A 260,861-nucleotide genomic window follows, 5' to 3' on the forward strand; every position below is an offset into this window, starting at 1 on the left:
TTTTGCTGATACTGCCGATTTTCCTTTTTTGCGGCTTTTTAAGCAAAAACTCAAAAAAAGGAATATCGGCAGTATCAGCAAAAAACTTTGAAATCGGTGCATTCCTGGAGTAAAAATAGAATGATAAAAAAAAGATATTTAAGCAGAAATTGGTCTTAATTTTGACTGATTATCATGAAGTTTGTGGGTTTTAATCTAAAAATCCCAAATTAATCATTTAGATCCACTTTATTAATAGACCAAGATCAGGATTTGAACCCACATCGTTAGTATCTGAGGTCTGATGCCTTAACCTGTGGACCACATGACCTTCCATGCTTTACAAGTTCCTTGTGGAGCATTTATCTTTTCTGCTGTCCATGGTGCCTTTGAAAGAGGCTGGAAAAGTAGACAATTCTGTCCAGGATTTGAACCCTTGACCTTCATAATTGGAGACTGATGCTTTAACCTGTTGACCTCATTATCTTCCACTGTTTGAGTGACATATATTGAGGTGTTTTGATCTTCATGTAACAAGTGACCTGGCATGAATGTCTGTTTTATTAGCCTCTTTCAGTCACTATTGACAGCAGAAAAGATAAATGTGCTACGAGAAATTTCTGCAGCGTAGGAGATCATGTGGTCTACAGGTTATGGCGTCAGACACCAAGTATGAAGGTCAAGGGTTCAAATCCTCGACAGAACATCTATTTTGTCAGCCTCTTTCAGTCAATACTGATACCTGGAAAGATAAATGCGCCGCGAGAAACTTCTAAAGTGTAGAAGGTCATGTGGTCCACTGGTTATGGCAACAGACCTCAAATGCAAAGGATGTGAGTTCAAATCCTGATCTTGGTCTATTAATAAAGTGGATCTAAATGATTAATTTGGGACTTTTAGATTAAAACCCACAAACTTCATAATAATTGGTCAAAATTAAGACCAATTTCTGCTTAAATATCTTTTTTTTACCATTCTATTTTGTCACTCCAGGAATGCACCGATTTCAAAGTCTTTTGCTGATACTGCCGATTTTCCTTTTTTGCGGCTTTTTAAGCAAAAACTCAAAAAAAGGAATATCGGCAGTATCAGCAAAAAACTTTGAAATCGGTGCATTCCTGGAGTAAAAATAGAATGATAAAAAAAAGATATTTAAGCAGAAATTGGTCTTAATTTTGACTGATTATCATGAAGTTTGTGGGTTTTAATCTAAAAATCCCAAATTAATCATTTAGATCCACTTTATTAATAGACCAAGATCAGGATTTGAACTCACATCGTTAGTATCTGAGGTCTGATGCCTTAACCTGTGGACCACATGACCTTCCATGCTTTACAAGTTCCTTGTGGAGCATTTATCTTTTCTGCTGTCCATGGTGCCTTTGAAAGAGGCTGGAAAAATAGACAATTCTGTCCAGGATTTGAACCCTTGACCTTCATAATTGGAGACTGATGCTTTAACCTGTTGACCTCATTATCTTCCACTGTTTGAGTGACATATGTTGAGGTGTTTTGATCTTCATGTAACAAGTGACCTGGCATGAATGTCTGTTTTATTAGCCTCTTTCAGTCACTATTGACAGCAGAAAAGATAAATGTGCTACGAGAAATTTCTGCAGCGTAGGAGATCATGTGGTCTACAGGTTATGGTGTCAGACACCAAGTATGAAGGTCAAGGGTTCAAATCCTGGACAGAATGTCTATTTTGCCAGCCTCTTTCAGTCAATACTGATACCTGGAAAGATAAATGCGCCGCGAGAAATTTCTGCAGCGTAGGAGATCATGTGGTCTACAGGTTATGGCGTCAGACACCAAGTATGAAGGTCAAGGGTTCAAATCCTCGACAGAACATCTATTTTGTCAGCCTCTTTCAGTCAATACTGATACCTGGAAAGATAAATGCGCCGCGAGAAACTTCTAAAGTGTAGAAGGTCATGTGGTCCACTGGTTATGGCAACAGACCTCAAATGCAAAGGATGTGAGTTCAAATCCTGATCTTGGTCTATTAATAAAGTGGATCTAAATGATTAATTTGGGATTTTTAGATTAAAACCCACAAACTTCATAATAATCGGTCAAAATTAAGACCAATTTCTGCTTAAATATCTTTTTTTACCATTCTATTTTGTCACTCCAGGAATGCACCGATTTCAAAGTTTTTTGCTGATACTGCCGATATTCCTGTGTTTGAGTTTTTGCTTAAAAAGCACCAAAAAAGGAATATCGGCAGTATCAGCAAAAAACTTTGAAATCGGTGCATTCCTGGAGTAAAAATAGATTGATAAAAAAAAGAACATAGTTAAGCAGAAATCATGTGTTTCTTGACATAAATCCTTAATTTTGGCTAATTATGATGAACTTTGTGCGTTTTAATCTAAAAATCCCATTAAATACCAAAATAATCATGAACATCCACTTTATTTACAGACCGAGATCAGGATTTGAACCCATGTCTTTTGCATCTGAGGTCTGATGCCTTAACCTGTGGACCACATGACCTTCTATGCTTTAGAACTTTCTTGTGACTCATTTATTTTTCCAGGTGTCAGTATTGACTTTGAAAGAGACTGACAAAAGTGGTATACACTATGCTTTTCTCCCAAGATTTGAAACCTTGTCCTTCGTACTTAATGTCTGATGCCATAACCTGTGGACCACACAACCTTCTATGCATTGGAAGTTTCTCCTGGTGCATTTATAATAACGTTTTTTGAATGTATGAAATTGCAATAAATTGCAAATTACTTAAAAAATGCAATGTCATTTTCTGGATTTCTGCTTAAGATTCCATCAGTCACAGCTGAAGATGATTAAAGTTAGAGACATCTATATTCTTTGCCAGTGGGAAAAAATCACAGTAATGACACAAGGAATATTTTGTAAATACATTTTTCATACAATCAGAATGTTGTATTCAAAAAATGGTGCAACATTTTTATGTACTCTGAAATCTACAATTAAAAATACCTTTCTAGCTTATACATTACATGTTCATAAAACTTAATAAACTTGTTTTTTTCAAAAGGTCCCATAGGTTTTACAGATCTAGCCAAATTTTATTTATCAGAATGTAGGCAAAATGGCTAAACTAATGACAGCATATAAAAAAATATATATTTCTAAGCTGTAATTGTTGAAGTGAAGTTTACAGCTGGCCTATAACTTTATGTCCCCTTTGGTATTTTTGCTTGCCTTACTTCTTCTGTCCCAAGTTTACTTTCTAACATTTTCCAGGGCGTAAGTAGTAGCTTAACAAATATATCATCTTATTCTACATTCAAGTTTTTCAACAAAATATATTCTTAAATTAATAATTTCCTATTTAACAGACCTTTAAAAAAAAAAAGTCAACATCCTAGGAATAGGAGGGGAAAAAAATGTCACATTCATAAAACTGATTAACGAACGAAAAGTCATGACCTTTTAAACAGTTCCACAAATAGTGATGTCAGACAAAAGAACGTTAATTGGCTGAAAAACATATCCCAAAAAGAATTTAAAGATATCTACACAGCATCAGGAGAGAATTATTTTTTCTTTCTCTCCTAGACACTCAGAGTACACAAAAAATATTTTAAGGACTGGAAAAGTGGATTTTCCATGACATCTCCTCTAAATTGTCATTAAAGGACGGGGGAGAAATGTGCCATTGGTGTTTTAAAGAATACATACAGAAAAACAAGTTTAAAATGCAAAACTTTTATTTGTGAGCCAAAGAAATGGATCATGATCCACCTGTGACCTCTAACTTAAACAATACAAACTAACAAACATCAGAAATAAAAGATGGGGGAACAACAACAACAAAAAAAATCATATCAAAAAGTGACAGCAGGTGCCAGAGCCGATATCGTCAGCTTTTGTGTGTTAAACTGAAGATTTCACGGCTCGGACATGGAGAGTTTGAGAGCATGGGCAGACATGTCGGCTAGCGTTTTCCCCTTCGGTGGAGCCGTCAACTGAAACGACGCCTGGCTGCTGGTTTTCCAGTTCCTGTTTTGTTTTGTTCCCCAGGCGATGGAAGCACGAGATCATTTCTTTCCACCTGCTGTGGCAAAAACACACTAGAGGATACAGACGCTTAACACAAAAAGCAGGCCTAAAACTATGACCTAACACCAGCTGCCAGGTATAGCAAAGATAAAACTATTACTGAAAACTATATTCTACTGTTGTGTTAAATCTGAATTACGTAATAGATTTTAGGGGAAGGAACTTTGTAATTTTAACAAAAAAAACAAAACAAACATTATGATTTTGTTTCTTTTACATAAAGGCAGGGAGGGGAGGACGCATCCCAAGTGTTTGACTTTCAGTCACCACTGCTTTAATTGCTGAGGTAGAGATGCGTCCCGCCTTGGGACTGATGTTTTCATAAGCTCTCCAGTCAGACAGGTGCCGAGGCTCAGCTTCCACGCCTTAAAAACCACCGAACCGATCCGTCCGCGTGTCCTTCGAACGCCCTTGGTTCCTTTGTGAGCTGGTAGGCAGAGAAAACCATCGATGGTGACTGGGAATGAAACACTGGGACTCAACTGGAAAGCCCAAAACACAAAGGAAAGACCCACACGGCATCACTACAACCGAACCATTTAGCTTATCTTTAATAATACTTTTAAACTTGAGGGCAACAGCTGAGTGGCACAAGCTGATTAGTTACTGCTATGAATATATATTTTTATATATAAAAAACAAAACAAAAAAAACCCCAAGACATTTTCCCTTTGTAATCTTTGCTACATTCAATTGTCCAAACTCGCTGCTTGACAAGAGGCTCTTTGTTCGCTTCTAATTCACAGAAAAGATTTCATTTAAAATCTCAAAAAATACTGCTGGTTTTTGATCAGCCAGCCATTAAAAAAAAAAAAATACTGCAGCTCCGTTTCTTCCACATAAACCTCTAAATATTAAATCATAGTTTGAATTGAAAGGACATAGTGAAGTAACTTCAGCTCTAATATTTGATATGTTTTGACATGATGTAACAGAAGCTCTCCAAATGCTGATATGACCTGGTTTATCCCCAAACCATTGATAAAACAAGCGAGAAACAAAAGCAGAAAAGAAGGGGATCCGACTAAAGCTTTGCATATATGGGTCAAGGACAAAAACAACAAAAAATTAAAAATAGCTTTCTATGGCCAGGTTGATTCCGTACAAAATAAAACCTAGCTTTTGGTTTTATAGTTACTCTTTCCTAAAACATTTTAGGATTAATGATGACTGGCTCTGGCTCAGAGCGGCTCTATCTTAAGCTTTGGCAATGTCCGACGAGCAATTTAACTAGATTGCCTGGGCAGGTAGAGGGAAATTAGGCGGCTCCGCTTTCACATGGACTCGAACTCATCGATGCGCTGCTTGGTGTTGCCCTGCCGGATTTGCCGCAGCGTTTTGTACTTGTCTCGGCCCTGCTTGACGTTCTCGGCGTGCAGCACGTCGTTCTGCGTCTTCTTGGTCTCGTCTCGGGCGTCGGCCAGCTCCGAGCTCAAAGTCTGGACGGGAGAGACAGAGGAAGCCGGGGTTGATGAGGCAAACGGGAGGACAAATGGAGACAAACGTGAACAGGACAGAGGCAAAGGGGTGATTTGATCAAAGCTGGAGGTTCAAAATGCTTTTTTTCCCCCTTCATACTTCCTGCTGTGAGCGGTCATTATGAGAACATTCCTTTGCTCAACTTTCCTATTATCACTTTCTGTCAACATTAATAAAATATCCAACTTTCACTCAATGAGCTGATCTAAACTAAAAACTTGACTATTTCTCTGAGCATCTCTGATTCTTAGGATTGTTCGTTTGGTTCATTTTTTTCAGGTTTTTCAGTTTGTTTGGACATGATTTTAATTTGTTCTGGTTGTACAGCTTTAGTATGAGTCCTGGCCTATGCAGCAGCCAAGCTTGTATTTGGATTTTTTTTTTTTTTTTTTTTTTAATGTGGCTAAATCCAGATGCTTACATACACTGCATTAAGGACACGAGATAAATTTATTAAAACATTTAGAAACATTAAGGTTGAGCAAAAACAACCGAGACGTTGATTGTTTTTGTATGCAGTGCATGCAGATATGTGGATTCAGTTGTACATGAATAAACATGACAGAGGAAACAGATTTTTTTGAGGTGAATGAGTCGAGTGTCTGATTGAAGCCGGGCTACAGTCTAAGCCAGCACAGCTCCTGCTGAGGGCAGGAGGATGAAGACGAACGGACAAACAAGTGTGCCTTTCTCTTACCCTTATTTGCCATTGCTTGGATCGTGTTTCTTCTTTGTTACAAAACTGCTGTTAGAAAATAATATAGTCTTGTTGTTATTTGTTTTCGTGGGATGTAAATGTCTTTGTTTAATGCACCTTTAATAAGCAGGGTTTTTTTTTTTGTTAGATTGTAGCAGCTTAACTGAAATGTATTCCAGACCTAATGTAGAAAGTGGTTTTAGACAAACTTTCGGATCACGAAGCGAGACGCCACCTTCCTTGGAAACCACCTCTGAACCCTTTCGTCGGCGCTTCTCACCTGCAGCTGCTTCTTGACCCTCTCGTTCTTCTGCGCTTCGGTGACGCGGGCCTCTTCGCTGCGGAGGTCCAGCTGGCAGACGCCCTCGTTGGACAGCTCGGCGCTGGCCTCGGCGTGGTTCTCGTCCTGCTCGTCGTGCTCGGGCTCGGCGTCGCCGCCCGGGTGAGCGGGCGCGGGGGTCACGGCGGTCTTCAGCTCCTCCTTGGTCTTCTCCAGGTCCTCCTGAGCAGACAGAGCCTGCAGGCGGACAAAGGACGACACGGACACTGAGACCCATAAGGCTTTTGTAGCTGGGCTTGGCACAGTGAAATGTTTGCTGTCACAAACAGACATGCTAACCTTGCATACCCACATTATTAATGTCACAGCGATAAAACTCATCAAATGTCGCAAGGAAGTGTTAAGAAAAGGCTAAAAAGATATTAAAATATGGAGCTAAGTTAAGATTATTATGCCTTTAAGTTGGTTAAAAAGGCTTTTGAAGTCAAATTTTCAGATTTTTTCCCATATGTTCCACATGGATAAGTGGGCAAACGGATGGATGGACAGAGAAACATAACGGATGGATAACAGAAATGAATGGAATAAAAAGACAAACACGCACAAAAATAATAAAATGGACGGACAAACTGATGGGTAGATAAAAGAATGAATAAAAAGTTAAATCTGTGAGTGGATCATCTAACTGATGGGTGGACAGAATAATTAATGGTTAGATGCACAAACCACATGGATAAACCGACGAACAAGTGGGGAAAAAAAAAGTGAAGGATATTATGGGTGTAACAATACACAAAATACACAATACACAACATACCTTAGTTTTAATGTCGCGGTTTGGTTTTCGGTACGTTTTAATCAAAAGAAAAACAAAATTTTATCCCTCTTTTTACTTGAATCAGTAAAAACACTCTGATTAAAAACTGACTGGAGATTTGTTTTGATTTTGGGGATTACTAAAGCACAAGCAGGTTGAGAGACGACGACTAAACCGCTTCAAATTGGTTATCGCAACATTCGCTAATAAAGAAATGCATACATTTTGAGTTTAACTCGAGCCAGAGTACGAGTTAGACTCGCACATTACAAGCAAACCTGTCATCAGAAAACAACATCTGCCATAATAAAGACTGACACAGCCTTAGAGGCAAGTTCAACGCGCCAGGCAGCTGGATTGGAGACTATTTTTTTTCCATCAGTGATGTTTACATTCTACTTGACATCATTTAAGGTGAGCAATTCAGTAATCTTTGGATTGGTCCTCCTTTTCTTCCTCCATCAGTGTTAAATAAGAAACCTTCAGGTTGTGAGCTCCATTTTGTTTTGGATTAGTTTTTTATTATGTTGTTCAGTGGAACGTACAGTTGGTGGATGTCAGTTTCTATCACTGATTCTCAAGAGTTAAAACTGGCTTTGAAATATGGAATCAGCACCCTGAGCGAACACCACATTTGAAAAAAAAAAAAAAAAAAAGGAGTGATACAGAATCATATAACATCTTAAATACTCCTGAAACTTTTGACACACTTATTCAGTTTTTACAATCTCTACAAGTAATGACAACTGCAGTACCTTGTGCTGCCACTCGGTGGCCTCGTCCTCCTTCTTCCTCTTGGCCTCCTCCAGGAGAGCAATCTTTGCTGTGAACTCGGCCAGCTCCGTGGCCTGGGACACCAGAAACATGGCCGTGTTACAGATACTGAGTGCAAACGCAGAAGAGTTTGAAACGCGCCAAAAGCCAAAAACACACCAGTTGCTCTTGGGTCTTCTGCTGGTCTGCCGCCTGCTTGGCCAGCTCTGCCTTGGCCTCTTCAGCTGCTTGTCTCTCCCTCTCCAGCTTCTCGGCCTCCTCTCGTGCTTTCTGTCTTTCCTGCTCCAACTCCATGGCCCGGCGAGTCTGTTCTTCAAGCTCTAGCAGAGGGCACAGACACAGGTTTAATTTGGTTTAAACCAATGGTGCAGTCGCAGCAAACATGATGGATGTTCTGTACCCATACAGAAGAGTATGGGTACCTCTCTGAGCCTTCATGGTCTGCTCTTCGATCTGCTGCAGCCTCTCCATGAGCTCTTCCTTCTCTCGCTCTATTCTTTCCTTCTCCTTCTCGGCAAGCTCTCGCTTCTTCTTTTCATTCTCCAACTGGGCCCTGAGAACATTCATAAGTATGCCAAATGACCGTTTCTGTAGGGAGGCACAAGGCTTTGTCAAATGATTTGAACAAATAAAGAATCATGGGGCGTTAGGGACTATAACTCCAGTTGACACACAGCTGCAGTCCATCTTGGACGATGGTAAAAGTTTCACTCTGGGTTTAAAATTCTTCATATAATCAATTTCAAGTTAAATTTTTTTATGCTTTTAAGTTTTTACTTGATGGGAACATTAAATACATTTTGTTGTGTATTTAGTCTCTAGGAGGTCATTTTTTCAGTCTGTTAAGTTTTCTAAAGCGTATTACCGACAGAGTGTTCCTACCTTTCCATCTGCTTGTGGTGCTTTTCTTCCCGGGCTTGGGCCTTCATCTGCTGCACCTCAATGGTGTCAGGCTTTCTTCTCCTCATATACAACTCGTGGTTACCCATACACAACGCCAAAATACGCTTGTTGATGCGCAGTCGCGGGGCATAAAACACAAAGTCCTGGAAAAATTGAGAGTAAAAGCATACTTTACTTTTTTTTTTTTACAGAACTTGCATTGGTTGATGCCTCAGGTTCTCTGACGACCATTTACTCACAGGTGCTTTTTTGTCAATAGGCTTGATCACAAACTTCTTGTCATTAAATGAGATGTTTCTGATCTCACTCCAGGGGAAGCCGATCTTTGGTGTCAATCTGAAAGAGAGGAAACATCAGAATTGGGACTGGAGGTTAATTTTGAGTTTTCATAAAAACAATTACACCAACACCCACCATGGTGGATTTAGCATTAAAAGTGGTTCAGATAATTAGGAATTACAGACTGCCTGGTACATTGAGACGCTTTCTTTCTTGTTTACTTCTCATGTTTCTTAGATAAGGAAAGAAAGCTGTAATCTTTGATAACGCAGATTCCTATCAAGAGGAAATTCCATAAGATCAGTAATTAAATCTATTCTCTCTTTCCAAAAAGTGAAAAATAAATCTGATTCATCAGAATAGGAAATCCCCTTGAACAATAAAAAGATGGGAGTTTTTTCTCCTTCCACCTTCTAACAATATCTGTAACTCTGCACCTTCAGGTTTAAGGTTACACCATAGACATCGTTATGATGACACACACATTGACAAACCTCCACCAACTGTTACAACTGAGACATTAGGATATGAGCTTCCAGCTAATGCAGTGTCTGCATAATTACAGCTTTATACCTTAAAAATCTCTTTTTTTTATTCTTAATAGTACAAATAAATAAGTTCCCAATGGATTTGCTACAGATATTCTTTGGGATCAGGCTTTAAATACTGAATACAGACTGAAAACATCTTCACATTTCCAAACTGCAATCTCTAAAAAGGACACATCTTTAATCCCAAAACCTGTAAAAATACTTAAATGAAATTCAAACTGTGTAGAAACCCTATTAGATATTAGATGTGTGTTTCAGTTCTAGGTTTGAGAACTTCAGTGTGAATCCCTTACTTGTCGTCGTGTTCATAGATGTTGAGACCCAGAGCGTCCACGCCCAGCCACAGTTGTGTGCCCTTCTTGTTTTTGATCTCAAAGTAGTTCACTCCATACATTTCCAGGTCTTGAGCAATTTTTAGGTACTCCATCATTGAATCTTCTCTAAAAAAAAAAAAAAACAAGAGAAATGATTTTAAAACTATTACAGCTATTAGAACAAAGCATTTTCTTGTAAGCAGAATATATTTGACTGTTTTGTCAAATACAAATTGGAGAAGAAAGTTAAATCAAACATGGTGAAAATGTATGGCGTTTTTTCACATTTAATCCAGTGATATTCTAACATCAAATGACAAATTTAAGCACATAATGATAGAAAAAGCTGAACAGTTACCTGAGCATTCCTTTGTGCTCCTCATGCCAGGTCTGTATCCTGTCCTCCCATTGCTCCTTCGTCAGCTTGTGCTGCTCCAGAACTCTGGGAAAACACACAGACAGTGACGTTCACCTGAAGGAATGTCAAATACCTTGAAATTGTTTCCTCCGGAGGAAATAATACAGTACTCCAACAGGGAATGAAAAACAGTTGATTTTCCTTTCACAACAAACGGATCACTCTCTCACGGAAGAGAGCAGGTTGCTCCAGACGTTACAAAGCAGTCTGACCTTTTCTGTTTTTTAATCACACAACAGATGAAAGATATCTTTATTTTAAGCAACAGTGCTCTGAATACAAATGCAAACAACACATTTCTGAGTTTTATTTTAAATAAACTTTGAAAAATTTATGTACTGTCCTTCCACTTCACATTTCTGCACAACTTTATGCTGTCTAATCAAAAGCAGGGTCTATTGTGGTCACATACCTCTGAGGCAGTAGTCTGTCATGGTTCAGGTATCCAGCCTTATGGACATCTTTGTTGTAGTCTCCATACTTGGCCTGGACAGCATATGAAGCCAGCAACACGGCCGTCTCTGGAGGACAGTAGTTCTCATCGTTCAAAATTGCCTCTTTGACCTAAAAGAGAAATGAAAATGGAAATAATCGCACATTAGAGATTGTGTGTCCAGATTTTTATTTTAAGTACGAGTGGAGTCACACAAATGTTTACTTTTCTTTACAAAACATAAAATAAAAAATGAGCGTTTTACCTGCAAGAAGAAGAGTCTCTGTGTGATCTCTTGGATCAGTTCCTCAGAAACGTCCTCTGGGAAGAACTTGGCCCTGAACTTGAACTGCAGAGGGTTTTCTTTTTTCACATCTTGCTGGGTCACCTGGGAAATATAACCAACATTATGATCCATCACCGTCAGTTTATACCAACTAAGCAAGTCACATGAATTAGTTGGACAAAATTATTTGACATTTTAATTCAAACACATGCAGAAATACCTTTAGCAGATTGTTAAAGTGGAGATTAGCCCAAAATCAAATAATCAAAATAAAAAAATCAACAACTGACCTTTTTGTTCAGTTTTAGCCAGGTGACGTAACCTTTACTGTCCACATACTGCAGACCGAAGAACCAAACCTCCCGCAGACCTACTGTTTTCACCACCTGGAATGGAAAATAAGAAAAAACTGTGCATGTCAAATCTTCCACAGCAAAGTTTTTAAAATTCTCCTCATGGTGGGACTTCCACCATCATGAAATGTTTAGCTACTTTAGTGACACTCACCTGGTCAAAAAGCTGTTTTCCTGTGGTGTTAGGCTGGATGGCAAACTCCAGCTCTGCATCCATGGTGGTCACACGGACATTGATCTACGCAAAAAACAAAACATAAAAACTGTAATTTACTTTGATTATACTATTAGACATAGGTACACCTATCAGGATTTTCCTGGCTGGTAAAGTGAATACAGCTATGTGACCAAAAACAGTGGGAGCTCTTAATTCATAAAAAAACAACAACAACAAAAAAATACAATTTCCTGTACTTGATCAACCGTTGACACATAAGACTCAGTCATGAGAAAATTGGCTGATTCAGATCTTTGGCCATCTGACTGCTGTATTTCTAGTCCTACAATGCCAAAGGCTTCATTGAGTAAATGAAAATTATGCAATAATGACTCATCATTGCATTTGCAGGCTTTCTTGAGCTCCAAAAGTAGAAATAGTACTACTTTTTGTGTGAACCGATTTATCTGATGCTGCCGTTTTCCCCCCCTGTAGGACAAGAAACGCCATTTCTATTTTATTAACATTTTTCTTGCATGGAAATCTCAACCCCTCCGTGGTCACCAGATGAGATCACAATGGCGACTCTGGTGAGCTGTGGAACGGCAACACAGAGTGATGGAATGAAAGAGGAAAACAAAACAAGAACTAAAATATGATGGATTGATTTGAATTAATGACAGAACAATTTGGTTTTTAAACTGCTTTTGTCTACTATACATTTTAGACGTTTTCACAAACTCCATTTGTCTTTGTCTTCACACACCTGTGGTTGAGAACAAAAAGTCTGAGTAAGATTGAATTTCGGTATCATGTAGGAATGCACTGATACACTTTTTTCACTTCTAATACCGGTATCTGAGGTTTGGCATCAGCCGATACCGATTCGATACAGAAAAGCAGCTCTGAGTTGACTTAAGACGTTCCTTTATTTGACATAAATAACTCTGCACCAGTGCAGCAAACTTAAATTACACAGATAGCTTTATAAGCTTGGTCAAACATGTAAAAGTATCAACTTTCATTTGCTCAGTCAGTGCAATTAGGATTATAACATCCAATGGAAAACAAAGAAACAAACTGACAAAATAAAAGGTTGACAACCTTGGTCAAACATGTAAAAACTGAAAAAAAGAAAAAAAAAAACTGTCAAATTGTTTAGAAAGTGCAATTAGAAATTGGAAATATATTGCAAAATGAGTAAAGCGTGACGTTGCTCAAAGCACAGAATTAGACCGAATAGATCTGCTCTTATCGATCCAACAGTGTCACAAATACCCAATCTAGATTTTTTTGTTTCAGTGCATCTCTCTTGTATCATCTATAGTTTAATCCTGAATTTCAAAGCAAAAAACTTTCCTTTACCAAAGTAAAGCAAACTATTTACATCCTCAAAATGTACGTGAAAGATAACATATCAAATGACAAAAAAACAAAATACAAGTTCTGCACTACTAGAATGGCAAAGAAACTCTAAAGGAATATGCAGCAGAAAATTTATATTTTATCCGTCATGCATTCATGTTTTGGGATGAAAGTGTCGAGTGCAGTTGAAGGGTTGTAGCGGCTGTCTGGGGTTTCTTGGCATACCATAGCAGTACAAACATATTAAATCGTTTCCATCCTACAGACCAAGCACTGCATTGTGAGAAAGACCAATTCTTCAAGCCTGTTGCTTACAGGCCTCTGCTGGGTGGAGCAGACGCTAAAAGTCAGCCATTGGCTGCGGCTAAGCTGCGCTGGCAGCAGGCCGAGCAGCAGCTGATGACAAAGAGCGAGGAGGGCTGACCTCAGAGGCATCTCACATCCTTCCTCTCACACCTACGTGCACGTAGCGCAGCGCATAAGCTCAGCGGCAGTTTGCAGCACATGACGAGAAGCGGCGGGGTGCTCAGCAGGGCGGATGGTGACAAGCAAGTAGGGCAGGGTGAGGAAGCGCAAGAAAACAAAATGAAATTGTGAGTGAGGCAGAGCGCAACAGGAAGCACAAGAGAAGATCTGGGGAAACTGAGATGAAATTACAGTAAGAGAACTTAAGCGCCAAAAAAAAAAAAAAAGCTGAGGAGACGATTTTCTCCTTTTTCTGCTTAGCAATTATACACAAAACCTCAGGAATGATTGTTTTGGATTCCTCTGCTCTAATTTTAATCAATTTTTCTGCCATCATTCCTCTCGTGGTTTCCCTCAGCGCCGTCCCAAGAATGAATAGCCCAGGAAACCTGAGCAAACGCTGAACTTAAACCTCGTGACTCCCACTGAGTACATGTAAAAAGTTGGAGAATGCCTGAGACAGGGGTCAGAACAGAACACACACACACTCATCTCTGTTTTTAAGTTGTGACACTCTAGTCTTCGTGGTCCGTGTTTGCGGCGAAGCATCGAGTAGGACGCTGCCAAAACATTGGAAACCAACACCCTGAGGGAGAGGAATCTCGTCTGGAGCAGACAGTCAGTTAATCCCTTCACTTGCAGACAGAGGGGGAGGAGATGAGCGACGGAGCAACATGCTGGGGCTCCGACGCTGCTAATCATACAAAGCGACAAATGCGATGTCTTCAAGAACTGACTTTTGCAAGTCCATTTGTTAGAGATATAATAAATTTAAAATGATTATTTGTGTGAAATTAGACTATTATCAATTGTCTGTTAGGTTTAAACTTTTAAAATGATCTAACAACTGGAGGGAAAGGATACAAAAAAACAAAAGAAAATGATTACCAATTTGGGAATTTAAACTATTTGGCACCTCAGAAAAGTAATTAATGTTATCAAAGGGCAAAGTCAACACTGGATCAATTTGCTCATTCTCCAATTTGAAGAAAGGCTCATACTTTGAGAACAAATCACCATGCTATGGGAGAAAGCTTCCACACCAAACAGAGTTGTAGTTAGTGCAACATGGGAGTTTCTGAAAGTGATGCATAATCTGATCAGAAAAAGATGAGATCTTTGAGTTCCCAAGCAGCTGGTCACTGATTGGGGCCACTGAGATTTCTCTACCGATAAAACACACGCAGTAAAAGTAGACAACACATATAAAGAGATACTGTTTAGGAACAGCAGATGATCACCTCAGTCAGACAGAGAGCAGAAAAAACGTGACAAAAGCATTAAGTGGCTTCACCCTGATGGGTAAATCCTCAGCCATTCAAAGAACTTTTACCCAGCTTTATTTACTTCTTTTGCCTTAAAAAAAACATTTTCTACACGTCTTCTTCCGCAAAGCTAATCTTACTCAACTTTAGCCTTCTTTAGATTTGTGCAGCATCATTAACGGCGTGCGGTCAATTTATGAGATTCTCGCTCTCAATTTCAGCAGCCAAGCTCAGTTCTCACTCTGATTTGACCATTGTTAAACGTGCAGCTGTTTAGTCACCGTAAGCTGTTTACAGAGGCTTTGCTGAGAGCGGTCTTAAAGCAAACACACACCGACTGCAGTCAGTACAGAGCTGCTAATCTGAGCTGCCAGGCTCAGAGCAACTGTCTGTCCCTCTGATTAACCTCCCAGCACACCAAGGGAATCCTCCCACACAGGGAGGGGAGGCCAGAAAGGCCAGAAACTATTCATCTGAAAGCGGGGGTCGTCATTTTACAGATATGTTCTGAAAAACTGGGTGGGATCTTTATGTTGTGAAGCTCATCCTTCCTCGACAGTCGCTCAGTTGCCTGGTGATCTTCTGTCTGCAAGCTGCTCTTTTACTTCCACAGAACCAGGATGTTGACTTAAACTGGGCCCCAAAAAGTACACAGACCCCCCTCTCTCTTCAGCAAACAGAAAAATTGCCTCAAGCAAGAAATCTGAAAGTCTTCTTCATGGAACGGTTTCCAAGCTGAGGGAGTAAAATGTTAACACAAATACAAATGAACAACTCAAATATGTGTTTAAAGCAGAAACCAAAGACTAGAGATGGACCAATCAATCACCCATATATTGGAATCAATCAATTTGGTGATTCTCATGTTAAAGACTGATATATCTGTTTTTATGTCTCCTGCTTTTTGATTAAATCCATAAATCAGAACTTAAAAATACGTTTTCATTATGATCCTCTCCAACCTAGTCTAGCTACAATACACATGTCCGTTCTTTTTGATTGACTGGGTTAATCTAAAACACCCATATGGAAAAATTAGCTTTGCTTCTGAAGGTTCACAGGTTTGTGGTGAAGTTTTCTAAATTTCTAAACTTCTATCACTCAAAAACAACAGAAACTCAAACTTTACTTTGATATGAATTTCTGACTTTTGGTTAAGTCTGACCAGCCACTTCCCTTTTTTCTCCTCTCGTTCTTCTACAAACTGTACTGCATAAAGAAGAGCGGCGATGTGTTTGATAGAGGATGTTTAAAAGGGGAATTACAAGATTTTTGCATCATAGAACTTCCCCTCATGCATATCTGATTTTTATTAAGCTACAAAAGTGCAAAACTGTACTTCTGATGTATTCAATAAAAACAACAAAAAAAACTGATTTCATACAAAAATTGCCTGATTCCAATCAGTCTGATTGATTGGTGCATTCTCAAACGATTAGTTTCACATCAAGACATGAGAGGCACTTTAGAAAATTTAGAGACAGACCATGAACTTGTTTTCTGCCTATACAAAGGTACCAGATTTTTCTCTATGACCAGGCATTGATCCTAGCAGAGCGGCAGGTTGTTTACTGTACGATGAGAAGAGGAAGTGAAGGAGGAAATCAGTGCTCGTCTGTTCCTCTTTAAATCTTCCTAAAGCCCAAGCCACCTCCTACCATCCAAGAACAGGGAGGTGCCTCACTTACAGCACACCTAAAATTCATCCAGTTATATTTTGTAGCTTCCCAATTACAAACAGTAAGAAACAACCTTGCTCATGAGCAGAAGAAAAACTTAGCCAGAATCAGATAAATGTAGAATAACTCATTTAAAATATCCACGTTGATCAGCACCAAAGGAGTGTGAGAACAAGGATTCCCAAGTCTAATTTGGATAAAGAGGCTCGACTGTGGAAAGCAGACACCCATGACAAGACTGCATCAAATTGGTTTTGTTTCGGCGCTGTTCACATCCTTGGACTGAGGCATTCTCTTTTTACCCTTTTCAACAACAATGGCTGCAGTGTTGCTGCTGCAGGCCCAGTGGGCTTGGCACTCTGCAAGACAGTATGGCTGTTGTTTACTTGGAAGAAGTGCATGAGGAGTGGAAGGAAGCAGGACGGTGAATGCACCACTTCCAAGACTCTTCACATTCACCTTTAAGTAAATAGATTTTGAACACAACAAGAGACTATTTGCGCAACTAACACATGCAGGAATGAAGCATGAATTACTCCATCTTACCGGTTTAGGCATGTTTGCTTCCTCTCCACCTTTCGCCCAACAGCTGAGAGGATAAATCCGTCAGCGGACGGAAGTGAGACCTGAAATTAAAAGAACATTTGTTTTTTAAACAAGTGCTCTGGCAATGGATGAGTTCAGGAACAATCAATACGTTCAATTTTCACATCAGAGTCCAGAATTGCCCAGCTAAGTCTTGATAGAAGTATTGAAAGTTGTAAATAAAACAAGAGGAACTTTATGTGAAGTCAGGAGGGAAAAGGACGAAAACAAATACTTTCCCCATCTCTTTCAATGACAACACAAAACAAAGAGGTGCTTGTGCAGTGAATCCCACCATGTTCGCTTAAATGTACATAAGTGGAAATGGAAATAGTCAGGAGGGAACTGAATTACAGCCAAGCCATTATTTAGGGGGCGAATACAGTCATTTATATGATCAATTTTGCATAAAAAACCTCTAAAAATCATAAAAAAGCACTGTACTTTGTACCCTGTCTCCTATTTAATACAGCTGAAAGTCTTTTGGGGTGTGTTTCTGCACATTCACTGACATTTCTGTCCTTTCTTCTTCATAAAATAGATACTATATAGAGCAGCTTTAACACATATTCTCAATGGTACTTGGATTTGTTCATTGAATAAGTAATTTTAACACAAGAATATGCTCTGATTTAATCAGACTGTAGCTGTGCCTGTAAGCTGAGGGTTGGTGTTTTTTCTGGAAGGTAAACTGCCCTCACAGTCTTATTTGCATCCTCTAACCATTTGCCTTTCCATTTCCTTCTACGTTGTCTTATAAAGTCATTGCTCCCTGGTTTTAGAAGAGATGTTCCAGCTTTCTAAGCATTCGGTCAGACTGAGATTTAAAGAGGCAAAAGAAAATGAGGTGGATTAGCAGTGCTTGCCAAATACTGATAGCGTCAACCAGGACATGTTACTGTGGAATACAGTTTCTGCTGCCCAGATATTAGCTGCTAGCAAGTACAGCTACAGTCTTCAGTCAGAGGTTTCTTCCAATTGGTTGCAAGACTGACTGCTACCAGACAGCATCACCGTCCACAAGTATTTTAAGAAATTTCAATGGTACGAGTTAAGACATTTCCCTTTAAGATACTTATTTGACTTGCACCTTATTTTAGACAGTTTAAAGGTTATAATTTTACCATAAAAGTGTCTAACACACGTGTCCAACAACTTAATAAAAATGTAAAAACAATCTAATTGACTGAAACGATGCGGATTTTTTACAACTGGTGCGTTTGAAGGCTAACATGTCTCGTTAAATCAGCTAGCTCGCCTATTTACCCGCCGATTTGGCTTCCGTTTAAACTGAAATTTAACCACAACTTCATCAAACAACAGCGAGACAACTGTTGCTAGAAAACACACTAGCATCAGACTGACTGCCAAGTACACCTTCAATGTTTGACAGAAACAAACAGCATCTGCTTTTTGAGTTTCTAACTACAGCACGGCAACTGCTATCGGTGTAAACATACAGTCTTTAGAAGGGAGCCCTTGAAATCTGACATTTTCTTGCTAGTGGGTGTAGTCCGCATAACGGGACGAGCCTAGCCGAGGCTGTGAAGTTTCGCTTGTTGGTAATTCGCTAAATTTACCGACAAAATTCAGAAAGTCGTTGAGAAAGGGCTAATAAAACCATGTTTTCTGAGAGTTTGTTCAGTTTATTGGACACAACCCGGTTTAAATCTGTATTTGTGAGACGCCAACGGCGCGAGCACGAGGACATCCGCTAGTAGCGCATCAAAGTTGAAGAGAAGCTCATCTTTTTTTAAACTCACCGGGGGTCGACGTGTCTTCCTCAAAATTCAAAGGGACGAGCTGAGCTGTAACCAATTAACCACAACGATAATTTAATGCCGATTCCCGTTTTTAAGTCTCTTACACTCAATCACCTAGAGACACGAGAAAAGCGTTTAAGTCTAAACAACCGTAAGGCGATTTGAGGCGTCCATGTCAATGTAGACGGAATAAAATACCGGACGTTCCGGTTGAAGCTTACAAAATAAAAGCCTAATTCGGAACGGTCTGAAGAGGGAGGCAGTAGAGTCGACCTTAAAACATTTCGGGTTCTAAAGATTTTCCCAATAGACACGAATCTAATTTTCCATATACTAAACCGGAATGCCACATCAAAGCTGAATGCTAATGTTCTTAGCTCAAATTGGAAGTTGAAACATGTTACTTTGTAAATTTTCTTTTATTTTGAAGGACAATTCCAACATTTCCGACCAAGTCTTGGGTTCTTATTACAAACTTGACACGCTTTTATATATAGGGATGTTCAATATGGCTGTCAGGCAAGGGAGGGATGCAACATCTGACTGGGTTATGGTACGTGCGGTTAAATACACGCAGGGTGGATTTAGCTAGCGCAAAACTGAGTAGATACCATCCCCAGAAATTAACACATGAAGTATATATTTTTTATTTTTAGGGAGGAAAATAATAATGTACACATTTTTGCATTTAAGAGTAGGCCTGAACTGAGTTGAGCGCCCCATTCTGGAAATATGAGTCCACGCTCAAAGTTTTGGGGATTTTGCTAAGAACCACATACAAATGTAAAAGATTTAATTCATATTTGCACTTCAACTTACATGTTTGAAGCTTATTGCTTCTGTTACATTTGTCTCAATACCTGTCAATCGTTCCTAAAAAAAAATTCTATAAAAACTTATGCAGGTTGTGAAAATACAGTGACATTTGGGGCAGCTACTTTTCAGAAATTATCCACAGGCTTGCTACACAGTCTGGGAAAGTATGTTAGTTGATTTTAGCAATTTACAGGTTTAGTTAAGCATGGAAAAGACATTGAAAAAAATATTTATATTCCCGGACTTAATCCTCGTATTTCAACTCTAATAACTATAAGACAACTCTGGGTTTTTTTCTATGGGAAAATTGTGTTTTTATTTTATTTTTTATTTTTTAAATGGTCAAAAAGACTAGTTGTCTAAATGTAAGTGTGCAAAATTCTTATTCTCAGAAATGTGGAGAAATCAAGCTAATAGTTTCTGTTTATGGCTCTCTAGTGACATCTGCAGGTTTCACGGTGTAAATAACATAAAACATTTTTGAGAACGACACAGACAACGGTCCTGCATATTTATGAGTGCGCTCACTGTAATCTCGCATAGCATAGTTAGAAATGAGCTATTAATAACTATTATAAACTGAATCAAAACCTAAAAAGACACAGAGCAGGAACTAAGCTAACACAATTAAGAAGATGCAGTTGGATCCAACTATTTGAGGAGGAGGAGGTGGAGTACTAAAGCATGCAGGTATACGCATTAAGGAAAGGTTTCAACACAAAGTTAAAAACACAAAGTTTTATCTGTTGCTTTACATAATAACAAATTAATTTACTGTTTGTTTGCACAAAGGAATATCTCTTTTGGAGAGTTTAGTAATTGCTTTATATGTAAGTCACAAATACGAAAGATAAATCAATGACCCTCTATTGGGTTAAATCTGCATTTTATTCAGGCTGTTTTGTTCAGATAAACAAATAAGCAAATACATACATGCAAATTAGAAGTGCATCTAGATCTGAATATGACTGAAAATGTAACTTATATCACCAATAATTCAGAAAACTGACTCCACAATTAGATAAATTACAAAGAGCAATATTTTTATCACTGTATTTGTTTTTTTTGTTTGTTTTTTGACAATAATTGTTGCTTTTTGAGCACCGTTCGGTCCTCACCCTACAAGTAAAAGCTTTGCTCTCTTTTTAAAATGTAATCTACTCTTCACCACTTCTTCCTAGTTGGTGTTGAGGAATGCTCACACTGCCTCAGTCGACTTGGTTCTGCTTTAAAAATCCACGAAGGGTGCTGCTGTCCATGTTGCGTTTTTTCTTCTTCCACTGAACTTTTTTTTTTTTTTCTCTGAAGAGTTTTTGCGGTGCTAGTGGCTTGTATTTTTTTCTACAGTAGGCAGACAGGAAGGAGGGTGAGGAGAGGGGGAAGACATGCAGCAAAGGTTGTCGGGAGTCGAACCCGCGACGTCCGCGTCGAGGACTAAGGCCTCCAAACGTGGGGCATGCTAACCCCCTGCGCCACCACAGCACACCCCACCACTCAACCTTTTAACATCCCTCCACTTTTTTTCCACTTCTGTTCATCATTCTGTGAAAACGATTGATTAGATCAAGTCATTCGCCAATAACTTGCATGCAGTGTCCTTCATGTCAATTTTATTCTTGCTTTTCACAAATTTTGTGCGTTTTCTTCTCACATCTGGTCATGAAGCTGCCGCACTGACACAGAACCCAGAATGTCTCCGGATAAACGTTCGTCTCGGTGCCAAACTAAAACCAAAAGTGAGTTTGTTCCCTTTTTTTTTTCTTCTGGAAATTACGCCCATTTAAAATCTGCTGATTCCTCTGTTTCTGTATCCTCTGGACTCCCCCCTTTCTTTGGCCACAACTGAGAAAAAAACTTGACTAACAGAAGTGTCACATTGTGCTGCACATGGAGCTCACTCGCCTTGGTCTGTATTTAGACTGGCATATCACCACGTCACAAGATCTTAGTCCATATGACTGCGAGCACGCTGCTGTATTGTCAAAGCAATGAAAGGGCCCTCTGTGGGGATAATTGGACGGGGAATTGGACAAATTTGTGTTGATTGTTCTTACCAGAATTCATCAGATGGGGATCCATGAGATAAAACACCAGACATTCAAAGTGAAAAACCTGAACTGAGTGATAATTGAAATTTTCACAGAAATGATGATAATTATTTTGAATATATATATACAGTATATAAGGTCAAATTGAATAGAAGTAGGCGACTTTCTTGGTTCAATTTTGTTTCAAACAAAATCCTGAGATGATCACACAATGCAAAGCTAACCTACATCAAAGAAGATCAAATTAGCAGCTGTAAAGTTGTTAACGTGGCTGCAAGAACAGAATCATGGAGGTCATTATGTGTTATGCGATTGCAGAACTGCCTTCAGTGTCCCTTCCTTCCTTCCTCTCCTCCCCTCCCGCTCTTCATTCAGCTGACCAAAATAAGCATCCGTCTGTCTCTCTTCTCGTTATTCCTTCCGAGGAGTTTCACCTGAGCCGTACTCTTTGCAGGGCGCTCGCACGTCTGAACTTAGCTCTGTGCAGTTGGATAAATATACATTTGTTGCGTTTGTTTGTTGCGTTGCTACAGGCTGTGACTTGCATGTGAAGAGAAATCTGCTGAGAGCCTTTTTTTTTGTTGTTGTTGTTTTTAGTCCAGTAAATATGGGACAAAAGGCATCTCTAGTGGAGGAGGTGGACGAGGTGGACAAGGTGGACGAGGTGGACGCGGCGGGGGAGGTGTTGTCAACAGTTGGCGGTAAGGAGAGCCGCCGTTTTCTGCCATCTTTTCCTCTTTACTTCTTCAGATTTTTGTAAACATTTTCACTTCTTGCCTCAAATCTTGTTTGAGACATTTCAGAATCATCTATACAATAAAAGCCTGTAAAATCCCACAAATAAATTAAATAGAATAAAAAAAATAAAAAAAATTGGCAGTATAATTTCCTCAACCAGTAAGTTTATTTTAAGTGCGATAAAGTTAATTCCTAATTGTATTGCACATTTTATTTCTTTATTTGAAAAATAAATCTCAGTAGCCAACACATATCTTAGTATATGAGAGACTTTTTTATTTTTAAGATTTGTCATTCTAAAACAAAATCTACAGTACACTGTGATGAGTTTGAGCTTTTAATTATTTATTTGAGCTGTTCGTTTTTAGATGATTACACCACAAATAAATGACACAGTTTCTGAACATTTCTGGAAATTGACGCACAGCAACACTGGCAATGCAACAACCCCTCAGTACGACGCTGCCACCACCTTGCTTGACATCATTCTTACACTTCACATCCTCAGTTTGACTCTCCCAAACATTCATTCTTGTCATTGTAGCCAAAAATACTTAACCTTTGTCTTATCTGACCGTGAAAACTTTTGTCCAGAATGTACTCATTACTTTGGTTTCTCTCAATTAGTGTGCTTTTAGTGTTTTCACACACTTAAAAAAATACTAAAATAAACCTTTTAGTCACAAAATGTGGCAGTACCAAGCTGGCAGAAAAACTAAAGTGCTTTTCTATAGTAAAAACAAATACAGTGGAGGAAATTGTGGCACTTTTTTTTTTATAGTGTGACAGTGGACAGACTTTTCTTTGGAAAATTTGCCTATTGGCAGATGATTCAAACCGCATCAGCAAAATGTAGAAAAAAAAATGGATGAAAATAATCAGTGTTTCACTTTTTATACAATTTATGTTGCAGCTTTTTCCAGAGTTTATTGAATTATTCTCTTTGCTCAAATACCTAATTATGGAAGTATATTACAGTCATTTAAAGTGGCAGATAGTTACATGTGTTTAATCACAATACAGCTGGGTTAAAAACGTCTTCCTCAGCCTCTCTTCCTAATGAAATGATCTATTTTCATTTCATAGCTGTTCAAGTTGGCCAAAATATTCAACTTTACATCAACCCACTTGCTATAAATAATGGAGACTTTCCCTTAATAGTTGTTCTTTTTTTTTTCCTCTGCTTCCCAAATTTCTTTCTCTCTGTGACTCATACAGCATTTTACGCCAAAGAATTAGGGTCATCATGCTAAGGAAATAAAAAAGTAAATAAAATCACGAGAATAAAGTTGTAGTTTGTTGTTTTTCTACTATGGCTTTATTCTAATATTATTTCAACTTTATTCTCATACGACTTTATTCTTGTAATGTTGAAACCTTATTCTCGTGACATTATGACTTCTTGAAATTTTACAACTTGATTCTAGTATAATTTCTTGTGATATTACCACTATATTCTCATTTAATTTTGTAATTTTCTCATAGTTTGGCCCTCATACTCCATATCATTTAGCTTCAGCTTGGTCAGGATATGTTAATGTTGCAGTAATTTAGTTTTTGGAAATCTGTGCTTTTGCCCCTGCAGCTTGTTGTGCATAAAACTCTTTTGAGAAATAAGAGTGGAACTAATATTTGGGCGAGACAGAAACACGTATGAATATATTCACATCCTATTATGTGTTAAATCAATTCCTGGCTGTCTTGAGAACGCTGCGTTCAAGAAGAATCTCAACACGGGGGCGGGGGGAAATGTTGGAACAATTCATCTTTTTGTTACAACTTAACTCCCGACTCTTCTGCTTCACTCATTAATAAATCAAATTGTGCAGGATACCAGATAATGAAAAGTGCATGAGCAGACTTTTCCTGTTGCCTTTGAAGTTGCAAAGTGGGAATGTCAGTGCGATTGTGTGATGATAAATTAGGTAAGGCAGAGATAATGCAATCGTCTAAAGGAGATGGAGACCTTTGCGGATGGCACCAGTGTAATTTCTTATTTCATTCATTTAGTACCCGTAACTTCCAAGTAGTGTCTGGAGTGCCGGGGTTCAGGAGCTCCCTCTGTTTGAGCTCAGCACGACTTGGAAACTTCGGAAAACGTGATATTTTAAAAATGAGCTTCAGATTGTTGGGAATGATTAGCTCTGCTGTAACTGACAGTATCGCGTAAAGCTGTCAAGGCTTTAAACACGCTATGCGGTGTTTTGAAACTCCGCTGCATCACAGGAGAAAAGATGATCGCATGTTTTTTTTTCCCCCCTATGTATTTTTATTATTCACTTATTTCGCTAAGCTCCTAAGAATGAAGGTCATCTCAGATACGCTTTTGCGTCATTTTAAGATCACAAAATAATAATCCCACCTCTAGTTCTGACCGTTTGTTTCCGAATAGCAGCTGCTGAGAGGGAATTGAACTCATCTTTCTTTATGAAATAATAAATGCAGTGGCCTAAAATAATATGGTTATTTTCCAGTATTTAAAAAGAATATTGTATGTTACTCCATGACATTCTTCACAAGAAAAGAAAAACTGGGTTTTAATACCGCTTTAAACAATTTTATTCCTTTTAAGGCTACATGTTATTTTTCTTTTGATCACTTGCACTGGATACATCTGATTGTGCAGACAAAATTGGAAACATTTTTAAATACATAAAAAAATTGTTTTCACATATTTTACTGCAGTTGAAATATGTGAATTTACTTGAAATTTCACCTTCAAGTCAATGGGCACAAATATTTATTTTTAGGATGATCGTTTCACTGGCAACGTTATATCCTCTTATTTGAAAACGTTCACTACAAAACAAAGTATTTTTCTCCAAAGCGCGCTTTTATTTTGGTGTTATAATATACAGGTCACAATCTCATTAAACCTGACAGTTTTCATTTTTGTGCTGAGAATAGACAAAAATAAACAACATTTTCTAGACCAACAAAATAAAAATAAAAACATTTGACCCAAAAAGCGAAGAGATGTAAACTGTATTTACTTTCATGAAGGCAAATATCTGAGACTTTTTCAGACCTACCATAATTTGTTCTTTTCTACTTTTTTTCTTTTAAAACACTGCATTTTCAGTGAACAATTGCTAAGCATTTTCTAGTATGGCAATCACTAAGTTTTAGTTTTTACATATTAGGTTTGACTTTCTAAAATGTCCTAATTGATCGACTCCTGTAAGGAATTGCTTGCAATGGATTTGATTTAGGGGTATATGAGCAACGAGGGAGTGAATGTAAATGCCTTAACGTGCAGGATTTGTGTCCATTTAAAAATTATTATTTTTTTTTTTGTAGCCTAGAAACACGTACACACACATGCTCCGATGGTATAATTAGCTGTTGGGGGGGGGAGATTCTTGTTCCTGCCCACCCTCCACCCTTCTTTTCCTGAGATAAACTCATGAAATAAGATAAATAACCACACACTCACTACTAGACGTGTACACCGCTTCCAAACTGAGGGAAAAGGGACATGTAAAGCAGCAGGAACTGAGTTTTCATTGTTATGTTTATTAAAAATACAGTACAGTTCAAAAAATGTCTCTTTTGGAGTTGATTCAAGAGAGCCAAGAGTTCTTCCAGCTGCTGAGTGACGTGTGTGTTTCGATTAGCCTGCTGACCCGACACACACCAACCTGGAGAAGAGGTTAGTGTCGATCCCGCTAAGTAACAGTGCGGCTTTTACATCTGGAAAATCTCCACTTTTTATCCATTCTTCTTTAAACTGTCTCAGTTTCCTGTAGCTGAGTTTCTTTTATTTTTTAATAAAGTGGCAAGACGACAGAACAGGATTTCCTACCAGCAGTAAAGATACGGGTTGTATTTTTTTTAAACATATAAGCACAATCCCGGTGTTTAACTCCTTCTGGTTCTGCGGCACGAACGTGTCCGCGTCTTTATCTAAACGGAGATCAGGTCCGACTCTTTCCGCTCGGCAGACCAGGAGGGGCACTAGTGGACTTTTGGTTTGAGCCTTGTTACTGATTAGCTGACATGACCTCTGCCAGTGGCTGATTGGAAATCTTACCCCACCAGTCAGTGTTTCACCAGCGTAGAAGTGCGTTCACAAGACAGCTGGTTGGCAGGTGAAGTCGACCTTTTACCTTCACCATGTGCGCCTGGTTCTGTTGTGGCCGTCAAACTGCAGAAATAACAAAGGCTCATAAATCCACACAGACAAACACGCAAGGTGAGTGTTGCGTTTTCTGCCTGCTTGGGCTGGCGACTGAGCAGGCACGCTTTGTCTGAACAGGGTTGGAAAAAAGCTCTGTTTAGGTGTAGAAAATGAGTTTGTAGATGGTTTATGTGCTGCATAAAGCTGGTGGAAAAAGTAAAGAAATTAGAAAAATTCTACCTTGAGTTTGTGACGTTTTTGTAATGCGATTTGGAGAGCCAGCTCAAATATTTGCCGAAAGCCAAGCTCCGGGCTGGACTATGGTCCCATAAATGCTTTGGGATATAAATTTCAAGGGTTATTTTTCTTCTAGAAACATTTAAATGTACAGTTTTATCAAATTTGTCTCCTGTTTTCCATTCGCTACTGTTTTGTAATGTGTAATATGGCTGTTAAGCTGCTGATGAGGCTCCCTGCAAGATTTTTAACTTCTCTGAGACAAGCTGCCAAAGCGTTGAGCTCAAACACAATATATTAGCGATAGTTTCCTGTATTTTCATTGCCATGACTGGGATATTGGTGATATGCAAACCTTCTTTCAGCCAGCTGTGTGGTTGTGTGCAGATGTGTGAGTGACTGATGGATCACTTTATGCACTTTATACTGAGAAAACTCTGGTTAGTCCTAACATATTCAAGCATGTTAATGTAAAGTTTAGTGGAAAGAAAACCTGAGTTTGCAACAGACCTTTAGGGGATTGTGAAGGAAAGTTCAATTTAGGTTTTTCTGAGATCTGTTAATCATAATTAACATAAAAAAACCCTCAAAGACATACGTATATCACTTGTTTGTAATAAAAACTACACATTTCACTTTTTGAATGTATTGCTAATTTTTTTAATTAATATTTTTAATTAATTGTGATGGACCTACATATCTTAATAAGTTCATGGATGCTTTTTTGTTCTACCACATTTTTTCCTTCCACTCAACTTTTCACGCATATGCAGATGGCAATGACGTTTTGCGGCTTTCCCATCTTATTAACGGTGTCCACCACAATTGCGTAGCTCATAGCAAAACAGATCTCAATTAAACCTCTGTAATAATCCCTAACAAACTGTTTCTGATGGCATTTCGATTCACCCGCAGCAACCTGGCGCTGCTCAAACACACTGCAGGTTGAAAGGACATGTTGTCACCGAGGGGTGGGGTGGCAGAAACAGGAGCGATGTGATCACACGGGGCGTCTTGACAGGTGTGCAGCAGAAAGCGAGAGTTTGAAAACGGATGAGGACAGCAGAATAAAAGCTCGGCGACGTCCGTCCCTCCACCTGAGGAGATGGAGACGGTGAGGGAGAAGGTGGAGAGCGAGGATGTGAAGGAAGGCGGTGGAAAGGAGCGCTTTGTCTCCATTACTGTGGAGGAAATGAAGAGCTTTTACAGATATACACACTGCTGCCAGCTGCTGTACAGTAAGTTTTACAGATATGTATATATGTGTGATGAGTAAAGAGCATTTGCTGTCAATTAACGCACAAGATTTTATTTGATTTCACATTTAATAAAGACATTAATGCGCATACCAGTGTCTAATTTATAGCTGCCGCTAATCTAAAAGGTACATCTTAGCAAAATAAATGTGCGACTTTGCAGGAAATGTTTCATTTCCTTTGTTTTTAAACCACATGATTATAATTTCCTTTTTCTTTCTAGATATTCTGTGAAGCAATTAACGGGGATTTTGGTCGTTTCTTCTCTTACAGTTTCATTATGCATGAAATGACTGGATTTCTTAATAGCCTGCGAATAATTTTCATTATTAAGAATCTTATTTTAATAAGACGTCCACTCCTATTTTCCAGTTCTATGATCTCAGATGAGCCAACAAAAGCAGCCATCTTTTAAAGTTTACAGACCATTGTAGTTCTTATGACTGTTTGTACTGTAAAGTCGCTCTCTGAGCAAATATTTGAGCTTCTCTCTAGTTTATCCGAAGCGTTCGGGTCAGCTGATTTTTGTCTCTCTTCTTCTGAAAAATGACCTGAAGTTCGATGCTTCAGAAGCGCTGTGAAGAGGAGTTTAAATCGAAACAATAAGACATACAACCAACATCCTTATTTACTTAAGGTGGTGCAGTAAAAGTTGACAATTCCTAGAAATCTTCTTACATCTTTGCGTAAGCTGTAAGAAAGGGTGTGTGTGTGTGTGTGTTTGCATTAGCAAAAGTTACATATTTGTAACATGAAAATTACATATTTGTTCACAACTGAACAAACCTCTTGACTCTTGAAGTATTTTTTTGATGGTTTCTGGTTCTTGACGCCTTTCAGTGTTTCTACATGGCTATTCTGATCTATTCCTGGGAGCTTTGGTCTGTATTTAGACATGATGGGGATTATTTTTAGCAACAACTCGTGTGTCACAGACAAAAACAGTGCTATGTTTCAGCTCTACATCATGTTTTTCTCATTCAAATTGCTCTGGGTGTGGAAGATATAAAATTTTGACATTGAGATATCTTGATAGGCTGAAAACCGCTTGCTGAAGTTCAAACTGAGTATCAGTACGGGGAACAAAAAAAGAGGCTATGGTGCCAGAAGAACTGTTCTGTATATTTCAGAAACAGTTGATGTGATGGGATTTTTATGAACAAGCACCTGTCAGGTTTACAGAGAATGGTCTGAAAAGTTGGAAATGTCCAGTGAGCAGTAGTTACTGGTCAGAGGAAAATGGACAGACTGGTTTGAGGTGACAGAAAGTCTCGTCTGGATCTTGGTAGAAGACGATATTCGAATCCATGACAACATGTTGAACCTTGAAGCTGATTGGCTTCAAAATAAAGTTCTGATAAAACCAATATCACGTCTTCACCCGTGATCATCTTTAAAAGCTCTGCCATTTGTTGGACTTTCTGAAGTTTTCTTTTCCAAAACTGATCCTTGATTTTTGTTTTGCTTTTTGGACGACTCAAAAAATTGTTGATTTGGATGAAGTTGTACCAGCAGCAGTGCCTTTGCCTTTAAAGACCTTTGTGATGAAAAGCAATGGTGACAGCAAGTGTTTTTCTTGGAGGTAACCATGGTTCCCTAAAGAAAAAAGATTATTAAGTACTGCTCCCTTTTAAGAATAGAAGCTGTCAAGTCATTTAATACTTTAAAAAGTTTCTAAAACTCTGGAAATACTTAATTTTCTTCCCATTCAGGTTTAACAACTCACAATGCATATATGGATTAGGCAACTGTCAGCAGTAATTTTTAAAAAACTTTTTGGAAAATATGCACAGGAAAAAAAACTTATGGAGTCCCCTGACTTATAATGGTCAGCTGTTTATTTATTTATTTTTTGGTTTTCCTGTGGTATTTCCCTGAGTTGTCTGTTATTTCTTGTTGTGGCAATTTTTCCTCTTTCTAGTCATCTTATGATTTTAACAAAAACAGTTTCTTATTTGTAGAATTGCTCTCATTATTTACTCATTACTCTTTACAGTATGCCTCTGTTTTTGATCTAATAAAGGTCCTTTTGCTGGATGTTACTTCAGATTAAGAATGCTGAATTTAAATCAAGTTACTTCCCTCCAAAGTTTTGTACATTTCTCCCTAACAGTTATTTATTCTTGTTAGATAAATTGCGTGGTACACATGCTGCATTACATGTGGAAAAGCTTGAAAAAAATATTTGTTCTGGTCTCTTTTTTTTTTCTTTTGTCATAGAACCTGGCATTTTAACAAAGTTGTATCTACCAAAACGACAGGAATTAGGGATAAAGATGTATTTTTTCTCAGCTGTAGTAGAATATAATTGAAGAGATTACCCTGCAGCAAACACCTTTTGATGCTAAAAGAGGATATTGGTTATCTGCTTTATTAAGTTCCACCCTAGCAGGCGGATAATGGTCTTTCCACACGGTTATATTGGACCTCAAAGACGGCGCTGGATTATAAAACAATAAAAATAGAATTACATTAACTGTTGGCTAAATATTGATTTTTCGGGTGTTGTATTTTATGGATACAGGAGTTGGCTTTCACAGTGGCAATAGAAGTGAGGCTGCGTTGACGACTTCAGGCTGCTTTCTGTCAAGTTAATGTGAACTTTGAAGGAGGCAAAGTTATACGTTTGGCCAAAGGGGAACAGAAAATTGACCTAATTACTTCCTGCTACCAAATCTCTTCATCTGCAAACTATGATATGTAAAGATAGCGAGAGAGTTTAGTCGTTTAAGTGGTTTTAAAAGACTTGCGGTGCTACATCCAAATATATATATTTTTAAAAAAGCAACTATATTGACAAGTGTGTTGCTCCAACCTCTGCAGAGTTGTTCCCTGCTTTAGTTGCCAATTCCTTTTCAGGTCTGTATGAGTCATTTCTGAATTGGTGTCTTCCTGTTTACACTGCAACAGGCCGATAGTGTTTGAGCGCGAAACGGAAGAGTTCAGCAGCGTCTCTTCTTTAAAAACAGAAGATTTCTAAAACTAAAACTCCACCTGGAAGCTGCTCTGCCTGCAGTCTGTATCACATCCTTTCTAACAATAAATAGCTTTCCGTAGCAGTCTCCTACACATCCCACAAAAACAGACGTGGGTGCAATTTTCTCTTGCGCTATTCTTATTGAATTAGTTTATAGAGCTGAAATATTGGAGTGTCATTTGAACATTTGAGAACATCAGCATGCCCTGTCACCTGACCCTAGAATAAGTGGAAGAGAATGGATGAAAAACAGAAGGAATCTGTGAGGCAAAAATGCTTTTTTGAGGTTGCCTTTGTCCCGCAGCCAACTTACTCCGTCACCTAAGTCTCACGATGAGGGCACACACCCTGAACTGCCTGCAGTGTAAACCAGCTTTTAGCGTGTTTAATAAATGTAAAAAAGCCCCTGAGTCTCATTTAGCGATAATCTGATTTTCAACATGAGATTCATTTAGGCATTTAGACCAATTCAAATGCCAATTCTCATTGACATTGTCTTTCATCTCTTTGTGCCTAATCTCATTTTTACTATTTTCACCCAGACAGATCCCTAAAATTCATACGAAACCAATGCAAACAAGTTGAGATGATTAAAAAACATACGCTATTTTTGTTCTAATCAAATTAGACTTGTTCTACTTGGTCTCAATATAAGAAATCTATTTGTGATGTGGACTTAATATGCCTGATCAGGGACATAATCATCAGATGAATACAAGCTCTGTGCAAGGTAATAAGATGACTCTGACGTGTGTCTAAGGTTGGGAGGGGAATGTGAAGACCTGGTATAAACTGCGTGGCCTGTCCCATTGTACAGACGTCTGCAAAAGCAACACAATGTTGTGCATAATTATGAAATGGAACAAAAAAGTTTTATGAGGACGTTTTTCAACAATATAAATACAGAAAGTGTGGCATCAATACTTTGCAGAGCAACCTTTTGCGGTAATTGGAGCAGAAAGTTTTTCTGGGTTTTCTTCCACCTTTGAACATCTTAACTTTGAACAGTTTGACATATGTGTCAAACTGGAGGCCCGGGGGCGAAATGCAGCCCTCCAGAACTTTTTGTGTGGTCCTCAGCTATAGCGTGACACATAAATAAGTCAGTTGTGTGCTTTAATGTTATTTTATCACTCAAATCAAAGCAGTTATATACTGCCATATTACATATTTTAGTCCCCCAGATCAACAGATCCCCGCACTTTTACTGTACTACTAGTTGTGAGCTTATAACAAATTTTCCACAAAAATGTTCAAAAGCATTGGGTTTAAGGGATACTAACTCCCACCTGCAGGTGGCAGTATGTCTTACTTCACTACACTACTGCCTCGGTCTTACTTGATGTCAAGTAATAGTCTTTTATTGATGTGGCCAGTAACAGAAAAGTCACATTTAAAACCGTCATAGCAAGAGCAAATATCGCAAACTGTCTTGTAAATATTTCTAAATTAGCAACACGAAACGAGTGATTTTAATTGCAAATAATTACAAATAAGCACATTTATTGTTTAAGAAGTACTTATTAAATGCAAACACAACTTTTAACTAATATTTTTGCAGTTTGTTAATGGATTTTATTAATACATTCTGTCACAACCAGCCCTTGAAAACATTCATAATCCTTATAAGGCCCAAAAGGAAAATGAGTACCACACCCACGAGACTTAAAATCGTATGGAAAGTGTTTGTGAGCACCAATTTTCAAGCCTCGTTATATTAAATTTAGGTCTAAAGCATCTCCAATGTCTGTTGCTGCCACCACCGTGTTTTACAGTAGAGATAACCGTGTTCACACGGCGCTTTGCATGCTGGTCAAGAAGGGAAGTTTTGATCTCATCTGACCAGACTGCTTTCGCCCACATGACTGGTGACAAACTGTGATCAGGACTTCTTACGGTTTTCCTCTTGCCGTAGTATGCATGACTGACCTCATGAACCTCATGACTTGTCTGGACTTAATGATGCCAATTGTTTTCTAATGTTATCTAACACAGTATTATACTGGCACAGTTTGAAGATCTTAGACAGAACTTAAAGGCAATGTTTGTGTTCAGGATGTGTAAAGATGGATTAACCTCTTTGTGTCAATCGGCAGAATCTGAAGTTTTCTCTTGGATGTTTATTACGAGTTGCAAAAACATATATCTTTTTTTCTAATCCTAATTTACACAAAGACAGATCTGTGTCAGTATGCAGACTTTTTTTGTATTTTCACGCCATGTGCCGTCATTCAGAGGGGCAGTGGAGCTTTTCTTATAGGTTTGCATGAAAACGGGCTTGGTGTTGAGCAAGCAAACATTTGAAAAATGTGCTTTGTCTCTGCAGGGCTGCATCTTTGAAACTGGAGCTCTGAATGGCCGTTCATGCAGTCACCAGTGTGTGGCAGACTGGGTCCCCCTGCTGTCTTCACTGGCATTGTTTGTTTGTGGGAGAGTTTGTCCCGCTGAATGGAGGAGAAAAACACGATTAAGATTAGAGAAGCGAGAGGGAGACTTTGTTTTTGCGCATGTATGCTTTACAATTTTCACTTGATTGTTTGGGGCATAATCTTCAGCTTTCCATACCACTGAGGCACAATAAAGCCAGAACATGTATTTCAACATTTATTACAAACGCTAATCACTATTGCATTTACTGTTTACTCCTAAATCAAAGCAGGAAACTGAAGCATAATTTATATTTATGCAGATTTCCATGCTGTGTCTGGTCTCCCTGTGGAAAAAGTGTGTTATATGAAACCAGGGGCGGGCCGTTTGTGTCTCCTCCTCCCCTTGCTGGCACACACTGTGGGAGCGTGCGTGTGTGTGTGTGTGAGAGAGAGAGAGCTGAGTGTGGAAGGGGGATTGTGCAGAGCTCCGCTGTTTGGTGACAGCTCAGTAAGCGGCTGAAATCCTCGGCTGCGGCGGAATGGACAGCCTTAACTTCCACCGGGATGTTCTATGACAGACACTTTGGATGCTTTTGAGTCTCTTTTAGCTCAGCGTGTGCATGGGTGTGCATGAGAGGGCATGCATGTGGCTGCAGAACAATGGCTCTAAACAGAGTATCTCAACTGTGCCATGAAATTACCAGGCTGTGGCTGCAGCTGAAGATGATAACAGGTAGAGTTCTGGTGTCTCTTTCCTCTGACAGCTGGCGGATGAGTCTGTGTTGTGTTAAAATAGGTTTTGTGACGACTAAAGAGACGGTGGAAATTCAGAAGGTGTTTTTTCTGCATCTTAGCATTCAATTCAGACGGAGAAACGATGTATTTTTTTAAAAAAAAGCACAAATATGTCGTATTGTCTTTATTACGAGTTTAAAGAAATTCAACTTTCAAGTCCTTCCTTTAAAATTCCCTTTATTTGTCTTTTGTTTGTGCAAAAACTAGAAATTGGAATAAACTTTAAAGGAGGTAATGCCACAGATTCTGTTCTAAATTGCTGAGCTTAGCTTTATACAGTACGTAGGTTACCAGACTTTAGGGGCTGAAGTTTTTGTTTCATGTACTTTTCAAGTTAGCGTGTTCCTCATTTTGTAAACTATGACTCTAATTAGACTAAAAAATGAACAAGAAGGGAAATTATTTTAGTAGGGTGGTGCTGCATTGTCATTGTTCGCTATCTCCATGGTTCTCCATCAGATTTTATGGCTTTGTCTTGTTTCAAAAGAAGGTGTTAACCAGCAAACATTTTGATATCGACATCCTGAAGCATCCGGTTACCTAATCGTGTTGCAAAGCTTTGCATTTTTTCTCCTTTTGTCTCGCTACAACCACAAAATTCAATGGTTTTTCACAGGATTTTATGTGAAACTCAAACCAGGATATGCAATAAGTAGAAGACAACTGATGCATGGTTTTAATTTATTTTTACAAATACAAATTCGAAAAGTGTTTGATGCATCCTAAGCCAATACTTTGCAGAACCAGTTTTTGTTCTGCAAAGGTTTGGAGAACATTTTTTTATCAAAGCTGCACATCGGGAGTTTGATATTTTTGCTGGTTTTGGTGGGGACTTTGACTGGGCCACTCGAACTCTGACTGTTTAGGGTTGTGAACCTCCAGTCTCAAGTCTTTTGCAACTTTTAGCAGCTTTTCTGATGATTTCTCTCCTCTTTCAGTTAATTTTTTTCTTTTTTGAAACCTGCTGATCTAACAGGGCCACTCAGGACCATTTCTGAATTAGCTTTCATCCCTCAACTGACAGAATTATTACGACCCGGCGTTCTTTTCCAAAATTGATTTCGTCTCGTTGCACAAAAGGTGCTTTTCCGGCCGAAGGCAACACTATCCATCGGAAGCTTACATAATCAAATCTGAGGTGGACGGTGCATTTTGTCCTCGGGTCGCGCGGTTGTGTTGTCGAAGCAAAGTGCGGGGTCATGTGAGCCTGCTCCATCCTCCGTACAGTACTCTGAGCAGCACGCTGACAGCATGTTAATCACATTCAGCTCATTAATAGTGTTTCCTCCTGTCAGTTGGGGCCAAAGGCTTAGACTGTCAACATCTCCTCCCCTTTCTTTCCTCTCTTTTCTGTTCGCACTGGATGGCTTTGTGTTGTTTTATCCTGCTCTTTTTATTTGCTCTGGTGAGAAATATCGACTGCTTTTAAAAAAATTAAAAAATTCCATGGAGATTTCGTCAGGCTTCTCTTTTCTCTCTGTTGGCTTTTATAGGTGTTAGTTGACTCTTGAGCCAACCTAAACCCGACTCACACACTAAAACAGCAAAGTGTCAACCTTTCCCTTTGTCTGTGCTGTGCAGCCGCGCCTCAAGTAACTCAGGAGAACTAATTTAACGTTAAATATGCGTTTTGTGTTGGATTCTGCAGCGCAACACAAGATTTGAAACGGAGCGAATCAATAAAAGCGAAAGAAAAGCTGGATGAATCTTTTATGATCCCTGAGGGAGGAAGCAGAAGCACAACAAATCAAATAAATTGATTTACTAATGAGGAAACACGTGTATCATGTTAAAGCAAATCAAATCCATTTAAAGCTGGATAACTCTTAACATCTACCTAATCGGGCTTTATTTGATTGTTTCATGTTGGGGTTAAAGGGTATCTTATTATCGTGCAATATATTTTATTTTTTTGGTTCAGATCTCTAACCAGGATTAAGCCCAGGCAAAAAAAAGAGCAACAGTCATCCGTGACCGAATTAGCAAGGCTCCCCTTAAAGGGCAAATGTCACATTTTATCACCAGAAAACATAAAAATAAATAAGAAAGAAAGAATGAAACCAACCAATCGGTATTTGGCTTCATGACACCATTTCTGCTCAGAACTGAATTTTTGTGTTTCAGATTTCAGAGTTTGGCAAGGAAGTGAAACATAGATTATTAATAAACATATTTTAAAGGAATAAAGATAAACCTCAGTCCTCATCCACCCTCGTTTGACACAGTTTTGGTTGTTTTAAACTTTAAAAATGGCTCCGATTGTGTGCGCCTTGCATCAATCTCCAGACATTTGAAGATTAAAGCACATCTGCTTTGCTTGAGTGGCTTGACGTTCTCTGATGTTTCCCATTTTCTAATCTAAGCGAAATCGACCACTATTTTACATTGTTTTTATGCCCTAGTGAAACAGGAGGTCGCAGATACATATCGTCTAGACATTCAAAGAAAAAAAGCATTAAAAATAAGTGCCTGAGTTACATTTATTTCTCCCCAGTGAAACAAATGTATCTGAGTTATAGGCTGGACTTTCCTCAAATTAGTTGTGAAATTACGGTACTGTAATAATAATAAAATTTTTAAAAACCTTTTCAAGGGTTTTTACACTAATCCTAATATTTGTACAGGTTGCTGTATGTTTGCATTAGAAAACCTTGAGTTCAGCCACATGAATACAATGAAACAATGTTTAGTAGAAAGGTAGGAAAATTGTTTTATGTTTGAACACATTTCCCCTCATATTCCAACAATTTTAAAATATTAGGAGTATCTTAAGGTGTAACACTCAGCTGCATAAGGAACAGCAGTGTTAGTGGAATGAGTGATTCTTTTTCCTCCACGGCAAGTAAAAACACAACCCAGTAGGATTAGCTGCTTTCTCCCTACCTCTTACCCTCTTTGTGTGTCGTTTCCATTTTTTTATCCTCCCCCAGCTCCCTTTCTAAGGTTTCATGGTCTTTGTTCTGTGTAGTGTAATGACTGGTAGCTATGGCCGGAGGCAGCTAAAAAAGGGCTGCTGTCATATTTGCTGGCTTTGGTCTCAGCGGAGCTATTACTGTAATAGCAGAGAAAGAGGAAAGGAGTGGATGTAGACTTAAACCCACAGAACTGCAAGCATATGTACGCTTTTGTAGTCCAGTGATTTGGGAATTCCTTTGAGCCATAAATAATCATGTGGGATCACAAGCCGGTTGTGCTTTTGCCTGGAGGGCAGGTGGAGTTTTATAATGTCTTGTACCGATGTTTGTGGCTTCTGGGTGGAGTTCACATGAGGTATTTGGTGGCTATAAAATCTGCTTGTGCGAATAAAACTTGTGATTCATCGTTCCATTCTGATTAATCAAACCAGGATTTTAATTTTGACAGAATTAATGCGATATTTGAGGGCAAATGTTGTGAGAGTTCTGACCGGCATTGCTGCTCTGATTTTCTTTTCTTTTTTCTGTAATTAATGCAAACTGAGACAATGGGGTTAGACATAAGCATCTAATGCCTGAAATAAAAATGATCCAAAATTAAATCTGAAAGTTCTGCTCTCAACTCCATCACTAATAAGGCTTTTCTGAGCCTCGCGTTAAGATGTTTTCATTTTAATATGCAATCCAGGCCCAGAATAAAGCTTCATGTATGCAACTAATGAGATCAAAATGGAGCTTGCTTTGTTTAGCAAGCACTCATTACCATGCAACAACAAGCTGACTGATCCCACAGCACGACTGACGAGACTAATGAGCCATCCGTCATAAAGCAGAAGCTGCTTTAATTGCTCAGTGCAGATTATTTATCTCTACACTGTAAATCATACCACTGGAAGCCCACCAATCGGCAGTTCTTGAAAATGGTTTGGATGCAGCTTGCTCGAGCCGGAGCAGGGGTTGCGTGTCTGTTGTGACGGCAGCACAGACTGTACTGTAGACAGAGGGACAGTTAGCGCGTTGTTTGGTCGAGATGATGATGCCACCATCTATTCAGTAAATCAGGGCTCCGCGCCCGAGACAAGCAAGCCCGAAGCCATTGTTTTTGTTTGCGGCAGGGAGCACGTCAACGTTGGCTTCTCAGCCTTTCTTAGTAATACAAATGTTGAACTCCTGCAGAATTGAAATACGAAGCTGCCCTCAGTGCTGCTTCAGGACATGAAGAGGAGCCCAGTTGAGCCCTGGAATCCTGTGAACATCAGTAATAATCTAATGTTTGACCGCATACAACCCGTCTTAAGCCACACTAATTCGAGCTTTGGGTGTGGGGATGGGTGCATAGCAGGCCGCTTCTGGCCCTGTGACCCAGTTGTTGTTTGGCCCCGGTGTGTGAGTGCATGTCAGCCGCTGGCCCGTGTGCTTCAGATAGCACACAGCGGGGACAGATGGAGCTTTGGTAAACCCACACTGTAATGCCAGATAATATGGCTCGGATTCCCTCACACACACGTGCAAACATATATGCAGACAAGCTGGAGGATTGTCGCTTCTCTCTTTTTTTTTTTTTTTTGCTAAAACACCCGGCTGGCCACATTTCTGTTGCCATTTGATGCCAGCAGGGTGGCTTTTGTACTCATTTGCCAAACACTTTACTTTAAATTTTTTTATATATTTGAATGAATAAATGAACATTTCTGCTTTTAAGATCCATTTTGCAGAAAAACACCTCCCCAAATGTACATTTATTAGGGATGCACTGATCCACCTTCATTCACTTCCAATACAGAAAAAACAGTTCTGAATTTACTTTAAACGCTTCTTTATAAAAAAGAGAGACTACCTTGATTTGTTTTCTTTTCTTTTTGTTTTTCTGAACATGTATAATGTTAACACTTACTGTAACATTTCTAAGGTCAGTTCCTGCTGCATGTCTCAGTTGTTTTTGGGAGCATAACTTCCAGCCAGGGGAGTTCAAGTGTGTTTTAACGAACATGATACGGCTTCCTGCGGCTTTGAACTTTGACTGGCCACCAGCAACGCCAGCCGAAAACAAGAGCAGAGCAGCTGGCTGCTGTCTTTGAACCGCTGGTGTGTGTGTGTGTGTGTGTGTGTGTGTGTGTGGGTGTGTGTGTGTGTGGGTGTGTGTGTGTGTGTGTGTATTCAGCAGCGGAAGACCTGTAGGAACATGACTACTGCAGAAAGGAGGAGGCTGTGTGTGAATAATGGGGATAATACCAATCTGTCTTTACAGGATTCAGCTGAAAAATTTCCTTCTTTCCACCTCTACATACCAGCATAACAGTTTGATTTGCTTCACAAATCTAGATTACAAAATAAAGGAAATTCACACACAGAGTTGTGAGTTTAGGGTTGCAACAAAGCCTGCAATAAAGCGTTTAACTGAAAGCATCTCACACTTGTGGAGAAGCCGGAACAGATGTTGCTCGCTTCTTCTTTTTCATGCAGCAGTTGTCACCTGCCAGAAACAGCAAAACACGACTAAAGTTCAGAGTTTGACAGCTTCTGGGTTAAAACCAGCTATAGAATGTAACTTTTCATCACAGACAATTAGAATATTACCCCCCAAAAAAATTTTTTTCAGAAAATCTGTTCAGACAGTGAAGACCTGCATGCAACGAAGGTCTAGTCAAAGCATTATTAATAACTTTTCTTCCAATTGCTGTCAAGTTTGCCAACATTTTCCAGTGTAGGTGATGAATGATGGAAGAAATGTTCCAGTTGTTGGAAAGTGTTGTGCTTCTTCTGACCCAATCGCTACAGACGGGTCACATCCAACGTATCGGCTGCCTCCAGGCATTAAATATGTAGACACCTTCAAAGAAACCCTGTCCTCCATTTCATCTCGTTGAGACACGATCACCTTAATCCTCTCTCTTCATTAAATATCCCCGCCACCTCTTCGCTGTCCTTTCACCCCACTAAATCCACCGATAAACTCAGCTGGAGATGCTGAGGTGGTGCAGAAATGTCTCTCTCTCTTGCTGAATCCAAATAATACGCTGTTGCCTACATGTGCGGCGAAACGTTTTAATATGAAAGTTGTTGGATTCGTCGCTCAGAGAGGCTGAGAAAAGGGATGAATGAAGTGTGTGTGTGTGAGGGGGGGAGGGGGGGGGGGGGTCAGAGTCTGGGGGAAGGGAACAAGGATCCTGGGGGGGGGATTCTTTCTAACCCCTCCATAATCACTATTTGTGTTTGGTAGCATTGGCCCACTTCTGCTCTGTGTCTGTATATGTGTGTGTGTGTTGTTTGGTGGGTAAAAGGGTTAATTTGCAACCCGTAGTTTAATTTCATTCAGGCCACGGAGGACAAAGCAGCGTTTTCGGGTTGCAGCAGCCCTGAAAAGCCGCCCGACGCCTGAATGTCTAATAGATTTGCACCGTTTACCGCTGTACCATGGGAGGAGTGTGTGTGTGTGTGTGTGTGCTGTGCAGATTGGTTCAGCTTAATCAAATCGGTTTCCTCCCATTTATATAGCATGTTGTTGTCACCCACACCAAGCTAGTAAAAAATAAATAAATCACTTCCAAGTGTTAGGGAAATACTGATATTAATTAGTAAGATAATGACATATTTGACAGCTTGGTTATCAATACATAATGCAAATTCAGCAAAATATTTTGCAAAAGCATAAGTTCAGATTTTTTTGACAATGCAAACAATGAAAAAAGATACTTTTACATGTAAATAATTCAAACATTTTAGTAGTTTTAACATAAACTTCGAGATTCTTTCCAATAATTATCTTTATTTCATATTAAAAAACACCAGATTTCTAAGAATTTTTAATAGATTATTTTAAAAAAACATCATAAATCAAATCTTATGAAATCTGCAGACAATAAAGAAGGAATGTATAAGTTAGTGAAAGAGAAAATTTGTGAATCTACCAGAGAAAGACCAAAATAGAACAGCTAAACAAGTACACACACACACACACACATAGAAATATATCTGAAGTCAAAGCTTAATGCTACGTGTCAGGCTGTGGTCCAGAGTCGGAATCCTGGTCGGAACCGACAGCTGCTACGGAAAGCTCAAAACAACACACTGAAACACACTCATGTGTCAGTTCACTTTCTCCCACAGGCTGCCTCATATATCAAATGTCCTCTAATACTGAACATAAAGTGTTGGAGCAATCATTCACCACTTTTCCCTTTTTACTCCACTTCACAAGTATGACTAAAAAAATCTAAAAAAAAGAAAAGACACCCATCCTTTCTATTTACTCTTTGAATTCTTTGAGAAACTGTTTCTGCTTAAGCCTGTGTCTTGTCACAGCTCCATTAAGCTCCATTAAACCGCCATACTAATCTGCTTAAAGCATCGACCTGCCTCTGGACTTTCTCCTTAACTCCCTCTTTTCTCCATATCGGTTTTTCCCTCTTCAGAGCATCTTCTCTTTGCCCTTTTCTTTCTAAAACAATTCAAAAAATGATTTGTAATCTAAACATGTCAAGGATTTTTTTGGGATTGAAACCAAAGTTGTAAACCTGAGTTTCTCTTGCTAAGTCAGAGTAAAGTTTGGACTACATAATAGACTTAGAGCATGTAGAATGAGTCACTGTCTAGTTGGTGTGTACTGACACGTATGGATATGTAGCATTACTCCAGATGTAATCTTTTAATCCGACTGGTTTCCTCGTCATATGGACCAGACATTTTTATTTTCAAGATAAGATAACAAAAAAGTTAAATGTGCTGCTAATACTACAACAGAGATTTTCTAGTTTTTTTTTTTTGTGATAATCTGAAAAATATGATGTGCAGCTGTATTCAGCTCCCTCTCCAACAGCTGTTCACGTCTGCTGGTTGTATGCCAGTCCTTTTCCAAACAACTTCAGACTGAAAAATCTCTGAGCAGCAGCAGCGAAATGGCAGGCGATAACAGCAAATACTCGCACGAAGAATATAAAATATATTTTATAGCAGAAATGCTGTACAGTAAGGGCAAAAATTCAACGTAAATATTGTGTAAGAACGTTCAACAGAGTTGGTTAATTTAAAAAATAATGTTCAATGTCAGCTTCATTCATGTGTTAATCTCCTGCTGCAGCTAAAAACTGACATTTGGCCTTCCTCCCTGCCTGCAGAAGGCTCCTGCATCCAAACACAGAACCAGAATGCAGAAACATCAACCTCAGTTTGTCTCGTTTCCAAGGTGTGAAGCATTGTGATGCATACGATAACTGTAAACTGCCTTACAGTGAGCTCTGTGGGGCAATTTAGACTGTTAGCAGTTTGTTTGGTTTGTACTTGGATTGTAATTAGCGTCGCTCACTGCCAGCTACACCATTGTGCTTCATGTCAGCGCCAGCCTTCGTCTGCATGCACACACCCCCTCAGAGACGCTCTCAGTTTTCATTCACAGCCGCGCACGTGATTGCAGACTGTTGGCACTGCCGGGTCAAACACATGGGGGAATGGAAAGAGGAGGGGGTTTTCCTCTGGCTCTATATGTCTGAGCGGGCTAAATGAGATTACAGTAATCCAACTTGACCAGGGAAGAGAGGAAATGCAAATGCTGTTTGTGTCATCCTCTTTCCACCCCACTTTCACCTTTTTTCATTAAATATAAAATATGTATTTCTTCTATCACACCAAAAATGCATGTTGATTTTTCTTCTACTTTTGCTCATTTTTTTTGTTCAGATGACATCCTGCGGAAGGAAGACGGTCCTCTGTTAGCAGCTCAGATTGGCTCCGAACTGCAGAAGCAGTTCGCCATCCTACCAGGTAGGTTTGATTCACTCCCAATGCAGAATCATAAAACATCCCAAAAAGTTTGGGGGAAATCCTACCTTCAATTTGAGCACATTTAGCCAGTGAGGTCGCAAATGTTGACCTTTGTGTCAGTTTGACATTTTACTTTGAGTCCGAATCGAAGTCAGATTTCTGTCATTACTACTTTACACCTGCCTTACTTGAATTGTCTTTCCCATTTTGAAGAGTCACAGTGGTTCATATTACAACAAACTCCAGGAAAACAGGAAGTCATGCATTGTTTATTGAGGGTTGAAAGAGTCTGATTGGGTTGGAAAAGCAAAATTTTATTCTGAAATGAACTAATTTATCATTTCCGTTCTAATGATAGCACCAAGTGTTGAATGAAAGACTTGTTATTTTTAGATGGTTAACTCAATGGATGACGTCTTATTTGGTGAAATGAAGTTTCAGCTGTATAAATTTAATTTGGAGGTCCTCATACGTTTACTAAAAAAAACTAAAGCATTTTTGAAGAAGATATTGGTTTGGCACCTTCTAGCAAGTCCAAAGGTTTTGTTAAAATTCGCAATATCTTTTATATCTCGCCATATAGCTTTGGCCAAGAACTATTTGGGCTTAGTATTTGGTGTCTAAGACAAAATCATGGAGTCGAAAGCATGACAGGCCAAGAAAATGAAAATAAAATCAAAGTAGTCTGAATTTCTTCTATTTTATTTATTTTTATAGGAAAGAAATGTCATTCATCGTAGATCCAAAACCTAAAAAAGGATTTTGCACCAAAGGCGTCTAGTTTTTAAATTCTTTTGGGCTTCATTGAAGGAATTTATTCTCAGTTATAAAAACAGAATTTAGGTCACTTTCTTTCAAAACGCTTGCTATGTTTAGCAAAGTTTAATAAGTCCAACAAAAGCTGGTTTGGGTGTAGCAAATTCGGCTTATCAGTAAAATTCTCTGGACAGATGAGGCTCTAAAAAGATAAAATACTTCGTGTCTTACTAAACACTTTTTCATTGTGAGAAAAATATGTTGGAAATAATTTCACCCTGATTAAGAATGGAAAAACCTCTGTTTGCATCATCCACCTGTGCTAGAGGGGTCAAGTTTGAATCCTTCTTGAATTGCATTTCCTGGTGTGTGAAGGAAAGAAAGAAAACAAGGAAGAAAAAGCTCTGCTGCTGTCTTTTAGGCGTCTCTGCGGGAAAAGTTTAATGCTTCTCTGTTTCTGACGACAAGTCGACCCAGATAAGAGACACACAGCATCGCAGACAGTAAATTACACACAAATACACACTGGGGAGGTGGGAGGGGGGGCTGTTTTGGGTTGCCATGATGATCGCGACTGCCTGGTGAATAATTTACTGTGGTGATGATGTGCTGTGTAATCTTAGTCTCTAGGGAAAGGAAAGGAAAGGAAAGGGATGCTCTATGGATTAAACATTAAGATGTATATATTTTTGAGTATAAGTAATGAAAATCAGTAAATTACAGCCTATAAAAAGAAAGTGTTGATGCTTAATCTGGCTTTTAGAGTTGGAAGAAGAAAACTTTTGCTGAAAGAAACGATACAATGGACTGTGGAAGAAGAACTTTTTGGCTACCTTTGGTGGGGAATCGAACGCTGCACAGCTCCCTGAACACACCACCCATATGAGAGTGGTCGCAACAGGAAACTAAGCCAAAGGCAATCGGTTGCACACAATTTTATTTTGGTGCATCTGAATAAAGGGGTCCAAAAACAAAAAACAACAAACCTACATTTTCAGATTTTTACCTAAAAAAGATTTTGAAAGCAATGCATCATTTTCTATCTACTTCAACGATGCGCCTGTTGTTGAAATCCCGATGGAGTTCATTAATCTCAGTTTCTGTAATGTGAAGAAATTGACTGCTTTTTGATACTTTTTTGGACCAGTTTATCTAGAAGCAACTCTTTCACAGATAGCCCAGTTAAATCTCATTACACCCAGGACTTAAAGAGGGTTTAAGAAGTCAATAATGACTCCTCCGTGACCTCTGTGTCTCCAGGGGGTCGCGGGATCAATGGCCACCCCGTCATCTTCCTCCCAGAGTTCCCGGCGTTCGGTGAGCTGCCGGAGGAGGAGCTGCAGAATGTGCTCCGCTACCTCACAAGGGTCCCCAGGTTAGTGCAGCTGCTTGTAGAATAATACCGTGTGGAGCCTACAGATGGCGCTGCAACACTAAAGGCAAGGAAAAGGAGACTGAAATGAATTTTTAAAAGAGAGAATAAAGAATTACGCTTGAACTATTAAACTTTTTTTCACCATTTTTTTTTTTACGATAAAATGTAATGAAAGAACGATTTGGGATTTGCTTTAAGGTCTTATTCGTTATTTTTTTAATAAAATAAAGTCAAAATCAGCCCTTTACGTCTTTCTCTCTCACACATAATTCATCTGTTATCAACATGACTCTTGTACATGCTTTTTTTTTTTTTTGTCTATGCCTGATTACCTTTCATATATAACATCCACCACACACACACGCTGCTGAGTCCCCTCCCTGTCTCCTCTCTCCCACTCCGAGCTCCAATTGGACGAGAGGCTGCGGAACTCGGCCGTGATTGGCCGAAGAGGCTCTGAAGTGGCTGATGGAGAAGCAGAGAGGAGGAGGAGGAGGGAGATGCTCTGCAAGGATGGGAACGGTCACCTCTCTCCGTCTACAGACGGCAACAAAAAAAACCCCCAAAGAAAAAACATTGGATGAGCTCAGGATAAGCAAGATTTAAGGACGATTGGATGATCACCATGGAATATTGAGGATCTCTTTCGTTTCACCCTGGAGTATTTGGATTTTCCACGTCCCCTTTTCTCTTTGGTTTTGGATGTTTTTACCAGCAGAGATGGATTGAGGATTTTGCTGCAGCAGCATTCACTCGGTACATCATCTGACAGCCGGAGAGTTCGGCTCTGCAGCGTTAGCATGTTGGCAGAACACTCTGTTCGCCGTCGTTGCGTGTGTGTGTGTGTGTGTTTGGATGTGTCAGGGTGCATGTCATGTTGTTCAACAGGACCTTTCACGAAAACGTGGCATTGTCACACACGCCCACGCACGCACACACTTAGGAGCGTTAGCTTAATGAGGCTGCTACATATGGCTCTGCCTGTGGAATGAATGGCCAGATTTTCTCCCTCCTCGCACAACAGCGCATTAATGCGGTGCCAAAAAGGTTGCCATGGTAATCAGGATGGCTGCTCATAATCGCAGCCGGTGAGAAATGATGACTGCAGGCAGCCGGGCAGCCGGCAGCGAGGCTTTGACCTTCATTGGGACCCATCTCTATTCTCTGAATGTGTTAAAGTCTAAATGTATAAAAAGATAACACTAAAAAAGAAACAGAAATCAAGCGTGAGCTAATTAAACTAGTCCTCCTGAATTTACAATATGTGAGCCTTCAAATGGGGAGAAAATTGATGGGTTGTGCTGAAAGTTATTGCACCGGTCAGGTCAATTTTTGAAGAGTTTTTATTTTAAGGATTAGAATGCATAAAAGGAGAAAACATGCCCTGTAGTGCCTTCATATACTGAATAATAAAAAAAAACATATTACATGAAAACATGTCGATTAGTCATAAAAATCTAAACAGAATAGGTGCTCTTGATTAATGTGTTGAATTTTAGCGCATCAATGAGTAGGGAAAAAATTTTATTTTTCAACAGCCAATCAAGGTAAAATGAACAATTTCCAGTATTTGTTTTATGAAAACTATATTATAATAACATCACAGAGAAAACAGCTTTTCTTGAAAACTGTTGTTGCTTTGACTGAGCTTTTCCTGACCTGCTCCTCTTGGGTTTGAAGGACTAAAATATACAAAGGAGACGATATGACGTGCTGCAGACTCATTAATTAAAATTCAAGGTGGCAAGTTTAAAATCAACTGCCAATCAAATGAAAGAGAATATCATTTATGCATCATAAACTCAAAAAATGCTGCAAAGTGCATGCTGTATGATACGTTTCTAGACCAAAAGTAGTAGGAATTTTCACTTTGATGCCCTTCTGCTCTCTAATCAGTCAACCAAAAGAAAATTGTCCGATTCAATCTCTAGCCTATATAGTCTATTGTAGGATTTACAAAAATTTTGAATTTTGAAATCTTTTATTTCAAGCAACTAAATCAAAGTGACATATCACAAATTACTTCATTATTAGCGATCTGCTGGTTGAGCTTTTCCTGGCTGATGCTGATTTTGTTTGAAGTCTGACCCACTGATTCTAGTTTTGAGCATTTCCAATTTTTTTGTTTCTAAGGAGTAAAACCCTTAAGAGGGAAGAAAAAAAAACACAATAATTTTTAGTTGTACACCAGAGAAAATGTGTAAATGTATAGCTTACAGACTGAAAAATGTAGAAAGTTTTTTAGCTTTGATGGCTCGAGGGAAAATTGTCTGGTTCCGACCTCAGCCGACATGTTTGGTGCATCTTCAAAAGTCATGACATCACAGTGAAAGCAGCCCGTGGTCAGCCGTCATCCAACACAACTATTCTTACTATTACTCCAACGTGAATCTGCAAAACTGGAAGATGTCCTGCATGGAGCATCCAAATTAATCTTTAAGCCCCCCTCGTTGGTCCCATGTAGCGCTTCAACACCGCACACCCTCTTCTTATCTATCCGCCACACGAATGCGGCAAAGTGTCTTTTCCCCCTGCGATAACGATGCCTCTCTCCTGCAGCGTCGCAGCGTCTGGAGAGGGCTTCATCCTGATCATCGACAGACGGCTGGACCGATGGGCCGCCGTCAGGGCCACCCTGCTTCGCATCGCAGTAAGACCCCCGTCCCGTTTTGTTTGTGCGTTTGTGACTGAGGGAGAAAGTGCGTTGGCAACGGCAAATGGCTGTTTTGGTCTGGCTGTTGGGTTTTACATGATTTAATGCTTGTTTTCACGCTGATCTGTGGGCTGTCAGCTGTCTGTGGGTATAATTTAGTGTGTCACCAGTGAGAATAATGAATGTTTTAGGATGATCTACAGTGCGAACCAGATTCACTGCTGCTACTTATTCATGAGCTGCGTTGTTGAAAGGGCATGTGCAAGCTCTCTGCGTCTTCCTGGATGTTGAAATGAGGTGGGAAGTTAAAAATAGTGTATTATTCCGGAGTGGGAGGTGGAGTGTCTCACAACATGTGAGACGGTCTCCTGCTGGAGCAGAAACGGATGTTATTCACACTTTTTTTTTTCTACTCAGGCAAATCCTTTGACATTTTTTTGTCTGTATCCTTTTAGCCTGTTTCTAGATGATCTTAGCCTACCCTAGAATAAGCAGAAGAGGGATTGAATCATTTTTAAATGGACACGACAGTGAAAAACAATCCAGAAAAGGTTTTATATTCCAAACTTAAAGAGGAAAAACAGTGGACAGGTAGAGCTGGACCAATGAATAAATACAGTATGTGGCTAACAAATTGCATTGCAAAATAATCTTTTATATAGATCAATCATTCTTTGCACAATAAAAACCTTTTGCACAGACGCTTACATACTTGTGTAAACTGTAAAAAAAAAACAAAAAAACTTTGTGCACCGATTAGATCATAGGAGACGCTGTAATAAAACTTTACCAGGTCCAGATCCTTTTTTGTACTGTAAAACGTTGACATTGCCCAGTTCTGTTTGCGCCTTTTGAACACATAAGCCTGATAACACTGTAAAAACTCTTGTACAGATCAGATTCTTGCTTATACTGTAAAAAAATAAATAAATAAATAAATCTGACGAGACAAAAACTTTCATGGTCCAGGTCCATGTTCACAGATTAATAATATGTATTTTACAATTAATTGCACAACCTAATCTAAAATAAACACTTCTAAGATAGCTTATCTCCTGTTCTGGTGTAAATGAACATGATCATTTTTTTTGTTTTTAAATAATTTTAGCTACTTATTTGTCTATTTAACACAATAAAAAATATTGTCACACTGTAATTGCTTATATTATTTCGATTTTCATTAGGAAGAACCCGGTGCTGTTTGAAAAAGTACGTCCTTTTCATTAGATAACTTTGATTCTCTTGCAAATTTCTTGAATTACCTCACCTGTACTACGTGCGGATGTTATTTAGCAGCTCCAGCAGCTTGAGGACAAAGCTTCACCTTACCTTACACATCTGCTGTCTGGATGCTCGCTCTGTCTGCTACCGATTAGCTCCCCCAACCAATCTGTGCAAATGTATGCAAATGTATGCTAATAGGATACTAATTACCATCCAGCCTAATCGCTCTGTTTGAGCAAAACTATTCCCATAGTGGCTATAAGCCGTTATGAGACTCCTTCCACTTGTAGAGAAACATCTGAGCACTTGAGACGCAAACATGGCAGTAAACATGAACCATAATCACAGTCTGCTGATTGGTTTGGTTTGTATGTTTATCTTGTCATTTTTCATCAATTCTTTTGACTTAAAACAAACATTTTTAAGTTACTTGCAAGTATATGAAGATATTTGCACTAGAAACTAGACCCAATATACTTAGTAAGATTTTGTGTTTTTGCAGCGTAAGCCCATTTTTGGAAAAAACTGAGTTTAATTTTACAGTCCACACCGAGACCAAACTCCTGCCAGACCTCTAAGGCCAGGGAATCACTTAAATAGAACCTGTCTGACCACATGAAGTAGGCTAAGATATCTTAAACAGCAACACAACACGCCCCGATCTGAAGTGCAAATCACAAAATCCTGAACTTAACAATAATAATATCCTTCAGAGCACATAGCCTGACCAAATGTCACTGCCTGATTAGCAGTAGTATGATTTATTAAAGAGGCAAACAGGAGATCAATATTGAACTCTCACCGCTGGCGTACGAAGCGTCTGGTGAAGCACAGGCTGGAACGAAAAGAGATTTTCATCCTCCAACCAAAATCCACCTTGCAGAGGTGCTTTGAACAGGTTCAGTCTTTCATATTTCTGTAAAACTAAAGGACAGTTCATGGACACTAAGTGTTTTTGCAGGTGTCGTTTAACATATTTTGTATAGTTTGTAGGTGTTTCCCCTTTTCCTGTTTTCCTTGCCATTTTTATTCAATCGCTTCTCTTTAAATGAAACTAACAAAAGGTGGAGATGATTGTAGTGATGAAGCCGGGACAATTTATGTCTTTCGGTGTGATAACATTGTTTCGAGTGGTTGGTGAGTTTATCAGCAGGGAAGCAGAAGCTGCTCTGCAGGGTCTCCCCTCCTCCCGGCCCCTCCTTCTTCTTATCTCTCTTTTTTTCCTAATTGTTAATCACTTCATTCTGTCCCGATTCTGTTTTTCTAATGGCTTGTTTGTTTTACTCTGAAATATATTTAAAAAAAGCCTCTCAAGCTGAAATCTAAGGGGGGGAAAAAAGACAAGAACGAGATGTTTAATTTCAACAAATTCAATATATTTTGTGTAAATCTACATTTATCTGAATTGAAAGACATGGAAGACGCTTCATTTTTAATGTATGAAGCAGAGTAAGAAATTCACAGTGGACAGGAATTGTATTATAACCTGAAGGCTTTAACGGCAGGTGGTGGGAGGACACAGTCTCTGTTCGTCCTTTGTTGGACACGCCTGACCAATGAAGCTCTCTCTTACTGAAAGGTGAAGCTTGTCTTCCTCGCTGTGAAATGTGCTCTTTGTCAAGGTTTGCAATTTGCTGTTTCAACACCAGAAGATGGAATTAATAAAATACAGTGGGACTTTTTCCATTGTGTTTTAGCAAAAATGTGTGTTTTGATTGTTTGAACCTCATAAACAAAATTTTTTTATGTGAATTTGGTAGATGGAGTAACAGTAAAAGTTTTTATTTTGCTTATGGGTGTCGGTTTTTGTGATGTGATGCTAAGCCAGTATTTAACCACAACCATGCAAATTTGAGTTGTTGCTTCATTATTTTGTGTTGGAAAAAAATTGTCGTTCAAATTTAAAATTTCTAAAAATGTTTAGAGATTTAATTTTTGGAAAATCTGGATTTCTTTTGTTTTATGATTGCACTCCTTGGGGTCTCCATATTTCAGTGTTGCAGAGCAGCCATCTTGCGCGAGAAGCGTGCTTTACAGCTTCTGTTTGGACCTTAAATTCAGGTTAACTCTGTGACGAAGTATTAGGAACAAGGTAATTTTTCATTTTTTTTAAATTTTGAGAATGAAGTCAAAATATTTGAAGAATGAAGTAGTAATTTTACGAGAACTCCAGCACGAACAATAACTATTTAAAATGCAATTTGTGTAAGTTTTACAAATAAGAAGATGCTAAAGCTTTGAACACATCTGTGTCAAATTATTATCAGCAGCCCTATGTTAAATAATCATATATGGGGATCATGCAGACTGCCAGTTCTTGCTTTTTATCCTTCTCCTTCTACAACTTGTTCCGTAATAAACCCCATGTACAACGTTTGCTTTATTTCAAAGGCACCAGTACAGTCTAACAGGATAAAGCTGCATAAAGGGACCATTTTGTCTTTGTTGCAGTCCACCTTTGGGAGTCAGAGTAATGCATCCGCAGCCACTGAACCAAGCAGGAGCGTTGCTGCAGGCTGAATGGCAGATGGCTCTGTCAGCGGGTGCAAACACAAACAGCGAATATGTTGCAACACGTAAAGTCAGCTGAAAAAAAGGGCAGGTGCAATATAGCTTTTGATGTATGGATTTAAGCTAAGTCCCTTCTTTCTAATGGAAAGAACATTTTCCACATCTTAAACACTAAAACAGAGGGAGGAGGTTTAATATCCAGGCGGCTCGGACTCCCAGTGGGACCATGTGGATGTCATTAGAGGACATGCCAGGAGAGGTTCCTCCCTGTCCACCCGTCCTTCCTCACCGGCTGAATATAAATCAACTCGGTCAGCATCCTGATCCGTATCATTTATTAATGTGTGCTTTTCATCCGCGAGAGCCCGGGGTCCGGAGAGGCGTGTGCGCATTAGCATATATCTGTGTCGGCGTGTCAGGGGGATGCACCGAGCAGCTCCAGCATTGTCATGCTAATGCAGGGCTACAAATTAAACCAGGACCTCTCAGGGCTGATTGAATTTAATGGCTTCCAGATACACATATGTTGCTCTGTGTTTGCTGCTAGCGGAGGAGCGAAGCTGCTTTTAGAAACAAGAGGGCTTTTTGTTAAAAATATTTACATTTTTCTAAAAATGTGTTTCTGTTTGAAGAAAAGCAGCACATCTAGGGTTATATTTTCCAGCCTGTAATGAATGGAAAAGCAAATCAAAGCTTTTTTTTTTCTTTTTAGCTTTTCACAACATCATATCTCCTAGATTAGCTGTGGGAATACCTTTTTTTTTTCTTTTATATGGCGTCATGATCTTGTCACGCGTCTTCCTAAGCTCGCCTCCAGCCATGTACGTGTGTGTGCGCTCCTGTGTTTGTGTGTGTACATGTCAGTCTGCATTGATTTATCCCGTCTAACAGGGAGGAGCAATTCACTCAGGGGTTTCAGAGGAAGCCACATCCAATAAAGTCTTTGAGCTGAGTGGCCTCTTGGGTTCTGTCCTGTCTATCGAATGGCTCCGCTGTATTTTGAACCGGCGAGAGAAAAGCTACGGTTAAGTTGCTGAACCAAAGTGCAAAAATGCACTGCAATGTAGGGGGTTTAAGATAAGAATGTATTTAATTCAAGAATAAACACAAGAACTGGTTGAATGCATATCATATTTGAAGTGCCATGAATGCAAATGCTGCTTGCCAATGATAAATGTGGTCTGTTGGATGAACCTTTCAAAGCCATCGATGCCACATTGGAAGCATGTTTTCTAAGATGCTAAAAATTCTAATTCCAAGAGGCGGAGGGGATCCTGAGGAAGGAACATTAAGAGGAAAAATCAGAAAAATGTAGGTTAATATCATGATATTGTGCAGCCTGATGTTAAATACACTGCAAAAATACAAAATCGTCAGTCTAGTTTCAAGTGCAAATATATTAATACCCTTGAAATAAAACAAAACTGACTTTAAGTAACATTTTGGCAACATATGAAAGCTTGTTTTAGGTCAGTTATGTCTTAATATTGATTTTAAAAAAGTGCTAATTCCACTGACAGATAATTTCACTTACAACGTAAGAAAAAATGTCTTGTTAGAAGTTAAATAAGCTGCAAGTGGAACAATAGAAAAAAAATGCTTCAAGCCTTTGTCTGAACACATCTACTTCTCTTTAATAGTATTAAACTCTATTGTCTTTCCTGTTTTTAAGAGTTTCATGTCATATTTATACCATTACACCAAGAACTCGGAGATTTCTAATTAAATCTTAATATATTTCCTAATATAAATTTTTTTTTAATTATTCAGCTGTGAATTTTTTTTATTATGTATTGATTATTAAATGCCTCATGTGTCTTTTGTCTATGGAACTGCATCCACAAAAACAAAATGCGACTCATTCATTGATAGAAATTAAATTGGGCCTAAAATCAAAGGATTACCCAATTTACAAGGTTAGAAAAGCTACGGTTTTAATCAAAAGCCTTAGGAGTGTCGGATGTATTTCCCCCCTTCCTCCTCCCCAGAAAATCCAAATTGGAAACATCTGACAAAATAAAACTTCTTTTAACATATAGAGTCTGGCTAATAAACATGTTTTTGTTCCTTTTTTCTCCCACTCAGGGTTCATTTCCAGGGAACTTGCACTTGGTTCTGGTGTTGCGTCCCACTACTCTGTTCCAGCGGACTCTCTCAGACTTCCTGTTCAAGTTCAACAGGGATGAGTTCAAAATGAAGGTGCCAACATGACCAACGAATGTTCGATCACTTAGTTTTATTTGTTGTCTCTCATTATTACGCGTGTACAGTGATGGTTTTAGATGTAACCACACAGGCAATTGCCCAGATAAAAAAATGAACTTACCTTTCAGATGTTTTTTTTCGCCCCTCCTTGGAATCTCCTCTGATTGCATGTCTTTATCAGGTGGTGATGCTGAGTACAGTGACCGAGCTCCACGCTTATATTGACCCGGGGCAACTGACCACAGAGCTGGGAGGCACACAGGAGTACTGCCATGACAGCTGGATCACACACCGCACTGTACGTCAACGCAAAGGTTTTGTTTGTTTTCTGCATATTCATGGCTCCAGTTCAGGTTTTTCTTAAACGATCGTCTGTATTTCTACGCAGGCCATCGAAGCGTTCGCCCTCATGGTGAAGACCATGGCACAGACCCTGCAGGCGTTTGGCACCGAGCTTGCAGAGACAGAGTTACCCAACGATGCAGAGGCCACCGTGGACCTGCTGCACAAACACACACTGCAGAAAGACACAATGAAGGTCAGCAGTCCCCTTTCCTCTTCCATAAATATTTGAAACAGGATTATATTTACATAAATCTACGGCAAGCAGTTTGTGTTTAATGTAAAAGTATCTAGTTATCCTAATTGATGTAAAGTTTTCTACGCTTTGGTGTTGACGACTTAAAGATGGGATTTTTTTCTGCACAATAAGTGTGACTAATTTGTAGGTTAGTGCTTCAAAAACCTGACTTCCAGCTCTTACTAATTGGATAAAGGAGTATTTTCCAAATAGATTTTTGAACTATCGACTAGTTAGGTCTGGTACAGGGAGGTACAAAGTGTGGCCTGAGGGCCATATGTGGCCCTAGGAATGATTTTGTGTGGCTTTTGTCCACAAGCTTCATTTCACCAGACTGTTCGTGGAGAGACACTTAAAACTAATTAAAGTGAATGATGCAGACAAAATAGAATAATCTTAAAACAGAAAGACAAAGCATTCATCTTTTCTCAAGCATATTTTTTGCTTTCATATCACCAAGAATATTTATGAAGTTTGACTTGAAAGTAGAATCAAGGTGAACCCATTTATTTAACTAGGCTAAATAAGAGGGTTTTTAAAAAATATTGCGTATTCAGTTTGTTTGCTAAAGAATGTCTTTCCAATTCCTAGGAGGACCTGAAGGTGGCGCTGTCTCAAGGAGGGCGTTTGCTGGCTTGCATCAATGAGCCTCTACAGACAGACCCTGATTACAGCATGACACAAGATGAAATGGAGAACTTGGCGACTGTTCAGAGGTGCGTGAATGGGGTGGACGCATCCAAAAATAATAATTCCACGAACAAACAAAGAAACCGCTTCTCACAAATCTGCTTCTTTATTTCATTACATCTGCTTCAGACTCCTGGGTCAGTTGGACGAAACCCAAACGGCGTTTGATGATTTCTGGGAACGTCATCGCACCAAGCTGGAGCAGTGTCTGCAGCTCCGCCACTTTGAAAAGCACTTCCGTGAAGTTAGTCGCGTTTTGTGCCCTGCTCGCACCGTGGGAAGCAAACTTTTAAATCAAAGCGCCTTCCTGTTTCTTAGGTGCGTCCCCAGCTTGACGTGATGTTCGAGCGCCTGTCGGGTTTCTCTGAAGTCAGCATAAGCCCCGCCCACGCAGAGCACGTCCTGCGAGAGCTCAGCAGCCACGAGGAGAAGGCTTGCGTAAGATCCCAGTATAAGAAAAATAAATAAATAAATAAAAATCAGTTCAAGATGTTTGCAATACATTTTAATTCAGTGTTTATAGGAGGGCACTACGCTTCCTTGCAGAAGAATTCACTCAACATGATTACTTGTAGATTTTGTCTCAATGTTACAACTGCAAACTTCAATGTGCTTTAGGAGGATTTTATGTAGTTGACGAAAAACAAAGTGGTGAACAACTGAGTAATGGAAGAGAAAGGATTAGCAATATTTCAGTCAAAATAAATGACTACAGGCAGATTTATTGGTATTAAAATGATGGGTCCATTATCAGTCAGTGAAACACAAACTGTCACATCTAGTGTTTTATCCAAAGATCGCTTTGACATGCCGTTGTTTGTTTTTTGTTCTATCAGGAGCTGATGGACCTCGCCTTGTCTCTGGCCAGCGAGGGGGACAGTCTGATAGAAAACTCTCACTACGCCGAGGACAGCATCCGGCCGAAGTGTGGCGAGCTGCGAGGCGTGTGTGAGGAGATCGGCTCCACTCTGCGGAGCAAGAAGGGCCTCCTGCTCAGGGCCCGGGAGCTGCACCACGCCCTGGAGAAGGTACCGCTACTGAAATAACGTCAGGAATAAGACAATCTGGACGAAGCGCTGAAAAACACTTTCCTTGCAGGCGTCCCAGTGGTGTGAGGACGGGATCTTGCTGTTGGCTAACCAACCGGTGGACCGCTGTCAGTCTCAGGATGGAGCCGAGGCGGCTCTGCAGGAGCTGGAGCGCTACCTGGATACAGCGGCTCTGCACACCATCTCGGACCGCGGCGCCATCTGCTGTCAGTACGAGGCGGTGCTCAATCCTCAACTCAGGGTGAGAGGATGAGATTTCATTCTGAGAGTTTATGAAAACATGATATGCAGCAACGTTAAAGATGGACTCTTCCTCTGTCAGGATCACATGGATAAGGTTTTCCAGAAGCAGAGCTCTGTTCAGGAGATGTTTGAGAAGAGACGAGTTAGCCTGAAGAAACTCGCCGCCAAGCAAACCAGACCAGTTCAGCCAGTGGCACCGAGACCGGAGGTCAAGTCTCCGCTCTCCTCTCCCAGTAAGTCTCCAATGAATGAATGGATGCAGCTAAACATTATGTGAATAAAGTAGTTAAAATGTGAAAACGAATCTGCTTTCCAGACCCAGAGAGAAAAGAGAGGAGATACTCAGCAGATAGTGCACTCTGTAAAAAGGTAAAAAAAATTGTAAATTTTAAAATTCCAATAAAATACGCTAAAATGTATGAAGCACTGCATCTACAGAGGTTTCTTCTTCTGTAAATATTTACGACATTTCCAGGATGAGTCTCCAGTACACAACGGCGGAACAAGACACGCTTCCCTTTCAGAAGAAGAGGAAAACCTGGCAGTACTTCGTCGGTAAGTCATCCTCAGAATTATAATTTAATAACTGGCAGCCGGGCTAATTCAGATCCGTCTAAATTCTTTGTTTGTTTCGTTTCCTCGGCCACCAGGCATGTGATGAACGAGCTGCTGGAGACGGAGCGGGCGTATGTCGAGGAGCTTCTGTGTGTTCTGGAGGTGAGCGTGGCGTTTTGCTCGCAGCCCGGTGCTAAGCGCCGGATCGTGGCATTGATTCGCTGATGTTCTGCTCAGGGTTATGCAGCAGAGATGGACAACCCCGCCATGGCCCATCTCATCCCCAGCACCCTGCAGAGCAAGAAGGACATCCTGTTTGGGAACATGCCGGAAATTTATCAGTTTCATAAAAGGTACACTTATTAGTGTGCTTTTTCTGTCTGATCAAGCTTAGATTAACGTAGTTTTTTCAATAATCGGGGCGTTTCGTTTTTCTATCCAGGACGTTCCTGAAGGATCTGGAAGCGTACACGGAGTGCCCAGAACTTGTAGGCCGCTGCTTTTTAGAGCGGGTATGATTCTTCTCTTTTTTTTTTCTTCTGGAATTTCCCACAACAAAGAAACACTTGCTTTACTGAAGAAGTGCACCCGTTACACATTCTGTTGCCGCTTCCCTGCAGATGAAAGACTTGCAGATCTACGAGGCCTATTGCCAGAACAAACCTCGCTCAGAGAGCTTGTGGCGACAATGCTCGGACTGTGCCTTCTTCCAGGTTCGACGCCTTCCTCTTTACGTCTCTTCCGGGAGAAACGCAGCCTTAAGTGTCTCCTCTGACTTTTGTTTTTGTGGTTTAGGAGTGCCAGAAGAAGCTGGAACACAAACTTGGTTTGGACTCCTACCTCCTCAAACCCGTCCAGAGAATCACAAAGTACCAGCTACTGCTAAAAGTGAGCGACCTGTTATTAGTTTTAAATAAAACAAACATGGAGCAGTATTACTCACTGCCTGTTGTTTTCCTTCAGGAGTTGCTGAAGTACAGTAAGGGCTGTGATGGTGCCGACGACCTGCAGGAAGCGCTCTCCTCCATCTTGGGAATCCTGAAAGCCGTCAACGACTCCATGCATCTCATCGCCATCACAGGATACGAGGTTTGCGTAACGTTCATTCGGTTATTTATAAAAATGCTTTAATCTCAAGTCATTTAACTCCAGTGATTCCTAAAGAAGTGAATTTGACAAAACATACAGTCACAATATCACAATGCCAATTTCAATGTTTTAGAAAAATAGATCAGTGGACTTGTTCATCACAATAAATAAAAGAACGGTAACAACCCTTTCTCAGTAGATGATAAGTATCTGAAACACAAAATAGAATAATGTAAAAGAAAAATTAAACATTAATTAAGACGAATAAAAACACACAAGCTACAAACATGTTAGAAAATGATGATGAAGTGAGTCTGAGCTACATTTTAATGCAAATGCAGCTGCAAGTGTTTTCATTTTTTCTTCCAAAACTGCTTAAATATTTTGATTCAGTCAAATCAGATGAAAAGTCTCAATCGCAGTTAGGCATTCGCACAGCATGACGCTGCCACCGCCGTGTTTGACCATCAGCAGCTCCTTTCACTTGGATTGTTGCTTTAATAAGCCACCTTTTCTTCTTTTAGGGCAACCTGTCAGATCTGGGCCGTCTGATGATGCAGGGCTCCTTCAGCGTCTGGACGGAGCATAAAAAAGGTCACGCCAAGGTCAAGGACCTGGCCAGGTTCAAGCCCATGCAGAGGCACCTGTTTCTGCACGAGAAAGCTCTCCTCTTCTGCAAAAAGAGGGAGGAGAACGGGGAAGGCTACGAGAAGGCGCCCTCGTATAGCTTCAAGCACTCGCTTAGCGTAAGCTGACGTCGTTTTCACATCGCCGTCGTGTCCTCGTTGCAGGTTAACGTGTCTATCTGTGGGGGTTTATGTGCAGATGAGTGCGGTGGGCATCACTGAGAATGCTAAAGGCGACAACAAGAAGTTTGAGATTTGGTGCAATTCCAGAGAAGAGGTCTTTATAGTGCAGGTAACACAAAAAAACAAATCAGCTGCCTCTGCAGACCCGCCTGTAAATCTGCAGACTAAACAGAGGAACACCGGTTTGCTTCGTCCAGGCTCCGACCGCAGAGATTAAAACGGCCTGGGTGAACGAGATCCGCAAGGTTCTGACTCAGCAGCTCAAAGCCTGCAGAGGTAGGCTGGTTTGCTTTGCGCTCTCCGTTTCCTGCAACGCGCCGCCGCTCATCTCTGCAGCAAACTGTCGTGTGTTTCAGACGCCACCCAGCAGAAGAGCTCGGACTCTCCGAATCCCACCAGCAATAACTCCTCCATCTCCCTCAGGTATGGTTGCTGATTACTTTGTAAGATTTTGTGTTTTGGCAGAGTAAATGACAGTTTTATTAAATCATTTCTTACATTTTCCATGTAGGTGAAAAAGTTGCTTTTGATATTTACTCAGGTTATCTTTGTCAGGTATTAAAATGTAACTTACGATCTAAAACATGTCAGTGAAACAGAAGAAATCTGAATTTTATAGCTTTGTGTGAAGTCGCCTGTTTGTTTCCCGCAGCCCGTTCCGCAGCAGTGCTCAGAAGAACCAGAGGAAGCAGGATGAGAAGAAGGTGGAGCCAAACCCGACCTCAGAGGCGAACTCGTGTCCCTCGCCGAAACATAAAGGTAAAAGGTTAAAAAACCACAAACTCAGTTGTGGCTGCAGGGCTTTTAAAAGCGTCCCCTGTCTCTGCTGAAGGCTGCACTGTCGACTCTCCATAATCTGGACTCTATTTCTCTCCGTCATCTTCATCTCCATGGCTCTATTTGCTCTATCCTCTCTCCCATTCCCACCCATCGCCTACAGATGAAGCTGTGACCAGCCCGACCACTGACAGGTCCTCAGTGGCTAAAAAGCGTTTTACTTTGCAGGGTTTCAGCAACCTCAAGAGCCCCAAAGGTAACATTAAGAAACAACAACCTCATGAGTTTCCAGAGCTATAAAAACCGACGGTGGAGGTATCCTGCCACCTAGTGGTCAAAAGTGAAACAATCCTTTTGCTTTTCTTTGCGCTTTTGTACCTTTTCTCTGCTCTTTTCCATTTTTTCCAAACAAAACCTGACTTTTGCTTTTGCTTCCCCCCTCTCAACCCGCTGCTCATTTCTTCCTCTGCTTCCTGCCTGCCTGCCCAGGCTCAGCTCTGAGTCCTGAGCTCTCCTCCAAACGCCACTCGGTCAAGAGTGACCCCACGCCGTTTGGGTTCAAAGGTACATTCTTGTCACGTTTACCACGGCGTAGTTTGATACTCGTATTGATTAGATTTTACCAGCGTTTCGTGGAAATACTCTCATTTCACATTTAATTTGTTTTATATGTGTGGAGAGAAACCGGTTATCTGCATAACGAGCTGTGTTTTCATTATTATTTCATCGCTGACACGTTGATTACATATTCTTATCATGTCCTAATAAGTTTGGGCTTTGAATGACCCTACACTGTTTCTCTTATTACCTTACAAAAATGCTAAAGAATTGATTAATATTTTAAAATATAAAGGCAATTTCTTTACAAAGAATCTAGCTTTGGCAGCTTTCCATAGGCTCTTTTTGCAAAGAGGAAATCTACAAACTGCAAGCTATTATTTAAGTAATCTTATGTCCTTCTGCATCACAATTTAATGACAGAGACCATATTCAACCTTAATAGAAAGATAAAATTCGTTTTTAATGTAAAAAGCTAAATACATTTTCTATAGTAGGTACTATAAAGACAAGGTACCATTTTAAGCATCCAGAATTATGCCACGAATTTGCTTATTCCTGAAAAAGGTCCCTAAAAGGCCTCATAAATCTGGAGGTTTTATATCAAGAACAACATTTTTACATTGATCTGCAGATCATCATCCCTCAAAGTCTCTTTTCCAACCTAAACATCTCTCTAGATGCTTCACTAATTCTTTCTTCTGACCAGCCTGGAAGCAAAATACTCCCAAACCCTCCAGTTTAAAGTGTAACACCATTTCCTCTCCTCTACTGGGCTCCTGTCATTGACTCGCTGGCAGTTTCTTCCCCCTTTCAGAGCCGGCTTCACGCAGCACTCTGAGCAGAGTCAAATGGATGAGTACCTCTAACCTGCTACAGAGCAAGCGGCGAGGTAACACCGCCGCTTGAAAGTTGGCCGTTCGGTCTCACTGTGGCGGGTTTTGCTGTTTCGGTGCTTCTTATGGTGAAGTTAGCAACATTCTCCCACATTCAGACCAGAGAAACAACTAATTGAGGTCAAATGGTTGATTTGAAATGCCTGCTTCACCATAAATCAGTTTGGTGATCTTTCTATTTTGGGTGGTTTTGTACAACTTTAACACCTTTTCAACAACCAGATCTTTGAACATAACAAATCCTTCTGGTTTCCCAGTTTTACTCTCTGTATTGGTGGACTGGCTTGTCTTAGTTTGACACTTTCTCCTAATTTGACTGTGACTTTCGGTTTGCAATCACAAACGTGGATGTTTTGGTTTTTTTTAAAACTCAACATTTATATACAACATTTTTTCTGTGGAGCTCACCGAGATATGGAATTATTAATGCTTTCATTGAACAGAAAGCGGAGAAAATAACAAAAAACTACATTTCTGATGAAATCCGTTTTTTACTCCCCAACATCAAGTGAATTTTATAATCACAATAAGAATTTTTTTTTACGACAAACAATAAAAGTCCACCCCTGGTTCGGAGAAAGAAATTGGTCTCCCTGGTTGCAATCATATATCACAATCTGAGTGCGTCAAATCAACATTTTTCTTCTTCGTGTCTTTAATTTCATTTGATTGAATTCTTTGTCGTCCTTTTTAATGTCTCGTACCGACAGGCTGGAACAAGCCGTCTCTGTCAGTGGACGCCTCGGAGGAGAACGATGGCTTCTCCAGTGGAGAGGACCCAATGACCTCTGACATCGAGGATGAAGTGGTGAAAAAGCTGGTGAGCTTGAAATCTCTGGCATTCCCTAATCCTTTCTTCACTGTAATTATCTCATTAAATATGTTTTTTTGTTGTTGTGTTTTTTTTAACTCTGAAGGCTCCAGGAAAGTACAGTGTGGTAGCAGACTGCGAGAAGGCGGGCCCTCAAGAGCTGTCTGTCAAAAGTGGAGACATGGTCCAGCTAATCAGAGAGGGAGAGGACGGACAATGGTAAAAACTTTCCTTCCACCATCAAAAAACATTTTCTTAATTTGAGGGTTTCACTGCCTGGTAAAAGTAGGCAGTATTCACTACGTTTGGGAGTTTTCACAATTTCTCTTGTTTGGATCAAACTATTAATGGATTCCACTGGGATTTTATTTGACAGAACAACAAAACTGATACATTGTTGTGTAACCCTTCCTCCTCTGCAGGTTTGTGAAAAACCTCCGCAGCGGTAAAGAGGGCTGGGTGGCAGCTGCGAACCTCCTCAGCCTCATCTCAGAGTCCAAATCATCTCAATCACTCAGCAGCTCCGGTTGGTTGCCATTTCTCGTCTTTACTCTGTGTTGTGACTGCAAGCAGAAACCGATTGCACATTTGTCCTGCAGATGGCAGCGTCTCTGGGAACCTAAGCACCTCTTCCAGCTGCAGCGAGACCTACACCAGCTTCTCCGACATCAAACCCTGACCGAAGATCCCATCCCCGTACCTCAACCCTTAAGTTATTTTTCTACTCCCATCATAAAATCTGCAGCTGACTCTGACAGGAGAACAGAATTAGTGTTTGTTTGTTTCTTTATTTCTTTTCAACGGCACACTTTAAAGTTTCCTTGCACCTTAGACTTCTCATTTTTGCAGTCGTACCATGTGGATTCATCGTCTCCTGTCAAGTCTGCTTTAAAAATCCCAAAAGGCTCGGAAGCCTTAACTTACTGGACATGCGTTCAGTGCCATAGCGCTATAATGTAGCATCACAAGAGACATTTTCAAGAATATCTGCACTAAATGCAACAACACTGGAGTCAAACTTTGCAGCTCAGCGACAGATTCCTTCTTCAGAGCTCGCACAGATGCTATCAAACAGGCATTTCACGTATTGCGACGGCTTCAGTGTCGGGCATCGATTGTACACTGTGAAAAGTGGCAGGTGGCTGCAACTAGAAACATGCCAGCGGCCGCGTCTTGGAGCGAAACTGCGCTCCTGTTGTTCATGGGAGTTGAAAGAGGCCGTTGTGTGTGTTTGTTTGGCACAAAAATGCTGTGTCCCTTCCATATTTTCACCGAATAAACAAAGATTTCGATGTCTTAGAAGGTGATTGTCACCAAAAGATCTACATCCTGCACTTCTCTACTTATAACTACTGGCAGCTTGGACATCTAGATTTCTTTGTTTCTTTTTTTCTCTCTCTCTGTTTATCTCTCAGGAAACCTTAGTGGTTGCTTGGTCCGGCAGGTGTGACTGCATACCTGCGCATGGGGGCTTACTGTCTTTGTGTGCACATTCCTGCCTGCCAGTTCACAGAGCTGTTAAAGGGGCAGGCGCAAGTCGACTCAGTGGCTATATAAATCATTTTCCAGCAGCACTGTGTCACTGTGACCTCCGCTGACGCGCGCTGAAATGACCAAACAACGTCGCAAATCTCAGTCAACTGCACTTATGTTTGTTTCTCCGCACAAAAGAAAGCTTTGTCCCCGGCCTTTGCTCCCAGCCCCATTCAGGCATGTGACACTCGCCACTCATTTTTTTCTTCTTAAAGAAAGCCAGACCTGCCCAACATGTTTGTGCGCACCCATTTAATGTATCTGATCCCATCGGGAAACGATGAAAAAAGTGACTTTTTGTAGGATTTTCACAGAATGAGGAACTTGTGCTGTTACAAACACCGAGTCACATTCGCTCTTTGAGAGCAAACATGGTTTTATATGCCCCAGGTTTCTACTGTATCCACAAGGCGCGGTAAAGTACTCTCTTCCTTTATTTTTATGAACAGGAATGCTATTGAACTAAGCACAGCTCCACCCGTTTATTGCCCACACTGGGCCTGACGCCTCTGTTAGTAAAGGGAAAGGAAGAAACTATGCTGCAGGCCTTTTCGTTTTCAAACTGTGTGTATGACTGGCTGGCATTTTGTGTTGGTAAATGTACCTGTTCTGTCGATGTCGCCTCTATACCTCATGCTGTTTTCCTCAATAGCACGTACACTGTAAAGAAGAGTCTCTTTGTCTCAGCGTTTCACTCTTTGTGGCATGTTCCTCACAGCTCCCCATTTTAAACCTAAAATATATATATTTTTTACCTAATTATGAGAGTTTATTTTCTGCCCTCTTTAGAGAAAAAAAACAACCTGACACGGGCACTAAACTTGTCGGGGTTTGATCATGGTCACACCATAAAGTTAAATGAATCATTTTTACATTTTATTCCGAGGCTGGAAAAAAAAAAAAAAAAACACAATTGAGAAAGGGGTTATATATTTTTTACTTTTCTGTTTTATGCAGCACATTGCGGCAACCACTGTCTTTATTTTCTGATGGTATATCTACTGTGTATGATGGTGAAATAAAAGTGTTATGAGACATATGTATATTTGTAAATATGTATTCTGACTTGTATGTACAATTAAAGCAGCTTTAATAAACTCTGAAATTGTTTCCTCAACTGGATTTCTTATTTACGTGACTGCAGTATTAATGTTATCTATTTTGACCAAAGTAGTCAGACATAACAAAAGCTTGTGTTTTGGCTCCTTTGGCGCTCCATACAGATGGGTTGCAGCCCAGTTAGTCTGAAATTTAAAAAAAAAATTGCAGATTTTTCTACATATTTTCTCCAGAAGTCTGCAAACTGCATAACAGATATGTTCTAAAGGTAAATTTAGTAAGTGAAATTACGCTACTACCAATTTAAATGCGTACGTCGGGGAAAAGCAGTGAAGAAGGTGCAGAGGCAGGTATCAGGTGAGAGAATGTGAATGAGATTTGGCCGCAGCTGGAAAGATACAGATTTGTCAAGTTAGTAATGACAAACGTAACTATGTACTACCGGAAGTGGGTTTTTTAAAAACGCTATAAATAAAAACTATCTCTGATAAAAAGAAAAACAAGAATAGAAAAATTCATAGGAAATTAATAAAAAAATTGTTTTGCAGATATTAGCATTTAAGTTATTTTGAATCCTATCTTTTTAGCGTGAATTATCCTTTGTGATTTTATTTTGACAATCTGTACCGGAAGTCGTCTATTTTATTCGTGCTAACTTCTCAGAATACTGGAGCGCGACCAGATGGAATCCTGCACTCCCTTCTTTACGGATCCCTCACGTTTTGAATTGTATCGCAGACATTTTTAGCAGACTTTTAGTGGTCAACCAACAATCCTGGTGTGAACACAGAGTCTTTACTTTCAGGCTCGGCTGCGCTGTGAACCGGGACTGGAGCGGTCAGGACGTTTAAAAGGCACCAAACATCTTCTCGCTGTGAGTATAATTTCTAGCTAATGCTGCAGTAGCTTCCAGTTACCCTTATGGCTTCACATCACTGCCCTTGACAGTGTCCATAACTTCACAAAAGGGGTTAAAATGTCTTTAATGGCGGTACATATGGGAGGCCTTTCTCGCCCCCCCGTCGTGCGGTTGTTCCTGCAGTGATGTCTGCAGCTGTGGTTAGCTTTGGAAATCTGTCAGACAAGAAGGGAGTTTGGCTGGAGGCGAGAGAGAGGGGTGTAGCCGCGGTAAATCACTTTGTCTGGGTCTGTTAATGCGGCCTTATGTGCTTATCACTTCCCTCCATCTTATTACTAGATTACTCCGCCAAACCCGTCGTTTATGGGCTCTTTAACGCTTTAGCTTCACAGTAAATGCCGTGCGTGTATTTTGTTTTTGTTGCCCCCCTTCTCCCTGCCTCCTTATCTCGTATGTTACTTTGGACAATCATCGTCAAGCAAGTCTTAAAGGAATACCCCCCCTCTTCCGGTGTGAATTTTCAAAACAAAACTGTTCAAAACTCAAAATTTGTATTTATTTATCCTGATTTTAAACAGGATGTTGGCCTTTTTGTGAGTGTGAGGGTTATCTGAAACTAGCTAACTATCTTCAGCTCAATAATTTTTTTTAAGTATGGATTTTGACTAGGCCAATCTAACATTGCTACATTCTGACCTAAGCCATGAAGATGGTTCTCCAAACATAGTACATTGTTAGTAGAACAGCTGTATTTAAATTGAGATTAAATATACACTATTAAGGTTGTTTATTAAGGGAGCTGGTTGCAATTAGATTTTTCTTAGAAATACTGGAGTTAAGTTGGCTGAATACAAATTAGGGCTGCATTATATTGGGACAAACATATAATTACAATAATACTGCTGAAATTTTGGATTATATCGACTCTTTGCCTCCTTTTTCATTATCACAATTACAACGATAGATGGTGTCATCTGGGATATGTTGCTGTAAAATATCATCTCTGTTGTCCAGAAATTGAGCTGCTATGTCATGACAGTCATAAGACTATCATACAGCAACAGTCTTCAGTCAGAGGCCTCTTCAGACTTATTGCAAAACTGACTGCTCCTGGAGATCCTTCCTGCCCACTGCACCACTATCCACAAAGGCTCTTTAACACTTGGATGTTATGAATTATGATTAAATATTTTTAATTGAATTTAATTGAGTTTGTCAGCAATTAGATTAGATTTATTTGTGTGTTTTCACAAACTCCGGTCCCTTTGCACCATTATCCAACATCAACCGAACCTGACAGCTGTACGTTTGTCCAGGAAGGAAACATTCCTACCCGTTTACCTCAAAGTCGCCTAATGCAAATAATGTTACTTCAATGTCATGCTCTCTTATCTTTCCCGCTTTGAAGAGTGGCTAAGTGGAACAGACCTTTGTGTCACATAATTTTTTTACCCCAGGGAAACATTGAGCGATGAAGAGCTTTACAAAAACAGGTATCATGTAGTTCCTGCAGTTTTTAAATGCTTCGGTTACTTTACTAGGAATAAATGCCGTGGCAAATAAAGATTAATCTATTGAGTGACTTTAGGAAGATCAGCAAACCTGCCTTACATGGATTTCTCTTCACCACTTTTCAGGAGTGGTGAAGAGAAATGTGGCAACACCAATTTCTACTTTTTGGAAACAGGAAGCCATAAGTTAGTAACTACTAGCTCCTGGATGCTTGACAAGAACATTAAGTCAAAAAGAGCATATGAGACTCAAAGCAATACTAAATAATCTCTATCACGTTTGATGTTTTGTTTAAACTTGAAGCTTTTGAAATTCTTGTTTATCAGAGGGCTCTTATAGCATTGATTTACCAAAATTATCAACCATATAAGAGCGTTTCTCTTTTGGTTTTTTTGGTTTTTTGCACACATTTTGAACAAATTTGCAGCTTTTGACGTCTTTTAACACCTCTAAGCCCAGTTTTTGGTTTGAAATGCCTTTTTAATCCCAGAACAACCTAACATTTGAGTTTTTTTTTTTTAGTATTTAGGTTAATGGATCAATGCTGGTAAAGTTCATCGGCCTGTCAGGTTTAGGTAAAGCCCCATCTCATAGTTCCTTCTCCTCCTGAATGGCATCTCCAGCATGTGACTGCTCAGCGCCTCCTGATCGTCGCCTTGCTGCATCGCTACGTCAGCGATTAGTCATCCGGCAAGCGCAGGTTGATTCATTGGATGTTGTAATCTGATGGTGAAATATGCTGTTCGGTGTCTTTGACAAGTTCACAGCCAGTTCAGCTGTTTCAATCATGGCTAACCAGTACACTGGGATATATTTCAGGCTTTATTTAGGCATTTGTCTCTGCCACTGCTTCGCAAACTTTAGCTTTGTTCTGTTTTTCTCCATCAAGATTGTGGCTTATAAATTAGGTATTTGGGTTAATGCGGAAGCTCTCTGGTTAGCTTTTATTCAAACTGAGCTGATAGCTGTGTGCGTTCAACCCCGGCAGGCATCAGATTAATCTCATTACATCACATTTAGCCAGTCTTTAGAGGCAGGAATGAACACTAACCAGCTGCTGAAGCTTTCAATGGCTCAAAGCCATGTGATCAGGTAATTAAAGCTGGCCTTTGGACCTTATTCTTAATAATTACTGGGTAACAACAAGACCTACCAGGAAACACCGGAGAATAGGACCCAGCATGATTAGCTAAAGAAGCATTAAGGGGTCTGTACTCTCTGTTTTAAAATACTTCCTCACAGTACTATTATACTTTAATCAAAATGGAAAGATTATAATTTAAAAAAACAACGAAAACAAGTAATCGGGAGTTTGCTTTCGTTCTAAAATCTGCTTACTAACTGAGTTAAGTAACAGTTGAAAACCATTTTTTCCAACATTATATTTCAACACTATTTAAAAAAAATAAAAAGGTCACGATTACATTGCTACTCTGCATCAGTTAAAAGCACCCACAATCCTGTGCTGCATCACTGTTACTTGACAATTATCACATTAACTTCTGAAAACCAAATGCCAACAAGATGGAAACAAATATTGGTTGCTAATATCTGCCCAGTTTTACTGATAGGTTTACAAATGACAAATATTGGCTGACATCAATGCTAATGCCCCAGCTTGTCGCAGTAAGCACGTAATTTATTGCATCATAAATTAAAATGAACTACATAATTTCTATTCTGACATGAGTACATAGTTTATATGAAGTTGTTGTGAATTCACCTATTTGACGATTTTCCTGTGGAACGCGACTCAAAATTATTTGTGTAAAAATGTAATTATCTCTCAAATATTTGAAAAAAGAAAATTAATCTTTGGAAACTGAAATATCTATGAAGGAGGGGTGAGTAATGCCCTCTCACATTCCCAGATGAGGATTAGCAGTCACAAGTTCCCGTCCTGAGCTGCTTCCCAAACTGCTCCTTCGCTATGTGCATGTTGTTATCTTATGCGTTTCCATGCCAACAGAGTGGCTTCAACGCCATTCTCAGCTAGCCTCCACCTACTGGGACAGGCAGATGCCAAACACTCCTTGACATTCTGGGTGTTCCAGGGCAAAATACAACCCGAGCGATGAGTTATGCAATGATGGAAAACCACGCCATGTCTACTTGACATCAGATGAATATGTTTCTCCTTCCGAGCTCGTCCAGGCTGTCTTTAAATGGAAAAAAAGAGAAAACGCTGTTGTCAAGGTAGATTCATTTTTGTTAGCTGGCAGACGGTTTTGAATCTTACATTTTCTGCAGGGTTTCATCACAACTCGGGTACATCGAAGTTGTCCGACTCGGCTACTGTCAGTCCAGTTTTGTCGCTTTTCGTCCACTTTATACGCTTACAGTCTTTGAGACGTGCATATCTGGGATGTTAGAAGTGTTTCGGACCTGACTCATTACTTGCGGAACAATGCCAGGATGTGGTGCAGAAATGCAAACCGACAATTATTCTTCAAAGTCACACAAGCCTTACATTTTCTTTTTATTATTATTACTTTTACCTCGTGTCTTTTTGTGTTGCTAGTTGCCTTTACAGGAAGGACAAAAAGAGACGGCCCAAAGCTCAGAGTTTAAAAGTATTTACACTCTTTAACCTTTGAGGAATGTTGATTTTACATTCTCCCCTACATTCTCAATTGGATTTAGATCTAGACTTTGACTAGGTCATTCTAGCACATGGTTATATAGTATTGTTGCACCAGCTGCCCTGCTGGAAGATGGTATATCTCCATCCATCCATGAGTGATGTGAAGTGCTTGTTTTCCTCCTCACATGTGCGTCCATCACAGAAAATTCCAATAAAATACACTAGAGTGTGTGGCGGTAACTATGGCTGAATCGATTAATTGTGATTAATCGATTATTGGAATAATTTAGTAATTAATTTAGTGTTAAACAGCAGTAAATAACCCCAAACTGTTCAAACATTTTGAATGGAAAAAAGAACAACAAAACCCTCCTTTGTCTGTAAATATTTTCTACCCAGAACTCCTAAAGTGTAAAATTTATCTTCACCTGGTTCAAATATTATAAGTGAAATCTCAACACCTTTTGCTATCAAATTATTAATCAGTTAATAATTTGAATGAATAATTAATAGATTAACTCTACGCTGTGTTGATCCAGCAGAAAGGGCTTTTCACATGTTGATGTCAGAAGTGTATTTTAGCTGCAGGTGCATCGTTTGCTACAAATGATCAAACATACACTAAAAGAACACTATAAAATGTTCATTTTATTAATTAAAAATATCTAATATAATTGTTAGTAGCTCCTTCCTGCCATCTATCACAGACTAAAGTCTGTTGTGTTTTGCAGGTCTCGAGGCGTTAACGGGTGTCCGTCATGCCGCTGTTTGGTAAATCCCACAAGAGTCCCACAGACATTATCAAGACCCTAAAGGAAAACCTGGCCATCCTGGTCAAACATGACAAGAAGACAGACAAGGTAGAAAAAAACAGACTCTACAAGATGAGTTTCTCTAACTTCCAGGATGTCCAGAGGCTAAGTGGTCACAACGCTCTGTGAAATTAAAGATATGAGCATGTCACCTCCTGACACTTCACTGCCAGGACCGTTCAGTCTCCCACTCACAGTAGCGCTGCATTCCTCCTAACCGAGTTGCATTTTTTCATTCTGCTCGCCTTTTCTGTTCTCCAGGCGTCTGAGGAGGTGTCAAAATGCTTGGTGTCCATGAAGGAGATTCTGTACGGCAGCAACGACAAGGAGCCGCACACCGAGACCGTGGCCCAGCTCGCACAGGAGCTGTACAACAACGGCTTGCTGATTGCTCTGGTAGAAAACCTGCAGTATATAGAATTTGAGGTGAGCAGAAACCAAGTTCACGAATCCATATGATGACGAACGAGGTGTAAGAAACTCCAGAATTCAGTGTTTCAGTTTCATTTCTGTGTGTTTTCAGGGTAAGAAGGATGTTTGTCAGATCTTTAACAACATCTTGAGGAGGCAGATCGGCGCTAGGAGCCCCACCGTTGAATACTTGTGCTCCCACCAAGAGGTCCTCTTCATCCTGCTGAAAGGGTGAGTCAGACAGGGTTTTTTATGGCATTGGCTCTGTGAATCCCGCAAGCTGACACAACACTGCCTCTGTGTGTTTCCAGATACGAAACCCCCCAGATAGCGCTGAACTGCGGCATCATGCTGAGGGAATGTATTCGCTACGAGCCACTCGCCAGGATAGTTCTCTATTCCGAACATTTCCACAGCTTCTTCAGCTATGTGGAAATGTCCACATTTGACATTGCTTCTGACGCCTTTGCGACCTTTAAGGTAACTTGGATGATGTCAGCTTTCATTAATATGGTCTTCTTTAATGGAATATAACATCATTTTTACAAGTTTTCCTTTTAGTTGTGTTCAAACATGAGTTATAATAGTCAAGTCACTGACTAATTTGAGCTCATTAAAGAAAGATATAAATGTTGATTTATCCTATTAGGAGGAGGAAGTCGGGTGAAATATTGTCCGACTCTTATGGATCAGAGAGACCTAGCACACCGCCACTCTGCAGATTTTAAAAGCACAATGCAAATTGTGCTATAGTTCTGATCAATGTTTTACTCTAAAACAGCAGTCCCATCAACTGTGTCAGCAAAATATTTTATGTTGGCTTGCCTTCCATAGATTTAGCAAAAAGCAGATTTGCTTTTAACCTGTTTTTTTTTTTTTTTGGATACAATTGCCTTTATATTTTCCTTTGAAGAAGTCTGAAATCCTTTATTATTATTCAGTTTTCTCTAATCAGTGGCTATTGTTCCTGATAAATAAAACATTCCAGCTATTTCCATTAATTCTTACCAGGCCAAACAACCTTTCTGCATCTTAGTAAAATTGATGCTTATTTTCTGATATTTTTGTTAAAACCTTTGAAAAAAACAAGAGTGCTACAAGGAAGGAAATAATAGAGGCTAAAACTCTTAATTTCTTTGATCAATAATATTCTTATTGTTTCTTTATATCCACAGGATCTCCTTACAAGACACAAAGCGGTTGTGGCTGAATTCCTCGAAAAGAACTACGATGCTGTGAGTGCTTGAAGTTAAAAACACCCTTCCAGAGTTGGATTAGAACACATATGGACAACATCACCTAGATGTTATTTTGTGATGTGATGAAAGGAATTCCTCTGGTTTTTAAAGAGCTTTATAAATGAATGAATGCAGCTGTAGATACAGTTTCTGCTGTCGAGGTCTCAGGTCCTGTGGTTAGCCCTAAAACCTTGTGTACATCTCGGATCAGATCTCAAACTCTTAACAAACTAAACTATTATGTTCTTTACATTTGATTGCAGGTGTTTGCTAACTATGAGAAGCTGCTGCACTCTGAGAACTACGTCACAAAGCGGCAGTCACTTAAGGTTTGACTCGGACTCCGCCTGATGTTTTTATCAAGCAAGTACTCAAAAAGCCTGTCAGGACATAAAATCATTTGAAACTATGCTTCCTGCAGCTCCTGGGCGAGCTGTTGTTGGACAGACACAACTTCACGGTGATGACATGCTACATCAGCAAGCCTGAAAACCTCAAGCTAATGATGAATCTGCTCAGAGACAAGAGCTCCAACATTCAGTTTGAGGCCTTCCACGTGTTTAAGGTAAAACAGGCAAAAATGCTTTTAAGTGAATTGGGGCCGAACGATATGGCTGAAAAATGTATGTGTTGATAATTATTTATTCGGTTTTTGTTTTAGATATCTAAGATTCTGCTAAACTGGTGGCTGTTTTTATTCACAGTTTTTACTCCACGCTGTTCTTTGCTTTTAGGCAGTTATAAGAAACCTGAAACTTATTGATTTGTTGTCCAGCCCTAAAGTGAATTAGAAAATGGACAGAAGAAAAAGAGATATTTATTTTGTTATGTCTCATTACAACTAAAAACTTCAGTGTATTTTACCAATATTTTATGTGTTAGACCAACACAAAGTGCATAATTATGAAGTGGAAAGGGTGGAAAGTGGTTTAAAGAAACTGAAAAAAATTATGCATTTGTATTTGTCCCCATTTACTATGATGCTCCTAAATAAAATAAAACACTTAGATAACTTTGTGGCTGTAATGTAACCAAGCCAGGAAAAGTTTGAGGTGGTGTAACTACTCCTGCAGCCCCTGTGTGTGATCCAAATCCCGTCTCTGTTCAGGTGTTTGTAGCGAACCCCAACAAGACGCAGCCCATTGCTGACATCCTGCTGAAGAACCAGACCAAACTAATCGAGTTCTTAAGCAACTTCCAGAAGGACCGCACAGACGACGAGCAGTTCAACGACGAGAAGACGTACCTTATCAAACAGATCAAGGATCTTAAAAAACCAGCCTCCTAAAAGAGCCCCCCCCGATCCCACCTAATTTTTTATTAATAGGAAGGCGTAGAAAATGGAAAAAAACAAAACAAAAAAAAAACACATCAACAATAATGGTTGTACTATTTAAAAAGATTATTCTGTTTGTTGGTAAAAGTAGCTCATAATCAATGATCTAACTTTTGTAAATTAATTTTTTTTATTTAGAAAATCTTTTTTCTTTTTTTTTTTCATGTGTAGCACGTAGCTCAATGTGTTGGAAGCATCTGATTAGCTTTGTCAAACAAACCAGCAAGGGGGGTTAAAAAAAAAAAAAAAAAAAAAAGACGGCTTGGGCCAAAAATGCTTTCTCCTTCCGCCGCTTTTTAAAGATGAAATCTGCAATCATGTGAAGTTGCTGCAAATCGCCAAAATCTCAAAGGATGTTTTTTTTTTTCTGACAAAGAGATTCCTGAGGGAACATGGAAGATGTTAGTAGAGTATGGAGTGAAAATAGTCTCAAAATACCTGTGCGCGTGTAATACTGGATTTGTAATCCGTGTGAGCATCTTTGTGTGTAACTTTGGAGAGTTGTACCTGTGAAACATGATTTGTAAACCGTAAAAAGAAAATGTGTGCATAACTCCGGGTACTTGTAAATATGTGATCAAATGCATAGACAAAAATGAAGAAATTATGAATATAAAATAAAAGTACACAAACGCAATTACAATTTCTACAAACATAAAATTTCTACACACAAATTTTTTAACTTGCAACCTCACAAATCTGATAAATACGAATTCAAACCTTCCACGCCTACAAATGTTAAAAAGGTCCGCACGAGTCGCCCGGTGCGCTCAGACAAGACTTGCATGTACGCACAGATCCGGTTACGACTGCACAAGGATTTTTGAAACTCATTTCACGCTTCAGACAGCCTCAAATTTGTGCGGAAGTGGTGCGTTTAAATGCTGGTGGAAAGCTGGGTCATATGAGTTTTGCTCGGAGTCTTATTATTTTTCATCCTCTGAAAGTTTGTCACTGTGCTTGTGCCAAAGTGGCAATGACGTTATTTCGTTGGAAAGCGGAATATTTCAGTACTTCTTTATCCACCTTATTCCTAGCCTCCATGAGGTTTTGCCTGATTGATGGGTGCGACTTCTGCCGCGAAACCATTGTTTACATGTTAGCAACTCGCTAACCGGCTTTCGTCAGAGGTTTTAGGCTACAAAATATGTACAATCTCAGCTTAAGTATGGTAATATTGTTTTACTTCTACCTATAGCTATCAACAACGCTCCAACACCTGTGAAAATTACATTGATCTTTGCCAATACTTAATTTCAAGTTATTTTATAATGGTAACATCAACAATAAATCTCCACTTATAAGGTTGAACTGAAGGGGAGATTGTTTAATGGTTACAACAGTACAAAAATACATTTAGTAATTTGTGTGTGTTTTTGTGTGGTCCAGTATTCTCCACTAAACTCTTAAGTAGGATTTTAGAGCCCCCCTCCCCTCCCTGCCCCAGCCGCCAGGTTGTGCGTTACGGCCCTGCGCTCCTCCTGCGACTCCACAACAATGCAGATGTTTCCTGCACAAATTTGTGACATTTATCTTAATATTAATGATTATAATTGCGTTTAGTTGCGAAACTTTACGGACACGTTCTTTCGTGGCTGTTTTCACGTTTATTGCGCTGTTCATAATAGTCTCGATGTTTGCAATTGTAGCGCAACGCGAAGCTCCACGTCCTTCACAGCAAATACATTAACTTGACATTAACAAAGACACAGCGGGACGGATCATCCGGGAAATGATGGACAGGGAGAGTCTGACTAAAACTAGTTGGAGGTCAGACAAATTCTGGGGTTTATGCCTGCTTGTTTCCAAGCCCAAATAAGCAACTTCACGTTCAAAGACAAGCCCAAAAGCGCAACCCGCGACTCATTAAATTTGCTGGCGACTTTAGAAAAACAAAAACAAAACACAAGCCCAAAGCCGCTTATAATAATCGGGCTTGGCGACCGAGACTCAAAATAGTTCCTGTTTTTCCAGCGACAAAATGCGCATCTCCCATTGTTCTGTCGCTGCTGATAACCGTCGCATAGAAACGGCGATCGCTCCCCAAGACGATAACATTTAATTACAAAAAATAAAATAGTAACGCAAAGTGGTTTCGATAAGTAACTGTAGTCTGACTACTGGACTTGAAATAGTAACGCGTTAGTACAGCCACGAACAGCGCAACAGTTACCGGAAACAAAAAGCCTCCCAGGAATAAGGTGGATAATACTCCAGAATTGTTTATAGACATATTGTGCATTTTTGAGCGGTACAGATGAGATGACATTGTTTGAAATATATTGTTAATCTCTTTATGTTGAACAAATAAAAAAATATTACTTATTTAACCCTCTATTTCATGGCGTTGCAAACCACATCTCACATTGCTTTAAAGTATAACCAGGCATATGTTTACTAATGACAACATACTCATCTGTTATTAATGTTACAGTCTTATAGCGTATTAGATAATATGTAAATATATATTATATAAGAATATTGATATTATTTTAATAGTAGCAATAATAAGAATAATATAAACAAGTTTTAAATTTTCCAAGTTAGCAAAACGTATCTTATTTTATCCTCTGCATGTTCTAGTTCTCTCCCAGGTGGTGGCAGTAACAACCTCCTCAGCATGTCAATGTTCTTCTTAGGCCTTTTAACGAGCCGTCATTTGATCCAGGTGCGTTAGACCTAAAACACGCAGGGCCTTGAGGACCAACTCTGGGCACCACTGTTCTAGTCTGTCACTTATCTTCTAGCCGTTTCTTTTGTCGCGAAAAAGCACTGAAGAGAGAAAAGAACGGAAGAATCGAAAAAGCCAACATAAAGGTATGTTTTAATGTGTCTTGGTATTGTAATGTTTGCCAGAAAGTTTTTACGGAGCTGCTATTAGACACTTAGCTTGACAGCGACCCTGACCACCATGTCCCAAACTTTTATGCTGCAATGTTCGTGTGAAACCGAGTTTTAACTTTAAATGAGTTAATTCTCATGGTTTTCTCTGCATATTACTGAGGGTTTTTTTTTTGGGAGGGGGGTCAAAACGGCGTGTTTGATAAAGTTTAATAACAATTAAAACTTCTCAATGTTTGACATTGTCTAGCAAAAAAATTTTTTTACATCAGGCTACTGCATTAATATACCAAATGCGCTACTGTAAGCTGTAATTGGCGATACATATCATTTTGTTGCTGAGCATAATAATTCATGTATCTAAAACAAACATTATTTTTACATCAGCTTATAAGTTATGTGAAACTTCGCCAATTAAAATAGTTTGAAGGCTCAGACTAAGCCCAGTACCGGCGGTCCACATTCTCAGACGAGAAAGACTTCTGATATAAATAACATTTTTAACTATTGTAATTACACCTACGAGAAATTAATTTAATCAAAGAATGTCATGTGGGCAGTGATATAATTATTAATATTAAGATAAGTGCGCTGTGACAGCAGACACAGGGCCGTAACGCACAACCTGGACGCTGGGGCAGGGGTGGAGTCAGGGGGGTTATAGATTATAGATTTTAGACTATAAATAGGTCTAAAATCCTATTTATAGTTTTCCAGACAATAGAAACACACAAAAACACGGACAAATTACTAAATTTATTTTTGTACTGTTGTAACCATTAAACAATCTCCCCTTCAGTCCAACCCTATAAGTGGAGATTCATTGTTGGTATTACTATTATAAAATAACTTGCAATTAAGTTTTGGCAAAGATGTAAATGTAATTTTCACAGGAGGCGGAGCGTTGTTGATAGCAGCTGCTGAAAGTAACTAAAAAAGTTATTTTTAATGTAACTTAGTTACTTTCCAAATCAACTAATCAGTAATCTAACTAAGTTACTTTTTCAAGGAGTAATCAGTAATCCAATTAAAGTAACTTTTTCAAAGTAACTCATCACTGTATATGTGTGTATGTATTCCATCTTAAGTTGGGATGTACCAATTGCAGTTTTCTGGCTGATTACCCATCTTTAGAAAGCCTTAGCTACTGATTTTGATTTTGGCCGATACCAATATTTTTGCCTGAAATGTAGCAAGAAAGACGCTGAGTTGGCGACAGTGGGGTCACTACTAACGAGTGACGAGTGCAAACGTGCAGACATGACCTGGTGGGCTGGTCTATCAGTCAAACCTCTCTCTGCAGAGCAGAACAGTGGCTAACTTTTATACCTTTGTTGAGGTAGATAAAATCGGTGGATAAGATTGGCTTCATATACCGGCCAATCACCAATACCTCAAAGTTAAGGTAATCGGGGCTGAAAACTCGACCAATAAAAAACCTCGAGAGTCGAATTTGAAGAAGGAATTTATTTTTTCAGAATCAGAGTGAGTCGAAGCATACATCCAGCTGAACAAAAGAAAGACTTCATAAACATCTTCCACAGCCCACTTCAGCGGCTGAAGTGGGCTGTGGAAGATGTTGAATGTGGACTTGCTCATACCTAATATATTTTACGCTCTAACGGAATCAAAAATGTTGCGACAAAGCACTTGTTTGTTGTATCTTTAGAGCACAGTATTTAAAGAAAGTTAGATACCACGTTCTCATTTTTTTTTTTTTGTCGCAAAAGCCAAACTCAGGGAAAATTTCTACAAGGGTGTGTAGACTTTTGAGAGTAACTCTAGACAAATTTTAATATTTTAAGCATTTATTTCTTTTATTTGTGTTTTTAAGTAAACTTCTGATATGTCGCCCGTATCAGAAACCGTCACGGTTTGTGACGATTCTGAGTTACATCTGAAGAAAACCCAAAATTCAAATTACACAAGGAGAACTAAACAATTTATTTGAACTGTTAAATGTTCTAGAGTGCACAACGATGACTTGTGGCTTACCAGAAAGGATAATTGTGGTAAGCATACTGCATAAATAGAAACAAAAAAAAATACTTTATCCTCATTACTAGTGACACAGGAAAGTGGGCAGAAAGACGAGAGGAAGACAATCAGAGGTCGGGGATTAAACCTGAGGACTAATTCTGGGAGAAAGTGAATTTTGGGTTTTCATTAACTGTAAACCACAGTTATCAAAATAAAGATAGGGAGCTATAAAGAGATAAATGCTTGAAATCTTTAACCAATAGAATGAGTTTCACATTTTGAACAACATAAACTTTTTCGTACAGAGACATAATTTTACAAGCTGAAAACTAAAAGGCAAAAAGGTTCAAACAAATCACAATGAAATCCCTTTCATTACAAACTTTTCTTTACATGTCAATGTAGCATTTTGGTTTCACAAAGCTGTTTTTCTTTTATCTTTTCAGACCCAAAACTTGGTCACTGGTGTGTTCAAACTTTGAAAGTCACATCTGTTTACACAGGCAACATTGAGCTTCTTTGTCTGAACTATGGACAAAAATACACATAGCGAGGGATTAAAATAGAAAATAAACTTAATGTATTTAGATATTCTGTAATAAACTGTCAAATAAAAACATCTGGAAATAGTGCAATCAGCATTCCTATAAATTTCCGTCAAGTCTCTGTCAACAAGTCTCACAACGTTTGGCATCCATTCTCAACCTCTTAGTCTTCTCATATGGAAATATAAAACAATTTCACTTTATATTGCTTCTTGCATATATGACTAACTCCTCATGTTGCTGTGGTTACTACGTTGTCCCAAATGTTCAAATAAATTGTAAAATTGTTTGTTCATCTTCCCCCTTACAGGTTTCTTCTGTTTTTGTTTTCTTGACACACTGAAAATTTTTAACTGAAGCATTTAACATTAGACAAGAATAATCTAAGTAAATAAGTAAGTAAAAAAAAAAAAGATAGAAGAATCTCAAAAACAACTCCTCATGCTCTGCTCTGAAGGAATTAAAGAACAGATGAGAAAGTTATTGACATCTGTCAAGACTGGAAAAGGTTACAAAGCCATTTCTTAGGGTTAGATTTCTAAACGAGGCGTTTGGAGGAAACATGGAACCTTTTCAAGGGTAGCCAATCTATCAAAATGACTCCAAAAAAGAGTCAGCCTCAGATTTGATATATATATATATATATATATATATATATATATCTCTTAATGACCCCCAAGAATTTGGACAAAATATTTTGTGAACTGATGAGAAAAAAAGAGGATATTTTTAGTGGACTACCAAACATGGTGGTGGTAGAGGTTACCTTTGCTTGATATGATCTGAAACATTGAAGTGTGACAAAAAGGCAAGAAACATGAAATCTGTAAAGGAGGAAATACTTTTTGTAGTGGTGCAGATTTTACCATCAGCAAATTATTCGCCCCTCGTATAACGTCTGTGGAATGGAGCTCATGCACAGGCTAGTCCGTCCTTTACTAACTAACGTTCAGCTGCCAGAAGGTGAACTCTTGGTGTTCTCGGTGCACAGCTTCTTATTTCCGTACTCCTGCTCAGTTGGCCGGCTGTGCTTCCGAATACAACCATCTATAGAAACGACGAGGTCACAGTGTTTCACGTAAAAAACATAAAACACAGTTAAAGTGAAAAAGCACGAGGATAGGGAGCTGTAACTCACTTGCGAGATGAGAAGACGATTCAGGAGGAATAGAAGGGTTCCTTTGCCACTGCGAGAAAATAAATATGTCTTACTTTACTCCTTAAAGCGACAGTATGAAAAATATGTTTTGTACATGTTGTGACAGTATACAGTAGTACGTGTCAGATAATCTCTGAAAAATCTCCTTGTACTAACTGCACAAATACACCACTCAGTCAGAAACAACCAATCAGGACCAGGAGGCGGGTCTTGGTGCTGTCAATCATGCTTGTGTTACTGGCTGATCACATCCCTCCCCTTGAAGCCTGTTGCAATAAGCAATTAATCAATTAATTGCATGATATATTAAAATAAGTTGGCAGTTTTTTTCTGATGGTTAACATTTTGTGAAAGGTCAGTTTTGCTTGACATCATAATCCACTACATGAATGGCTTAGATTGTAAATGATTTTTATTTCTGTTTTATTTATTGTGTTTGGTTGTCGGGATTAACACTTTTCCTGTAATGTTCAGTTGTTTCTCTGCCATTAGCACTTTTAGCAGTGAGTACACGAGGATGATTGACAGCGCTAAGACCTTCCTCCTGTCTCTGATTGGTTGTTTTTGACCGGGAACGGTGCTTTTCTTCAGATGACAACAGCACAAAGGGTGGAGGAGCACCATCTTTTCACAAATTATCTGACTCAATTACACTGTCACGACATGGTGACAGTTTTAACAAATATAGAAAAAACTTTTTAAAAAACAGTTACATACTGCAGCTTTAAAGGAAAAATAAATATTAATTCTCTGATACTAACTTACAACAAACTTGCTGATGTCCTCCAGGGTGCTAAATCTCAGGTAGGAAATGTCCCCCTTGTCTTTGTCCCTGTCCTGGTCTGAGGTGTAGATGTGTGTAATTCCAGCCCCTCTTATCAAAGGGATACACTCGTCACATGGACATTTGGTCAGAAACATCATGGTTAGCTCCTCTGGTTTGACGTCTCGCGTCCTGAAAACACAAAGACGGAGGAGACATCTGTCAGTTAACAGAGACAAATGAGACTTGACGTTCAGGTGTGGTTAAACGAGCTGACCTGAAGGTGAGGGCGTTCTGTTCTGCGTGGATGATGTATCTGTATTTGCGTCTCTGACGGTCCTCCTGTGTACAGTCCATTTGGGGGTACGCTGCGTACTCGGAGCCTGCAGGGTAGCCATTGTACCCGCAACCCACCAAATCCAGGCAGCCTGTTCCTCGACAGCCAGCCTGAGATGAGGGAGGTCAAGATATATATTTTTAATTTGTGATTGGAGTATCCCTTACTTTTAGGAACTGGTTTACAGACTGAAATTCAGTGTAATGGCGCCACCTGCTGGAAAAAGACATAGCAATCACTCAAGAATTAGGACACTTGAATTACTTACCTGCTTCATACCACTGCATTATGAACTGTAAAAACTGAACCTAAACACATTTTAAAATAATAATTTCAATTTAGAGTTTCCATCGCACAAAACAGTGGTAACGTTTTATTGTAGAGACTAATAATTTATGGTGAAATAAAAAAAAAAAAAACGGAGTTCTTACCGACCGTCCTCTTGCCCAGATAACAGCACCCACTCCCACTTTTGGATCCTCTGGAACGATGGCAAAAAAAAAAAAAGTGGTTAAAAATAGACCAGTCAGACATCAACACTGTAGCATAACTACGTTCTAATCATGTTGTTTTAGAAATATATCCTGCAAGCTTCCATGAATATTTTAATACCTAAAAACTTCTATTAATTTGTGTATTAAAAATATTAGAGGTAATAAAGCTGAATTTTGTGGAAATGTTTGTTTACATCAGTACTTAATTTAAAAAACGTTTAGCATGTATAATATATAGATTTGTCACACACAGAGTGATATATTTTTGTTGCTTTAGATCATTATGGCTTAAGGCTTATGGAAATCCAAGAAGGAAGCTGTACCATGTACAACCAGCAGGGGGCCCTGTTGGACACAGCAATTTAGTAAGAAAACTATTATTTCTAAATACTTTATCTTCTGTTTGTGCAACAAATGACAGAAAATGAAATTGTGTAAATTGCTCAGAGTAAAATTCTATTATCTGTGTAATAAAGTTTCTTTATTTTAACAACTCTTGCTCATCAATAATGACTAAGGACTTATTTTCCAACTATTTAGCTAGTTGAGAATTAAAAAGCAAAGAGTTGACCAGGCAACTTGCTGTCAAAAGTAAACACTCATACTGAAATGCAACAGGGCTTTAACTCAAATCAAGCATCCTGTTAAACCAGTCTAATTCTTATTACATAATCAATACCAGTCATAACTAGGTTAGCACATGATCGCTAAACTGAGGGTGTTCAAAGGCGGGCATGGGGATCATTTGGGGTCTGATTTTGTGCGGCTAAATAAGAATTAATTTAATAAACTATGCCTTTTATATTAATATTTACTTAGAAAAATGTTGGATGGAACACAAGGTGATCATTATTTTTACCCAGCTTTCTGATTTCCTTCTATTTTCATGGTAAATATGACCACATCTACACATTAAAAGTATACCGTGGTGCACCCAAATATAATTTTAATTGATGTATTAAAACAATGTATTGTTTGTATCAACAATCTTGTTCCAAAAAGAAAAAAAAAAATCAGATTACTTTAGTTGCCTAATTAAAATAGTTAACGCTCAGTTTATTGTCGTATAGCTAAAATAAAATCACATTTTTGGTGATTTAAATTTTTAAAAGTATGCTTTTTTTGGTCCATAATGTTGATGATTTTGGCCCATGTGATTAGCACCTCTCCTCTATAGTTACATTCTAAGTTAAGTTGTTAATACTACTCTGATATAAGAATGATCTGCTCTAAATCCCTCCATGCTCTGAGTTGCTTTCTTCAGTGGAGTCAAACCAACCTGTCCTGTATGCCAGTAGCCTGGCCTGGATGATGCAGTGGCGAGCCACCTCTTGAGACACGGCCCCTGGATGAGGAGGCGTAGTTGCACAGTTTTCTCTGAATCACAAAAACGTTTATTAATTACCACAAAAAAACCCCCCAACAACTTAAGTACCTAGTTTTTGGTCAAAACAAAATAAGTTCCCAACCTGTAGAAGCCATACTGGTGTTGAGGGAGCCCTGCAGCCACAGCAGCTAGAACCTCCACCAGCGCCGCCATGTTGTTCCTCAGGTTGGAGAAGTAGGGCTCCACACAGAGGTTCTCCAGGCCCATTTGCATCAAAATCTCCTTATGCTGCTGGGATGTTCCAACCAAGAACTTACTGGAAAATTCTCTGAAGTGTCTTAGACGTTGTCTGGAAATAAATTTAGTGTTTTAAACATCAAAATGTATGTTTTGGAAATGAAACAGAGTCCAGCCAGTGATTTTTTAAAATGTTTTTTACAGTGTCCTTGTCCTTTAGATGGGACATTCATTTGGACGCCTGGTAGTGTCTGATAACCACTGATGAAGAACAAGCATCACTTCACAATCTCTACATTTAACATATCAGAAACAATAACAACAAAAAAGAAAAATAGCAGCTAAAATGAAAGTAAAACTCTTTATTGGTATACTAATAGTTAATGCATCCTTGACAAATGTCAGGTTGTTGGAATGTGATAAAATAAAACTGATATCGAATATTTTTTGAATTAATGCGCAAATCTTTAAGATCACTTTCATCAAGCTGAACAAACATTCTCCTGAGGTTTTGGAAGATTGTAGGCAAGGCTGGATGTTTCGTGTTTTTAGAAAGTATATGTTTATGGACGAAAATGCCAGTAAATATAGAAATAAAAATGAAAGAAAAAATTATTTTATTTCTATATTTCATGCTAATTTTGGCAGGATCGTTTTCTTGAATTATTATTCACAGTCTTCAATATCTTATGGTATATAAATAATGTGGAGAATTTTTGTAACTCTTTTCTGACTGGTACGTTTTGCATTGATCCTGTCCAAACTTTTGCAACTCGTTGAACTGTGCAGAATCTACATTGTATATACATACAATATATATGTATATATACATTTGATGTATGTTCAGTGCAGTGAGTGTACCTGTTGAAGAGTTCCTGTTCGTTCAGTCCTGGGTCATCCTCGGCCGTCCTCTTCATGAAATCGCTCTCCCTAGACGTCTCCTCAACAAACTGCAGCTGGCCGAGCGCCAGCGGCTGCAGCAGCACGCAGATGTGAGGACGGCTGTTGGACTTCAGCTTCTCTACTGCAACTGCATCCAGGACAACGTCTTCTGTCACAGAGAGCGACGTGCTGCTGGCGTTTGTTTGAGTTGAAGACATGGACCTCAGCATGCTGATCTCCGGATCCCCGGGCCAAAAGGAGATCTGACTGACTCCAGCTGAGGGAGAGAAAAAGCGGCAAGACAATTCCAAAGTTCAGCGAGTTGCCAGCGTACAACAGTCCCTAATAAAAGCCAGCATAGAGATAACATTAGTGTAGATTAAACTACCAAGACAACCCTCTTCAAATTCTGACACAATAAAATAACATCTTCAGATGGTAATTATAGAATAAATAAATGAAAACCGCTGATTGCTATTTTTATTGCTCTCACGTATCTATGTTATTTAATGTAACAAGTATGTTGTGTTTTCATCTGAGTATTGGTTTGAAATTTGACAGAATTGAAAACAGAAACTACGTCTATGGCAGATAAATTAAACAGAAAGCAAAGCATATTAAAATGCAATATCTGTAATTACTGCTGCCCTTAGCCACACACTTCTTTAGTTTTCTTTTCCACAGAAAGCATTCTTCTGATTGACTGTGTCTAAACCACTCCCGTAGTTATTGTTGCAGTGTGCTGCCCTTTGTTTTCTCTTTAATGGAAAGTTCTTCTGACCTAGTGATGTGTTTTCCATTGCTTTGTTTTCTGGAAGAAATGATCGATACAGCTACTCCAACCGTTATCTATATCTACTTAAGTTTTCTTTCATACACTTTGGTTTTTCTTTCCCAAAGAGAAAAGTCCTGGGTCTGCTTGACTACATTTTTTCATAAGCTGCAGCATTTATTTATTTATTTGTTGTATTGCTATATCTTCCCAAATTGAAACCATTAATGGGTATATTGATACATTTATGTTTGGTTTGATTATTCTGTCCTTTCTTGCTCTAGAATCTATTTTTGTAGACTTTTATAATTGATGATTTCATCCAAAATATGTTACAGTGGAGTAGTCTCTGCTCTGTGTATTGAGCTGTTAGGATGTCATGGGACTGTCTAAGGCAACCGTTTTCAGTCAGAGGCCTCTTCAGATTGCTGCAAGCCTGTCTGCTACTGGAGATCCTTCCAGTCCACAGCAACTCTTTGAAGATACTTAGATGACAACATTTAATTTCCCTTTGGGATGAATAAAGTATTTCTGAATTGAATATGGAGGTAAATAATTGTATGTTTTTGATACTTGCTAATGAGAGGGAACTGTAGTAAAGTCAGCTGCGCTTCCTTGGATTTGTATATGTATGTTTTACTCATCATGGGCGACTGAATACGTCCAACTAGACACTATGTACGTATTTGAATCTGACACCACGATTACAATGCATAAAAATACAGTATATTAAACTGTTCAATTTTGAGAAAATGTGAGTCTATATTAATCAGTCTCAACTGTCTTTCTCACCATTTATGATCATCTTAAGGCAAGTGGCACAAGGTCTCCTGGAGAAGTAGAGCTGGCAGCCGGCCAGGTTTGCCCCATGCTGAATGATGGCTCCTTGTGCTGCGTGAAGGTCGACTCCAGAACAGTGGAGTCCCAAGATTTTCCCTTGATGCACCACCACCAGACCAGTACCACGGATCTGAAATGGAGAACAGGCATTAAAAATGTTCTTCACGCTCTGGTGTGTGCACATCAATGTTCAAAACATCTATCTTTGTGCAGCCTTTACACTGACCTGACTGCTTTCACTGTCCTCAGGTTGATCCCGAGGGAACACCTCCATCCACAAGCTCAACAAGGTAAACAGATTCACCTTTGACAACCTTGGGTCGTGACCTTGGTGATGACACCATATGTTTATAAAAACAATACTGGAACGAGTTATCGCTGTGATTCTTTAACACTGCTGGTAAAATGTGCAAAGCTGACAGAGACATAACCAAAAGACAATTAAAACTAGAAATGTTGCATCTCCTGTGACAATGCAAAGTGTGAATGCTGAATGCTTTCACACTTTGCAGTGGAAATGGCAAAAGCGTTTGAAGCCGTCCCCAGGTTTTAGAAAGCTTTTTAGAAACTGGGTGACTGATTGTAACTACTGTAGTTAGACTTTGTAACTTTTCACAGTAGGCGTGTCATTACGGCAATTTGATATATTCTGTTAGTAAATATGTGGATTTTCTGCAATATAGAATGAGAATATGATCCTGGTAAGAAATATAAACACAAAAACCAGCTAATTTGGAAGTATTACTCTGTAAAAAACACTACACTGTAATATTGTTACAGCGTAGTATTGCTATATTACACTGAATGACATTTAAAAGCTATGCTTTTAAAACCATACCTTTCAAAAGCAACCATTTAAAAGCTATGATTAACTTTAAGTGTCACTCTCTGTGTCTTTAGTAAACCGGCTGTTAATGGCATCACAAGACAGAAACCTGTGCTGCTGAAACATGAAGCCTCTTCCATCCAGCTCACCTTGTACCTTGCTGTCAGTTTGGGTGCTGCTGTCTTTCGTTTCTCGGCACGGCCCAATCCGGACCGGTTCGGTTCGGTTCCATGTACCGTCCATTCGGAAAGTAAACCAGGGAGCAGTAGATAGATTTCGTTTCTATCGCAGTTGCGACAGGAGGAAGACTACTTAGGGTATTAACGTGAACCCTGTTTAAAGCGTACAAGACGGACTAGCACCGGTTCCGGTTGGTTCTTTCACAACAAGAGTTGTTACCGCTAACAACCGTAGTTACATAAAACTTTGCTCCAATTTTCACAACGGAGTACAAACATTAAGAGTTACATTAAAGTTAAATTTGCCTAGAAAACTTACTTCCAGTTTAAATAACCCACTAACATCAACATCTTATTTTTGTCCGACGATTAGTGGCACTTTGCGGTTGATTTCTCCTAACTTGACCAATTTGGTCTACTTCCGCAAACTTCCCGGATGACTTTCCTTAGGCTGACCCAGTCCCACGTAAGCAGTTCCGCCATATTGTGAGTGGCTTTTAACTCAACTTTTTGCAACTAAAAAGTCAAGTCAGTTCAATCCAATCATACATCCGTTCTAATTGACGCAAGCAATTTCAAGAAATTCTTATTTAGAATACATTTTTCAAAGAAACTGATAACTTTAGAGTAGATTGGTGTCTGAAACAGATCAAATGTTAGAGCTGAATTAAAAGGTGATTCAGTAACATTAGTTCAAGGATGTGGCCATATTTTGTAACTTTCACATTTATCCTGACATTTGTGTTTTAGCAAAAATACAGATTAAAATGTCATGTTATCATGACAAGAAGCTGGTACTTAAAAACAAGGATGTACAATTGTGAGAGTGTACCTCCCTTTGTACAAGTGTGTCTAAAGTGTGGCCTGGTGGCCATTTCGGGCCCCAGGACATTTTTTGTAGCCACTGATTTTCAGTTGGAGGATGACACAAAATTGTCCCCTCTTACGATGGTCGTTTACACAAATGGAGGCTTTTATGTTTAGAGCCAAATTATAACAAAAACTAAAAAACACCACCACAATAACAGTGTTTTCTTAATGCATTTGGCAAAATTCTGTTTAAGTTTTGGATTTACAATTATTTACACAAAATTATTTACACAAAATGTAACAATGTTTACTTAATATGACATGCTCAGTTTATTAGTGAGCTGGAGAAAAAATTCTGGAATTTTAGCTTAACCATTTTTTTTTTTTTTTGGCACGTCACAAAAAGTGTGGAAGTCAAAAACTCCAGCATTGCTTATTTCAAGGTCTTTATTTATTCAGACAAAGAGCATTTTAAAACTAGATATAAAAAAGCAAAAATCATTGCAAGTATTTAACAGCAAATCAACTCAAGAATTTTAGAGCTGTGTTTAAGTTCGCAAATATGAGCTTTAAAAAAAAAAAAAACTATGAAAATACATGTTAAGGGAAACCATCACATTTTCTGTTTCAATCTCCATATTTATACAAGACAAAATAAAAACTGTAAACCTCAACCTCATGATTTTAACTGCCCATTGACCTGCTTTACTAAATCTGAAACAGTCCCTAAACAGAACACATAAACTAAGCTCCAAGATCAAATTCATTCCAAATAAAGATTGTTTCAGATCATTGAGAAAAGGAAACCTAAGAAAAGAAACAAACAGATCTTCCTTTGTCCTCCTGCAGAGTAATTGGGTCAATAACATTTAGTTTTATCAAGCACATCCAGGCAGCAGGATTCTTATTCTATCTTTGGTAACTGTATGAATACAGTAATAACTACAAGTATTAAGTTTTGTCAAATATTGCCTTAAATCAATTTCAAAACATATACATTAACAGAGAAACAAGGAAGCTTAGAACATTGTAACAGCGCACAACATTAGTAAAGATTCTAGTGTAACGTCCTTAAAAGTAAATGCTCAAATCTCTTTAAAAATCAAGTTTGACTTGATAACGCAGGCAAGATTATGTGCTACAGAGCAAAGTCCAAAATCAGTCGTTTTGAACTTAAAATATCTTGAACAGTAGCAATCAACCAAATGACCTGCACTAATCAGATGATATCATTTAAAACTTCAAATGTGGCTTAACCCTTTCGGTTTCTCACATGCATTGTGCAGTTAAATAAAGTGGAATGCAAGAACTGGTTAAGAAAATTGCGGTAGAGAACACTTGCAGCATGTAAATATTCATATTTATGAACATTCAGAATGACTTCACAGGAATTGGCCAAAAGTGCTGATTAAAAATCCGTAGATAACTACTGTCAGTTCAATATGGCGTGCTGAACCTGCAGCACACGTGTGTTTAAAATGCGAGAAGGCAAGAGCATCGCTCAGTTTTTGAAGGCTCCGCAGCGGCTGGCTCGGCTGATAAACTCTTTGAGCATGGCTCCGTCTACTTCCCAGAAAGTTGTGGTCTGAGTCACCTGAGTCATGTGGTTGACACAAAACTTGAAGCAAAATTCTTCAAGATCCTGGAAAAAAAATCAAAACAATCATGATTAGATCCAAGAGTGGTATGGAACATTAAAGTTAAATGAATCAGAGCAAATTAGAAGTAATGTCTAGGACATTAACAACGCACGTTAGCAAAGATTGCAGTTCACCAAGTGTACACTAGTGGTCACAATAATCTCACAGAAAGAGACAATTCCTCATTGATGCATCTGTTTAAGTGCGAACTAATTAGAGAAATGCAAGTTTTCATAATGCTTCAGCTTTGTCACCACCAACTTAAACATATTTTATTGGAATGTTGCACAACAGATTAGCACATACTTAGGCAGTGGTTTAACATATTTTTTCAGCCCCTCTGAGTCAATACTTTCCAGGAAAACCTTTTAGTATCATTACATTTGGAAATCTTGTGTCTCCACCAGCTTTGCATGTGTAGAAACGAATATTTTTGACAAGTTTGTGTGAGAAAATGTAAAAATGTTTTGTAAGGCACTGCATCTGCGAAGGTGGGAAAAGTCAAACATCTAAAGGAGAAAGTTTGGACTGCATGTTTTACAAGCAGCGGTACATTCATTTTCCTCTAGTCAGGTCAATATATCCTTTAGATGATCAACTTTAGTCATGTGTTAAACATTAGATTTGATCAGATATGGTATTAAGAGTACAAAGTGTTTACAATGGAGAGCAATTCTCCAAATAGCATTACCTCTGCATCATATCGAATGGCTGCAGACAGCAGGGTGAAGGCATTTTCTACAGTAATTCCCTTCTTGATTATCTGCTGACACAGACGTTTCAGGTGGTTTTCACAGTAAGACGTAGCCAGATCCAATAAGCCTGAACCAAAGACACAAACTTTAGAAAATGCATCATGTTTGGAAAACGTGCGTTCCGTCTTACCGATGGCGTCCTCGGGTGGCAGATCGACAGTGTCTGTGTAGAGGAATTGCAGGAAGGATCTGTAGACGGGATATGAGAACTGGACGATCTCGATCACCTCCTGCTGATCTTCTGTCCACTGGGAGCGAAACATTAAGCGGAAATGCTCACACCTAACAGCACACAAAACACCTTCATTTAGGCGGAGGAGAAGCTAGAGTACTGGTGAAAGGATAAAATTAGCGGTCATAAAGGAAAAAAGTCAAATGTTTGCGATTAGTTATTTTTATCTGGTGCTTTTGTGCCCTTCTTCTAATGGCGCTCTGGCCAATTGGACAGCAGAGAAGCTCAAACATTCAAATTTAGTTTCATTCCCAGACAGAAATAAACAAACCTGATCTTCAGGACAGCTTTGTGAACATAAATGTATTTTCCATCAACGCTGAACTTGAGGTCGGCAGTGTCTGGACAGTCAAACTCTTCCCTGAGAGCCTCGGAAATGGTCATGAAGTCATCGTGCTCTGAAATAGTGATGTAGTTCAATGGTGTTCATTTCATTGGATATTTAGTGAATACAGTACACTAAATATTTATTTTCGCACCTGATAAAGATGAGTAAGAAGCCTTAATATAAATACATCTTTGATGGCAAAGGCAAATTGTCATACTGACAATTTATTCATTAGATTTCTTCCACCCTTAATTTCCAGTTAACAGAAGGAGTGCGAATAATTGTGGATTTGTAAATAAAGAAAACATGGAATTTTCTAAAATTCAGTATGAGAATATGTATATGTTACTACTATAAAAGACTGATTTAGTACATTTTTTTTAACGCTTCTTTACCAGGGGTGGCAAAAGTTGTGGAGGGCGCTGTGAATGAGTTGTCCACATCGTTTTCTTTTTCTCACCCATAGACACGAGGCGCCACGTCACAGGGGGCGTAGCGAAGCAGGCGAACACATCATCCATGCTGCTGAGGTGGGTGAGGCGAGGACGTGAGATCAACTGGCCTCGACACTGACCCCACATGTACACCTGAAAAGCAGGTATTTGAATTAGCATTTTAATACGCAACTATTTGGAGGTATAGGCAATGAAGAGTTAATAATGCACGCTGTAAAGTAAGATATTTGCAGTGCTGTGGCCACGTCTAAAGTGATCATCCCTCATTTATTTAGATTTTTTTTGTTGACTAATTAAGGGTGGTTTGAACCTGAACTGAACTTTAACTTTTTAAAGCAGGCATTTCCACTTGCTCTCGATATTAGGTTGATCTGTTTAGCTGCGAACTTGATTTGGGAAAGTAGTTGACTTTGCTTGGACTAGCTCTAAATTTGACTGGATTCATTTATAGCTCGATTCTGATGGGCTCCAAATTTGACTGACTGGCTTGATCTAGTTAGCAGTTAGCTTGATTGGGAAAATTTCTTGGCTTGACTTGCTATAAACTTGAATGATTACATGTAAGATTTATCTCGTTTTAGTTGTTAAACTTTCATAAGCACTAGACTGAATTAATTATCTAGATCTGACTAACTTTCAATTTCATTCTGATTATCTTGACATTGAAAAGCTGGACAATTTTATCCTTTTAGACATTTTCCCTGTCAAAACCTCTGAGGTAGATGTTTGTCGTTTTAAACAAATCATTAAAAACAGACCATTTTAACATGTAGTGTGAAAAAAACAACAACAACAAAATGTTTTCCAAACGATACTGTCTATATATAAATGTTGCAAAGATAAAATCGGATATGTACCTTGCCGCTTGAAGTCTTGGCTGCTGAAGTGTGTGTCGAGTGGCATGCTGCAATCTCTACAACCCTACAGGATTACAGATTTATTTATACGCCACACAGTAACACATGATGGGCATCTGCCCTGAAGCCATTGTGTATGAAAAGGAAAATGATAATTTTGCCAAGCGGCTACTGCTTCTAGCTTCCTGTGGAAGTTGAAGTAGAGAGGGTTGAAACAAAGACAGGAAGCAGGGAGGCTAAATCCCAAAAGGAAAAAAGAACCTTTTGTTTCAAATGCATTCTCTTCCACTTTACCTTTCTTTGTCAGCCATGATTTGCACAGGACTGAGATGGTTGTTCTTATTGCCAGTTCCTAGTTGACCATAAGTATTTGCTCCCCAGGCATACAGTAGTCCTTCGTCTGTTAGGGCCAAGCAGTGTCCGTATCCTGAAACAATCTGGACAGTAGGAAAAGAGCTGTTGGAGTTGAATTTGACATTCAACCAACGCAGTTTAATTGTAAACCATGATTACTTCAAAACTATACAGCAAGTTAGAAAGTTCTTACTTGTTGAATGCACAACCCTTGAAGCGTAGTAAGGCGACAAGGAGAAAGCTGATTGCCATTGTTCCCAGTTCCTAGCTGCCCGTTTCCATTGTAGCCCCAACCGTAAATCTAAAAGTACAAAAACACTGCATCAAGTTCAGGCTCTTAGAAGAATTAGAAAAAATAAACACAGCACTATCACCTCGCCGTTGTCAACCAGAGCCATGGAGGATGCTTGTCCACATGTGATGCTCACTGCAGTCTTGCCCTGCAGGCTGCTGCAGACTTTCCTTGGGTACGGCTGGTTGGCTGTAGAGCCTGAACCCACCTGGCCACAGTTGTTATAACCCCATGCAAACACCTGTGGGGAGGATGGTAATGTTTAAATTTAAACAGAATATGGAAGATTTGTGTGTACATTTAGTAACATTCATTTAAAATCATTCATTTAATAATTTGTATAAGTCATTTTAGATTCCTTTGCAGTCATGATTGCTTACATTTACCTCATTATTCAATGAACTGATTGAATTAATCAAGTAGTAGTCTGGTATTTATGCACTTTGTTAACCATGTTGCTATATGCAAGAAAACAAATAAAATACATGTTATACATTACCAATAACAGGCAAGGCGATAATAAAAAGAACGCTTACCTCTCCGTCGTGAGTGAGAGCCAGAGAATGATGCGAGCCGCATGCCACCTCCATCACTTTCTTGTTCTGTAGGTTCGTCGTGATCGCCACGGCTGAAAATCCCGGGTTGGTTGTGCCGTTCCCTAGCTGACTGTAACCATTATGACCCCAGGCAAACAGCTGACCATCTGAGAGATAGCAACAGATATACATCCTTTACTTGTCTTGTTAGAAGTTACAAACAAAAACAGCATGAAAGCCAAAGTGAGTTTAATTAGCTGCAAGCTAGTTTACGAGTGTTACAACTGTTTGTTCAGCTGCAGTATGGAGCTTTGGGCTCTGAAAGCTTCCTGAGTGATCAAATCCCAAGCATGTTTGCCTTCAAGTCGCAACTAACCCAACTCTTCACAATCTTATATTGAAGCTAACGCCCTTCTGCTTAATGTGGTGAGGCTGTGAGGGAGTGTAGTATCTGTGCACATTAATGAAAAGTTAGGGGGGGGTTGGAAAAGTAGTTAAGAATTTTACACAAGCAACAGAGATAACTGCAGTATTTACAGAACAGTAAAGGATAATTTGAGGGAGACTTCTGAACTCTCATTCCTTATATGAGGTCAACGCCAAAACAGAAACACCAAAAGCATTCATCCTAGGCTAAGGAGAAGATGTCATCTGCCAACTTCTCTGGATCTAAAATTCTTATTAGTTCTAGAAAATATTTTAATTTTTCTAGAAACTGAAATGAGCTTCATTTGCTTAAACCCAAAATAAATAAGCTTGCATAATCTGAAAATGATTGAAATTGGCATTTGATGATATTCAATATATTATTTTAAAATGTTACTAGAAGGACTGAATATTTATGCAAATGCATCTGAAGTAGTGTCGTTTGCTTGTGATCAAGTCACTAAAATTGTGCAAATGTGACTGGAAAAGCCCTAAACTTCTAGTTTTGACAGGAAAAAAAAAAACAGACCTTCCGTTTACATACTAAATGATGAGTGTAATAACCTGCCTTCTGACGCCAACAGCACATGAGGTCCACTGCCGTAACTGAGGCTGACGATCTTCTTTCCCTCCAGGAAGTCCAGTTTCTTTGGCACAATAGTGCTCACACTGTCACCTGTCCCAAGGCAGCCACTGCAGTTTAGACCAAATACATACACCTAAAATAAAAAAAATAAAAAATTATTCAAGAAAATTTGTGCATTTCACATAATAGCCTCATTTATATGCAACACTGCAACTTCAAGTAGCTCCAAACGATGAGCTTGTGCAAAGATTGTGGAAACAATGTGGAAAGACTTTCCTTTAGGATTGTCCCTGCTGAAGAGCAAGTATACCTGCAGCTGCCACCACCATCTTCAGGGATATGCGCAGCGTTCATTTTCTTCCCCATGCAGCATTTTGCATGCAAGCACAAAGCCTCATTTGGTCTCATGTAAACAAGAGCGCCTTCTGCCACATGCTGGCTTTGTTTGCAAACGACAAAACAGGACTTCTTTTTAACAACGGCCAGTCTTATAAAACACAGACGCCTGGTCTATGTCATAAAAATCACAATAGAATACATTGAAGTTTGTGGTAAGGTGTGGAGAAAGTTCAAGACATGTGAATGCCTTCAAATGACACTGTATGCCCTCTTGTGTGTGTGTGTGACTTAAAACGGTTTGTGCTCACGTCATTTTCTTGAGTGACATAGATGGCTTCGTTCGCCGATGTCCCAAAGACACAGGCCTGGCGGACTGTGGCTCGCACCTCGCTGCTCAGCAGAGAGAACAGTGGCCATTTACTGACATCTACCATGACTGCTGCTAATTTTAGCTCCCCCCCGCAATGATGATGAGGAAAAGTCAGTAATGAAAGAGTTCAGGAAAATGGTGGGAGTGGGGAGTTATTAGGGGAAGGGTGGAAGTTAAAAGGTGGAGAAGCATTCCTGCAAGACAGAAAAGAAGAGATGGTTAAAACAAAGAACAATACTTTTACACATTCCTTGTCTTTATTATAGTCTCAAAAACCATCATGTATCAAAAGTTGCTTTGAAGAAACAAAGTTTGTCCTTTAGATCAGCCTTCCTGGTTTTGACTGTAATTTTATAGTTATGGATAGCATGCATTACAATGCTTAATCCCTAATCCTTCTGCTAAGTTACTGGATTAGAGTTACTGCATACCAGCTCCTCTTCCTTCATTAACTATTGAACTAAGCAAAGCTAGTGTCATACTTTGTCAACTGGACTCTTGAAAGCCATGAGAAGCATGCTGGAACTCTTGAATTGCTGAATTTTTAAGTTGTTTGGCAGTGAGACAAAAACTTATCAGCTATATACAACTGCGTCATTTCTCTCAAGTACTCTCCTTTTAACCAAAAAGCTAAATACCTTTAAATATTTTAGTCAGGCGTGTGAAGGTAAATTACGCATGATTAGCTTAGTAAGTTAAGCATTTTCGTCGAGCATCTCCTTACAACGACAAACCTTTAGACAGGAAATAATAGAGCAACGCTGTTTCTGCCCTACTCATATAAACATAAAAAAACATTTCTATACTATTTACAAAACCCCTAAAAAATTCACAAAGCAAAATCGCTTACCGGGTGATGTAGATACACAGTTCCCTAGGATCAACTACCGTCTTCTTTGTCTTCTTCTTCTGGATTGTTTTTTTATTGGCGGGTTTCTTCTTTGTGTGACTGCAAGTTCGATTCAGTAGCCATGGTAATACAATGCTGCCCCTTCTGGTCAGCAGCTTAATTGCAGTTACAAAAAAACCCCATAACAAAACAAACAAAAAGACAAGTTGGATACATATTTACATTTATTTAGTTAGTTTAGCACAGCTAGAATTGTATTTGCTTAAATCCAAAAATAAGAAGTAAAAAAAAAAAATAAAATAAAAAATCTTAATTGTTTTCATGTTACTCGTTTCAATACAGTTTATGTGTTGGGTTTCAGTCCTTTTCTGCAGTCCGTGTGATTCAACACATGAGGGCGTCAGGGAGCAGCAGTTCCAGTCCGTTGCAGCTTGTTTCCACCTCATGTTCCGAAGTGCGGATGCCAGTGTGAACCAGTAGTGGTAAAGCTGTTATGCTAAGTGTTTCTTAGTGTTGCTCCTTGCCTTTTTCTGTCCCTCGTTAGAAACATCTGAACCAATCAGAGCTCTGATGCACAATACATCTTGATTATTAAGGGCTTTTGTGCGGTCACTTTAGGGGGATATAAAAAACCTTTTCCTTATGACTCAAATATTCTATAAATTTGTGACTCAGCTGCTGGGTCTGTAAGCACCTTTATATTTTATCTTCAGGCAGTATTTTCAGCTAGCTCAGTATTAAAATATGCCGATTTCCTTTATTTTTATGACTATAAGGCAATAAATCCCACTTATTAATCTGCCAGGGCACACCTATGAAGTGAAAACCATTTCAGGTGACTACCTCTTGAAGCTCATCAAGAAAATGCAGAGTGTGTGCAAAGCAGTAATCACAGCAAAAGGTTGCTACTGTGAAGAAACTAGAATATAAGGGCTATTTTCAGTTGTTTTACACTTTTTGTTTAGTTCATATTTCCACATGTGTTATTCATAGTTTTGATGCCTTCAGTGTGAATCTACAATGTCAATAGTCATGAAAATAAAGGAAACTCATTGAATTAAAAGGTGTGTCCAAACTTTTGGTCTGTACTGTACTTGGCAGTCTGATTGTTCACAGCAGTTAGGTTAAATATTATTGGTCAGTATGATCACTGTGAATAAAAAAACACTGTCTGAATTTATTTCAATCCTGTTTCTGTTATAGAATGACTTAAGTGTTGCATTTTTATTTAGATTTACTTGGCTTTGTTCAGATTTATAAGGATATTGCTCTTGTCTGTGCAATAAAACCCATAAACCTTCCAGTGGTTTTAGTTTCTTCTAAAGTTGGACCGTGCACACGTGCATGCATGACTTACTGTTTCCTTTTGGTTCCGTCTCTGCTGCAGACCTGGACAGAATTGTGACATCATAATAACAAGTAAAGCTTGTGGAGCTTAGCGTTACGATCCTTGGTTGTTTGAGTTTTGATATTTTCCTACTTTATTGACATTTGATAGGTCTTGACCTACTCAGTTTATTTCTCTGTTTATTATTGTTGGAGAGGTGTTGCTATGTTAGATAATTATTGTGCTCTTTCATCTATGCATTTTGGTTTATTCTCTTACGATAGTTTCAGGACTTTCTGTTTTTGTTTGTAGACCTTTTTCAGTCTTAGTTCATCTCGTTTTGTGTTAATTCGTCTCCTTCCCTCGGTCTCCACACTGTTTTTCTGGCGCTGCTCTCCCACATCTCCTCTGATTAGCTTATCTGGTCTCCTTCGCCATTTTCCACCCCCTGTCTCAGTATTTAAGCTCTTAGTTTCTCATTGTTTCCTGATGGATTCTTCCGTTTCTGTCTGTATGTCTATAAACAACGTTGGGCTTAATTGTAGGTCTTTACTTTGACTAAGTAAAGACCTACTTAGGTCTAAACCTTTACATTGTAGCCCTATGTTTAGTCGTCTAGGGGTCAACCTGATTCAACAAAGGAAACCAACTAGAGAATAAATGTTGTTTTTACATTTTCGGCCTCCCTGGCAAACAAACCAGTTTACAGCCTATTAATTTGTTCACTGGGTTCTCAGTCTGTGGATGCCTGCTGCAGCAGCATGTGTGGATTCAGCACTGTGGACCATGCCAGCTCTGGCTCTGAGTGAACAATCACTGCAGCACACCGAGCGCCCCCTCCACCCCAAAAAACAAAAAACTGCAGCGCTGATTACGGCACAAGCCTGTGTTTCTTCTTGATTAAAAAAAAAAAACAAAACATCCTGCTTGTTCAAGGAAACCGGAAAACAAAACACTGATTAGATGAGGCACTCTAATCGGAGCTTGAACATCTTAATGTTGCAAACGAGTCGTGCAACAGGTTGTCAAAAACATACGCTGCGTTTGGATTTTGAGAGTAGTTCTGGAGCTTCTGCAGCTCAAAAGGCGGAGCAGCGAAGAAGAAGCGGTTTTCCCTTTGGATGAGTAATGCCTCTGCGCCGCATGCTTCCTCTCTCTCTCTCTCTCTCTCTGTGGTTGTCAGTCACATATTGACGGTGTGGGGAACCACGTGTCTTCACTAACTGGAAACTTCCTCCACCCCAGTTGGGCTGCAGCAAGCTGCACTAGAAAGCCGGAGGTAGCTGCTTCCTTCAAAATAAAAGTCATGACAGCGAGCTTGGGTTGTTTGCACTGATTTGCTCTAAAACAAGAAAGTGTGACAGATTGGTTTAGCAAACCCCCTCCTCCCCCCACAAAAAACAAAAACAAAACAAAAGTATTATTGGCATTATTTGGCATTCAATTTCTTATCACGCAGCAAAGTCGCTTTGAATATTAGTTTAACATTTAAATAAATGCAAGGTAGTAAATTAGTATTCATACTGCTGGAACTTTTCCCATTCTATCAAGTCAAATCTCCAAAGTCCAACGTATTTCTCTGGGATTTATGCAGTAGATGAACAAGCACGGCATTGTTATAAACCGGAAGGAAAACATATATTTTTACATAAAAAAATACAGAAAAAATGCGTAAAATATAATTTTTTAATTCATAGTCTGGATTTAACACTGTGTAGAACCATCCTTTGCTCCTCCAGAGAACAATGCTCTTTCAGCTTCTCAGTTGGGGTTAGGTCTATGTTTTAACTAGACCATTTTAGCACATATCTTTCCTTTGTAGAGTTGGCTGAACTGGAAGATAAACATCTGGCCCAAACCTCAAGTGTTCTGCAACTTGTAACAGGTTTTCTTCCAGGATTTTCCTGCATTTCGCATCATCAACTTTGACCAAGTTCCCCCCACAGCATGATGGGGCCATCACCTTGTTTCATCATGTAGCTGATGTGTTTAAAAATAATCAGCAGTTAGTTTTTTTTGTTTCCACCTCTCTTACAAGATTTACTCAAAGCGGACGTGTTTTGGCTTTCTTTCAACAATTGCTTCCTTCTTAACATTTTTTTCCCCTACTGCAAGCCAAACCACTGAGCGCACATGCGTGGATCGATGGTGCCATGTCTTATTTTGATGCCGCACACCGGAACAGATGTTTGCTGTAACCGCTTCTACTTAGTTTGCTGGCTGGGTATCGATAGTCGGTGCACCTTGTCGCGTCGGTCCCCTCAGCGCGGCTGGAGAGGACTCTGATGCCCCGTGACTGGACCGAGACACCGCCGGGTTCCCGCGTCTTCCCCACATCCAGTTTCTGGACTGCTGAAGGCTCCACAGCCAGACTCCCGCAGCTTCTTTTTTAATTTTTTATTACCAAGGTGAGGAAGAGCGGCAGGAGGAGGCGGAGAGGAGAGAGACAGACAGCAACAGCAGCAGCAGGATCTTGGCGCATTGGAGTTTATGGATTATTGAGAAACGCGGATCAAATATTCATAAGGATTTTGTTTTAAAAAAAGAGGGAAAACACAAGGTGGGATAGTGTGAGAGATTCCCTGCAGTGATTCACCAGCAGGAGCACCGCTGATTTTTCATCCAGCGTGTGCGCTCAGCGTGTTGGGGTGCGTGCCTGTGTGTGTGTGTGTTTGGAAAGGAGCCCCCCCTGCTGCAGCACTTTCCTGCCGCACGGACGGAGTGATGCCACCGAGTTGCTGACGGACACCCGGCAGGTTCTCCGCACCCCGCCTCCCTTTCCTCCCCTCCTCCCACACGGACGGACGCATCGACCCCCTGCGATCCCCACTAATATGCAATGGTTTTTTGTGCAGAAGCAGACAGCTGCCGCGTACAGCCGACTTCACGCTAGCGCCGCCGCATGCCTGAACGTCGCCGCCGCTCCTCTCCCCGCGCCGCGCGGCAGACGACGCCATCTGAAGAGAAGCGCTCCGGGGCTTTTCGCGCCGCGGCGGCCGCGCGGCACCAGCAGCAGCAGTAGCAGTAGCGACCCTTCCTCCGCAGCTGAGGACCACCGGCCGCTGGGGCAGCAGGAGACGGAGGAGACATCCGCCGCAGCGGTTGCGCTTTTCCAACCGCACGGGGGCGACGTCGACGCGGAATACTTGCGGCTGGTGGTCTTCGAGCTTGCGGGGAAAGCGGGCGAGAATCCGGGCGAAGAGCTGGGCTTCCTGCTCTTACTTTTGTCTATGGTGCAGATCGGGGGCGCGCCGCACCGCCGAACTGAGCCCGACAGCTGGCCGGTTCTGCTGGCATGCAAACAGGGGGGAGTATCAGCCCCCATGCGGTGGGTGAATTTTAGGCTGCCGCATCCGGAGCGTTTCTCCTCTTCCTTCTCTTCTTCTTCCTCCTCCTCTTCCTCCTCCCCCGTCTCGGCCAAATCCATGCGGTTTATTTGGAACAACATTTTCAGCAAAGGATCGCATATGCTGCAGTGTCTTTGTGGCAGGAGCCTCAAGAAAACCAAGAACCCAACTGGTGAGTTTGTTTGCTTGGTGCACGTGTGTACCTGTAACACGACAAAGTGACTGTGAAAGTGTTTATGATGGAGTTGACCTGTGCATGTGGGACTGGGCTTTCTCTGCAGTAGCATGGGCAGCGAGTGAGAGCTCTTAAAAGGGGAGAGGTGATGATGCAAACTAATTAGCAACACTAATATATAGATGTAAACCTTCAGGATCAAACAGGCCACATTTATGGAGCAGAAATAATGCGGAGAAACTTTTTCCTCCTGTATTCTCAGTTGTAAATGTTGCAAACTCCAAATCTGAACGTTTCAATCACTTAAATTAAATGCTTGTCACATCAAGCATTTTGCCTGTCTTGTTAATCTCCTGAAACTCATAAATCATGCTCCCAAGAGAGCAAGGCAGCAGACTTTCCACTGTCTGCTCTGTGTGATGGACTGACACTGGGAACTGCTCACAGTATTGACATATTGACGTTTTAGAAAGATGGCTGGCGTGTCCTGCCATAGAGTATTTAGAGGACAACATAAGAGACCAAAAGATGATTTTATTTTTTTTAATCTCTAAAACAACATAAAGTGGAAAGTTTTGTAGAGTTCAGCAAACTTTTCTACAAACTAAGCCAACGCTCGCTGAAGTGATGCGAAAGCTCCAGGATGTGTGACACTACACGGCCGTGAGCAGAGAATAAAAATGCAACCAGTGTTTCCGCGCGGTAATGATGAGATCAGCCGTTAGTGGCGATGTGTTCGTCCTTTAATGGCAAACAACCATATCTTTTGGATGAGTGATTACAGAGCGCTGTCCTTTCAGAGTTTGGAGAGTTCAGAACGATTCAGCACCACGGACAGCAGCCTTTAAAATCTCTTCCTGGACTGTTGCTTTACCCTGGTCTGTGTTTTAGACTGTTTCATACATTTGGCTGCAAACATTTTGTCAGGTTAGATCAAAGTGTCTCCAAAGTTGAGACCTAAAGGAGTAGGAGTATTTTTCAAAAACAGTGTTGCGTTAAAAAACACTTTGATTGTGGTGCATGAGTAAAGTTATAATCTTTGCTTTTTAACAAACATCTCTGGCAGATTTTACTGATTGCTTTTCAATTAGATTCACATTTAGCACCCTGATTTGCTTTCCCACTAAAAGTGGGATGTTTAATTGAATGTTTTCTAGTTAATTCTAGTTTGTTTGCCTTCGATGCAGCCACAGTTCTGTGGGAATAGCTGGAAAGAGAGGCTCAGAAACTTGGCTTCTTGCATGTATTGTTTTGCCATGTTCTGCAATTAGCCGATGAAAATGTTATCTCGCCCGCCCACGTACGCACTCGTGCACGAAACCCACAAAAAGTGCTGCATCTCCGAGAAGCACAAGTTATCCCTGCCGCTCGGCTCATAATCTTCCAGCAGCTTCCTCAGTTCAGCTGCTGGCTTTCTGCTTTTAATTAAAGACAAACTAGGAAAACCATCTGGCTGCTCGTTGGTGCGTATTTAAACTTAATGTATGTGTCTATTTTTTTTTTTTTTTTTACAAAACTCATCATCTTGCTGGATTGTTCTCTTCAGCATTATTGCAATGGAGGATTTCCATGAGTCCAATTCCTGTTTCCTGCAGATGAACCCATCGCATTCATTGTTGGAAGTAATAAGGCACAGGAATGTTCCCCGGACCTTCAATAGCACATGCAGGCGTGGACTCCCATTCATCCTCGTGTATCTGCCCATTTTCTTTGGAGAGTTGCTGTTAAGGTTTCATGCTTTATGTTTTATTCAAGCCCTGTAGTACAGCAGCAGGGTCTTGCTGTTTCTGGAAGGAAAAGTCTCTCAGTCACAAATGGACTCCATTTGGTAGCTTACGTTTTCAGTTTCAACAACGTTCAGAGTCAAGTCACTAAGTGATCAGAGGGAGAGCTTTGTTGTTTTCTCCGAGCTTAAATTTGTCCTTCTGGATTGTCGTTTGCATGCCATTACGTCGTTCGAATATGATGAGCGGACAGAATCCCCATGACGTCTGTCCTCTGAAGTCACCCGTGGGGTTTCGGTTTAGATATGTGTGTGTGTTTGTGTGTGTGCGCCCTCATTAGCTCATGGGTTTTGTTGTCCAAACACACTGAGTCTGCACAAAGATGACTTTGCTGGACTGGTCTGTTTTTGCCTGGACTCATCATGTCCTGCATGTCAAACTGGGCAAGAAAATCTGCGTCATCATACGTCATCTTTTATATAATCGGACCTGAAAACAAGTTCTTCTTGCAAAGATGACATCCTAGTAGTATTTTTTGTAGTACAATTAAATAACCCATCAGTTGTTCAAACTGGTGCAACTACAAGGGGGCAAACCTCATGGTGACAAAATTCCCAAATCAGCATGGTGTTATGTTAAAAGGTGTTTTCCCCCTAAACCTGACAGCTGCTTAAAAATGAAACAGGAAAGTTTTTACGTCACTTTAGTGGACGTTTGGTTCTCCTTTCTTAGCAGAATCATTTTAATCCAACCACATTAGAGTTGTTTTTTAAATTTTTTATCTTGAGCGGGCTGAATTCCATGGCATTTAAGTTCAGACTTTGACTAGGCCATTCCAAAAACTCTGCTTTGGATCAGTGTAATGCTGTGATCCAAAGTGCCAGTGACTCATTGCTGGGTATGCTGGATCATGATCCAGCATACCAGGGTCCTGCAGGGTCCTGCAGTTAGTCGTCCAGGTCTGAGGAAAGTCTTGAGGATCATCTAGATGTTTTTTGGCCAATGTGTGACAAGTGTTTTTTAAATACTGTTTTATTGCACTGTAGATGTGAAGACATTTCTACATCAATAACATAATTATTCTTTGTTCTGCACAGGTTTCTGTGGGGTTTGCAGGTGTTGGACTACAAAAAAGTGCTCCACTTTTATTTTTAATTTAATAATAATATATGATTATTATTACATTTCATGTCAGTCTGGTATGTTAGATGTCACGCAGGCAGATTGTAAAACAAGTGGAAGCACTTACCTACAGCAGTAAGTTCTGCTGTAGATCCTACTTCTGTTAATGTCAGGATTCAGAATTCTGGAGCAGAAAATTGTGTTGCATCAAAATAAAACGTACAGTAGCTCACGTTACCTTTCAATGGTTACACGGTTCCGACTTGCCTAGGATTATTTCTTTTTTGGTTTCAGGCTAAATGACTTTTGAACAATTGCTTTTAATTTTATTTACATTTTACGCTGCTCTCTCACATTTCTGTAGCTGAAAGCTAGACTTTGATAGACACATTTTCTTGGTTTTATGTGTAATAATGCATTTTCTCTCTTTATTAAATCATAAGTTAAGTCATCCACACCTCGCTCTGAGTCCTGCAAAACCAGGGAATGTAATTTGTTGATGGTTGAACCCAAAAAGACAGAGATTGGGCCAGAGCAAGATAACATATTCATGTTGGAATGGCCTAGTCAAAGTCCAGTCCTATTTCTAATTGGTAGACTGGAAGATTGTTTGCAGAAACATTCAATCTAAACTAACTCAGCTTGACAGAACTACATGGATAAATTAGCTGAAATTAAAGACTTAAAATAAAGCATGTAGCATTTTCCTTCCACTTCACAACTGTGCAAAACTTTGTGTTTTCTTATAGCAACATCCTACTTAAAAGGAAGATTTTAGATGTGAGGCACCACATTTAAGAAGCTGGAGACAGAAACCCCCCCACAAAAATGTATGCATTTCTGCTATAATAACGTAGCACATACAGTAGATGACAGGAATATTTCTATGTCAAACAAAAGTATTGTTTATCCAATTGTAGCTGCGTGGCGTGGCGGGAGCGCTGTAATTTTCAGACTGATGCAGTGAAGCAAAGAGGAGAACCGGGGAGAGACGGGTGTTTGTGTGCAGGCATGCGTGTGTTTGGACAGCTAGAGCTGCAGGTATCTGCCATCAGAGGCTGAGTGCTGAGTGTTGCATTTCCAAGAGCACTTAGAAAGCAGCGGGGCATCAAAGGCTTCACTGAGAAGGGGTTTCACAGGCTGGATGATAAGAAGCAGCGAGACCTTTGACGACAACTCAGTTCATTTTGAAACTGTTTAATCGGAGAAAAGATCAGAAATTGATATTTTCTTTTTTGACATGGCCGAAAAAAGAATTCTCCTCCCAATGCAAGAACTTTCTACTTAAAGAAATTGTACCGTCAATTGAAACGCAGCTACAGAACATCTTGAATGACAAATGTCAAACTTGTTCTCCTGCTGTATCTAGCATGAAGTCAAACATGGTGGTGGCAGTGTGGTGGTCTGGGACTGCTTTGCTGGTTCAGGTTATGAACGATTGGCCTATAATTTCTGCCCAGTCATCATTTTGTAAACTTGAGCGCAAAATGGACGTCGGACCCGCAGAAGGACAATGATGCAAACCTTTAAGCCAACATTTGAAAACTTGCTTTTAATGAAAATTCAGGCTGTTTCTTTCTGGTACTGAAACATGTTTAATGATCTTTAACATTAAAGCACAACCAAAAAGAGAAACTTTTAATAGTGGGAACTACTTTTCATATCTCTGCTCTCCACCTCTATCACACACACTTAAGCTGCCTTCATCCCTACCTCGTCTTTGGTAACCCTTTGCCTGATGACAGCCCTCCATGACACAATAGCCCTATCTGTGGGACTCAGACTGAGTGTTGCTGTATGGGTTCACTTTTGAGGCCCCAGTTGGGGGGAGTTTCAGAAGTGGATGTTTCTTTTTTTCACCCAGGAAGTGATCTAAGCGGGCGTTTTCAGGTGTGTTTTAATGTGTGCCATGGACTTTGAGTCTATTCTGAAGGTAGCAGAGAGGCGAATTAAAAGCGCTCTGGGTAAAGCCGAGGCAGGTAAGGAACGTTTACTCTGAGAGCATATCATAAATATCTTCCATTTAAATGTAATGTCTTTTCAGTAATATTATAATTTATGTAAATCACAGTGAAGGGTTTGGTTTTACGTTGCAAATTTAAAGCGCTTCAGTTTTACTTTGTAAAAGGCGTTGTTTTAAATCACTGAATTTAGTTAAAGTTTGTGTTTGCAATTTAAATATGTCTTGATGATCACAGAGTTTAAATAAGGTACTCGGAGTGTTTCCGCGATGTGTTAAAGACTAAAGTTTGTCTGAAATGTATCTGATTTTTATGAAATCAAAACAAAATGCAGTCAAAGTGATAATCTGCGAAAGTCTGATTTCAATCACTAGCCTAAGGAAATCTGTCTGGCTTAACTTGTAATATTTTTTGACTAGTAGCAGAGTCATTCTTAACAGCAGTGTTATGACGCTTTCAAATTATGACAATTAAAATACATTGTTTGCATTGAGATGTCTTAAGATTTTCTAAAATTCTTCTAAGAACTGATGTTGCCGATTTATTTGTCTATCAATATTAAGAATCTATTGATAATTGTTCAATCTATCTGACCGACTTGTTAACTTTTCTCAGCATTTTCATTTAATTTTGCAGAAAAATAGTTCTTCAAATGTGCCACAGCCAACATCATTGGCAATCTTTACTTCTTCCACACCTTATAAGTTTGGAGCGATAGTGAACATAACACTCTGACATGCTACATCAAATGCCTCGTGTAGTATTTGATAAGTCTGGCGTCTCTGGGTAGCATCTGTCTGGAGATTATTATATAACTGTGTGTATGTGTGAGAGTGAGTGCATTCATTTGTTGAAATTCAATTACTCCTTCAGAAGTAATTTAATTAGTAAATAGTCAAATTGTACAAATGTAAGTTAGCAGTGAAAACTGTGTTGGTCAATTGTTACTGCTAATGAGGTCTCTAGGATACATGTTAGGGTTTATAATTAAAGTCCTGAGAAAAAACATTTACAGATTTCTTCAGTTTTAGCCACTCTTAAGTTTTTTTTGTACCTCCTTCATCAGAGACTTAGAAAATGGTGAGGAACAGAAGAAGTAAGGGAACAAACAGGGACCAGAAACAATGGAGCAACGACCAGATATATTTTTTCCACACAGGTGCATTTCTTTTGGATCATGTTTTTTCTGTAATTCATAAATTTCAACCGTGAATTGCTTTTTGTATTTACTCACTTTATCTGTGTCTGGTAGTCACATCAGTTTGCTGATCTGTGACAAGAAGGCAAAAAGATCATAAATCTTTCAGACTTTATTGGTGCTGCATTCTCATTTGGTTATTTTGCCTGATCCTTTTAGAGCACCGTTTTGTACTGCGATTAGCTTTGGCAAGCTGCTTTTTTAAATTTTTATTTTACATTTGCTCTTAAATCTTCTTGTACCTTGAAGTGTCAGTTTTCGGTCTGCATTGTTGTGCAGTTCGGATTAGATGCACCATCTTCTTATTGTCAGAGGGATTAGCGTGCTCAGATGTATACACTTGGGGGCACATATATCTATAAAAAGTCGTTCTTTTGATGCAGTGCTGTGAGTAAAATGGATTTAATGTTACTGACTGGCTCAGAAAGTCATATAAATCATAAAAGAAGTTTGAATTCAAACCTAAACGTCACTAACAGAGGATGGGGAGAAGCACCCTGTTGTGTCCTATTCTAAGATTTACCACCTGATTTTTGGCTTTTTACATAATTATTCAAAAGTTGTGACTTGACAGCTGGCGTTCCAGTATTTTAACAAACACTGTGAAATGGTTTACCAGGTGATAAAAAATATATATATAATTTTTTGTGAAGCTCTGAAAGTTTTGACAGTTTGACCAAAAGATCATTTTGTTTATGGCATTTAACGTTTTTGACGGGTAAACAAAGCTTTTTACATTCATGCACGATGTTTTTTTTCTGCCTTGAAGTTTCAGTAAAAAATGTATAAAATTAGATCAAGAAAAAAAACCCAACTAAAACTTTTGTTCATTATTTGTTGTTGCAGTACTTAGTTTTGCCACAAGAGGCAGCAAGGGTATCCATAAAACTTTATTGACTTCAGGCCTGGGCTGAAATTAATCCTCAAATGGCAGGAATTGCTGCAACATTGTCAAAATATAAACTGCTGGATTGTTTTAAAATCATTATCTCTAGCTTTGAAACTCATGAGAGAAAAAAAAAGTTTTTTAAACTTGTCTTTTATTGCACAATAAACTGATATGTGTTTAAAAATCATTTCCCCTGCTATTTATTTTCAAAGTCTGCAAAATCTCAAAAAAACTGAGGACTGATGCAAACTTTTATTGATGTTAAGGGAAAAAATGTCATACTGTAAGGGTGAAAATTTTAAATACCATGTAATGTAAGTTACTTTATTTTCTTCTGTGCGAGTTACAGCTCGTAGGCCTGCATCTGAATTAAACATTGAAGAACCCTTTTTTTTCCTTATTGCTTTTAGTCAGTGAGAGGTGGATTTGCTGCTGTGCTTTGATTAACCCAACTCCACTAGACTTTAAGTTAAAAACCCAATGGCCAGACTTTCTCTTTCAGGATTTTATACTAGAGAGCAAAATTAAAACAACAACAAGTTTTTACTTATTTTTTCTGCTTTAACGAGATCCAGGCGGCGTGTTGAACGGTGTAAGGTTTGGTAGAAATGATTTCAAACAGCTTCTGTTTCAAGCTCATCTTTCAGAACAGACGATCATTTTGCTTCCTCTTCTGCTGTGTTGTGTGTTGTGTACTGTAGTTGCGGTTTGTTTTCCATGACGGCATCGCTCACGAAGACAAATCCGCCTTAAAACAACAACCTACCCTAGTTTTGAGTCATTACAGTGGGACCAGAATGTCACGGAGACATAAACGTGTTGGAGCCGTGCAAGGAAAAAACCTAGTTTGGCCTGATTAGTTCAGACCAGAGGAGGGCGCTTTCCGAAGGAAACATTTACTTTCTTACCCACTAAACACAGTGGGAGGTGGAGCACTCCCACATTGACAATGCATATGTCAATGTGGATAAACTCACATTGACATATGCTGTATATTAGATCTTTCTGATACTGTTACATCTGTCATGTGCTTCTTTAGCTCAAGCTACACTTCTGGGTTTGCAGCATTTGACTTTATAAATCAGCAGAGGTCTCAACCAGTTCAATGTTACACAGTATATTTACAAAAATCAGCAAAAGGTTTCAGTTAATTGTACTTTGAGTGTTTGGGAACTGAGGATACTAATTATTTTACTGTTTTTCTGGGACATCTGGCTCATATCTCTGATATTTCAAGCTGGTTGGGGTTGATGGGAAGATGGATGGAGGTGAACACAGGACAGTTCTGGAAGAGAAACTGCTAAAACATCATCTTCCAGAGTTTATTAAGAATCTGTGAAAAGACTTGAAAACTGATCCCACTATGGCTGCAACTAATGATTATTTTAGTAATTAATTAATACTTCAGTTATTCAGACAATTAATCAATTAATTGGATAAAAGATAGAATATAGATATAGATTTTTCATTTAACTGCTTAAGCCTTTTTTGTTCAATATTCGAAATATATTAAAAGATGCAAATAAACAAATAATCCAGTTCCTTTTGTAAATAAGAAAAGAAACATTTTGTTGCACAAACAGCAATACCACAGCATTCCTTTAGTAAATCTGAAACAGGTGAAGCTAAAACTATGAAGAGTTTTGACTAAAACACATTTAATATATTTGAAATGTACCGGTATACATTTTTCTACAGTTTTGGTTTAGTGACGCTCTGAAGGTGTTTTTTTTTTCGCTAAATAGCCTTTTTTCTGAGTCTGTATTCTCCAGTTAGCAATTAATCGATTACTAAATCTGTTGACAATTACTACAACAATCAATTAAACAATAAGTATTAAATTGATTAATCGTTTCAGTCCTAGAACACACACACTCTACATTCAGTCTGACTGAGTTGTGCAAAGAAGCTGCTGCGCAAAGTAGATTGATTTAGTTTTGAAAAGACAAAATGTCAGAGGTTATGAAAACTGAAATGTTATTTCATACTTGGGACTGCTAAATATGCTAAATATGGACTGCTGCCCATATTTACCCAAAGCAACTTGACAAAAAAAATTCTGTTTTTCTGTTCAGTTGATTAGAGGTCTTGGCAGGATTGCCGTGGATATTTGATAAATATGTTTTGCTCAGTACATATGTGGGCCTAACAGTTTCCAGCTCTTGTGGAAAAAGGGAGTTTTATACAGGATAATGCAGGATAAAATTGGAGGTTTTTGCAGTGAACAGAAGTGGAGTGTGGATGTGATGAGTTCGGTCGAAAGAAAAAGAACGAAGGAGCTGATATTGGGCAAACTCATAGGCTAGTTTACATTGCTTTGGGGTGTAAGACTGCAGTTGGACCTCTGTTAGCTCCAACTTGAACATCCAAAATGACTAATGTTAATCCTGATGCTCTTTTGCAATTGTTTCCCTACGGCCGTTTTATTTATTATTAAAAATGTCAGTGTACCAACTCAAATCTAATAATTTTTCCCCATGTGTGAATTTTGCTGCACAATGTATCAAAAAAGAACTACTTGGATTTCAATAATATTAGATAATTGTATGCAGGCGTTCTTTGCCAGTAATATTTTGGTGATACCTCCTGTTTTTAGAAGGTGAAATTTTGTTTTCAAAATGACAGAATGTAGCCAGAAGCAGCTTTTTTTAATAAACCCTTGTTGTTAGGGAGGAAATTTTAAATTTGCTATGTTTTGGAGAGCTTGGAGAGATTTGCAGGAGGACTGTTGGTTGGTCTGAAGAAAGAATAAAATCTGCTTCCCTCAGGAAGTGAAAGCAGAGACCGTCCCAGACTGTTTGCTTTTATTGCTTGACGCACGTCTTCAGTATCACATGGAGGCTTGGGGCAACAGCTGCAGTGTGACAGATAGGGGTGGCGGTGACAATCCTCAAGAAACCAACACACTTTTCAGACTCTGTGAGGAAGTTTTCTCCAACTTAAAGAAGGTTTTGCTCAATCGTCAGACCTCTTAAAACACAGTGGAAGGCATCTTAGCAACCGTAGAAGCTACCATCTACAATCGTCTTTATCATCGCTCTTGAGGGAACATTCAATCAGGGCCAAGGACAAAGGAATGCCACCCCTGGATTGGCTGTTTTACAAACATCAGCCAGTAGTGTGTAAAGTAGCATTGTGCCTTTGTATTTTAGCTTCCCAATCTGTGTTTTCTTTCAAATATTTTAGATGATTTGCATTCACAGTCCACAGAAAACCTCAAATAGATAAGTAAATGGATGAAGTTTTCTTCTGATGTAAGACTGACAGTGTTTCAGCCTTTACCAGTGCATTTACATTCTGATCTTCACCTATAATCATAAGTTATATATCATAACTAAAATAGCGAGTGTCAAAGTTATTGACTGATGACCTAGAACATCTGTATGTTTATTTTTTTAGCTTCGACTCTCACCACCTTCTTTATTCAAAATGACACTTCAGGGAGTTCTCCCTCCAGTCTCGTTATCTTACTTGCGTCTTCATACTCCCCGCTGTGGTTCTGACGTCTTGGAGGGATGGATGTGGAGCAATTATCGAGCTGCTCTGATGCAGAACTTTCCATGTTCTCTTGTTTTGTGCTGGAAATCGTTGCTGATTACTTCGGTTATCTGCTTCTATTCCAGCTGCGTGTGAACTCTTATCTTGGCGGGGAAACGAGAAAAACGCGACAAATCTAAACCCGACATCGAATGTACTTGCATCGAAAAGTAGCCGCTATTTTAACTCCAAAGCGACAACGAGTAGCCAGTACTCGGGAAATGAGCTGCTACTTCAGCCAGCAGCTGCAGAATGAAGTTAAAGTTAAATGGGCTGAAGAGAAATAGCCCAAACATCTGACCCCACATTCACACAAATGTAGCACAGGAGCAGAGGACATGGTGAGATAGAGGAGAGCGTGGCAGTAGCTTAAGATTTTGTTGAAATCAGACTTGGTGCAATTTGAAAAAATACAAAACAAATTACTGCAGAAAAACACAAAAGGAAACTCAAAACATTTGACCAAACTCTGACGCATTCTTTCTCTCATTTTAGTGGCATTTAGCAAACAGAAAGCAGTTTGGTTACTGTTTGATCTGATTTAACATCCGACCGTGAGGAAGAAAACGTGCATGAACAGTAGAGTTCTGGTTTCAACTGTACGAATGACATGGTCTCGAGCAAACAATGCCTCTTTAAATCGAATATATTGAATACAATTGTTAGAAACTCCACGTGTTTTCACAGTAGCGTTTCTTAGGGTTGGCTCTACTTAACAGGCCTGATTAGCTTCAATTCCCCCGATCAGACAGATTTGTGACGTTGAACCTTACTTAGGAGAACAACTGGTAGTCGGTACAAAACGGAGAAACGGGGAGGAATATTCAAGACGAGGGAGGAATCAGACAGAGCTGGACGAAAAGTGTGTGTAAGGGAGTGAGAATGAATAATTTAGTCCCTCCGTTCCCTCTCTGCTCCTCCCTGCTGAGTTGGTGATGTTGCAAAGATAGACGACGAACAAGGACAGTGAGGAACTAACTATCAAGAAAAGATGGAAGATAGGATGCTTTAGGAGCAGCTGTTTGTGTTTTACAGTAACTGTGTGATTGGGTGGGTGCATGTGTGTGTGTGTGTGTGTGTGTGTGTGTGTGTGTGTGATAAGATCAGAGGCGAGCCCACAACCAGGTGAAGCTTCAAACAGCAACGATTTATGTAACTGAAACCAGATGTGCGTGCCTGCGTGCGCGCTGTCCTCTCAGCATTCAGCAGGTGTTTTGCTCCTTCCTTTTGGAGACCCACCTGCGTCACTAATCGCTCGTTGCCAGGGTAACAGCGGTCTTTCCCGTGCAGGCGGCAGCACAAGCGCCCCGTGTGAGTGAATTATGACTCATCCGGCGCGCTTTTCCGAGCGGCTATCCTCACACTCCCGTCTGGGGGAACACCCACCCACATCTGTCATCTCCCCCCACCCGTTTCTACTTCTCCTCCACCTGGAGACTGTGGAGGACCTGTGCAGGTCCAAGCAACATGACACAGGTTGAACATTTAACTGAAGCGTTTGATCGCAGCAGGCAGAAGAGATCAGTCCCCATGACTCACGAGGTAAAGAAAAGTGTGCCACCTAGAGAAGGAGTTCATAAGTTTTTATATTGCAGAGACAATTAAAACCGACAGGCGGTCATTAAAAGCAACATCTCTCTTTGTCTGAATGGGACAAAACAGGTTAGAAATTGCCATTTTAAACAGACATCGTGGATTAAAATGGACTTTTTTTAATTCCATAATGCTTTTTTAGATTTATTTTTAATGTACTCTTAATGTCAAAGTGTCTCAAGTCACATTTTGTGCTTCCAGTTTGTTCAGTACACTTTGGAGTTTTTGACTTGACTCCGTCTGAGTCATCTTGTTGATTTTATTTTTCATTGCATTCCTGTTTGTTGGTAATTCTGGCTACTTTATGTTTTCTGTTTGTGATCCCTCTCTTTCTCTGGAGTAATTTAATTTATCTTGCATCACCTTAGCAAGCCTCTTTCTGTCATTTCTGGCTTTCTTTATGTAACTGTGTTAGTGATTCCAAACAGGTGTTTAAGCAATTCACAAATACTTCAAACAAGAATCCACACAAATTTATTTTAATGTTAGTAATGAAGGCTATTATTTAATTTAGCAAAATGTCCTAATCATGACAGAACTAAATGGGTGCTAATATTTTCCAGCTCTAAGACTTTGAGAGAAACCTGACCTTTACTTTAGTGTCACAGCCACAGCCAGCTGCCCCCTTCTGACTCTTTTCTAGAACTGCACCGCTTCTTCGTCACAGGTGAGAACCTTCAGCAGAGTCAGACAGATTTAAACAAAACAATGCTACTGCTTTTAAAAATATATATCTAAATATGAATGATGTTTTTGTTTCTTTCATTTTATTTTTGAAACTATTACACCAACTCACTCTAACTAAAACACAGTGTTGCATAGCATTAGGCCAGACTAGAGGTTCTGACACATGAATCGTCTTTTGAAGTCAGAAGTACCTTTTTTCTCACACAATAATACATTTTTTACAGATGCTAAATCTTTTACTTAATTTAAGATGGTTCTAACATATGTACTTTAATTAATTTAATTTGACAAAGCATTTGTTGACATTGATTGTAATTAGCTACATTTACATTTCTTGCACTTAGAATTAGAACAGAATTAGTGTTGATTTTATATTTATCTCCCACACTTTTATACAGTGACTTTATATAGGGAGGTGTAAAGGAACTATGTTGAATAAATAATCATTGCTTGTCTTACATGTCAATGCTTTCCAATTGACTTAGAAATTCAAATGTGAATTCCAGTACAATTTGCTGTCAACAACTGCAAGAAGTTTGATTTCAGACATTTTTTCTTGTGCAACAGTATGATCCAAAGTTTGTTTTCTGAGTTAGTTAAAAGTATTAACCAGATATTAATACTGATTATCATTTATAATTAGAAATTGTGTTTTATTTAAGCTGCTTTCACATTCGCTATTTTACTATGAGTCTTGGCGTAATACTATGGTAATACTGGTCTAAATGAGAAAATGAACTGGTTTTGTGGAATATTCAGATCAGTTTTTTCGTGTGTGTTAATATAAAGCACTTTGACTAACATCTTGAAATGTATTTTTCTACATTCTTTAAATATATAGTATACTTACAATGTAAGTTTTTTGTACTTTTACTATAAATGCTATAGTTAATCTTTCTGCTTTAAATCGATATTGTTCTCACAAAGTATATTGCTTTGGGTTCTGAAATAATTTAGATAAATAGGTAAATATATATACAGAATAAAACAGCAAATAATTTTCATAACTTAAATTACTGGTGAAAAATCTGATTCCAACAGCTGCCAAAATTCAAATACAGAGCTGCTAAATTTTCTTAATAGTTTAGCACTTCGGCAACCAAAAATGGCAAATTTCTCTTTTTTATTTTTGCTAAGCATGTCAAAGATAGAAGTTATTTATTTAGTTATGATATAAATTATAATCAATATAGATCCAGAGTTATTATATCTGATTTCATTGTCTTCTTCATGTGAAGGATTGGAGGACAGTGAAGAGGGAGGGGAAAAGATGATTAATATTACTGTTGCCCTTTTGGATCTCTAGAGGGTGCTGTTGCTTCTGTATAGAGCGACAAGAAACTCGGGCGTGAAGATGCTCCTCAAATGTAGTGAAACATAATTATGTAGTCATGTTGGCTGTCAATGCAACCATTGATGCACAGCATTTCTTATTTTTGGCGTTTTGTAGGTGTCAGTTTGTAAGATTTGCAACTTTGTCAGTTTTCTTTCTGACCATGCTTCTAGAAGGAAAATAAAAACTGGGACGGGCAGACATATTTCTTTGAGGAAAAAGCTGGTGCAGAGAGGAGGGAGACGAATTTTCCTTTTTGGGGTCTAATCGCTGCACCTTGCTTTTCTGGGATGGCATAAAAAGCAACTCTGTGGCTGAATTTTAATGTAAATGTGGCTCTGATTTATTCATAACTCCTTTGCCTGGACTGACCTGCATAGAAGTGGGTGTACACATCTTCTCCTTGCACACATACATAAACAGAGCACATTCATACCTCTGTGCATATTTTTGTCAGTCAGACAGACGAGCAAAAAAAAACTAAAATATGTATACATTTTCATATGGCTGCAGCATCAGGTGATGCAGATAGAAAGTCTGGATTCTTGTGGAAGATTCTGGATTTTTCTTCAATACATTTGAAAACAAATTGGTTAAAAAACACAAAAAAAACCCCAATTAAAGTCGTAAGAATGCTTCATCCGATTTTCAGCAATTTGTGTTTATTTTTGAGTTACTTGGACACTCTTAAAATACATATCCCATACTAACTCCACATAGAACTACGTCACAATTGATTAATTGAGTTAGCAATGTATTGTAATATCAAATAAAGTCATCAACTAATTGCGGGTAATTTCCTCGGAGATGCTCTGCTGCCACCTAGTGGCTATTATTATAATCAGACGTGTTTGTGTTTGTGACGCTGTCCATGGTGCTGAAATGAGCTCAAATCCTTCTGGCAATTTCTAATCTTTTATGTATAACTAAATCTTATTTTTTAATCAATATTTTCAGTTTTTTTTGATGATATATAAAAACTAGAAGGTGATGTTTATCCTAGCCTGCATTTTATTTTGGGACATGGCACTTTTCTTTTCCCCCTTAAGCATTGCCTGTCATAAATATACACTACCTACCTCCATTTGCTCTAACACGCATATAAAAAAACTAAATGTATTTTCAGTGGGGTATATTTCAATAATTATAGCTTTATTGCAGAATCAACTCCTGTTACTGGCTCTGACGTGCTTCCATATGTGTATATATTTACGCCATGCAGGAAATGTCAGCCATAGTAGTTAATCTTCCAGCTGGAAACCTGCACCTGAAAGATAAAAGCAGACATGCCAGGCTGTGCTGCAGCTAATCAGCCCATCAATCGAGCCCACCTTTTGCATTTTTAAACCATTTATTCAGACAGCCGTTCCTGAGCTGAATACAGACAGTTGGGAATGTGTGAGGAGAGAGATAATGAGCCGGGCAGGTTTCAGTGTTTGCACCATACCTTTATGCACAAGAAGCAAAGGTTAGTTGTTGGTCCTTTACGGTCAATGTGTTTCATGTAGGATGTTTTATGACCTCTTTGTGGATGTTTGTGTTCATATCAATCTGAGGCTCATTGGGTTATTTTTTTTATCCTATTTGGTTGTTTCCCATTAATTTTGATATTCTAAATGGCAACAAAAAGCATAGTGCATCTCAACCATTAAGAGTATACACAAAATGTTCACTTATTTCAGTATTTTAATTCAGAAAGTGAAACTATTTTAGATTTATTACAAACTAAATTTCCATTTATTTTTGTTAATGACTATGATTCTGTCTTGCAGTTAATGACAACACAAAATTCAGCTTTCCAGAAAAAAATTAATATTACAAAACTGATTGTTTCTATTTGTTTTTAATCGCCCGGCAAGGGGTCTTTTTGTGGGCTCAAGTGTCCCTTTTTCAAAGTGGGCTGACAGGAAAGCGGGGAAGACATGCGGTAAACGTCGTCGGGTCCAGGAGTCGAAAGCGCGACAGCCGCGCCGAGGCCACATCACATCACGGCACGCCTGCAAAATGGATTTTTATGACAGAAATGTTATATTACTGCCTATACATGCAGCTGAAGTTAATCACAGTCAATGAAGCTGGCTGGCTGGAGAGTTGTTTTCAAGCATATTAATGGAAAATTTAGTGGAAGGAAAATATGCGGTAGTAGAAAGGTGCATAAGCCTTAAAAGGACTATGACGGAAAGTCTGTTTAAAGACAGGACAATATGTAAAATGTGCCTTTTACTTAATTATTTATGGTTTTTTTTTTTTTTAGCTAAATATCATGTTATAATGTTACTGTCTCATCAAAACCATACTTGATACATCCAAAGCAACAAACTTATTTTTTATTGATAATTTGTAACATTACAATTTGCCTCAGAAACTCAGTTCTAAATTTCACATAATGATATAAGCAATCTGCCTTCTCAATCAACCATATTTTGGTTGATAGTTTACCTGGTTTAATCAGGCTGTATTGTTCTCCGGAGACAAACACGTCTGTCAGGTTTCCGTTCAGGAGGCTCATTTCTCCCGCACCTGCTCCTCCGTCTCCTCCTCCCTCTGGTCGCATCTTGCCACCAGACAAACAACGAACACCTCACCGGACCTCAATGAGGACGGCTGGGTTGTTGTTCGGAGCGCGTGTGTCACTGCGCGCTTGGCTCGCGGCTACAGCAGCTGTGTAGCCCCAGACAGCGCTCGCGGACTCAAACGTCAAACTACCAGAGCCGCTGTCAGGGGGACATCCGGTCATCCCCTTCAAAATAAAATTTTGTATACCCAAAGATGCGTGGTGGGCAATGATAGAGGACATTAAATTTTATATATGTATAGTAACCAATTATGAAACAAATAATAAACATAAAATTTTGTCAAATGCCATCAAGCTGTGTACATCCAATATGTTCATCAGTGCTACACTTTCTACTAATCAAAGTAGACTTAGTGTTTTTTAGCCTTGATTCAAAGAAACTCAGTGTTTCTGCATCTTTGCAGTTTTCTGGACGTTTGTTCCAGATTTGGGTGCATAGAAACTAAGTGCTGCTTCTCCCTGTTTGGTTCTGGTTCTGAGAAGAGCAGAGTCGAGCTACACTGAGTAAGCACCCGTGGAAAACAGTCTTCAATACTATACGTTTTATGGTAAGGAATGTTATTCCCTCATCAAAAACCTGCCAGGATTGTTGCCTTGATTCATTCATGCATGTTTGAGAAATTCTTTCATTTCAATGTCAATGTCAGCTATGCAAAATGCCTGGGTGGACCTAGCACCGCCTTCGAGGCTCAGCTCCTTCTCAGAGCTGGAGTTTCCAAGCTTCTGAGCTTCCGCCTCCCAGAGCACCCCTCCCCCACGACTCCACCACTCAGCTATTCAGACTAGCCACAGGATAAAAATGTTGTGATGAGGTTCTGATCGTGGAGTTTCAAAAAGAGTAAAGGTATTTAAAGAGATAGAGGCCCAATTTCAAGGCAGAATCCTCAATATAATTCCATTCAATATGTACAGAAAATGTATAACTGAATGACAATAAAGCCGGTCTATGTCCCTGTCTTAAGTTATGAAATCAAATTTATTTTAAGTCATATTTGATATAAACAGCATTTCTACAACCGAAGGCTAATTAGGCTATAAAATGGCTATATGTGCCTTGAAAATCCATAATATTGCCCCTTTAAACATAAAAAGTGAAAATAAAATGTATGTTTTTACTAACCTATTATTAATTTTATTACTGATTTATCATGAGATAATCCAATCGCCAAAAACAAATGTGTGGAATAGTTTGGCTATTTTTCTGAAATGATCATTTAACTTTTAAAAATTAAGAGGCGGAAAAGAGAAGATTCCGTTTTATTTTGAAAAACCGGATTTGCTGTTTCAGGTGAGTGGGTCTCATTCCACGCAGCTGGAGCGGCTCGCGGTTCCAGCGCGCGCCTCTCTCTTCAGTCAGCGGAATACAAACAGACCTTCTCACAGAAGAGGACATAACTGCTTTCTAGGGCTTTTTCAATCTGATTTTTCTTCCATATTTTTACTCGGCTCGCCTGTTGACTATGGGAACACGAACTGACACACACGCTCCGGGAATTTAGCGCTGAAGAAGCCGCTCAGTGACAGCTGTTGACTGACAGACAGACCGGTGAGACGTGACGGACAGGTACCCCGCTGCGCTCCTCAAACCTATGGCCTGAAGGATAGTCATCAGACAAGATGCTGTGACCTCGAGTGTTTATTCTGGACTTCATCGTGCTGGAGCTGAAGTATGGGGCTGTTATAGGTGGTAAAGCGGAGATTTTGGGGGGGAGGGGGGGAGGGGGGTCCGTGTCTGAATTTTGTCTGCGCTCCGTCCCCTCCGGTGGACACTGAACAGACCGGAGACGCGGACGGAGACGGCATCGCTTTCCTGTCGTCTGTTTCGGCGGAGACATGGCAGCTGCCATCGCCAGCGGTTTGATCCGCCAAAAGCGGCAGGCCAGGGAGCAACACGCCCACCGACCGACCGCTCACCGGCGGCGGAAAAGCCCCGGTAAGAAGCAGGGGCTGTGCAACGGCAACCTGGTCGACATCTTCTCCAAAGTCCGGATATTCGGGCTGAAGAAGAGGAGGCTAAGGAAGCAAGGTGTGAAAACGCACGCACAAATCTAGTTTCCATTCACGCCCAAACGGCTTGTGCACAAACACACTCTGACACACACGCACACACGCGCGCGCGCGCACACACACACAGTCATGTGTTGTAGTGGCTTATGGTTCACTAGTTTGCAGGTACATCCATTATTGAAGCCACAGATTCGTCTGTCTGGTTTCAAACCCCCTCCTGAGTGTCTGTGCGCCTCACACTCTAAAACTCATAATTTAAAGATTCAGCCTCAACAAATTACCTCATTTCTCCTTTTACCAACTCACCCTGCGTGAACTGTTGTTTTTCCAGCTTGTGATGTAAAGCAAAAGTCAAAAATATGCTCCATTCAAATCCCATAGTTCCCTCTAAGGTGATAGTTTTGGGTGGAATGGCTCACTGCTTTGGGCGGCATCACATAGGGGGCGACACAAGCACTTGTTGCACCCAGACTTTATTTGTAATGTATTTATTTTATGAAAATTTACAGTATATTTATCTATATATACACTAAATAGAGATTCCTTCAAATACACGTGAAGACGAACGAACCCTTTTCAAGCTCGGCTCTTGTATCCAGAACAGCTGCTTCTCGTTTTCGAATCACAGTCTGGATCCAGCCCCCTCAGGAATGAGGAATGATTGCATATGCCGCAGGAATGAATGCAGCTTAATGAGAATGTTGTGATTGTGTGCTATGGGAAGCGTCGGGGAGATGAGTGCCGTTCTAATCAATTGATTGTGTTGGAATCCAGCAGGTGATGGTGTACGGCACGGGAAGGAAGAGGAAGGATTTGTGTTGGCATGGGTTGGTTCTTACTGGTTCGGTATGGTAAACGAAGGGAATCTGTGTCCTACCTGCTTAGTTTTCCTTTCTCTTTGTCTTCTGGCCTCCTCCCAGCTTCATGTCCTATTTTTCTCTCAAATCTTCTTCACTTTCCTCCTCATGCCCCCTTTCTTTTTCTCCTCCTCTTGCTCTGCTCTAATCCTCTTCCCACCTGAGGTCTTTCTCTGCCTCCATCTTTTCCTCCTCAGATCTTTCCACTCTCCTTTTCCAGCTTCATATGACTTTTCCCCCCTCTTTCTGCTTCTTCTGCTTCAAGCTCTCCATTGCTCCTCTTTTCAGTCACAAGAACCACTAATATATTTATATATAAAAAATCTCATTGCTGTGTTTGCATGAGAAAAATCGGCAACATCCCTGTCTGTCTTCTAAAGGTTTTGGACTAATATCGATGAGTTCAGTTTAGTCAATTCACTTATTTATTTATTTTTATAATTTTGTGTGAGATTTTAACTGAAACAAAAGCTGCTAACAAACGTGATCTCTACGCCGTTGGGGCTGCATAAAAATATAATCGAAACCTCAATCAAAAATCTAATTTACAGCTTTAAGAAATTCCTTTTGGCTGAGTCACACCGTCGGGAGGTGAAATCTATCAGCTATATAACCAGATCAGACAGGAATTCACATCTGTAGAAAAGGTTGTCTGATAGAAAAATATGTTTTACGTTTAGTTTCATTGATGAAAGTGCGTGACATCAAAGAGATTATGTCCTGGGAGGAGGAAGGAGACAAAGGAGACGTAAATGACCTTTCATGCAGCTTCCCCAGACTGTGTCCTCTTTGCTCCACTGGGCAGGGTCTCCTGCTTTCCTTTCCTCTCTCAATAATTCTAATTTTTAAATGAAATTCCAGTGCTACAAACACATCCGGTGCTCATTTGCTGCTTTAAATTATAGAGCTATTTGCAGAAGAGGAAAACAAGAGATTCCGTCTGCTTGGACGTGGCAAATAATTGTCAATTTCCCTTATCAATTAAATGCATTTTAACAACGTGGAAATGATTGCTTCCGACAGCCTGAGGTGATGAACTGCCTCGTTGTTTGCTTTGTGAAATAGCTACAGGTTTACGTACACAAATGCTCTCATATTGTGTCTGCGTTGGGCAACAAAAAGCACAAACCTGTGTCAAAGTATTCTTCCTCCCTGGATTTTCTTCTCGCTTGGCAATCACAAACTTCATTATATTGTAGGGATTTTAGGTGATTCAGCAACACAATGAAGTGCGTAATTGTGAAGTGGAAGGGAAATAATCGGCGGTTTTCAAAATTCCATCAAACAGAAGTCTGAAAGGTAAAGTGTGCCTTTCTCAACCCTCCGAGTCAGTGCTTTGAAGAGACGCTTTCTGCTGCAGTTACAGCTGCAAGTCTTCTGGGATTTTTTGCATTTTCTTTGCAAAATGACTTATGGTAACTCAGATGGAATGGAGTCCTTCCACATGTTCTAAATTGGATTTAAGTCTGGACTTTGACTGGGCCAAATGCTCTAATTGTAACCATCCTGTTGTAGATCTGTGATGAATGTCTGCCCCAGTCTCATGCTTTTTAGCAAATCCCTCCCCAGCCACCATAAACTTTAACCAGTGTTTCAATCCCTGTTGTATGGGAAAAAAGTACACCACCACAGCATCATACCACCCCCACCGTGTCGCATGCATGCCAATCAATCTACACCAGACCCCTTATTTGCATATTTGTGTCACCTGCAACAGCCAGCAGGACTTCTTATTTTACTTCCATATTTCATGAGTAATTTTATGCTCGTACTTGGAGAGGAAAGAGCGTTTAAAAACAGATTTTGCTGCAATAAATCCAATCCATATTTGTGTTTGTTAACGAGGAGTCTTGAGGTTAACAGTTCATCTGGTACTGCAGCTTTTTGCTCATAGCCGTGATTGTATAAAATCTGTGGAGACTGTGAAGGCGGAATTGATAATGCACTGAAACAAGAACTTGCTTCAGAGATGTAAAGTGCGGAAAAGTCTCTTGAAATAAAGAGGAAAATTTGAGGGGTTAAAACCCGCAAAAATGGCTACAGAAGCATTTGATGGAGACAGAAATGTTTTTTGAACCAGCAAACCATCCAGCGTGCTGAAGCCTGACCTGGTATTTAGTCAGGACATGTAAAGGGGCACCCGTGTCTCCCCGATCAGATGCGCATTTCTCTGGAAGAACATGAGTCAAAGGCTAAGGTAAAAGGCAGCTCTTTCTCTCTGGTTTCATGCTGCAACGGAAACGTGACTCCAGGTGGAAAAAAGAGAATCCCTCAAAATAAAAATGACTCGACTGGAGAGCCAAACCAAATTGTTTCACATTAAAGACGTTGCTGGTGATTAATGTAACCCAGGGAGACTCAGGTCTGTGACAGGCTGTCTGGACAGGGCGTTTCCTGGCCTCGAGGTTGATGCAATTGTTTAATAAGCATAATCAATAAATGACACCGGTGTTTTTCCTATTAAAGTCTCGGAATCTGGAATAACATGCGAAAGCATAAAGATTGTTTGAAGACCTGCAAGGAATTTGATCTTTTTTTTTTTTGGCATTAGTTCAGGTTCATCATTCCAGATCTGCCGTTTACATCTCAGTGTGTGTCTGTAATCACTTATCGAGCCGAGGTAAATGAGGATAAAATGGGTACTGCACATGAATTCCTCACTTGGGTGCTTTTTTTGTTTGTCAAGATGCTGCGTGCGCTGCGATCTTTAATGCCTCGCTTGTATGAGGCGCCGCTCTGTACGCCGTTTAGCGCCGCGTGTTGACGAATTAACAGACAATGCAATATGTCAAATCCGCGTGGCAGCCTTGATTGGCTGACTGATTCAATCAGATCACATTGTCTCCAAAGATGGGCAATGTGGGAGCAAATCCACGTGCGTGTGTATTTGTAAGTGTGTGAATGGGGGAATACCCTTTCTCTGGAACAGTCTGGAATCAGGAGACTGTTCCCATGGCAACATGAGGATGGGAATTTCCCTAGTCACAAAAAAAAGGAACACCGGCGATACTGGGAAGAGTGGGAATTTCACCTTGGTTACTCAGGAAGTGTGGGTCTGATTCTGATGAAACGGACAACCAGGTGGATGAATGGATGCACGTGTGTAAAGACCCACATTTACGCTACCTGAGATTATTAACTCATTTTCATATACATATGCGTTATCCTGCTAAACTGATCTAAGAAAAGGAGAAAAACATATAAAAAATAAAAAACGTGGTAGCATAAATGTGCACAAATGAATTCACATCTTACAATAAATCCAGCACAATTTAACTCCTGGTAATCAATATACCTTGATGCCATTTGCTGGTATTAAGGTGTATTGAGTTTTTGGAAAGTGATCATTTTCAAAACAACAACAAAAAAAACACGTCCTTTCCTGCAAGTAAAATTCATTTTTGGTTTTTCATATCAGCTAGTTTTTTCCAGTTGAATGTAACTAGAGTTGGGGGAAGCTAAGTGTGCTAAATGTTTTCAAAGTTAGCAAAATGGGGAAGCATTAATTGAAAGATCAGCTTCGCTATTAGCAGAAGAGTGCCCACCACTGTATCTATGTTTATTTTCCAAAAATAAATAAATAAATAATGAACATAACCAATAAACATGAAAGCAAATTGCATTAAAGATCTTCTATAACTATTCTTTTGGAAATATAGTTTTTAACTATTTTATAGCATTTATTTCATAACATCCTGAGCGTAAAGAACAAAGAATCAGTCTGAATTTAATGTCATATTTTTAATTTTTTAAATCCTGTATGTAGAAGCGGGAGGTCTGCCAGGAACACTGTGAGCTGTGAAAACTGCAGCCCAGGTTGTCATCTGCTGGGCAGCACAGCTGCGGCAAGTCAAATATATCTCTGCAAGTGTTAATGAGACCTCCTAGGTAGCTTCATTAGCCTTGAAATGAGGAGATAAAAAGTGACCACTGGAAAACAGAGAAGAGGTGTAATCAAAACAAAATTAGATGTGTGTATCGGGGTTTTTCATTACCTTTCATCATTGTCCGGCTGTAATTAGGAGTGCATAAGGTCAATAAGCTTTTAAAGCTGCTGCTCTAAGTCGTCGCTTTCTTATTTATTGTGAGGATTGTGCTCAACATTTGTGTTTTCATTACACGCACTATTGCGGACTCCTGAAAAGAGCGTTGGAAAAATATCTACTCAGATGAAACGTTTTTGAATTTCGTCTCCTTTGTGATGGACCGAAAGCAAACGCAGCTTAGTTGTGAAGTGGAAGAAAAAGTGGATAATGGTTCGACCCGCGTGTAATTTAATCTCAGTATAAATCCAGCGGCTCTGTGAAGGCCTCAGAGGTTTGTTAGAGAACATTAGCGAACAAGCTGCTTCATGAGACTCAAGGAGCACAGCAGACAGGTGAGGGAGGAACATTTGGAGAGTCAAGATTTGGTTATAAAACTAAATATTTTAAGTTACCACAGAGTTCAGCTTAATCCAGTTAAGTTACCAGCTATATTTTCAATTTAAGTTACCAACTCTGTTTGCTACTAAAGTCACCACCAACTGGGATCTAATAAATTTTTATTAGATAAATAAATGTAATAAAACCACAAAACAACCACACACTACTTCGTCTTCCACTGGTGTTATAGTCACAACAATTTCAGGTTTATTTGTGAGTTTTATTTGCTTTCCAGCTTGGCACTGGGAGAAAAAATATTGTTGCCATGTATTAAGTTTAATATTCAACGGCGAGAGGCCACTACGCTGTGAGCCACGAGCCAAGACGTCAAACTAACTTTAAGAAAACATCTATTGATTTTTTATTATTATTGAAACTCTGTAGCCTTGAACATTTCTGTTGGCTGAGTCACAACAACAAGCCTGAAACATGTTTATACTAATCTTTATCACAAAACCCAGGATTCTAAACAGAGCTAGAAAGTGAGCTACATGTGTCTCTGAAACAGGAATATCCTTTTTGATTCCTCCTAATAATGTTATTAATGATGCATTATGTAACAAGGCAATAGTGAATTTTACAGTTTGGGAGAGAATGTAACTGGATTTCGGCATTTTACACATCTGGAAAAGAATGGAAATATGTTTTAGATAAGTATTATTAGTAGGAGGCAAGTAACAGCTTTTGAGAGCAGCTTTACTCATTTACATCAGTTTGCTAAAACAAATTATTTTGCAAAAAAGACCTTGAAAACCATCATTGGTTTTGCTGGAGCAAATTTCCTAAAAGATATCAGAAGGCATAATCATATCTGCTGATTTTCACTGGCTGCCTGTACATCTTCTTGTTGATTTCATTTATTTCTTTTATTCCTTGGACTTGCCTTGAAACTTAAAAATTGATTTAACTAAATTGCTTGAACCATATAACTCCAGAAGCGCACTGCGACTGAAGAACAGAGGGAATCTGGCTCTTAATATTCGTTCTGCAACCGTTTGATAAATCCTGCCTGAAAATTTACCGTCTTTACTTGAGTTCACTTTTAGTTTGATCATGTCATTAATGTTGTTTTTATCCTAGCCATTTAATTTATTTCATTTGGCTGATTTTTTTAATGCTTTGAAGCACTTTGGTAAACTTTTTTTGTATTTAAATGTGGCGGTTAAATACAATTAACATTTTTGTAAGGTTTTTATCTATCTAAATGTTTTGTCCACCTTTTCTCCTTCCTCATGTCATTCCTTTGTTCTATCCTTCCTCCCTTGTGCTTTTTCTTCTTTCCTTTCTTCCTTACGTCATTTCCTTCCTTCCCGTTATCCTTCCTTGTCTAATTCCTTGTGGTGATCCTTTCTTTTTTCCTTCCTTTTATCATTTCTCTGAGCAATCCTTTCTTCCATGTGTCATTTCTGGTCTTTCTTTTCATGCCACTCCTTTTTCTTGTGTCCTTCCCTCTCTTGTTTTTCTCTTTCCTCTCTCCTGTCCTTGTGTCTATTCTTCAGTCTTTCTTATTCTTTTCTTTGTTCCTTTGCCCTTCCTTTTTTCTTCCTTTCACACGTCATCCATTTTTTCCCCGTGTGTTTTTGTAGTTTCATGCATCTTTCCTTTCTCCCTCCATTGTGTCCTTCTGTTTTGTCCTTCCTCATCCTCCCTCTTGCGTCCTCCTGACTCTCTCTTTCTCTTTCCTTCCCTCCATCTGTCCGTGTATCATTGCTTTAGTTCTTCTTTCTTGATGGAGATATGGACATATCAAGGATTTGGCATAATTTATCAATAAAAACAGATAAAAAAAAAATGAAGATTTTTAATGTGCATTTACTGGATGAATCGACTATTCATCTTGGCCGGATCATATTTTTTTTATTGACTTCACCACGCTCCACGCCAAGCAGCGCGCTGGGAATTGCAGTGGAAGTGCTGGTTTTGAGCATCACTGCTCCTCTCTCCTCCTGCTGCTGCACAAGATGGATCCCTCAAAGACGGAAAACACCCCTCACGCTCAGCTCTTGCCCCTCCTGAAAGAAAAAACCCCCCAAAACTGGGTCAATCGCAGCTCTTTACTGTCTCTGTGCATTAGAGGGTGTACCGTCAATGATTCATCTTGTGTCTCTCGCACACTCAAGGGGGATTCCCACACTTATTATTATCTCTGCAGAGTCACTGATGGTGGGGTTCACGAGGAGACCATGGGTGTGGTCACATGCATCTGGGTGAGCGGCCATATTAGGTGACCAGTGTACGTCTTCTCCATTTGGTGTTGTTTTATTTTGCTTATACATGCCAAACGGCAAATGATCAATGACTCAGATCAAGAGGACTCAGATTACAGTAAATCACACTAGGATCTAAAATCTGCTGATTAAAAAAAATCTTATTAGAAGCTTACAAATCAGAGATTGCATTTTCTCCTTACTGTCTATCATTATAAATCTGGATTTCACGATTTTGGGATCTCCTAAAATGTGAAATGTGTTGTTTCTCATCCATCCTGATTCTGAGAGCGTCTCAACAGACGCAGCTACATTACTAAAGTTGATTATATCTCTGAGATACTTTCAAGGTGCCCTTTACTCTGACTCTCTGGCAGCAGGAGTTTTCTCTCCTTTTTTCCTCTAAAAATTGTTTGAGTCTCACTTTTTGTTGTTTTCATGGTTTCTACACCTGATATAAATCTGACTATAATTTCAGTGCAGATGAGGTTAAACCCCAATGCTTTACTGTTCCACTTAATTTAATTAGCTTACAGACACACATTTCAGTCACGTCGCACTTTTTAATCTCACCAATTCTTCCTTCAACACTGAAAAGCTCTTCTTACATTGAGGAAAGAGGAATTAAGAATTTCCTCTCTCCTTTTTTTTTGCACACGTTCACATCCTGTGATAAAGGAACAGATACCTGCGCCTGCAGATCAATACACTGTACAATCACAAGGCCTGCTGGGTATGTACAAAACTGCTGCGAGGCTGCACTTTAGCATCAAAGCTTCAGAAATAATTTATCAATGTTATTCAAGTGGAACAATGACCACGAAGGACGGATTAGTCCAGGAATCCTGTAATGGATTGGATGTGCTTGACTAGACTTTCCAAAGGAAATCCCTCAGGATGCAGGAGGTTGCATGTGGTCACATTGTGCTGCTTTAAAAAGGTGTTTTATCACAAAGGTGCCCTCCATGGTGCTTCCAGGATGACATTGTGCATTAGAGTCCAAGTCCCGCTGAAGTTGGTTCAAACTCTTTTGAAATGTGAATAACAGTATCTGATGTATCGTTTGTGTTTCTTTGCATGTAGAACCACAGCTGAAGGGCATAGTGACCAGGTTGTTCTGCAGGCAAGGCTTCTATCTCCAGATGGGCCAGGATGGAAGTCTGGACGGGACCAAAGATGACAGCACCAACTCCTGTTAGTACACACAACAAACACACATTTGTAGAAGATGATTAAAAAAAAGCAATCAGTCTTTACCTTTTGGCAAATTTAGCTCTAATAGATGAGGTTGTTTGACTTTTTGTTCCAAAATAATCAAATTCGGTTCTGGTCTTGGGCACAAATTTGATTAACGTTGGGTTTTTAGTGATTGGTTTGAGTCATTGTTTTCTTTTCAAGCTGAATGATCAAACCAAAAGCTGCAATGAGATGTTTTTTTTTTTCCAAGTTTGAATTTATTGTGGAGTTGCTCTAAACCCAACTTGTTAAAAAATATGTATCCAGACTTAAATATACACATACCATCCAATGGACACTTGGTTAGCAAGTCGCACCTTGATCAAAAGCTTTTTGTAGCTGTTAGCAAGCGTCTGGCGTAATTCTGGCTGGATATTTGAGCAATTTTATTGCTACAATTGGCAAAGTTTATTCAAATTGGTTAGTTTTTGGGCTCAAATTGAGCTCTTAGTAACATTTATCCAACTATATTTTGGTGTGTGAGTAGAAAATTTAAAATCTAATCAAAAGTGTGCACTAAATTAAAGTTGAGTAAATGTTGAGTGCTAAAATATAAGGCAGAGGAATATGTGTTTCATGGGAAGAACAAATTTAATTCAAGCAAGTATTTAAAGACTGAAAAAAGTTGGAATAAAAAGCAAAGTGAAATCTTTCTTTCAAGGCCCAGAAATTCCTCAGCAGTGACACTTGAACAACTCTCCAAATGTATCTAATAAGATGAAAATTAAACCAAATGGCGTGAATTAGGGTTTTCCTTCAAATAAGAGAACCACTGCATCAAGTTCAGTTAGCTGAAGCTAGAGATGCCCTTGGTACAATTTATGATCGGAATACACACAGTCAGTCATATCAACCTGGACTGAAAATTTTAGTGTAAATATTGATATAGCTCAGTTTTAGCTACTGAATGATTTAAAGTGGTTGCTCAGGGAATTGTTTCCGTAGCTTTTTTCTACATGCAGTCGTCAGACAGGAGTTACAGATGGATAATTTACACCATCAGCTTTTGGAGTATTTTCATTACTGAAGCTTAGAGAAAATCACCTTTTGAAAAGCAATCTCACAGGTCCAAGGAGTCATCCCCATGTTGGCGTTGCTATCAAGTCAAAATCTTCAATCCATCTGTTTATATTCTGATGACTCTCTACAGCTTTATCAGTTTTACTCACCAGTTTGTACATTTTTCTTTTTCCAAAGGGTCTAAATCAAACAGAATTCCCAGAATTTCCCTGCTTTCATTAAGTGTGCATACTTAAATCCACCTGATGTCAGGTAGATTTGATGTTTTTCTCCAGATCTGTGAATTCACATTTATGGAAATGATGGATCATATGGACATTTATTGAAATCTACACAGTAATAATTTTTCATTCCAACAATAATCAGCGTGTTAAATATATCAGAAAAGGATCTATTTGGCTCTGAATGTTGATTGTTTTGGCTATCCAATACATTTTATTCAACAACCAGATTTAGCTTTTGAATTAAAAATTAAGTAAGGATTTAGTGTAGGCCCCCTTCTTTATTTTTTGTATCCAAATAGGACAACTTAATTTTTTATTATTTTAACTCCTGGCAAAATATGAGGTACTGAGAAATCATTTAAAAAATTTTTTTCATTGTGTTTTGTGAAGTTGTTTTTTTAGTACTTTTATTGTTGCTGGAGTCTTCACATGATGCCAAAAATAATCCATCATTTTTCTTCCATCTTGTCCAAACATTGAAAACGGATGCTGTTATTTTCTTAGAACCTTGACTGAGAGCTGCAGTAGTAATCATTCCTTGATTGCAAAGAAAAACAAACACATTCTCTGTTTTAACACTCTCTGGGTCTTATTTGGATATATTTGTATTCTTGTTTTTTTGGCGTGAAATTAATCAAAATGTGTTGGCATAGCTGATGAAAAATAGATTAATTACTTGATATTTTCAAAAAAGGGTCTTAAATGTAGCTTTATGATTTCCAAATATTATTAAAAATCCTCCAGCTCAAAATGAAGAGAAGAAAACCCTCCAATTTATGAAATTCAACATCACCAGCTTTTAATCTCTTTTTACTCAGATATGCATAGATGCATATTTCTAATTGGGTAAATATTACATTTGAAAATGTCAAAATAATATTTAGCTACCTGTATCAGTTTTTTTGTGTAGTGTATTAAGTGTTAAAATATACCCTTTAATAAAACAGATTGAAAGATAATTATTTTATGTTCATGCGGTAATTTAAGCCAAAGGACAAACAGTAAGGGTTTGATTCCTAACGTACAGTGACGCAGAATTAGGAAATGTTTATTTCAGTTGTTAGAGACTTGACTTGTAAAGAAATGATGAGCTTGTATTTAGTTTCTATAAAACACATATTAATAATGCTTCTTTATTATTCCAACAAATTCCAGCAAAATAAGATTCTGGCACTAAAAGCTACTTACAGCAGCAAACATCAGTTGACTAGAACAGAAGAAAGATCTTGTTGTTTTAGCACTTTAGAACAAAAATTGCTCCTTCTCCAGTTGCCCGTCATTGTTTTGTATTTTTTTGTGTCTTAAATGCTGAACGTTTCTCTTCTTTCAGTCTGTCAGATGAACAGACAGCTAAATTACAACGTTTTAATGTCGTGTCTCAAAGCTTTTCTCCTAAAAGGGATCTCAGCACCTCATCTAGTCAGACTGATGTGGAAAATCTCTGAAAATAAATAACACTTTTGAACAAAGTACACAATGTACAAGAAATGCGGTGGAGGATAAAGAAAGACATCATCGCTATGCATCCCTCTCTGGATTGCTGTGTGTAAACAAAGCAGAAGAGTTAAACTGTCCCCACAATTTTATTTGAAAATGTTCCGTGACATTTTCCCTAATTTTAGCTCCTTGTCTGTTGTGTAGTCTCACTTTTCGAGAGGATATAAGGGTTTCCACATAATCTGAAGTACACTGCTTGTACAATTACTAGACAAATTAACATTTTGATAATAACTCCAATCTGTGGAAACATGAATCCTTATTGGATGTAGGCTCATCAGGTGAAATGTGTTGTGCATAATTTCCAGGCAGCTTGTACTATGTAGGGGAAATGGTTGGAAAATAAAAATAAAACAAAGATTGACAAAGTTTTTTCGAAGGGATTCTGCCCTCTTGTGTCATAATGTTCTACCATGTAAACAGAACTGTCCAGCATTTTATTGAAAAATATTCAACAGAGATGCAAGAAATGTATAGAAGGACAAAAATAGGAACCTCAATCTTCCTGGAGAGCCCAGAAAAACAAGATGTTCAGAGCTCAGAGCCAAGGGAAAACCTAGGGAAGACTGAAACCTGGCCATTACTGAACAAGAATCATGAGATGAAACATCAAAAGTAGACCAAGAAATACCTGAAAACATTTTTTTAAAGGTGTTACAGACTGATGATATAAGTGTGTCTGAACACCCAACTCCACTTCAACTGAGACATTAGTAAGGCTTACTGGGATGTGCTGGTGTTATTAAAGATGAGCAAGTTGGACCTTTTCAGACTCAAGATGGACTCTAAATCAACTCCCAAATGCAGTGGATGTGGAAAAATCTTTGAAGAAGATAATGGTTTTCATGTGGGACGATGCTCCATCAATGCACTGAAGTACTCCACCGAGAAAATGACCAGGAACAGATGAAGAAATTGTCTCCATGAATGACGAGAGGCACTTATCCAAGTTTTGACCTTCCAACAGCAAGAATTATTAATAGCATTCAGAATAAAAAATGGGGTTTTAAACCGTCTCTTGCATCTCATTTTAGTAATAAGAGCAATTAGCATTACTGTGTCTCTGTATGTATTTTGTATAGATTCTTACTTTGACTCTGAGATTTTCAAAAGTCTACCAGCGTTTCTGAATCCAGCATGTTCTGTCACAGAGGTTGAAAGCTCAAACGTAGAAACAGTCCAACCTTGCTTTGATACCAGAGTAGCCTTACTGTTGTCTTCTAAACTATGACTCTCTTTAAGTAACAGCCTGAACAAACCACTGGTGTTGAGATCAATGTAGTTTTATCAAAGATACCTTATTGCATTCTCCCCGCTTAACTAGCAAATCCCATCAGAAACATGGAGAACATTAGTACACTACATTTGAAAGTAAGATTGCTTAGTTTTAACCTGAGATATTTAATTTGGTCCTCCAACTGTTGAAGTGAGAGCGAACAGACCCAGAGAGCTCTCCGAGGCCTTCAGAGAGAAGATTAAAGCAGCTTAGGCGTCTGATGAAGGATTTGAAAAGTGCTGAAAACAACTTCCAACATGGCCACCTGTGGCTGTTCAAGCAATTTCACCCTGAAAGACAACTTGAACAGGCTACATGAAGAGACCAAAACCCCTAAAATGTCATCACTAGAAGCATAGCAGACTCTTTCTGCTGTTGATACGAACGTGCATGGCTGCACACCTTGAACAAAACTTCATGAGTTTAACTTTTATGGAAGCATAAACCAAACATTCTATGAAGAAAAGCACCGAATGTTTGGTTTTGGTGTGGAGATATTTTTTTTCCAGCTCATCACCAGAATCCAACATAAATTTTACAGGATATCAGAGGGTCAAAATGTGAGACCATCTGTAGAAAAAAATAAATAAATAAAAGCTGAAACAGAACTGGACCCTGAAACATGACAGTGACCCAAAACAGACCTCAAAATCCACCAGAACTGGACTCAAAATGGGCCAGACATAAAAGAAAAGAAAAATAATTTTAACTAATGATGGTACAACTAGTCCTGACTTTTTCGTCAGCTGGAAAGCGCATTTGTTTCTATTGTTTAAAAAAAAGTAATCTTTTGTTGTTTAAAACTGACTGTCATGATTGGATGTAGATAAACATCTTTTTATTTTTGTACCAATCAGAAAACATCCGTCCTGTTTTAGTTGAGATTGTTTAGTGTAGCCTCAAACCGTCTGATTTATTCATGTTCTTTTAAAATTAGGGCTGCATGTGATTAATCTGAAGAGTTTAATGTGTTAATATTACATAATACTGATTAATAGCATTACCTATTCTATTTTGACCTAACAGCCTCTCTACCGCAGAAGGTAACTTCAAAGCAGGGCATTACATGGTCTTGTTCTACGCTGAACAATGCAGAACAATACAATACAATACAGCAAGTGAATAGATGAGTGAGGAGAGTCAGACTGATGTGCTCGACGGAAAGTTTTAGTTTAAAAAACACCCTGATTAGAGTGGATGCCCTATTCAGAGGATATAAACCTCGATGCGAATTTGACTCCCGTCCTCAAGTGTCTCACCATCGTTCTCTCCATCTGCTTCTTGTCTGATTTCTGCCAAATACAGGCCTGAAGCACCAAAACAATTCTTAAAAACATACCACAATGGACTTTTGGGTAAAACCAAGGTAGTCTTCCACCGAAGCACAACCAATTTAAAGTTTCTAAATTACGTTTGAAACAAAATCACTTCATCCTGAATATGAAATCCTGGAAAACTGAAATGTTTGGTTTGAGACAGTAAGACATTTTCTTAAACACTCTTTGAAAACGTGCATTTTTACATTTCAAGGTTAGAAAGTTAACTATATTGATTAGTCACAGTGCTAGAGTGTGATTAATCTGATTACGTTTTTTAATCGATTGAGAGCGCTATATAAAATGCAACAACATTCATTAATACATCTAGAAAACAGTTTCCATTTTAATTCCTCTTGTGTTGTTTCTCCTCAGCTCTCTTCAACCTAATTCCTGTGGGTCTGAGAGTCGTGGCCATCCAATCAGTCAAGACCGGTCTCTACATCGCCATGAACGGAGAGGGTCACCTTTACTCCTCGGTGAGCACACCGGCGACACACGCGTAGACAGGTTTATCAGAAGCTGCTAAAGGACACCGTCCGCCATCACAGCTGTCGTCTTCAGCCGTGCTGCGAACCGTGTTTGGTTCCTCTTGGTTTTAGATGCTCTGCGGTCCCCTCTGGGACTTTAATTAGACACAAATGGAAATATCGGCCTGGGTTTATCCACTCGGGTGAGTTGTTGGCCAGTGGGGCTTGGAGATGATGCATCTGTTGGCTTCAGCTGTGATCGTAGGTGGGAGACAACATTTGGAAACTACCCGAGCTTCCAAAGGAGGGACGTGGCTTATTGAATGTTAATATTGTTCACGCCATGTTCCAAAGCTAACTATGACAGAAAAGTTTTTTATAGTCTTGTTTTTTGAATTCAAATGAATTCTATAACTTATTTAGTTCACCAAATAAGGGTTTGCAAAGGTTGTAACAAATTGATCAGTTTACAAAATGTTGCATCCAAATATCCTAAAAAAATAATGTAAGCAGTTAAAATGACATTATTTCAAATATACTGTATATGTAGGACCTTCCACATTTACTGGCATCCCTGGTAAAAAATGTATATAAAACTTAGACTTTAGAAAATTAAAGAGTCATTAGAATAATCAGGAAAATGGCAACAAAAAATATATCACTGAGGCAATCAATCTGCCTAAATGACAAATATTCCTTGAGTTTGAGTGAATTTGACAGCGATGTGTTTCAGTGTCCTTGCCAGAAGCATCTCAGCAAATGCCAGCAGATGTGAAAATGGTAAAATCAAAAGCAAAATTACTGTGAGGAGATGGGGAGAACAGTATGAAAGACGAGGTTTGACAGAGAAATAGAGGAGGAGGAGGTGAAGAGCAAGCAGAGCAGCAAAGAACAGAGGGAAGGTGAGGTACAGGAGCTGCGATGTGGGTAAGCTGGAGCAGAATATGAATTATTTCCATGCTGACTCTTCAGAAGAAGTTCACACTCATCCACCGATGTCCCTTACTTCCTGCTTCATCCCTCTTTCCTCCCCCTTCTTTTCTTTTTTGGGGGGAAGATGACAAGAGGGGACAAGAGGTGATGAGATGAGAGGATAGGTGATTGAGGGAATGGGGGAATATAAGCAGGCGGGAGAGGAAGAGGTTAAATGAGGGAAACGAACATGACAGCTGAGAGGAACAAAGGTATGAAGAGGGAGAAGGTTTGTATATGAGAAAGGAAAAGAAAAGGTAGGGTAAAAACTGTTTTAGAAAAGATTTGAAAGAGGAAAAGAAAACCGTGTAAACAGATGAGGGAGTTGGACAAGAACCAGGAAGGATTGAGAGGAGGAAACATTGTTTGTAAAGGGATGAGAGGAAGAGAAAATAGTAATTGGGAAGAGGACTAACGGCGCTCTGCGCCGCTCTGCTGGGCTTTCTCAGCCTGTCGCTGAAAGTCACAGATGCATGAGGGCTTCCTGTAAATAATTGAAGAGGGGGAGTCCCTCCGTTCGCACACAGCAGAAGTCCCCTCCAAAGCTGCACACGGAGAGGAAAAGTGAGAACGTTTGATCGCATTCCAGCTCGAGGACTGGGGTCCTGGCAGCTCCATGATAATGAATGTATAAATAATCAACGGCAGTTCTAATTCATCCTGATGTCAGCATGGCTTGATGTTTAATTGGCTGCTCCGTAGGTCCTGGCAGGTAAGGACGGCGTGGCCAGGCTGGAGAGATGCTTATTAAACGTTACGAGGGCGCCTCCACAAATGAACTGCAGCTCTGCTGTTGACTTTTTATACTTCATATGAAGTGAACTGCTTGTTTACTGGACACAAATTGGGTTAGTTTGTCCTCTGGCCGATCGAGGCATGGTGGAGGTGACAGGATGTTGATATGGATCAGGCCGCAGTGCCTTTAACTTCAGAGAAACAATGAGGACTTGTCAGTGGTCTTTTCTGTAAAATGTTTGGGATAGGGCACCATATTTTCCAATTGGAAGGAAAAATATTACAATGCAGGGTGTCGGCTAGCAAAAGTCAGCACATTTTCTTTCTGTTTTATGGTGTTTTTTGTCCCAGCAGCTGGTTGGTGTTTTATGCTTTCAGTGATCATTAATTTTATCCATTTCGTCTGAATTTAAGGGAGAAAAACATGCATTGCAGCATGTATTCAGAACATGCTGCAATGCATTCATACCTCTTGAAGGTTTCTTAGCGTTTTTTCACTTTACAATCTTAAGCCTCAATTGGTTTTGTTGGTTTTATATACCTTAAAAGTTAAAATTGTGAAGTGAAGGGAAAATAATGCATTGTTCCCTGAATTTTCTTTGGAAATATGTCTGAAAATTCTTGCAGCAGCAGAAGGCTAAACAAAAATGTATTTTTCTGCAACAAAAATGCAAGCCGGTGTAAGGGTCTCTATCCAGCTGGCTGAATATTACCTTAGCATGAAAAATGCAAGTTCATAACATTTGGAATATATTCTCCAACAATTCTTGCACTAGGGACAAACTGGCGACCCGTCCAGTGTGACCCCGCCTCTCACCCACAACGTTAGCTGGAGATGGGCACCAGCACCCCTCCCGACCCCACTAGGGACAAGAGTGTTAGAAAATGGATGGATGGATGGATGAATTTTTGCACTCCAAACTGTTTTTTTGGGATAAACAGTGTTATTGCGATGGCGATTTTTTCACAATGTATTGTGCAAATGTGTTTCATATCCCCACTTTCCAGTAAATTCAACCCCATCCCGCCTCTTCATGAATGTGTCACAGTCAATCCTGAAAGTTTGGCTTAAAGTTCATGGTATTCAACGACTTGAAGTGGTTGAATGCCATGAACTTCAAGGCTCTGTCTCTTTCTCAGTCATGAGATATATTTCAGCATCATCCTCGGAGCCAGAGAATAATGTAAAATATGCTTTGGGCTACAGATGATTTCTCATTTTGGCATAAAAAAAGGTAAAATCTTTTCCAGCTTAAACGCAGAGTATTTATATTCAGATAATGTTTTTGCATGAGAATGTTGCTTCATGATAGTAGATTAATACTCCTTTAGGGCTAATTCCTTATCCCCTTTATTTAAAACAGTTGCTGCACATTTGGCCACGCATGCTAAGTTTCAGTAACTCAAAACCCACAGCATCTGACAGCGGCTTGTTGCTGTGTTGGGATGCGCATGCGTTTGAGTAACAGATGGTGCTGTGTGCAATGAGCTGCTATGTGATAATTATGAAGCATGCTGGGGAAAGTGGGGGAAAAGAAGTGCCGATGAGTCTGAGACGAAGGGAGACGACTGTGTGTCCCTGGGTGTTAGGTGGGAGCATGTGAGAAGAAAGGTGAAAGAGGAAATTGAGTTTGTTAACAAAGTTGGTGCGCATCTCTTGCAACACATGCCTGTTGGTCCTGCACCTGCTGCTGCTTCGTTCACATTCAGAGTTGGAGAAAGTTATGAGAGAAGATTGATAATAATAGAGTAAATTCAGGTGCCTTAGCTTATATTTGATGGCCCCTTGTACATCTAGCCAATATTTCTCCTGAAGAATCAGTGTTTTAATGACCCTGAAGTATTCATTCATGTAGGATGTTATAAATATGCAAATAAAATCAGCAATGCACAGTAGTATACCTGAGCGTTGTTTAGAAAACACAACAAAACTAACTAAATTCTAAAAAAGGCAACAAGTACATGAGAATTTTTTAAATAAAATTATTTAATTAATAATAGTCATGACTGATAACAATGAATAAGTTTAGACCAAAAACATGTGGTCACATTTTAATTAATATGATTAACATATTCCATACATTCATTAACAATTGTGCAAACCTTTATATAATTTATATAAATTATATAATTGTATATAATATAATTCTTGATGAGTTGTAATTGTAATGAAAAAGATTAATTAAATGTGATAAATATCTCAATAAAAATATTTATTTATTGAATTTTTCCAAACATTTCTATATATTTAGAAAGTATATCAGCTCCCACACATGTAAGTGAATTGAAGATGCTTTTTAAAAGGGACATCAATAAAATTTTCCACATTTTTCAACATATTTTCACACATATGTTTGTTGAGGTTAAATTGGTTTCGTAGCCTACATTATGCAAATATACATGTGTGGTGTGCACTGTCTGCATAATTACTGAGGCTCAATTACAGCCCTTATGTTTTTTTAAAACTGAAGTTTTGCTGACCGTCTATCCCCAGCATTAGAAATGGAAATGGATTCTTACATTAGGCCCTGAGTAGGGAGGCTATTTAAATGAATCTACTTCTTCTTCATGTTGCTGTTCTTTAAGTATGACCATCTTCTTCTTTGTTGCTGAAGGACACAAAGTTATCTTTTGTGAAAAGCCATCTTAAACTCAAGATCTTGACTGTTAATCTGTTAAGAGCTGTTTTCTTTTTATGTGAATTTTAACATGAATTTTACTCAAATCTGATTAATTTCAAATGATTTGGTAGCATTTTGGTAGTATTAGTTGGATTATTTAATTCACTCAACCATATTGTTAGCACATTTCTTTAATCTTTTATTGCATTCAGTCTATAAATATAAATAAAAAGTGAGAAAAAAACCAGTAGAAACTAATCAACTCCCGTCACCTTTTCAATAATAAAAACTTACTCTTAAAACAATTTGAATGTAATTTTATTCCAAAGACATCCAAACCAAATAACCAGTCATGCCAAAGTAAAAACATCTTTTACTCATTTTTGTAAGTTAACATTCCACATCCTTTGCTGTAGCATCAAAAGTGAGTCATGAATCTCATTTCTCTGATAATCCTCAAGATGTTTGTGCAACTTGTTTCAGGATCCACTCAGTGTATGCTCAGTTGATTAAATAGGATTTAGAGTGGTGTGTATTGCCAGAATAAGGTTTCACAGTTAATAACATATCGGATCTTAAACCATGCTATGAATTCAAATGAATTGAGAGGGATCTTTGACCATTCCTCTTTAGAATCCAGGGACCGCCTCACAAGTTTTCTCTAGTATGCAGGGTTTTGTTTCAGTACTGTGGCACAGATAGAGGACTTACACCCTTTTGAGCGCTGTAGTACTGTCATTTCATTTTTTCACACAGCTCCAATCTGTCTGGACCGCCGCATGTTTCCTTAGAACAAGATGTTTTCGGCAAACATGGAGGTGTGTGCTGTGTACAAATCAAGCGGTGTGTGTCAGCTGCATGTCTGTGTACGTAGGTGTACATCTCCATTCATAACACAGACCGTGCGGCGCTCAGACAGATCGAGACCCGCGAATGTCTACATCCAAGCAGATGAAAGGAGGGAGAAGTGGCACAGAGAATAGATGGTAGAACATGCGAGTGGTGACAAACACGTATATTTTCTAGTAACTACAGAATAAATGAGTTACTTGGAAGCTTTCGATACTCTTCAAGGATGCCACTCGATAAATTGCAACATGGAAGTACCGCAGGACAGACTTCACAGTTACAAGTGAGCCTTGAAAATATGACCATAATTAAATCTTGCTTTTATTTGGCGGAATAGCAGTTTTTATTGATTGACTTGAAAATCTTCTTCACAAGCTCAAATAATTAAAAACCTGTGAAGATTCTCCTTGAAACAAGACAGTTTTACAAAAAAACAAGTCCAGATAGAGGTTATTACTATTACTATAGTAACTATATTACTATAGGATGTATCATTCAGTAATTTACTATATTTAGATAAATGTAATTATTTCTTTATTGCAAAAAAAAAAAAACCCTGATCAAACTGAAAAAATAATTTGCATAGAGGAAATATTGTAGATTATTAAAGTACCTGATGTTCAGTTTTTGGAATCATAAATAGTGCACTATTTTCATTTTGGACATTTCTGGGCATGCTATTTATTTTTATTTAGTACATGGGGATGCACAGTTTGTTGCAGTCATTTTGTTCACATGTACATCCAGGTTACACCTGTAGACACATTATTTCACTACCAGGTACTTAACTGATGCATATCGACCAATTTCTGGTATTATACGATAAATTACTGACATAAACACTCACAAAATATAAGATTTTTTGTATAATTTAATTTAAATGATACAAAAATTCTTTTATGACTACTCCGTATTACACTACATCTCTGTTGATTGTGGTTTTGATCTCACATCTTCATGGTTAACTCTAATGCTTGTTCTTATTACGGTGGAATATGAGTCGATTGTCTTGCTGGAAGGTTTGGGTAAATATATGGTTGATAAAAACGTCCATGGTACACATAAATCAGGTGAAAAACAAACCAAACCTCGAGATGAAGAGGAGAAGGCACAAAATGAAAACTGGCCCAATAATACCTGGATAAAAAACATGAAGAATACCTTTTCCTTGAGATATGTTGTGCCGTTCACTGAGTCTATTGGAAAGAAGTCTAAAGTAAAATACCAGCTTGTTCCCAGCTGATATTGGACAGAGAAAGGAAAAAAGAATACGTCAGTTTGTCTCCCGTAGAACCCCAACCTATTCTTTGGCGTTTCTTCTAGACAAGTGGAGTTATTTCTCGGTTTGCAACCTTGCAGCCCATTCCTGTGCACAGCCTGAAAGAGAGTTTCTCCTCTTTCAGGCTACAATAAATGATGTTGCAAAGTCATTTGCTAGTTTCTTGCCAGTTGAGGTTTATTTCCTAACTCTGCCAGGCTTATTCTGTGCTCTCTCCTTGTATTTCCAACCCTTCCCCAAGTTGCAAATTGGGAGAATACCATGGTTATACAATACTTGAGCATTACAGAGTTAAAGGACATTATTGCACAAGAGTGGTCTGTGCTACCGCTTAATAAGAAGCTAGTTTTTAATGTGGCCAATGACTTTGGCTTTGATTTTTCTCAACTTTACTTTGAACTTTTTTGATTCTGCAGGACCATGTCATGGAGGCTAAAACTTTATAGAACAAATGGGATAAAACAATAGCATTTTCTTCATTTTATTCTGGGTTAAACTGAGGAAAGAATTGACCAACCTGAAATTGTCATAGAAATGTATTGATGTATGGAAGTCCAGCAATAACTTTTACCCAACTACTTTTACTTTTGGTTTGAAAATTAGTTTTTTATCCCCACAGGTTGTCAGGAAAATGTTAAACTTTGGTACGGAATGAACTAAAAAGCATCTCGACTTTTAATTTGTCGCCAGGGAAATATTTTTTTACACCTTGCAGTTTTCCACAGTTGAACCATTTCAGTGTGAGTTATGGTTTTACTCACTTGCAGCCTCAGCCTTTCAGTTTGTCCACTAACTTGATGTTGTAGTTTATCTCAGAACCCTCTGAATGCCGGCTACTTTTAAACAGGTTCTTAAGAGGCACCTGTGATGCCAGATGCAGCACAGCTGACTCAAAATAAGAGCCAGATCTTCATTAGAGTAGCTGAATCAGTCACTCCTTTGTTAAGAACTCTTTACTCTTCTTCTTTTCATAAGCAAACTCTCTTCTCTCCAGTCCTCTGCTTCCCCTTTTCTCTCTGGGATTCTGCTCTGTAGAATGATTTTTTTTTTTTACCCAGAATCCCCCTGGGTAATTAGTGCTGTGATAATAACTGGTGTTGGAAACAAACACACCCACTTGCTGAACAGTGCACACAAACAGACGCACACAGATGAACATACGGTGCATATGTCCTTTCGTGGGCTCAGTTGCGTAAAGTATCATTACACAAACAGCACCACAGAACAGGAGGAACAAATGCATGTTGAACTAAATTAGCTTTGATAGTGAGGCTTTAAAAAAATACTGAAACGTTGGTGAAAAACAGGTGTTTGCTCAGCAATTTCCCTTGTGTGAATTTTGACCCTACAAGAAAATAAACTCAATTTTTCACCTGAAGTCAAACCAAATCTTTTCTGCACTGGTCAGATAGATGTTTGCACACAAATGCCATTTACAAAGCTGTCAATGTCATTTTGTGATGACAATTACAGGCTTCCTACGCCGTCTGGAAATTCTTTTTTTTTTTTTTTTCAGATCTGAATAAGGATCAAAAAAGAAAATCGCAGCTTGAAGTTTCTCAACTTTATTTAATATCCCATTGACGCAGTTGTCATTTCTTCTTTCTGTCCTTCAACTGTCTTTATTTCTTATCTTACATCCTTGTTTCCTAAGTTTTCCTTTCTGTATTTACTTTCTTCCTAGTCTGGGGTTTTCTGGGATCTACAGGCCTCTTTATCTATATCTGCCATTTTTTGATTTAGGGCTGCACCGATTGCAGTTTTCTAGTCGATCATCGATTTTTAAAAAGCCTGACCGGCCAATTCCAAATTTGGCCGATACAGTTTTTTATTTGTTTTGTCTGTGTGAATTGGTTTCACATGTAAGAATAATCTAACCACACAAAATTACGAAAATCAGGGCCCATTTACTACTTTCATTAACATGTTAATTTTAAAATATAAATTCTTTACTTCCTAGAGTTCTCAGTCCTTAAGTTTGGAAAAGTCTGGAGTTCATTGCTTGGAATACATGAAGGAACCTGTTGATTCTCTTCATGTCTTCACTGCATAAATCTGAAATATACATAAAAAGATTCAAGAATATGGATTACCTGTCCAATTTGGCATCTTTATGTAACGTATTTATAAATATAAAACATTGTGGTTTAACTATACACAATAAAATGATGTTGCTTACATTCTTTATTAGCTTAATGCACAACTGTGATTAAGGCTTTAGTACGTTCCCTACTTCTATAATTATGAAGTATTGCTTATATTTTCCATTCATTTTGCTCAAGAAATTAAATCTCATCAGTCTAACAGTAGACATAACTTCGTTAGAAACATTTTGCTGAACAGGAATAGAGAAAACAACAATCAGCCAAATCTGATTTACTGAAATAAAAATAATTCACACACCTTGAACTTTTAGCATAACATCACATTACAACCACAAAGTCAGGGTTAGGGTTAAAGTTAGGGTAACTAACCCCAACATTAAACAAGATAGAATAATCTATTCTTATTAATTTGTAACTCGGGTCAAATTACAAAAAGATTACTAAAAATAAAAGCAACTTTATTATTCTTTATTGTTGTCTTGTGAATGTCTTGCAAATTGACTGGAACATTCTCGCATTCGAACCGTCGTACCGCTTTGCATCCAGTCGCCAAGTTGTGTTATTAGTAACCTCCACGCACTGTGCCAAAACTTGAGATTGCTTTTTCCTTCTTGTGTATGAATTCTTTATTTTTAGGCCCGTAATTGACGAGGCACGAAGCGCCGTCTGCATTGATTTAGAGGGTTTTGGCGCACGTTATCAAACATGCTAATGGGATCTCCTGGCTGATCATGGCTGGTGTGCATGCATGTTAGAGACTGCAATTCAAAAGATAACGACGTCCACGCGTGTGCTCACCACATCGCCGTAGAGAAAAAAAAAAGAGTGATGAGGGAAATACAAAGATAAGAGCAGGCAGGCAGGGAGGGAGGGAGAGAATCCCCTGCTGTTTTTCCAATCAGGAGGCGTCGTCCTCCTCACTTGGTGATTTATTCTCTCTCCCCCTCTCCTTCACGTCCCAATTTCCACCCTTTTCCCCTCCCTCTCCCTCCACACACACACCCGCCCTCCATTTCTTTCATTCATTTCTGCCTGTCTCCTTTCTGTGGGCAGCTTGTGAACAGAGCTATTTAGAAACAACGACAGAAACGCATTCGGGCAGACGCGTCTGTGAGAATGACTCACCTGTAACGCCGGGAGGTTTTCATCCCGGCTCATTCTTACAGTTCACTTATTCTTTTCTGAGTACACTTCGGAGGAGTTGTCGCTGCCTCCGACATCACATTTCTTTTATTCTAAAAGTGCTATTAAATGATGCATGACCTAACTGACCAGCAATAATACGTTTCTGGCACTGCTTCGTGCCCATCAGCAAAGACCATTCTTCTTAAGCAAATGAATAATGAATCCGGGGTTGCAGGTCAGGACTAAATACATTTATAATTAGGTTATTCAATCCACAAATGAAAAATAGCAAGCAGATCAGGGAGCAACCACTCTGTTGATATGAATCAAAATCATTTGTTTACATGACGGGGGGAATGAAGGTTTTATTCAGTCATTATCACCTGTCTTGTGTTTTGCTGCCAAGCAGTGGTTTAGTCACATTGCATACCCCTCCGCTCATTCCCCAGAGCCACAAGTGTGTGTCTGATCCGCCTGGAGCCGCCTATACCTTTAATAACCCTGTCACTCCTCTGTTAGCGTGAGTGGATGTGGTAGAGCATGAGACGTGGCACATTATTGCTCTGTTAGATTACCAATGCGAGTGTTTATGCATTTGTGTTTATCTCGGAGGCCTCCCCGTAGACGCACACCCGCTGACCCCTCCCTCTTGGCACTGGTTGGTTGCCACAGCTACAGTGTCGCCTCTCTTCCTCATGTTGCTATGAGACTCGGACCGACAGACCTGAGCTGAATGACAATGCGTCTGTGGATCTGGCAAGAGGCCTACAGGAACCAATAAGAGACGGTGCAGAGATGAACACTTCCCAGTCTGGGACCACGGGAGAGATTGTTTGGGTTGCCAGGAGCCGTCTTGTTATGTTAGTTCTTTTGTTGCAGCATTAAATAATTATTACAAATTTTAAATCAAACCAAAGTGTTGCTTAAGATATTTTGACAAACCAAACCAAAAACCTTAATGCCAATAAATTTGCCAGAGCTAAATGAAGTTTAGTATAGAGATCAGCGTGATTGAGTTTCATACTGAAATACAATCTTACGTAATTAAGCAATATAACCAAATGAAACACTTGTAAAAGTTTGCTCATGATTGTTGTTGCGCAACACCCCCCCCCTCCTTTCTGTCTCTACTCTCTCACTCTCGTACTTCCTCTTCTGAGAGGGGAGATGTGCTACCAGCTCTCCGTCTAACGGGTCCGTTGAGTTTCCTAAATCTGCTGGGATTTACCCTGTCCAGAACTGAAGTAAACTCTGTTTAAGCTGGTTTCGAGAAACGATTCGCCTGGTTATCTGACGGCCTACATCCAGGTGTCCCACCCTTCTTCCCCCTGTGAATTAGCCAGACTGAGCAGCCTACAGCCAACTAGTTTCACAGAGCACACCTGTTAACGGTCGCTCGTTCTCTATTTTACAACTTGCATTTGTTATTGAACCAGGTAGGTTTTAGTGACTCGGGCGAGTCCCAAGGATGATGTTTTACATTTGGGCTACCAGCAACCTAAAAACATTTTCCACTTTTTCCTCTCCAGAATCAAACATCACAGCTATTTTACAACCATCAAAGAACTTTAAGGTGACTCATTAACTGAATGTCCACAACATCTTTTAGATTTTCTTTATGCTAAATATTTTATTAGTAAGGCATTTTTGCAAGGGTCAGTACAGCTTAATTCAGTAGCAGAAATAATCAAATAAGTAAAATCAATCATCTAGTCTATCTTTCCCTACTGCTGACACTGAGAACTAAAAAAGGAACCTTAGAGCGAGACGGACGGAGTTTGGCGCCTCGAACCCCAGACCTGGCACGATGATGAAGAAGGTGTTGCAACAGGAGGAAGATGTTGATCGATGAAGGCCAGGATCTCCGCAGGTCTGATGAGCCTCCTCTCCGCATGGATGCTGAGGTCACACAGGACTTGGTGCTGGCAGGAAAAAAGGCACCAGTTCTTCTTCCTTGTCTTTGTCTTCATCTTTGTCTTTGGGGTCTGAACCCAGCCGATGAGAGAAGTGCGATTCGAAGCCACAGATTGTGGGCCAGACGGGTTGGTCTCCATGTGCAGGACAGTCTCCGGCTCCGTGGCCCCGGCTCTTCTTCAGCTGCAGAGTTCTTTGTCCATCTCTTGGCTCGAAGCTGCCCGGAGGATCCAACGAACGGTTCCTCTTTTGCACCCACCTTATATAGGGTTCATCTGTCTGCTTAGACAGATGATCTCATATCCGTCACTGTCTTAAGAGACATCATGTCATGATGTCTGTGCCAATGTCTCAGGGCTGCTCAACCTCCTGTTTCCATATAAGGTGCTGATCATCTCTGCTCTCCTGTTAGTTCCCCTTTTTCCCTTCCTGTCACCTTTCACCTACCATCTACCTCCAACATATCAGTGATGTTTAATTGCAGTTTTACAACCTTTTACACCATTTCAAGTTCAATGTCAAAATCACATTTATATCACATTTATTTTCTTTAGCTTCTCTGATTTAGCATTCATTTATGATTTTATAACCATAACTTATTAGTTACTCTTATTATGATCTTAATGTGAGTTATTACAGATGTTTTCTGAAAAGAAACCAAGAATAATCTATTATTCTAATTATTTGATACCAAAGTTACATTTGCTTGTTTTTCTTATAAGTGTTCTCACAAATATAAGTGTAAGTATTATTACAAGTAAATCAATATTAATATAAGTATTTTACTTTGAATCTTATCAAATTACTCAAAATGTTTAGATTTAATTTTTTAAAACTTTCATGCTTTAAAATAGTCTCAACTATTTTTATAAATCTGCAGGCTGGAAACTTCCTCTTTTTCCAGGAAACCTGCTTTTCCTGTTTAATGACTCTCTCTGACTGACTATGATTTTTTATGATTAGATAGAAAAAAGTAGAATTAAAGCAAAGTTTGCATGAGACAAAAACAACACACACAACCAGATTTATTTTATTGACACTTAAGTCTACTGTTGGGCCTTGATATCACTTGAGTGATTCATTTTAAAGATAACTTTATTTATTATTACTGTTAAACTAACTTCATTGACACTTAAGTCTACTGTTGGGCCCTGATGTCACTTGAGTGATTCATTTTAAAGATAACTTTATTTATTATTACTGTTAAACTAAAATCTCCAGCATGGGGAAGTGGGATGAGCTCGGATTTTCTTGACATGATCTAAAAAAACAAAAATCCTCAAAATGTTGAACTGTTGTAAGTATACCTCAATCGTCAAAGTTTTTCATATGTGTTTTCGCCACACAGTTTCCACCTTTCTTTAGTTTGTATGCCTCAGTCTGTAACTCATGCTTAATTCTTTTCTTTCTTTTCTTTGTAAAGAACTTGTGTGGACATATTGTATATTTCATGAATGTTTTACTCACTAAGACGTTAAAGCTCAGAGAGTGTGTGTATGATCTGTGTATAAGCTACGGTGTGAGTATGGTTTAACCACAAAAAAGAAAATCTGGGTTAATTGTATTGTTGTTACATTGACATATTTTCCAAATATTGTACCCCTCTAATACATATTTAACTGTTTGATTATTTCGAAAATAGTGTAGCTTATTTTTACGTAGCAGTTGACTAATCTTACAATGGAAGAAAGCTAATTATCAAGATAATATATTTTTTATGTTTATAAAAAAGTTTAGTTGTCTCACTATTTTGAGAAAATTAAGCGGATATTGTTGAAATTACTATCTGTATTTTGCTATTTTGACCAAAAAAACGTATTTTCCTCATAACTAGAAATTAAAAATTATTTGCAGAAGTATGAAGCGATATCCCAAAACAGAGAAGCAAAAGAAGGACATGCATTACAAAAATAGATTTGGTGCCAAAATAACTTTTACTTTTCTTCTGTTGATCTAGAAATTAAAAAATAGATCTCAATATATTTTTTAGACGGACTATGTTGAGAAACAAACTCGTGCTGATTTTCATTCTGAAAATCTAGATCCACTCACAGCTGCTTCGTTTCTGACCTTATCAAAGGGAGACGATGCTATCTCAGACGGCCTGCTCGTGGCTGCAGGGACAGTCGGTAGCACTGGCAGACAGGATTTTTCCCCTCGTTAGAATAACACCATGTCCCAGCACTGAAACACGCTCCACGGAAGAGAGTTTTGACACCTAGCAGCTGAGCAGATGTGGGTGGGTAGGATGAGCTGTTTTGAGCTCTGTGTCACAGGAATCAGTCTGCTTGCTGTTTTTTTTGTGTTTTATTCACCTGGTTTGTAGATGTCGAAGGAAAAAAGAAGGTGGTGCTTTTTGTTCATATGAATATGATGAACAAAGATCCGTTTAATTCTCAAAAATCCTAAAACCAATAGATGCTAATAGGAAGAAGCTGACTTTCCAACAAGACGACAACCCAATTTCAGCTGCAATTCTTTTGATATTATATAGACAACATTTTACACATAATACTGAATACAAATGGGGTTTATTGTAAACTATAATAATGAAAACTAGAACTGGCCAATTTATCAAATTTTTGTCTTTTGAAAATTAAATTAGTTTTTTTAAGGTTGAGTTATGTCAGCACACCCAAGGCAGCCATCTTGTTTGACAAGTTCACAGTTTATGTTTAGTTGGACTTTGAATTCAACACTGATGAAATATGAGCCAGCCTAAGATTATTTCTTTTTTGTTGCAAAAATAGTCATAACGTTACAAGAATACAGTCATAGCAATACAAGAATAAAGTCATGTGACAGTAAAGTTCAAGTAATACGAGTATAAAGTCTTACAGGAAAAGCAATTAAACAATCCGATCTCTGTCTCCTCAGGAACTGTTTACACCTGAATGCAAGTTTAAAGAGTCGGTGTTTGAGAACTACTACGTGATCTACAGCTCCATGCTGTACAGACAGAAGGAGTCGGGCCGGGCGTGGTTTCTGGGCCTCAACAAAGAGGGACAGATCATGAAAGGCAACAGGGTGAAAAAGACTAAACCAGCTGCACACTTCCTGCCTAAGCCCATAGAAGGTAAAAAAAAAATCAACTTGTGTTTTTACTTGTTTTCTTATCAAATCTGATGTTCTAAATCAAACTTTCCCTTCTTCTTCCTGTCTTTAATAGTTGCGATGTACCGTGAGCCGTCATTGCACGATGTAGGAGAGGCGGTGCCTAAACTCGCAGGGGGCCCGCCTTCTAAAAGCACAACCTGCGAGCCCGTGGTCATGAATGGCGGCAAACCAGTCAGCAAACCCAGTAAGGAGGAGACATAACCCCACCTCTCATTTTTAGCCTCCCTGCCTGCCTGGCTGGCCGACTGACTGGACGCCAGGAACCACCACAGACTTGCCCTGCTGCTGCGCTCTCAAAAAAACAGACAAAAAAAAAAGAAAAACACGCAAGAAAAGGTAACAAACAAACAGCTATAAGCTCTGACTGGACAGCGACAGGGGCTGGACGTCCTGCCTCACCTCAGCCAACTGGACACTGGTGTGGGGCGGCACCAGGGGGACAGCGCTCCAGTTAAAAAGGCTGCTGAACTGGGTGAACTGGGACAGTGGCGTACGATCTCAGTTAAAGGACAAAAAAAAAAAAGTCCGTGGTCACTTATTTATTTATTTACTTATTCATTTATCAAGGCTCCTGCTTTCCTCTGCTGATAGTTTTCTGTTGCTTGCTTGCTCCAGGCCGCAGACACACATCCACACAAACTCCGCTCCACTCCAAATCGACCGCTTGGATTCGATCTTTAAATACATTAAAAGCATCAGCAAACAAAGGAGAAAGACCGTTTTAAATACCAAACAGTGATGATTCAGGGGAAAGCTTAGTCATCAATCACTTAGGATTTGGAACAGGATGTTCTGTACTTAAACTACATCAAAAAGCATCAAGAAGCAGCACATTGCATATGGTGAACTTGTCATTCGCCATCTCCCTTACTACACGTCTCATCAAGAAGACACGAAACTAGTTCAGAGTAGACAAAACAAGTCTTCGCATGAAGATGATTTATAATGAATTCCCAATTTGTAGCAGCAAGGTGTGTATCTGAAGTTTGCAGGTGCTGCAGCACCTTGGTAGCAGTCTGTGTTTACATAGGGTAGCAGATTTAGATTAATATGATCAAACGGTGTCCTTGGCCAGGAGGACTTTTGTAGACTTTTTCCTTTACTTGTTGCCTTCCCAAGTACTTGAAAACAAAAGAAGAAACAGGGTATTTGAACGTGGAAAGAGCCTGTGTTACTGGGACCACTATAATCCAGGTTGATAGTCCAGGATTTTTAGAGTTTAACTATATGACGTTGAAATGAATTTAAAGGTCCTAAAGTGTTATCAGCTGATACCCATGAAGTAGCATTTATAAGACGTTCTCCGACTGTTACTACTGATTCAGTTTTTACTTGTAGATTCTTAAAACTGAGCTTACGTTCTGCTTTTAGCACAGTTTTCAGATTGTTTCGACTTGTTTGTCCTGTCGTCCCTTCGCCATTTTATACCTCCGTTTCATACCGGCCTCTTCCCGTATCAAAATAGTTGTCATATACTATGAATCCCTTTGGCCTGCTTTAATCCTCACATTTAGTTTGCTATTTACAATTAAAACCTCACAAATTAAAATTAAGAAGGTTTTTTTTAAAAAAAAAAAAAATACATTATTCTTTAGCTATGTCCCTGTATTCATCTAGAATTAGTTAAAGGACTTTTCAGATTTTTCCTATCATATTTATAGTGCAAAAAATCTTATTATATTTGGAAACCGATTAAATGTTTCAAATTGTGATTATGCTTTTAGAATAATCTATTATTTGGGATTGGCTAAAAACTGTTTACAGTAAAAGAAAAACCACCACTTTAAACAACAACAACAACAACAATAAAAAAACATTTTAAATGATTTTGAATCCTGAATTAAAAAAATAATAAATTATTCATTTATGCTTCTGAAATCATCTGCAGTTTATGTGACTTCACTCTTCAGATATTTAACCTTCAGTTCAGGATTAAACATAAGTCAAAAACTGCTGAATTATTGTAATTGAATCATACTTTATTCATTGACTTCTTTACACATTCACATTCATATTAATAGAAAAAGCAATATTAAATCTTAAGTTTTATTTTTCTTCAATTATGCATCATAATCATTTATAATTGGTGTTTTTTCAAGCAGAGGAGGTGAAAAATTAGCTTTTTTTCCAATTCTTACAAATATTATCTCACAAAAATGCCCAGAAGATGAGATGCAAAATGTGTAAAATGTGGTAAAAATGTTGGTTGTCAGGTGTAATATGAAACATGGTAGGAAATGGTGAAGGGACGAGCTGACCTCGAGCCTTTAGATGAGACTGTGAATGAAAAGGAAAACAGCTGTGGAGCACAAGACACTTTTTTTGGATTTTCCCTCGTTTCTTTTTAAGTTGTATCCTTTCAAGAAGGTTGAAGACAAACTCCGTCTACAGGACTTAGGACTTAGTGCCTCTGATGGGGTTGAAGTAGTTTGATTACACTATTTATATCTTATTTTGAAAAGCAAAAAAAAAAAGACATGGAGCAGAAGTGCCACATTGAAATATACATCTGAATTTCTGAATTACCTGCCAAAATGAGGGGCTTCAACATCACAAACAGGGATTTTTATTTCAGAAAGTCCCCCAGTGTTTACTCTCTTGCCTATTTACTCAGTTTTACTCAACTCCATTTTTCATGTTTCACTTGCTTTGATGTCAAATAATTATGTCTGTTCCTGAATTACTGCAACCCTCCTTTTCTCAATTACTGATAACTCCTCCTAACACTTAAAACAGTAGGTGCCTTTTTCAGATGCAGTCTGGCCGTCACCGTAAAACCAGACAAAAATGATTTATTTCTAAACTCGACCAATTGAAACTGTTTATTAGTACTTATTTTTCATCGTATGTATAATTTTGATCCATTTTGGCTTAAAGAAAAGCAGAAGTTCCCACATGTAGCTTTAGGCCTGGCATGGATGTACAGTACAATCCAAGGTTTTTCTCCAACTCTAATCTTTCTGCCTCCAAATTGGCTATAAACCCGCCTGCACATTTATTGCTGAAATCTCAAACTTATAAGCGACTTAAATGTTTTTACTGATCACAAACCGAAATAATCGCACACCGTTAGACGGGCCAATATGAGCTCTTGTGGTGGCTTTTTTTTTTAGACTCAAAATACCGCCATATCAGGATTCACAAGTAAATTTGATGTGTAACACAGTCTTATGTGTATTTATGTCAGGTATTTGTATTGCTGCAACAATGCCAAACTGCAGTGATTTTTACTTGAGATGCACTGAGAAAGTGCCTGGTGACCAGAATTGGTCATAAACAAATGGAGGTTCATTTATCTTGTGATCCGGCAATGCTTCATAATTCTAGTAACAACACTCTTCTGTGTGGAAGATGTTACTAGAGGTAGAAGCTTCAAGCTTGGGTCCTTTCAGTAGCTGTGATTCCATTAACCTTAAAATTACTTACTCAGTAAAAAAGTATTTTTGCTAAAAGACTAGCTGATCAAAACGTCAATCATTTCATATTGAAAAATCATCAGACGGATCAAAATACTCAAATTCTCAAGTAAGAGTAACAGCTTAGTACAAATATTCCTAAAAGTAATTTTTTTCCAAAACGTTATTCAAGTAAATAGAACTAGTTACTACCTAAATCTGTAAATTGGTCTATTACAGTGTAATGCAAAGTGTAATTTTATAACTTTAAGAATACAACTATGACATTTCAATCATTCATTTAAATAAAAATAAAATGTAAGTGAAGTAAAAGTGTAGAAGCCTTCTTTCAGTGGAAAAAACTGATCATTCTTGCACTTTCTCTGGCATCTCTCTAAAAGGACTTTGCATCGTTTACCTTAATTTTTTAAACCGAGCCTTCCTCAGTGACACCAGTAGTTAATTAATTGTCCTGAAATCCCCAAAGTAACACTTGAGTTTGTGAGAAAAATCCTAAAGTCACCCTCTCACTGTGAAAGCCAGTTTGTTCTGGGACTTTTCTGTTTCCTCGTATTTCTTCGACCGCAAGACTAGACGCCAGTCGCTTCCTCCTCCAGATATCCCAGGAGGAGATACTGTCATACTGTGATCCCACTTTGAGATTAATGGCAGGCGCATATTAATGCATTCAGGATCTGCTTATTAAAGCAATTAAAACAGACACTGTGTATCCCTTCTCGCTTTGAATCCCAATTTTGGACCAAAATAACCCCTTTTGCATTTTAATCAGATGATTGAAACACTGTCCTGTTTGCGGAAGATTAATGACTTTCGTCGACGTTGCCACAACTACAAAGCGGCAACAGGACAAAGCAGCCTCCCTGCAGAAATCAAGGCTGCTGTGATTCATTCGCACATCAAACGAGCAGCGGCGTCTCAAGCCTTGGCAACAGGTCTGCATCTGTTCAGCAGGTGAAACGGCGCGCGTGGACGTTGTTTATCCGAGCCGGACGTAGCCGGGTGCTACAGACCTCACAGTGTTTCCAATTGACATTTCAAAGATTCGGTTCTCACGTACACCACGTAATTTCTCTCCTTCGCTGAACTCATTAGCTGCTTCTCGCATTCATGTACAAATATGTGGTCGAGCAGCACATCTTATTACATGAGCCATCATTCGGACTGATGCGGTCACAGAGGTGTTGTCTTTTCGCCTTTAAATGGGGGGGCTTAAAGAAAAATAAACCAGCTTCTGTGCTAATGTGTAAAGACAATAAAAATGGAGAGGAAAATGAAAAGAAACGGCAAAGCGAGTGACTCTCATTAACTAAGCTTTGGTCAAGCTGTGGATCCTTAATTTCTCTACCCTCAAAGTTTGTCTTTAGCTTTGTTCTGTCTAATGTTATATGGAATAATATTAATGAGGTGCTGTGCTCGTCTCATGTCAAATAAATGTGGATGTAACATTTATTTATTAACTGTTGTGTCACAGTTGGGGGCAAATAAAATGCTAAAATAAACCCTGACAATCACATACAGCAGCTTGGAAAAACTATTTATACCCCTTAAATGTTTTCACATCTTGTCACACAAGGATTTCAAAACATTTTATCAGTTAAAGTGAGTTAATTCAACGCAGCTTTATTGGGTTCTTGCATAAAAACCCAATAAAATGATCAAATTTGTCTTGACAGAATGTGAAAAAGTTTCAGAGGTTCAAATAATTTTGAAGTCGGTATATTAGCATTTATTTTTTGGGATCCTGTATTGTCTCAGCTATCCGTCTCTAAGCAGAACCTTATCTGTTAGACATGATACGAGGTGATTTGACCGTTTTTGTTCAAATATTACGCGACACTGCAAAAACGTCAGATCTTAGCAAGTATTTTTTGCTGTAGTTTCTGGCACAAACATCTTAGTACACTGGAAATAAGACAAAACTAACTTACAAGTAACTTTTCAGCAAGATATGCAGTAGGTGCTTGTTTTAAGTCAATAATTCATTAACATTGATAAAAAGTTTTAGTTCTACATGCAGATTATTTCATATGTAAGATGAGACAAAAAAGTCTGACAGGAAATAATTTGTTACTCTAACTAGTACTGTTTTTAATCAATATTAAGGAATTGTTGGCTTAAAACAAAATAAAACATTGTGTTTAATAAAATATTTAAAGCAAACATGACTTAATTCTTTTCAACTTCTTGTTTGTGCTCATCTTAAACAAGTGGCATGAACTCTTGGATAAAAAAATTAAGTCCATGCAAAAACGTATAATATTTGACTGGCTAACAATCTATGCCACAATGCAATGTGCCACAAGCAGTAGCAATTAATTAAACCACTTTTTTATTTGTCACAAAAAGTGTTTTTTAAGATGAATGATGCATAGCGGTTGACTCCAAACTTCATCTGTGCAGTGAGTTCCTCAAGAATGAGGCTACTTTTAAGGCAGTAAAGCTCTTATTAGATATTTTTTGGCATTTTTACATTTGCACACATAAAACTACAACATGAGTGAGTTGTTTGTTCATTTTCATGACCACCTCACTTTGTTTTAGGATGCAACTTAGCATATGGTTGTTTGTTTGCCTTACTGAAAAAGTGAGCAAGCTATCATTGCTTTCTATGTTTTTTGTCAAAGTTTGAGCAGAGAAACAAATAGAAAGATTTTAGCTTAAAGAAAATGCTACATACTCAGATTTATTAAGTTAACTTAAGTTGTGCTTACTAAAATTGTAAACCCAACTTATTGTGTTGTTTACAGTGTATATCTTGCTGAAAAGTTACTTGTGAGTTAGCTTTGTCTTATTTCAAGTGCACTAGGATATTTGCACTAGAAACTGGACCGAAAATACTTGGTAAGATTTTATTTTTGCAGTTGCAAGCTTGTCCTTTTTACTGCTGGCCAACTTAGCGAAGCAGCTTTACGTCTCCAGTCAGAGCGGCTCTGCTTGTTAGGGCAACCCCAGGGTTCCCATCAAGCCAAAGTGGTTCGTGAAGATCTGTGGGGATATGCTCACAAATTAATACGGTTTAAAGGCAGAGGAAGAAAGGGAAAAATGAAGAAAAAGGCCCGGTTTCCTGGATACTGACCAAAGACGCTTCTCCAATATTTTTTTTCTTTTTCCATGCTGCTAATCAGAGTTCAAAGAACCACTGGCGCAATTACTGTCAGCATCTCCTGAGAGATTTCCTTTCCGCTGGTGGTTAGCCAGATGCCAGGGCTACAATTATGAAAGACTCACCTCCACACAGGAAGAGAGCAGCTGACTAAATTAGAAGTGAGCAATCGCAGTAACCAGGGTGACTTTTAATTTCCACATACAGGTACCCAGTCATGCTCTCGTGGCAGCATGCATGTACCCATCTTAGTTCGCCTGAAAGTCAGGAGGCACAAAATGGACACGAGAAGAAAGAGGTAGACACACACACACAGACAAAAAAAATCCCTTTGTGACCTGACCACTGCATCGCAGGAGCACTTTAGAGCCACGGGAACATGTAATGGTTAGCGCTTATGATGTAGCTGGCCTCCCTCAGGTTTTTCACTTTCTTCTTCTCTGCTTTAGTCCTTTTTCAAAAGACTGCCTTATTACATCTGAATCTAAAGACAGCTCTCTCATCCCATTCTCTCTGGGCACTTAGATCCCACACTCTCATAGAAACACATGCAGCAGATACAACTTCAGCCTATTTTACTTTTCAATTATCCTTTGATCCCTCCCCAATCTTCTGTTCACTGGGACCGCGCTTGCCGTCGCTTTCTGCTTGTTGTGTAATCAAGCATCTGGAGATCTTACTCCCACCTTTGTCACCTCCTCCTCTGTCTCGTTGTCCCTCCGTTTGGAACGGTTCCCACTTGTTGCATGGATTTGAAAAGAGGAAAGATAGCAGAGGTGGTGTTTGTGGGGGTGGGCGGGGCTTATGCATGTGGTAATTTTATGAAATCAAAAGAAACACCAGTGGTACTTGGGCGTTTTTGGCTCATATCTTGCTGTTAGTTTGCACAGTTGGAGAACATAAAGGTGTTTTACTCCCAGAGCTGTCAGACATGACTGGAAATTCACAACTGCAATAAAAAAAAAAACAAAGGAGGAATCCAGAGGTACTCTAATGCATGCCTAAATTTTACTCCGATGGCTCAAAATGTCACATTTATTAAAAATAAGCGCATGATTAAGAAACTTTGACATTCTTTGTGTCCCTTTAACTGTGATGGATTAAAATCAGCGTAAAAATTCAATTTGTTGCAAATTATACAACATATTTCTTAAAAATAAACTTGTCTCACTTGAGGAGAATTCTGTTTCTAGGTTTGCTTCTCCAAGATGCACAGACTTGGATAAATTAGACACATTTTGCATGCATGAAATGCTATAATATCCAGTTTTTTCTCTGTGATACAGGGTATCTGTGCGCTGAATATTAAGCCGGCTCGAAGAACATCTAATATCAGAGCAGCGGCATGTTTTATCCTCCCTGTGCAAACCCCCACCAGCTATCAGCCAAAAGCTAAAGTGACTGGTGCCAACCTTTAAAGGAGATTACCTTGTGTGTCGGTAAATGTACAGTTAACTTTACATATTATGCAAACAGTTTGTCTGCACTGTACAGTTTGTGTCCAACCTATTGAATACACAAAAACAATATTGAATAAAGGCTTTATAAAAAGAAGGTGTGTTTGGAGTGGTTCATTTCCTGAGGTATTGTGTATGATTGTCACAAGAGGATTTTAACTTACATTTTGCATAATTATTATTATTTTTTTTATCAGATAAGCAGTGTTCCAGCCTGGAAAAGTGATGAAAAGTATGGAATCTGATGTCAGTTTTCGATGGAGAAAGAAAATAAAAGTAGGGAAGAACTTGTGTAGTTCTGCACTGTTGTCTAAAAGCCGTGTGCTCTTTCCATCCCTCCCTTATGTCCTTGCTTCTTTCTTTCTTGCTTTCATTCTTTTATCTGCTTTCTTTCTTCTGTAGATACACCAAAGTTTGTTTACTTCTCAGCAAAGCTTGTTTACTCATTGCACAATTGGAAGCTAACGCTAGTTACCTTTGACAAATGTTAGCTGAGTAATATCTGGTAGTTTGTGTGTTTGAAAACAGCATGAAGTTGATTTTGTCTGAGTTAAAAACTACTTTCAGTGTCTGCAAATTGCTGAACTGCTTTAAAGGTAATTACACAAGCTTTAGAACCTGTGGAAAGCAAATGAGGAACAATTAAAGTACAGTGTCACTGGCATAAAGTTGGTACATGTCATTTAGGTTGACCCCAAAATTATTATTAACATAAACGGAGAATAGCCTGGGTCTGAAGTTCTGCTGCACACCTTTATTTGTTTTATTTATTTTTTTCTGAGTGGCCGCAGATCAGATTTTCAAATGATGCCTCTGACTCTGGATATGATTTAATTGTAGGATTTGACTGGACCAGTCTGACATAAAATTTTGCTGTTCACAGATCAGCTTTAAAGACCTTATTAAAACTCAATTTACTAGTTAGATTTAATTAGAAATATCGTAAATAGCTAGTTTGTAGTATAAGCCACTGTTGCAGCAGACAATGTGAAGTGACTGTTAGGCTGTTGAACTAACAAGGCTCAGACATTTAATTAAATGCGGCCCTATAAAGGAGGTGATAATGTCAGTTTCTTGTAAAGGTAGAACATATTTTTTTGTCAAGTAGGTGTAATAGAAGTCAGTAGAGACGTAGTTACTGCAGTAAAACGAGTTTTAATTGAGCTCCCTAATGCTGCCACTCCCATCCCATTGTGTATCTGTCTCCTTTAAATAGGACAGCAGTCTGCTGGGCCCACTTCATGTGAAGTGGGCCCAGCAGACTGCATTTAGCTGCAGACTGCATTTAGCTGCTTCACTACAATTTGATATCCAGAAACAGAAACCAAGCATCATGCTGGCTTACAGCCCTTCTTAATTACCCAAATTGGCCCATAGGTTTATATTTTGTTTCAAATCTGAGCCCACACCTTGGAAGATATAAAATGCAACACTAAAGAGCGAGGAAAAGCTGGATCCATGCGCATAATTTGTGTCATATCTGCAAATCGGCGCCGTTTGAAATGAAATTCTCGTGCAAGTTTGTCGAGCCTCCAGAGCACGGCACGACTCGGGTTGCTTTTGTTTGCAAATAAAATACGCCAAAGAAACATATTTTTAATCGAAACTACAAATTTCCTCGGGGCCAGCCCCCTTGTTGCAGGTCCAAGTCCTACAGACGGAGATGCTGAGAGAGAAGCTGCAGCGGTCTGAAGGCACCATTAAGTCCCTCCACTATCACAGAGACAGATTGGCAGCTTGACAGGCAGGAACACTCATCCCTCACACCCACACTGCAACGCCTGGCCTCTTCTAAATGACAGGTGAACCAGCAAATACTGTAATTAGGTGGATGTGATTAAAATTTGCATATATAAATGTAATATAAATGAAGTGCACTCTAAAGAGCAGCACTGTGTTTAATTAGTGAGGAAGGGGTGGGAGTGATGTGTGGAGCTGTGGAAAACCTGCAGCTTTCACATGATGGAGAATCTCTCGATTATGTTTTTTTTTTTTATTAAAATCATTCGACATCATATATCTTATATGTCTGCTTGCAATACATTATTACTTCGGGGCATTTTGTTTCACCTTTTCTAATATAAGCTCATAAGTTTCTGTCTTAGTGAGTTCAGAAGGTCCCTGCATATATTTTGGTAAAAAAATCTCACACCATGTCCTCGGTCGCACTCGTAGATTCATCGCCCCACAGATAAAGTCAACTAGATCAATTTAAAGTGAGCAAAGAGATGTTAGGCATAGATTCAGTTGCTCATTTTATGCATTTTCTAGATGACTTTTCAATCATCCCATTAATTCCAAAACTTAAGTTTTTCTGTTGCTGACGAAGGACACCGTGATTTTTCCACCACATCTTTCTGCACGTAAGCAACGGAGCACCTTCTTCCACATGCAGCGTTGATCTATAATATAAAATCTCAATAAAATATGTTGAACTTTGTAGCCGTACTATGTCAAGATGTGAAAAAGCCATAGGGAAATTTATTTAGACTTATAAAACCTTCATTCACACATGCATTTGCTACCTTAAGTGAAATTTACACAATTTATTAAGAGTCCCATTATCCACAATTGATGTTTTACGAGTTCCTGAAATCACAAAAAATAGGGTGAAATGCAATAGATGAAGCAAATAGCCTTTTTTAGGGTCTCTATTCTTCAGTTAAAGTCATAATCAATTCACCAAGATTAACCTGATTGATCGTTTCAGCTAGACTCCAAAGCTCAGGATTTCGAAGCCTAAAAGTGATAATATTGTTCCTTCCTCATCAGGAACATTAATCATTCTGATTTATTTCTGCAAATAAATCAGATGTGTTTCGCTCAGTCCATCAAATCCATCCGAGCATCCACTAAACCAAAACTCCACTTTTCACAAAGCGACACCCCTGAACCCTCACTGAAAAGCAGCAGATTGTACCCAGAAAGCCAAATGACATTTTGTTATCACACAGTAACAATAATAATAAAAAGTTTCCATTTCCTCCCCATTTGATTAATTTCATTAAAACAGTACTGACTCTGGATTATTTGAGCTACTATCTGCCACAAATGCACACACCAGCCCCAACGCGAACACGCCCACACACCCCCACACACACACCCACACACACGTCAGCGTCATGAGCGTGTGGCGGCGGCAGCAGTGTGTTTGAGGTGGCACTGAGAGCTCACTTGAGAGCCTGTTTCTGTCTGCCTCATTATCATCAAAGACAACAGACACTCACACGCTCTCTCGCTTTCCTGCATGCACATGCACACAACGGGTGGTTTTCATGGCCGCTTCAAGCTGCCCTGTCCCTCGCTGCTGCTGTCAGGGAAAAACCTTGAATCTCCAAACTGTCGACAAATATGAAACAAGAGGGGCCGCGTGTTGCACTGACCCCCCGCCATCCCCTCTCACTCCCAACGCTTCATGTTGTTTTCAGCAGACTCACCAGTAATGAAAACCGCCTCAATTCAAGAGCAATGCGAGAGTCTTTAATAGGAGCTGGAATGAATTTTTCTTTAATCAATAATGACTTTAGAAAGGCTTTCTGCTGTTTAGTCCCCACCAGTGAGGATTTTTCCCATTTTAACCTTTAAAGAGACTCAAAGCAAAAGGCAGCTCCTCTAACTGAAGAACATGAATAGTTCACACATCTACACTAAATATGAATATGATTTATGCAGTTTATGAGTTCATCATAAACCGTTTTAAAGAGATCTAAAATGGAAAAGTTGTATTTGCTTTCTAATATTTTAAATATGTTATTTGGGGAAAAAAACCCTCAAGAAGTGGATACATTTTTCACAAATCATTTGGAGTCACTTTCCACGGGAAAATCGAGGAAAACTGAATTGATATTTCAACTTGAATGTATTTTTGAACTATTAAAGTAAAATCCAACCAAAACTGGTACATCTACTGAACACTGGAGCATTAAGAAACACAAAATGACCTCGTTCTGCTCAGGAGATTGTCTTGTAATGACGGTGAATGTTTAAAACATTGTGTGAAATTTTAAATGTTCTTTAAAGTTAATGATGTTTTCTCCGCTGAGACTAAAACAGTCTACTGAAGGCAGCCTTGTCTTTTCCCCTCCTACAAACATTTAAATGCGTTCTAAATCCTTGACGCATGCTTCCTGCTTATTTGAAAGAGACAGATAAAAATATATATATATTACTTAATGGGATTTGCGTGTTTTTAATACAAACTGATGCTGCCCCTTGTGTGTAAGCTCTGGTTTCTGATTTTATGAATTCAGACTGAAGATTGACATTTCTTCCACTTTTGCAAGACAAAAGCTCAACTTTGCAGAGCAGTAGGTGCCTTTTTTCCAGTTCGGCACCAAAATGGAGACCGACATGACTTGAAAGGCTGACAGCATGTCAATATGTTTTCAGCTTGCTCTAACCTAAAGCTATGCATGACATTTCCCTGCATGGTGACCTTTTAAACTTTCTTAAACGTTTTGAGCCCGGTTTCATGGTTGGGTTGGATTTGGTACCAAATATTATTTTCAAGCAGAGCAGTTTGAAAATGCTGCACCCCATTTCCATAGCATGTAATCTCGTTTTTGTGTTCACGTAAGCTTGACAAACATCTAATGCTCTGAATCTGATTTTGTGCCATTTTGATATCTGAGAATCTAATCAGCTCAATTTAAGACTTATTTGAAATAAGGCATAGCCGACAATAGGAAAATTGACTAATACAAGTTTTAATTATCATGTTTTTTCCACTGGCGTCAGTTCTTTGCATTATGTAGTTCTCGAGAATGGATCTGTTCCAGATTTAAGCCTGGACGGCGGGTCGGAAGCAGCGTCCCTTTCATGACAGCAACTCATCTCATTATCTGAGAAGCACCGAAAGAGAGAAATGAGAACAAAATTAGAGACAGGCAGCTTTTGTCTCGCTGCTTTGGCAATATTGTTCTCAACTGTCATGCAAATGAGGAGCAGCGGACTGAAAAAAACAGCGAAGAATTCAATGGGAACAGATCGTAAGAGAAAATTACTGCCTCATATGGAAGAAAGGATCGCTGTAATTTCTTTTGGCAAATTGTAATCGATTAGGTTCTGAAAAGCAAATATGGATCTGAAGTCAACAAATGTAAACATTTCATGCACGTTGATGCTGCTTTAGGTGTCTGCAGTCAGTTTCTGCTTTACATAATATTTGACAACCACTTCATGATTGCACATCCACTTCCCAAGATTAGGATTTGTCTCCATATCCTGACTTAAATAAGGACTTGTAAAGCTGTGAGTCACAGGGAGGTTTTCACAGCAATCACTGTCACTTCATGCGCCGCATCGTGTGGAGCTTGACCGCTCCAAAGCTTTTGAAGCATCACTTTAATCTGAGGCCAGATGTAAACTTTGGAAAATTGTTGCATGAGTTGAAGCTGGAGTGGAGATCTCTACTTGAAATCATCCTTATAGCTGACGTTCGTCCCCTTTCCTGTATGTTTGGCTGGAACCTTCTTCACAACTCTCTGCAGTAGGGAAGCTGAGAAATCTGATTCCTTGACAGTTTTTTTCTTACACAAGACTTGTTCACATCTCCAAAAAAGTGATATCTATCAGCATAATGAACAACAGATGTGTAAAAAACTCAAAAATCGGCAGCATCATTTTGAAGAAGTGATTCATTAGGGTTTGACCCAATCTCAGAACCTTTTTCGGATGTCTTTCCTCTTTCTGTTTCTGCCCCCTTCCTGTCTGCAAACTGAATAAAGTCCCTTACTAGCGCAAAATCCTAAAAAGTAGTAAGCAAGAACTTGAGAGGCAACATACCAGACTAAAAAAAACACAATGTAAACAGCCCCTGTGTGCACACTGCATCTCACAGACCATCTTATGTGCGGCTCACATTTTCACAGAGATTAGTACTGACAGACAAATTGGAGAAGAAATCTGAGATAAAGGCTTCTTTGTTTTTTTTTTTACTGAAGAGAAAAAAGCTGCTGCCGCCTGAGTGGAAGCATTTTTCCTCAGCTGAGTTCAGCAACCTCCAGCTGTTGCTTCTTTCTCCTCTGATTCTGTAATATCTGAAATATCACACTTGTCTCTATGTCTGAGTCAGGTATGCTAGGAGTCGGCGCTGCTTCTTCCGCAATCATGACTCAAATGAAAATTGAACAGTGAAATGTGTGACACAGCCGATAAAAACAGGTAAGCACTTGAGCAAATTATTGCTGACTAATACAGCCGTGGCATATGGGACATGAAAATGTGGCTTAAAATTTAATATGGATGTTTCTTCTGTTTTTATTCTGGGAAAAATAGAGTAAACACATTGCTTTTTTAACTTTTTCTTTGCCTTGATATTGTTCATATTTTGCTGTGTTGCACGAACCACCTTCACTGTCTTTTAAAGGGTTTTATTTGATATAAATCTGGATATCTGAACACATTATGACATGACTGCCCCATGCTTTGAGAAGGCTTTCGTTCAGCAGGGGTAGGGAAGCTCAAAGACGTTTCCAAAGGGTTTCGAGAACAAATTCTTGCCACACTTTTCAGATTTTTATCTTAAATTAAAAAAAATCTTGTATCTATTTCCTCCCACTTTGCAGTTTTGTGCCACTTTGTGTTAATCACATATTTGAGGTTGTAATATTAGGATTTCAGCGGCATGAATACTTTGCATCGTAGATGCAGGCAAAGTATGAAATATTTCTTAAAGCTACTGAAGCATGAAAATACTCCAGCCTTGCGCTTGGATATCTTATTTTGTGGATAATATTACTGAAAAGTAAGGTGGGGGTTATTATAAAGTCATGAAGGGCACCTCAGTCGCTTTAATATTAAAGTTTTGAAGAAGCCTTCAATATCAGATTTCATAAATATTACATTTTCTATGAATGGGATTCCCCCGAATGACTCTCATTTGACAAACACCAATATCCATTCATAATTTGGTATAGTCACGTCTTTTGTCGTGGAGCCATGCACCAGTTTTTAGCTCTCTAATAATAAATTAAACCTTAAGTATTGGGCCTTGAAATCTGAGCTTATAACACATACAACATGTATGTGTTCACTGATAAATATTTGACTGATCTGATGCTTTCAATTGCTTTTAATTCCTTGAGGTTGTGAATATTTTAAGATTGTAAAAAGCCGAGTTAATTATTGTTTTGCCATACTGCGGTTATGGAAAGCTGAGATGAAGCAGAGTCATCCCAGGAGTGAGGAAACCTTTGAGATATCTCAACTGACATCTAAAATAAATCACATTGCAAGAATACACTCCCAGCAATATGTTCCCACTATGTGACAAGATAAGCACAGCAGAAATATCCGAGTGTAATATTTCCTCTTTTAGCAGCATTCACTAATCTTTTTTTCCCCCCACAAGCCTAAGACCTTTGGCGGGTAAATGTCACCAGCTTGCTGGGAGACCTGCTGAGTGGCTCTGCCTTTTGAGACTTGGCTGTAATTGTTGCAGGTTGCAGACGACTGAACGAGTAGAGGTCAGGTTCAGACCCAGGCCAGTTTGTCTGGAGTCCTCACAGCTTAGGGAAGGGCAGACAAGGGCTTCTCCTGCTGGGCTGTTTGTTTTAATTTAGCATTTTAATGAATTCATGAATGAAGCGGGTGGTACACTGCATCTGAGAGTGGGTGGTCTCCCAATTTAGTAAGTAAAAATAGAATTTCAGACTCCTTTGTTGATCGTTTATGACGAATGCATAAATTTATGTTCCGCGCTGAAGAGCAAGAAGTCAGTGTTACTCAAAATAGCAATACTTTTTTGTAGAGAGAATTTTCCTTTATAGACCAACACAAAGTAGCACAAAATTGTGAATTAGACTGAAAATTATCCCTGTTTTTTAAAAATGCTTTGGAATAAAATTCAGACAATTGTGGATGACATTTGTATAAATTCCACTTTAATTTGATACTCATAAATAAAGCCCAGTGCAACCGATTGCCTTCGAAAGTAATCTGATCGCTGCATGAGATAACAGTGAATTTAGAGTTGATTTATTTTGTTATAACTTCAGGTAATGTAGTATTTCAGTAAATCATAGCCTCTGAGCTGCTACTAGCATATTTGACAGAGCTAGTTAATGTAAGCTAACACAATAGTCTCAACAAAAACCTAGTTTTCGCATTAGAAAAAAATAGCATTGCAGCAACTGTGTAAGCTATTGCTAGCATAGCAGTGTTAAGTCCTATTAGCTGGCATGTTATTAGGGCCCTTTCAGCTAATACTAGCATAGTAGCTAATATACTATATGACCTTGGTATACCAGACATTGTTTGCTATTGATTGCTAACATTTTAATCTAATAGTTAATGTAACATTTTAGCTAATGGCAATATAAACTGTGACTAGCATAGCAGATTATTTTTGTTAATATGCAAATAGTAAGTTATCTTGCACTAATTTGAACATAATACCTAAACTTTGTACTTTGGATGTTTGTTATGAATAGAAAGAAACATATTAGTGTTAGCATGTTTGATGATGTTAGCATTAGTTCTACAGATCAGCTAGCTGTTGCAGGAATCTAGAAGAGTGGTAACTAAAAAGAAGTCTTAGTTTCATAATCCTTTAGATTGTTATAACTTGTTTAGATTTATTTCACTTTTTCAAGTAATTGTTGGAGAGGTCTTCAGTAATCATTTGGTGAGGATATTGATCTAATATTGGCAAATAATAGACACCAGGAACAAAATTTCTCAAAAATTTATTAAGATTAAGATTAGGTCAGAATTTGTCCTGTTGAATTTCATCTCATCTGGAAGAGTCATCTTCTTTGCATTTGACAACAGAATAAGAAACCATCCCAGTGTCGTGTCTTTTAGGAGAAATGCAGTTAAAATGGACCAGAGAGACCTTTGGGAGCAGCCTGTTCTTTACAGGTTTTGTTCCACACTGATAAAGGCAAAAGTGCATGCATGGAGCAAAAGAAAAAGCCACAGCATGGCCAAAAGTACTAACAGGTAACTCAGCATGTTGATTCATTCAACAAAAAAAACAACAACTCTGCGATGCCAAGTAGCAGCCATATCGAGTGCTTTTTATCCCTCCATTTTTAGAGGTTGGCTTTGAAGCCACGGCTTCACGGTTTGAGAGCGAGGGAGAGAAAGTACTTCCTATGGAGATTTCTGAGAATTTATTTTTGTCTACCTTTATGCGCAGAATGGAGAAAAATGGACTGGAGCAGAGATTGAAGAGAGTCAGACAAATAGAGAGCTCAATGCCTGACCGCAGCAAAAATACCACGCAAAGAAAAGTGTTTTTTGGGGTTAGGTGACCTTGGAAGCTGCCTGTGGAGTGAAACGTAATTGAGGACAAGGTCAAGAAAATTATACTTTTAATTTGCAGTCCTTTACACACACAAAAAAAATCTCCTTTTGTTATTATTTTAGTTTTATGAACTAAAATAAGCTTCAGACAGTAGATCACAGGTTGAGACTCTGAGCCTTTGGTTGCGGTCATCATTCAGCCATTTTTAGCCATTTAAGACAGGAAAGTATGTTCACATTTCCTGGCAGCAGTTGGGGAAGTTGTGCTTGTTTTGTTGCTCTTGTTGACAGTTTAAAACCTCTCATTTAAAGCTGTTGAGATGGTTTGTGACTCAAATCTACCAAAGTCAGGCACCTATCTTACATCTCATGGATATAAAATGTAAAAAATTTGTGAATAATGGTCATTATCCATGATTTCTAAATATGTTCCAACAAACCTGAATGGAATGATTAATGCTAAATGGAATTTTTACTTCTGTAACTTGCGTTGAAAGAGTTGGGGAGTAATAATAAAACACGAAGCAGTATTTTCCGTCTAAACTTGCAAGACGGCCAAGCATAAACAAATAAACCCACCTGTTTCCTCCCACATCCCTCTGCCTGGCGATCTGGCTCTCCTTCTGTTTTTGCTGTCTGTCAGTAAAAGAGACGGTGGCATTTCCAGCTCGCAGACAGCTTCTCCCATCAGGCCTCATGACTGATGGGAGAAGTTCTGTGCATGCGAATGAATACGAGGGAGCAAATAAACGATTCTCGGCCCGTCCTTTAACACGTCCATCAATCCGTCTGACCATCCGGGCTGAATAAATATCTTTAAAGTCTGAATGCAGCACAAATGCCAAAGTCAGTGACTGAAATCACAGTTGCCTAAAGCCATGTCTGCTGTGGAGATTTTGATCAGCTGTTACTTTACTCAGTACTTTGGTCTGTTGCAGTAAATAACAACTTAACTAAATGTGTTAAGTTTTGGTATGGATGTGCTGTGAATTTAATAGCATTGATATCTGGCTGATGTTTGCAGAGAGATTTACTTTTGGACATATTTTTACACTTTTGTGCTCTTACAGATGATCCCTTTTTAAGGTTTTATTATGATCTTTTCAAAGGGAAGTGTGTTTTGTACTTTATGTCATCTATGCTTAAAAATGTAGAATGAAACATAATTATGTTTGTCTCATTCAGCAGAAATTGATAAAGTAGTTCAACCCCTCAGACATATGGATCAAATAGCACTTAGCAGAGGAACAGCAGTGTCTCCCCTGCAGCCTATATTCAGTCTCCATGGTAACCAACTGTAATACTGTTCGATGGGTTGTGGAAGGTTTCACTATTTTCATTACTTTCTGCATCTCATAAGTTCATCAGATTAGCTGTGGTGCGTTGTGTTGGGAATATATGAACAAAGAAAGTGTTGTAATCCTTTCTTTTACAGTCTATTACCCAATATTACCCAACATAAACTGCTTATAGCAACACACACAGAGGAGTAATGAAACCAAAAGTTGTTAAAAAAATTATAAACATTTGGCATTTAAAATAAAATAATCATTCTCTATAAAAATGTTCAACCCATGAAGTCCCCAATGCCCTAGTTTTAGCTTCATGTGGTTTACAGTCTGTAAAATAAAATCTCCTAATAATCACCTTTTGCTATCCAATAATTAATCGATTAATCTAAAAAATAATCAACAGATCAGCTCAATGCTGAGTTGATGTGTCCAGCAGAAAAGGCTGAACTTTTCACATGTTGATGTTCAAAGTATTTTTTAGCTGCAGATGCATCCTTTGCTGCAAATAATCAAGTGTTCACTAAAGGAATGCTGTGTTGTTGCATTATTAGCAATGAAATGTATATTTTTGACTTTGAAAAATAAATATAATTATTAGTTTATTTGCATCTTTTAATGTATTTCTAATATAGTCTGCAGAACGTGCCATTTCTTTTATCCGATTAATCCTCAGAATAATCAATTACAAAAATAATCATTATTTGCAACCCTAGAAATCATCTCATTTATCCATAGTGTTTTACAGCACACCATCCATTTTAACAGTTATTTTTGTCTCTGAGTTTATACTTTTATATATATATAAATGAAGACAGAACAAAGCACATTTAAGCTCCTTAATCGTCCCAGCTTTCAGAAGCACTTCTGGGCCTGTGAGAGGAATCTGTCACAGCTACGAAAAGTGGGACAAAGGACTGTCAGTCACAAAGAACAGGGGAAGGGACTAAAAAAATTATTCAGCCCCCCAAATTTGTCAGGCCTGACTTGAACTAACGATGGGTGAGATTCCTGAAGAGCTCCTCCCCGTAGCAGAAGACTGTAAGTCTCTGTAGCCTTGAACAGAGAGAATGTGGTGGGTGTGAGCCGAGTCTGACAGCTTCCAGCCAAGCCTGCAGCATCATGTTTCTCCACAGAGTGTTGACGAGCGGCTCTGCTGTCATGCGGACTCCTTTTACAACTGAAAATACTTAGATCAGAGGGCGATGGCAGCTCAGCTGGAACTGTCTGAGAAACCCCCTGCCTCACTCGCCGCCTATCTGCTTGGCTGACCACCCTGAGATATCTCCCAAAACACAATTTCTGGAGGCTGACTCCACTATGAGATCTTGTAAAGGATATTTAACTTATTTTTTTTCTTTCTTCTTTTGCTTACTTGGTTTCCAGGTGAACACAACACAGTCTTGGTGCGCCCAAACGCCGCTTTATCTAACCGACAGAGGAGTGGTGGAGGCAGATGATAGATGAGACGCATAAGTCAGGGCTGAATTGTATGGGTGTGAGGCTTGCTTAAAATTCAAAATGGGGAACATCAGAGCAAAGCTGTCAAGCAGTGTGGAGGAGTCAAGATAATACAGAAGCAGGGGGAGAAAAAGAAGGTAACTCTGTAGAAACATCAAGAAATCCAGCTGATTTGAAGTAAGCCCACCTGACTGACAGTTTGAAAACAGAAAGCAGAGGAGAAAGATGGAGATTCAAATGTGCTGGTGATTTGTGTTTTTTTTAACACCTTATTCTGCTCTGGCTTTTTGTTTTTCATTTCGGATTCACATCATCGATAATCGGTGTCGATAATATCTACAGCCTTTAGTGGAGCACTGACTGAAATTTCTTTAGAGAAGTCTGTTTGAATGTGTAGTTGAAACCAAGAGTGATGGGATAGGGAGTGATGTGCTTCAGTGGAACAGGCTTTTTTCATAAGTTCATAATTATGATTTTTTTTTGCAGCCGTTATGTCCGATCTGCTGGTGCAGAATTATGATGCATGTCTCACTTAAAAATCAGATAAAAAGTGACTGCAGACATTTGAAATCTATCGGATATGTATCCGATTTAATTCCACATATGGAAGTGACACAGATCGTATTTTTTTGGGTGAAAAGATCGGAATTGGGTTGTTTAGTCTGCCCTTAGAAAATCAGCTTTGTGTCAAATATTGGCCAAAAAATCACATTTGGACCACATTTGCATGCAGTGTGAACACAGTGTTTGCCAACTTCCTGTTGTCAGACAAGTTCTCTTCAGCTTTTTATATATATATCAACATTTGAGAAGACATTTTGTATTTCCTCGGGTTTTCTTCGTCTGATGTTACAATCTCTTTGATCATCTAAATTATGTAATTGTGACATAGAAGCCAAAAACCACAACGAAGTCTGTAATACTTTGACTGCAGTATATTGTAATGTCTGAGAGCGCTGCCGTCTCTCGTTGGGCCTGGAGTGTATTTTTTACACGAGGACTGAATAAATAAATAAAGGTATGAACACCAGGGCCACATGGAGAGGTCAACGTCATAATCATAAAATCCTTCACTGTTCAGCTGCAGAAATATCTGCAAAGCCTTTTCCGAAGCAACCAAACACAAAGCTGGATATTATCGCCTACTCTTTGTTCTTTATGTTGCAAAAGCACCTGACTTAATTACAATCCGCAGCTCCAATAAGCCTAATCATAATTGAACAAATGCAAAAGCATTTTCCTTTTTATTTATGCAGATCTATCCTCCAGACTCTTGTTAAAGCAAACAGTAAACAAGGGAGGTGAAGGTCTTGGACACAGTGAATCATTTCCCAACCTGCAGAAATTGCATGCTAAAGCTGGCATGTTGTGTATTGTAGCTGCTATGTTTTACATCAAAACCCGGGTCCAGCTGGCAGCCATCAGAAACAATAGCAATGAAAAGGAGCGACAAGAATTCATCCTTTTGATAAGATTCTCTCAAACACACCTGCTGCCGGAAATGCCAGTAAATGTCATCTGTCTGTTTTAGGCTTGACAACATACACAGAGACATTCTCGTTTTTTTTCCCCTTTCTCTGTCTCACCTTCAAACCCAGCTGGAAGGACGAACAACAGAAAATCGCGGTTTGAATGAGTCACAGGGAATTGAACCAGCTGTGTCTTTCACACTGGATAAAATTGGGAACGGTGAAAGGATACAAAGACTGCTGGACTATTCTTCATTCCTCAGTCATGTCTCTTTGCAGCAAGGCCATAACAACGTGACTCGGTTTTGTCATTGCTTTTTTTCTTTTTTCTTTTACATTAGATCAATCAGTTTTTACTGTGCTGCAGAAATAAGCCAAAAATGTTGACCATAGTGACATCAATCATGTATAATTTTGTGATTTGAGCCCATAGATTATAGAAAATTACCAACATCACTCCACAGTGAACTGATGAAGTCGTGCAAAAAACAAAAATTTGCAATATTTCTTGCTGAATGTTGTTCAGAAAAGCTTTAATTTATGGCGTTCTTTTTCATTTATGCTTCATTGTTGTGTGTTAAACAATGACCATTTGAATTTTTTTTGTCTTGTACACTGGAAGTCAGATTAATTTTTTATTTTAGGAACAGATATTTGTATCATGATGCACAAAAAGAAAGTGCACTCAGTTTTTGTTTTTATCTTAAGAGAAGGACCAACAAAACAGAGTGCAATGGCAGTGTTTAATCTTTTACCACAGAAGAAGAGTACTTGGTTAATTTAATAAAAATGCTATTAGTAATTTTTAAAGCTTTAAAACAATTATTGCCAATCATTTTACAAAAGTTATCTTAACTCAAGTGATAGAAATAACAGAAGGCAGTACGATTTCAAAAGTAAAATTGTTCCTGATTTAATGTTGAAATTTGAAAAATATTGTTATTAATTTATTGTCCAGCCCCAATTTCCCCATATGTCAAATGAAATCCAAATGAAAATGGAAGCAAATCCTGTCTTCAACACTGCTTGAAATTACTCTCATGCTTTGCAGAAATCTCCAAATGTCAATATGTTTGAGCAAATCTGAGTGTTGGCAGATCTCACTGGATGACCTCTGTTTGACCATCAACTACAGGATTTTGGTGACTGACACACTGGCTGTAAATATTGATTTAAATTGCGTAGCAGCTGCAGAGGGTGTCGGCAGGTAGGCTGCTAAATTTACAGTAAAATAATAAAAACGTTCAAACACGTACAACCTGCAACATGTACTTTTTTTCTGATTCTGTGAAGTGCAGGCGCATGACCAGGCTCACCCCTCCAAGGCTGTCAGGAACTGCGAGAACCACTAACATGATGGGAATAGACTGATACCAGGTCGTTTTTTTTCCACGGAAGTCTTGTTCAGTATAAAGGTCAGCAGTGCAAAGCTATTTTCGAGGAGGGGGGAAAAAAAATCTCACCCACGGCTTTGGGAATACTAGGAGAAATGTCTAGAGAGATCAGAAACCATTTCGTTGTCACTGACCGATGCACTCACAAACACCTCTATACACTCAGATATATCACATCAGACACAAAGAGATGGAGGAGTGTGCAGAAGGAAGAAAAATGCTGTTCCAGTTCAGCAGTCAAGCGCCTCGCTGCTCTGGCTTCTCAAATTGACAATTTTCTCAAACTGTTATCCAGAAAGATGAGGGAGCTTCCTTTATATGCGCCTGAAGAGACGGCTCTGTGGACAAGTAAGCAGGTGTTTACTCACAAATGAGGCACGCACACTTTCACAAGTCCTGGACAGAAATTAAACCATTTGAATAAGATGTCGCAGCTGGAAAGAGGACAGCTCAGCGGTAAGATGTGGAGACCAGTTTCATTCTTCATTTCATCTGTGTCCTCGCTAAATTATCACGATATAATTTAAAATGTGAAAATCTCGCTGCATAAAACCAGGAATCTAAAACCACAGTAATAAGGCTTATTGAGCAAGTAAAAATTGAATAAAAAGAAAGACTCTTGCTCCCTCTAGTGGCTTTGTTGGATGGTTTCATCAGTCGTTCATGTTTGCTTTTTTTTTTGCAAACTGGAAAAATAATACTAAAATATTTGGAAAAAGTAGTAAGTAGTATTTATTTATTTATTGTTCATTATTGTCATGAACAAAAACATAAATAGAAAATATAAAGTTAACTTACTCTGGGAGAGACAGCTGGTGATAGGAGCTGGCTGCACCCATCATAGCCACATGAACCCCCCTGGATCGTACGTCACCAGCTTTGTCTTCTATCGCAAATTGCAGCGATAGAAGAGTCAGAAATGTCTCAGCCATACTAATAGTGTGACACCATTGCTCGCGTAACAAATTAATAGTGAGCATTGGTTTTCCTGAGCCACCTTTAAACACAACATGAGCGCTAAGATGCTCGCATAGGTTTTAAACCTGTGCGGCAGCTTCATCTCAGGTGACGGTGAACTTTCACTCAGGTCAAGGTGACCTGTTAACCAGCTAAAGGTGATATACTTCTATATCACGTTAGGTATATAACTGAATTTAGCCTGAAATATTTCAGGCATAAAACCTGAAATATTTGAAAAAGTACAACAGTAAAATGTTTGAAAAAGTAAACTAGTAAATGACAAAATTCCAAAACCAAACTCAAACAACCCCTGATCCTGATCCTGTTTTTGCTACAAAAAAAAGACGACATGACAATTTATTTGCATGCTTGTTATTATTATTGATATAAATGTTACAGACATGTCGCCATAGTGATAGAAAGAAGTTCTATCACTAGCTTCCTTGTCTTATACGGATCTGGTTTTTTCGTCTGTGTGGATTTGCTGATGACGCTTCAGTCCTGAAGCATATCTGAACCTCTTCTCGCACTGACTGCAGCCATAAGGTTTTTCACCGGTGTGGCTTTGCTGGTGACACTTCAGTCTTGAAGCATATCTGAACCTCTTCTCACACTGACTGCAGCCATAAGGCTTTTCACCGGCGTGGCTTCGCTGATGACACTTCAGTCTTGAAGCATATCTGAACCTCTTCTCACACTGACTGCAGCCATAAGGCTTTTCACCGGCGTGGCTTCGCTGATGACACTTCAGTCCTGAAGCATATCTGAACCTCTTCTCGCACTGACTGCAGCCATAAGGCTTTTCACCGGCGTGGCTTCGCTGATGACACTTCAGTCTTGAAGCATATCTGAACCTCTTCTCGCACTGACTGCAGCCATAAGGTTTTTCACCGGTGTGGCTTTGCTGGTGACACTTCAGTCTTGAAGCATATCTGAACCTCTTCTCACACTGACTGCAGCCATAAGGCTTTTCACCGGCGTGGCTTCGCTGATGACACTTCAGTCTTGAAGCATATCTGAACCTCTTCTCACACTGACTGCAGCCATAAGGCTTTTCACCGGCGTGGCTTCGCTGATGACACTTCAGTCCTGAAGCATATCTGAACCTCTTCTCGCACTGACTGCAGCCATAAGGCTTTTCACCGGCGTGGCTTCGCTGATGACACTTCAGTCTTGAAGCATATCTGAACCTCTTCTCACACTGACTGCAGCCATAAGGCTTTTCACCGGCGTGGCTTTGCTGAAAAAGTACAATAGTAAAATGTTTGAAAAAGTACAATAATAGAATTTGGCAAAAGACAAAGCATAATTCAGCAGAAGCAGAATTAGGGAACAGATTTGGGAAAAATAGGTTAGTTTGAGATGTTTGATTTTACTTATTTGATTTTTTCTGCTACTGAAATTAAGCTGGACAGACCCTCGCAAAATTGCCTTACTAATAAATATTTAGCATAAAGAAAAATCTAAAAGATGTTGTGGATAATCAATGAATGTGTCGCCTCAAAATTCTTTGCTGGTCGTAAAATAGCTGTGATGCTTGATTCTGGAGAGAAAAAGGTGGAAAACGTTTTATACGTTGCTTTTAGCCCAAAACTATATGTAAAACAAAACCCTTGGGACTCGCCCGAGTTATTAAAACCAACCTGGCTCAGTAACAATTGCACATTGTAGCAAAGAGAAAGAGCGACCATTAACAGGTGTGCTCAGGTGTGTGAAACTAGTTGACTGCTCAGTCTGGCTAACTCACAGGGGGAAGCAGGTTGGGGCACCTGGATGGAGGTCGTTAGGAACCTGGCGAGTCTTTTACGACAGGCCAGCTTAAACAGAGTTTTTCTCAGTTCCCAGCAGATTTAGGAAACTCAATTTACCCGTTAGATGGAGAGCTGGTAGCACGTCTCACCCTCTCAGAGGGAGAAGTAGAGAGAGAGGGGTGGTGGGTGTGCAGCAACAACACAGGAGGAAGCTGGAATCAAACCAACAACCTTCCGATCACAAGACAAGTACTCTACTCACAGAGCGACAGTCGACCCATGGCTGCTAATATTATACAATAGGACAGTTGCATTGAATTTCCACAACAGAATGACAAGAAATGTACCAGTAATGTATTTTTTAATCTGTTTTTCTTGTCATTGAGTTAAACTATCCTATATTTTTACTTAATTCAATTATTATATTTTTCAAATGTTTTATGATAAATAACTATCTGCTGAAGAACAGTGTGAGGACAGGGATGTTCCTCCAAGCAGTGGGTTAGTTTGTGCGTCAGCTCAGGAAAACAGACCTTGCACCTGCAGCTGAAGAGGGAAGAGCTGAACAGGTCCTTGGAGAAAGGTTATTGTGTGACGATTTGGGCGGGGTACTCTCTTGATTAAAACTGTTGTTGGGGGTAAAATCTCTGATCACTTCAGGCGTTTTGCTGTCAGAAGTGTGATCCCTAAGATATTCAATTCAATATGAGTAATTTTACCTCGCTGACTCTTTGTGCTGGTTTAATCCTTCACATACGAATCTAGGGAAGGTTTACTGATTTCTTTAAAATGACAACAGATTTTCTATAGTTAAATGTTTATCAAAGTGACAAGTCCTGTAACATTTGTGGCTCTAAAAATGTGTTGTTTTTTTGATTATCTGGACTCAAGGAAAGATGGTTCTTCGGACTGTAAAGATTCATCTTTACAGTCCAAAAGGTTACAAAAGGTTTCAGACCTCTTTTGTAAGCTAACATAAACATTTGGGTTTCGTTAGGTCAGGTAAAACCGGTCACAGGGCAACGAAGAAACATACAGGACAAACAACAAGGCACACACACACACACACACACATGCATACTTATAGCAATTCAGAGAACCCAAATTAAAATAGATGTCATGTTTTTGAAGTGTGGCATGAAGCCAGAGTGCACAGAGAAATCCCACGCATGCACAGAGAGAACATTCAAACTAAATGCAGAAAGACTATTAAAGTAGCACTCAGTTTCCCAAAAGTTTTAATAACAAACCTCTTCCAGGGATGTCACTGTGCTGGTTTCACCAGCCTTCTCTTCCATTAGATGTTCCTCCATTTCAGTTCTGCGTAAAACAGACATTCATAACATGCAAAATAGAACTGATGTTATTTGCATAACAGTAGCAACAGTTTCAGTTGAAACTAGATATTTAAAAGAGACATCCTGACTTCACACGTTATGATTTGAAAACAGTTTTAACTTCCAGCTTTATGTCAGCTAGCTTTACCAAAGTTAAATATTGTCACTAATTCCTCAGAAAAGTTCTCATTTCTGTTTTTATTTTTCAAAGTCTTCATAAGCTAGGCAAACTATCCAATTAAACAGATGCTTTGTAAACTCATTTATGTTAACAGTAATAAATGAGAATCTTGAAACAGAGGGATGATTTCTGCTTTGCACATTCTAGTCTCAGTAATGACATGATTCTACATATATTGCAAAGTGAATTATTAAACGTCAGTATGAATTATTACAAATATATGTGATAAATAAGCATTTACTTACAGTTTCTTTGACAGACCTCTTCAGATTATTTTTGTCATAATATTTACATTTGACTGATGCTCTTATGGTTTCCATGGTAAGATTGTTCAAAGGATTACAGCTTCATAAACATGTTAACTCTGTGTTGTTTTAAAAAGAAGCAATAACAAAATTGTAAAATAAATAAATAAACAAGATCTTCTTACCAAATAATAAAAATACAAACACAAAGGAGTAAGTAGACTAAAGGAACCTAATTAGAACAAACAAAAATAACTAGAAACAAGAAATAAACATAATTAGAATCACCAATGAAGAACAGATGTGGAAAACAAGGCAGAATTAAATGGAAACAACAAAGGATCACCAAAAGAATCTGAGGAGGACGCAGGCAGAACAGCAGCCTTGGAGGACGCTGGTGGCGGAGCAGAAACCTGGAGGCTGATGGGACCCATGACGAAGCCCCGGAGGTTGGGCAGGAGACCGAAAGGACTCGGTGCTAAGCCCTGGAGGTCAGCCTGGAGACCAACGGGACTCGCTATGAAGCCCTGGAGGTAGGCCGGGAGACTGACAGGACTTGTTACGAAGCTCTGGAGGTCAGCCCAGAGACCGACAGGACTTGCCACGAAGCCCTGGAGGTCAGCCGCGAGATCAACAGGACTCGCTACTAATCCCTGTGGTCAGCCCGGAGACCAACAAGACTCACTATGAAGCCCCGAAGGCAGTCCGGGAGACCGACAGGACTCGTTACGAAGCCCTGGAGGTTGGGCAGGAGACCGACAGGACTCGCTACGAAGCCCTGGAGGTCAGCCTGGAGACCAACAGGACTCGCTACGAAGCCCTGGAGGTCAGCCTGGAGACCAACAGGACTCGCTACGAAGCCCTGGAGGTCAGCCTGGAGACCAACAGGACTCGCTACGAAGCCCTGGAGGTCAGCCTGGAGACCAACAGGACTCGCTACGAAGCCCTGGAGGTCAGCCTGGAGACCAACGGGACTCGCTACGAAGCCCTGGAGGTCAGCCTGGAGACCAACGGGACTCGCTACGAAGCCCTGGAGGTCAGCCTGGAGACCAACGGGACTCGCTACGAAGCCCTGGAGGTCAGCCAGGAGACCAACGGGACTCGCCACGAAGCCCTGGAGGTCAGCCAGGAGACCAACGGGACTTGCCACAAAGCCCTGGAGGCAGGCTGCGAGACCGACAGGACTCTCTAAAAAGCCCTGGAGGCAGGCCGGGAGGCACTGCTGGCCCCAAGCTCCTCATCTGATGCCTAACTAAAATAAAAACAAAACTAGAGTTCATAATATAACTCTATGATCTGGCGACAAAGGAATAGTCTGGTGACGAAGGAGACCAGAATTCGATGGCCTCAAGTTCCATGGCACCGCAGTCCTGCGGGCCTCAAACTCTCCAGCCAACATCATTCCAGCGTTAAGCTCTTCCGCCATCAGCCCCCAAGTGTCAAGCTTCCCCTGACACCGCAGTCCTGTTGTCCTCAAGCTTTTCTGCCACCGATAATCAAGCATAATGCTTGGAGCCCTCATGACACTTCTTTATTTAGAACTTCAATCTTTCATACCAATACCTGAGAGTGTCAATACACATTTTCAGAAGTTTATTGGAGAAGCCTCCGATCACACGACTCAATACGGGCGGCTGCACCTGTGGCTGGTCTGAAACTGATTGGATGTCTTCATGGGTTTCCTCCTCAGATGGCTGCTGGTTCAGCTGTTCCATTCTGACCCTTAGGCAATGGCTCAGCTCTACCACTTTAAGCTGCAGGTCAGTGCTCATATTCTCAAAGACAGTGCTTTTCTGCTCCAGGGCGGCTTTTTCCTGCTCCAAGGCTGTGATTATATCCTCCAATGCAGTGCTTTTTTGATTCAGAGCTGTAATTTTATGCTTCAGCGTGGTGTTTACCTTCTCCAAGTAGGTGTATCTCCACTCAAAGGAGTTTTTTTTCTGCTCATAGTAGTCGTTTTCCTCCTCCAAGATGGTGTTTATATGTTTGAAAATGGAGTTTTCCTGCTTCAGGACACTTTCTTTCTTTTCCAAGGCTGTGTTTTCCTGCTTCAGGGTGGTGTTTTCCTGCTTCAGGGCGGTGTTTTCCTGCTTCAGGGCGGTGTTGTCCTGCTCCAGGGTGTTGATTTTCTCCTCAAACGAGGGTCTTTCCTGCTTGAATAAGGTATTTTCCTTCTCCAAGATGGTGTTTACCTGTTTGAAAAAGAAGTTTTCCTGCTTCAGGGCATTTTTTTCCTTTTCCAAGGCAGTGTTTTTCCGCCCCAGGGTGGTGATTTTCTGCTCCAGGTTATTTTTTTCCTTTTCTAAGGCGGTCTTTTCTTTCTCCAGGACAGTGTTTCTCAGACCCAAGTCAGTGGTTTTCTGCTCCAGTGTGTTGTTATTCTCCTTTAAAGCTCTGTTTATGTCAAGCAGTTTTTTTAATTCCTCATCTTTCTCCCGAAGCAGCTTGTCTTTTTGAAGTGTAGCTTTTTCCATGTTTACTACTTTGATCTTCAGCTCCTCGACTAGGTTAATCAGAGACTGTTTCTCAATTGGCATCAAGCTGACCTCTTTCAAGATGTCATGGAGCTTCTGAGTCTCTCTAGCTAAAGTCTGTTGGTCAGAATCAGAGGACGACGCTTTACTGCTCTGATTCATTGTTGATCTGTTTTGTTTGGACAAATCCAAAAGCTGTTCAATGGTTTCCTTTATTATTATCTTGAAATGCTTTCGTTGTGAATCTCTTGTTCGGAGACAATCCTTCTACTTCCTCTCTCTCTTTCTTCTGCAATGGTTATGACCTTAGAATTCAAGAGTGCAGCGTTGTGATGCAAAGTGTGCATCACTCTTTGTGACATCAATTTGTGTGATGTCACAAATTGATGTCACTACCTCAGCAGAACAACTAGAAAACTGCTGAAGTTTGAATAAAACCAAACTTTATGGCTGAATGCAGCTCGGCTTAGCTGATGGCTATAGGAGACAGTTGAGCTGGTAATATATCACCAAGGCTTAAATCCACACTTGGGAGACAGCGGCTCTTGAGGACAATGGACTGGCACAGCAGGGTGCGAGGGCCAACGGTCAAAAGGAAACATTGTGCCCTAAAACAGAAAAAGGGGAAACGGGCGGGCCTGTTGACCCAGCTGATGCATATAGGAAGCCACCAAGTCCGACTCTCTTTCTGGCCATTATCCGCTCACTGGATAAGAAAATGGACAACCTCTCTCTAGCTAAGCAAGGTTGGTGGAATCAAATAATGTTCTCACTCTTTGGTTACCTAGCAACTCACTCATTCTTTGGTTACCTAGCAACAGCCTGTTGAGTCACTTTCGCAGCTTTCAGCCTTACCATAATTAGACGATTTCTGTGTTTAAAATCCATTTTAATAGCTATTATTTAGGATTATTTTCTGAGAAATTGAGTTTGATTGGTTTGAATGTAATCACTGAAATTTGTGGTTTGGGTAATGTTATCATTAGCCGAATCTACATGAGTTACAACAACATTTAATTTCCCTTTGGGATCAGTAAAGTTGAATTTTGAAGGCAAAATTTTACCAAGTATTTTTTTTTGACCAGTTTCTAGTGAAAATATCTTAGTACACTTAAAATAAGACAAAACTGACTAATAAGCAACTTTTAAGCAAGATATAGAAGCTTGTTTAAGTAAATAATTTCTTAAAATTGCTGAAGAATTATTAGTTCCATTGACAGAATATGATACTTAAAACAAAACATTTTTCTCCAGTTAGAAGTGAAATAATCTGCCAATGGAACTAATATTTTTTCATCAATATTAAGGAATTAAAACAAGCTCCTATATCTTCCTGAAAAGTTACTGAAAAGTTGTGTCTTATCTTAAATGTACTAAGATGTTTGCACAATAAACTGGACCAAAACTACTTGGTGAGATTTTTGTTTTTGCAGTGAGGGAGCTGAAAACAATCGGAAATCATTTTTATTTCCAAAAGATGTGAAATATTCTGCGAACTTCTGCACTAAAATAGAGCGTACTGAAGTTCATAGTTATAATGTGTTTAGATTTGTATTAATATGTCAGTTATTAATTGGAAGAACAAACACCCGAACAAACATGTCTTGTTGATGAACAGAGGAATCAACATAATTAAAGAGTTTGTGAAAAAACAATTAAGTCCCATGTCATGGAGGGGGAGCACATTTTGTCAAGTGGCTAAAATATATGGTTCCCCCCCAAGTAAGTTTGGTAAATAAAGAGTAAATATTACCAAATTCACAGGATTTGTTGCTGATGAAGAGAGGACTAAGAACAGTTAAAGAGATTGTGAGAAAAATAATTATCTCCCATGTTATGTATGGAGAACAGGTGATTTCAGGAAGCTAAAATATGTGGTAAAATAGCGTAAACAGAGAAAATAGCACTTTTATTGTGATAAGTTTTAGTTGTTGCTTAATGTAAGTGGTGTCTGAATAACATTCAGTAAATGGATACATTTTAATTTACAATTTTTTTTCAGAGCAGTTTGTGTCTGAGGGGTTTTGATGGCATGCAATGATAAAAAGTATATTTTTTTATATATTGTGATAACTGCTATGAAATGGCATTAAAGTATTTTTATTTGCATAAGACTTTAATTTTCATTGGAACTTCCAATAAAAAGTATCTTTAATACAGAAATGTCGAAAATTAAAAGACGAATAAGGATGGGAAACCTTTTATTGTAGTTGTTACTTCAATCCCTGTGACCAGCAGGTGGCATTATCAGTCAAAAATCAAATCCCAAAGAATCACTTCAAGAAATGTGCAGAAAATGATAAGCAATGACACTTGTTTTTTTGTTGAAAAAAATACATTTTATTAAAGAAGTAGGGTGGATTATTCCCAACATTTACATTACTTTATGAGCTACCCAATAAATTTACAGAAGCAGCCAGCGTACAAGTCCTGACCCCAATTCAGTCAGGTTACACTCATCAGAGAAATGTCTGCACCTTACCAAAGTTTACCTGCTCTGATGAGGGGGAGGGGGAAAATGTGACTATTACCAAAAACCTGAAATATGTCCTCCACCTGCAGAAGTAAAAGATTTGTCACCGAACGGCAGTGCTGTCGAACACATACCGAACGGCACCAAATGAACTGTTACTTTTGAAATATTGAAGAGAAACATGAGTCGTTGAAGCAGGTTTTTAAATCATCCCTGATGTTGGATCACGGCTCCCTCACTTCGTGATCTACATTCGAGACTTATCTTGAGTAAATGTAGCGGACCCGACTTAAATGCTCGATTATCACACCTGGAGCAGATGTGCTTCTGAAAAATAAGCTGTAAAAGTAAACATCTTCTGACAAATACTTATTTAGACATTGATTTTTTTTTTTTAAATGTAGAAATATGTACAATTTAGAAATAGGAAATAGTCCCTGTGGTGACGAGATGCGAGGTTGTTTTTGTTTTGACGATTGTACTTAAGTTTCTAAGAAGGAAGGAACATTTACAGTTTAAAATGAAAAGGAAAGCAACACATTTAAAATAGTAATTAAGTCATTTCAGAGTCCATTTTTTTTGAAAACTATAAATAAATAAGTTATGAAGACTATTCAATGGATTAATTCTGCGCTTAGGTTCTCTGTAAATCCGAGGGTGCATCACTTGTGTGTCTTAAATCTCATATGATTGTGAACAAGCTAAACTGACAGAGTAATCAGCTTTTAAAAGGGCATACGTCACTTTTTTTTTTTTAATTGAGAAGAATTTCATTGTTCGGCTGTTTACTTCCATGTTTTGTGCACAGATCAAATTCTTCCGTCAGTACAGACACTATGTTATCATCCACATAGACAATCGGTTCCTATTTTGAACGAATTATTCAAAAGACTGTTAACTTGAGAAAAACATTCGTAAAGGACCAATCTGTCTTGAAAAAGGAAAAAAACAAACATTAGAAGAGCTGATTGTAATTGATGTTTCACACTTTAAATATCTTATTTGCGTTAACTCTGTAAATATGATATACGCCCTTTTGAGAGAAAGCGAAACATATTACAATCAGGTCTTGATTGTAAATAAAACATCCAGTTTGTTCCTTCAGCTTCCGCTTCAGCTTTGTTGTTTGGTTTTCTCCAAACTACTAAAACTTTGTTTTTAAAAAACAAAACCAAACAAACGACTCCCGACAGATTTACTGAAGAATAGCACTAACAGTTAATAGACTGTATTATTTTAATAACCTCTATAAAAACAAAATGGAAAAGAAATGCACCTCGGATTCAAATTGGTCGCCCTCTGGTGGGAAGACAGAAAGCCACATGTGGATGTATAGAGAAGCTTCAACACTTGCATACACTTTTGTCTTACACTATGTACAAACGTGTGTGTTGGGACTGGACTTGGCAACCAGGCTGAGAAATAGTTTTCCCTCCTTTAGTAAGGCATGCCATGTGAGGTGACCTGGACAGCTCAGTCCGACGGCTGCGTCTTTCATCTCCTCGTTCCAACTAAAATCGATTATGTTTTTTCTTTTCAGAATTCTCATTTGGAGCCCAGATCCTGTCAACGGTTGGTCTGCTCCAAATGCTTTTCCCTTCCATGGCGTCTCCAGAGCGGTGGGCGGAGGTGGCTTGTGTGCGTGAGGTCACGCCCCGTGCTGCGATGGGAAGCGTCGGCCGTTCCGAGCTGCGGTCCTCACGTCAGATGTTTGACAGACGTCGCCCTCTGGTGGCGCCCAGCGACGCCCGCAGCCTCGGTTCTCTGGCCCTGATAGAAATTCAATCAGAAAATTCAGAAAAGCAGTTTCGCTGCAGAAAATGTGGAGGTGAAAACGCACATTTCTTCTCAACTAATCGACTATTGGGTGCTTTATATTTCCCCATTAGGGGAGAAAATAAATCTACCTAAAGTGTCCTGCTGTTGCTCTAAGAGCCCTTCAGCCTCACCTGACTCCTCGCTCCTCTGTCGGTCAGTTGAAAAAAGGAAACACAAGTGAAATTAAAAAAAAAAAAGCTAGGTGTAAAACAGAAACTTCCCCACACTCCCTGATCCCTAAGGTGTTGTGTGTGACCTTGTTTCAATTAGGAGATAGAACCGATTTCAAAATCAATCAACTGTAAACGTAGATTAGTTTGAGTTTCAGCAGTCTGACCTGTAGTGCTCGTTGAAGTCCAGCCTGAAACTGAGGAAGCGCAGACTCTCGTCTGAACTGGTCATCAGCAGCACAAGGAACTGCTGGACGATGCTCTGAACAGATGGAAGCAGGAAGTCATTAGCTGCTGGATTACCCAAACATGGAGTCGGATCTACGACGGGGAAAATCGGACAGAACCTGGTAGAAGTGGGTGAGGATTCGAAGCTGGGATCGCATCTTCGGTATGGTGTCCTGAAACTCCTGAATCCGCCTCTTCTCTTCCGCTTCCTGTTCTGCCGTCACGCCCCATTCGCCCTGAACCAGCAGACAGACATCAGTCCTGCTGGGATACTTCACTGTGCATGGGCAATTCAGTGGACAACTTCTTAAAAACCTCTTCAGCTCTGCAGATTTTAACTTTTAACATGTTATTTACTTTACGTAAGAGATTTTGTTTTTTGGAGAACATTGGCATCCCAAAAGAAGCTTTTGAGCTTTAGAGTTTATGACCACTGATATCAGTGACCAAGAACCACCATCAGATGTATGGAAGTCTGGTAGTGACAAAAAAAGAAAAAAAAGCGCATATATTTTGATAGTTTTGATTTTTTTTTCAGTAAAATATGCCTACATTTTACACTGACTTAAAAAAAATACTCTTGAATTGGACTCAAATATTGCAATTTGTATTGCTCTATTATAAACGGATTTTAAAAAATCGTCTGTATTTAAAAACAAATCAAAAACAAGCAATTTTAGATAATAAAAATAAGTTAAAGTTAAGATACAGAAATCCTCATTTTTGTAGATGGTGCCAAGCTTTACCAAGAGCAAAAAACCCTAAAAACCACATTCACTAAAACTTCTGTAATATTTAAAATAATTTTATATTCCATCATTTTCTCTGAAACTACAGCAGTTGCAGTGACACTTACTTCTGATCGAGTCTCCCAAACGTTAGTTCTACCTTTATCTTCAAATAAATCCAATTTAGTTTTTCTCAGCAATATCAAACACGCTCCAGGAACCTTGTGGCGCTTATGAGGTTATCATTCTTGCACATTTAGAGCACTGAGGTGCATTTACCCATGCCTTTTTTTAAAAAAACAGGGAATATCTTCCCAAAGAAAGGCAGATCTGTGTGCGTTTCAGCTCATCTCCACATCTCACCTCCTCTTCCCTCTGCCGCTTCTTCTCCTCAAACTGCAGCCGCAGGGTGAGCTCCTCCAGCGCCGAGCGGTACAGGGAGTCCTGCGCATTTTGAAACTCGATAATTTGGTCAAATATGGCCCTCAGCTGGTTCAAAAGGGACTAGAGGGAGAGATAAAAGCAGGAATGAGTCCAGTGAGTCAAACGGGGGGGAGGCGGGATGAAACGGAGTAGAAAGCGCTGCGCCACCCTGCTGCTGTTGTCCAGCAGACATCTGGAGATGATGGTGTCCAGGAAGACGTCGTGGGCAGCGATGATGTGGTCGAGGTCCTGGGCCTGCTGCACTTTGTTCCACAGCTCATCCCATGAGCACTCCAGCACCTACACACACACACACACAGTTTATAGGAGTCAAGTTGGACACTTGTAAGACAACAACGATGCACAACTCATGCTTCCATAACTTCTTTTAATATTTAAAATCCATTTAATGAACAATGTGATTATTTTGAATTAACATGTCGGTCTGCAGCTGCTGGTTTTCTGTCTTGCAGAGCATTGCGGTGGCAGCAGAGCTAATGGTCTGACCTCGAAGGTGATGTAGTACTGCATCTGGTGGATGAAGTGAACCATTTCAGAGGCCAGGATGTGACACTGGTGCAGCACACCAGAGAGCTCTGGAGGGCGAGGGAGGACAGGTACAGACTAATTACCCATGAAGTCTAAACAAGGTTAACAAAACAAAACAAGGTTAAATTAATCAATTACATAAAAAAAAAATAAAATCGAATGAGTGTGACAATTTCCATTCTAATATTTTCTGAAGAGCAATTTTCTTCACACAGACTTCATAATCTGTTCAATTATGTTTTCGGCTGCATGTGGGTTTTTCTTTTACTTACGTTTTATTAATCGTTTTTGGTCATTTCGTTTACATTTTTGGTTATTTAAAATGCCTTCAGTTCCAGTGTTGAGTGTTCTTCATGAAATCAAAGTTTATTGGTCTTTGAGTGAGCAAACATGCACAAAAAACCCCAATATTATCGTTCAATAATTTGGGAGACAATTTATCATTCCGCCAAATGTTGTTATGGTGACAGACCTGCTCCTTGTTAAAGAATCTGCTTCGAACTTTTTAAAAGGTTGTTTTAAAAACTAGTTTTGTTTTTTATGTTTCTTAAATCAATAATTAATATATGAGGGCATGAGTAAAGAATAAAACGTATTAATGCCTCAGGTAGTTTAACATGTTTTATGTGCATATGAAGTGCTGATTGAATTCTTAATAAGCATTAGCCTTCAAAACAAAGTGTAGAGTATTTGAGCAGGATGGGGTGTGTGTGTGTGTAACATACCAGGCATGGTTTTGAGCAGCTTGGCGTTGCACATCTGTCCCTTCCAGATGTCCGTCAGTGTGTACTCCATTCGCTTGGCTCTCCACAGGAAGTTAAACACTCTGAGGTAGTGGCCCATACACTCTCTGGTGAACACCTGATGACCATAAAGAAATATATCTTAGAAGCAGGTTAACGTTTGATCAATAAATGATTTTCAGAGATGGGTGTTACTGTTGCAATGGGTCCATCAACGTGATAATCCAGACTGAAAACGTCCCAGCCCGTATCACCGGGAGACACCTGAAGCCAAAACGTAGACACAGCGCCACCTGTCAGCAAAAATATAAAAGAAATCTTTGGATTTCTCACCACGAAAACGCAGCAGCACCTCCAGCAGGCGAACGTCCAGCCTCTTTAGGATCTCTGCGTTGTCAAACTGCGCGTTGGTGGCCCTGACTGCCGTCTCCAAGATGCCTGTCAGGTTGTGTTGGTACAACGTGGTGGCAGGTCGGGCGAGCTCAGGTCTGCCAAGAAACGACACAGTTACACCCCACATTCCGGCTGGACGCCGGGACAGTTTGATCAGTACAGAAGGCGGGGAAGGTCAGACTTTAGCAGGTCCATGAGGTGCCTGATGAAGTCTCCCTGGCCCAGCAGCAGGTATCTCCTCATGGCCTGCAGGTGCTCCAGCAGCAGGTAGTTACGGTTCAGAACGTCCAGCAGGTATTTGCTGGTGTCGAAGTACGCCGAGTCGATTTTCTCCTGGAAGGCTCCTTCCAGGTCAGACAGCAGCTCCGCGGCTGCAGGAGAGCGGAGACGAGAGTCAGATCCAGGCATTGACGAGGCTCCACACCGAAGTCTTATTAATAACAATATGTATTTATAAAAGAACTTTACAGTCAGGTTTAGTTGTGAAACATATTTAAGCAATTTACATGATAAAAAAATGCAAAGAAACAAAAAAAACGTTAAATTACAAAGACAAGTATCAAAAAGCAGTAATCCAGACTAGAATTAATCTCTTTTGACTTGGGATGACACAATTAATCATGATTAATCAGTTATTGAAATAAATGTCAGCTAATTTAATAGTTAATTGAATGTTAGCTGGTGTATACAAACTCGAAATCAGGCTATTTTCTTAAGAATAGAGCAGTAATTAAGTCAAATCTGTACAAAAAAAGCATACATTTTAACATTTAAGATAAAAAAAATAAGGAGACAATGAGAAGATAGTTTATGGAAGAAAAAATGTGGACTTGTCAGATGATGCACGAACCGAGCATGATCATGCGTCTGATAAACAAAACAGAAGGTAGTAACCTTGACTGGATTTCCAGTCCAGCATATCAATATTTTCTGCGATACACCTGCAGGAGAAGCTGCAGATCAAACCGAGTCTGGATCAATGAATTCTGGCTAAGTAGAACCGGTCTGGCCTCCGCAGTCAGAAGGGCAGAAGGACGAAGCCGGTGAGCGGTAAAAGCATCGATCCCTGCCAGTCCACTAACATTGGTCAATATGACCATCAATACAGAGTGGACAGTGATGTCATTAGCACGCCTGACTCCACAACAACACTGGAGAGCTCAATATGTACAGTGCTGTGAAAAAGTATTTAGTCCCTTACTTTATAACGCATTTTTTCAGGGTTTTTTTGGTCACACATTTCAAAAACAAATCTAAGGAAAAGTACTATTTTAGATATTTGATCCGAAATATTTAAGTGCGAGAGGGGGAAAAAAAGAGCAAAAACAGAAGAAGAAATCTAAACAAAGCGAGAGTCTCACCATCTTTCGGAGTGTCGGCAGGTTTGGACGCTGCGGTGATTTTGCCCGGCGGTGTTCTGTCATGACAAACTTGATGCAGGAAGTTGATGGATTTGCCAATCAGCAGGACCTAAAAATACAAAAAAAAAAGAAGATAATTGGTTCTTGTGGAGATTCTCTGCCGTTTCCATGGCGTCGTGTCTTTTGTCACGGAGGCCTGTGAGCGTTTTACCTTGCGAGCCTGGTTCATGGTGATGAACGAGGGGATCATCGACTTCCGGAGGGAATATTTGTCGTGCCACAGACGATCTGTCTTCACGTTTGGGTCTGACGCTACAAAGAACTACAAGCAAACAAGATTAAGAGAGGAGAGATTCTTTTGAAACCATTATGCAACAAACATTAACTGCAGTGTGATTTAGAAAACATCACCTTCCCTCCAGAAAGCCTGTTTTTAAAGAGTATTTTGCAAAAATACTAATATGTTTTATGGTATTTCTGTGATAACCAAAGCAAAATGGTGCATAATTGTGGAGTGAAAAGAAAGCAAAATGACATTAACTTTTATTTTTTACTAACTAACATCCGAAAGGTGTGGCTTGCATTTGTGTTAACCGCTTCAATAAAATTCAGTGCAGCCACATGCCTTGGGAAGTCAACTGATTAGTAAATACTTGGTTGAAAAATATGTCATTTATGACACAATTTACTCCGCAAAAACTCAAAATCTTACCAAGTTTTTTTTATTTATCTAGTATCTATAGCAAATATCTTAAAACACTTGAAATTAGACAAAATGAGCTTACAAGTAACTTTTCAGCAAGATATAGAAGCTTGTTTTAAATCAACAATTCCTTGATATTAATGAAAAAGTACTAGTTCACCTGGCAAATCATTTCAGTTATAAAATCCTAAAAATGTTTTGATGTAAGTGGAAAAATTCGGCCAACGAAAGTAATCTGCCTATTTCTTTGCTGAATTTAGTCCTATTTCAAGTGTACTGATATTTGCACTACAAACTGGACAGAAATGCTGTTTTTTTTCAGTGTTACACTAAAACTCTGGAAACTTTTAGTCAATTTTCTTATTTTCTTAATATGTATTCATATTAGATTTTTCAGCTTACATTTTTATTAGGATTCGATTCAGCTCCACTCACTCACCAGTTCTGATCTAAAAAAAATAACCTAAATATTTTTCTAAAAGTCACGCGTTACATTTTTCATGTCTTATCAACCGTTACTGTAGCGACTGTGCGAGGCCTCCTGGGTGATTTTTACTCTGAAAGGTTTAATAATTTAATTTGGATCGTCTTAAACACAGCACTTAAATCCATTCCAGCGCAGCAGATAACTGCGAATCCATAAATAACATGCGAGAGAGACTGAGGGGGGTGAAAAGGAGACGCATCCATCATGGCGGTCTCCATTACGCCGCTCTCATCAGTTTTTGTTTAAGAGGCGGTCGTTCTCCCCTCTCCAGCTCCACCTAATGCTGCCATTCGTCGGGGTCAAACATCGGAGCATTTGAAGGGAACAATGTTCCCAAAACAAGCCATAAACTCTTAACGAGTTTTTTTCTTCAAAACGACCTCGTTAAGCGCGGCGTTCAGGAGCGTTTCAGTACACCGATCAGACGTGGCCCAAACAGGAAACGACCGCACCTCGTGGTACGTGTCCTCCAGCTCTCCGTCATATATCCACCGGTAGAGGAAATTGAGAATAGGGTGGGACACCAGGCTGAGGATGTGCTGGACCAGTGCTCTCATCTGCGGGTCTCCCGTCTTCCCGTAGGCGTGAACCGCAGAGGCCAGCTCTCCTCCCTTACGACCTGCAGACACACACGGATCTGGTCACGTAAAGATGAACGCACCGCATAAAGCCGGAGGAGGAACCTAACCCACCTTGGCAGTAGTCGACGAGGGCCGCCAGCGTTTTGAGTCGCACTTTGGGGTCGTACATCCAGACCAGAAGCCTCCTCAGAGTTAAACTGCTCTCTGTGCACATGCTCACTCCCTGCTCATCCTCTACCTGCAACTAGAACCGCACAAACATCAACGATGCAGCGATTTCAGAGACACTCCACAAGCAGTCTGTCCGCGTGTTTACCTGTGAGTGGAGGACGGAGAGAAGCCTGTAGTATTCCTTCAGCTCCTGATGAAGCGACGCACAGAAGCTCTGCACGGTTCGGCGTTAATACATTAATAGAGGATTAATAAAGAAGAAGAAACGCAGGAAGGACAAAATGAACGCATGAGAAACCCAAACACACCTGGCCCACCAATCCGAAGGCCCGGTCTAGGGTTCTGGCGTCAGTGTACTTCCTGACTTTGTTGTGGAGCCAGCCAAGTTCAGACAGTCTGCTGCTGGTGTCCCTCAGAGACTTGCATAGCACCACCTTGAGAGGCAAGAGCGCATAAAGTTGATGTAAATGTTATTTCCTTCTGCAAGTAGAAGGAAATAGAGGCTGTGTTTTTGTAGGGCTGAAACGATTAAGCGGATTAATCGTGATGCACTGATGATTGAAATAATTTCATCAAATTTAGCAATCGATTAACTGAAGTATAGACTCAAAGAAGACCATTTGCTGAAAGAACAACAGACTCAGAGCAGTAATTAAGCTAAAACGATACAAAAAGTGATATACATTATGATGAAAACACCTTTGTCTGGAAATATGTTCAACACAAAACTCCTCAGTGGCACAGATTTAGCTTCACCTGGTTCAATTTCACTACAGTAATCTTATGGTTTTGCATTTTAAGCACAAACATTTTTATTTTCTACTTTAAAAATTTTGTTTTTCTATTTTTGCATTGTTTAATGTATATCTAATGTGTATAAAGGCTTAGGTGGTTAAGTGAAAAATCTGTAGAATATTAATATATTACTTATTATTTATTATATCATTTAAGTAAGTAGGTTTGTGTTGCCTTTGCAGTCGATGAGTCTTTTGTCACACATTTACCTTGGGCAGCTGGCATTAATGGAGAACTAAAATTACTGCAGCTTCTATCAAGCAGCCAGTATACCTTAGAATGCCCACTAAGCATCAACAGACTGGTTTCCCAGCAGGGGCATAGTTCACATTTAATGACGCATTAAATTTTCATCTGCTTAACAAATCCTTTTATCTGGGAAGCTTTGCAGAGAAGTTAAGTAGGAGGAAAAACCCCTGTCCAAAATACCTCCATCCTTGGCTAATTTATTTATGTCTCCTGTGGGAGTGGGTCCTGATGGAGCACATCGACCAGAGGTCTATGTTTAGTCTCACTGAGAGAAAACGGAACCAGTCCCACCTGGGGGGACGGACAAAATAAATCGACAGAAGAGAAAACAAAACAAGAGACGCCGATGATCGACCTGCTGAAGCGCCGTCAACAATCATCTAATCCCGTCGTCCACTCTCGCGTCCAGATCTCCTGACCAATTGAGGGATTTCAGCTTCGGGACTTTCAAACGTTGGCCTACCTTGCTGTCCATTTTGTAGCCGTTGTCCTGGGCGTTCATCTTGATGAACTTGCCATCTATTCCCTGGAAGACGTAGAGGATGTCCCGCACCAACGCTGCCTCGTTAACCTCACCTGCAGCGGCAGAAGAAAACCACGATTGGTCAAAGCTGGAGATGCGATTTAAACCAAAAACGTTGAGACGTAATGCCAAAAAAAATAAATAAAAAAGAAAGAAATTGGTCTAAACAGCTTAAGACACGTCTGCTTGAGAACAATATTTTAAATGTTTATTGCCACAGCAACTTAAGGGTGATGAGGCGACATAACTAATGCAGAAAACGCTCTTCCTAATCTATTTTCTAACTTTAGATTGGCAAAATTATGTTTAGAAACTAAAAGTTCTCAAAACTCAGCAGAAAATAGTTGGAAAGTTACATTTCTGGTGTTGCAACAGAAGTGGGCCAAGCAGAGACCTCCCCAGCACGTGCAGCCCTCTACTTCATGTTGCAGAGACATTTTGGGATTATATTCCTTTGGGATTAGTGATACCGATGGTTATTTCTGTTTTTCTTTAGTCTGCCTCTGTGAGTTAAATTACTACTAAAGTGACATCAATAACTACTTCAAAACAATACCTAATGCTTTAATAAATTGTTTATTTCAAAAAAAAAATCTTGATCTTTATTAGTTTTGTGTCTTAGTTCACATTACTCACCGGTCGCATCACCACCCCTGCGAGGTCGGACCGGTCTGATGGTTGGCACTTGTGGCCCGAGGGGTGGCCGGGTTATGGGCGGAGCCAAGACGGCAGAGGGGGAGGAGCTTATAGGGAGCGCCCAGGCTAACCGTGAGCCTAGAGACTGAGTAACTGCAGCTGCAGACTGGGAGGGTTGACTGGAACACACAAAAAGGTTCTGGTTTGTACTGGAAATAATCTGAAACTTTGTTGGATTACTTATTGAGTTGGTTGTCAGAAGAAAATGGAAAAATACTCAAATGCGGCAAAGTAGCCACGGGTTTTTTGGTTGAAAAATGTTTGTTTTTTTAAATTCAATTTTGAATTTATTATTATAAAGGAACCCTGACATAAATCTAACAGAGTTCTCGTATCTAATTTCTGGAGAAACATTAAATAATCTCCTTCCATTTGCAGCATTAAGGTGTAGCCATACATTTCAGACTAGAAAACCTTGATGTCGCTCCTTCCCAATTAAAAAGTGAGCTCAGAGTGTTTACTGGTCACTTTTTGACTGAAGGTCTCCTGCATCATTAATGAGAGCAAATGGGATGAAATGGCCTTCAGGTGCCTCATAAACTTGTTATAACATCTCCGGCTAAGAGGTGAGAGCTAATTGGTTCTTCTTGTATCTCGTCTTTTACAGAAACATCAGATTAACAACTTTCTACTGGAAGCCTCTTAGGTGAGGTGTAAAGATAACAGGTGAAGCGTGAACATCAAACCTCACCCAGCCAGCAGTTGCGGCGGCGTCGGTGTGGGTCCATTCAGCGTGTAGACCCCTAGACTTGAAATCCCACTGGTCCCAACGCTTCCAGACAGGCCGGCGCCCTTGTCGCCGTAGCTCAGGGCTAAGCTCTGGGGTCGGGTGCAGTAGAACGGGGTGGAGTGCGCGTCCCTGGGGAGGGCTTGGGCAAAAAGCGCCCCGTAGTTTCCAACCTGAGAGAAGTCAGTTTCAGGCATCTTTAAATTCAATTTCAGCTGATGAAAACGTTGGATCGTAAAGCTGTGTGGCTGTTTCTCCTACCCTGCTGGAAGGCTTGCGGGGGTCTTCAGAGAGGCTGAGCAGCAGGTAGAGAACCGACCAGCGATGCTTCAGAACACCCTGACGAGCAGCAAAACATAGATTAATAGAAATGTTTACAGAGGTTAGCTAAAGCTAATCGGAAACACAAACCTGCGTCTGAAGCTTCCTGTGCAGCTCTGAGAACAGAGCAGCGTCTGCTTCTCTCCTCTGGCGCAGCACTGCAAAGGCAACGAAAACCTCCCGTCACTGCTAAAACAAGTTTCTGCTGCTGCTTTGTTTGAGTTCTTGCACTTTATTTAAACATCCAATTTAAAATAAATCAGAAACCGGTGACGTCTCGTCATCTCAGTCTCTGAAGTATTGAGCTATTTCCGTTTTATCGTCAGAGCAGATCAATGTGTTCCCGCCAACTGTGCTTCATCAACTACTATTCAAGTCCACTGGGATTAGCGGCTGTGGTGCAATAAATGTTTTCCAGCGTAAAAATGAGAACGCCCACAAAATGTGGATTTATTATCCGCTCTGCTTCCAGATAATGCCAAAGAATAGCAATGCGGAATGATTTGAAGCTGCCATCATGAATAGTCCGAGCTGCACTTACATTCCTTCTTGATCTTCTCCGACACCAGGAACTCATCTCGTTCAATGGTGGGGGCGTAGTTGCTGCCAATGACTCGCACGGCATACTGGAACTGGTGGGCGACTTCGGCTTCAGAAACACATGATCAGAAAACAAAAGGGCAGCACGTCATGCAAAAAGGTTTTACCTTATATTTTGGTGTTTTTATTTATTTCTCCACACTTGTACACTCCAAACCCTCATTTAGCTGCTTCTTTTTTTTTAAGGTTTGTTTGCACTAGAGGCCTTTTTATTCATTAGTAGCTGGACAAGAAGTAGGGCAGAGAGAGAAGGGGAAGACGGGCAGCAAATGGACCAGGACAGCTGCACTGAGGACTGTAGCCTCAAAATAAATTTGGTCGATGCAAGTAGATTCATGACTTAACAAAAAAAGCAAGAGCAGAAGAAATCTGTGAGGGCAAAATGATTTTTTTATGGTATGGGTTAGTCTTACTTCAAATTGGATTTGGTTTCAGTCCAAATCCAAGATTTGTTTAAACATCAACTCTGCTAAATTGGAAAGGTTTAATTCATTTGCTGAAAGTGATAAAGAGGATAAGGTCAAAGGCAAGAGAAAACAGCTTCATGCCCATTAATTAGTAAACAGGCTCTTCCTTCAATTTATCCACTTATTCACATTTTATCCTCAGCCTTTTGCATTTGTGCTAAGCAGTGTTTACTTTAATGCCCTCACAATTATGTGCTGCCTAAATCAAAGAGTTTAGTTTGTGATTTCTGCGTGATAAAATGTAAAAAGTCAGAGGACTGTGAATTATTTAAAAGCCACCGTCCACGATGACAGTCTTTGGCGTGGCTGTCCTGCAGGGGCCTGCAGCTAGCAGAGTGCAAGTGCATCCAGAAGCCGCGAACACTTCCAGTTGCTCGGCATGATGGCTAAAATGTTAACACAGTAACAGAGAGCTATGATAAACTAGAAAACAGTCAATCAAAGCGATCAGGGCAGTAAATCCGAGGAGCAGGATGTGCAGCATCATGAGGGAGCCCGCTACGTGCCGCCTGTCCAGTCACAGCTACCAGATAATGTCTCCAAATCATGAGCATTCATTTTAACATGTTGGTACGTTTTTGATTTTGTAAAAATATCTACACATAGACAACCATCTTGGTTGATTTCCAGTCCAGTACCAATCCTCGGCCACTTCAACCGTTTTACGTCGTTAAAACTCAAGAAACCGACGTGGAAACCCTTTAATTATTCATAAATAGCGAGAGGTCTGACGTAAAATGTTTACGCCGAAATCCCGAGCCTTCCCCGTCGAATCTCTCGATATATTCGTTGTATGTATGGAGTACAGCTGAAACGCAATACATGTAATTGAAACAAAATGGCAAGTTTTTGAATGGAACTTTGGCTCGGAGGTTCCTTGAAAGATCCAGTGTGGTAATAAGGCGGCCAACCTAACGTTAACTGACGTACCTTCGCTTTTCCCGGTGATCCTGCAACACAGGCTCTGCAGCAGAACATTGGGTGATTTCTGGTCCAGATTTGCCATCCCGTCCGTGGATATTGTATCTGGCGTTTCCCTAAATAATAAATACGTTAGATGGATGTCAAATAACTGCAGCCTCCCTGTTTTAGCAACGCCATCTTGACAAAGCGGGTCAAGCTAGCAAGGCGCAGGAAGTACGTGACCGAGTTCCTTTCAAAATAACAGCACTGACGCTCAACAACGATTAATAAAAAAATAAGACTAACATGAGTCATTTATAATTGCAGTTCCAAAAACATAATAAAAACTATAAAAAATAAAAAGCAGAATAATTTCAATACTAAATAAATACTGAGTAAAATGTAACCAATTAATAATAAATTAGATTAAATGAAATATAAATATAAAATATTAAAAATAACTTAAATATTGAATGTATAACATTATTATATATTAAGTTACTTTTCAGAGTTGCAAACTTGCTATATGTGCAGAACCAAAAAGTGAAACTCTAACTTACATAAAACAAAGAAACACAAAAAGTGAAAACATAAAAACTTCTCAAAATTGCATATATATATATATATATATATATATATATATATATATATATATATATATATATATATATATATATATATATAAAAGAATAAATCAAAAATTACCAGGTGTTTAATCAAGTCAACAAAAGCAACAGACACCGAAAAATAAAATAGAAGCTAATAAATAAAATGCTAAATTAAAACAATACCAGCAATCATTTTAAAAGTAGTTATATCATTTAAAAATATATAGAATTTCTGATATATTTTAATTTAGAACATGACTGAAACATTTGAAAACAAAACAGCATAAACGTCCCCAAATAATGGCATGTTTTGTTTAATATTTTTTTTAATCAAATATCTTGACAGAATTTATTTCGAAGGACAAAAACAAGAAGTAGTTACTGTTATCTTATCTAACTTTACACTAATGATTCTACATTAACCCGCCGAAAGCGTCTCCAGGAAACGGATAACGGACATTTTAATGAAAACATTTCCCCCTTGAAACAAAGTAGCGTGGTTGTAGTAGGGTGTGGTTCCGATTTGACCTCAAGCATTTATTTTACAAAATACATTATTTGCAATTTGTTTGGCATATTCCAACTAAGGATATTTAAATAACTGATTTCGTAAATAATTAAAGTAAAATAAAGAACAGTCACAGATCCATGTACCAGAGGCAACATTTTAGTGATATAAGTAGGACTATATTTGCTAACTGAATGTTTTGATCAAATAATTTTATCCTTTCACTTTTTGCAAATTAATTGTACATAGTATATCACACCATTAGAAACTGTAGTAGAAATCTAGTGTTGAAAGAAGACCAATAAAGCTGAACAGTGCTCATCATCCTGAATTTACCCATCCAACTTTCCAACTTTTCATTGGAAAGTTGGCTTATTTCTATTATTCCAATTTAAATTAAACTTGTTTGTAATTATACAGATCAACAAATGGGGTGATATAGTTAAAGCATTTGTTTCTTTTAATTTAAAAACGTCGACATTTTGTTTGTCATAAAATTGTATAGAAAGCCACCAATGTTTATTGGGAAGTCTGCATATTACTGGGAAGCAAAGTGGAAGGAAAAAGTGTCAAACAGGAATAACTGCGGTTTCGAGAAAATTATAATGCAAATCCCGTCCTAAAGTTAGAATAACATTCAGTAATGTGGGGATTGGAGCTCAAAAGTGTTTTAGGAGTCACCTATCAGTGCTGATTTGATTTTCCAGTCAAACTTGCTGTCTGCACATTTACTTTTCATATTCTTAAAAGCTTGCGTAAAAAGAATTGCCATGGCTGCATATTAATATTTAATGATATACAGATTGATTGCGATGCACCTGTAGGTGGACAGTCCGGCCGGCCCCAACTAATCGATAACCAATAAATAACTAAAACAACTAATCAATTACACAGCGAAATCACTAGAGCGCGCATGCGTCCCGCCTCCGACTAGAGGCACCACCTGGCCTCTCGTGACGTACATAAAAGCAAATCTGCTTTGGCCACTGCGCGAGACAAGAAGATTATCAGTACTCGCGCTCAGGTGGAGGGGAGCGCAAGAGAAAACCTGACGGGGAGGTCAGCTCACTTTTTCTGGATGAAGTGCGCTGAAAGTGCCGTAGAAGACGCCCCGCTGTGCGCTTCCTTCTTGCGGGCTCGGAAGGTGAGAACCGGTCTCCCGTGTCGGGAGCTGCATTCTTGGGACCAAACCCTTTCCACTTTAGGAAGAAGACTCGCCTGAGAAAAAAAAAAAGTCATGGACAAAAGAAGAAAAATAAAGAGGAAGCCAGCGGTGGTGGGGAAATAGAAACACAGAAACAGAAGAAGGGAGAAGTGTTGGCAGAGGGAAGACGAGCAGGATGGGGATGGATTTCAGTACTCTCCGGACTCTCATCAGCCGATATGTAAGTTTGTCTTTATCCTGCGCCGCCTTTTACCGCCTCCGTCTCCTCCGTAGACCCAACCGATGTGAAAACATGTAAACTATATCACTCGGCTGGTTTCGAATTCAGCAGAAACAGCCACTCGTGGATAAAGTTGCACTCAAGCGAGGGAGTGAAAACACGCGCTCTGACTCATTAAACCGTGTCAGCCCAGTTGTTTTGAACAGAGTGTTACGAATTTGTAGCGGCGGTGAAAATAAACCAGCAAACAAAAACAAAACCGTAGATTAGAGAGGAAGCTGTGGATGCACCAATCAATCAGGACGGGATCGGAAGCGGCCAATTTTTCCGTGGTCGGCCAAAATTCACATCCTGAAAAATCTGGTTGTGATTTCTTCTGTTAAATAAATACAGCTAAAGCCTGTTTTTGGTCTATTTATGTATCGACCAAGCGCATGAACTTTGATGCACACAAAATAAAATACTATTTATCAAAATGCTAAAATGAATGTTTGTTCTGTTAGATTTTAAACTCGTGTCTAAACATGCAGTTTGTGAAAGAGTGCAAGAAGAAAGCTGCTCAGAAAGGTACAATCAGATCGTATCAATTTGTTAGACTATAACAGTTTGTTTTAGTAACTCACATTCCATCAAAGAACCTAGAGAACAGTTTCTCTGTCTGCCACAGTGACTGAATGCATCATGAATGTTAAACAATCCAGTTCCATATTCTTGTTGTATTTATTTTTTGCAATTGAATATGGTGCTTTTTAAAAAAAATATAAGGGCATGTTTACTGTAACAGTAATGAGGACACGTTAGAAGATAACGCTTAGTTATCTTCTAACGTGAGCACTATTTTGTCTGCGGTTGAACAACTGAAAGGTGGAGTCCACACCTCTCAGGTGTTCACGTCAGGGCATGCAGGCGCTGCAGATCAACAGTTGTTATGACCCTCTCCCAGTTGAGCGAGAGTACAAATGGAGTAGTCGCATGAATTATGTAATCCTGTTGTTTCCTTCCTGCCAGTCAAATCAATGGGCAGCAACGGAGCAGCCAGCCTGCATGGATGCAGGTTGCATCCAGTAATGCGTCTGACAGTAATCCAGAAAGAGCAAGCTCTACTGAAACGTAGAGGTCTTCATGCTCAGCCGAGGCTTAGACGCTGCCTCCCAACTGTTGCAGCTAGCTGATTAAACAGAATCCCTGCTGTGTGCAGATTGAAATGGAGCCAGACGCATGCAAAGTGGCGGTAGCGACTGATAGGATATGGGATGCTGATTAGCTGTGTTGTTGTAATCGGTTCGACCAAAAAGGATAGGGTGAAATAAAAGAGATTGCGCTGTTCAGGAAAAAATCCTGAATGCCATTCCATTAGTCAGTACTGTGATTGTATGAGTCACCAGTCGACTGGTGGTGTGATGAGGGCTCTTTTTGTTGTGTGTCAATGTAGCCAGGTTTTTTTAATTGCTATATAAACCTTGCAGTCAAACAAGGTGTGGGCCAGTGTGAGATTCTCACAGGATGATAAACAGTCTGGAGTTTGATTCAGATGTTTCCCACATCGGGAGAAGTAAAGAGTAATAAAACACAGTGTCTTCACATTATTAAAATGTTTTAAATTCATAAAAAAGCAGGATGACCTTTAATGTGTTAATCACAAGTCTTAAAATTTGTCTTGATGAGTTTTTAATCTTGTGTATTATAGTTTCTTCTCACTGAACTTTTCTGTCCGGCAAAAGTTTGATGTCTCTTATTGCTTTTTGTGACTCGAGTCGGTTAAGTAATTAGCTGCTAAAATACTCTTCCAAGCTAGCTAGCGTTTTTGCGTCCATCATTGCCACTTGGCTGGACGAAGTTCTGACATTGTTGTCATGATCCAGGTCTTAAATTCCACTCACAATGGTCCTAAAAAGTCTTAAATTTGAGTTGGTGAAACCTGCAGAAACTCTGTAAATAATAAACACCTTGAAGACATCTTGATGTGGACATGTTGAGTCTTGTGCAGGTAAAAAGAGAGCAGGTGTGACTGATTTTCAGTGAAGATAAAACATATTTCGCAATAGAGGCGCAATAAACTGAACCGAATGAGACGCATAATGCAAAAGACACCCTGTTGAACTTTCAGTGTTAAAATTTAACCAAACATGTATCTGATAACCAGCAAGCCTTTAAAACACGTTTTAAAGCAAGTTCAGAACCTCAGTCTGACAGAGTGGATTATGAAGAATGACAAAACATTGCTGTCCATCTTTTATTTTCTTATATATTAGATATATTTTTTTATAGAATTAAGAGCATAAAGCAATCCAAACCGACTAGCTAGCATCTATGCAGTACCTCAGAGCTGTCTTCGTGTGCTCCTGAAAGCCTCATCTGATGCCGCCATCTCTGATTAGTTTAACAGCAGTGGGTGTTATGTAAGCCAATAGCTCAGTTTAAAAGTGTGACATGCCGAGTTTGCAAAGTTTCTTGGTTGTCTCCTGCGTTCAGGCTGATGGAGAACTAAATGTGCTCACTGTAGCATGCAGAGCCACTGCACTTATTCAGCCGGAGCATGAAGCTGCGCTTGTTCAATTCTCATGTTAGTTTTTTTTTAGACTGAAAGTTTTCAGAGTGCTGGGATTTATTTTTTTTCCCCCCTTTTATTCAAGTCGCTCATCCATTTTGCATGTTGTCCTCAGCAGAAAATGATGCAGCACTTAATCTTATAAGATTAGAAGAAATGCATCTTTTAAAAAGCTTAAGTAATGTCACATTACTTACAGTTGAAGTAATGGGACATTCGTAGCTGCAAATGTCCCATTTAAATGTTCAACCAGAGTAACCCAATTTGGTTGTAAAATGTATAGTAGCAACAAAGGAATTGAATTGTTCTACACTTTTTTCTACCACCCTTTTTCTGTCCACTTAACTTTCCTTTGACATTCTTATGTACAGCAGATGCTTTAGCACTGATCTTTTGTGGCTTTCTCTCCGTGTCTGTGCAATAACTGTCAAGTCAACACTCTTCCTCATGACTACGTAGGCCATAACATTAAATATCTACAATGTAAATCATTTTCTTATTGGTCTTTTATATTGTAAAGTTTCCCTGGTAGTTGAACTTTGGGTTTTTATTAGCTAAAATTAATTGGAATAAATGTTTGATACACACCTCCCTGTGTGTATAGTGAGTTTACTTTGTATATAAGCTTAGTTTTTTTTGGCTTGAAGTACTGAAATACGGCTGAATGACTCCAACGCACTTTATAAAGGAATCTAAAGGAATCAGTGGTCACTCCATCTCTCAGCTTCAGAGGTTACAGAACGCTGCTGCACGTCTTATAACAGACGCACTAAAGTCTGACCACATTTTCTCCCTTCCTGTCTCTGTGTGTATTTTAGGATTCATTTTTGAATTAATGATATTTGTTTTTAGTGCTTAATGGCCTTGCCCCGCCCTGACTGTCCGAGCTGCTGCATCCCTCCACTCCCTCAGGTCAGCAGCTCCTGATCATGAAGCGTGAGCTCAGAGGAGACCGCGCTTTTGCTCGTAAATTCCCTTGAATATCAGACAGGCCTCTTCTCTTCTTAAATACTTTACCTTCTCTCTGACCTTTGACACCATCTGAAATGCTAACCTTTAAATTTTTTAGCTTTTTGCTGCTTTATTTTATTATTTTAATTCAGGGCTGTTTTCATTTTTTTTAGGTACTTTTCATTTTAATATTTGTTATGTATTGACATGTTTACATTTCTGTCTTTTTTTTTTTTTTTTACATACTGATTGGTAAAGGCTCAAAATCCTTAATTTTTTACATTTGGAGTTTTGACTTGAGACGTTTTTTGGTCAATACAAGTTTCTATAATGTCTCTCATGCTAGTTTCTGTTTACCCTCCTTTTTTAATGGATTATATATAAAAAAAGCAGAATAGTTTCTTAATATTTAGTAGCTCTGGATCCAAAATAAAAATGCAGAATTACTGGAGTATCTCCATTAATGCACTAAAACATACACTGCAAAAACACAAAATCTTAATTAATTTTAATTAATTCAAGTAATTTTACTGGTGCAAATATCTTAGTGCACTTAAAATAAGACAAAACTAACTTAAAAGTAACTTTGTAGCAAAATATAAGCACTTGTTTTAACGCGATAATTTCTTAATATTCATAAAGTACTAGGTCCATTATAAATGAGCTTACTCCTATAACTGGTTTTGAGTTGAAGTCAGTGTTAATGTTCCGCCATGTTGAGAAACTGAACCTCTTAATCATCAGCATATCAGTGTCAAGTTCAACAGACTGTGCGGAAATTGCTTTTAATACACAGAAAATATAAAAGAGCTAGTGTAAGACAAGGTGTACACATATAAGCCGTCTCTAATGCAACAGTAATTTATTTGCATTAGAGCTGTAATGATTTTCTGATTAATTCTAGCGAAAAGTACTCAGACATTTATTTCCATCTGTGCTCTCAGCTGCAGTTTCACCATTACCTACATAAGCAAGAATGATTGCCTTGGATGTAGCATGAAGAGATCAATGGCAGTGATTGTGCAAGTTTAGTTCATGCGGTGGACATAAAACAACTGGCTTGTTAAAATCCCAGGGTTTCTAAAAACATTTTCCACCTTTAATGTGACAATAAACCTGTTTAGGTCATTTAAAATCAAACTGGAATTGTTCAGGGGAAAATTAGAAATATAAAAAAGTTAAATAAAGCGTATATAAAGTGTGTTAGACCGTGATAATCAAGTTGAGAGTCCCAAATATAATTGAGAACATATCCTCTGATGTGAATCCAGAAGATGTTTGTTGCAAAAACAGGAAAGCGGAGTTTGGTGGTGGTAGCATCATGGTTTGAGTTTAAAACTTGGGTTCTGGTTTCAAATACTAGTTAACCATCAGTTTTATCGGTCCGCACAACGAGTCAGAGCATACGCTAGCTTCACCTGAACAAGATTAAAGTTCTGGATTGGCCCAGCCTGAGTCCAGACCTGAATCCAATTAAAAATCTGTGGGGTGATCTGCAGAGGCCTGTGCTCAGGACAAGCTCACGATCTGAAAGATCTGGCCACTCCTTTCCAAAATGATTGAGCCTCATAATAAAATCAAACCATATCATTTTAGTTTTATTTTTGCTTTATAAAATATTTCAGTTTTCAATTTACTTTGGCGTTTATAGCTCACATTAAAGATGAATGATGACAACTGAATTGATCTGGTTGGTCTGGTCACTCTGCAAAAACACAATCTTACCAATAACGTCTGTCTAGTTTCTTAGATTTCTCTCATTTTAAGTGTACTGACTTACAATTAACTTCTCAGCAAGATATAGGAACTTTTTAAAATCAATACTACTAAATATTGGTAAAAAGTACTAATTCCACTGGCAGATTATTTCACTTGTAACATGGGCAAGAGGTCTTGTTATAAGTGAAATAATTTGCCAGTGGGCCTAATATTTATTTTCATCAATATTAGGTATTATTAACTTAAAACAAGCTCTTGTATCTTGCTGAAAAGTTACATGTAAGTTAGTTTTGTCTGATTATTTGCACTAGAAATTAGACAAAAACACTTGGTAAGATGTTTTTGCAGTGTGCATCCCAAACAAGTATCAGGTCATCTGAGCGACTGTCTAGATAAATTAATGAACTCAAACAGGATTTCTCTTCCCTCTGGCTTCCTGCCTTCAACTTGTGGATTAAAGGGTTACTGGTGGGCAGTAGGTCCTCATCCACTTAATCCAGTTTCCAACACTTCTTTGAGGTCTGTTTCTTCTGTTCTACTTTGTTTTGTAATTGTTTCTTTGGCTAGTCCTAGAGTTAAGCTAATCAGCACACATGTGAGGCATAATGAAATGCTTTAGGGAGAAAAAAAAATAGCTTGAGGCCATTTTACTGGGACTAAAGTAGTTGTTACTGGATGCTGGAAAGCAGGGAGGTGGAATAGTATTTAGGTGGCGCAGAGGGCAGAGGATCGCATGAATTCTGTGGCTCTGTCTCATTTTCAATAATTCATGGGCGAACTGGTGCACAATGCAGACGGATGTTTGCGCAGCCTGTTATTGAGTCATGTACAATAGTACAGCTCAGTGTAGCATTCAGGAAACACCAGGGGTTGCTTGAGGGGATCCCAGAGAAGGACAAGAAGGTTATAATTGACATTTACCATCCTTGTGCTTCTGTTGTAAATATGGAAAGGCTTTATTTGTGTTCAACTGGCTGCTAATGGGAGTCATGAGCATTGACTTGTAGAAAAAGAAGATCCAATTTCCAGGAATTAATGGAAAGCAATGTTTTTTTATTATTCAGTTTTAGGGTGAGCTTTCTGCAAATTTGACATTTGTTAACACATTTAGAGTAAAAATACAATTATTTTACTTTTATTTTTTGCTAAAGTTGATATACGTCGAACCAAAACATCTTAAGCATGTGCCAAGGCTGCTCAAACTCTCCTGAAGAGGATTATGAAACAAGATAGACTTAAGGTCTTGATTGCTTTGCCAACGTTGGACTTCTGTTACTTTGAAGGGCAGCCATGTATCTGAGGCCTTTTAAAGTGGCTTTTAAGTCATGCTCATGTATCCCATCATCAGCAGGTTTACTCTCAGCCTCATGCTAATCATTGAACACCTGCTTATCCATTCTGTCTACAATCCACAAAGTGCAGTGGAGTTGGCCTCTTTGCCTAAAGGATTTATAGACTCTCACTAAGCCATTGGGTCCTGGGATTGTTTCACTGCCTGACTGGTTTTTGCTTGCCTCCCACATGAGCTCATGGGAAAAACTTGATTTGTTGAGCCTCATTAATATTTTACAATCTGCAGGATTGCTAAGATGACCAAAATATATTAAATATCACTTGGTTATAACTTAATAAAGAGAGATTCAGTGCTTAGCTATTGGATCTACACTGTGTTCCAAATTATTATGCAAGTGATATTTTCTCAAATTTTCCTAAATGGTCAATGCAAATGATGGTCAGTATAATTTTCAAGTCATGAACTATTACAGTATAAATCAAATTTTACTGATCAAAGCTCCCCAGGAGAACAGTATTTTTTTCACAAATAAAAAACTCAAAAAGCACTGTTCCAAATTATTATGCACAGCAGATTTTCTAAACATTTTATGAATCATAAAGAACTGCAAACGGTCATTCTTTGAATGTGCAGCATTAAGTGGTCTATGTACTAAAATCAAAAGCTATTTCAATCAAAAACATCTTAACAGAGCAAGTTAAATGTTAACATTCTTTGATATCACAGCACAATTCTTGCATCCATTGAACTTGTGAGTTTGTGGAAAGTTTCTGCTTGAATTTCTCTGCAGGATGTCAGAAAACCTTCCTAGAGCTGCTGTTTTGATATGAACTGCATTCCACCCTCAGATCTTCTGCTGGAGGAAACTCCAAAGGTTCTCAATAGGGTTGAGGTCAGAGGTCAGAGGAGGATGGTGACCACACCATGAGTTTCTCCCCTTTTATGCCCATAGCAGCCAATGACACAGTGGTATTCCTTGCAGCATTCATTGTCATGCATGAAGATGATTTTGCTACGGAAGGTACGGCTCTTCTTTTTGAACCATGAAAGAAAGTGATCAGTCAGAAAGTCCTTATACTTTGTTGAGATCATTTTCACACCTTCATGGACTCTGAAGGGGCCGACCAATGATTCTCTCCCCATGATTTCGGCCCAAAGCATGACTCCACCACCTCCTTGCTGATGTCACAGCCGTGTTGGGATGTGGTGGTCATCCACCACCAATCCACTACTGCGTCCATCTGGACCATCCAGGGTTGCACAGCAGTCATCAGTGAACAAGTCTGTTTGAAAATTAATCTTCATGTACGGCTGGGCCCACTGCCACCGTTTCTGCTTGTGAGCTCTGGTTAGGGGCCCAATAGTAGGTTCATGCACCACAAGCCTCTGGAGGATCCTCCACCTTGAGGTTCCAGAGGAAGCAGCAGCTTCAAATAACTGTTTGCTGCTTTGTAAGGGCATTTTAACAGCTGCTCTCTTAATCTGATGAATTTGTCAAACAGAAACCTTCCTCATTCTGCCTTTATCTGTACAAACCATCTTTGTTCTGAATCAGCCACAAATCTCTTCACAGTACGATGATAACGCTTCAGTTTTTGTTAAATATCTAATGTTTTCATACCTTGTCATACACCACTACACTATCTGATGATTTTCATCAGCAGAGATCCTTTCTCTTTCCCATATTGCTTGAAACCTGTGGCCTGCTTAATAATGTGGAACATCCTTCTTAAGTAGATTTCCTTTCATTGAGCTCACCAGACAAACTAATCAACCAGCTTTCTGAAATTAATTATAGTGATTTAAAGAGCCCTGACACACAATAGCATCTATAAATTTAATAGCACAACAAAATTTTTTATCTTTATGACACTTAAATCCAGGTTGCATAACAATTTGGAACACAGTATAAAGATACTTTTCCTCACTTTTCAGTTACTTTAGCCTCATAAAAAGTTTTACATTACTCAACTAACCCGCAAGTATGTAGTATCATACACATTAATTTACATATTTTAATTTTTTAACGAAACATCAAGAAACTACAGCTTTTAAAGTAAAGTACTTTCACCTGAGTTGCTTGTGTTTTTAGCTGGACACTGCTAGCTAAAAAGTTAATTGTGCTAACTGTATGGCACTAATGATAAACATTAGTACTGCTAACACTAAAGTGCTGCACCTGCATGGTGTTTAGCAGAACCTAATGCTGAATTAACTTCCATCTGTTATTACAAAGTATATTGCCCTCAACAGGGTCAAATTAGTTTCTGCACACCAACCTGTAGTTGCACTTCAGAAAGTGATTCTTTGGAACATTTAAACAGTTTGACTGGAAATTGTAGCTCATGAACAGTGTAAGCCCCATTAAAGGCTCGTGTTGGAGTCTGAAACGGTGTATTACAGACCACTAGACAAAGAGACAGATGATGGATAGCCCTGAGTTAATGGTGCATAAAGGCCTCTATCTAAAGAGAGAGACCAGTAGAATAGATGGAGGTGAAGAGAGAAATGATTTTGAACTTGGGTCATCATTTTAGCATTGCTCCTGGTTTGAAGGAAAGTGCTGATGGGTGCACATATGCGTTGATGTTCAATGTATAAGGAAATGATGGCAAGAAGGCTGTTTCCAAATCCTGATGATGCAGCAGACATTTACCTCCTTGCTGCTGCTTCTGTTATCCCTGGCCTCTGATTGGTTTGATTGTGGCATTAGCAAATAAACATTAGAAGGGATTACACATCATTTTGTTACAGTAATTCTGACATTTGTTTGCGTTTCCTTCCAAAACCTCTGCTCTGAAGCTCAAGCTGAACATCATTGGTAATGTGTTTAATACAGGGCAGCAAAGTGCATGCTCTAGGAATAGGAGGTATTGCATTGAACTTTCAGAGTACTCAAGTGGATTCCCCTAAACATTGATTATTCCGTAACATTATCAATGCACTTTGGCAGCCACCATGATATACAGATGACTGTGATCCTCGCTAACGCTGTTTGGCTTTCAGTCTGGCAGAAAACTGAGGCACAGGGAGAAATTACACAGACCAGATTTCAAATTAATGTGGTTTGTCTGACTAAACTGAAGAAATTGTTGGTCTGCTTTGATCCAGTACAGTAAGCAATTATAATATACATACATTATACAATGTATAATCATCATCTTGTAAAAGGTAATTTATGTATCACTTTCCAAGGCATAGATAATGAAGTTCTGTACAAAAAAGGGAAAATCTTCAAAAGAAAAAAGCTCCAAGAGGTATGACGTAAGTAATGGGACCAAACTCGCATAAACATTTATCTTTTAGTGCTGCATTACTCAAAGGCCCAAATCACAAGCCAAATTGTTTTTAGGTGCCACGTGTAGCATTTTAGCATTAATAAATAATCACCACATTAATATTTGAGCATGATTGCCACAGACTGAAGAGGGCACCACTAAATTTGCAACCTAGTGGTTGGTAGTTTTTTCTATTTTCCTGTCTTCATTCATCATTTACCCAAACTGAGCTTCAGCACTAAGGGAGACAGAATTGGCAATCAAGTGCAATCCATTAAAACCATTGTACTTTTCTGTTCTGTTTGCTTTTTGTAATAATACTCGTACTACTGGCTTCAATAATTTGCATTAATTTTAGCTTGTGTGACAGACTTTCTCCTTATGATTTTTAAACATTTCTGTTAAATTTCTAAAGGATCAGTGTACTTTCATGGCATTAGCACAAAACTTAATTTGCTGTAAAACATGATCTGACTACTTTTATTTTAAATGAAAAATCAATGATTCCTACTAGTACAAAAAAACAACATAAATAATCTCTAACATTAATTCTTACTTTTACAACTGTTGGTTGTCTTGGATTGGTTGGAAACTAAGATGTTTTTCCATTGAAGGAACACGTCATGCATCGCTCCATCAGATTGTTAAGGAGTTCACTATCTCCTTGTTTGCTGTTTTTAGTAATAGTAAGTTGTTTTAAAAATGAGAGAAGTTATTCAATAGGAAATTGTGTTTTTTGTGTTGGGACATGTTTGCAGCTCATGAAGGCTGCAAGAAATTGTGACACTTTGTTTTATCCTGTTGAAATTTCAAAAACACTCTGGTGTGTCCCATGACAGGACAGATGCTTTAATTTTGACTTTTATTTTAAGAATAATAAAACATGGTGCAACATGTCTTGTGCTCCTGATGGAAACAATTAACTGGTCACTCCATATCTAACTTTATAAGTAATCATGCTATGAATATTAGTTGCAATTTTTGTAACCACATTTTATTTAAATAAAACTAGAAAATGCAGAGAGGCAACATTTATCAAGCTATAAGTATAAAGGTGACTTTTAGTGACAGCATTGCTACATGTTTCCACTAATCTAAGCTGTAATTTTCAGGAATTTATCCCCAAGGTACCTTTTCCATGTCAGGTGACCAGCCTCATGAGAACCACATTATGCTATTAGGTTCCCCCTCAATCCCTTAATCTGTGTTTTTTTGTCTTTCTTTCTTTCCCATGGAGATTTAATTCTTACAGCTGAAGCTGAGCAATGTGAAGAAATCTCATTACAAGTTCAAATTGTGTTTGTGCTATGTTCTAGCAACATAATATATAACAGTCATTTATATATTTAAAGTGTTAAAAAGAGATCAACAAAATGGACAGAATGTGTAAACATGCTAGAAAGAGTCAAGAGTAAAAAAGAAATATAAAAAAAAAACACAGTTCTGGTGTCTGTACACCAAGTGAGCAGAAACTGTTAATCTGATGTTCTCTGAGCAAACTGACTGTCGTATTTTTCTCCTTTCCCACTGCCTCCTTCTCTCAAACAATGAGAGTGAATGTATCTGTCTTCCTCTGTGACGTGAAAGGGCAGCAGGATTCATGGGGATAGAGCAGAGAGCAGTGAGGAGAAACCGGACCCGACCAGAGCTTAACTGAACACAAATGAATTTAACGCAAAGCCCCGAACTGGTGGCAAGATTTCCAAAAAAAAAAAAAAGCTACAAATATTTGGTTGGAACAATTGGTTTTGTAATTTCAGAGGAATATAGTACTGAGCTGTACTATATTCAGTTTAGCACTATTCTAAACAGATAAACAACTTGACATTTACCGATCTAAATTCTCAAACTGGTAGGCGTTTATAGTAGAAGGTTCAGTAACTTGATATAACTTTCACTGTTTTGTTGTTGCCTTGGAATTTTCTTCTTTTAGTAATGGGGATGGAGTTATTGTTTATGTCTCCAGATTTTAAAAAAAAATGGTTCCATGAAACATTTTGACTGCAACTTAAATGATTTTGTTTTTTTTGTAGGCAAAAGGTCAAATGTTGGAAAAACATTGCTATCATTGGTTTGAACAGTAGGTTAGGAATCTGAGTAACGCCATGTAAAACCTGTTTAAAACTGAAACAAAGAAGGGAATCTCCAGAAAGATTTGACTTTATCTGTTGATTCTCTTATGATTGATTTTTTAAAGCCTGATGGAGAACAACGGGGAGAAAGTTGGCTGAACTGGTAATCGGAGAGAAGTGAGGTAGCGATATGAAGATATGACTAATGAGGCAGAGTGAGGCCTCGGTAAAAGCAGGCCTTTCATAACTGTGTTGGAGTTTGACGAAAACTAAAGGGATTGGTCAGAGCAGCAGAATGAAGAGACTGATGCAGGCATGCCTTTTCCTCAATATTTCTCGTTTTATTACTTTCCATCCCCCTGACGCCGCCTCTGTTGTTCTGCTTTCTTTATTTGGCAGCAGTAATCTGGACAGTTGATAAAATCAGGTCTCTTAGCAATATTTGAAACCTTTGATGTTCCTGATAATAAGCATGTAATTGTTTACACAAGTAATATGTCTTAAGTAGAAATACAAGTCAGCTGCTCTTTAACTCTGGAAGTTGAGTCTGTATTTTATGTTGGGTTTTTAAAAAAATCTACCAATTAGACGTTTATGGATCATTGCAGAAATATTCTTCACTTTCCAAGGCTATTTCAGCCGATTCAGTCAAAACTGATGACTGCATAACGAGGCGTGGAGTGCAACTCTGTTGGATTGAAATGGTATGATTGATATGTTCTGAACAAAATGGGCGTCAATCTCCCATCTGACTTCAAAGCAGAATGTTTTAAGACAACGTGGGGTGATGGGTGGAAAATACCCTGCTCCCGCTCGAGGAAAATCCAGACTCACTAGTGAACCTGTTATGTATTTCTTAGTTAATTGGGGTTTCCCAACTGATATAGCAAGAAAACTTGCTAAACCAGGTAGTAGAGGTGCTAGGGTGTGATTTTGTGTTTAACTATATAAGACAGGACATTTGAAAACAGAATAGCAGTAAAGAGAACAGGGTATATGTCATAGGAAGAGAGTATTGACAATACTTAAATACCAATTTCTCCTGTTGGAAATGATCTGTCTGAGGACATAAACTTTGTCATGTTGAAAGCACAGAGGCAAGGATCAACTTTGACCCTCGGTTTTAGTCGACACGTTTCATCTGATTGCAAGACATAAAGAAAACATGTAGGTTGTGGAATTAAAATGTCATGTAAAAGAGGGTATGATCTTGTTGAAATCTAATTATTTATTACATGGGGACTTTATGTACAGTTTGTTTGAGAAAGGGCAGCATTCCCAAAACTTTAACATCTATAAACTTTAATTTCAGGAGCATTATTTGGTGTGTGTATGTCATTTTACCCCTCTCACTTGGTAAAAAATGTTTTGTTTTGTTTTACTCAGGAATTATAGCAAACCAGTTACTAATACTCCTTGCCTTGGCTCATCCTAACAGCTGCCACTTTTTTTCATCAAAGTTTTACTGCATATGATCTTTGAGTCTTTCTTGTCTTTAGGCTAATTCCTTTTTTACATTCTTCACTAAATTCCTCTTTGCTGCTATTCCAGTCCAATAATATTGGTCTGCTGAACAGTTCATCAACAGAAACAAACACTTAAAACTTGTGTTACAGGAACCATTTATTCCACAATTACTCAGACTAAAGGTTCCAAGTCTTGTTCCAAGCTGTTTCCTCTGCCTAATGACTGTTTTCACCTGCATACATCAGTGGTTTATCTCGACAAATCTTTTTCCTTATTTAGTTGAACTCATCCACATGTGGGTGCATGCACGCATGTGTAAATGATTATCTGCAATGTAAATCCTGTAATCAAGCGATGTTAGGAAACAAGACTATTTATAGAAGGAAAGTGTTCAGAAGTGTTTCTGCAGTCTAAATAAAGGCTGCAGAAAAAGCTTCAGGGGGCATTTTAGGACTTTTCCTCTGATCTCATCAGAGTTTTGGAGATGGCATGGCATTACCGAGGGAAGTGAAAGCACAGACGCATGAAGATGAAATATGTGCACACGAGATGTGCCGTTTAATAGTTCTGTCACCCTAAGGAGAACAGATGCCTGATGACCAGCAGGACTGCAAGTGACTAATTGTCCAAGTGTCGTGAACGCAGTGTAGGTTCACTGTAGCTAGATGAGTTAGCTTTATGCAGGTGCAGCGTTATAAACATTAATAATTGAAAGAGTTTTTTACATCAGTGATTCAGCTTAAAAAGTGGAACTTATACATTACTCACAGTAATGTAGTTCAAGACCTTGCTTCTTTAATGTCGATGGTCTCAGCTGTATTTGACATATTTAAAGCTAACATAGAATGAAGCTCCGCACAAAATTCCCATGTTCTTCATGGTGTTTTTATCACTTTTTGATTCTGTTGAAAAGATTTGATGGAGCTAATTTTGATTTTGTGTCACAACATGCATCAACACTTTACTACTTTTGGCTCTGGCTTCATTCTTGAGTAAAGACAGTTTCTGCATAAATAAACAGTTGCTACATTAAACTACTTCCCTTGTTGTTTCTGCAATAATCTCTTGACATCGTCACTTCTGATTTCACAAGCATAATCAGGTGATCTACGTGTTAAGAACTTCTCAGAGTCATGCTTGTCATCACCGGAGCATTAGGCCGAGTCATATGGGGCGTCACGTGAGCGACAGCGGCACTCCCTTCAGAGAAGGCGAGTGCAACCAGCAGGTTTATAGCTGTGACACCAGACGAATGGCTTCGCTTGTCTGCAGGAAACCCACAACAATTACTCTTCTGTTCAGCTCAGAGGAGCAAAACCATGTGTCTGTCTGCTCCCTGGCTCTTGTCGTGCATTATTTAGTGTAATATTAGAGCTTAGTCCATCTCTAATGAGTTTTTCAATTTTTTCTCTGTGAATATTTGCACTTTCTCATGATGTAAAGATTAATATAAAAGCCTGAGAAGTATGTGAAAACGAGGTTTCCTCTTGCTCCCATTTAGTTTATGCAACACAATGCAGGACTGATTGCTTTGTTTCAAATTGTAGATGTAAAGCCCACAGTAGAATGTTGTAGCAATATTTTAATGCACTAATTTTGATCCTAATATCAAAAACAAAGCTGTACCAAGTGTCTCGCACTCATAGTAGGAAGGAAAAAATCTCTTCTAACCCACATTGGTAATGGAAGCAGGTGATTGTCTATTTCAGTTCTTGTCATCTCTTGATGAATAATCTCCTGAGATTTTTCTGACCTGCCGTTTACCCTCACATATTTCCTTGTTTTTAGTCTTCATTTTTCACTGTATAATTTATTTATTTTAACTTTCAGTTTCTATACAGGCAAAAAAGTTTCATCACTGTACTTCCTTTGACTGAGTGTCAAGTTTAGACAAGCTATACTTTGAACTGAACCAACAACACATGTACATTCTAGTGTATATTGAAGATTAAGGACGCCAAAAACATTTAAGAGAAATTGTAGTTAACTTGTTTTATTTATTCTAAAATATCATCTTTCATTTGTCTTTGTTATAGAGTTAGAAAAAACAATATGGCTGTGATGTAATGTGATTAAGATTCATCAAACTCAATTAAGATTCGTAAATCAGTCTCATTGTCTAAAAATCAGTTGGAAAAATTAAGGCTTAATCTTTCCATCACACAATCTTCACCGCAAGAAAATGAACCACTTAAAAATTTTCTATATTAAAAGAAGGTGCAATAAAAATGTGATTTCTTCATATTATAAAGATTCCAAGACTCCATCTTTGAGGAATAATTTACTGGTTACCTCCCCTTGTTGTTAGTCTCTTATCCAGGCTAGTAGAGACTTGCAGGTGCAGAATTACGGCAGATGCGTTTCCCACACACTAGTATGCACAAGCGAAAGAAATGCAGAATCACCACTGACTGATTAATAGCAACATTTCTCTCATGTGATCAAGGCATTTCGAGTGTGCGGTATGTGAAAACATAAAATCCCCCAGACAGATCGTCGAGTAATTTGTTTATTTAGCTAGTTTTCTCTGTATTCTGTCGTTTCTTTCTGTTGTTGCTGTTGATCTGGAGACTGAAGGTAACGTCATCTCACAGCCTGTTTTGTTCAGCTGCCAGGAAGGAGCGTCACTTATAAGCTGTTGCATTCAGGTCACCTACTTACTTGCAGTCATTTGCAGGAACACTTAACCAAGTTGGATGTATTTTTTGAGAGGATTCATGTGGGTTTGCCTTCGTTTGTTCTTCATCTGCCTGCCTGGAGTTTAACATCCACGACTTATGATTTGTTATTTAAGACTTTTGAACTTCACAGCTGGACTGTTTCATCAAGTTCAAGTCATGCTGTAAATATTTATTTCAGTATTTACACAAGAAGTGTATTTAAACGGAGATTAACCCTCAAGGTGCTGTGGGTTTAGTTTCCTGACTTTCCATGAATGTTGACATGTTGAATCATTTCTGCTATTAATATAATTTTAAAAAGGATACAGTACAAGTGGTGTTAAGGACTGCCTTTTTATACCATAATATGCATTAATATGCAGAGTAGAAACCATCTTAGCATTACCATAGAAGCAAACTTCTACAGTTTCTTATTTCTATTTTTGGAGGTTCAGCCAATCAGCATCAAGAAAATAAATGCAGCTCCCCAGATTTGCTGCTTTCCAAATGGCAGTCAGTAGTGCCTCTGTATTTTAGCTTCCCTATTTGGATTTTGTTTACAATATTTTAGATATACTTCTGGTAAAAAAAAATCCAACAAATAATTCAAAATTATGTTCCATAGATAAATCTTCTAATAGGTTAATCTGCAAACAGATGGGGTTCAACTGTGTTACGTTTTGTATTTAACAATCAACTGACTTGTAATGAACTTTGAAAGCTGAGTTCAGACATTACTTTCAAGTCCCAACAACCTAACTTACCTTTTTACAGACCAATTAGCATTTTTAAAAATATTTCCTGTCACAACAAACACTGGCAGTCAAGGGATGAACTCGAAAGGAGCGCCATGTACTCTGTTTGACCTAAGGCTGTTTTAAAACTGCATTTGCCAAACTATGTACTGTTTTATCAGACTTCCTCCAATGCATTTTTTATATAAGCCTGTACCTTTTATGACAATCTGCACTTGGTAAGAAACGTGTTGTTTCTTTGTATAACATACTGAAAGAAATTATTATGCATTAAGTCTTGAATCTCCAAAGAGCCGACGCCTCTTGTCACAGTTAAAGGCAGAACAGTGACTTTTCATAGGTGGATGATGGGGATTTATGATTATCTTATTGGGCCTGGCCTGTTGGTCCGGCTGAGGCTGAACTAGACAGATGGGGAGCACAGCTGCTTTCTAATCCGTGGCTGTAGCAACACAAACACACTCCCAGGCTGCCACACACAGACTGGGTGTCACAGGTAGAAAACATTCAACAAATTTGTGATGAAATGAAAAGAAAACGGAGGCAAATGTTGTTATTTTTTTCTAAATCCTTGTCAGTGCATGTTATGACGCAGTCATGGCTGTGTTTGACGCCTGTTTGTTTAGAAAAGACCTTGTTTTTCCTTTTATCTTTTTAGCTAAGTAGAATTTGAGAGCAAACTGTGGCATGAAAGCATCATCCTTGGACACCCAGAGTAGATAAACGGTGCATAAATTAGGTGTGTGTTTTAGTTTTTGTTGGGATTCTGCCTGTTGCAGTGGGAGATAAACCACATCAATCATCAGTTGAAACAAGAACGCGGTCATGTGAAGCCGCAGACAAACATGGGTTTGTGTGTTTTACTGTGATTTATTTATTTAGTTTTTTTTCAGCGTCCTCCAAATGTTATCAGGGCTTGGCAGGCATCATGCAGAATTAGCTCTGGTGACAGGGCCCCAATGTCAGTGTCACAAATGGTTTTCTGGAGCTTTTGCTTGTAGAGCAATTAGAAGAAAAAAAACGGTTTAATAAATAAATGAAATCCATCTATCATCCTTTAATCCACCTGCTTATTTTATCCAGAGTCGCTGGGCAGTCACATACACCACTGTAGATCAATTATATTCCTTATTCCCAATTTAGTTAGAAAAATACAAATAAGGAAATAAATAAAAACAAATACAGATGAAAACTATTAAAGTTCAGATTTTGTGCTGAACCCCTTAGATTTTACCTTTCACCTGCATGAACAGTTTTTCTGGAGGTTCCTTCAAAATGTCAGATCATAAAATAAATGTATAACCTGGCCAGTTGTCATAGTTACAGTATTTCTCTTTTGGCTATAGTGACAACATGTTTGTTTATTTTTTGCGTTTTTTAGAAAAATAATGAATTTTTCCTATTTGGGTCTTTGAGGTGACATAACTATCAGATTATTTCAAGATCGTTTCTGATTGGCTAATTAATACCTTATGACCTCTCCTCCCCTTCAAGTTGATGCTCTAGTCTAAAGAGACAAAAGTAGAGAAAATGACCCAAACTCTACCAAGTAAACTTCTCACATCTCTGATCGGATTCTTGCATCTGTCAAAATAAAAAAAAATCTGGGAAGATGTTAGTTGTACTGATGAGAGAAAAAAGGAACTGTCTTCCACAGTGATGTAAAAATTCCGACTTATTCAAATTTAGCAAACATCAGGTTGGCACAAGCAATTATTTGAGGACAAAATAATTATTTTACAACGGCCTTTGTGTTTATTCAGGGTATCTTTTCCTGATGGAACTACTTTGATTTGAAGCATTCACAAAATAGAGCTTTCTTCTTTGTTGCTTTTTTTCTGTAATGAGAAAGACATCAGCAGCCTTTTCTCGGTCTTGCAGCTTTAAAAACCTTCAGTAACTAAAGTTGATTTCTTTTTCTTGTACCTGAATCCGTTTGTCTTTATTAGAGTTGGTGTGAGTGGGTGGGTCGATCTGGAGGTGGTTAAACCTAAAGTGGGTGTTTTTTTTTTTCAGAAAGCGTGGCAGTGGTCAGTGTGAGTGGGTGGGTCCAGCTCTTCCTGTTTACTAGGCGTTCCTGATCACAGCGGGGCTTCAGTTTTCTGGCTCTAATGCTTCCAGGTCCAAATAGAACAGTGTGGGCTATTTGTGAAGAACTGGCACACTCACACTTTGAAATTGGATGGCTAAACTCTTAGTGATGCAATAAATAATTGATCTTTTGCCATTTTTCTTTATTTATGGCATTCTTTGCCATTTTTTAAATATTTGTTACTATTTATGGGTATTGCATAACAAATATGGCTGTTGATTTCTTTAGAAATATAATTAGATCATCAGCCTGAGTCGGTATTTAAGGAATACTTAAACTTACCCCTTTTTTATACCAAACTTTGAGTAATTCAGTTTCAAAGTAACTTTCTAAACCTAAAGTGATGTTTAGCAATGTTGGTAGTACATTTAGAAATCAACATTTACTGTTCTGATTTTACATTTTTTAAGTTTTAGGGATAAATTAATGGCAATAGCACTTCCTTCAACGGCTCAAAATGGGAACAAGATGCAGCTAAACAGAATCTACACATAATTGACAAGATGAACTAATGGCAGGTAGTTTGTCTAAATATATACAGTAGTTTGCAGGAGCAACTACAGAGGTAACTCTGTGTCTGCTCCTGTGCGACTCCTCTCATACATGTTTGATGCTGCGGGGATGTTGGCTGATCCCTGAAGGGCTGCCTTCGCTCTCCGCCACTGTAAGAAAAGATGCAGATGCAGAGTGAGGCGGACAGATACAAAGCCTCTGTGCTCTCCCCATCCTTCTCTCCATACCGCATGTTTCCCTCCCAACTATAAATACACTCCTGAAATCCTCCACATCCTGAAACACAAAACGCCGCTAAAAGTTATTATCATGCTCCAGAATAGCTTAAAGTCTCCGGTTACACCTGAAGGCCGAGGGGCCGAGACGGCTCTGGGTTCCGAGTCCTGCTTTTATTTTGTAAGGACTCTTTTTTATTTGATTAAATGCAGACGGGCTTTCATGTAAAAGCTCAAATCCAGATGAAAGCGGAGCATAATCAATGTAGCAGGGATTGTCTTCGAGGCTGTCCAGATTGTGGAGATGGAAGGAGGGAGGTGAGAAAACCAATAAAGCATTACTGGGAAAACTGGCAGCAGCAACCGACGCCTGCCGTTCTGCTCACTGCAGCTTATGACGAATTAAAACCTGTTTTTGCTAACTATAACCCTAAACAGTTATTTAGTAGGGTGCTATAAATAGCTACATGATGCAAACTCCAGAAATTCAGTTGTTGGGATTTGAATCGTTTCAGATCGGTGATCGTTTTTTAACTCAAAACTAAGAACAACAATAATTTTTGAGCGACGACAAATAAGCTAGCAGGATGTGTTTGTTCGAGATAAAGGTCACAAACAAACGCTTTCATGCATAAATATGTACAATCTTGTAATTCCTTCATTTTCAGTCAGATGTAAATCTACTACTGCTATGAAATAACCTGGAGCACATATGTTTTGGTTTGATTTTCATTCTCTTGTCAAAGTTATTTTAAACCACATACCTCAGGGTAGAAGGACATGCAAAAATGATGTTGGGTGAAGCAGACGGAGCAGGCAGGTGGGAGAGGAAAGAGGGAACAGCAGCTCTGTGGGGGCGACTTAATTTGGCAAGCCGTATGCTTTCATGTCCTCTTTCACTGAAAGGAAGAGATCTGTCTATAAGATCGGACATGATACTGTTTTAAAATCTATTCGTGGTACAGCTGGATGCTGATAGAAACTAAATGCGCGTTTGGCCACATTTAAACAAATACTTGTATTTTCTCATGTCATCTTTGTCTAATATTAAAAATTTGTTTGGTGATCTGAAACACCAAGTGTGAAAAATAAAATGTCAACATAAATCTGTGCATCTCCATCATTTAGTTTGGTAGCTAATTAGCGGTAGTAGGCTTCCAGTTCAAACTTGTTAGTGCTGTAGTTAACAGGTTGGGGTGTGTAAGATGAAGGTACAAGTGAAAGTGTAAACTGGGCCATGCAGCCTCTTGACACTCAATCTCATTCAGTGGTCACAGATTACCATCACCTTTTATCAGCTCATGTGATTGTCTTTGAATGCTTTTGTTGTCAGGCTATTGAGCGAGGAATTAAAAATCTCCCAGAGTTTGTTGGTTCAGATTGCTGCAGCTGGCAGACTTTATAAAAACGAAAGTGGGGAATGACTGAAGGAAGAAAACAAGACAGGAAGGACTGAAGTTTAGCCGATTCCCTGATTAAGTGTGTGTCTCTCACTCAGCCTCAGATTGAGTAACGCTGTTATTCTAGTTTTCTTTTGCAAAGGCTTGAATTGAGACATAATTAATCAAGCTAACATGGTGCTCAAAACTAATATCAGAACATGTTCAGATAATGTTTTGCTTTGTCATTCAACACTATCCACTAACTGCAAACATAAGCTGATTTTCTACATGTTTTAAATAAACTTCCAAAGAAATGCAACTTAGGTTTTCATGTATTCTGAGGCGTTGTTTCTATTGTTTTGGAATAGAATCAGGCCCTCAGCATCACAGATCCTCCACCACACATAACATTGGCCATAAGATGTGTTTTCTTATAATTAGTTTTTTGCATATCTGCATGTCGATAGCGTCTGATGCCTGTTTTAGGCGTGCAAAGACCACAAGCTGCGACCATTCTTGAACGTCTTTAAGCCGTTTCCTGATTTAGGAAGATCAGCACAATTCTAAACAAGTTAAATCCACAGAGAAAATGAGGAAAATTCACCTCTATAAACTGAAGTTACAACAATGCAACATGATGAATGATTTGTTTTAAATGTTTTAGTTGATCAAATTCCTTAAGGAGAAATTAATATGTAGAAAAAACTTTCTACTTTAAATTTGTGGGATATATGAAGGTGAAGCTTCATTTTTGATCCAAGCAGACACAAAATGGCCTGATTTTCTCCAGAACTAGTAGCCTAATTCTGTTCTTTATAACTTTATTAAGACAATTTGATATTCTTGGCAATAAAACCTCCAAAGTAAGATCTTTCTTGTGTTTTTAACACATTTCTTTTATTTTTTAAAGGTGCAAAAAAAAAAACTACTGATATAGTCTGGATGTTACTTGAGGCTTTGTGTCATTAATTGTGTTTAATATAAAATTTTAGATTGCCTGAATAAGTGAAAGTGATGTGGATAATTTTCCTTGTTGCATTGAAAAGAGAATCACAGCGTCAGACCAATGGATGGAACTTTTCTCTTTCTCTTATCGCTCTGTGAAAATGCGTGTGTGGGGGAGTGTGTGGACACGTTTCCTGCTGCATTCCAGGCTGAGTCACATGCACATCCTTGTATCCGTGGCAACAAAAACTCTCATTCATTAGGAACAATTTGCTAACTCATTGTAGCCCTCTATAAATGTCTGAGAAACCCACTGGGGTCGATTTAGGCTGAATAAATAGAGCAGAGACACAAAAACAGGCATGTTTGTGTTAAAGTTTGACGTTTATTTAGTTGTTTTGTCTTCTTCCTCCTGCAGTGTGCTGGGGAGGAGAACTGTGTGGACACCAGGACAGTTTATATTGGACATAAGGAGCCTCCTCCAGGAGCTGAGGCGTTCATTCAGCAGAGGTTTCCAGATAACAGAATAATTTCCTCCAAGGTCAGTGAAAGTATAGAAACACAAAAACATGTCTCTCTTCATGTTTGGCTGATTTATACTTTGCAACAGAACACTGGATTAAAACGTTTCTGTAAAAGAAACAGCGTTTTGCCTACTTTCTGACTGAAAGGAAAACACTTTGTCATGTTTCTCTTTTGCTGTATTTGTTTCTGCTGATCAGTTACTTGTTTTTACACCGAACCTTCAATTTACACGCAGATTGAATATTTCACCTCTTGTGTTTCCAGTACACTTTTTGGAACTTCATCCCCAAGAACATGTTTGAGCAGTTCAGGAGAGTGGCCAACTTCTACTTTCTCATCATCTTTCTGGTTCAGGTAAGAATATATTTCATATTTTGTGAAAGATCAGTGGTTTATGTGTATATAGTATGTTATTAATATCTTTGTTAGGGATAAAGCTTAATTAGATTAATAGTGATTAAGTGATTATTGAAATAATCGTCAAATAATTTAGTAATCAGTTAATCGCTAACTGGAGTACAGACCAAAAAAAAAAAAACACAATTTGCCGAAAGAACAACAGACTAGATATATTTCCTCATGAATTATACATTTTCACAGACAAATTTGCTCCTTAAATGTCAAATATTAATATTTTTGGAATATTTTTCTGTCATTGCAAAGGTTGCCTAATTTGTTAGAATTAGTTCATTTAGTATTTTCTTACAAAGCTTAGTTTTCATTGAATTTAATATTCATTAGCATGCGATTATGTCTATTATCAAACTGGATAGTTGATGCTCAGCAGAGCTTCTTAGATGGATTGTTACTCCCTGCAGCATCTGGATTATTTTCTTGTCATTGAGAAAATAATCCAGCGTATTCTTTCTTGAGGAAAAGTGAGGAAAATGTTTATTTTTTTATGTATAACAGTCAGTCTGTTACAGAAGTGAAAGAAACATTGATGCTTAACTCTAAGCAACAAAACGTAACTTAAGCTATTCATGATAATAAAAGGGGGAAAAATTGTTCCGCAGTTATGATTCAGATATGACTCCGTTTTTAGTTTTGTGTAATCTATAATCCTTTATCATCTTTGAAATCTTTGTGTTTGTGACCACAGCTAATCATTGACACTCCCACAAGTCCAGTCACCAGCGGGCTGCCGCTCTTCTTTGTCATCATTGTCACCGCTATTAAACAGGTGAGACTTGATTGTTCACATCAGCTTCGACTCCACACATCTAACACCCCTTCCTCTGCGTGTCCTGCAGGGCTATGAGGACTGGTTGAGACATAAAGCAGACAAAGCTGTCAACCAGTGTCTGGTCCAGGTGGTGCAGCACGGGAAACTGAGCCGCAAACACAGTCGCAAGCTTACGGTGCGTGACTGTAACTCAGTCTGATCACTGATACGTAAAACTTTAGCAGAAGCTAACCAGAGCTAGGAAGCTTCCTGGATCTGTAGATTAATGAGCTTCATCCTCTCTCTCCTTCAGGTCGGAGATGTGGTGTACGTGAAGGAAGACGAGTCCTTTCCATGCGATCTCATTCTTCTTTCCTCGTCTCGAGATGACGGGACGTGTTACGTTACAACGGCCAGCCTGGATGGGGAAAGCAGCCACAAGGTGGGCTTTATGCAGATAATATTTCATGTTTTTCACATTTAATCTGTTTCAGATTGCATATAGGGGCACAAATTCTTATGGCGAAATAAAAGTAAAATTATACATGGTTTCTAAATAAGTGTATATTAAGTGGCTATATATTCCTGTTAATTTCTGCATTAGATACTTTCATGCTTCAAATTTCAGGTAGTTGCACATATTTGTTGTGTTTCTGGGTAGTTCAGACACAAAAACGTAGCATTTGATCTGCTAAATGTTAGCTAAATGCTGGTCATTGCTGCCCTTTTTACCAAACAACCATAAGAAATGGATTATTTTACTTTTTCACAATTATGTGCAACTTTGTGTTGCTTTATCACATAAAATCCCAAATATAAAGTCTGTAGTCAAATGAGGAAACATTTCTCAAATTTTCAAGGTGCTGTATAGGAACAAATTTTTTCCATTTTATTTTGTACACTTGGCTTCATACTTTGTTTTTACCACTTATACTCTTTCTCTTCTTCAGATGTAAACTTACATCCTTTTTTCACAGACGTACCACGCAGTTCAAGACACCAAAGCTTATAAAACAGAGGAAGAGGTCAACTGCATCCACGCCACCATAGACTGTGAACAGCCGCAGCCAGACCTGTACAAGTCAGTACAACAGACACAGACGCACACAGTTTAAATTTACATCAGAAACATGTCTGACCTCACTTCTTTTCTGCTTTTTCTATCCAGATTTAGGGGCAACATCAACATTTACATGGGAAATGAGCCTGTGTCCAGGTACGCCAAACATAACAAGAAAACTATCTCTAGTACATATCTATTGGATACAGCTTGTTTCCGTCAGATTTTAGGACATTGTGAAACTTTAATTTTCATTTTATGAAGTTATTATTTTCTTTATTTGGAAGAATGTTTCAGCTCACAGTGATGCTTTAAAATAAAATCTCTTCATCTGCAGTGTTCTAGCAGATTTTTGCAGGTTTTGCATTGGAGTTGACTGTTTATTTGACCTGATTGTAGTTTTTTTTTTTTTTTTTTGTCAAGTATATCCTTTGATTCGTTGGTCCGAAGTTTAGTTTTGGCTTCATTAGATTATAATGCAAGAATTTAGAGCAGTAGTGTAAAAATGTGTGGATTTATGAATGTAATTTTGGAGTAGTACTTTGTGTGACATTTCATTGTATTTGGATGCAGCAGAAAATTTGTGGATTTTTTTTTTTAGTTTCTTCATCTGGGTTTGTAATAATAATAATTATTATTCTCTTCATTAATGACCAAAGCAACCTCACTAAAAGAGTGTTTGTCCTCTGTAGATCTTTGGCATCTCAAAACTTGCTGCTTCGTGGAGCGACGCTCAAAAACACTGAATACATCTACGGTAACACACGAAATACACCAAAACCTTTAAGTGTGATTTTGTGATTTGTGTGTTTTAAACTGCGTTCTTACTGCATTAAGGTGTCGCTATCTACACTGGCATGGAAACCAAGATGGCTCTCAACTACCAGTCCAAATCTCAGAAGCGATCAGCGGTGGAAAAGTAAGCTTCTCCCACACACCCCGGTCTCCCAGTCCTTCATTTTTAATTTTAGAAACCGCTCTGATATTTTCCATCAAAGCTGCAGCTTGATCATCTTCTTTCTCATACTGGATTAGATAATCGTCTAATTTTTGTTTCATGACCACCTGTTCACATCTCAAATCTTTTATTCACCGACTACTGGTTTGTGAGTCTCAGCGGCTCGCTGCAGAGACTCAGTCCATTTCTTTCCATCTGGCGTTGATTGAGTCTCCTGTCCAGATGGCTCGTAGGTGGATCTCATTTGCAGTGTGTTACCGTCATTTGGCATTTGTCTTCCTTTTACCAAAATCAACTCGGCTCGACGTGAATGTTTTTTGTTTGGCCAGTGCTTTATCTGCACCTGTCTGACTGGTTTTCCTACTGTGGATTTCTTAGTTATTTGATTTAATAGCAGCGTTTTTATGGAGAAATATGAATAAAATATTGATTTAGCAGAATTTGTTCTTCCAAAAACAAAACGTGTTGTTGGGAATCAGTAATGAATGCATATCACTTTATGAAACGGTACAGATTGAAAAGTTTATAAATTATTTTGTGCATTTTGGTGATTTATTTGAGCTACTTGTTTGTCAGGATGAGAGTATGATGCAACAACTATCTTAAAATAATACTAAATTATTGTATAATAATAATAAAATAATAAAAAATTATATATTTTTATTATATATTTATATATATTATATATATAAGAATTATCATAAATTTTAATGTATTAAATGTTTGTGTAATATTGAAATTTCTTTGATAATTTGAAATATTAATTTGACAAAAAATAAGTGAATACATATCTTTTTGTGGCACTGTAGGTAATATGTAAATAAATGATTGAAATCAGAAAACTGGTTGGTTCAGACTAAAATAACATTAATTTTTTTAATGAATTCTCACCAGCTGCTCGTTGTCTCCCCCTACAGGTCAATGAACGCCTACCTGGTGGTCTACCTGTGCATCCTCATCAGCAAAGCCGTCATCAACACGGCGCTGAAGTACGTTTGGCAGGCCGACCCCAACAGAGACGAGCCATGGTACAACGAGAAGACTGAGAGCGAGAGGCAAAGACACGTTGTGAGCTTTCAGCTAACTTCCTCTAAACCCGATGGAACAAATTCTTCATCATTTTAGTTTCTGAGGCTCCTCTACGTCGCTTTCTTCTTTAGCTGATCAGGGTGTTCACGGACTTCTTAGCCTTCATGGTGCTGTTCAACTACATCATCCCCGTCTCCATGTACGTCACCGTGGAGATGCAGAAGTTCCTGGGCTCCTATTTCATCATGTGGGACGATGAGATGTTTGACAAGGAGCTGGGCGAGCGAGCCGTGGTCAACACGTCGGACCTGAACGAGGAGCTGGGTCAGGTAGAGATCCACCAGGAAACCTCAGATGCTTTAAATACAGAAAAATAAAGATGCAGTAATCAACTCTGCTTTTTCCAGGTGGAGTACGTCTTCACGGACAAGACGGGGACTCTGACCGAGAACAACATGGAGTTCATAGAGTGCTGTGTGGACGGAAACGTTTACGTACCTCATATCATCTGTAATGGACAGGTAATAATAAGATGGTTATTATTTTATGAATTATTATTCACAGAAAATTGGCCAAATTATGTTGAATCCCTCTGATCCAAATAGACAAATAAACAATTGCATTTGTTTGACATGTTTTAAAATTCAAGGAACCAAATTGTAAAATTTGTGGTTTTGTATTATGAGTGCTGATTAGCTCTTTGTTTTATTAAATTAATCCTGATTGAAATGTGAACCTGATTACATTTTGTTGCCCTACTATCTCTGTATGGCTTAGTAATTGTAAAAGTAAAGCAGAAAAGAAAGATGAATCTTAATAATTATTTCACTTGAATTTTTGTAGCTATATTTTTTGCTACATTTAAGCCATGATTATCAACGTTAACAGAAATAAATATTTGCAATGCTTCCCTGTGTAATATAAATCTACTGTAATAAATGTTTCACATCTTGAAACTGTAATAAATGATCTGTTCTGATTTTCAGATGCAGCTGTAATAAACTTTTGTTTAAATAGCCAGTGATATTTTGTGCTGTTGCTTAAAATCGATTCCTTATAGAGTTTTTGATGAAACTCATTATAAAATAAAATGTATAAGTCCAAGTGTGAATAATTAGTAAACTCAGCCCTTGTTGTTGCCAGGTGATGCCTGGCGCTGCTGGTATCGATATGATCGACACATCGCCAGGGCCTGAAGCCAGGGTGAGTGGATTTTCTCCCTGATGGTTTTAGGGCGCATGTGTGTGTGTAGGGGTGTGTGTGTGTATGTGTGCATAACAGCCCTGTTCGTCCACCACAGGAGCGTGAGGAGCTGTTTTTCCGTGCCTTGTGTTTGTGCCACACAGTGCAGGTGAAGGAGGAGGAGACGGTGGATGGGATCAAACATGGCATCCACCAGGGCAAGTCCTCCTCCTTCTACATCTCCTCTTCGCCAGACGAGGTGGCGCTGGTGGAGGGCATGAAGAGGTGGAGCAGACAAACACATGAAGAATTAAGATTTTTTTTCTCCCGAATTCATTTAGTCACTCACTCCTGTTAAAACGCTCTGTGCTGCAGGCTGGGGTTCACCTATCTGCGGCTGAAGGAAGGTCAGATGGAGATCTTAAACAGGGAAGATGAGATAGAGAGGTGAGTGTGACCCCAAATACTCACCACCTCTGGATTGTTTTTTTTATTTAAACTGTCTCACAGTTTACGTAATGATTTAATTAGTAATACAGAAAGAAATGCATAAAAATTTCAAACTTCTCACAAGCATATTCACAATTCATTTATTGTCCTAATATGAAGTAGTCTGATCAATAAAGGATTTTACATGGTAGAAAGTGAAGAAAAAATAGCTAAATATAGTGTATAGACTGCGTCTGATGAATTGGCTCTTTTGTGTAAATTAAAATTCTGTGTTCTGTTATCTGTCTGCATGACTGGACTCACTCTGTGGCACACTCTTTTTTTTTTTTCATATTTTTTAACTTCGACTACCCATTCTTTTTAATTAGATGACCTATTAACCTTTTTAATAATGTGGAGCTCAGGAGACAGCTGAATTTCATTAAAAAGAAGTCGTATCACATCACAGACAGAAGACGCACATCCTGTCCTCACAGGGACTCTGCATGTGTAATTCAAGTCTGCATAAATTACCTATTTTTTGTCCTTATGGTGATTTAGTTTACTGGAGCTTTTCTTCTAAAGTCTTGATGACCAAAACAGTCTTATTTAGTTAAAAGTTTACAGAAAGTAGCAGTGCCACATATAAATGAACTCACATGTTTGTGCATAAAAAAGATTTTTGCAGTACTGTCATTATTTGACATCATAAACAATTTCACAAACTCAGCTGCAGTTATTTTGCTCTGTATTTTTAACGCCAGGTTTGAGCTGCTAGAAGTTTTGACTTTTGACTCCGTGAGACGGAGGATGAGCGTCATCGTCAGGTCCAGCACGGGTAACGCATCGAAAACTGTATAAATATTTTGTTTATTTTTATACAGTAGTGTTTTTTTTTTTCTCCTCTTACTCTGTTTGTTTTCTCTCTGTTTTTGTGAGCAGGTGAGCTGTACCTGTTCTGCAAAGGAGCCGATTCCTCCATCTTCCCGAGAGTCGTCTCAGGAAAGGTGGAGCAGATCAAAGCACGGGTGGAGCGAAACGCAGTGGTGAGGACCAAAACATGACATAGTCACCCATCCACGTTTCCTCAGAAGACATTCTCATAAGAAGCAGTTTTGAGCTGTACAGGTTGCACAACATTTGTGGTTTCCACAGCTACATCCTGACCACAGTTTCCAAGGTTACCACAGGTGGTGAATCAGTGAAGCATGGCCCACGTCAGCCAAATTTTCTCTGTAAACGTTGTAAATTTTCACTTTTTGCGAATACGTAGTTGAGTTTGATTAAATGTAAACAATCCAAGGGGTATGAATACATTCACAAGTCATATTGCAAACATTTAACATTTTATAGAACCTGCAAACCTAATTAAAAAAGTTAAAATTGTTAAAGTCTAATCTGATTTAATGGTGGAGACTGACCACTCGTGCAAATCCAATCAGTCATGTCTGATTTCAAATGTAATAAGATATTTGCGCAAGAAACTAGCCAAAAATAACTGGTAAGATTTATGGTTTTTGTAGTTTAAAAAAAGTTGTTTGTCTAAACATATTAACTAAAGTTAAAATATCACAAATCTTCTTCTTTAAAATGACATATTTTAAAGAAACAGGTGTGACTGTTTGAGAGTGTGGTTTCAGCTGAAGGAGATCAAGTGAATTAAAGTAGCTGTAAAAACCAGGTCAAAAAGAGGTTCCTCTCTCTTTCTCTGAGTGTTTGCAGCAGCAGACAGTTTGCAGCTTTCAGTGGAAATGGAAATCTAGGTTGTGGGTGTTCAACTAGTGACCCTGGTGCCCACACACTGCACACTATTACTCAGAACTGACACCGAATGCCTTTATGTTTCTAAGCCCTTTCCGTGTCTGTCTGTCTGTGTTCCCTCCAGGAAGGCCTGAGGACTCTCTGCGTTGCTTATCGGCGGTTGAGTCCGGAGCAGTACGAGCAGGTTTGCCACCTCCTGACCAGGGCCAAGTTGGAATTTCAGGACCAGGACAAGCTGGTGGCCGAGGCATATGACCTCATCGAGAGAGATCTCATCCTGCTGGGAGCCACCGCTGTAGAGGACAGGTAGAGAGTTGTGTAGCGTTAAAATTCTGCAAACCTCAATAAGACTACCAAAATATATACTTTGTTTTGTACTACCAGAGTTACAATGTCAGCTCAAATGCTCAGATTCTTTTTATATGCTTTTTGCCTTAACAAACACTTGCTTCCTCCCCAGGCTCCAGGAGAAAGCTGCAGATACCATAGAGTCTCTCCACAAGGCGGGCATGAAGGTGTGGGTGCTGACCGGAGACAAGATGGAGACTGCGGCTGCTACATGCTACGCTAGCAAGTTATTTCGTCGCAGCACCCAGATCCTGGAGCTCACCACCAAGCGGACGGAGGAGCAGAGCCTGCATGACGTCCTGTTTGAGCTGAGCAGGACGGTGCTCCGGCATTACGGAAGCATGACGCGCGATGCCTCCTCTGGGTGCGTGTTTGTGACCACAATTGATTCTGTTCTACTTTATTTAAGTAGAAATGCAAAGAATGGAAATACAAAACCATTCAACTGTTGGTTTGTGGTGTCTTTCCAGTTTATCCAGCGAGTACATCGACTACGGCCTGATAATTGATGGCGCCACTCTCTCCGCTGTGATGAGGCCCAGCCAGGAAGACTCCAACTCAGGGAATTACAAAGAGATTTTCCTGGAAATCTGCCGTAACTGCAGCGCAGTGCTCTGCTGTCGAATGGCTCCTCTTCAGAAAGCACAGGTAGAAATTATTTGAGGCATTAACATAATAAATCCAGTTGGTGCAGCAATGGAAATTGCTGGTGTTTTTTGTTTTCAGATCGTCAAGATGATCAAATCGTCCAAAGAGCACCCAATCACCCTCGCCGTTGGAGATGGGGCAAATGATGTTAGCATGATCCTGGAGGCCCATGTTGGCATCGGTTGGTGTTTATCCAGCATAAGCAAACAATGAATACAAAATTTGAATATTTAAGAGTTACATACTACTTCGTTTTAATCCTTTACAGTTTGTAAAGGATTGGTTTGTTTTCACCAGTCTCATTGGTTTTAATCACTTTTACATTTTTTCACATTGCAACCACAAACTTTGGTGTGTTTTATAAGACAGACCGTGTGGTTCATCACTGCAAAGTAAAAAAAAAAAAAAAGATTTTTACAAATAACATTTGAATTGATCCTTTCTGAGTCAATACTTTCTGCAAATTCAGCTACAAATATTTTGGGTATGTCTTTAAACATCTACAAACTGATTTATTTTTTCTTTTCGCCAATGCTATTCAAAATATTTCAGCAACTTGGCAATTTTACTCAGATGATGTTTTGATCAAAACCGCAGACCATTTTGTACTGATCCTCTCAACATAATGCTTCCAATGTACTTGGTGATGTTCAGAGTTAGTTTTCTTGGATTTGGGGTTCTGATTGGACCCATTTACTTCTCTTTCTACATTATCATTGCTATGAATCAAAGCTATACCACAGCATCTCTCCAGGTAGCTTTAGCTAATGCATTTAACTACAATGAGGACGTGTTTTGTTTGATATATGTTTCACTCTAGGCATTATGGGTAAAGAGGGTCGCCAGGCAGTAAGAAACAGTGACTACGCTATCCCAAAGTTTAAACACCTCAAAAAGATGCTGCTTGTTCATGGACACTACTACTACATACGCATCTCTGAACTTGTGCAGTACTTCTTCTACAAGGTAATCCACATTGCATTTGCACTGTTTAGATTATGTTTATACATTCCTTTAATCTCATAAACTTTCTTTTTTTCCCCCAGAATGTTTGTTTCATCTTTCCCCAGTTCCTCTACCAGTTCTTCTGCGGCTTCTCCCAGCAGGTTGGCAATGACAAAATGTTAAAAGCCGATGTAAGGAATTCAGAAATAAAGATAAAAAGACAAGCGCTGGTCTGTTTTCTCAACAGCCGCTGTACGACACAGCTTACTTGACTCTCTACAACATTAGCTTCACGTCGCTGCCCATCCTCCTCTACAGCCTCATGGAGCAGCACATCAACATAGACATCCTGAAGAAGGAGCCAACGCTTTACAGGTGGATTGGTTTATATAGTCTGGGTTTTCCCAGGTCTGGATTTGCATAGAGGAGAGTAGTGGGAGACAGAAGTAGTGTGAGAACAACAGCTTCCTAATCCTATCGCAGCTTTACCATAGGGGTAACTTTTAGTTTTAGGGAAAATAAAGGTGAAACATGTAGGTAATAAAACAAATTCGCTTGGTGAATGTTTTAAAATAAAAAGTATGTGAAGATTTCTAAATCCAGTGAGTTTTTGAGTTTTATTGTGAATCTTGTCTTCATCATCAGAGATATAGCCAAGAACTCATTACTAACGTGGCCCATCTTCATATACTGGACCGTCCTGGGTGTGTATGACGCCATTGTGATGTTCTTTGGTGTTTACTTCCTGTTTAACAACACCACCTTCACCAGCAATGGACAGGTAATTCTGACTCCTCCGTATTAGCCACTCTGTCTGACCAACATCCAACTATGTTTCATGGACATCTAAATGATATCTGTTCAATTAGTACAACTAATGGCTTTCAAATTTTCCACTTTTGCCATTTTTTGATTTGTCTACAACTCAGATAATAGTCAGTTATGTTTTTTTAACATTGTAATTATCTGCTTATTGCCTGTGTTTCACCACCTTTTGAAGATATCTAACGTTTGCTGGTAGTCCTTAATTTTTGTTCCTATTTCGTCAATTGAAATACTAATACTATAAGCATATTCAGTGGTAATCCACTTAATATTGCTTCTATCTATTCTACTGAACACACCAAAGCAGTAATAGTAGATGATCTTACAAGTTGGATCAAAAGCTGAAATCTACATAGGTTCTTGGATCCTATTTAATAAAATGCTCAAAATAAAGTAGCATTTCTGTCATCATCTTCTGTTATTTTTGAGTTTCTTTTCATGATTTCTTTTAACCACCTTAAGTTGCTCCTCTGCTACAAATCTTTTTTTAATCTCATTTGGGTTTTTTCCTCAGCTACAAAGTTTGCTTTTCTTCCTACTTCTTTATTTTTCTTATACTCTTACCTTTGTGTTGCTTTTTCTTTTTGCTTGTCTTTCTTCCTCCCAGCTAATGACAACCAACACACAGATGGTAAGCCTGTCCCTGTCTCTCTGCCATCTCACCATAGTTTCACCCTCCAGCTCCGTTTCTTCCCCATCTAACATACTGATCGAGAGCAGCATTCACTTTCATTTCGTGTCCATTCCTTTAAGCTTCTAGATTTATTAAAGGCATTTGAGTTGTCCACAAACTTCTCTGTGCTTCTTTTATGTGTGAACGTCATGTTAAATGAGTGGATGAATAAGAAACTACCATTCTTTCTCATCTTTGACATTATTCATCCAACATATAAAGATATTTCACGGCTTATGAGCCTTAGAAAGGGGGCCAATTCTTTATACATTCTAAAGGATGTTTGTGGCAAATGAATGTGATTCGAAGTGAGGATGATGTTAACGGTAAAAGTCTAATGCTTTCAAAATTATTATTAACTCCAACATATCTCTCAGATCTTTGTCATTTTCATATTAAATGTTCTCTAGGCATGTGTTAAAGGAATAGTTCAGGAATTTTGAAACGATATCCTGTTGAATCTGAACATAAACAGGGAAGCAGGTAATAGTTTACTTGCAGAAGCTGATGCTCTTGGCTTTTTTAACCAGATGTTTTGGCCCTGAATGCTAATGCTAACAGCTAGTCAGACAGCACTCAAGACCAAAGTGAACTTCTAAAGTTTTCTGATTCTTTAAACTGTTCTCATGTTTGCATTATTCAGTTATCAAAAGAAACTTTCTCTTAAGAAAAGTGAATATTAGTAGACTATTTTGTTGTAAGAAGATTTTTAAGTTTTTCTATAGCTAAAATATAATATGTGCACTTTAAACAAAAGCTGTTGTTTTTCTTATATGTATATATATATATATATATATATATATATTACATGGCAAATGGAGATAGGAGGTGGTGCATAAAAAGCTTCATTTTGAAGAAATTGATGAATATTTTGTGAGGGCCTTTTCCTTTTCCTGATGCAGCCAATCAGGAATAGGAAAAGCAATGACACTCGTGGATTGACAACTTTGCAAACACCAGTAAATGGCGTAATGTTTGTAATGTTTTTGATTTTTACATTGACTTATTTTTATATCAGACAGAGATGTAGATCAAATGTTCAAATGTTCCCTTTTGTGTATGAGTTTCATTCAGGAAGATCTTTGGTGGTGCACCACCTCCAGCTTTCATTTCCAGTGTAAATAATAATTGGGTTCAGTGAATCTTCTGAAAGACATGGTGACAGCTTAAAAGTTGGAAGAAAATTGGGTTTGTAATTTTATATTTGTCAAGCTTGAGTTGATTTAGGAATGTAGAAGTGCGCTTCACCATTTTCCATCCATCAGTCATCTGATGACCAATTCCTCACCTGATTATTGTTACCTGCCATCTGTTTGATTGATTGATTCCTTTCTGAAGCTGTGCTCCTAAACACAGGTGTATCTCAATAAATTAGAACATCATTAATACACACAAAAACATTTATTGGATTATTAAAATAAAAATGATATGGTGCATCCCAAAAAAGATTTTTTTGGGATGCACCTGTATGTCGTAGCAAATTTTCAACAAGTAACCGCTATAACGTAGACTGTCACACACGTTATTGTTTCATGGCATCATACTAACCTTTCATGTTATTGACTCTGGTTGTATTTAATGCAACAAGCAGAAAAGTGACAATAACAGCTGCTGATGTGTTTTATCTGCAGATGTTTGGAAACTGGACGTTTGGTACTCTGGTCTTCACTGTGCTCGTTTTCACTGTTACATTCAAGGTAACACAGTAACAAGTTTTTTTTTTAAGCTGCCGTTCTGAGCAGACATTTACCTGTTGTCTTTTCTTTTAGTTGGTTCTCGATACTCATTACTGGACGTGGATCAACCATTTTGTCATCTGGGGCTCGCTTGTCTTCTTTGTAGTCTTCTCTCTGCTGTGGGGAGGAATTATTTGGTAAATAAAAATATATGTATATTGCTTAATGCATTATAAATAACTATGTTTATGTGTCTAATTTCTTTATATATTTTTTCTCCAGGCCTTTCCTGAACTACCAGCGGATGTACTATGTGTTCATGCAGATGCTGTCCAGTGGTCCGGCCTGGCTCAGCATCATCCTGCTGATCACGGCCAGTTTGCTGCCAGACGTGGTGAAGAAGGTGTTCTGGAGGGCGCTGTGGCCAACCAACACTGAACGCATACAGGTACGTACTGCACACACACAAACCTCAATTACTGTCTCACGTATTTACTCTTTACAAATGTACCAGTTGTATTTAGTCGTGTTGCAAACAGGCTTCCCAAAGATCGTCATAAATCATAACAAAATCATTCACTTAGAAGAGAAAATTTAATTCTTTTTTGCCTCTTGGTTATTTTCACTAAATTAAATATCTAAAGTAGAACAGCTTTCATCCTCAGCTGTAGTTATGAATGATTAATCAGGTTTGACTGCAAACTACTGATGTTTACAGAGCATACATTCAATAACTTGCATTACCAGTGATGACATATGTAGAACCGGTAATTGTAGCTGAACAGATGTACTCTAGGCTGGGCTACGTTCCTGCTGTGCTTTCTGCCAACCTTTAAGACAATCCTTTGTGTCCTCTGCTCCTTTTATTACTTAGATAAGTACAACATTTTATTTTTAGTTGCTAACACTATGAATGTCTCATTTATGAAGAATAATCTGTTGCTACTCTAAGTTTCCTTTGATAGAAACGTTTTAATCTACTTTGAATAATATGTTGCACACTGCAAAAACATATGTTTGTTTTAAGTCCTTAATAATGATAGAAAAAGTTCTAGTAATAAGTGTAATAATCTGCCAGTGGAACAAGACATTTTTCCTATATTGCTAGTTAAAATATGTGACTATGTCACTTATAACTTCCACTTTTTCATCAACATTAAGGAGCTATTGACTTGAAACAAGCTCCTATATCTTACTGAAATGTTACTTCCAAGTTATTTTTCTCTTAGATTACTTAGATAAGATTTAGACTTTTCAGAAATACTATAAATATTTTGAGCTTGAGATGCTGTCAGAACATCTATAGTGACACCTGGAGCTCATCTCTCCATTGAATGACCTCTAGTGTGTAAAAAAAAAAAAGAAAAAAGAGACATAAGGAGACCTCTATTATAGAGCTTTAATTATTTATTAAAATTAATACAAAATTATAAAACACATTTATGGTAATAAGCCAACATTGTCTCATTTTTATTAACTAATTTCTGCTTCCACTCTCTTAAAACTGATGGTGTGACTTTTTGACCTATAAAGTTGTAACTCCTTCCTTTTCCTCCTCCCTCCTGCTGGTTCCTGCTCCTCCTCTATCCCCCTCTCCTTCTCTGTGGAAGGCTAAGCGTCGGTGCCTTGCCTCCGAGCCTTCCACCATCTTCATGCTGTCTCAGACCTCCAGCAGAATCAGTTTCTAACCCCCGTCTTCCACGAGGTGATCCTCTGCTTTTCCTCTTCCTGTCTCATTGTCTCCCTTTCCTGCATCTCCTTCCTGCTTCCTTTGTACGCCGTCAAGCCCGTGCTTTTTCAACTATGTCGCTTTAAAATATCTTCCCAAACACAGGATGTTTGCTTGTGTATCCACAGCATGGCAGAGATATGACAAGGTTTGAGAGGGCCCTGGCCTCCCAAGGTTCAGACTCATTACTAGATGGAATAGCTCTCACAGAAACCTAAAAGGTTATCGCACGGTAAAGCTTCAAGTTGGTGGAGTGATTTTTATTTTATTTTTTGTTGTTGTTTACTTTTTGCCAGGGTGTGGTGCTTTACTCACATAAATCTGGGATTTCAAATTGTCACCAAACGCAGTCCACCAGGAAATGTGAAACACTCATGTCTCTTGAACTTTTTCATTTAAGAACAAACTTTTCTGCCATTGGTGTCAAACTTGGGCAATTTATAATTAGAGCCTATAAAAAAAAAAAAAACAAGATTAAACTATTAAAATATTACTAAATGGCAATATTTTGTAATATTTTACTAAATATTTTGTAATATTTTAAGAACTAAAACATTAATTTTAGTTCTTATAATTAATATTGAACATCTTTTCACATTCATGTAATTTGATTAACAAAATATTTGAAACACACTTGAAGGTTCTCTTGTGTTCCTCTGGAGTACAGAGGGCCGGCGGCCTAGATTTGGCCCCCGGACCTTCATTTTGACACCTGTGCTTCAATTTACTTTGGATAATTATGCAGTGTTCACATTAAATCACAATAAATACAATGATGCATGGTGAAAGGTGAAAAAGTTCAAAGGTTATGAAGACCTGTCAAATGTTTGAGTTCTCATATGAGGGTTTGGCGCCATCTGGTGGCGGATTTTATGCCTGCAGAAACAGAAGTGTATTTTATTCAGACTGCAGATATTCACTCTTGCATGCTCAGTGGTTGGATTTGCATGATTTATTTTTATGAATTGTTTGGTTTGTTTTGCTAACCCATGTGAAGGTGACATTAAGGTGGCATAGTTTTTCCATTAAATTCAGCTAATTTGCATATTTTCTTGTATTCTATGAAGCTTCAAGAAATGTTTGTTTCAGCCTTGTCACCTTCACCTGTTCTCTTAAAATTATTTGCAGCACGCCAAATGTTTTCGTCTTATTTTCGTTCTTTCATTTCTCACACAGAGCGCTGATAAGCTCTACAAGGGCCAGCTGTCAGAGTTCACGCCCCTGGCGGCTCTCCACCCTCCACCCAGGACCGGCGACCACCAGCGAGGCTCTGGAACCCAAAGGAACCCTCGAAGGTCTGAGACCCCAAACAAGAAAATCATGTTCACACGCTGGCAAAGAGCGCCAGACTACCGCACCTTCACCCCCTTGCTCAGATTTACTGACGGCTCCCGACACCCGAGGCCGGGGAACGCCTACAACGGGGCGGGGCCGGAGACCTCAGTCTAATTTATTTTGTTTTTTTGGGATGTTTTGTTTTATACTTTATCAAATAAAAAGGAGCTGAACTGAACAAAAAAGGGTTTGGCTTTAACCTCCCAGAGCCTCTGAGCTGGAGTCGGACATGTTGCCTCGTTGAGGCTCAGTGGATTTAACCCGCAACCCTCAAAACAAAGAGACTCGAGAACTGTGATTTCACTCTAAAATATGTGCACTGGCCCTTTAATAGTATCTGCCTTCAGTGGCAGCTAAAGTGTACTTCATCTGTTATTTCTTTGAACTGTTTTTAAGTATTGACTGGGATTATTATTATTATTATTATTCTAATAATGACTCATCTCATTCTGTCGTCTTCAGCTGCTTCATCTCTTCCTCTCTCCTTTCTGCCCCGACCTGCCTCTCTCTAGGAATAACTGCTGTTGGCTGTGTGCAAACATGTTGTCCAGAAACTCTCCGTAGGGCTCTGCGCGCAGATCCTACTGCATTGTAAGGAGACATGTAGCAGAGAAGGAAAGCCTGAAAGCCCGGAGAATCAGTTGGTTCTTGTTTGGAAAAATCTCTGACGCACAAACAAAAGAAAACAAAAACCGACTTTGACTCCACTTTCAAGCTTTCCTGCTACCTGTAGGTAGTGTTGTCTGGTGTCTGGGATAGATGTAGGCGTCGTAAAGCTAGAAGGTTTTATGTTCAGATCTTCAGGAGTATAAACGCTCCTTATTTAGCTGTTAGAGATTAGAGGTGCACCAATCCAATTCAGATTTCTGGTTTTTATTGAGACCTGACCTGCAGATTCCAAAGTTTTCATTTTAAATCAAATTATTACAAGATTATGCCCATTTTTATGGATCAAAGTACATCTCTTTGGCCTTTTTATTATTTATTTAAACTAAAAAAGAAGTGAATTGAGGTACAAGATTTTGCTTCATTTGTTTATAGTGAACAGTAGCTGATTCAGAATGATTGTTGCATCTCTAGTAGAAATGGTTCAGTGTTGCCTTATTTGTTTGCTTATCAAAGCATCTAAAAATAATTCCCAAATCATCTTCTAATGACAAAGAAACTCAAAGTGCCCCAAAGTCTTAATGCCTTCACTAAAGACTGCCTTCTGAGGTAGGTACCTCATCAGATCGCCAAAAAAAGTTTGATTACAGCTTCAGTAGTAATAAAACAAACCTAATGTCAATTTCATAATGCCTTGATGGTTTAAATTTTTTTTATCTATTTAAGGCACCAAAAGATCATTCAAAATAATGGAAATTTATCATTCACGCCATATGAAAACTTTGACCATGACTAAAAACTCCAAAGTATCACTGCATTTACAACAAGAAAATGTAAAACAAAATGATGATCTAAATACATTTATTTAAAAATAAAATTCAATAATTATTCCTACTGCTGCTTATTATGGTTAAAATTGTGATTATATTGACTGACACATAGACTCAACCAAAACATGTTAGGAACCTTTTAATTTTAGTAGTTTTCAGTTGCTTGTTGCACAAAAGAAACACTTTTTTATTAGGTTTAAGTTGGAGTACCTTTGGGAGTGCAAGTTGATTTTTAGATGGCTGATTATTCTAGCTTTCTTCTCGGGTAGCTAGCCTGCAGTCTGCTGCTGAACAGACATGTTGCTGCCAGCTTGTCAGATCAGCAAAATTCCCTTCATAGAGGATCTTTGTAGCAGAGTGCTCGCTACATCGCCTCACACCCATCTGAGTTATTAACTCGGTCAAAGTCATTTTTGGTCAAGAAAACGGCCGTCTAGATGGTGCCATTACAGATGTGAGGTCATATTCCATATTTGGACATGCTTCCTGTTCTCAAAAGGCTATTTCTTTTGTCAGAATTGTGCATTTTAAAATTACTTTTCTGCTTTGGAAACTAATAAAATGACTGATTAGCATTTTAAAAAAAATGATTTTTAGGTGTTTTTGCTCTAAATAGGATTCGAGTTTATTACTAATTCCAGTAAAAAAGTGGCCACACAAACCTAAAAAAAACTTGAATAAATTTAAAAATGAAACAAATCCCCAACTCCCAAATAGTGAGATTAAAGTCTACTGTAGTTAAATTCTTTTTTTTTTTTTTTTCAAAAGCCACAAAATAATGTTACAATTCTCCTCTCTCTTTGTAGCTGTGTCTCTCTTTTTCTCTTCTTCTGTGCTGGTGAAACGCTGTGGAAGGTTTCCCACCTCTGCTACAGCCTCCTCCATCTGTCTTATCGTCGTCATCATCACCATCCACTGTCCCCTCCTGCTCCTCCTTTGCCACATTCCTCCGTTGATTCATCTCTCCATCAATCACGAGACAGAGCAGAGATGCTGTTTTGATGACTTGATTAGGACCTCGATGAACCAAAGCCTTGTTGCTGCTACAGTAGAGATACTTTTAGCTGCTTTACGTTAGGTGCCTTGTGCTAGTTTATGAAATAAATGATTGTTTAAATGCTTTACGGTGCATTAATACGTGTTGGTGGAGCATTTGGATGGTACAGAGGCTCTGCAAAGCATGGCTGCATAGATGCAAACATGGATAAATAAGTTTAAAAGCGAGTTTAAGTTGACTCAGTCGGTGACCAAATTAGCTGCGACTTCCACCAAAACATTATGACTGCTTAGTATCTGTTTCTGTATTATTTTGATCCCTGTCTCTGAGGCGTTTGTATTACTTTTAGTTCTGTAAAGGACATTTTTGTGAAACATTATGTCTGCTGTCTTTGTTTTCTGCTTTAACTCTTAAAATTAAAGCAAATGCCTGATTTTTACAGCTAAAATTCAGTTTTTGCTTTCAAACACTTCAAATCGAAATAAAATCAACGAACATCCTAATCCAGAAATGAATAAAATCAGCACTAACCAGCTAGAGATTTGTCAAAGATTTTTGACACATCTTTACTGTTCTTCTATAATTCCTGATGTCTTTATCTTTTTCGTATTTCAGATATATGCAATAAACGTATAACACATAGATTGGCATGTAAAATGTGTGAAAAGCTGCATAGTAAATCTAATTTTTTATTGCAGTAGCATACTCTCATGTTGGAAATTTCAGCAATCCCACAAAATTCCCAGAGCCGTTGGCGAAAAAAAAAAAGAAGTGGTTCACATCATAACGCTTCCTCCACCTTTTTGGAGTATCGTCTTACCAAAGCACATGATTCCAGTTAAATTCCCAGTGGAGTTTAGCAAATTCCACATTTGATTCTGATGGTAGAAAAGAAAAAAGATTGTTTATCTACTTCTTTGACCATAGATGTACTCAAGGTTAGGTTAAGTAGCTGTTTCCTGATTTCCTTATCTTTTCTATTTTGAAGAGTGACCAATAGAAATGGGCCTCTATATAGTAGTATTTATTTCCCAAGGAAACAGGAAGCCATCAAAGTTAGAAAAAATGCTCTGTTAGTTGAAAATACCGGCGATAGTTTTAAACATTTCTTTGTTGTGGGATTTTTTTTTTTTTGCCATTCCTTTCTGAATAAATGTAAAAAAAATTTTTTTTTTCTCAACTGTTTTCAACATGAGATCATGTTACTGGAATAAGAGATTGATATAAGACGAGGCTTCTTCGCACATTTCTACCACGAGAGCTAATAAATGTGGAGGACATGACGAAGAAAATGCTGTACAGTCAAGTTTAGATGATTGTTAAAATACTGGAGCTTTAAAGAATTGCCTCTCATCTTTTTAATGTCACGTCAGAGCTAAAAGTAAAAGTTAACCTTAAGAGTTGGGATGAAGTTACCGGAGCTGGATTGAGAATTTTTAAAATATTTGATGTCTTAAATTTCCACCTAAATCAGACAAAATATTGGAACTTAAAAACGGCAAACCTGAAAACTGCAATACTAGATTTTTTTTTTGTTACTGTTTAGAGACAGTATTTTACGTGTCTTGTGTTTGTAGCTGTGTCATTCAGACTCCCAGATTTCTTGCTATCAAACATCAATGCGCCAACGTGTTTATCTGTGGCGTTAGCCGACGCTCAGACACAACCCTGCACCCACTGGCATCACATGAGGAATGACGCTTCGCTGTAGAAGCGTTTAAAGCCATGAGTCGTGGGTTGTGGGTTGTATCTCTGTTGTCGTGTTAGCACAAGACTTTCTAAACCGGCGACCTTCAGACAGAATGCTACCGTTTCTGTTCATCGTTGTAAAGAAATCTGTGCGTCTCATTAACTAATGGTATCGCCCAACTGCTGTAGACTCAGATACAGTCAAGACAAAAATATAAACACTATATACGTGTAGTTTATGCTAACTGTTGTACAGTTTTGGGGTGTTTTTGTATACAGTTTTTAAGAGTATTATCAAGATTTTACTGTGGATTTTTTTTTTTTTTTGCCAATTTTTCTTTAGCTTTCAATAGCACACGATTGTACATTTGCTCCAAAATAAAAGCCACAAGTGGATGTATGGGGGGGAATTGTTTTCTGCTTTGATTTTTTTCTTTAGACACATTTAAGTATCAAAATTAGAATGTTCTCCAAGTTTATTTCAGCAAACAGTTCAATAGTTTTGTATTTCAAGTGTTTACTTCTGTTCATTTTAATTATTGCTTAGAACTGGTTCAGAAGTGACTTTTCACAAGAATTTTCACAATGTAGCCAGTTTCCTGGATAGATGGTGACTCTTAATGAACTGACTTCAGTCACAGTCCACTTCCTGCGAATCGCCACCAAACTCTTGCTTCACAAATCTCTTAAAAGCTGCAACCACATCCATATCGCTCCAGTACAATTTTCTGCCACACTTTTTCCTTCCACTAAATTTTAAATACTTATTTTGGTCTTCTGAAGGAATCAAATTTCTCTGAGAAACTTTCTTTACTTGACCATTTGAGGCATAAATGTTTAAAATATGCCACTCTGTGTATAAATGCCTTCCCTGGTCCCAGAGTGGCTATTCAAAGTAATTGTCAATCGTCATAACTCTACTTTTTCAGTGGAATTACAAAAATAAATCCACTTAAGACGTTATTCTAATTTATTGACCAGAGTAGCAATGGATTTTCTTATTGGTGCAGTTTTTGCAAAAGCCACAAGGGAGCAGTAGAGTATTTTTACATGTGTGGTTAAAGCTACAAGAAAAACCTTTTAAAAGATGTTCAGATTCAGTCTGAAGGTTGAACTGAGCTATTTGCTCACGTTGCTGCAAACTTGAACCAGTTTTTCTTGAAATGTTGCATGAAGCTAAGAGAGGGGGGGGAGATGAAAATGTATTTTACAGATTTTCCCTAAAGTTGCTGCAGGGCTGCTGTCTGCTCCATCCGAGGACGTCAACAAGATTAGGATGAAGGTTTTGGATCGATTGGTTTCCCGTCATCCTTTTCACATCCCATCTGCGCTGATCTCCACGTCCTCTCCTCCACAGCTGGCAGCAGATGAGACCTGCGAGAGCATCTGACAAGGATGGGAGAAATATCTAGGGCAAGACTGTCAGAGGTGAAATCTGGGCAACAGTTATAAAAAAATTTTAAAAAACACCCCAAAAATGCACAGAAGGGAAGCAAATAGAGAAAACTGGCAGAGCGTCTTCATCTTGTGCATTCGAACGCGATTTTCATCAAAAGTTGAAGCGCAGTGACTCACTCAGTCATTTTGCGAAACGAGAGCAGAACGACCGAAGTCTTTTTACGGCCTGTTTTGTCAAATCTAAAACCACTTTAAACTTCAAATATAAATAATGCAGTGTGTCTACCTTGCAATTTGTTTTTAGGCTGCATTACTTAGAACACACTCTAGAATATATAGGCGTGTGGGTGGCGTAATTGAAGGTGTAACCAAGTTCTTTCCAAGCTCTTCATCACCTCTTTAGACTCACCTTGAGCTGCTTGGGGACGGATAGCTGGGAGCACATTGGTGTGTTCTCCTGGTGAAGTATGTTTAGCAGATTCACGCAATTAAACGCCGACTGGCAGTGATGTGTAAATGCAAGGAGCTACAAGCATCTTCAGCAACAGGTGATTTGTTAAAAATACAAGATTTCTATAGATTGTAATCCCATTAAACTGTCAGGCACCTAGAGAAAGTCGTGTTTGACTGTGAAATAAGGGTTAAGGGAAAAAGTTTAGCTTCTCCCAGATTATGATTACATGCTCTCTTTCTGAAAGTTAAAGTAAGTAGCTGACTTAAATTAGCACAAAGGGTGGCAATAAGCGGAAAAAAAGAAAGCCGTCTAAAAGTAACAAAAATCCTCCTACTTGTGTAGTAAATTAACAAGTATTACTTTAGATTTAAAGAGGTTTTAGAGTCTTAGTCAAGAATCATTTTAATCCTCCTTAATAAAGGGTTGCAGGTTTTTTTTAGTTTTGATGAATTCATACAAAAGATTTGTCTAAAACATGAATTATTTTGATGTTTTTGATTTGCACCAGGTAAGAAAAAGTTTTAGAAATAAAAAAAATTATTCATTTTTTATATTTCAATTTTTTATCACAACTATGGCTTCTCGTCTGTGTCTTTTTATGGTTAATCTTTATTTTGCATCAGCCCATTACCTAATGTAGAATAACCTCTAAATAGCTGTGCAAATGACACATTTCCAGCTCAAGCCACTAATTTGTCAAGAAAATGTTTTTTTTGTTGTTTTTTTACAAAAGTAAATATGCAACCTGAAGCATTTACAATAGTGTGAAAAAATGTGTGCCCCGCTTCAACATTTCTTCAGATTTGTTCTTTTTGTCACACTCAAATGTTTCAGATCATTAAATATGACAAAAGTAAGCTTTTTAGTCACCATAATCTAACATTACTTGCCTGAAAAAGTGCTGTTCTGTTAGCTGTTATGCTAACATTAGCGACACGAAACGTTGCTAATGTTGGCAACATTTAGTGGGTAAATGTCACGCCCCCTGTGTAAGGAGCTGTGCAGTCTGCCACAATCAACTTCTGTGGATGCAAGTCTAACACTCAAACCAGACTTAAGTCATTAGACCTTGACCTCTACCCACCACCCACAGTTTGATCCTGTGGTTATAATGTCACACTTGTCTCTTTTCACAGCATTAAATGGAGGGTGGCAATAGGGGCATTCACACGTGAAATCTATGAATTAGCTGTGAAATTGCTGTTATTTGCTGCTGATTGTTTAGATCTCGGGTTTTTAGGGCCACTCCTGCACCGCACAACAAAGGGACTTTCTCATTAGTGCAGCCTTGCTTTTAGAGGGAAACGGTTTCAGGATGGACGTCTACACACACACACACACGCACACCCACGCCAACAAGAACGATTTATACATGCAGTCTGTGTGTGAGGTTGTTTGACTAAATAAAGTAATCAGATTTTTATTTACCTCTTTTTTATTATTTTCTCATTTTCTTTTCTTACGTTTTCCATCACCTTCTGCCTCTGTGTTTTCTATAAGTGAGGGAAATTGTGCAGAAACTTAATTCCATTTGTCCCCTTGTCATGTTTTTTTTTTTGTCAAACTCGTCAATGTCCTGACACACAATGGAGTCAAATACAATACAATACAACACAGAACAATCTCAGTGCTCCGGTTGGCAGAAGAGTGAGGGTGGTGTAGGCGTCTTGGTGAGTATGCACAAACAATGTTATAGCCAAATGCATTTTTTTCTCTAGGTCACTGCTGAATTTCATCTAAAAAGTACAAAAAATGAACAAAAACACTAGAAAATATAATTTTTGCATCTAATTTTATTATACAAATATATAAAACTTAACAGTTATGGTATGTACTGCTTTGTATTTGGCTACCACAATAAACTATGTTAAAGCCTGTGATGAACTTTAAGAAGTGTAAACACTTTTACAAGCCCCACATGCTGCCAAACAAGAAAACTGTAGGCAGTTTGAACTGATAATCCATTAATTTTATAATATCCTAATCTCTTAGCCAGGGACAAATCAAATTACATATCTTGCAATTCAGTTGGTTATTTAATACCAACTGGTGAATACTTTTTTTTATTTTTATTTTTGTTGAATTTTTACAGTATGAAAAGAGTGAAACAGCGCCCCTCTGGGCTGTAATGTGTGCTTCGTGTTATCCTGCTGGTGTGGCCGAGGAAGGAATTGCAGCGTCACGGAAAAGACGCCAGGTGAAATTTGACTCTAATTAAAAACTAAAGTTTTGCACAGAAACTGGACATCGACGCGGCGCTTTTAGGACATTTTTGGAAGTGAAATAAAAGGTTAGTAAAAATACAACTGATAAAAACATTTAAAGAAACCCAGTTGGGTTACAGTTTGGAAAACGTTTTGTTTTTCTTTTTGTCAACAGGAGTGTCGTTGAAGACCAAAAACTGGAAGCAATTCACGGAGAAAAGATGGGAGAAGTTTTGTTAATAAGGTCTCCATCAGAGTAAACATCAACTGTGAGTCATATTTATATAATGCTTTAATGAAGTTTTCCTCAATGCCTCGCCGGAGTTGCCAGTTTGCATTTGTGCTGTGGACGTTTGTGGTAGAAATGTGTTGGGTTTTATATTCTTTTGTCTTATCTATTAGATTCGTAGTTTTCTTTAGGAGACATTTGGTCACTTGTTCTGCAAGGAACCAAAAAAGTTTACTCAACCTGGCAAAAACAAGAGAACTCAGAAAACCCCCTAAAAGCGTTCCCGTTGTAGCGTATGTCGCACGGCATTATGGGAACAGCGACAGGTGTTTTACAGATTTTAACGAGGTATGGCTGCAGCCGAAGTAGGCGTTTCCAAATGAAGTGCCACACCTGATTGGTACAGGTGTCCTGTCAAAGGTGCGTTTGATTTGTTAACCTGGACCTTCTCAGGTCTTTAGGACCTGTGGATGTTTGCTGCGTCATATCAGTGTACACATAAGTATCCAGCTCAGCTACGTATTAAACAACTTTACGTCAAAAATTAACTTAGCATAATTTAGAAGGAACGTTTTTCAAAATAAAAGCACTTCCTATTAGGAGCCCCCCAACATTAACAATCGTTAACTATTTTCTGCAATTTTCTTTTGAGTGTAAATGTGGCTAAATTTTTAAAGCGTTAAATATACCTTTAATTTTCAAAAATAAATCACAGCAGTGAGCTATTGTTTAAATGTTGAATGGTGTTTTCTTTAAAAAAAAAAAGATTCTTGTGTTAACTTGATAGACTCGTTTGCATTCGCCCGGTGTGAGAATGTTATTTTAGACATTGAAGACTTCAGTTGGATCGCGTTTTAGATTTTTAGATGTGATTTAAGTGAGCTAAGTTGCTCGTTGTTGACGGTGATGTTGGTTATGTTACCTGTGCAGCTACAGGTCTCGTAAAAAAATGGAAATTGTTGCTTTTGTGGTTTTCTTTACTTGGAGCTTAACATGGTCTGTTGCTTTGTGTGAACTTGTTTAGTTTGGGATTAGAATTGATTTGATCTGACCTGGTTGTCTGTACCAAGACATAAGCCGATTTAATAAATTGCCATAATGCAATTAGACGACTTCACCTGTTTGGAAATATTTCAAGGACAGTCATTGTGCAGAAATGAAAGGTGTGCACCTGAAAACCACACTAATAAGTAAGAGGGTATAATGTAGCTGTGTTTATCAACATTGCTGTTGTAAATAATACATTTAATAGTCAATATATTGCTCTGCTTTTCTAAAAGCAGCTAGATCTTCTCAGACATTTTTCCTGAAAGGTTTTATCTGTGAAAACTTTGAAACTTACTCCAGGTTATCATGCAGGGAGAATCTCAGGTCTAGCTTACACCGGTATGAGTTGGATCCAGTTCGGCCTTTGTGCTTTAAAGAGCCCAGAATCGCATTGAGAAGAGAGGTTAAAGCGTGTTTCACATCGGCGGGGGCTAAATATGGGACACTGCTCACTGTCTCCACGTACGACTGCAGAAGCAAACTAATCTGATTAGCACGCATCCCCCTCTTCAATGCTGAGTACCATCCAAGCGCCCGAGGCAAGAAACTCAACATTTTCTGCCATTTTCAGCGACCAGCTCATAACGTTTTCTCTAAATCCCAGATGTTTCGAAACGGTTTGTTCTCAATTTCTGTTATTTCAGTCTTTCTGTCCTTCATTTTGCTCTGATTCCCTCTCTCCAATCCCGGCCCCGTCTGCTTCCAGGGTTTATTTTCTCGCATTCGGTCCTCCTTTATGCGCTTCACCTTTTTCCTGCAGACCTTTATGCTGATTGATTTTTATGCCTCTCCTTATCGAGCGAAGCAGCCATTGTCAATAAATATTGCCTGTCCTCCGTCTCTGCTCAGACACACACCCAGCAGGAGAGTGAGGAAATTCAGTTTTCCTCCTTTTCAAACTTCAGACTGAGTCCACATGGTTTCTTTGGATTATTGACCTCATATTCCAGTCCTTACTTATTATTTGGGAAAACATGCAGTTGTGATATTATTGTACATGATTATTGCAATGACACTTGAGATAAGCTTCATCCTCTTCTGTCGCCACAATGCTCAATTTGCATGTCCTATTTTAAGTCCTTTGGGATGCTAATATTGCACAAAAGTATCTTTGAATACTTTTTATAGGCACTGTATTAGATTCTCTTCATATCACTGAGCACTAACCTTTACGCCTTTCTACACTTTCTGTAAAAATTTTTAAAATCGTATATTTCATTACAACTCTAGTAAATTATTAAAGCTTTTTTCTTGACAGGATGCAATATTTGGTTTTGTTATGCTGAGAAGAACTATTAATTTAATATTAATTTCCGTCATATTCTAACTTGCACCCTGTTTTAGTTGAGAAATGTAAGTATAGACTTGAGTTATTTTGAGTCTGAAAAGAGACATTCATAAGAGTTTTAATGACAAAAACTCCATATTTTTAGGTACAAATGCATGGAGTTGTAAAAGGTGGAATCTCAAATATGTAGCAGAAAAAGGAACTAAATGGTGAAATGTTTAGTTGGAAAACACCGATGCTGCTGAAACGTCTTCAGATCGTCATCTTCAATGATCCAGGACAGAGAATAATAAGAGAAAAAAAAGTGAATGTGAAGGAGCAAGGCCGTTGAGAGAATAAGATCTTATAATCATTGTTTGACAGTCTATTTCTCAGGCTGTCTGTGCTGATGTTTCACTCTCAGAGAGGCTCCAACCTTGCACAAAATCAATTAGATTGGACAGCGGATTCATAGTTCTGCCCATCCTTCCTCTGAACTGGATTCACTGGAAGACAAAAGACCTCACTTAGTGAATTCAATCTCTTACATTCACACACAGAGTCGGAGCCTGTCCGCACACACATTATCCAGCATGTTTACCACTCATCACAGTCCTCAGTCACGGCTGAATTGATCCAATCTGAGCAGCCTTGGAGAACTGTATTCAGTTGTGCTGGCATTCATTCGCTTCTTTCTTCCTCACCTCGCTTTTTCTCTGCGTTCTGCCTCTCCAGCCCTGTTTTTCTCTCCCTCCAACCTTGTGCAACTCTTATAGCTGCTACTCTCAAGGTGGAGCTGCTGTCAGAGGGACACGTCTGGGAAGAAGTGCCGCTTCGTGAAGTTTTCTAACCTTCGTGGAGTTTTCAAGGCTTGACAAACTCAATGAACTTTCCTCATAGACTGGGTTTAATTCTGGAGTGAATGGGTGGCACCCACTGTTTTCCTGTAAAGCTTCTTTATTGAAGCTTTACAGCTAAAGCTACTTAATTTATCAAATATAACATATGCTTGAAGTCTTGATTTCACCATTACGGACTACAGTTCAACCTATTGTATCTTTCGCAGCAGAATACAAGTATCATAGTGATTCTTTGCGCTGGTTTTGTGAAAAATAAATTAATCATTAAGACATAATGTGGACCATTATGTCCACATACTGGACGTACTGGTCCAGTATGTTCTCTTGTTGAAGACCGAAGAGCACATACTGGACCAGATGGATTAAAAAGGTTGTATATATATATATATATATATATATATATATATATATTCTGGTATTTCAAAGAGTTAATAGAATCATGGAGTTTTAACCAGCTTCAAATGACCTTTGGAGGAGAAGTAGGCCAACAATAGATGCATTTCCATTAACCATATAATTGTGCAAATTAAAATGATGGAAATTACTTGGAAACACAACAATTTTGAAAAAACTCACGTGTTTTGGTAAAACGTTTTTGCGCTAGATTAAGCTGGTTTTTCAGCCGTATCTAAGCACTTTTTTTGCGTCATATGAGTCACGTGATCAACAGCCGGATGTTAGTACTGGTGAAAATGTCCAAGTGGACAGGAATTAGTAGGAGGAGGATGGTTTATTTTTGTTCTTTTTTAAACTCAGTTTTAGTAGTTTATTCAATCTCATACTGCTTAAGACTAACATCTTTTCCACAACCACAGGAAGTGACTATAAGAAGCTCATACCTATTTATTTAGTTGAATCCAAGTGAGGAGGAGTTTATTTTTTGGCTAGGCAGTGTACAGGAAACTGGACTCTTTAAGATTAGTGCATTGATTAAAAAGATCCTTTGCTTGTATAAATTGTTTTCGGGCTAAAGATTGTTCCAACAAATATCTTGTTACAAATGATTAAGATGTTTAATAAAAATAAACATCTTTTCCAGGGGTACCAAAATGTAATTTAGCTCTTTCCAAACTTTTAACACACAGGTATTAGAGATGATTATCTTGCTGAAGAACATATGTCCTTGGGACACATGGACAGGATCGAAGCCCCCATGTCAGAGGTCTTGGATAATCTCCCTGAGCCACAGCTGCCTGAGAAACGTCCCTGATCCATTACCTTTCCCTCTTCCTCTCCTTTCTCAGCAGATATTTGATAGGAGTTGAAAGTTGCCTCTTTGATTCAGCGTTCAGTCTGCTTCTCTGTCAAAGACCCACAAATACACAGTCAAGCCCTGATGGATGATGTACTATGAGAACAATAAAGCTGAGTAATTACTGTGTTTAACTCGGGACATTAATACGGCCCCACACCCTATGAGCATGCTCAGGTTGTAAGGTGAGGTCAAGACTCATCCTTTAATCTGTCCTCAGGTAGACAATGACTCCATTTTTACCCAATTGTAGAGAGAATTGGAAGGAAACATTTGAAAAGTTGCCAAAAGGAAGATATACGGCAAGCATGTTTACATTAAATTGTGTAAAGCAAATTAAAAAATAGACAGTTTATTCATGAAGATAACTGTAAATGCTGCTTTATATTAGCTAACCATAGTATTTTATCTAATTTTGATATAAAGTATAAACTTAACTGAGTGGAGTAACTTTATGTTGGTCAACATTATTGATAGCCCACATGCCATTGACACCATTTTTGCTCACCTTTTTGTTGGATAAACCATCTGCAAAATGTAGTGCTGTGGTTTGAACGTCGTAACATTTAACATGTAGTGTTTCAGCTGCTCGCTGAATAGCTTTCTTAGAGAATAGTATAAAATTAAACAAAAGAAATCATTTATCTTGTCTTTTTTAAAATTTTGGATGACATTTTAAGATATATTTGGTGTTTTTCAGGACACACAATATACAATCTGGTACACATAAGAAACCAACTTTAATTTTATTTTTTGGCCCATGTCCCCTTTATGGGCTCTGTAGAAATCACTCTTACGGCAGCACCTGCCTCAGGATTTTTGCTTGGAGAATTGTTTGCTTGCTCTCACGGTCTCCATCTTCAGACCACAAGGCCTCAACCACAAAAACAATTTGTGTTTTTTCAGCCCATCAACTTCCAGTTAACCTGAGCCACTTGAAGTCAGAGCTTAGCCGTGTCACAGGTTGACTCCACACACACATGCACACACAGATCCCCGAGAGACTGAACTTGATCCCTGGCTCTACTGGCTTGTCAGTCACTTGTGGGATTTGCTTACGGATAATTGACAGATGTTGGAGCCGGTCCCAACGGCGGGTAAAGAACGCTGGAGCAGCTCGACAGGTGAGAGCTTCGGTGGGCGTGTCAGTGTGACAGGTGAGGTCTGAGTACAAGGAGGGAGGACCTTATCTGGTAACAACTGATCTTAGTGGTTAAGAGTGTCTTTAATGAGTGTTTCGTTGAGTAGGAAGCTCTCCTTTGTTATTTTGTCTTCAGAGCATCAGCATTGTGTTTGTGTGGGGCTGAGGTGCCAAACATCACAACACTGGACAAAACCCAGACAACTTCAGAATCACAATGGGAAGAAAAAATCTGATTGTTTTGACTCAAAGGTGATTTTAGAAGCATATTAACAGTGCACAAAACTAAACAGTCATCAGAGGTTTTCTATGGAATGTAGCTCGTAGAGAATATCTAAAGTTTGTGATAGAAAATGCAACTCTGGAAGCTGATAAACCGAAGCGCACTTTGCAAAGTAGCCAGCCATGATTTTTAATTATTTATTGCGTGAACAAACTTATTCATGTGTGATTTTAGTTTCATTTCTGATGTAATGGAAACACCGCAATTGCAAAGTTGTGTTTTGTCAGCATCAGTAGAATAGAGACAGAGATTTGCACACATTTGTAACGGAAACGCAGCTGCTCTAGATATTTATTGTTTTCATTGTTTACCTTAAGTTGAATAATTTGTTGCTAGTTTCCTTCATGTGTGGCTCACTTAAGATCATTTACTCAATTTATACAAATTCATACTTCATGTATCTAATGGATTATTGATTAAGTTGCAGCAGCAGCTGAACAGATACATTAACTAAATCTATTGTGGGGGGAAAGAGAGGGAGAGAAAACTTTGATCAAGAAAGCAGAGAGAAGTTTCCACATAAACCGACTGTTTTCTGCCTGGTCCAGAGCAGTTTCATAGATATCCTGTCTGGATTGGCTGTGTGAGTTCCTCGCAGAGGTCAAAGTTCGACAGATTTCAACTTGAGCGCAGCACAGGTTACATTAAGCTTCACACACCTCCACGCTGAGCACCAATGAGTCATGAGAGAGGCCTCACCCAGAACATCGTCTGGAAACCTTTCTAACGTCAGATAAGGTCAGAGTTCATGACTCAACAAAAAGAAAGAGAGACTGGGCAGAAACGGCTTCCACGAGAAAGATCCAGGATGAAAACCACAGCTGTTCATCTTTAAGACTTTAACATCATCTCAAGACTTTGAGAAACTATTCCTTGAACCAGCCATTCCCAAACTTTTCCATTAGCTTCTTGTTCAAGATCCCCTTTGCAAATCCATAGATAATGTTTCAAAATATGTAAAGACATAGCAACTTAAAAATATTTTTTTCTCATTTTTATTCACTATTAAATTATTATTACTTTTGTTTATCCTAAATTATAACTCATACCTTCTGATTTTAGTTGGCCATGAGTTCTCTGTTGGAAAATGTTGTCAGATTATTTATCATGGGTTTATTAAGCTGATGTTCATGTCATATTATATTATCTGATAATTTTTCTTTACCACAATCCTCTCTGTTGATTAAAAGAAAATTTGTAATTTTATTTTATCCCAACATTTCTTTTGCAGCAGTATCTTCCACAGCAGGGCTGCTGGACATTTACTGGGTAGAAAAAAACTTTTCCATTTTCTGCTTTCTATGCTGGCAGGGGAAGCAAAGCAACTTGATCAATTTGACTGGCAGCCAATCAGAAAGAAGAGCATAACAAATAAGATTTAAATAAGTTATTTTAACTTTAAAACTAAATAAAAAACGTAGAATTTCATAATTTAACAAAAGAATAAAATTCAAAGTCTTTGTGTGGCTTAGAAGGCAATTACGCTTTTCTAAAGTCACAATTTGACTATTTTTCATTTACATTTTTTTATTTACTCTGACTATATTTGTTAGGGGCTGCACAGTGGCGCAGTTGGTAGTACTGTTGCCTTGCAGCAAGAAGGTGCTGGGTTCGATTCCCAGGCCAGGGTCTTTCTGCATGTTCTCCCTGTGTATGCGTGGGTTCTCTCCGGGTACTCCGGCTTCCTCCCATAGTCCAAAAAACATGAATGTTAGGTTAATTGGTCTCTCTAAGTTCTCCCTAGGTGTGACTGTGCGTGTGTGTGCATGGTTGTTTGTCCTGTCTGTCTCTGTGAACCCCGCCTCTCGCCCGGAACGTTAGCTGGAGATAAGCACCAGCACCTCCCGACCCCACTAGGCACAAAGATATACAGAAAATGGATGGATGGATATCTTTTGCTTGTTGTTTAATCAATAGCATTTAAGTGTGATTAAAGGCAAACGTGAAGAACCTGTAAGGAGGCAAATACTGTTTCACAATGCTGTATTCCCTAATAAAAAATATAGTATAAAGCAGAGTTTGTATTTAGTGTTTTAACGCACACAAAATGATTAAGATGCATAAAGTTATCTTTGCTTAACTTCAGTTGTAATGTAGAAAATTATTTTAAAAATATTACAAAGACACCTTTTTGTTTATTCTACTTTTCCTGAAGGTTAGTGTTCAGCTGTTCACCCTCCTGCATCTTCTTTCCCTCTCGTTGTCCATCTCCCTCCATCATCCCCCCGCCTCCCCATCTCTCTTTTCGTCTCCTTCAGTGACAGTAAACAGCCCTCCTGCTGGGCGTCTCCTATTACAGCCTCCGTCCTGATTCTCCTGCTTCCACTGTCCTCTGTTTTTTTTTGTACAATCTCCCCCCCCCTTTCTTTCTAACCATCAGTCGCTCTGCCTAAAAGCTCGAGGCCTTCTCTAGACGCCAAATCAAAAGATACAAGAGCTCCAGAACAATCACAGAGCCAGAAGGAGAAGGTGGCGATGATGAGGTTGGAAATAAAGGTGCTGGTGATCATGTCGATGGCGGCTGAAAGGAGCCTCTGATGATCTTTAACATGACAAATACAGCAATAATATCGAGATCAGGGCCGTTGATGAGAGGGATTTATGCTGTAATGTTACTATTATGAAGAAAACTGCTATGTGAAGCTAAATGGAGTTCTTAACATAAGGTTAGAAGTAAACAAAAAAAGGGTTTTATTGCATTTGTTTTGGAAATTCCTTTAATATACTATGGTAGCTGTTTGGTGTTGATGGACCGACGACTGCTAAGTGGCGTTTCAGTTAACCTCAATTACATCATGAATAAAACAGGGATATACAGTACGTACAGCAGATCCTGGTAAATTACTCCCTCCAGGATTAACCCAGGTTGTTGACTACTGAGCTTAGGGTGATGAAGTTATTTTATATGGCTTGAAGGAGAATGTAGTGGTTGGTGGTGTAAATGAAGCCTTAATGTCTGGTTTTAGAAGTTCACCTGGATGCTTTAAAGTGGAAAGCAATGTCAAACTACACTGGCGCAGGGGGTTAGCACGCCCCACGTTTGGAGGCCTTAGTCCTCGACGCGGACATCGCGGGTTCGACTCCCGGTCCTGACGACCTTTACCGCATGTCTTCCCCCCTCTCCTCACCCTCCTTCCTGTCTGCCTACTGTACAAAAAATACGAGCCACTAGCACCGCAAAAACTCTTCAGAGAAAAAAAAATGGGGAAAAAAACAAACAAACTACTTCCTGTGTGAATAAAGAGAGACCGGCTTCCAAAAGTATTCACACAACTTGAATTGATTACGTCACCAAAAACTTCAATGAATTTATTGTGATTTTAGGATTTAGGCCAAAACTTTACAATAGACTCATAACACAGTTTATGTTTCGATGTATAAAAATGCAGACGTGGACGACCTCAATTAACAAACATCAGAATTGGTTTGCTGAAAATCTTCTATTAAGCACCTTTTATTGTCCAATTATTAATCAAAAAGTAATAATCAACAGATTATTTTTATAGCTGCAGATACACTTGGGGGATGCTGATGTTGCATTTTAGGCAATACAATTTTATTTTCTTATTAAAAAGTGGTTAACTGAAAAATCTGCAGAATGTGGTCGGTATGACTAGAAAAACGCCACGTAAATTCAGTCCACTTCTTATTTAGCCTTTGAAACACTAAAAACAAGAGCAGACATAATGTTTATTGGCTTTCTGAATCATAATCAAAGCAGCTTGCTACCACTAGAGTCTTGCAAAAATATTCATGTTACAAACCCAACTTCAATAAAGTGTGTAAAGATTTAATCAGAATTGGGTTATAAAAGAAGCTTTGAACTTCTCACAGAGCTCTGTTCAGTCCATCATCTGAAAAGGGAAAGAGTTTTGCATAAACCTACCAATACATGGTCATCCACCTAAACTTGGGACCTTCCTGAGCCGATCCTCTAAGCAGCGTTTGAATTATAGAGGGGATTACAAGTAGCATGCTGTGCACAAGGCAGTTTATCAGGTTACAGTTTATCAACAATTTTACATGTTTTTCTGTCTTAAAAAACAGAAATGCTTGGCAAAAAAAACAAAAACGTGAAATCAACAATATGCAAATGCTCCAAGAATTCACAAATCATGTTTTCAGGGGAGCTGCAGCCTTAAGACGAGGCAGGCTCCCTTCGGTGCACACTGCGGCTCCCGGGTAAGAGGCGACGGTTCGTGTGTTTGCTGATCTTGTGTTAACAAATTACCCAAAAGGAAGCAAGCAAATTAATTAGCGCGTACTTGCAAATTAATCAGTTAATCAGAATGTAGGAACAAATTGCATATTTGCGCAAAATAAACAATTTGTGCATAATGTATAAAAATTTGGCTCCTGTTTATTATAACGGTGCAGATGATGAGGTTTTTCTTGATGTTGTCTTGTAATAAAAAAAATAAAAGCATTATCCATCAGAGATTAGGGATGGGTTTATGAACATATGATTTAAAAAAAAAAAAATTCAGTTTTCTGATTTCTTTCAACACCTTTTCACATATGAGACGGCAATGGTTTTGTTTGGTCATACAGTTGCAGAGAAATATTTCTGTTCATTCAAACTGAATCTGATGGTCTGACTTTGTTTGATTACATTTTACTCAAAACCAAAACTTCACCCACTCAGAAATGAGCACGGAAGTTTGAATTTTCTGTAACACAGGATATATAACTTCATCAACTTAAAAAGCAAATGATATCTGATAGTGAGACTAAATAGATCACAAAATTACATATGAAGTAGAAAAAAGTCAGCCAAGTCTGTTGTTTTGGCCAAAATAAAGTTCTAAAATCAGTGAAAATGTGTGTGCAGAGCTAAAATGTTGGCTCTACAAACATACATTTAGTAAAGAAATGTTGTAATACTACCTGGAAAAACAGAATTGATTTAATATCAGTCAGTAAACACAGTTTTTCTGCACTGTACACCACAACTTATTCTGTTTATATCTTTACCTGTAGGTGTTAGTTTACATTGAAAATCCACCATAAATTTAACTTGTGCATCCATATCTGGTCTAATGAAAATGGTTTTAGGTATTGTTGTGCATCAGTCCCACATTAAAAAAAGAATAAATTCATGATCTACAACCAAATTTTATGAGCTCTGCCAAGAAGAGTGAACTTATTGGTTTAATTAGAATTGTTTATCAGATTATATACTTTACTAAATCTTTGAGATGTATATTTGAGACCAAAAACAATTAAATGCACATTTAGTAATAAAATCAGTTCCAATTGTTTTCAACAATTAGTCCCTTGATTATATGATTATGTTTGCATAACAATAAAAAAACCCTCTGTTGAATATAAATTTCTCTTTCAACTAAAAGGTTTTTGACACTTGACATTGTATTTTCATATACTTTTAATTTAACCTGATGCCAGCTGTGAGGGTGTGCTTGTGTGTATGTATCTCCTCATATCTCATAAGTTTATCAAGTACAAATGCAAAAACCGAGTGTCGTGGCTCTTCAGCGGGAAGAAAAAGTCAGAAATCTGAGAAAAAAAAAATTACTCTTAATGCTTCCCATCTCCCACTCTGTGGGTCTGGACAGCGCCCTGCAGGGCCTATAAATACGCACACACTCACACACACACACCTCCAGCACGCATAGCCAGTTCAGAACCCTGAAGCTTCAGTGGCAACTTGGAGGGCCAGAATAATGACTTCCATAATGTCTTCCTACAGTGACGGGAGAAGAAAGTGTGAGAGGAGAGGGAGCACTTTCCTTCCAGGACTGTAGGAGTCCTTTTGTTGCTTGCCCTGCGGGAGCTTTTAGTCCTCGCTGCAACTTATTGGTTGTCCAGCCGTGTGGGTTCGGTGGCTAAGAGGAGGAGGGGATGGGGGGCGATTGATACAGTAAAATCCTCTGGCCGTGAAGATTCAGGGATTCAGAGGCTGTTTGTGTCGAGTGGAGGTCAAACCTACAGTCGATCAGCTTCCCTCCCTGTGTCACCTTTTATTTTCAACACTTTTTTTCCTCCTCTCCTGAATGCGATTGATCATTTCTTTATTATTATTTTTCTAGCTGATGTGAGTTTGCAGTGGTTCAATATGTGATTTGTCATATCGGCTCGTGCTAGTTGAGCATCTGGACAGGATTAGAGACAAACGTCCTTCTGGTTGATAAAAATACAATCAACTAAAGCATTTACTCACTTTTTAGCTCCTTTAACTATATGTAACATAATTATGCTATATTAATATTTACAAATCATCCAGTCTATCTATCAATAATCACTCAAAGGATACCAATTAAAATTTAAAGGATGTTTTGTACCTTTTTCTGGAATTAACTTATTTGATATTGAAACTAAAATTAATATATTTACAATGAAATAGAAGTTGTGTCAGAAAAGCCAGCAGAAACTGGTAATTAATATAATCAGAAATGTATTGTATTATTAATCATGCAGCATCTCAACTCATTTGACTAGATAAAAAGAAACACAAGAAAATTACAATTTATAATATTAATTCTTAAATGTTACCGTAATTCTAAAATAAGGCTATTTCTAAACATAATGCTGATCCTATTTCTAAAGATAATACTAAGGTCCCTAAGCAGTTGAATATTCCTGTTGGTTACAGCGGTACAGCTTGGTACAGTTATTTCAAAGCTCCACATTCAGATATAAAACTGTCTCACTCAGCCATAAAAATCTCCAACAACACAGAAAAAAAGCTACTTAATTTGTTTTTTTAGGAATAAAGTTACTAGGGTTACTTTACAGGGTTTGTGTGTAACACCTAACAGGTACCATAGAATTGCACAAAAATCCGTGAGGGACGGCGGAGTCTCTGCTCGAAATTACGTGAAAGAGGTGAACGGAGCCTTGTGCCAGAAGCCCATTAAAATGCTGTTTACATCGTTTTAAACTGTATGATTGTGAGCGTGAGTGGGAATAAAAATAGCAACAGGTATTTTGTTCCATATAACACAGTAGGAGTGTAACATGTAAACCTTTTATGGATGCAAACTCGACTAAAAACCCACCTGTTTAGGATTGTATTTGAAACGTAATCAATTACAAATTTATTGATGGAACCTGACTTAATGTTGTGTTTTGATTGTTGATTCTATGTTGCATTGTGTTTCTGTGTTTGATATGATGTAAAGAACGTTGAAATGCCTTGCTGCTGAAATGTGCTATACAAATAAAATTTGATTGATTTGATTGATTAGAGAATCTGAATATTTGCTAAATATTGCGACGAAGTGGATAAGTCAACAACTGTGCTGCTTTCCTCCTGATCACAGCCTGCTACCCACACCACTGGCCACGCCCCTCTGTGTCCGCTGGCTCCGCCCACTTTGGTGGGATTTTTAAAAATTTTGTCAGAGGAAGCATTGTGCTTTCAGAAGAGCTAGTTACATTTTAAAGAAAATCATAACTGTACAAATAAAAAGATTTGTCGCAAACAAATGTCAAACTAAAACGTTTTTCGTCAGTAGAAGTTCAAATACAAAGTGTTTGTGTGTCTTAAAAATCACCAGAAACTGCCAGCTATGACACAAAACCATTTTAGTAGGTTATTCAGTCCTAAATAAAAAACGTATTTAATAACGATCTAATTGGTTTTTTAAAGCAATTAGAATTTGTAATTTGTGATTACAAATTCAAAAAGTGCTTCTGATTCTGCAGTAAAAAGTGCTTGAATACCTTTTGAATACCTTAAAAGCTGTTGAACCACGAAAGGATGAATACAAACAAAAAACGCATCACAGAGGTAGGCCAAGAAAGATGTCACTGCTTAAAAATAGGAAAGTAAGAGCAGTATGCCTCAACAAGGGACGTGTAAAAATGGCTATAATTATTTGTGACAAATTGTAAAATCCCTACTGAAGGAAACGGGATACTGAGCCAGAAAACGTCACCCACTATATTTAATAAGTACATGAATATATTGAATTGGGAAAGTGTCCATACCTTTTTACCTATTCCACATTTTGCCATGTACAACCTACAAACTACAATGTAGGTTATTTGGATTTGGAAAATCATCAAATAAAAGAGAAAATATGTCTAGATCTGCTCTTTTTTCATCTCAGCAGCAGTCACTGGGCAACACAATGTTACACCTGAAAGTACCCAGAGAAAACTCAGGCATTTGAAAATTTCATGCAGAATGACTTAATTCCAATGCATGGTAACGACCTTTCCAACGTTTAAGTCATACTGTTCAAACGATCATCTGATTATTTAAAAAGCATGGTTAGCTACGGTGTACAAATATTATAGAAGAGCTCAACAAACGTCATTGCTTTTACTTTTATCAGCTTCCTATGATTTTGTGACTTTAGTGTCGGCTCTCATTGCTGAATAAACTTTTAAAATTGATCCATACGCGGCTCCATCTATTAGTGCATTTATTTAGTAGTATGGATGACTACGGCAAAAAAAAAAAAAAAAGAATTTCAGCAAAAAATTGAGCAGCAAGACCTGCTGTGTGAACACAGCCTGAGTTTTACACTCCACCAACTTGACCTCGTTGCTGAAAAGGTCATGTTTGCTCCAATTTATGTATGCTGGATTACAGTGAAACCTGCTGAAGAAACATACAAAACAGTCTGTACGATGTTGTGTTAAACATTGTCCTAACAGTAATATAGTGGTGGCAGTATGATGGTGTGGTTATCTTTTTGTTCATAGCAAAACAAATGAAGCAAATGTCTTGTCAGGGACTATAAAGTATTTGAGATCTGGGTCAAAGTTCAACTTCCAGTGGGACAGTAAATCTGAACACAGAGGCGGCGCTGTAATGGACTGACTTTAATCAAAACTCTTAGATTGGTCCAGTCAAAGTCCAGACCTAAATCCAACACAACTAATTATGGAACCTTTTCAAACTTTCCAGATTTCTAAATCAAGTAAAATAAGATCATCCATACAGACCCCGATGTGTCTTTGTGGCCATTTGGACAAAATGTTTTACGGCACCATAAGACATTCAAAATTCAACATTTAGTGAGGATATTATGAATAGAAGAAGAGCAGTTTTTATAGGTGAAAATTAACAGTAAATACACACCACTCTGCAGTTTGGTATTAATATTTCTGAGTGAAGGAAGAAACATAACGTCTATCTGATGTTTGTAGTAGCCATTTTTCATTTCTTCTTGTTTTGCAAGAGAAACTGAATTTATTATTGCTGCTGTTTAGGGTTGCTGTTTTAGTTTGTTTGTGCCTAAGATCAGTCTCCTGCTGCATCTGTACTTTTATGACTGAGTTGCATATCTGTATCTGTGGAAGCACGTTTGATTAGATGATTATTTCTAGACAGGATAAGTGGGTGAAACAGAGACTCTGTTGACTCTCATTCAGGTAATCAACGCAGACATGCCATGGCACACCACGCTATGCCAGATTGCATTACCTGCCTCTTTTCATAGGTACATAATGAGATCATGGAAACACTAGATGGATAGGTGGATGGAGGAAGACAAATTGAAATGTAGTGAGATGAGAAATGATGGAACATAAACTTTAGAAATCTTTCTAGCTTTGAAAACACCTGCTGGGTGATGCAAGCGGAAACATAGCGGCGTTCAACCTTTAAACGTCTCCCAGTGATGACAGTCAGGCAGAGAGAAAGTGATGTGTTAACACAAACTGGGCAAGATGGAGATAAACCGAGAGGGAAATCTGGTGGCCTGTCAGCTCAGTTCTCTCTGTCAATTTGTCCAAACAGAGGAAGCTCATGTTGCATTGGAGATGCAGGTAACAGGAGCTGGACTGGACCACACCTAAGCCACAGGTACCGGCCAACCCTCCTGCTTCACATGCACACAAGAGTTTGCTGAATTTATGAAAAGATGATTTGTTCTGAAAAGCTCAATAGATATTGATTAAACAATTCAAAAAGTATGATATAGTATGATTTTCTTTGGTTAATAATGATGGTAACCAAAAAACAAACTCCTGTAATTCACATAAAGCTGCTTAAATCATTTCATTAAAACCTTTATTTCAGTTATTTATCCTGTCTTATTATGTCCAGATGTTTTCTAGGTTATTGCGGCCTTTCAGTGTTTTATTCAGGGATTTAATATAAATAGAGCGCTACAAATAGCAGCCACTCTTCCCCTCAGACCTTCTGCAGGAAAGGTTTTCCACACACTTCTTTTCTTTGAATTATAATGTTTTCATATCACAGATGGTGACCAGGGGCACTGAAATGTGAGTCTCAGAGGGAAAACATGAGACTTGACATGTACATTAAGCTGTAATACAGTGGGAGTGTGTGACAGCTGCTCTGCTTATTGTGCAAAGTAAATGGCAGCACCATGATTAATATAGTATTTCTTTCTCACTGAGCTCTGAGTAATAGCCGTTACGATGGATGGGAACTCTTGGAGGACAACATAGTTCTGTGAACAAAGTATTTACTCCCTTATGCATTTCTGCTGTCTATTCCTTTTCTACTTTATGATGATTAATCTAGTAATCGGATAAAAAGTTACTAACTTTCTAAACATTTTAATGCAATATATGGATAGAATTCTATTGTTGCATTGCTCAGTCTTTTTGCTGTAGTTGGGAAATAAATTAGATGCTTTTTTGCAGCTTTTTCCATAAATATTGAACGCTCATTTCAGAGAAATGTATCTGTTTTCTGTATAAGTTAAAATTTTTCCTTGTTGATCCTCGGTTTAAGTGGTGACCAAAAGCCAAAGACTTGCAGACTTTGAGTACAGTCCTCACATTTAAGTAGTACATTCATCAAACCAGCACATCCTGCACCACTTAGTATTGTTGGAACTGCTGTTTTTTTCTGTTTGTTAAGATCAGCCCATTTATAACCCAGGATTATATTTTTTCCTGTCTGCGCTACCGTCTTAAATATTTTGATGCCAAACCTGCCAGACTGCTGCTCCGATGGATTTCAAACGTTCCAAGCGAGGAGACGAGATGGTTTCATGGCCGCATTCCTACAGCTGCCTTCATGCTTTATTACGCGTATTATTCTCCACATATTGCCCTGGGTTATCAGGCTGATGCAACAGTCAGCAAGCTGACTCCTTCATTCCTCTTCCTTCCTTCATATTTCTTCTTCTTGTTTCTTCCCCTGCTTCTTTATTACTATATATGTTTTCTCTAATTAATTTTACTTAATCATATTCCTTACATTCCCCATCATTTCTATTTAAAAATTTTTTTTTGTTGATTTGTCCTTCCATTTTTTGAAATTGAAATTTTTACTTTGTTGTTCTTCACCTTCCCAATCCATAATAACTTTTTCACCAGGTTTTTAAATGTCTTTCATTTCCATTTATTTATTTATGTTTTTTAAAATTTTTATCTGTCATTCTACTTTTTGTTTCTCTTTAATTCTTCCTCTCAGTCTTTACATAGTTTTTTTTTCCTGCTATGGAATGTGTGATGAGCCTCCAGCTAATCCCATCCCTAAAGCACCTTAGCAACGCTCGCTAAGGGAATTTGAAGGGAGCTACACAAAATAAAAAAAACACACAGACATGCACAAAGCCCAGCAAGCAGCCCCCTATTGGCAGCAAGTGGATCCAGGGATGTACTAATACATCTTCAAATGTGCTTTTTAAAGCGTTTGGAAAAGCTCTGTGGTTAGGCGATAACTCCCCACTGGTTAAAGGATGGATGCTCCTGTTGTGTTTCAGCTCTGCTTTTTCCTCCCTCTGTTGTTTTTTTTTTCATCCTTTACTCATCCCTCGCCATCGCTCCCCCTCAGCTCTTTCCCTCATCTCTGCCGACCATGTTGCCGACTTTAAAAAAAAAAAAAGTTTGTGTAAACATGATGTATATTGTGTAAAGTTTCCTCTTTGTTCTTCAAAGTCTGCATGTTGGGTTTGATCTTGTTCATTTTCATGAGCTCATTTTCAAAAACATTTAAATTTATGATGTATTTACAGTAGAGTTAACTATTGGAGTTATTTAGGATTTCTAATCCATCCATTTTGACCACTTAACTTCAACTCAAACATACTGTAATTATCCCAAATTGATTGTAAATGCCATAACCCATATCACTCAAGCTATTTCCAGTAGCAGTCAGTCTTGCAACAAATCTGAAGAAGCCTCTGACTGAAGACAGTTTTATGACATGCTAACAACTCAATGACAAGGCAGCAGAGACAGTTTTACAGCACCATGTCCTGAGTGACACCACAGAGAGCTCTGCTAGTCCACCTCACTTGTTTTTGCCATTCCGGTATAAATCTCTGTCTAGGAGTATAGTTAGAAACCTCAG

General features: G+C 38.8%; 9 protein-coding genes across 27 annotated transcripts; 4 read left to right on the forward strand and 5 right to left on the reverse strand.

Moving 5' to 3' along the window:
- Window positions 1-3,662: 3,662 nt before the first annotated feature.
- Window positions 3,663-19,077, reverse strand: LOC114138243 (radixin-like). 2 transcript variants are annotated; one of them, XM_028007382.1, is made up of 15 exons: window positions 18,896-19,077; window positions 17,094-17,173; window positions 11,771-11,854; window positions 11,554-11,649; window positions 11,243-11,365; window positions 10,957-11,108; window positions 10,485-10,568; window positions 10,106-10,252; window positions 9,222-9,318; window positions 8,962-9,125; window positions 8,502-8,632; window positions 8,239-8,399; window positions 8,061-8,153; window positions 6,489-6,725; window positions 3,663-5,471 (listed from the first exon to the last, which is right to left on the reverse strand). In XM_028007382.1, the coding sequence occupies exons 2-15, from the start codon at window positions 17,103-17,105 to the stop codon at window positions 5,307-5,309; spliced, it is 1,746 nt and encodes a 581-aa protein (XP_027863183.1). In that variant the 5' UTR covers window positions 17,106-17,173; window positions 18,896-19,077; the 3' UTR covers window positions 3,663-5,306. The 2 variants fall into 2 exon arrangements, with proteins under 2 accessions (XP_027863183.1, XP_027863184.1); XM_028007383.1 differs by lacking the exons at window positions 10,957-11,108; window positions 11,243-11,365; window positions 11,554-11,649; window positions 17,094-17,173; window positions 18,896-19,077 and having other exon boundaries at window positions 11,771-11,829.
- A 3,098-nt stretch (window positions 19,078-22,175) lies between these two features.
- On the forward strand, window positions 22,176-64,354 carry mcf2la (mcf.2 cell line derived transforming sequence-like a). Of its 5 annotated transcripts, none has more exons than XM_028007112.1 (32): window positions 22,176-22,460; window positions 42,840-42,923; window positions 44,940-45,054; window positions 47,614-47,704; window positions 53,528-53,641; window positions 53,829-53,945; window positions 54,036-54,185; window positions 54,819-54,943; window positions 55,047-55,161; window positions 55,236-55,355; window positions 55,754-55,945; window positions 56,016-56,207; window positions 56,289-56,442; window positions 56,526-56,578; window positions 56,685-56,764; window positions 56,860-56,926; window positions 57,002-57,117; window positions 57,207-57,276; window positions 57,385-57,477; window positions 57,560-57,652; window positions 57,728-57,853; window positions 58,378-58,599; window positions 58,679-58,771; window positions 58,860-58,938; window positions 59,019-59,085; window positions 59,315-59,421; window positions 59,603-59,695; window positions 59,929-60,003; window positions 61,604-61,713; window positions 61,811-61,923; window positions 62,127-62,230; window positions 62,304-64,354. In XM_028007112.1, the coding sequence occupies exons 1-32, from the start codon at window positions 22,367-22,369 to the stop codon at window positions 62,381-62,383; spliced, it is 3,504 nt and encodes a 1,167-aa protein (XP_027862913.1). In that variant the 5' UTR covers window positions 22,176-22,366; the 3' UTR covers window positions 62,384-64,354. The 5 variants fall into 5 exon arrangements, with proteins under 5 accessions (XP_027862913.1, XP_027862911.1, XP_027862914.1 ...); XM_028007110.1 differs by lacking the exon at window positions 22,176-22,460 and adding an exon at window positions 27,905-28,092; XM_028007111.1 differs by lacking the exon at window positions 22,176-22,460 and adding an exon at window positions 33,926-34,189.
- Window positions 64,355-64,957: 603 nt separating this feature from the next.
- On the forward strand, window positions 64,958-75,378 carry cab39l (calcium binding protein 39-like). The gene is made up of 9 exons (XM_028006837.1): window positions 64,958-65,170; window positions 69,983-70,111; window positions 70,325-70,489; window positions 70,587-70,705; window positions 70,786-70,954; window positions 71,650-71,709; window positions 71,976-72,041; window positions 72,134-72,277; window positions 72,821-75,378. Exons 2-9 carry the CDS (start codon window positions 70,010-70,012, stop codon window positions 72,998-73,000), a joined length of 1,005 nt encoding a protein of 334 aa, XP_027862638.1. The 5' UTR covers window positions 64,958-65,170; window positions 69,983-70,009; the 3' UTR covers window positions 73,001-75,378.
- A 3,889-nt stretch (window positions 75,379-79,267) lies between these two features.
- On the reverse strand, window positions 79,268-86,408 carry cdadc1 (cytidine and dCMP deaminase domain containing 1). Of its 2 annotated transcripts, none has more exons than XM_028006836.1 (11): window positions 86,201-86,408; window positions 85,452-85,552; window positions 85,178-85,355; window positions 83,593-83,890; window positions 82,637-82,843; window positions 82,447-82,544; window positions 81,105-81,154; window positions 80,614-80,783; window positions 80,335-80,528; window positions 79,553-79,601; window positions 79,268-79,461 (listed from the first exon to the last, which is right to left on the reverse strand). In XM_028006836.1, exons 1-10 carry the CDS (start codon window positions 86,292-86,294, stop codon window positions 79,573-79,575), a joined length of 1,419 nt encoding a protein of 472 aa, XP_027862637.1. In that variant the 5' UTR covers window positions 86,295-86,408; the 3' UTR covers window positions 79,268-79,461; window positions 79,553-79,572. The 2 variants fall into 2 exon arrangements, with proteins under 2 accessions (XP_027862637.1, XP_027862636.1); XM_028006835.1 differs by having other exon boundaries at window positions 80,339-80,528; window positions 86,201-86,405.
- A 1,978-nt stretch (window positions 86,409-88,386) lies between these two features.
- On the reverse strand, window positions 88,387-95,146 carry rcbtb1 (regulator of chromosome condensation (RCC1) and BTB (POZ) domain containing protein 1). 2 transcript variants are annotated; one of them, XM_028007872.1, is made up of 13 exons: window positions 95,061-95,146; window positions 94,149-94,404; window positions 93,484-93,634; window positions 92,490-92,656; window positions 92,036-92,194; window positions 91,855-91,962; window positions 91,602-91,744; window positions 91,308-91,371; window positions 90,456-90,582; window positions 89,939-90,065; window positions 89,566-89,717; window positions 89,372-89,502; window positions 88,387-88,682 (listed from the first exon to the last, which is right to left on the reverse strand). In XM_028007872.1, the coding sequence occupies exons 2-13, from the start codon at window positions 94,272-94,274 to the stop codon at window positions 88,542-88,544; spliced, it is 1,596 nt and encodes a 531-aa protein (XP_027863673.1). In that variant the 5' UTR covers window positions 94,275-94,404; window positions 95,061-95,146; the 3' UTR covers window positions 88,387-88,541. The 2 variants fall into 2 exon arrangements, 1 of the variants encoding a protein (XP_027863673.1); XR_003594229.1 differs by lacking the exons at window positions 88,387-88,682; window positions 89,372-89,502 and having other exon boundaries at window positions 89,576-89,717; window positions 90,391-90,582.
- A 2,955-nt stretch (window positions 95,147-98,101) lies between these two features.
- Window positions 98,102-153,235, forward strand: LOC114138504 (fibroblast growth factor 14-like). 2 transcript variants are annotated; one of them, XM_028007813.1, is made up of 5 exons: window positions 98,102-99,906; window positions 127,107-127,217; window positions 132,968-133,071; window positions 147,540-147,738; window positions 147,832-153,235. In XM_028007813.1, exons 1-5 carry the CDS (start codon window positions 99,222-99,224, stop codon window positions 147,978-147,980), a joined length of 1,248 nt encoding a protein of 415 aa, XP_027863614.1. In that variant the 5' UTR covers window positions 98,102-99,221; the 3' UTR covers window positions 147,981-153,235. The 2 variants fall into 2 exon arrangements, with proteins under 2 accessions (XP_027863614.1, XP_027863615.1); XM_028007814.1 differs by lacking the exon at window positions 98,102-99,906 and adding an exon at window positions 118,260-118,554.
- Window positions 153,236-171,933: 18,698 nt separating this feature from the next.
- On the reverse strand, window positions 171,934-175,187 carry LOC114137554 (oocyte zinc finger protein XlCOF19-like). Of its 3 annotated transcripts, none has more exons than XM_028006239.1 (4): window positions 175,092-175,187; window positions 174,579-174,648; window positions 172,180-172,817; window positions 171,934-172,095 (listed from the first exon to the last, which is right to left on the reverse strand). In XM_028006239.1, exons 2-4 carry the CDS (start codon window positions 174,639-174,641, stop codon window positions 172,026-172,028), a joined length of 771 nt encoding a protein of 256 aa, XP_027862040.1. In that variant the 5' UTR covers window positions 174,642-174,648; window positions 175,092-175,187; the 3' UTR covers window positions 171,934-172,025. The 3 variants fall into 3 exon arrangements, with proteins under 3 accessions (XP_027862040.1, XP_027862041.1, XP_027862039.1); XM_028006240.1 differs by having other exon boundaries at window positions 172,264-172,817; window positions 175,092-175,186; XM_028006238.1 differs by having other exon boundaries at window positions 171,934-172,817; window positions 175,092-175,183.
- Window positions 175,188-180,407: 5,220 nt separating this feature from the next.
- Window positions 180,408-196,066, reverse strand: tubgcp3 (tubulin gamma complex component 3). Of its 2 annotated transcripts, XM_028007711.1 has the most exons (25): window positions 195,860-196,066; window positions 193,702-193,808; window positions 192,246-192,353; window positions 191,795-191,862; window positions 191,645-191,722; window positions 191,348-191,556; window positions 190,597-190,775; window positions 189,901-190,013; window positions 188,702-188,827; window positions 188,539-188,607; window positions 188,334-188,466; window positions 188,094-188,260; window positions 186,663-186,773; window positions 186,452-186,560; window positions 185,272-185,461; window positions 185,050-185,185; window positions 184,893-184,961; window positions 184,680-184,815; window positions 183,913-184,001; window positions 183,574-183,705; window positions 183,346-183,486; window positions 182,374-182,490; window positions 182,194-182,288; window positions 181,988-182,003; window positions 180,408-181,808 (listed from the first exon to the last, which is right to left on the reverse strand). In XM_028007711.1, exons 1-25 carry the CDS (start codon window positions 196,027-196,029, stop codon window positions 181,737-181,739), a joined length of 2,940 nt encoding a protein of 979 aa, XP_027863512.1. In that variant the 5' UTR covers window positions 196,030-196,066; the 3' UTR covers window positions 180,408-181,736. The 2 variants fall into 2 exon arrangements, with proteins under 2 accessions (XP_027863512.1, XP_027863513.1); XM_028007712.1 differs by lacking the exon at window positions 181,988-182,003.
- atp11a (ATPase phospholipid transporting 11A) lies at window positions 196,053-237,226 on the forward strand. 8 transcript variants are annotated; one of them, XM_028007709.1, is made up of 32 exons: window positions 196,053-196,175; window positions 218,485-218,607; window positions 218,856-218,945; window positions 219,694-219,774; window positions 219,845-219,952; window positions 220,070-220,198; window positions 220,734-220,837; window positions 220,925-220,972; window positions 221,509-221,573; window positions 221,654-221,735; window positions 222,692-222,842; window positions 222,935-223,132; window positions 223,211-223,324; window positions 223,947-224,006; window positions 224,104-224,270; window positions 224,361-224,432; window positions 225,179-225,252; window positions 225,357-225,460; window positions 226,300-226,481; window positions 226,636-226,887; window positions 226,994-227,171; window positions 227,250-227,352; window positions 227,992-228,137; window positions 228,218-228,277; window positions 228,364-228,491; window positions 228,762-228,897; window positions 229,549-229,572; window positions 231,246-231,311; window positions 231,384-231,487; window positions 231,573-231,738; window positions 232,901-232,995; window positions 234,196-234,333. In XM_028007709.1, the coding sequence occupies exons 1-31, from the start codon at window positions 196,131-196,133 to the stop codon at window positions 232,976-232,978; spliced, it is 3,438 nt and encodes a 1,145-aa protein (XP_027863510.1). In that variant the 5' UTR covers window positions 196,053-196,130; the 3' UTR covers window positions 232,979-232,995; window positions 234,196-234,333. The 8 variants fall into 8 exon arrangements, with proteins under 8 accessions (XP_027863510.1, XP_027863506.1, XP_027863508.1 ...); XM_028007705.1 differs by lacking the exon at window positions 232,901-232,995 and adding an exon at window positions 233,148-233,251 and having other exon boundaries at window positions 234,196-234,321; XM_028007707.1 differs by lacking the exon at window positions 232,901-232,995 and adding an exon at window positions 233,148-233,240 and having other exon boundaries at window positions 234,196-234,306.
- Window positions 237,227-260,861: the final 23,635 nt, after the last annotated feature.

The sequence above is a fragment of the Xiphophorus couchianus genome, chromosome 22, assembly GCF_001444195.1.
Source record: "Xiphophorus couchianus chromosome 22, X_couchianus-1.0, whole genome shotgun sequence".
NCBI classification, from domain to species: Eukaryota; Metazoa; Chordata; class Actinopteri; order Cyprinodontiformes; family Poeciliidae; genus Xiphophorus; species Xiphophorus couchianus.

Excerpts from the sequence above, each read along its gene's own strand:
- LOC114138243 (XM_028007382.1), bottom strand. Across the intron at positions 11,366-11,553 it reads GGCTAAAACTGAACAAAAAG|GTGACCCAGCAAGATGTGAA; the intron begins GTCAGTTGTTGA and ends TATATTTCCCAG. Across the intron at positions 10,569-10,956 it reads GACAGACTACTGCCTCAGAG|AGTTCTGGAGCAGCACAAGC; the intron begins GTATGTGACCAC and ends GTGTTTTCCCAG.
- mcf2la (XM_028007110.1), top strand. The coding sequence starts at position 27,960 with ATGGAGACGGTGAGGGAGAAGGTGGAGAGCGAGGATGTGAAGGAAGGC. Across the intron at positions 47,705-53,527 it reads CCACCCTGCTTCGCATCGCA|GGTTCATTTCCAGGGAACTT; the intron begins GTAAGACCCCCG and ends TCTCCCACTCAG. Across the intron at positions 57,277-57,384 it reads GCCGCTGCTTTTTAGAGCGG|ATGAAAGACTTGCAGATCTA; the intron begins GTATGATTCTTC and ends GCTTCCCTGCAG.
- cab39l (XM_028006837.1), top strand. The coding sequence starts at position 70,010 with ATGCCGCTGTTTGGTAAATCCCACAAGAGTCCCACAGACATTATCAAG. Across the intron at positions 70,112-70,324 it reads ATGACAAGAAGACAGACAAG|GCGTCTGAGGAGGTGTCAAA; the intron begins GTAGAAAAAAAC and ends TCTGTTCTCCAG. Across the intron at positions 70,955-71,649 it reads ACGCCTTTGCGACCTTTAAG|GATCTCCTTACAAGACACAA; the intron begins GTAACTTGGATG and ends TTATATCCACAG.
- cdadc1 (XM_028006835.1), bottom strand. The coding sequence starts at position 86,294 with ATGGACGGTACATGGAACCGAACCGAACCGGTCCGGATTGGGCCGTGC. Across the intron at positions 79,602-80,338 it reads AGGACATCAGCAAGTTTGTT|TGGCAAAGGAACCCTTCTAT; the intron begins GTAAGTTAGTAT and ends ATTTTCTCGCAG. Across the intron at positions 79,462-79,552 it reads ATCGTCTTCTCATCTCGCAA|ATGGTTGTATTCGGAAGCAC; the intron begins GTGAGTTACAGC and ends TCGTTTCTATAG.
- rcbtb1 (XM_028007872.1), bottom strand. The coding sequence starts at position 94,274 with ATGGTAGATGTCAGTAAATGGCCACTGTTCTCTCTGCTGAGCAGCGAG. Across the intron at positions 91,963-92,035 it reads CTCTGGTTGACAACGGCGAG|ATTTACGGTTGGGGCTACAA; the intron begins GTGATAGTGCTG and ends TTGTACTTTTAG. Across the intron at positions 88,683-89,371 it reads CCATTCGATATGATGCAGAG|GATCTTGAAGAATTTTGCTT; the intron begins GTAATGCTATTT and ends TTTTTTTTCCAG.
- LOC114138504 (XM_028007813.1), top strand. The coding sequence starts at position 99,222 with ATGCAATGGTTTTTTGTGCAGAAGCAGACAGCTGCCGCGTACAGCCGA. Across the intron at positions 133,072-147,539 it reads AGGGTCACCTTTACTCCTCG|GAACTGTTTACACCTGAATG; the intron begins GTGAGCACACCG and ends CTGTCTCCTCAG. Across the intron at positions 147,739-147,831 it reads CCTGCCTAAGCCCATAGAAG|TTGCGATGTACCGTGAGCCG; the intron begins GTAAAAAAAAAA and ends TGTCTTTAATAG.
- LOC114137554 (XM_028006238.1), bottom strand. The coding sequence starts at position 174,641 with ATGGAGGAACATCTAATGGAAGAGAAGGCTGGTGAAACCAGCACAGTG. Across the intron at positions 172,818-174,578 it reads CAGTGACATCCCTGGAAGAG|CAAAGCCACGCCGGTGAAAA; the intron begins GTTTGTTATTAA and ends GTACTTTTTCAG.
- tubgcp3 (XM_028007711.1), bottom strand. The coding sequence starts at position 196,029 with ATGACTTTTTTTTTTTCTCAGGCGAGTCTTCTTCCTAAAGTGGAAAGG. Across the intron at positions 191,863-192,245 it reads GGAGAAGATCAAGAAGGAAT|TGCTGCGCCAGAGGAGAGAA; the intron begins GTAAGTGCAGCT and ends TTGCCTTTGCAG. Across the intron at positions 188,467-188,538 it reads TCTCCGTCCTCCACTCACAG|TTGCAGGTAGAGGATGAGCA; the intron begins GTAAACACGCGG and ends GTGCGGTTCTAG.
- atp11a (XM_028007702.1), top strand. The coding sequence starts at position 196,131 with ATGGGGATGGATTTCAGTACTCTCCGGACTCTCATCAGCCGATAT. Across the intron at positions 227,353-227,991 it reads GGAGGCCCATGTTGGCATCG|GCATTATGGGTAAAGAGGGT; the intron begins GTTGGTGTTTAT and ends GTTTCACTCTAG. Across the intron at positions 228,138-228,217 it reads TGCAGTACTTCTTCTACAAG|AATGTTTGTTTCATCTTTCC; the intron begins GTAATCCACATT and ends TTTTTCCCCCAG.